The sequence below is a fragment of the Urocampus carinirostris genome, chromosome 10 (assembly GCF_059441175.1).
Source record: "Urocampus carinirostris isolate Australia breed hairy pipefish chromosome 10, RoL_Ucar_1.0, whole genome shotgun sequence".
Lineage (NCBI taxonomy): Eukaryota > Metazoa > Chordata > Actinopteri > Syngnathiformes > Syngnathidae > Urocampus > Urocampus carinirostris.
The window spans coordinates 10910501-11139693 of record NC_142358.1 but is presented as its reverse complement, the minus strand read 5'-3'; the positions used below and the strand labels follow the sequence as shown (position 1 = coordinate 11139693).

At 38.3% G+C, this 229193-nt stretch overlaps 5 protein-coding genes, 1 long non-coding RNA gene, 1 other non-coding gene and 2 pseudogenes across 17 annotated transcripts; 6 read left to right on the top strand and 3 right to left on the bottom strand.

Moving 5' to 3' along the window:
• The first annotated feature begins 1761 nt into the window (after window positions 1-1761).
• Window positions 1762-25925, top strand: hacl2 (2-hydroxyacyl-CoA lyase 2). The gene is made up of 15 exons (XM_088345451.1): window positions 1762-1812; window positions 2573-2678; window positions 4747-4948; window positions 6757-6884; window positions 9113-9363; window positions 13775-13874; window positions 13980-14077; window positions 15310-15446; window positions 17441-17575; window positions 18533-18647; window positions 20487-20656; window positions 20745-20815; window positions 20900-20971; window positions 22425-22530; window positions 22611-25925. Exons 2-15 carry the CDS (start codon window positions 2574-2576, stop codon window positions 22787-22789), a joined length of 1869 nt encoding a protein of 622 aa, XP_088201577.1. The 5' UTR covers window positions 1762-1812; window position 2573; the 3' UTR covers window positions 22790-25925.
• LOC148357696 (uncharacterized) lies at window positions 4669-8074 on the bottom strand. Its single transcript, XR_015851499.1, has 3 exons — window positions 7965-8074; window positions 6342-6409; window positions 4669-4962 (listed from the first exon to the last, which is right to left on the bottom strand). It is a non-coding gene; the product is annotated as an uncharacterized LOC148357696 (long non-coding RNA).
• A 6195-nt stretch (window positions 25926-32120) lies between the features above and the next one.
• On the top strand, window positions 32121-57286 carry siral1 (SIR2 antiphage like 1). 7 transcript variants are annotated; one of them, XR_015851470.1, is made up of 8 exons: window positions 32122-32584; window positions 35478-35567; window positions 38291-38543; window positions 44577-44804; window positions 47297-47425; window positions 50534-50831; window positions 52129-52211; window positions 57064-57286. XR_015851470.1 is itself a non-coding variant. In XM_088345021.1 (7 exons), the coding sequence occupies exons 2-7, from the start codon at window positions 35485-35487 to the stop codon at window positions 57171-57173; spliced, it is 1101 nt and encodes a 366-aa protein (XP_088201147.1). In that variant the 5' UTR covers window positions 32121-32584; window positions 35478-35484; the 3' UTR covers window positions 57174-57286. The 7 variants fall into 7 exon arrangements, 5 of the variants coding, with proteins under 5 accessions (XP_088201147.1, XP_088201148.1, XP_088201149.1 ...); XR_015851469.1 differs by having other exon boundaries at window positions 55554-57286; XM_088345021.1 differs by lacking the exon at window positions 52129-52211 and having other exon boundaries at window positions 32121-32584.
• On the bottom strand, window positions 56274-69453 carry srpra (SRP receptor subunit alpha). Of its 2 annotated transcripts, none has more exons than XM_088345019.1 (15): window positions 69319-69453; window positions 69068-69206; window positions 66894-66977; window positions 66651-66814; window positions 65190-65347; window positions 64956-65115; window positions 64017-64167; window positions 63809-63942; window positions 63624-63745; window positions 62368-62454; window positions 62108-62280; window positions 60517-60730; window positions 60291-60454; window positions 58283-58381; window positions 56274-58211 (listed from the first exon to the last, which is right to left on the bottom strand). In XM_088345019.1, the coding sequence occupies exons 2-15, from the start codon at window positions 69188-69190 to the stop codon at window positions 58083-58085; spliced, it is 1962 nt and encodes a 653-aa protein (XP_088201145.1). In that variant the 5' UTR covers window positions 69191-69206; window positions 69319-69453; the 3' UTR covers window positions 56274-58082. The 2 variants fall into 2 exon arrangements, with proteins under 2 accessions (XP_088201145.1, XP_088201144.1); XM_088345018.1 differs by having other exon boundaries at window positions 64956-65119; window positions 65191-65347.
• A 16231-nt stretch (window positions 69454-85684) lies between these two features.
• On the top strand, window positions 85685-123580 carry st3gal4 (ST3 beta-galactoside alpha-2,3-sialyltransferase 4). Of its 2 annotated transcripts, XM_088345149.1 has the most exons (11): window positions 85686-86019; window positions 95624-95702; window positions 103865-103946; window positions 104265-104354; window positions 105903-106000; window positions 106556-106619; window positions 106696-106791; window positions 113388-113577; window positions 113841-113978; window positions 121975-122127; window positions 123240-123580. In XM_088345149.1, the coding sequence occupies exons 2-11, from the start codon at window positions 95687-95689 to the stop codon at window positions 123327-123329; spliced, it is 1017 nt and encodes a 338-aa protein (XP_088201275.1). In that variant the 5' UTR covers window positions 85686-86019; window positions 95624-95686; the 3' UTR covers window positions 123330-123580. The 2 variants fall into 2 exon arrangements, with proteins under 2 accessions (XP_088201276.1, XP_088201275.1); XM_088345150.1 differs by lacking the exon at window positions 104265-104354 and having other exon boundaries at window positions 85685-86019.
• On the top strand, window positions 98031-98145 carry LOC148357692 (U2 spliceosomal RNA; annotated as a pseudogene).
• On the top strand, window positions 98331-98504 carry LOC148357691 (U2 spliceosomal RNA; annotated as a pseudogene).
• A 5012-nt stretch (window positions 123581-128592) lies between the features above and the next one.
• nf1a (neurofibromin 1a) lies at window positions 128593-214278 on the bottom strand. Of its 3 annotated transcripts, none has more exons than XM_088345303.1 (57): window positions 214041-214278; window positions 210357-210500; window positions 209865-209948; window positions 208643-208833; window positions 204437-204543; window positions 201764-201831; window positions 200968-201043; window positions 198660-198817; window positions 198413-198586; window positions 197610-197738; window positions 193870-193944; window positions 193647-193772; window positions 192594-192731; window positions 192388-192501; window positions 189488-189567; window positions 187967-188090; window positions 187041-187287; window positions 186816-186889; window positions 185398-185481; window positions 183708-184094; window positions 183092-183231; window positions 182853-182975; window positions 181726-181809; window positions 179528-179644; window positions 178787-178968; window positions 178497-178708; window positions 177235-177396; window positions 177026-177123; window positions 175397-175532; window positions 171356-171418; window positions 166606-166764; window positions 163575-163672; window positions 162962-163108; window positions 158515-158661; window positions 156277-156387; window positions 155571-156003; window positions 155146-155486; window positions 151912-152114; window positions 150788-150981; window positions 150545-150685; window positions 148531-148810; window positions 147135-147349; window positions 146582-146643; window positions 146360-146501; window positions 146178-146279; window positions 145437-145577; window positions 144599-144725; window positions 143512-143643; window positions 143303-143438; window positions 141973-142133; window positions 141744-141866; window positions 141542-141660; window positions 139073-139173; window positions 136696-136838; window positions 135332-135378; window positions 133886-134102; window positions 128593-131932 (listed from the first exon to the last, which is right to left on the bottom strand). In XM_088345303.1, the coding sequence occupies exons 1-57, from the start codon at window positions 214098-214100 to the stop codon at window positions 131790-131792; spliced, it is 8322 nt and encodes a 2773-aa protein (XP_088201429.1). In that variant the 5' UTR covers window positions 214101-214278; the 3' UTR covers window positions 128593-131789. The 3 variants fall into 3 exon arrangements, with proteins under 3 accessions (XP_088201429.1, XP_088201431.1, XP_088201432.1); XM_088345305.1 differs by having other exon boundaries at window positions 183708-184091; XM_088345306.1 differs by lacking the exon at window positions 171356-171418.
• An 11760-nt stretch (window positions 214279-226038) lies between these two features.
• On the top strand, window positions 226039-226172 carry LOC148357688 (U4 spliceosomal RNA). The gene has a single exon (XR_015851614.1). It is a non-coding gene; the product is annotated as a U4 spliceosomal RNA (small nuclear RNA).
• The last annotated feature ends 3021 nt before the right edge of the window (window positions 226173-229193 follow it).

The following is a 229193-nucleotide window of genomic DNA, read 5'->3' as shown; positions in this document are numbered from 1 at the left end:
TGTGTGGCAGCAGCGTTAGGAGCTACTATATTATGTGACTGTATATTTGAGAATATGCTATCAGCCAATTTATGTCCTATCTCCTGAATAATATTTGTCATGTGATCAGCTAAACCCTCAGAAATTTCACTCGTGGAATTTGGCGTAGATGTGGGTCTGACCTGAGGTGAAGGTAGGCTAGCATGTTGGTCAGCTGCATTATGGGTGCTCACACTGGAACTTGCCTCTACTCTATGTGTAGCACCACCTGGGGTAGAACTATTATCAGAGGGGATGGGGGTAAACATGCCCCTGCCCCTGCCAAAGTGAATAGGTGTGTCAAATTGTGGAGCTAACACATTGCTCTGATTAAACATGTTTCAAAGATTAACAGAAAAAAATGTAAATAAGTCAAAATCACAAAATAAATCAGCAGCCTTCGTATCACTGTGACACTGCACTGTAATGAGCTAAACAATATCGCTCATGTAACTAAAATTTTAGATACTGTGAGCTCATGTGGCAGGTAGGACAGTCCTCGGTTCGGCGAGTTTGATAGAAGTCACGGGTCACGGCACCAATGTAACCGCGTTGTACGTGTCCCACCAAAGATCCACATTCACGCTGGACTGGATGATGAGGTTTTTATTATTACAGTTCTGCAAATGGATGAGTCACAACATTAGCTTTTTCTGCTGGGTCTGATCTCTTTGATCTCTTTGTAGTACTCTGGTTAAACTAACAACAAAGCATATCAAAGAGCTTTCTTTTCACTTTACAGAAAATACATTTTAGAATATCACAATACATTTTTAAATCTTTACATTTTAGCAAGACACTTTTAACAAGAGATCGTATAGTGGATTTTTAACGTTTACAATGAATTCAACATGTTTTTCTTTGCTCTGAATTTTAACCAACATCATCCTTTTTTTTATGTACATGAGAAAATAGGAATAAAAACAATAATGAGTATAAAAATTGGTACAATTTACCTGCAAATGGATGAGTCACAACATTAGCTTTTTCTGCTGGGTCTGATCTCTTTGATCTCTACAAGGGGAATTAATATTTAGTAAAACAGAAACAACACGAGAATAAACCTAAACAGCTTGACAATATCAATCACATTACTATGCATGGTGAGAGATTTGTCAGCTGGGGTTATAATGTTTAAAATTAACTTATTTTGTGGAGCACCAAAAGATATGTCTTACCTTTGTAGTACTCTGGTTAAACTAACAACGAACCCCGCCTCCTGGTCACATGTTAGAAGCCAAAACCAAACCCCACCCCATACCAGCAGATGGCACTGTTGGACTCAGCATTGCAGGACATTTACCAAAAACTATACACATATTTTAGCAGGAATTTCAATAAAATAAAAGTTATTATTACACCCGTTACACTTGGAAAACAGATAAAAATGCTCGCTGCATATCCTGGAATACTTTGAGGGCAGCCAGCCTGCAAATGTTGTGCGTTGGCAAGACACCAGTCCCTCTGTTTGACTGCAGATAAACATTGCTGTTTTCTGTTGTCATCAAAAGGCATACAATTCCAAATCGGGCTTAGAAGAAAAAATCACAATGGCAAAAAGTTTTGATTATATTCTTCTCTTGTGGTTATTTGTTGTTGTTTCAACTCAATTGCCTTTTCAACTGCCGTGCACTCAAGTGATACATGCCGTCCGTCATTGCTCTCGTTCTACCAGCAAAGGCAACGTGACGTCACATAGAAAGGGTCCATAAAATACGGGAAATACGTATAATCTGCCCGGTATGTGTGCTCACACCATTTCCGGTTGGAGAGGAGTGCATTACTTGGCACCGGGTAAAAAGCAACCGTCGTGAGCGTAAAGGAACTTGTACCTGTCAGAATAAAAGGATAATAATAATAATAATAATAATAATAATAATAATAATTATTATTATTATTATTATTATTATTATTATTATTGATAATAATATATTATTATAATTATTATTATTATTATTTTAGTAGTAGTAATAGTATTACTATTATATTATGTTATAATATTATCTTTAAAAGCTCCTTTTGAACCATAGCTGATGTTTGCCAGTTCCAGAAACCGGAACTTGTGCTATTATCTTTCAAAATTAGACTACATTGTATATTATGAAACTTGAAAGTCAATAAAATATTTCCATGATTTTTACAATACTCATTAAATTAATATGAAACTTCGTTGTGTTGACAAAAACTAATTTATATGCATGATTCTGCCTTTTGTCCAGCTTTTTAATTTATTTTGAAATCTCACATCGAACTGTCCTGCTAATCTAGCTAGCGTGTTATGTAAATATGAATTAGTAAACCCTGTCGGCAAAGCCATTCTTGTAGAAACTGGTTCCACTGCAACGCGATGTCATATTTCCCCCTGAAGTCACAATTCTTTTGCCAACGGGAAAAGGATTTGCCTATATTACTTTGATTTTATTTATTTCCCCTTGTGTAGCACCGGTTCTTGAGCAACTAGCCTCACCTGTGCCGATCATTTGTTGATTTCAATATTATGTTTTAAAGTTTTACATTCATTACGGTGGTTGTAATTCCCCTCATTTCTTCCTAGCATGGAATCGTTTGGGTCCGTTCTTGGATATTCTGCGTGTTTAACTTTAGGAGGACTTGTGTTTGTTGCTTACAAACTTGGCTTGCTGTTCCAGTTGTTACACAAGGTGAGCATACATAACCTTGTCAACCCTTTTAAAAGTTTTATTTCCGAGTTAATTATATGTTACAAACGGAAGTCAAGTTTGTTTAATTTCATTTAAAGGTTGTGAAATCAATAATAATGTCCTGACGGGTAGGGACACGTGACCATGCACTTTATTGCTTCTACACAAAGGTCATCTCACCCTTTTATGAAGCATTGCACAAACTGAATTTCTCATATTCCCGTGAATCAGTCATGAGGATGTGGAGTAAAATGATCTTGTTTGACAGGAACTAATTTTAGGACCTCACTCGCTGTTCTAAATCAGTTCACACCCATTTTTCGCACTACAAGGCGCACCCACCCTAGAAATAGTCTTTTGTGTTTTTCCCATATATAAGCTGCGCTGAACTAAAGTAAAAGGCGCATGGAATTAAAACTTCATTTGAGCAATCGTATTTTTTCATGCAAAACCTTTGCACATTTTGTGCACATACAGTATACATCAGGGATGTCAAACTCAATTTGGTTATGTGGATGGATTTAGACTTTCTCTTCTCAGGCGGGCCGGATCCGTCAAATAATGTAAATTCCAAATCTTCAGCTTTGATTTTCAGTATTACGCTTTATCACTCAGCCTACTTTCCGAACCTACCATACATATTATAATCACGATCTTTTCGAAACATAACCTGTGAACATACCTGTCAAAACTACCGCTTTACTCGTTAAAAATGATTCTTGCCCCTTGAAAATGCTGTTGATTTTTACTTTTATTTACAAAAAAATATTGACTCGACTCGTATTTTAGTCTACAGCTGCTTTATTTTAAAGCGGGACTTTTTTTTTTGGGGGGGGGGGTAAATAAACCGCTCTAACACTCGCATTTGATTTCCAATTGGGTAAAAGTTAGCCACTTCCGATTTTAAACACGCAAATGTTGTTGTTTTTTTAAATATTTTGGAATCCTATTGTGTTTCGTACATAGACATAAAGTGTGTGATACAGTCTGCTTTTTAATATCAGAAGGAGGCCATGTTTGCATGTGTTCACAAACAATGGGGAAAAAATAATTTCATGTTTGGGTTAAAATGTGTTAATAGGTTTATTTTAACAGTTGAGTGAATGCAGTTTCACGCCTAAGCCAGCTCGCCACGCTTTACAAACTACATTGTGGCCATAGGAAGCATTTGTTTTTTGCTATTTAAAAAAATAAAATCATAACTTTTGATAGAATTGATTTAGACTGAGACTCGCTTTTTTTGACATACTCAGAGAGGTATTGTGAGCTGGATCAAATCATCCAACAGGCCGGATCCGGCCCTTGGGTCGTATGTTTTACATGCTGAGTACATACTATAGCAATGATTGAAAAAATGAAAAACTTCGCTGACCACTATTGCAAAAAATTGCAGGCAACAGTAATTGAATCCGGGTGTTGGTGAAGAGAATGCCAATACCTAACCACTGGACTACTAATGACACAGATGACGTATGAAAAGGCCTTTCAATTTCATCTCATCATCACGCTATTTTCACTCACGGTGCCAGAATTAAATGTTAGAGAATGGAGAAAACAGACAGTTGTCCTGAAACATAAATAAACGCAAAAAAGCACAACAAGGCAGAATAAATGTTGGCTTGTCTGATGATGAATCGAACTTTAAGTGTATTTAGATATTGTAGGACAAATTTCTACTTTCTCTATTTCTAACAATTGTTTCTGGCACCATGAGTCAAACAATTTTGATGATGATAATCAAATCTGCTGCCTTTTCAAATGACATCCTTCTGCTTTCCAGTGGTTAAATGTTGGTGTTCTCACCATCGTGACCTGAGTTTGATTTCCGTTGCTCAAAATGCTCTACGATAATGTTTATTGCACAAAACCAAATAGTATACCAAAAAACCTTGTATTTTAATGCACACACAGAAATACTGTATGCATTTCCAATCTTATCCCCTTATTTTGCGAAAAAGATTATAAGGCACACTATCAAATTTCTGGCCAATTCAGGGTTTGAAGGCTTTATTGTTCAGAAAATATGGGGATCATATTTTAAGATCTGTCTTTTTTTGATGGCCCATAGACTGAGACAAACAGCCCTCGTCATGGCGGCGAAAGCGTGGCGGAGGTCCTCCGCGCCCACGGGATCAAGTATGTCTTCACTTTGGCCGGTGGACACATCTCGCCCATTCTGGTGGCCTGTGAGAAAGTAGGAATCCGGATCGTGGACACCAGGCATGAGGCCACGGCTGTGTTTGCTGCTGACGCTGTGGCGCGCCTTTCAGGTTGTTTCACATAGCTGAAAGCATTTCAAATAATTTTTAGGGATACACGATCACTAAATTTCCTGTCAATACTCGTAACTGATTACGATAACTGATAGAGGATACTGTGTGTTTATATATGTCTTTTTTTAGGGAGCCTTACCGGTTATATATATATTTTTTCTATTATATTGATAGAAAAATAATAGCTCAATTGTGCCAAATTATTGAATATGGCTGAAAGAACAGAACTGCCCTCATTCAAAGAATTATTTATAATTATATATTTTCACAAGTTTTAATTTGCAATTTGCCTAAAACTAGTACGCTAATTGAAAATGAGCAATAATTAATTCCAACGCTTTGCATCAAAAGTGCACTCCGGTAAATAAAGTTCACTTGCAGATAATTTGTTTTTGAATATTCATTTTCTTAGATCACTTGAATAAAATCAGATTCACGTGGCAGATTTTTTTGCTGATTTTTACTTGAAATGATTTTTGAAAAAAATCCTCAAATGAGCAAAATGATATTTTTGCCATTTTTCTCATGTGAAGAATTATTTGAGACAGAGATCAATAAAAATTTAATTTAGGACTATTGTCTATCATATGCCATACCAGACATGTTTTTTTCTCAATTTAAGTGTTAATTTTGAGCAATAAGTTGCTTAAAATATGACTGAAAATGTGTAGTAATTACTGCCAATGGGGTAGAATATATACTGTATACATTTTTGAAGTGTGTTAAAAACAGAAAAATAAAACATTGATTATATTGTAATTGTCTTCAATTCTTTTCCAGCTTCAGTAAAAACTAGATGTTGTAGTGTAGCGCTGATATGTTCATAGTTCAACTGACACTCAAAATATGGAGAGAATACATCAATTGTAAAGATAACAGTAGACGACTGCACGAAAAGACAGTCAAGATGCAAAAATTCCAATGTTATGAAAGCCCTCCCCTGAGAACTTTATTTTTATTAATATCTCCTAGGTTACCAAAACTTGATCAGGGCTAAGGAGTGTGAAAATCAAAGAGCAGCAACATGACTGGCCAATAGTGACAATTATGTAAACAGTGCATAATATTCACAATAATGAACAACAAGGACAACAATAATCAAATATCGAACAATACTGTAATCTTAAGCAATTGACTTTGGGGGTGTCCAATAGTAAAAACAGAACCACATCCTTTATTGTTACCAGAATAAACACAAACCTGAACAAACATTAAAGGGACACTGTATATTGTTTAATGCATTATTGCAGTTAAAGAATTTGGTAAAAAAATATATATTACCCTGAATAAAAAGCAAAAATACATAAATTATCATATAACCGTGCATTTAAAAAAAAAAAGATTGGAATATTTAGAAATGTGTATTTGTTTTGCATAACATGAGGCTCACCTACAGGTAGCAGACATGATTGGATGCCATCTTGCTGTTATGGGTACTCCCAAAAACCCTGTGAAAGGCTGGGCAAAGAAATGAGGAAATAAAAATTATAGCTTGGTCATTTTAAGTTTTTGTAGTCTGTATTCTTCCTTGTGCTTTGTAATTCTCGTTTTCTGTTGCACTGTGCAATACAGCAACATCTAGTGTCCCTTTTGAAAGATTTACTTGGCAAGTGCCAATAAATTTTCAGTGCACTTCCTTATTACCTCCTAGATATGTAAATATATATTTGATAATTGTGTTTTTTCCATTAAACCATGTAGTATTACCTGATTTTGATACAAACCCTATCAAATTGAAGCCAAAGACCTGCATTTAAACCTCAGCTTTTATCTAGAAATGTCTTTTTCCTGACTTTATCTATTAGGTACCGTTGGTGTAGCTGTAGTGACTGCTGGTCCAGGTCTCACTAACACTGTGACAGCACTGAAGAATGCTCAGATGGCTGAGTCGCCCTTGTTGCTCATGGGAGGGGCTGCTGGTACACTCCTTCAGGTACAATCAAATACAGTGGTACCTTTACATACAAGCTTAATTCGTTCCGGGATCATGCTCGTAATTCGAGTAACGCGAGCTTAATTAGTTAACGTGCACATTTTCCAGATACAAAATCATTGAAAACTAAATGGTGAACCCTAAATGATTATAAAACATATCTTCCTAAAACACATTAAAATAGAAATCAAACAGAAAAAATACACTCTTGAAATGAATAAGATAATGTTAATGAAATAAAATGCGAGTTTCAATGAGTCACCATCTTGATGATGTGGCAGTTCAGGAGTAGGAGGCAGGGCGCACAACTTTTGATGATACATAAGCACTTGTTGTACACTTAAAGGTGGTGAAGTAGTCCTTAAAAAGTTTAAAATGAGCTATTTTCTCTATTAAGTATATGTTAACAATGCCCAACTAAGTTCAAAGAGCCTTTGTATTATTTTTTACACCGCCCCTATCTGCTTTTATCTTACTTTTATCATTGGTCTTCCGACCACGGAGCGTAAGGAGGAAAGGAGGCAGAGTTGTTTGGAGGGAATGGGTGATTTCACGTGCGTGCTGGCGGTTTTCTTTTATTCCAGAATGAAAATGGGGAAAGTCATGTCTACAGTGGGACCTCGCTACTTCGCGGTTCCACGTTCGCGGGTTCAGAGCTTCGCAGGTCTAAAAAAAATGAAAATAAATAATGTATTTTTTTTTTATTATTATTATTTTTTAAGCATTTTTGAAGGGGCGTCGCTAATTTGCGGCTTTCACTTTACGCGGGTGGTTTTGGTCCCCATTAACCGCTATAACCAAGGCAATACTGTATTTGTATAGCCCTTAATCACAAGAAGTCTCAAAGGGCTGCACAGTTCAAAGACTATTCCAGACCACAGAAAATGACTGTTTCAAATTCAGTCCAAATGCCAACTCAAACTCCAATGAAAAAAGAAGAGTTTTTTGAGTGCATACAAGATGCACACGCCACACAAGCAGCTTCACAAAGACTCAAGAGGATTTCAGCCTGAAGATGGCGTCAACAAGTCAAATATGTTGAAGTTACGGTCACCACCTGTAAAGTTAATGTTACTGTACCTTTAGATGAACGTGAACACACATTTCTTTTTGCCTGTGTCAGTTTTTATTCATTACTCTCGTTTGCTCTTTTACTGGACTGGCAACGCTATCACTCTCACCAAGTCATCTGAAAAGTTATCCAAGAAGATTTGTCTCCGCCTCCCGCTTCAAAATGTCACAAAAATGCAAAGGCAAGTGACATTAAAGAAAGCTGTCCCTTTACCAGTTGCCACTTCTTCTGGAAGGTTTTTATTTTGCAATGAAAGCAACAACTTCTTCCCACTTAGCCAGCATCTCTCTAATCTCTTCAGTAGACGCCATGTTTTGTCTCTTCGCTGTTTTTTTGAAGCACCTCCGAGTGTTACATTGACTGTTGTTCTTTTAATTCCTCTGTTGTCATTTTCTGTACGTGCTCCTGCATAAGTTCCTTGATATCCCATTTACTAACTCCCAACCCCATGGACTTTCCGAGGGAACAAAGTCTTCCAACACCACGTCAGACTCGTGTTTGGGATCCAACGCTTCAACTTAATCCGAACACCACGCTCATGTTTTTCTATTATTTCTTGCTTCGTTTCAATTGTCGTCATTTTCCTTTTTTCTTAGACACCTTACTGTTTTGTTTCCCTTTCTGTAATTTATGGCTAAGGTCACAAAAAGATTCATAGTTCACAGATCCCTTAACTGCTAGGGTCGTAAGGGCGCCACGGCCTTTGGTGTGTCTTGGGGAAGTACAGCCTGACGGTGAACATTTTTGGTTTGGATTTTTTTTTTCCCCCACATGAAACAGATAGTACATGATTAAAAAGATATGATCAAAACTTACTTGCTGTGGAATACAAGTACTCTAAAGGTATAACCAAGAGCACGGAATCAGGTGCCTGATGGCGGGAGGCGCATGCGCAAACTGGACCAACTGGCAGTGAGGGGTCACGGACATTGAGCTCTCTCGAGCAGTCTCTGGTGGTAGCTTCTGGTACTGCTTGTGAACTGGATTTGTCTTCCATAAAGCTAGGTATATTAAAAAAAATGTATATATCAAAGTTCTCGTGTGTAGGGGAGCTCGTTTAAAGAGGGACCACTGTACTCATTGACAAAATCAAATGTTGATGTCCCTGAAATTACTTAACCAATGTTTTTCTGATTGTTTGTTGTTGTGGCTCCAGGGCAGAGGAGCGCTACAAGACATTGACCAAATGTTATTGTTCAAGCCTCTGTGTAAGTTCTGTGCCTCCATCAGAACAATTCGGGAGATTGTGCCTGTTGTCAGAAAGGCGCTGGCTGCTGCCCAGTCCGGAACGCCAGGGCCCGTTTTCATAGAATTCCCTATCGACACGCTTTACCCTTTCCATCTGGTCTCTAGGGAGTTTGCTGTCAAAAACCCTCCCAAAGGCCTGATGGGAAAAATTGTCTCTTGGTAGGTTGTATTTTTCGATATTATGATAAAAATGCCCAATTACCCATCTAATTCCTATTTGTGGATCACATGAACAGTTGTAGATCGACCATTTAATTAGGCAAACACCAAAGAATGTTGAGGGACAGTGTGTATTATTTAGCACCTCCTAGTGGTGAAAAATGTAATTAAAAAACCAATATTGATTAAAATCAGCGGTCTCTAATTTAATTGACTTGAGGCCACCAGAACATTCCACTGTTTTCAAATATTGGGTCTCAAATTTCCTGACACTAAATAATAATGAACAAAACAAATCAAAATCAATCAATTCTCAAAAAATAGATCCATTATCAACTAGGGTTTCACTTAAAGGCACTGTATCTTATTCAGTGCCTCTAGTGCAGGGGTGGCGAACAAGTTTGACAAAAAGAGCCGAAATTTTTAACTGTTCGAGTCAAAGAGCCACACTACGCACTGACCTGCCATGACAGACAGACAAACACAAAATTAAAAACATTATTTCCCATAACACACTCCTCTGCTTACAATACCACAAGTATCAAGGAAAGTGTCCCCCCTCAATACACACAAAAAAAAACTAAACATAAAACAAGGCAATGAGTCACAGTATATACAGGACTGTCTCAGAAAATTAGAATATTGTGATAAAGTTTTTTATTTTCTGTAATGCAATTAAAAAAACAAAAATGTCATACATTCTGGATTCATTACACATCAACTGAACTATTTCAAGCCTTTTATTATTTGAATATTGCTGATTTTGGCTCACAGCTGAAAAAAACTCAAAAATCCTATCTCAAAATATTAGAATACTTCCTCAGACCAAGTAAAAAAATAATTTTATAACAGCAAAACTAAATCAAACATTTGAAAATGTCCATTGATGCACTCAGTACTTGGTTGGGAATCCTTTTGCACGGATTACTGCATCAATCCGGCGTGGCATGGAGGCAATCAGCCTGTGGCATTGCTGAGGTGTTATTGATGCCCAGGATGCTTCGATAGCGGCCTTCAGCTCATTTGCATTTGTAGGTCTGGTGTCTTTCATCTTCTTCTTAACTATACCCCACAAATTCTCGATGGGGTTCAGGTCAGGGGGAATTAGCAGGCCAATCAAGGACAGTGATGCCATGGTCAGTGCACCAGTTACTGGTGGTTTTGGCACTGTGGGCAGGTGCCAGATCATGCTGGAAAATGAAATCCTCATCTCCATAGAGCTTTTCAGCAGATGGAAGCATGTAGTGCTCTAAAATCTCTTGGTACACAGTTGCATTTACTCTGGACTTGATGAAACACAGTGGACCAACACCAGCAGCTGACATGGCTCCCCAAACCATTGCTGACTGTGGGAACTTCACACTGGATTTCAAGCAACTTGGATTTTGCTCCTCTCCAGCCTTTCTCCAGACTCTGGCGCCTTGACTTCCAAATAAAATGCAAAACTTGCTTTCGTCTGAAAAGAGGACTTTGGACCACTCTGCAACTGTTCAGTGCTTCTTCTCCATAGCCCAAGTCAGACGCTTCTTCCGTTGTCTTGAGTTCAGAAGTGGCTTGACCATGGGAATACGGCTATTGTAGCCCATTTCCCAGACACGTCTGTGAACTGTGGCTTTTGATACCTGGACTCCAGCTTCAGCCCACTGTCTTTGAAGCTCCCCCACATTCTGGAAGCGACTCTTCTTCACAATTTTGTTAAGGCTGCGGTCATCTCTCTTGGTTGTGCAGCGTTTCCGGCCACATTTTTCCCTTCCAACAGACTTTTTGTGGATATGCTTTGAAACTGCACTCTGTGAACAGCCTGCTCTTTGAGAAATTTCTTTTTGTGTCTTGGAGGGTATCAATGATGGTCCTCTGGACAGCAGTCAGATCAGCAGTCTTCCCCATACTTGTGATTTAGTTTACTGAACCAAGCTGAGTGTTTTTAAGGCTCAGGAAACCCTTGCAAGGTGTTTCGAGTTAATTAGATGATTCAGGTGATTAGTTGAATAGCCTACTTGTATACTTTTTCATGATATTCTAATATTTTAAAATAGGATTTTTGAGTTTTCTTAAGCTGTAAGCCAAATTCTGCAATATTCAAATAATAAAAGGCTTGAAATAGTTCAGTTGATGTGTAATGAATCCAGAATGTTATGACATTTTTGTTTTTTTAATTGCATTACAGAAAATGAAGAACTTTATCTCAATATTCTAATTTTCTGAGACAGTCCTGTAGAAAATATGATGAGGCAAAGAGCCGCATTCTTATTCTCTAGAGCCACGTTTTCGCCACCCCTGCTCTAGTGGTTAAAAAGGGTTAAATATTTAGCAAAAAATAGATAAAATATTATGAATGTGGATTTTTTTAAAATACTCAAGTAATTTCTATTTATTTGACGTAACATAAGTCTCACCTAGATGTAACTGTTATCAATTGTGTGCCATCTTGCTTCTACGGTTGTTCGAAAAAACCCAAAACGTTGGGAAAGGCTGTGCCCAGAAATGAAAAGAATTTTTTTTTTTTTGCGTCACCTTGAGTCTCCGTAGTTTTTATTGTTCCTTGTGCAGTTTAACACGCGTCTTTGCCTGCCTGACGTAATACAGCAACATTTAGTGGTCAAGTAATAGATTTTTTTTTTTGGGGGGTTTGAACAATTTTATTGACACTTTTAACAGCAATTAAACATACTGTCCTTATAACTTTAAATTTAAGGAAGGGGCCTCAGACTATTACCCTGAGGGGCGCAGTTGGCCTCGGGCTGCAAGTTTAAGACCCCTGATTTAAATAGTAACTCAAAATACATGAGCTATTTTATAAATGTGATGTAAAAAAAAATACTTGTAAGTCGATAAGTTTGCGCTTATTTTACATAACATGAGCCCCACCTAGAGGCTCTAAGCACAAGGTAAAACTAGAGAGGCTTATAGTGACCAAACTACACCATTTTCATCAAGAGGGCAAAATAGTATTTAAAAAAGAAAAATAAACTAAAATAGTATTTAAAATTTGTGTTTTTAGCACTCGTTTTTGGTTGCATGAGGGCTAATACAGATAGATATACCTGTAGTAGTGGTCAAATAATACTCACCGTCTGTTAAAAGCCATTAAAGTTTTGGCTTTAAAATACAATGATGGTAAGTTTTAATTAGCTTATAATCACATACACCGGGGCAAAATATAATGAAAGTTGGATTGGATTAATTGAAATTCATGTATTAATTTGCCACTCTTGCACAATATTTTACTGTCAATTAGTTTTTTTTTTTGGTTGTTTTTTTTTTTTTTAAACAAACGCCTTGTTTTATTGTGTCAAAAGTGAATTCCCCAGAATAAATTTGTTTATTTCAAGTAAGTTTTTTTATGTCACTATAAAAAAACCCATATACGTAATACTCTGTACACAAAATGAGATACGTTACCTTCTATGACACGTGGCAGATTATTTTTTTTAGGAATATTGTGTGTTATTACGCGTCTCCTGGTGGTTGGAAATAAAAACGGAATTCATAAAACACTAAAGAAAGTTTCAATAATAATAAGCACAAATATATGAGCTTTCAAATATCAATGCATTTTTTAAATACTGGTAGCTCAGGAAATGTGCATTTATTTGACATAACATGAGCCTCACTTAGAGTTAAAATGATTGTCTGCCATCTTGCTTCTAAGGGTTCCCCAAAAAAACAAAAGCTTTATGAAAGGCTGGGCAAAGAAAAAGCAGTTTGGGCACTCTAAGTCTCTGGTAGTAATAGTAGTAGAAGTTTGTATTCTTCCTTGTGCTTTGTAGCACTCATAATTTGTCGCAGTATACCATACAGCGACATCTAGTACTGCATATTAATAATAATAATAATAATTTCCTTTGTATTGTCATTCTTTGTAACAATGTACACAGAACGAAAAAAGAGCCATTTTGTAATATTTCACCACTGGAGGTTGCTGTATTGTGTAGTGGAACCAAAATGTGTGCTACAAAGCACAAGGAGAAACTACGGAGACTCAAAGTGACCAAACCACACCATTTTCTTTAAACGAGCAAAATAGTTTTTAAAATGTGTAAAATAAAAATCACCACAGCAACGATCAATTTTTACAAGGTAATACTTTACTTGCTTAAATGTTTAACTACAATTGTCCGCAAACATGACTTTAAGCAGTGTGAGCATATTTTTTTAGATGGAATTTGATTTCATTTTGTCTTACTTGACACCTTATACATTCCCGTTGAGTTTGTTTTTCAATGTATTTTATTTTTTGCAAGATTTACAATTCTTGACAACCAGTCCGTGGGGAAAACAGAATTTTGTTGTCCACATTAAATGCTTCCCCTCTGCCCCCTACAAATATTACTGCAATTATTCCAAAAAGTGTTAAATAGTACAGAACAGAATATACTGTATCGTATGAAACTTAATTTATTCTTGTCAGGTACCTTAACAACCACCTCATGAACATATTTGCTGGTGCCTGGGAAAAAAGAGATATTTCTCCTCTTCCTGTTGACATTCCACAAGCTACAGATGAGCAGGTGCATCAACACTCGACAGTTTTGTGTATTGCTTTTGTATTTTGTGATGCAATAATGAGCAAAAAAGTTTTCAGTGTTGTTTTATGTTTTTATTTGCTTTATCAGGTACAAAAATGTGTTGAACTTGTTAGCCGGGCCAAGAAACCTGTTATCCTTCTCGGAAGCCAAGCCACCCTGCCACCAACACCAGTTGATGATATCAGGTAAATGTACAGCGCCTATTGAAACCTTTTTGTCATATTGCCACATGTAGGCTTCCAACATAAAGCTAAATAAATGTAAAAAAAAAAATCAAGAATCACCAACATGTTAGACACATTGTGAAGTGGAATCTAATTCTTTCAACAATCAATATTATATTTACAACAAAAAAAACTGAAAAAGTAGTTACTGCAAAAGTATTGCCCTAGGCTTGCTTTTCTTGAGCAGGGACTAGGAAAAGTGTAATAGTTGATGGTAACACAGATGGAGGGCCATGCTGGCAAGAGAACTGAAAATAGGGCGCAGGTTCATCCTCCAACAGGACAACGACCTTAAACATAAAGCAAAATCTACAATGGAGTGAGGGGTCATCGACTTTGAGCACTTTTGTCAATTTTTTTAACATCTGCAAAGCGCAATGATTGATCTGTTTAGAATTGCTGCTGACCAAAATCGCCCATACCGCATAACTGAATGAAATGAGAATTTAACCAGAGTTGGCGCGGTGAGAGCGCTGAATTCTAACCACTAGATCACTGGTGATACAGAAAGAAACAAATGCAAAAAAGCACAATGAGGGAAATAACTGGTGTATTTGATAATGAATCGGACTATGTGTTAATATGGGTTTTTTTCTGTTAAAACTTGTTTGATAATGAGATAAAATGTAATGCCCTTTCATATGTCATCTGTACCACTGGTGGACTAGTAGTGAAGTATTGGTTCCTATACCGCAGCGACCCCAGTTCGATTCCCGTTGCATACAATTTAATTCAGGTTAGCAATGTTAATTTATTGATCAATTATTTCACAGTGATAAACCGTAAAACCTTGTCTAGTAACGCACACGTCTATATGCTGTATGCATCTCCAATCCTATTCGCCATATGTGGTATATAAGGCGCAGACATGGGACCAAGTCACACATGTGCAAGTCTCAAGTAAGTCTCAAGTCTTCACCTTCAAGTCCCAAGTAAGTCCCAAGTATTTTTTTCTTGGGCAAGTCAAGTCACAAGTCAAGTCCCGAGTCTTAGATTGCCAAGTCCAAGTCAAGTCACAAGTCATAAAAACAGCGACTCGAGTCGACTCGAGTCCAAGTCACTAAGTCTCAAGTCCCCATGTCTGATAAGGCGCCCCTGGTTATAAAGTACACTTTCAAATTTCTGGCCAATTTGGGGTTCTAAGTTGGGCTTTATAGTCCGGAAATACGGTAATCAGTTTAATGGCATTACAGGAGTGCATTGGAGGACCTGGGCATTCCCTGTTTCCTTGGGGGCATGTCCCGAGGCATGCTGGGTAAAGACAGCCCGATCCACATCAGACAAAACAGACGTGATGCTCTGAAAGAGGCCGACGTTGTGATCCTTGCAGGTAATTGTGGCAGAAATGTCATTTATTTTTGTCTTCGAATGAATAAGGAAATTGAGGAAAGTGGCAAGGGTTTCAAATTCTGGAATTCCGTTTTTTTTTTTTTTTTTTTATCATTTAGATAAGTGTGTCCAAATCACTGTTATTCATACCCTTTCTACTTAAAATCAATACATTTTCCCTGCCTATCCCAATTCTTTGTTTCATTGTGACTGATTTTTTTAACTTCACATTTGGCCAGCATATGAATCATTTACTGTGTGTTAGTTTTAGAAGCTATTGATTGAGAAAATCCTTAGTTCATGTCTCTTCTTAGCAAATGTTTTGCTCATTAAACTTGAAAAACGGTTGGTTCTTAAGTAAAAAAAAGTTTAGTTCAAGGATGAACTGAAGATTTCATTTGACTCTGGGTTATTTTTCACAAACAACCCCAAAAAGTGGGTTGTTTTGTTAGTCAAAATAGACACAGTCAACCAAGAATCTGGTGGTTTAATACAACCCAGCCATTTTTTTCAGGTTAAAATTTGTCTACACCAACCACAAATAAAGTTGGTTATTTCCTTTAGGCAATCTTAAAAAAAAATAATAAACCTCCCCTAAAATATGGGCCCCATGGGTCACTTTGCTTAAAAGGGGCATTGTGTATTATTTAGCACCTCTTAGTGGTAATAAAAAAACTATCCATTCGAAAAAATGAATAATAACCCAAAATAAAGGAACTGTCATATAAACATGCATTTTTTGTTAAATCCCATTGGTCAAGAAATTTGCTTTTATTTTCTCACGTTAAAGAGAGCTGACATGATTGTCCGCCATCTTGCTGCTACGGGTGCTCCTAAAAACCAAGAACCTTGTTAACGGTTGGCAAAAAAATGAGAAGAAAAATTGTTGTTCTTTGGTCTATAGTTTGTATTCTTTCTTGTGCATTGTAGCACTTACTTTGTTTGCACTACACAATACAGTGATAGCTCGTATTGAATAATATTTTTTCAAACTTTAAGAGTTTACAGCCTCCTGGGTCGTCTCTTCTGACAAAGTAAAAACTTTGAATTGGAAAAAACAACCCCAAAAAACTAAGTCATCAGGTCATTTGTTTATTGGCTCACAAAAACTGGGTAATTTGTTTCATAACAAAGTACAAAAAATGTATAAGCCACCTACGAAAAACCCGATCATTTAGTTTGGAACAAACTAAAACTTCAAAAAATGTTGCCATTTGTGTCACAGCCACCAATCAATCATTTGATCTATGCATTGGAATGTTGGACGAAATGTATCCAAGTGGTCTTTTTAAATATTGAATTTTCGTTATTTTTAGAATGTAAATATATGCAGCACGGCGGCGCAGTGGTTAGCGCGTGTGCGGCACAGTTCTGAGGTCGTGGGAACCTCCTGAGTGGGTTCAAATCCAGCTCCCGGCCTTACTGTGCGGAGTTTGTATGTTCTCCCCGTACTTGCGTGGGTTTCCTCCGGGCACTCCGGTTTCCTCCCACATTCCCAAAAAAAAAAAAACATGCATTTCAGGTGAATTGGCCGGTCCAAATTGTCCCTAGGTGTGACTGAGCGAGTGAGTTGTCTGTCCCCGTGTGCCCTGCGATTGGCTGGCAACCAGTCCAGGGTGTCCCCTGCCCACTGCCCGATGATTGCTGGGATGGGCTCCAGCATCCCCGCCACCCTACTGAGGATAAGCGGTGCAGCTGATGAGATGATGAGATGAGATGAGTTTTTCTATGTCTGAAATATTGCAATATCTATTCCACAAACGCATATAAGATGACTGTTTATATTTACGTGGACATTGTTCCCTGTTGTAGCACCTGTTGATAAGACAGCTTTATGCTAGCATTGTTATCTTGGAGCCTGTTAGCCTGCCATGTTAAGCAAGCTGCTGGCGGACTTTTCTGTTTATTCAATCATTAATCAATAGTACAAAAGATATAGAACTGAAATTTGGGAAAACACACAAACACAATTATTGATTGTTTTTTGTTTTGCAGGCACGGTGTGTGACTTCCGTTTGAGTTATGGTAAAGTTCTATGTAGGCGAAGCAAGATCATCGGTGTCAACAGAGACAGGAAGCAGCTGCTCAAAAATTCTGACATGTTTTGGAAACCCACAATTGCGATTCAAGGTGTATTGATTGATATTTTTTGTCGTTGTTTACATTTTGGTTGTTTGTTCTGCAACAAGATATAACGGATTTCGGTCAAATCAAATTTTGGACTCCGGTCAACCTTCTCATTGTTCATATTTAAAAACAACAGGTATTCAAATTCATATACTGTACATCCTTAATTATATGTTTAAATTTACCGGACTATAGGGTGCACTTAAAACCTCAACATTGGCCAGAAATATGATACGATGGCCCAGAATATGGTAGATAATTTTGGAAATGCTTACAGTATTTATAGTTGTACGTTTTAACTGTATACTACTGTATTTGAGCAATGATTGATCAATTGACAATCATCGCAAATCGCAATACAATGTATGCAACGAGATTCGAACCCGGGACGTGGCGGTGAGGGTGTCAACACTTTACCATTTGACCACCAGTGGTACAGATAACATACATAAAGGCATTAGACCTTATCTCATCATCACACTATTTTCCACAGTGGAGGGTTTCTAGCATGAACTGTGATCAATTATAGCACTACATGATTACCCTTACCTTAGTCTCTATTTAATGTATGTGCCTTATAGTCTGTTGCGACAAACGACTACTTTTTTGGGGTGAGCCTTAAAATATGGTGCGCTTTATCATGTATAATATCTCCAAAACCTAAGCTTTGCAAGTGTTCCTATATATTTTACTGAGTATTCAAGCACAGTGGCTACACTGCTTTTATTATTGTATTTTCCCCTTTGCACTCACTAGTTTTTGTCTCTAATACTACAGTCACAAAATGTTTGTGTTACTTTTATCTTTTATATCCTTGAAAATGATGAGCAATTTCCAAAATGACTGAAGGGTTCCACTATATATTGCTTAAACTGTTTTTTGGAGCTGGTGCATTTGGTTATTTATCATACACCCACATTTACTGTAAGTACTTCATCTCTAAAATATTCCCTTCTACAGGTGACGCTGGTTCATTTTTAGTAAGACTTTCCAAAGGCTTAAAGGGTCATAGATGTCCAGAAGAGTGGCCTCAAAGCCTTAAAACAGGAGATAGGACCAAAGAAAATGTAAATAGGTAAGAGGCCGTGCAAAATTGTCATTTAATGCTGTCGTTGAGCATGTTTTAATGTGAAAGTATCATATTGTGTCGGAACATGTGGAAAAAAAAGAATTTAAACTTTAAATCTCTAAATGCTTTTTATCGTGAGGATAGAAAGACACTAGTGTTTCTCTTGAAATTAACTTTAAAGATACAATTTTTGATAACAACAGAATAGCATTGGTACATTTAGTATTACTCCTTATCTAACTGTTAGATAAACTTTCCAGGTTTGATTGACATCATTTATAACCAAAAATCTCGACTGAGATGATATCTTGAAAGTAATGTTATATCTCAGTACGTCTTAACATTTTTTTTTAATTATGGTCCCCTTCTTAAATATGTACGAAAGAGATAGAAAATTAAAACAAAGTTAAGGGTACAGGGTGTATTATTTAGCACCTCCTAGTGGTAAAAATAAAAACTTGATTCATTTAAAAAACAAAAACAATATTGATTTAAATTATAGGCAAAAAGACATGAACTATCATTTAAGCGTGCATTTGTCAGAATTCTCATCCGTCGAGAAATGTCCTTTTTTTAAATAATAATAATGAGGCTGATTATCCGCCATCTTTCTGCTACGGGATGAAAATGTTGTTGTTTGGTACCTTTTTAAATCTCCGTAGTTTGTATTCTTCCTTGTGCTTTTTAGCACTCATTTTTCGGCTGCACTACACAATACAGCAATATCTAGTGTTTAAATAATACACACTGTGGGTTGAAGGATTGTAATTTGACACAAATTTTGTTAGGTTGTTGCAAACAAATGACAGAACATTCAAAATTTTAAACAATTAGCCATTTTTGGTCACTAAATGACCTTTTTTTGTGGGTAATTATTAAAAAAAACCTTTTAGGGGACAAGTTAACCAAATTTTGTGGTTTATGCAGAATCTGCCATCCAGCAATGTTTACAGAATTTGCTATAATTTCCGTATTTTCCGGACTATAAGAAGGACATCAAAACCCCAATTTGGCCAGAAATTTGAAAGTCTGCCTTTAAGATCGAAAATGCATTCTGTAATTATAGGTATGTGTTACCATACAAAGTTTTACTGTATAATACCGCATTTGAGCAATGTCTGTGCAACGATTGATCATATTGATAAACATAGCTGACTTAAATTGTGAAACGTTGAATGTAACGCAACTCCAAGTGCCGACAGTTTACCAATAGATCACCAGTGGTACAGATAACTAATGACAAGGCATTCGACCTTATCTCATTATCACAATCTTTTACTCACAGTGCCAGGAACACTGATTTGCATAGTGCATTCTGGTAGGTTAAACAGTTTCTCCACTCCTTTACCTTTGAACGTTAGAAATTTGAGAAAATAAAAAGTATTTCACGTATGTATACATATTGAACCGTGAGGTTATTGACACACAGGTGAAGAAGTGAAGAGACATTTTAATCAGAATGCACTATGCAAATCGGTGTTCCTGGCACAGTGAGTGTGATAATGGAATAAGCTCTAATACCCTCTAGTAATTCGTCCATACTACTGGTGGTGTAGTGGTAAAGTGTCGCCACCCATTGCATACAATGTTTTGTGATTTCGGCCAGCGACACTTATCGACCGATCAATCATTGCATCATTGCATTAATATGTACCGTCAGTACATATATTGCCAATGGTTATACACAAACAGTAGCTCTAACTGTAGTCTGATTTCATGTTCCTTTTAGTTCGGTGCACCTTATGTATTAAAGAAATGAATTTTTTTTTGGGGGGGGGGGGGGTGCCTTACAGTGTGGAAAATATGGTAATTATAATAGGTAATTATTGTCGTTTTCATTTGCAGAAATAAAGCAAACGAAAAAACAGAGCATCACCTGAACCCGTTAAAAGTTCTTCACACGTTGGACGAGCACATTTCTGAAAACAGTATCATTGTAGCAGATGGTGGTGATTTTGTAGGAAGCGCTGCTTACATCTTGAGGCCACGAGGACCACTACGCTGGCTTGATCCAGGTCCAGTCATTTACTTTAGCCCTGCACAACTGTTTTTGAACTGTCATTTATATTAAATTATTAATTTCATACTAATTTATCTTCATAGGGGCTTTTGGGACTCTGGGAGTTGGCGGTGGATTCGCGCTTGGTGCAAAGCTGTGCCGGCCAGAATCTGAGGTGTTGTGGTGATGCATGCTTTACTGAAAAGGATGCTTATGTGTGTGACGCTATTAATGAAGTATGACCTTTTGTGCATTTTAGGTGTGGATTATCTATGGCGACGGTTCCCTAGGATACAGTGTTGCAGAGTTTGACACGTTCACTCGACATAAGGTGCATTCACTGTCTATGATTATGTTGTATGAAATCTAGGATTCGTAAGGCATAAGGAACACATTGAAATCTCTCTGCCCATTCATCATTTTGGAATTATATCACAAAAAAACTAATTTCCTGGGTTAAAATCTTACAACATCTAAAATGCCACATGTAAAACCTATCCATAACAAAATGCTGTGCTTCACTTTGTGAAATGTGCAGTCACACATGGAACATACATAGGTTAATGTATGTCTACTTGATTAAAGGATAAAGGGGGCACTCAAAACTGCCAAACAACAACGGGTCAGTCCACTGGGTTGAAGATGTACACTAAGAAGGGAGAGGCCAGAAAAACAAACAAGCTGTTTTCCAATGAACTAGCAGAAGTGTACTCTCAGTGGCAGGGAAACAGTCAGACCTAGTCAAATCCGCCAAGAGCTGGGGTGGGAAAATACTGGGAAGACATATAGGAAAAAGAAGCGTCACACCACACCGATGCCCAATGGTTAGAGGACCTAAGAGCTGACCACAGCAACCACCTCCTAGGACAAGAACCATTAACCATCACTTTGGCAGATATCCAAGGAAGAGAGTCAAGATGAAGAACTGGACAGCACCAGACCCTGATATGATCCATGCATAATGAAGCTAACTGCACTCCATGGACACCCATCCCCAAACAGAGTGGCTAACCCACTCTGTAGCTAATCCGATGGGATCCTGAGGCGTTCCCAGGACATCCTAGAGACATAGTCTCTCCAACGTGTCTTGGGTTGTCTCCGGGCCTCCTGCTGGCAGGCCATGCCCAGAACACCTTGCGAGGGAAGGGCCCAAGTGTAAACATTATGTGTGTATGTACATGTATTTTATATATATATATATATATATATATATATATATATATATATTATGTACAGTACAGGAATCCATCGCTATAAGGCTATTTACTTTTTTGCGGTTTTGCTACTTCACGGATTCAAATAGTGCATTGTGTTATGTATTGTGATTGGCTAAACTGTCTCCACTTATTATTATTTGACAGTACAGTAGTTATTTGTAAAAAAAATTAAAAAAAGATTTTTTAAAAAATGTAAGCAGTACTTTTTTGCTCTTTGCTTTCAGTGTACTGCGTAAAAGAGTATTTAATTGTATGATAATTGTAAAAAAAAAATATTGTTTTTACTTTACGGATTTTGCCTTTCATGGATGGGGGGGGGGTCGGTTAGAGCATAATCCCTACAAAAACCAAGGCATCACTGCAGTATAATTTTCTTGGAATAATGACTTAATATTTACTTTTCGCACTTGTTTATTTTCTTTTTAAATTTATTTCAGACCTTATGTACCCCATGGAGTGCCCTCAGGCGTACGACCTTTTGATTTGGATAAAGCATGGAGTACAAAAAAAAAGTATGCTCTTGTTTGGACCATAAAGTCATCCCTCATCTTTCTCTTGTGCTTCCAGACACCAGTCATTGCAGTTGTTGGAAATGACGCGTGTTGGAGTCAAATTTCAAGAGAACAGGTTCCAATTCTGGGCAGCAATGTAGCATGTGGCCTGGCTTTTACAGGTAGTTGTTAAAGGATAATTACAGCTTCTGCTGCTCATGTTCTTTTGCATCGTACTGACTGTTCACCTACTTCTTTGCAGACTACCACACTGTTGCAGATGGGTTTGGTGGTAAGGGCTATCTTATAAGGCGTGAGGATGAAGAGCAGCTCGCCGACATCATCGAGAAAGCTCGGAATGAAAGTCAGATGGGCAAGGCAACGCTTCTCAATGTCCTTATTGGCAAAACTAACTTTCGAGAAGGTTCCATCTCTGTGTAATCGTGATACGATCAAAGTGTGCTTATCATGTGATTGTCAATTTATAAAGTATGAAAGAAAATGGATCAGATAGCCTTAATATCACAGATGAATATATTCTGCTTCTGGGGTTGCATTTTGAAAAAGCTTGACAGTCTAAATAAGAGGATGTATTACATGTCTACAGTGCCTTGCAAAAGTATTGGCACTCCAAGAACCTTTTGTCATATTACTGTATTTCAGGCTTCTAACTTATAGGTAACAAACTAAAAACATTTTATAAGAATCAAAAACATGTGAGAGACAATTGTGAAAACAAAACCCAATTTATTCAACATTTTATATTGTGCTGACAACTAAAAATTTGCAAAGCGAACGTTGCAAAAACATTGGCCCTCTTTAAGTTAATACTTTGTACAACCTCTTTTTGTTGCAATTACAGCCACAAATCTTTTGGGTATGTCTCTATAATTTTTGCACATTTTGAAACAGAATTATTTTGCCCATTCTTCCTTACAAAACCGCTCTAGTTTCTTAAGGTTTTATGATGATCATTTGTAGACTGCATTTTTTTAGATCTTTAGACAAATGCTCTATTGGATTGAGGTCTGAACTTTGGCTTGGCCATTCTAATTTTATGATAAATTAGTTGTAAATCATTCCATATTAGATGTTGATTTATGTTTAGTATTCTTGTCCTATTGGAAGGTAAACTTGCACCCCATTCTCAGATTTATTGCAGACTCCAACAGATTTTCTTCCAGAGTCGCTCTGTATTTGGCTCCATCCATCTTCCAACCAACAATAACAATCTTCCTAATCCCTGCTGAAGAAAAGCAACCCCAGCGCAGGATGCCACCACCACCACTATGTTTGACAGTGGGGATGGTGTTTTCAGGGTGATGTGCTGTGCTACTCTTACACAAATTATATTGCTTTGCATTGAGCCCAAAATGCCTCAATTTTGGTCTAATCTGACCAGAGAACCTTGTTCCACATGTTATTTGTGTCTCCCATGTGGCTTCTTGCAAACGCTAAATGGGCCTTTAAATGCTTCCAGACAGGATTTTCTTCTTGCAACCCCTTAAAGTGCAGATTTATACATGACTAATAGTTATCTTATACATAGTCATCTTATATACAGATTGTCCAAAACCCAGCTGATTATGCCTGCAGGTCATACAATGTGATTATGGTCCGTTGTTTGCTTCTATGATTAGTTTTTTCCTTGTTTGGGTCGAAAGTTTAGAGGGACAGCCAGGTTTTGGTAGGTTTGTAGTAGTTTTAAGTTCTCTCCATTTTGACATTACTCCTCGCACAGTGCTCCGGTAAATTGTGTGAAATCTGCTTTGAACTCTTCCACAACGTTATCCCGGACCTGCCTTGGTGTGTTATTTGGTCTTCATAATGCTTTTATAATTCTTCATAAGTTTGTCTGTTCAGGTACATTTAAATTGAGACTTAATTAAATAATGGTGCACTCTGTTTGTCATTGTTAGTCATTTAGGGCGACACTGGACCATTTATGAATCATCAGGGAACTTCTGGAGTCGATTAGTTGAGTTGTGAGAACCGGGGTCCAATATTTTTGCAGAAACTAATTTTCATTTTATTTTGTTATAAATAAAATGTAAAATGTTGAAATTATTTGGGTTGTACTTCACAGTTGTGTCTCAATTTTTGTTGATTTTTGGAAATGATTTAGTTTGAAGCCTGAAATATGGCAAAATGTTCTTGGTGGGCCAGTACTTTCACTAGGCACTTTATAATGTAGTATGAAAGAAAAGGGATCAGTTAGTCTTAATATTACAGATAAATATGATCTGCTTTTAGTGTTGCATATGCATAAAAGGGACACTTGTAGGTTTGATTAGAGGAATGCATTACAGTTATACCTCTTTGCCTTTGTTTAAATGTATAAAAATATTTTGCATTGTGATAATATTTAACCAGAATGCCTTTAATGCAGTAATAATATTAACACAGAGTTGTTAATAGCTTGAAAGCCTGTAATATTCTGTAGGCACTGAAGAATTTAAATTTAAAAGAATGTCAAGATTTTGACAATATGCCGTATGTATGATCAAATGTTTTTTCATAGTAGGGGTATTTCTATTTGTCTTGTAGCTGGAAAAACATACACAGTGTTTAAAAAATTTGATGTAACTTTCAGGCAAATTTCTAAGGATTTTTAAACACTTCCTCTGGGGTTTGGGTTGTTTTTTCTAGAACCACAGCAGGACAGATTCAATGCTTTTGCCTTCATGGGTTTTACAGTCCAAACCCTTTATATTACACTATACATGTAAATCTTTTATTACAAGGCAAGTGCATTTTGGCTATAGCTGTGCAATAAGCGTGTGAAGTCTAATAAACAGGGTGTAAGGACAAGCGGCATGCGATTCTTTTTCCCTAATGATGATAAAAAAAAGTATGCATACATTTTAACGGATTTTACTGGATCACTGTCGATCTATTTTATGCGTGTCAACTATTCAGGCGTGAGTCATGCACAAAACAAGCTAAGACTGGCTTCACGGATGTATCCATAGACATCTTGTTCAGCTGTTCTAGGGAAACCGAGGAAGGAGTCTCCAACCTTTTTGAAGCTGAGAGATTTTTGTGACTAAACAGTCCAAGGGTCTACCAGTTTGATATGCGTTTCTAAAATAAAAATTTGATATTCAGGCAGGAAAATCTTTCACCTTTAGGTGAAATTCACCGTTTTTCAGTCACAAAGAGTGACCCACATGAACTGTATGGATCCAAGGAGGTTTTTGTTTTTGTTTGTGTGGCTGGGTGGGGCGTGTTGGTATTGTGAAATTTCCCACAGTGAATTAAGCATTCGAGGTGGTGTGTTTTAATTAAAATCAGTGAAGTTTGCGCGGTCAGGAGTACTGTATTTATGTGTAATGCGCTTTTGATTTTATGTCATTATCATACAGTTTTTAATCACTGTACCAGATATAAACGTTCAAGAAGACCAAAAGTCGTCCTAAAAGATATAAATAAATGCAAAAAGCATGACAAGGGAAACAACCTTTTTGTGCATCTGATGATGAATTATACTTTGAAGGACATTAAATAAATAAATTGTAAATTTGAGCTTTGTATTGTGTACATAGTTGTCAATAAATGATTTGAATCATGGCTGTAACCTCTTTTGTCACTTTCAATGCTTAGTTTGAGTTGAGAAAAAGTCAAATTATATCTATTTGTATAGCCCTTTAATACAAAAAGTCTCAAAGGGCTGTACAGAGCACAACAGCTACAACAAAATAACTAGTAAAATATAACATCAGCGATATAAAGTATGTTTAAAGGAACGGAAATATGTTAAGCAAAATATGGAAGAATTAAATATGTAACTTGGTTGACATAAAATCCAAATGCGAAATATGATTATATAAATTATAATAATATTGTAATGTAAAGTTCACACTCTGGTAAAAACCTAAATTGAAGCGAGATAGCCAGCTAAAGTAGTAAAAAGAAAAAATAATAATAATAGGTACTGTCAAGACCAGAACAAAAGGAGGACCCAGATGCGTAACGTTACTCACAAGTTTATTGAAATATAGAGTAAAGTCAGCGCCAGCGTTCCGGTGCTCGCTGGACGCGGGAAGCAAGCCGCTCGCAGGATCAAAGCGTGTTCTGAATGCAGAAGTGGATCTTCCGGAGCCGGAGATCGTAGAGTAGTTAGACGAAAAAACAGGTCGTTACCCGGGACGGGAGATCAGAACGTGGTCTGGGTCAAAAAACTGGTCGATAGCCGGGACGGGAGATCAAAACGTGGTCGGGGTCAAAGAACGGGTCGTAGTAGGAGACAAACAGGAAAACAGGAACGGACAAGTGGAAAACGGGTGACAAAACGAGACTGATGGGAGTCAAAGTCAAAAATGCTTGCCTTGACAACAGGCGAGTAGGTAACCAGCAGCAGCTGGCGCAAAACGAGCATGCACAGGTGAGTGTAATGAGTAATCATGACAGATAGCATGCAAAAAATGTAAGAAGTTAGGTAGATGACTTGCTAAATAGCTAAAAATATACGAAGATAGCTAGCTACAAAGCTATAAAAGTACCCAGATAGCTGGCTTAAAAAACCTACAAGTTTTTTGGACCACTAGGAGGCACTAAATATTAAACACAGTCCCTTTATAATCTAACACTGCTCCAAATTTTACACTTTAGGCGCTCACCTCCATGATATTAAGGTTTATTGTGTCCAAGATTCTCTTTGGACAGATCACGGTGACCTAAAACATAATTAAATCTAAGCTTAAACACTCTACAGCAGGGATGTCAAACTAGATTGCACAAGGGGCCAAAATTCAAAACACACTTATGGTCGCGGGCCAACCAAGATAAACATTTATTGAACACACTTAAACTGAATGTTTTTGGAACATAAATATGAATAAAAACAGGCAAGAATATTAAATTTAAACCTTAAATCACTTATACAGTATTATTTTTCTAAATAAAAATATCTTGTTAAATTATGCAACTTAGAACTTAACTTAAACAACTTAACATTAAAAAAACATCCAAATTTCTTTGCTCCTATGTCAATGTATATATTAAAAAACACTTAAATATCCCAAAGACTTTTCTCTCCTTAATATATCTCCTGTCAAAAGTAGAAATATGAAAATGCTACAAAACCTGGAAGTATACATAAAACATGTATTTTTCAGAAATAACAATTCTAACCATTATGTTTCCTTTGCTCTTATGACTCAAAAGCTTAGTCTTCAGCACATTTATTTTTGACGATTTGATAAAAATTATGAAAAGAGAATAATGCCAGAGCCCGTGTCCCAAAATCAACAAACATACCACTTTAAACTTGTCTCTTTCTTGCAATTAATCAGGATCGGTTAAGCTCATTTTGACCCTCTTTTTTCATACATATTGGTTTCAAAACCAGATGCAAGCAGTTATTTTGTAAAAACGTCACAACATTCTGCAAACATGGAGCCTGACGTGCTTACCTTTGGCGCAGACGGCGTAGGGCGAGAGATGGGAGGGAGTGTTTGCACTTTTTACATACCTCCACCCATCCCTCCTACTCACCCAATCAAATAACTTTAAGTTCTCTTCCGGTGTTATGGCGTATTTACAATTTGTTCCGTGGATTCATCAAAAAGTATCTGAACACTGAACACAGATTATGGAGTGAGCTTTTATATAAAGGATTCTTTAGCGTTGTACAGCCAAAACGAATTTATTTTGTGTGACACCTTGACTGTAAATTGTAGTGAAAACGTGCCCTATATACTATGAAAAGTAAAAGTCCAAAAAGTATTGCTCAGTGATTCAGCTTTAGTTTCGCCTTGTGTGTATCTGAACTAGATAAATGGCTCAAGTTTTGATTGAGATGGAGAAAATTTGCATGCAATAAAATTTGTCTCTGAGCCGTAGGTACTCATAGAAAGAGCCATATATACGTCATTTATGAAGGAATAGGTACAGTGACTAAAACGTCAGAATAGTATGTCCAGGGATGAGACGCCGTTGTTTATATTGACGGGCTATTAATAACAATAATGTAAAATGGTCTTGCGGGTCGGATATGATAACACTGCGGGCCGGATGTGGCCCGCGGGCTGGGAGTTTGACACATGTGCCATAGAGTGACATCTAGTCAAGTCAGGTTATGTATATTTGTATTGCCCTTAATCACAAGAATTTTACAATAGCTATACAGACTGCAGACTATTATTACACCATCCTCTGATCTAAAACCTACACGGAAGCAAGGAATCTAAAATGAAATAATACACACTGTCCCTTTAAAGCTGGGATAATGTAAAACATTCGGAAAACACGCGGGAGAAATACTTCAGGGGACTTTGTTTGACAGTTTAAAAGCGTATAAAATATATTTATTCGAAAAATCTACGAAGGTGGGGTGTTTATCGGCTTATAAGACGCAATGTACAATATTTCAACGGAACCGATGTGGCAAGACCTCGTTTTTTACAAGCGACAATAAAACGAACACCTATTATCCCAGCTGCACGTGAAGGCGTCGTAACACAAGTGGGCCGAAATCGCCACAGGCGGCGACTTAAAGCAAGCAAGCCTCCTCTCTCACGCGAGTAGTGATAGGAATTCGGGCTCTTTTTAGAGAACCGGCTTTTTTAGCTCCGTTCATTGAAAAGAGTCGGCTCTTTCGGCTCCCAAACGGCTCTTCGGATTGTTTATGTTGAAATCCTGGGGCCAGGAACTGAAAATTTAGGAAGAGCTTTAATTGACAAAAAAAACTAAACAGCCCAGAACCGCAAAAAAAGCTTTATATAAATAAAAAAGGGGCAGCACGGCGGGGCAGTGGTTAGCGTGTGTGTGGCACAGTTCTGAGGTCATGAAATTGAACCTCCTGTGTGGAGTTTGCTTGTTCTCCCCGTGCTTTCGTGTGTTTCCTCCGGGCACTCCGGTTTCCTCCCACATTTCAAAAACATGCATGTCAGGTTAATTGGCCTGTCCAAATTATCCCTAGGTGTGAATGAGCAAGCGAATTGTCTGTCTCTGTGTGCGCTGCGACTGGCTGGCAACTAGTTCAGGGTGTCCCCTGCCCACTGCCCAAGTATGGCTGGGATGGGCTCCAGCACCCCCACGACCCTACTGAGGATAAGCGGTGCAGATAATGGATGGATGGATGGATAAATAAATAAATAAGTCTTTTTAAAATCAAAAAAAGAGATTCATACATAAAAAAGTATTTATTTAATGATTTTCTAAATATGATTACAGCCAAAGACGTATTTTTTTTTATTTGAGCTTGTCAAATCAAGTCAAGTCACATTTATTTGTATAGCCCTTAATCACAAAAATGTCTCTAAGGACTGCACAGGATTACAATTACAAAATTGCACAATTACCTGATCCTAAACCCGCATGCGTGTCCTCGAACACAAACTAGATTTATAAATATGTATTTCTCACCCACTACTTTTTGTTCCCAAACATTTTTAAAACAGTTCCAGGAAGTCAGGAAGCCATATTCGGCTCTGAAGCCTCAGGTTTCTTAGCGTCGCCTAAATCCATATTACCAACGGCGCAGCATTATGCACGGAATGCCTTTTAAAAAAGGTGAATAATATTGCTAAATCAAGAAGAAGAAGGAACAAAATATTTGTTCTTTAAAAAAAGATAGCAGTTAAAAAGCGAGAAGAAAAAGATAAAAGAAGAATCTAGGAAACAAATAAAGAAATAAGAAAAGTTTGGGGAGTCCCTTACATCAGCATTACGGCATATTACCAATAATAATATAAGATTACGTACTAAATGAATTGATAAATTTAAGAAAATGTTGTATTAAATTACAATAGCATATATATTATCGAAACTTTGAACATTTTTAAGCAAATTTAAAGTCAAGCAACTCCGAATCTTTGAAAAACACACAACAAAATGTAAATTAAAAATATTGATTTTTCAGTGCAACAACAAATACACTGATATCCAAGAATAAAATTTGCATTTAAAAAATCTAATAGTGATGAACATTATCCTTGAAAAAAAAGAGAGAACGTAAATTAAAATATTAACATATTTACGGAAAAAAGGTAAAACATAAATGTGTTTTAACATTTTATATTCTTAACCAATCTAAAGTCAACAACAAATTTAAACGAGCTACTATTTTTTTGTTTTTACGACAATTTTTATTTCATATTCTGCTCAATCAATTTGTGTCGACTTTTTGGACCACTTTTGGGCGTTTCTTGGTCGTTCTTTAGTTTGGGTTTTATCCCTTGTCAGTTTTGTGTGTTTCCTTGTCTTTGGTTGTTTTCTTGTCGTAATATTGTTCCCAGTTTTTTTCTTTTTTTGAACAATTTTTGTGTGTTTTTACGGTCGTTTTCGGTCAACTGGAAAACAAAATTAAAGATGGGGTGCATAGTTTGAGGTGTCCTATAATAGTTTCAAATTAAATATTTTCTCTATTAAGTATGTGTTAACAATGCCCGACTATGTTTAAAAAGCCTTTATTTTTTACACCATGCCTATCTGCTTTTATCTTACTTTTACCATTGGTATTCTGTCCAGGAAGCACATTACACTGGAGGGAAAAGAGGCGGGAAGGTGGTAAGTTAAGTGATATAATTTTTTTATTCCAGGATGAAAATGGTGAAAGTAAGAAAAGGACTGTTTTAAATATAGTCCAAATGCCAACCCAAACCCCCCAAAAGATTAAAAAGGATGAGTTTATTCAAGCTCATTTGAGAATTTGCACGCACAACAAAAGGAGCTGCAATGATGATTTCAGCCAGAATATGGCATCAGCAAGTAGAATGTTTTGAAGTTACGGACACCACCTTTAAAGTTTGACTGAAAGAAAACTGCACATTGATCAATCACAGGAAGGGAAACAAAAGCATCTCAAAGCAGATGTGGGTAGTAACGAGTTACATTTACTTGAGCAAGTTTTGGGACATTTTGTACTTCTAGGAGTATTTTTAAATCACTATACTTTTCACTTTTATTTGAGTAGATTAGGAAAGAAGAAACTGTACTCTTGCTCAGCTACATTAGGCTACATTGAACCTGTTACTTAAATCCTCTCCACGTATGTTCACGTCTGTCTCTGCTAAGGCCCATTTATTCTGTCAGAGACCTCCTTTCTTTTATTTCGATTTGACCAGTGACCCAAACAGAATTTTTTTTTATACTGTACTGTATGCACATTGTATAGAGCTGAAGCCTCACATACATTATATATGTATACATGCATTATATCAGTGTCTGAAACTCATGACAAAAAGTTCCCGGACACTCGGAAAAGTTGCCTTCCCAGCCGTAAAGTTGCCTGCCCCATTTTTCACAATTTGAAACACAACAAGGCGACTAATCGCAAAAAAAAAAAAAAAAACATCGTTACAAAGTATTAAGTCACAGTGGCTTAGGACTCAGATAATACAGGTGACATATTTAGGTTAATATTTTAGCTGTAATTTGCGGTTTTACAATTTTTTTTTTACCTGTTTTTCCTAAGAAAAATGCTTAAACTGGGCAAAATTGATCTGCCAGTGTATATATATATATATATATATATATATATATATATATATATATTCTAATCTGCAGAGGGTTTAGCCAAATAAACTGTCTGGGTAACACAGTCTTGTAATTAATCGTTGATTGGATTGATCTGATTGAATGTTTGTTTTTTAAAAAGAATATCGATAAATAAGACAAGTCAGTACTTGAGTAGTTTTTTTTTCACCAAGGTCTTTTTTTACCTTTACTCAAGTAATTATTTGGATTACCACTTTTACTTCTACTTGAGTGATATTAATAAACAGTAACAGCACTCTTGAGCCGGCCCCCGTCACTCACTTCCAAGAGCCGATTGATAGAGCCGCCTCGTTCACGAACTACTCATCACTACACGCGACACCAAAACTTCAACATTGGACGAACAAAGTGTGGAGGCTCCACGTCCTCCAAACTTGAACTCCACTCGTTTGTTTGCCGTCTGCTCGCGAATTCCCTTCAGAGTGCTTTTAGACTCCATTCAGACTCCGCGTTCAGCATGACTCGTTAATCCGGTCTCCCGTGCTTTCGAACGAAGCTCGGAAAGGCAGTTACGGCAACAGTTGGCTCGGGATTTCTAAGTCGAGCTAGCTATAGGGTTGACATTTTGGGAAGCCGGATTTCGCCCTTCGTGTTTGTCTACGAATACTTGACGACTTTGGCGATTTAGAGTCGAAACGGAAACGTTGCAAATTGTTACTCACGACTGTTATTCAGTGAATAGGGATTTCCCGTGACCTGAATTTCAACCAGACGTCGGACGCCTTCTGGATAAAGGTGAGTCATTTTGGTAATCAAGAGAAGATTGTCAACATAAATAAGTGCAAGGCTTTTCCAGGTTCTTTCTTGTTTCGACTTGTTAATTGTCACGTAAACCTTATAGCTCACTTTTCTCCCATTCACAGATAACGTTTCCCATTTATCTTTTTTTTACTATATTTTTAAGCAGACAAATATAGTATATGCCTGTTTGGCAGATGGAAAGCAAAAAAAAAAAAAAAAAATTATACTTTGTAAGATTGAATTATCATTATTCTATTTTTAGTCACTTTATAAACTAATATATATATATATATATATATATGTGTGTGTGTGTATATATGTCATATTTGTTTGTAGGGCAACACGGCGGTGCAATGGTTTGCGCGTGTGCGGCACAGTTCTGAGGTCATGAGATCGAACCTCCTGTGTGGAGTTTGCATGTTCTCCCCGTGCTTGCGTGGTTTTTTTCCGGGCACTCCGGTTTCCTCCCACTTTCCAAAAACATGCATGTCAGGTTAATTGGCAAATTGTCCCTGGGTGTGAATGAGCAAGTGAGTTGTTTGTCTGTGTGTTCTGCAACTCGCTGGCAACCAGTTCAGGGTGTCCCCTGCCTACTGCCCCAATACAGCTGGGATGGGCTTCAGCACCACCGCGACCCTACTGAGGAAAAGCGGTGCAGATAATGGATGGATGTTTGTTTGTGTAGCCCTTAATCATAAAATGTCTCAAAGGACACGCAGGCAAGGAAAAAATGATGTTTGCAAGGACATCAACAGTCAATACCCAGACATCACCAACGTGAAATATAGGTACCATATTTTCTGGGTTATATTTCACTTTTTTTCATAGTTTGGCCGGTTAATTGTTTGGGTGCGACTTATATTGTTTTGTCCCTTTTGAATTATGCATTTTTTTTGCTGGTGCAACTCATAATCCGATGCAATTCATAGTCTGGAAAATATGGTTTTATAGAATACAGTGTCAGATTTATTTAGATGTGCATTAAGAAAATCTTGTGAACATTCAATTCAATAATTGGGACTTTTTTCTTTTTTTTCAATACTCGACTGCTGTTGAATCTCTATTTATATTTTTTAGGTAAGTAGATCATTTTGACTTGGTCATCTTGTAAATAAAATCGCATGCTGAAAAAGTCCAAGTAACCCTGATCCAAACAATGCATATTAGTCAAAATAACAAATCAAAATGACAAACAACCCTGGCATTATATGCAATCTCCTTTGTGGTAGCAGACCGCAAACAAAATACAAATTTTATTACCGTTTTATATTATTTAAAAGTCATCATATTACAACAATTGTATTTTGAATATGTTTTTTTATTTATATTTTCATATTTTACTTCAAATATTTTCTGATATAGAAGATTACAAAAACCTTGATTTTATTTCTATTCATCTATTCTATTCTATTTATTATCATTTATTTAATATTGTAATATAACTTTTGTTAATATGTAAATGTATTTATATTTTCACATTTTAATGAAAAACATATACTGTGCCTGTATTGCAAATGGCAAAATAATCCTCATTTTATTTTAATTTTATATTATTGAAAAAAACAAACATTTTATTATCATTTGTTATTATATATTTCTAACTGTCCTTTTGTCTTGAGCCGCCATGTTGTGTCTAAAAACAAATAAGAAATCTCCTAAATTATTCTAAAAAAAAAATTAACTAAATGGTATGACTTTCCCGACATTGTTCTCAACAATACAAAAAATGAAATGTTGTTTTTATTCACATTCCCATGTAAGCTGCATAAAAAAGAGAAAAGATTTTCCTTGAAATGAGGACAAATCAAGGGTTAAATATGTAATTATATTTTCACGTTCTACTTTCTGGTTTACCAGATAGCCAAAGAAAAAATTATATTTATTTCATTTTATTTACATTTTATATTAGTCAATAATCATATCATATTTATGTTATATATTATTTATTTATGTTGGATTTTAAAATATCTAGTTTTATTTATATTTTCACATTTCTTTTCTAATACTTTCTCATATGGGAAATGGCAAATAAAATCTTTATTTTATTTATACTTCATATTGCCAGATAATTATTATGTTGTTACTTTTTATGTTTTTCATATAATTTTAAATATGTTTTTTATTCATAGTCTCGCATTGAATTAAAATATGTTCCTGTATTATTATTTTATGTTATTATATATTTTGAAATACATTGTTTTATGTATATTTTCACTTTCAATTTAAATACTCTCTAGTACAGTGGACGGCAAACAAAACTTGTATATACTTACTTTTTCCGGTATGGCAGATGGCAAACAAAATCCTCATGTCATTCATATTTAATATTGTTTGATAATTATTTTATTACTATTAGTCATTATATTATTACTTTTTGTTTTTTGTTCCATTATATTATTTGAAATATAATAATATAGTTTTTTTTTATATTTTCATTTCACTTTTAATTCAAAATATCTTATTCTCTAAAAAGAATAACTCCTGAAATGAGCAAAAATAATTTTCAGATTTATTTTCATATTTAAGGACTATTTTCTTTATTTGATTTGAAAATAAGGGGAACATTTTAAATATGAGAACAACAATCCTGACAACAAAACAAAATAAGCCAAATTATCCATAAACTTTTTTTTTTGTTGCAGTGTTTGTGATAAGGACAGTAATTGCTTTCGTTTTGCATTTGTACTTCTTTTTCCGTTTATAATGTCTGTATTTGAAAATCTCCTGTACACCAATTTGAGAACCAATAGACTATTTTTTGCAGTTGACAACCTTAATATACTGTTTCGAAGTTTGAGGTATTTGCTATTGACACAAGAGTGAGGTAATAGGAAAAGTTGTGAGTGTTAATTGTTTGGTATGGCACTGACTGTATTTATGGTTCCAGGTGTTGAATGGCCTCTGTTGTAACGGTGAAAACGGAGAAGCGAACTGCAGCTGATTCACAGGATGCAGATTCAAATGGAAAGAAGCCCAGGTAAGGACATCACATAGTGTATTGACCCTTTGCATACACGTGACCTAATCACGTCATGACGCCATGACAGACAACAGTACCCACCGTGAGTAAGGCTAGTAAACCGTAGACAACACAAAGAAGCTAAACTATTCAACACCTTTGGCAATGACGAGTCAAACAAATATTGTGCAGCTGTTGGATGAGGTGGGTCACCTTGTCAGAAAGCACAAGGAGTAGTATTTAGTGAAACTGCAGAAAGCAGGTGTAGCTTCTGACCCATACTGTCTTCCTCCTGACATATTTACACAGCTAACCAATTCGTCTAGTCTGCCTGACTTCAGTGCACACGATCTGTACCACTATATCGTGAAGGGACTATCCCCATTCACCTATAAGGTGCACCTAAAAACCCCAAGTTGGCCAGAAAACATCACAGGCGCCGCAAGCGGCAGCCCTTCCTGCAGCTCCGTGTTATTTCGCACTTTTTGTGATTCATTGTTTTAAGTGTGTGCTTCTATCTTCGGTGTTTTTCGTCCCGTTTGACAACTACACTTTGGATTACTTTCTACCCTATCGTTAAGGGGTTTTAACGCACAAAAATGCGTTTATTCGAGGAATCAACTCCTTGCCCTGAAGAATTCTTGTGCCGGCGTGATGAGGAGGCCCTATCGTGGATGCAGACCCGGAGCTAAGGTGAAGGCTAAGCGGCTAGCGGCGTTATAAGCCTTCGGTACCATCCGTAATCATGGTAAATGTGAACTCTCTACCAAATAAGACCGACGAACTGGCTCTGCTGGTGCTGGTGAAAATGGTGGTGACATCAAAGCGTACAAGGAGTGCAGTTTGCTGCGTTTTACGGAAACGTGGCTCACGTCTAGCATCCCGGACGCTAACGTGGAGCCTCCCGGAGCTACTTGGAGCTACCCGGAGCTATCCGGAGGTACCCGACTTCAGCACTGTTAGACAGAGACACAAAAGCCTGCGGGAAGCGGAGAGGAGGTGGACTCGCTATCTACGTGAACACGAGGTGGCGTAACCCTGGGCACAAAGATTTTCACTGCAGGGACGTCGAACTTTTGGACTAGCGTGTGACATCATTCACTCTGCTGTTGCTAAACTACAACACAGCACCCTGAGGCCATCCTGTTAATCTGTTAATAAACAACAAAATGATACTGCTGAAAGTGTGAATTTCCCTAAAGTATCTATCTAAGTTTAAAAGTGCCCCTTATATACTGGTAGATTGGAAATGCATAAATTATTTATTCATGTGGGTTACTACACAAGGTTTTATGGTATACTAAAGTATTTGTGCAATAATTGATCAGTAAAAAAACATTGCTGACCAAAATCCTGTATGCAATGTTGGTGAGCACCGAATCCTAACCACTAGACCACGAGTAATACAGATAACTTGCATAAGATAAGGCATTAGATTTATTCTCATTATCACACTTTTACTCACAGTACCAGAGGCTAATGTTACAGAATGGAGAAAACACCAAGTCTTCCTGAGTGATATACATAAATGCAAAGTCTGATTCAAGAGTTTTTTTCCCTCGTGCTTTTTTGTGTTCATTTATATCTTTCAGGACAACTTTGTGTTGTCTAACATTCTTCTCTGGCACTAAGAGTAAAAGTGGTGTGATAATGTGCTAAAATCATATGTCATCTGTATCACTGGTGGTCTATTGGTGAGGTTTCCACGCTCTCACCGCCGTGATCCTGGTTCGATTCATGGTGCATACAATGGTTTGTGATTTTTCAAGTGATCAATAATTGCACTCATTTATTCGGTAGCTCTCATTGTAGATTTATTTCAATGCGCCTATAGTCCAGTGCACTGTATATAGTATATGCAGGGTTTGTACGGATGCAATACATTTTTGAAAATGCTTGAATTTTAATGTTGTGTTTTCAAGGATTGATAAGTGCTTACATTTTTGGTGAATTGCTTGAAATGTTTGCCATATTTCTCAACAAGTCTGCTTAAAAATGATGTTGACACTGCTTTCGGGTTGCTTTACTTTGCCATTGCATTTCTTCTTCATTCGTTCGTGGTTTACTGCTGCTTGCATTATTTTTTACGGCATTGTCCTATAAGGCGTTACTGCCCCATTTGGGTCATGCCCAAACAGGACAGGAGCATGATACACCTAAACTGGGCTTTATGAAATGTGTATTAGTGCAAGTATTACATATCAATTATGGATATTTGATATGCAAAAATTAAGGTAGTATTTCCCAGTGGTAAATTTTAGTTTATTTTTGCAATTGAAAATGTAAGCTACATATTGCTGTCTTTTTTTTACCCAGCATCTATGTGAAAGATTCGTCTCAAAAACAAATGTGTTTCCGATTTACTCAAGATCTATAAATCTTATGTCTTTATAAACGTACACGCAAGATTAAAAACCGCATATGTATTTACAGATATATTGGTGGCTCTGCAAACTACATGATTCTCAACTGTATTTCTTCTTTTAATGGTGCAAGAGAAATTGGAGAATTGGCCTAGAAAGTCCTTAAAAGTGCTTGAAATTGGCCATGAAAAAGGTGTACAAACCCAGGATTTGAAAATATATATGACAAAAAAAGTTTTTAGGGGGTACACCTTATAATGCGGGAAATTGGGTAATTTTACAAAAGTTACTCACAACGCACAAAGTCAGACAGAATTAAATGTGTGACTCTAGAAATGTTTGCTTCATAAAAAGAATGAAAATGTATGTGTCTCAAAGGAAGTTGCTCCCCAGCCTGAAGACAAAGCATGCACCCGAGCTGGTCTTGGTGATCGGGACCGGGATCAGCTCTGCCGTGGCCCCACAAGTCCCCGCTCTCCGCTCCTGGAAAGGCCTCATCCAGGCATTGCTGGATGCCGCTAATGACTTTGACTTATTAGAAGAGGAGGAGAGCCGACGTTTCCAAAGGCACATGCAGGAGGATAAAAATTTGGTGCATGTGGCTCATGACCTCATTCAGAAACTTTCCCCGGTAAGGCATCAATTTTGTGCTTTCCCTTCGGCTTTCCACACTGCTCTGTCATAAATTGACCTATCATTTTTGGTTCATCTTATGTAAAAATCTCAATTCCTCATCATAGTATAATACAAAATTACAATCTTGGGGGATTTTGATCGTAAGGATTTTTCTATTCCTAATTAATTATGATATGAATCCACTTACCGTTCTGACAAAGCACACTTGAAGAGAAAGCAAAATTAAATATACATACAAATAATCTGTTTACGTTCTCCTGGCTTCCTCTACGAGGAATTTGTATGACCTTTCTTTTTGTATCTTTAAGGGAGACTGTGTATTATTTAGCACTAGTGTTATGAAAATAACCTTCATTAAAGAAAAAAATACTGCTTTAGATTATGAGGAAAATAAATAAACGATCATGTTAAAGTGCATTCGTTTAAATACTCGTCTGTCAGGAGATTTGTTTTTATTTTACGTAACATAAAGCTCACCTAAAGGGAGCTGAGATGATTAGCTGTCATCTTGCTGCTACGGGTACCCCTAAAAACCAAAACCCTGTCTTTTTTTTTCTCTTTTTCTTTTGTCTTTTACTTTTTTCTCTTACTTTCCTTTTTCATTGTTTGTTCTCTTTTTTTCTATTTTCATTCTCTTCTCTTTTTTGCTTTTCTGTTTTTCTTTTCTATTTCCATTATCTTCTACTGTATTTTGGTCTTTTCTTTGTCTGTCTTTATTTCTAAGTTTTTCTCTTTTAAGTTTTTTTAATTTTTTGCCTTTTTTCTTTGTTTTTCTGGGCAAAAGATTAGAGGGAAAATGATTGGTTTGGTCACTTTGAGAAACCGTAGTTTGCATTCTTTCCTGTGCAGTTTTGATTGCATGACAGAATACAACAACATTTAGTGGTCAAATTTTACTCGCTGTCCCTTTTAAGCATTTTTTAATCACGTTGAGGCCACGGCGCCGGAAGAAAAGATTCAATTTGAATCATTTACAAACAAACAAACAATTGAATCATGTACAAACAAACAAACAAAATATTCATGTTTCAATAAGTGGAGTGTTAATAAAATATTTCTGATACTGATATAACCAGATAAAACTAATTTTAAGTTACCTGTCCAAATGAATGTTGTGCCATCTCACCTTTCCCACTCTCTCTCCTGCAGTTGACTTGCTGCTGCTCGCTCCTGAAACTAATACTTACCTCTTTGTGTATTGCCTGCATATGGCGACACCCTCTTTCAGCTTGTCTGTCAGAACCTTGATCTCCTCCTAAAATGCTTAATTACTCGTATGCAATAGTATAACAGTTTCGAGCAGAATGTGGACTATTGTAGGCTGTAAGGGTGACAATTACATATTCATAATTTACAAGAATGCACATGAACCCCAGGATACAGTGACAGTACCTAAGAAGTTTTAATAGAGTCGCACAGTATTTTTTTTAGGCCTTTCGTGGGTAGATTTGGGGTTTGGATTTGTATTTACTTTTCAAAGTGTCTGTTTGGATATGTGGTCCAGTTAAGGGACCGAACCATTTCCACTTCAAGACACTTTCCGAGTCGGTTTTGAGTCGACATCGGTCACGTAAATGTCTCCTTTTAAGTCGTGAGTTGTGGTGCGCGTGACTCACCCCGCGTAGCGATGTATAGAGGCGGCCAGGGCGTTGCCCGAGCCGCCGGGCAGTATGCCCAGGGGCGTTCGGACCGCCTCCTCCCAGTCCGATCTCTCCAGGAGACCGTTGATCACCTCAAAGAGAAGGCGTTCTCGATTGTTCTCAGCTCAGGGATGCTGCTGGAAATGTGAATTTCCCTTCGGGGATGAACAAAGTATCTATCTATCTATCTATCTATCTATCTATCTATTACATTTTAGGGCTGCATCTTACAGCATGTTTGGTATAAAATACCTTCAAATCAATTCTGCCATTTTGCAAATAAATTCCCCCATTTTGCTAATGAATTCCCGCAGTTTGGGTACTGCTTGAATGGATGCTATCATTTTTTTAGAATCAATGGTAAAATCACAAGAAAGGTTGATGATATATAATCAAGGTCAATCAAAGTTTTCTAAATCGTAGCACAGCAAGTCCACTATTACAATTTGTTACAGTTTGCAAACTTCTTTTATAAACTTCCCACTTTAAAGAAGATCAGTGAGAACTACAAACATAAATGCTTCCCCGGTATTCTTTTCTATTTCATTGGCTAAGAGAAAAGCGGCTTTTTGTAAAGGATACATTTCAAGCAGAACTTTTATTTTGGCACTTTTTTTTGTATTTGTGATAGCTCCAATATCTAAACAATGTTTTCCATAAACAGAAGTGCACTTTGCTTGCAAAGTGTTTTTTTTATTGCAAGAACACTCAACTTATGCATAAACAACGCATAACCTTTGCAAGAACTTCCCAGCGCCCAACGTTTTCAGTAAAGTGATCAAACAATTTCATCACCATGGCAATTGCGTTCCTGCAGACATGCACAAAATTTAATCCCTCTCGGCTCTGATGATGACAAAGGAACTTCATCTTTTTAAGAAAGTAAAGGTCTGTTGAATCATCTGTCTTATCCATGTATTTACTTTTCCCACCACACTGCTTCACTACACCCACACACTCTAAATTGCTGGACACAGGAAGCAAAACTTGGAAGTGGGGGCTTCCTTGATGTGTGGACAAAGATATGATAAAAGCCACTTCTGAAATCTAATGATGATTTTTCATACTGAGATTATTCACAGAGGCTTGATAGTTTACTGATGATCTGCGCCAAAGCCTTTAGAACATATATATATATATATATATATATATATATATATATATATATATATATTTTTTTTTTTTTTAATTTCAAATAAAACAAACAAAAAAGCATTTTTATATTTTAGCACTCAAGCACAATGCTTCTGAAAACGTATTTAAATGTTATGGCACTGAATGACTTAGAAAGAAAATCAGAGGAAAAAATAACATTGATATTACAAAACACTTGAAAACGCAAGATATTTTAAATAAAATAAAACTGACTTAATTTTTCTAGATTTTAAACTTACACAATTCTCCCAACTAAATTAAATAACAAAAATAGATAGTACTTCTTTTCCATTCTCTATCAAAACAGTCTGCTTTGGCAGATGGGGACCTGATAATGTTTGCCTTCTGTGTTACTCATGTCCCGTCGCACTTTTGACACCGCTAAAACTCACTTTGTATAACCCACTTAGCATTCTGTTCCTAAGGGAGCAAACACAACTTTATGGCTTTATCGGGCATGTTTTTCTTTATCACTCTTGGTTGGTGTAGACCTGTTATTTTATTTTTATTTTATTGTATTTTTATTTCAGAAAGTGATAGAAATTTGTTAACTTTGCCATTTGGTTCATGCAAAGGCCTAGCACTTGGCAAATTATTTCACATCCTCCCGTTAAGCTCCTGTAGCCAATACGCTCCATCAGTCATTTCTTTATGTTGAGGTATGACATTTAAGGATTTTGTTTTGTCAGCGTATAAAATAAAATTAAACCTATAAATTATGCTAAGGAGTTATATTTTCTTACATCTGTGGGTGTGTCCTGCAAAGTTGTTTTGTATGTTTAGGTCATGCACGTGCACAAACAAAGTGTTTTCAAAAGATTTGTTTCGTGGATATTGCGCAAAATATGCAGTGTTTACGATAATCTCCCAACCACTACTACATTTCCCGGAATGTTGATTCCTAATAGCCCAAAAATATCCACCAACGCAGACATTTTTTGGTGTCAAATTGGTAATCAAAAAGCGAAAGAAGCCACGTTTTGTTAATTTTTTGTTGGATTATTATCGTGTATTAAGTTTTAATAATTTTGAAACTCTTTTGCATTTAAGCAACTATGTTTGCCTTGTCAAAAAACTGAAATTTTCCAACTGTATAGAAAGGTATACAAATTATTCCTAGGCAAAACTGTACACTAAATAAAAACCTCAGTCCTAGGTGATACTGCATTTACATTGCTGAAATCCTTCAATAAGGTGAGGACACCCTGATGCTCTTGGCTGTCATAAACACTAGATGGGGATACTGTAGAAAGGAGTCAAGCTGTTTAGCTTATTAGTTTGGTAATCCAGCGTCTCTCTCTGCTCCTTGATCATTACAGCGAAGCGCAAAGGTTTTACTATTTTTAGCTTCAATGCACAACAATGCCTTGTTGCCAGAAAAGTCTCATGTGTAAAAGCCTGCAAGTGTATTTACTGTACATTTACTGTGTTTGACTTGGGCCATGTGACGCCTTTAGGTCGAGGTGTAATCAAGGTATTTTTACATATTGCAGATTTCTAAATGGTTCTAAACTGTACAGGTGCTCATGTTTGCATAAGCACTATATTCCCAAATGCAAACGTCCGTCCATCTATTTTGTTTTCATCTCACTTGTCTTCATTTAGTCATGAGTGACCTGGAATTTATCCTAGCCTACTTTGAGGAAACAAGCTGACGTAGTCACCAATTAATCACAGGACAGATAAAGATACATTGGATACATTTAACGGCTATAAATGAACCCTACATGCAGTTACGGGTAAAGTGAGAAGACGCTTGAATATTCAGGGAAAACATCACTAGCACTGAAAAAACATAGAAGGTTGCACAAGCTTGGGTTGAGTTTGGACCTAATTACCTCTCAAGTCTAACGGTAGACATGCTCATTCTTACTCAGCACTTGAAACATTAAACCAGACCCATACAATCCCCGAAAATGTGGCAGCTAGCTTGTTGGGGCTAAACTACTAGTAGCAGAAGCTTAAAACAAACGTTCCTATTATTATTTAGTGTTACTTAATCAAAGTTATTAAAGAGGTCAAAAGTGAAACTACAGAGATGTACTGATTTTAAAACAGCTCAAATATTTTTTTAATTTCAGTGCCTGTTCTTGCTTCGACCACAAGGAAGTGAGACACTTTTGTGACGTCCTCATGTCTTGAAGTTGTCTACTGAATTATTCTGCAGATTTATCTTCGAGCGTGGTGTTCTGTTTCTGAATTCCGGTTAACGTTTGACGGCTTCACACTTTCATGTCCCAGCACCTCTCTGCAAAAAACACACTGAGGTTTTTGTCCTCGTTTGTCTTCAGGATAATAAAATCCATACCTCATACATTCTTTGCTGTATCTGATTTTTGTCTGGTTCAACAGGTGTAAACAAACTGTACCGGCCTTTTTATGGGATGTGAAATGGTGATAAATATCACCATCTACTGTTAAGGAGTGTGATGGAGCCTCAGTAATTGTTTTTCTTTCTTTTCTAAGGATAGCACATTAATTTACAAACCACTGACAAAACATGACTGGCAGTGAATGTGTTAACTGGTTTATTTAACAGTTGAGTGACTACTGTTTTAAACCTGAACCAAGTTATACAAACTCACGCAGGAGCTATAAAAAAATAATAATTATTAATTAATTAATTAATTGTTGTACTGCTTTGAAAAAATAAATAAATAAATACAAATCAAAGGAGCTCAGCGTACTAAAGCTAAAGCTGGGAGTATTTTTCCCTGCGTTCCACTCGTCCATTTCGTGCGTAACGGAAAGGGCTGCGTGCGCGGCTCGCGTTAGCGGCCGGCCAGCACCAGTGCGGCCGATTTGTCGCCAGTAGGGTCTGATGGGGACGCGATCCGGCCTTCCTTGGAACCTAAACTAAATAGCTGGGTATATAACATCAGGGTTTCGAGTCAGCACCATATTCCTAGATGGACACATCAAGTTGCAAAATGCGAATTTTTATTTCCTGGTACTGACTCGTCCAGTCTGCAGGCTAGACACCTGCTCTTTTACACTTTCAATACCCTCTAGCAGCGAAAAAGAGCATTTGTTTCGCATTTGTTTAAAAAATAATAATAATAATAATAATAATCATAACTTTTGATAGAAATTACCTAGAGACTTGCTTCTTTTTTGACTTGCCTGGCTTAGACCCACTAGAAACTGCTTCTACTTGAGTATTGTGACGCACCAGTTGAAAAGCACAAGTTTAGACAACATTATTGCATAGTAATGTTCCCTGTTGTTTTCAGAGAACAGGTAATGTGCGGTCCACATTCTTCAAGGACTGCTTGTACGAGGTGTTTGATGATTTGGAGTGCAAGATGGAGCATGCTGGGAAATATCTACTACGTTCCGTGCTGCAGTTAATGGAGAGCGGCGCACTGGTCCTTACAACTAATTTCGACAATCTCTTGGAGATCTACGCGGCCCACCAAGGCACAAAGCTCGAGTCGTTGGATCTGACCGATGAGAAAAAGGTGAATGTTCCTGTTTGCTTTATGCTGGGGTATTGATTGAAACGTCGATCATAGTTGAAGCCAGTCAGCAATATGGAAGGGGAGCAAAAATGGGTTCAAAGATTTTTATTGTGTCTGACCAACATAGTTTAAGATATTTTTTTCAATTAGGCAGAGAACCTGTAGTGTTTTTGCCCACTATTGTGCAAAAATGTTGAAAAATATTCCACTTGCCGGGAATATTTAGTTTCAAAGTTGACCCATCTACTTTCAAAATGGTTAATCCCATTAGCACAACATGTGAGGCCAGCTCTGAAACGGACAGCGATTTTAGTGAACAGCAATTCCATACTGCTCATTTCTGCTTGTAGGTAGGCAATTGTGGCTTTTTATTTGTGTTGTTTGCTGTGTGTGTCGCAATTGTCATAATTTTGTCTGCCTTGCTTCCCGTTTGCGTTGGAGCTGCGGGTGCTTTTCCGTTTTGTTTGCTTCCGGTTACCGCTTGTTGGGTGCCTACCGTGTGTTGTTTCACCAGCTAGCCAGTCATTAGCGCCATTTTTGCCGTGTCCCTTGGTTTATTCTTGACTGGCTTCACGTTTATCCCCTGTAGCCGTTGCTGCCTTTCATTGATCAGTCTGGGTTAGGTCCCCCTGTTGGCGGCTCACTGTGTTTTTTTTAGTTAGCACCTTTTGTACCATTTACCTCATTCACCTGCAAAACAACGCCAATGCATTCTTCACAAAAGCTACCAAAACATTCGAAACCTCTTTGAATACCTTAAATTATGGACTATATTGCGCACCTGATTATAAGCCTCACACGGCATTTTTAAAGGCAAAAACATTTTGAACATACATAAGCCGCACATGACCATAAGCCGCATGTGCCCACATTGAAACATCAGATATTTACAAAGAAAGATGCTACACAGAAAGTAATAATATATGGGAAAAATATGTTTTTGCAAAAAAACATGTACTATTTTCTTGCATTTTTCATGTTAAAGAATTTGGGAATACCTTAAAGAAAACAAAGCTTAAAAATAGTAGAGCTATTTAATTACACAACAAATTCACCATGGTTCTTTTTTTTTCTTTAGTCACCGCAACAGCTGTTCAGTAAAACTTCTTCTCAGGTCAATATTAGCAAAGGAGATAATGGTTGCACCTTAAGCAGCCTTCTGTTTACAACAGGAAGGGGGTATTTCCATATGGTTTCACATCTCGAGTTAAGTCTGAACCTAAAGTGGAAGTATACTTTTGCCTTGTACAGTGGTACCTCTTTATATAAGAACCTCTAAACACGAGAATTTCGGTATCCGATCAGTCCCAGAGGTTTCCACTCACCACTTGTGACTTCTTACCACCAGCATCGGGTCGTCCAGTTTGCGCATGCAAACTGTTACAGGCCCCCCATTTGTTGTAAAAAAAAAAAAAAATGTGTGTGTACATTAATTAAAAGTTCCGGTAACTCTAATTTTAAGTTTACAGTAAGTGCTTACATATCATCAGCAGTCTCTCAATATCATACCTGTCAACCTCTGCCAATTGCTCCCATTATTAAGCGATGATAAACGAATTACGAATGACAGATGCGATCTGGAATATAGCTGAAATGGGCAAGACGAGATTGGTCTTTTTTAGTCCGTATAAAAAATGATATATTTCGTACCCAACCTGAAATGATCTGAAAGGGCAATATAGGGAAAACATAAGTGGACAGGTATGCGATTTCCATCACTCTTCTTTGCAACTGCCCCCTCCCTCCTCCGCAACACATGCACGCGTTCGTTATGGCGCCCATAAACTACCATTTTACGTCATTAAGTATAATATTACTTATCACATTATTGCATTTTTTTATGTTTAATTACTATTTGAATGTGATTTTAGTGATCAGGAAGATGTGTTTTATGGCTATTAAGTGTTCACTTGTATGCTTTTGGGAGTTTTATTTTATTTAATATCGGAAACATTTGCACATTACACGAGCAATTTGGGCTGTGAACACGATCCTGGACCGAATTAAGCTTACAAGAAGAGGTACTACTGTATTGCTTACCTAGTGTTCTCTTTTATTGATGTTGACTATGTTTGTGTACTGTAACTCAATGCCAAATCTATTCCACCCTGGTCACCCTGGAAGGGGGATTACCACTTTTGAGGCCCCTTCTCAAGGTTTCTTTTTTCCTCGCGCTGAGGTTTTGAGTTTTTCCTTGCCCGCATATTGGTTTAAGATCAGGCAATGGTGTCATTGTAATTGTAACTGTGTGGTCCTTTGAGACAATTTTGTGATTAAGGGCTATATAAATAAATGTGACTTGACTTGTAATTAATCTGCACATTTAAAATCAATCGGAGGAAAATTTCCACATGGAAACATACCATGGTGCCTCACAGTAGTGGTATTTATGTCATGTCTCCATCAGAGTTGTAAAAGTCCTCTAACCAGCCCGAACAGGATGGAGTGCAGTGGACTGTTGTAATGTGTGTGTATTTTTTTTGTGTGTGTAGGTGTTGGAGTGGGCTCAGGAGAAACGAAGGTTAAGCGTTCTACACATTCATGGCGTTTACACCAACCCGTGTGGCATTGTGCTGCATCCTGCTGGTTACCAGAACGTACTGAGAAACACCGAAGTTATGGTGAGTGATGGTTAGACTGTAACATCTATTTATTTGGGGTGAAGTATGAAGCTTTTATTTAATCCAATGTTGCCATATTTGTACGTTTCAATTTCTACCTTGTTCAAGACATTGCAATGTAATAGGTGGTGACATCCTCAATAAGAGTGTGCTTCAAATACATATTGTTTGATGGATTGCGCACTGCAACTCGCATTTAGTACACATTTTGGAATAGAATAGGTTTTATTGTGGCAAATTATTATACACACAAGGAAAATGGGGACAATTAAAAATACATATCTTATTGAACATACTCAGGATTTGTACAGAAATGAGATAAACCCAATTTCCACAGTGCTTGGTCAGTAGAGACATAAATTCATAAATAAATGTATTTCCATTTTTTAGGAGGAGGAAAATAAATGATAAATTAAAATCAAGTAAACTTTTTTTTATCCTTAGAGGCATATTAGCAGCAGTAGAACAGTAAATAAAACTAATATTATGTCAATTTTGTGAAGTACCTTCAGTGGTCGCCCGCAAATTCTGTAACCAAAGTACTTAATGATAATCAACATTTTGAAATCAAATGGTTTTGACTACAGGCGTTTGTTCTACAGAGTGCATACATTGAATTTCAAATACAGTGCGGTGCAAAAGTATTTGCCCTCTACCTGATTTCTGTGTTTTTTTTGCATATTTATCAGGTTTCAGATCATGAAACTAATTTCAATATCACAGAGAGGCAACCCAGGGAAATACAAAATTAAGTTAAGAAATGTTGATTTCATTTTTTTAAGACACAAAAAATCAAAACCTATCCAGGCCTATGTTAAAAAGTAGTTTCCCAGTGAATCTATGAGCCAGTTGGGCCACCTTTGCCAGCAATAACCAAAATAAAGCAATTAGAATAATTGGTATTGAGTCTTTCATAACGCTGTGGAGGAATTTTGGCCCACTCTTCTTTGCAAAATAGTTGCAAATCTGCCATGTTGGTGGGTCTTAGCATGAATTGCAGATTTAAGGTCACACCACAGCATCTCAATTGGATCTAAATCCAGCCTCTTGACTTGCCTTTGGACACTCCTGAACCTTTATTTTGTTTTTTGAGCCATTCAGAGGTGTGTTTCCGATAGTTTTCCTGCTGCATGATCCAAAAACGCTTGAGTTTGAGGGCACTAACAGATGGCCGGACGTTCTCTTTCTGGATATTCTGTTAAATACCAGAGTTCATTATTCTGTCAACGACAGCAAGTTGTCCTGGTCCTGAGGCAGCGAAGCAGCCCCAGACCATCACCCTAAACAACCCCATGGTTTTACTTTTGGCGTCATGGTTTTTTTGTCAAATGTTGTGCCATTTTTACGCCAGATGTAACGGCCTGCACACCCTCTAAAAAGTTCAACTGTTAACTCATCTGACAACAACATGTTTCTCAAAATGTCTTTAGGATAATGTGTGCTTTTGGGACAGCAGTGGTTTTCGCTTGGGATATCTCCCATGAATGCCATTTTTGGCCAGCGTCTTTCTTACAATGGAGTCCTGCACACTGACCTTAACTGAGGCTAGCAGGGCCTGCAATTTCATGGAGGTTTTTTTCGTTTATTTTGTTACCTCCTGGATGAGCTGTCGTCGCACTCTTTGAGTAATATTAGTTGGTTGACCACTCCTGGGAAGGTTTGCCACTGTTCGCAGTTTTCTCTATTTGTGGGTAATGGGTCTGACAGTATTTTACTGGAGCCGACAGCCTTTCTCCTGGAATTTCTTTGTGCCATGGCATGTCAATTATGTTCTTCAGATTTTGCAGCCTACACTTCGCCTAACAGATTCAATTTAAGTGATTTCTTGATTACACACAGGTAGTGGAGATCTATTTTTGGGTGTGGCTTGTGGAATAGAAATCTGCTTTCCCCAAACAGTGGTTAGTCACAGTTATTTTATGATTTAACAAAGGGGGCCAATTGCACATAGGACCAGATAGGCCTAGATTTTTTTCGTGCCTTAATGGTATCAACATTTCAACACTGCATCTTCTATTTATTAGTGTTGTCTCCGTGTGGTATTGAAATTTGTTTGATGATCTGAAACTTTTGAGTGGTAAATATGCAAAAAGCAGAGAAAGCAGGAATCGTGCAAATACTTTTTCATGGCACTCTATATTCATGAAGAGATGCCTCCCTGTTAGAAAAACGTTTATCTTTTTCTATTTTTGATTTATTTGTAATGACGATGTAAACTAATTACTGCAGTCCTAAAAGGAACAATACAAACTAAGGAGACCTAAAGTGACCAAACCACACATTTTTCCCCAGCTTTTCACAAGGTTCTTATGTTTTTGGGGGGTACCAGTAGCAGCAAGATGGCAGACAAACATGTCAGCTCCCTCTCAACCGACGAGTAACAGTCCTGTACTTTATAAACCTTTTTTTTTTTTACAAATGAGACAGTACATAATATATTATTATGTAAGAATATATATTTTGCACAAAGTGATAGAGTTGGCTTCAGGACACTGTTTTTACTTTACGTGATACTTTCTTGCATCATGTAGACTTTATAGAAAACTGCATTTATATTTCTGTCAACAACCAAAAAAAAGACATATTTGACCACCTCCCTCCCCCAAATATGTCAGAAACCGCAAAAAATTCAAAAAGCCTTATAAGAAAGGAAACATACTGTATCTATATTCATCAGAAAGCGTTAAAGTGTCCTGTTTTTTTCCATAGAAACCATTTACTTTTATATTGGGAAACATTTTTGAAGAAGCGCCAGGGAGCGCCAAAGAACCGGGTACGGCTCTAGAGCATTTTGTTGACATGATGTCTTAAAGAGAATCTTAAAGTTGAAAAAGATTTGCACTTACATAATGTAGGTTCGTCAAGTTGTTTGACGTAGTGTACAACCGAGACCGCAACGTCATTGACGAGCAGGAACACAAGCAGAAAAGGGGTGGGGAAACGGTTAAGCCAATCATAATGTAGAACACAATGCACGATGAGAATCCGAGAAGTAGCGAAACCGCGATACAGCAAGGGATTACTGTAGTATAAGCTATGAACTGTATGTCTGTTCCACGTAAGAATCCAATGTAGTTACCAAGCTCTCATTCCCACTGGATTCCACAGCGTGAGATTCAGAAGCTGTACGAGACCAAATCGTTTGTTTTCCTGGGCTGTGGGCGCACCGTGGATGACACCACCTTCCAGGCGCTCTTCTTGGAGGCCGTCAAACACAAGTCGGACCTGGAGCACTTCATGCTGGTTCGGCGCGAGGACGTGGGCGAGTTCAAGAAGCTGCGCGACAACATGTTGGACAAGGGCATCAAAGTCATTTCCTACGGCGACGAGTACTCGGATTTACCCGAGTACTTGGAGCGGCTGGCCAACGAGATCTGCTTTCGGGATGTTTCAACAAACGACTGGGGTAAGGTGCAGTGTTCTTATGTAGTTTGACGGATAGGAATCATCTAAATTTTCATTAGGTCGTATAAAGGGGAAAGACATGAGGTGCACTGCATTTTAAGGCACATCCAAAATAGTCTTTTGTCATATTTTTTTAATACATAAGACGAGCAGACTAGGCGCATGGTATTGAGACTGCAGTAAGAGCTCCCATGTGTCTAAGAACATATTAATGTCTTACTGCAATATAATATGTGCCACTGACCATAATCAGAAAACATTGTTTGCTATGGGAATCAAACCTGTGTAGTGGCAGTGCTTACATTTTACCATTAGACCACTATTTTCCCTGCAGGACCTACTGCTTGATTACTGTAAATTCTGGACTACAAGCTGCTACCTATTTTCTACATTTTGAACACAGTGGCTTTAAATACGGTATGGTTTCTTTTGTAGCAGTACCAAGGAAAACCGCTGGATGCGTTTTTCCACAATCCATGCACTTTAAATACAGACCACCATGGATGTCATACGAAACTGCATTAGCAGGCATGAAAATCGTGATAGTGACAGGTTAGACAGTCTTTCCACTTTTTCAGCTGTGCGTTAATAACCTCTTGATTTGATATGTATGCGTAAGTAAAATAGATTGTGTATTATTTTGTTGAGAGACTTTCTCCATTCTCTAACATTTTTTTATGTAAAAGGGGTGAGACTGTTTAAGCTATCAGATAGATAGATGGATAGATAGATACTTTATTTATCCCCGAAGGGAAATTCACAATGCAAATCAATGTTAATAGTGCGATATGATGAAGTCCAATGCCATGTTGCATGTCATTTGCTCAACTGGTGGACTTATTACTGGTGGATTTATAGTAGATTGTCTGCACTCTCACCGTCGCTATTCAGGTTTGATACTCATAGCATACATACAATAATTTGCTATTTAGGTTAGCAACGTTTATCAAGTTGATCAATAATTGCTCAAAGTATTACCATAAAACAGGGTACGGTAACCCATACCTATAATTTTTGGATGCATTTCCAATCTTCTGCAGTATATAGGGCGCACAAGGTTATGAGTAGCACTATTAATTGGCTACCCAAATTCGGGTTTTACGTTCCAGAAAATACACTACATTATTTGTATTTGCTATCATTCGATCAGCCAAATAGAGGTCCTGCCAAGGGTTTTGACTACGCAGACTAAATTCCACTTTATATTGGAATATGGATACATTCCAGAATACGTGGAGTGTTTTATTGATGCATGTTGCTGATTGACAACTGCCTCTTTGGCCCTATTTTCCCTGCAGGACCTACTGCTTGATTACCGTAAATTCTGGACTACAAGCTGCTACCTATTTTCTACATTTTGAACACAGTGGCTTTAAATACGGTATGGTTTCTTTTGTAGCAGTACCAAGGAAAACCGCTGGATGCGTTTTTCCACAATCCATGCACTTTAAATACAAAACACTGCAATGAAGTCTAGAAACATTATGACTTGAAGTAAAATTTTTGGGCCATCCGCCATAAACCACAGCAGCAATACGTCTTTAATAAAAAGTTAAAGAGAAGCCACGCCTGACCAACTTAATAATTGACATTTTAGACCCGACCCGGGGCCGAAAAACTGGTCTGACTTGGGCTTAAGATCTTACCTCTACTTATGAAAAAAAGTTTCGTATGTTTTTGCCCAAAATATTCAAAAAGTATATAACAGGAGCAAAACTACTTTTCAATATTTACATTGTACTTATGATATTACAACTTTTTCAGCCACAAATCAACTACTCGATTTATACACCGGAGTTCAGCAGCAATGGAAGTTATCGATCAAAAATGCTGCACTTCTCCTTCTGAATCGTCAGTGTCATTATCATGTTTCTTTTAATCCTTGAGGAAAAAGAACAAGCAAATGCAGTTTGGTCCATTACCGTGGCAATCACCAATGACAACAACTTCGCAATCTGACACGATTCTCCAAAGTATGGTAGCCCTGGCGCTCTTGTCCGAAAATACAGGGCTCACATCATACGCAGCGCATTCCTCATTTGCGTATTCTTTCAGCGCAGAAGTAAATATGTCCTCGTCTTTGTAATCGCCATCTTGAACAGTCGCATGAAACGATACACATAAACGACTCTGAGCACAATATAAAACGACGCAGCTGAAAACAGCGTCCGATGTGAGCTAGGCTTAAAATGAAATGTAGGAAACAAATTAGACAAATGACTTCATTTTCATGGCTGTTTAAGGCTGCAGGTGTAGCTTTTGAACTGTGTCAACAAAATTGAGTTTTGGTCTTGAATTTAAGCATGCGGGTTTTAATCAGGTGCGCTTTGTAGTCCGGAATTCATGGTAAGCTTGCATTCCAACAATTTATCTCTATTTTATTTGTCCATGAAGCATATAAATCTTATGCGATGGGAAAAAAGGTATACCACCCCATCAATAACTCAGATAACTGGTCCTTGGATTGCCATCCTCTTTATATAGTGTAGTGTTTCTGACTTGCACATGGCTCTATAAGTCTGTGGAATTTTGTATTTGTATTTTGGAAACCAGCCAGAGATTGCTACTTTCAAAATGTGCCTGTTATGTGTATTTTCACTCGGCATACAGTGGAATCCCCAAAGTCAGACCAAAATATTAAAAACATGCTAATGGTTGACTATGACACCAATCTTCTCAGAGGAAGAGGGTATGAAATGTAAATATTTTAATGCACAATAAACCTGAAATATTGTGCATAACTGCAAGTGACAGTCAAATTACTCAGTCTAGCGATTCCTGTCAGACACCGCAACACTGTTTGCAGTCCAATGCTGTCAAAGTGGAGTGTTTGGATTGTAAGTACTCATTGGTCAGAAATAATAATGCAGTGTTTCCCATAGAATTTAGTGAGACCCTGGTGGGTGGACAGTCTAGTGCTCCCTCGTAAGAAAATTTTGTACCATCTGGTGCATTTTAAGAGCAGGCTCAAGAAGCTAATTCTATGATAAATGGGTGCCGTTGTAAACTAATCATTAATACACTAGTTATAAAAGACAGACACAGCAAACACGTGCAAAAAAAATCTGATCATCTAATTGAGGTAAATATAACTAGTGTTGTTCGGATGCCGATGCTATACTATTTTAATGTATCAGCGTGTAAACAGGTCGAATTACCAATACGAGTTTCAAATTCAATTAAGCGTAATACTCATTTAAGTGATTTTTTGTGTGTGTGCTTTTACAATGTTAAAAATGTCAGCAGTGCAACGAGATGCCAGTCGGGATTTTAGCCCGGAACGCTCTGAGCTAAACCTTTTATTCTCGTCGTCGAAAGTTGAAAAAGGTTCAACTTGGGGAATACTCAGCGTTTGCCAATGTCACATTTTACCCGGCCTTCTAATTACAGTACAAGCGGGGCGGGACAAACCTAGCAACAACCAAATGTCATATTTGCATCAAATACACACCGTGGTGTTTGCGATCATTTATGTAATGAGAAGTTATTTGGATTGACTTTTCATTCAAATGTGTAAAAAATCATATTATTTTAATAATCAGGCATGAAAAGGAGTCAAGGATTAAGGTTGTGAACAAAATACTGTATTTGTTTATAAAACGCGCGTTTAATGTTTTCAATTAAAAATCGATATGAAATTTTGACTTTTTCTCAGCTCAAACTAAAATGAGAGTAACAAACGCCGTTGAATACATGTGGCCATGATTCAAAATAATTTCTTTCATGTCCTTCAAAGTCCGAATAGATACATAATAGATGTTTCCCTTTGATTATTTTTTGCGTTTAAATTTTTGGGGCAACAATGTTCTCCTCTCCTTAACATTCGACTTTGGTACTGTGAATACAAATATTGTGATAAGTGGATAAAATCTAATGTGCGGTACACGCAAAAAAAAAAACAGTATGCCTGTTGGCGCAAACCACATGAATTTTAATTCAACCATCTCAAACGCCCATTTCACCCTGGGAAATCTCACAATACCCCCTTCCCACTTCAAAACATTCTCTTTTGATTTACACAATTCACCCTTTTTTTGACTTAAAAGGTGAATATCTCCTAAAGGTGAGATATTTTCTTGCCTGAATAATACAAGTTTGAGACTCTGGCCAGACCAATTAAACCCTGGTGGCCTGCCAGAATTTTTCTAAATATGGGAAACACTGGGGGGCAGCACGGTGACGCAATGGTTAGCGCGTGCGGCACAGTTCTAAGGTCATGAGATCAAACCTACTGTGTGGAGTTTGCATGTTCTCCCGTGCTTGTGTAGGTTTCCTCCCACATTCCAAAAACATGCATGTTAGGTTAATTGGCCGGTCCAAATTGTCCCTAGGTGTGTACGAGCGAGCCAATTGTCTGTCCCTGTGTGCCCTGCGACTGGCTCGCAACCAGGTCATGGTGTCCCCTGCCCACTGCCTGAAGATAGCTGGGATGGGCTCCAGCATCCCCGCGACCCTACTGAAGATAAGCGGTGCAGATAATGGATGGATGGGAAACACTGGTTAATAAATATTGTACTGGTGAGATTTTCTGCACTTTATGAGTCGTTTACCTAGAAATATTTTTAGACTATGGTGGTTCCACTATCCTTATGAAATGTCATTGATGAATTGAAGTGCCAATTTTTATTGTACAACTTGTCTATCTGTATTTCCAGGGTATTAAAATGGGGGGTGGGGGCTACAGAACGGCTTTAACATTCAGAAATGCCTCCTTCAAGGTTAGGACTGAATGCTTCTTCTTGCTGACGTCAAGCTGTGGCCAAATACCAGATATCTACTGCGGCAAACAAGAGACTGTTCCCTTCCCGTGTGTCTCTATAGTGAAGCAGTCTATTTGCACCTTCAGGATGAAAAGAACTGATGATTTACTTCTTTCAGCTGTCTTCTGATGAATTGGATAAATTCACTGAAATTCCCTATGTCCTGTTTGTGAAAGTGACTTGAACTATATTTTTATTTCCAACAAGGGATCCGTTTACTCCTAGTAGCCAATTGTGGCCTTTTGTCATTCACATGGTTATTTAAAAGGGAAGCCCGGTTGAAGTTTGACACTCCAGGAAATGTTTGTATGACAACGAACTGTGACATGTCTGACTCGGGTGACACGTGAGTCATTGCAATGTCTTGTATGTGAAGGGAATTTTTGCGTGACACCTGTTTGTTATGTGCCAAGACAAACACTTTGAAGGGGTCCAAATATTCAAAGTTGACATGTGCTACAGCCCGTGCACAAGGTCAATTTTCATTTGCGCTGTACTGGCTAGAACGTGTCGTAGACTGTTCCAATTATGGTCTCCGCCATTCTCCGAGTAGTAGCAGCTTGCCACTCTGCTGTGTACACATGTTCTTCATCAATCTTTTGTTTTTAAAAGTGCTCGAGTATGTGAAAACAAGGTCGTATTTATAAGTACTGTTTTCAAAATAAAGTTTTTGGTATTCCACCTGCTTTGCATGTGCTTTTTATTGTGATAAAGAAAAAGGGGGAGAACAACAGGAGTTCCAATATGCATGCCGTGTACAGCAGCTTTATTTAGAAATGTTTACATTCTCATAAATTACTTCCAATAACCTTAGATTCCCAAGTATTGCATCATTGCAAGTGAAAAGGGGCTTATGTTTAGCAGAGTTCCCCCTTTTAAAAGATAATGGGAAAAACATAAATAACCGCTCTGAGTACTCATTTACAAAATGATCTCTGGGTCTTCTTCGTGAATTAAATCCATTAATCAAGCTGGTAAGAAACCGCGCAGTGCTCCTGAAAAGGTGAACGGCGGTTGTATAAAAGTGGGGAAGCAAGGACATCGTACAGACTATTTTTGAGGGGTTTCTCTTTTAAGGACATTGTGTTATTTTTTTCACCTCCTAATGGTAAAAGGTCATTCATTAAAATAAAACTTGATTTGAAAGAATAAAAATGTAATTGATGATCCAGTGTCCGTAGTTACTGTTCTTGTGTCAAGCTCTTGTTTTCGGCTGCACTTGAGTACAGCGACACCTAGTGGTCAAAAATAGTATTATTAGTCCACTAGATGTTGCTATATGGTGGCGTGCTAAAAAGTACAAGGATTAATACAAACTATAGAGGGGTTTTTTTTTGTCCATCCTTTAAGTTTTTTTGGGGTACCTGAAATTGGGTCAGGTCAGGCCTAAAATGATAATCATTACGTTAGAGTTTGGCTTCTCTAGCTATTTTTTAGATTATCCACCTGTCATTGTTTTTTGTTTTCTTTTAGGAGGATCCGCACAATGGATTTCATCCTCCTCACGCAAGGCACTCAGCGTCAGCACACTCGGAGAACCTCTTCTCCTTACGAATCGTCACAAATACGAAAATTCTGGTTAATTTGTCGGGTTTGGGCTGGACTTTTTTTTTTTCTCTCTTACCTTTACAATTTTGTCAACTCCCTTTAGTCAAGGCTCATGTTACATAAAATAAATGCAAGTATTATTGAAAAAGTGTTGCTGTAGTGCTGTGGTTAGCACATTCGCCTAAGGTCTGTAGTTTGAGACCAAGTGGAAACATTTGTTGGCTTGAATAGGGATGGGCGCCATCAGTCTGTACTTGCCCAAGACCCTAGTGGTTAAGAGATTTAACCAACCATTATTTTAAAAAATGCATGTTAATATGGTGGTACGTTTATAGTATTTTTGCTTATTTTAATCAATATTTTTTTCTCAATAAATCAAGTTTGTTACCACTGGGAGGCGCTAAATAAAACAATGTCCTTTTAAATTTAGATGTGGGTCACATTGGTTATTTAAAAACAATGGACAAATGGACATTTAACCCCAATTCATTCCCATTTTTTCCTCTTGAGCAGGATTAGTCCCATGTGTCCTTGATGTGAGAGGTTACCATGACAACAGGAGACAAATAGGCACTATGGTCACTAAGCATTGCACAGGCAGCTGTTGTCAACCTGACCTTATTTAGTTTTGGGGGGGTAACGACTGTTACAACGCTAGATCCTGTTTATCTAGTCCTAAGTGTGTAAACAAAGGTCCATTAGACAGGGGCAATTCAGAACTCAATGCAAAATATGAGGTACTTTTCAATTTGGCCCGAATGTGATAATGGGAGGCTTCTCTGGTTGTGTAGTTTTTAAACGCGCCATCATCCTCGCAGGCCACGCCGAAGCCGGGACCATATTCTCACGGGTTGACGGGACATGAGATGGCGGCACAGGAGGACGGTAAGCGTGACGAAATGACAGGATTGGCTTCAGAGGACAAAGATTAGAGTTTGGCCTTTCTAAGCCTTCATCAGAGCGCTAACCACAGCACGGGCATTGAGATTGCGCAGGTCGTTGTATGTCTGCCCGGTGCCCACAAACACTATTGGCTGGCCAGTGATGTAAGTCATCGAGATTGCCGCACCAACCTGTGGAAGAGAACGTGTTAGTGGATCAAACCCAATGAGATCGAAGTGTAGCCCAGCACGTGTGAACGCACCTTGTCATCAATGGTGTCAAATTTAGTGAGCACAATGCCATCGATGAGCCGAGGTTTATCAGACATTGAGTGGTCAGCCAGAGCTTGGTTAAACTTAACCTAGCGAACAAAGAAAGAGGTTCACATTACTGCTGTCCAAAATGTTAACGTACAGTGCTATCTCTAAGAGCACATCTGAACACTCCAATATCGGTAAGAGGTTTTTTTTTTACAAAAATCTTGCTCACTATACGTAGTCAAATCATTTCACAAGCAATCCCAGGGGCTACCACTAGAGCAAGGGTCTCCTACGTGGTGCCTGCAGACCTGGTATAAGATGGCTTCCCCGTGCTGGGTCAGTGAATTTCCAGTGGTTAAATGAGTCTATTGAAGCCTATGCCCGATAATAAACCTGGTAATAACAACATGATAAATTGTTATACAAATGCATATCAAAATGGGTGCCGTTTGTGCTAAAAAGTAACAAATGGTGGCTCTTGGATTGAAAAAGGATGCAGATCACTGCTCACCACTTGCTAGTGCTGTAAAAAAATGTGTGTGCACATTTAAAGTTAGTGTGTTGGCTCCCTTAATGGCTACGGTCGTACAGCCTTGTGGTGCCCACCCCTCTCCAGGCAGACATGTTTACACCCAGTCTCAAACCGGGGACCTTTCGCGTTTTTGGCGAATGTGCTAACCACTGCACGACAGAAACACAAAGTTCCAGTACAGCTACTCTTTTTTAAGTTTACAGTAAGAACTTACATATCAACAATCAATCTCATACCTCCGTCCAATTGCTCCCCTTAATAGTTACAAATCCTTCTTACTAAAGCCCCAATGTGTAATAATTGACCACTAGATGGCACCGAGTTGTCTGATACACGCCAGGGCCAGTGATACACGGCACAGCAGGGAGGCAGAATACCAGACAAACATGAGGCCGACTCAAGTAGGGGAAAGAGATTAAACCACTCCATTTTTTTAACCTAATGTTTTTTGCCGAGCCTTTTACAACATTTCTGGATTTTGAGGGGACCCGTAGCAGAAAGATGGTGGACAATCATGTCAGCTCCCGCTCAATGAGTCTCATGTTACGCAAAATAAAAACAATTTTCTCGACCTACAAGATTTTTATTTTTAAAAACTACTTCATATGAATAGTTTATGTTTTTGCTTATAATTCAAATCAAAATTGTGTTTTTTTTTTACATCAAGTTTTCTTTTGAATCCCTAGGAGGCTGCGATTTTTACATCAATCTGGTTAACATTTAGGATAAATTCATAATGTATGAATAAATGCTTAACCAAATGGTTAGGAAAATGTATTTAAGAACAAAAAGGGCATGAATCGAGTAAAGTGATGCAACGATTTATCAAGGTGATAAACGTGTAATCGTGGACAACCATAATCCTTCATGTTCAGCGGTATGTACCTGTGAATAGCTCCATATGTGAACAACACTGCACCCTGCTGGACATTTAAGAACTATCAAAATCAGGCCCTGGTATAGTGCAATATATCTAAAGACAAAAATCACCAAAACATCGAAATACATTCTCCAAACAAAATCAAATTTCAAACGCATTTTAAGTGACATTAAATTATTTGATAAAATGGAAAAATAATACCTAAGCCTGTGTCCCGTATCAACAAAAATACCACTTCAAATTCATCTCCCTCCCAGTAACAATTGTTGAGGCTAATTTTGACCTTTTCCGCAAATATTGGTTTCAAAACAAGGTGCAAGCTTCTTTGTAAAGATGTCATTCTGCGCAGTGACTTTGTGTGACAGAGAGAGGAAGTGTGCTTTGTGTCCAGAGATCTGGCCACTCCTACTGTTCAATCAAATTGTTCTGCGTTTGTCTGGCGTTTTTGGGTGCTTAGAGTTTGTTCTGTGGGTTTTTAATCATAAAGTGTCTTAAAAGTGAACACACATTTAATGAGCTTTCATAGAAAGAATTTCTTGGGAACGTACAGCCAAAACGGGATCTGGCACTTTTAAGCACTTAAGTGAGACTGACTTACCAATTGATCGACGGCCTCGTTTCCCACTAGCGCCTCTCCGACAAACAGCACAAGGTCAGGCATGTTGACAGCAATGAGTTTGGCCAGGGCGGTCATGAGAGGCGCGTTGTCCTGCATGCGCCCCGCCGTGTCCACCAGCACAACGTCAAAAGCCTGGTTGCGAGCTAAACGTGTGCCCGATTTTACATTCTTTGTCCACTTCCAAACTCGACATCACAAAGCTTACCATAAACAATGGCCTCCATTGCAATCCCAGCAGCATCTTTACCATAGCCCTTCTCATAGAGCTGGACCATGGTACGTCCCCCGTGCTTCTCCGGTGGGTGCAGGGAGTTGAGTCGGCGCTGGTGAGTGCGCAGCTGTTCCACCGCCCCAGCGCGGAACGTGTCGCAGGCTGCGATCAGCACCGTGAACCCGTTCTCGATGAGCCAGAACGAGATCTGCGCCGGAAAAGGGGACATCGATGAGCAACGTTCCCTCTGAGCTTCTACGGGGCTGAGCAATCAGAAATTATCTGAGCATCGCTTGGAACAACAGTGAGCGACATCAATTTTTCGTGTCCAAAACCTGAGATTAAATCAAGGTACATTTTGCTAAATTTTCAGCAACATTTTAATGAATGGGCTTATGTACTACTGGAAAGGTTGCACAGCCCACAATCGTCAGCTGTTTTACAACAACTTTTACATGATATTTCCATTTTTGGAAATATTGATATTTTGTGGCTTTTTTATTGGTTCACAATACAGAACTGATTGGGAAGTGATCCCAGGTGCCAAGAAGAGATCCGCAGGTTCGAGAGCGTTCTCCATTCGGGCCCTGGCTCTGTGGAATGCTCTTTCCCCTAAGATTTGATCTGCAACCTCAGTGGAAATGTTTAAATCTAAGCTTAAAACACACTTCTATAGCATATGAATGACCTACATTTTATGACGACAATATCTGTGTATTATTTGTTATTGCAACATCCATTGCAGCCTGGTCATCCTGGAAGGGGGATTACCTCATGTGCAGTCCCTTCTCAATGTTTCTTCATTTTCCTCATGTTGAGGTTTTTGAGTTTTTCCTTGCCCTCATGTATGTTTTAGATCAGGGGATGGTGTAATAATAGTCTGTGGTTTGCAATAATCTGTGGTCTGTGCAGCACTTTGAGACTCTTTGTGATTAAGGGCTATACAAATAAACATGACTTGACTACACTAGAAATGTTGTTAATCACTTTTTTAGTGGAAGTGCACTGTTGACAAAAATATTGAATTTATATATTTGCAAATGATTTGAATGTAACAAAAGTTTTTTCAGCAACCCAAGAAAGAGAATATTTTTCATGGATATGTGAAGAGTCAGACTTCTGTGACATTTGAATAAAGTTTTCAAACCAAAGTCAATCAGAAAGAAACATGTGTAACACTCGGCTCAAATGCAAAAACTTACTGAAAGTTACTTCGAGGTGCATCATCCGATTCAACAGTCGTGATTATTTTCTCTAATGCCCAGGCAGCCTCTAGTCCCCCTCCCTCTGTCTCTCTCTTGGTGCATAAGCTCCAGCACATATGCGCTCTTTCTTTCCTTTCTCAAGCTTGTAGTGACATCGACCTCAAAATGCTGGGTTTAAACACAACGCGGAAGGGACTTGCATTGCTTATACCTGCATGCACTGTAAATCTGAGCAGATTTGCTAGTGAATCAATTTCAAGCCCTGAGTTATATGCGCTGAGAAGATCTGAGCAATGCGCACTTGCACCCGCGCGCAGCTTAGAGGTAACAGTACACATGAGTCATGTGATCGTGACAAGGAATTGATTCATGAAAATAACCTTGGCCAGGTTGGTGGACTTTCCGACCCCATTGACGCCACAGAAGGTAATGACAAAAGGTCTCCTCTGATTCTGCGCCTCCATGACGTCCCTCAGAATGTCCACCCTGCGCTTGGGCTGCAGAATCTGCACCAGCGAGTCTTGCAGGGCCTGCTTTACTGTTGAGGCAACAGCTACACACACACACACACAAAATTTACGTTTGATGGAAAAAAAAAACAGCATTTGTGTGTGTGATGTCCATATGAAAGTTTGCTTACTGGTGAAAGTGCCCATGACTTTGCCTTCCAGTTTTTTGGCTACAGAGTCACAAAGCTGTGAGGCGATTTCGGCTGCTACATTCTTTGCTGTAATGACAGACAATGCCGATCAATCTTTTTAGAGAACTGTCTTTCGCTTTGGCTCACTAAAAAGCCGATTCTTTCGGCTCCAAAATGGCTCTTAAAATTTGGATATACAGTTTTAAGGTGACTTAGAAGGTTATTGGTTAGTTTAAACGCTGGTCTTGGAGACATTCTACATTATAATTAAGAAGCCCAAATTTGGCTCTTTTGCTGGTTTCACTCATTTCTTCTTTCTTTCTTTTTGTCCTCCGTACCGTTCCTGTGCTAAGTGTGTGTTTGTACATGCTGCTCCTTGAAAGCCCAAAGGTGCAAGAATTCAATTAACAAAACGAGCATTCACAGACATACAGGGTCATAGGCGATACCACGCATATTGACCAATTACATGTGCCTTCAAGAGGCAGAGGGAGAGAGAAAAGGAGAGGGGGCAAGAGAGCGAGAGATAAAAGAGAGAGGGAAAGGGAGAGAGAGTAGTGGAAAAGAAAGAGGGGGACAAGGGAGAGAAAAAGAGAGGGTTAAGTGAGGGAGGGGGGGAATGAATGAAGGAGAGAGCTGGGAGGTGAGGGGGGAGTGTGAAATGTGAGAAAGCGAGTGAGAGAGTTTGTTTCTAAAAGAGCTGGCTCCTGATTGGTGGGGCGCCGGATCTTGTCGTTAACTTGAAAGAGCCGGCTCACAGTGCCGTTTCGTTTGCGAATGACACATCGCTACTATCAATCGGTGATCAACAAGTAAGATAGTACAGGAAGATACGGGGCATGTCGCAAATTTGATAAATTTGTCTAATCGTGAATTTTTTTACATTCGCGATTATGGCTTTTTTCCCCTTTTTGTGATCATCATGGCGGGTCAATTTTTAGTTTGAGAACAACGCATCACTTCAGTGCAACGTTTGGGTTTACAACGAGCGACAGAAGAAGCGGACTATTGTTCTAATAAAAACAACAGGATTTTAAGTTAATGATTATTTCTTAACTTGATTTATTACCTATTAAGTTGCTTTTCTTTATTAAGGTGTACAGTATATGTACTATTAAGCTCGTATTATCATAGTATATTATAATGCAAAGGGGGAAAAAACGGACAATATATTTATCGATCATGATTATTTGTGTGACGGTTAATCGTCTCCTGAAATTCCTAATTGTGACAGCCCTACCTAAAATGTCTCTTACCGATGAGGTGGTCCCTCAACTTCTCTAAAACTGGCTCCATGTCCTCCAGGTTCAGACTCTTGGAGCCCACCAGGCCCTTTAGCATGCCAAACATGCCGCCAAAGCCACCTTTTTTCTTGGCACTGACAAGATTCAAAAACATTTTTCAGATGCCTTGCACTCACGCCGAGTGCTAAAAGACAAACCTTGTCTTGGTCGTTGTTTTAACAACCACTTTTTCTTCCTCCTCTTCTTCTTCTTCCTCCTCCTCCTCCTCCCCGTCACTGGATTCGCATTCCACGGACGGTAAATCTCCTTCCATGGAGTCGAGCTGCATCTCCTGAAACACGTAGCTATTATTACGTGTTCTTAGAGAAAAAAAAAAAAAGAAACAGCGTTTGCATTGGTACATACTCGATCAACAGGTGTTTCCTGATTTTGGTCACAACCATTAGTGGAATTCTCCCCGTTCCTGTCGCTATAGTCCAGGTCCTTGGTGCTGTTGCCAGCCATGTCCCAAACACGCCTCTGTTTCTCCTTGGGCTTCTGAGGCTTAGGAGACTTACTAGGAATAAAACAAAAGTCGACAAGATCAATTACAATCACACTGCAATATTTAAACCAGGGGTCTCAAATTCATTTTAACTTCTGGGCCACGTGGTCGGAAAAAAAAGCTGTAACGGGGGGAGCTGACTAGTAAATGAATGGCAAAAAAGTGTGCCTCTGCCATAGGGCTGATACTTTGGAGGCTCACAAATTACGATTAGGATTCAAAGGTGTAAGATTTGAATATAAATAGGTTAGGTTTTCTCAATATTTGTTTACCTTCATTAAGATTTATTTTATTTTAGTGCTTACCAACTGGGGTGATGCACTCACATGTTTGACATGCCTGATCTGGTGTTCAGGATTGCAGGTGACCCCTCCCACCCATCTCACAGCCTCATCAACCTGCTGCCATCAGGGAAAAAGACTGCAGTCTTTTAGAGCCATAACCAGCAGGCTAAACGACAGTTCCTTCCATTAGGCTGTTAGGGGTCTGAACTCTCCCCCTGTCTTATGCCATATAAATTAATGCAAAATTGCTCTATTTAGTTTCCTGTTATATCTGCTTCCAATTAAAAAAATGTGAAGTATATTTTTATTTTTTTTAAAAAGGCAAAAAGAATACCTTGTTAATATTAGTCATTTGATTTGTGCCTTATCTTTTGCATGTTTGCACACGGAGAAGAGGAAGCAATTGAATCTGTTCTGGATGTTGTGCATATAGCGTATGTGACAATGAAGTTGAAGTTTATTAGTTGCTTTGAGAAATCAGGAAATGCAATTAAAGGCGATAAACATATTTCTCACCTGACTTTCTCAGGAGCTCCCACTGCACGCTTGCGAAAAAACTCCTCTCTCTTCTTCTGCATTATTTCTTCAGCAGAGAGGCCGTGGTTGCCGTTTTCGACCACCTTGGAGGCTGCTGTGCTTTTTCCTTGATCTGCTTTGGCAACATCGACTACAGGAGCTTCAAAATATTAAGCAGTCAGACTTAGTAAAAGGTCGCTGATATTAAAAAATGCTCCTAAAACAACAACTGACCTTTTTTGGCATTCTTGCTCTTCTTGCTACCCTGTTCCTTTTCTTTGTCACCACCTTTTGTTTCGATCATTGACTTCACAGTTTTTTGGGATTTTTCTGACTCCTTGAAGGAGCGCATAGTGACAGGGCTCCGAGCTTTGCTGCTCTGTTCTGCCTCCCTGGTGGAAAGTGTTAGAAGTCCACATCATCACTTACATGTTTTATCTCTGGGGGGTAACTTGTTCCAGAAAATGTGGGGGAGTCAGAAAGTGTTCCTTTGACGTTAATGCCGCAATAGTTAGTCATTTGGAATACACTCGTGAACAATCATAGCTCATTTGTTTAGAGGTTGATCAAGTGAGCCGTAGATAAGTCACAGTAACGTCTAGAGCAGTGTTTTTCAACATTTTTTGAGCCAGGGCATGTTTTTTACATTGCGGCACACTACTAACCAAAAATGTTATAAAATGACACTGAACAGTATGTTTAATTACAATATAATTTATCATACCCCCATTTTTTACAGCACAGACACTTGACAGTGACATAATATTTGCAGAAAATGATTCATAAATGTTTTATAAAATTTGAAATTTAAGAAGTGACATTGGATAATTTCTCACGGCACACCTGACGATTTCTCACGGCACACTAGTGTGTTGCGGCACAGTGGTTGAAAATCACTCGTCTAGAGCATTGTTTCTCAAATCTATTTGAGCCAAGGCACCATTTTTTTCATTAAAAAATCTCAAGACACACAGTGGATTAAAACTGCTTGAAATGTTACCACTGGTGCCAGTTTCGTATTTTTATTTAAATTTAAATGATCAGGGTTATTTTAATCATTAGTGGTCACAGAGTCTCAGGGGAGGTACTACGGCTTATTCATTTTTGGTCAATAATTTGGATTTACCTACATTTGTTAACCTGTGTTTTTATCTTTTTCTTGAAAAAAATACATTGAGCAAAAACTATCTCTGAGTGGGGCATTTTTGAGTAGTTTTAACTCGTTTTCTGTTGTCTTTCTCTCTTTTACTAAAAGTAATTAAATTCAGCAAAATTATGTTGAATTTTTTTACGTGAATCGATTTATTTGAATATTTTTGGCAGTACAATATTTAAAAGCCTTTTGAAACAAAATACGTTATTAAATATTTACTACCTAATTAGCAGATAAATCTTGCACAAAAAAATATAGTAATCTTCTGGCACCTACTGATGTTAATGCTACGGTTACTCAGCTGATCACAGGAACAAAGCAAAACATACTGAACAAGAACATGTTTTTGAACAAAGATAAAAATTGGGTAATATCTTGAGGCACACTACGCAAGGTCTCACGGCACACTTCTGTGACCCGCCACTCTGGTTAAAAAACACTGGTCTAGAGCTTTTGTGAAACCTAAAAACTCAAATGTGAAACCGTTTTAAAATTAAAAATGTTGAAAACTAAACAGATTTGGTTTGGGTGTGGGAATCTACCGTAGAAGCATTGTGAAGTCATCCCCAAACTCAAAGTTATGTTGCAGAAGCTTCATCGCTCCCTTTTGCTCCAATTCATTCTTATAGCGGTCCCTGAAATGCAGCTGGACATCATCTATAAACTTGTCCACATAAGTTAGCGTCAGAATTTTTTGAAAACCCACCTGAACACACAAAAAAGAGACCACTTAAAAATCATATAGATCACATGCTCAATTTGTAGTGATGGATTTAATGGCTTACCACAAAAATCAACTCAAACTCATTGTCCAGTTTATATTTAAGATTCAGTGCTTCATGAGTGAAGGAGTTGTTCCCACTCCGCTCCTGTAAAGAGGAAAGTAGCCATGTGTCAACAGTTTGAATTCACATGGCACACCCCTGGAAAAAAGGTGGCTGTATCACTCTTATTTTGGAAGATACCCTGAAATTTACTTCCTGTGCAAAAGTTTAAGTCATGCAGTCCTTGATGTCACCACCCGTTGATGTAATAGTTGTCCCACAGGACTATATCCAATTTTCCTGGTAACCTATGCAGCCAACATGATAATTGTGGGTGACTTTTACATCCACAAAAATCTCCCATTTAAGTCCCTTACTGTCGTGTTTCAGTTGCTTATTGAAAAAGTTGGTTTTAATTGATAAGCCAACTAATAAGGATGGGAAGACTCTCTACTTGGTTCTGACCCGTGGTGTGGCAGCATCAAATATGATGGTGTTTCTTTGTACTAAAGCTATCCTGGATGTTGCACAGTGTAAGTGTCCAGAGCCATCTTACGGTAACAGGACCTGATGCGTGCCATCATCTATAACACACGTGTCATGACCTCATGGTCTGAGGGCCAAATGTGGCCTCCACATAATTTTATGTGAGAGCTTAAAATGTCTGAGCATTTCAAAATAAACAAGTCAAAGAAGTGCTTTGAGCAAAAACTAAATTTCTTACAATGACTGACGACTACGTCTTAGTGGCGCTGTGCAATCACGCCTCCATATCCATATGGATGAATTGAATTAAGAACTAAATGATCCTATAAATGTCCTAAAAGATTTTGATATACAGCACTACCTCTACATTCGATATTAATTTGTTCCCGGATCAAGCTCTATCAAGAATTGCTCGTATTTCAAGCCTATTTTTCCGGTATGAAAAACCGTAAAACAATTTCATTCCTTCTCTGCAATAGCTTAAAAAAAAAAAAATACACATTCTCCTGATCATTAAAAACACAGTCAAATTTTAACATAAAAATACAGTAGTAAGAATAACGTCATAATAAAAATGACTTTAAAGCCCCGGTCTGTAGTTGTGACACCTAGAAATTCTTGCAACATATATCTCAAATTTTTCATAGCTTGTATGCAGAGGTATCACTATATTAAAATAAAAAATGTGACTCCATAGAAACACTAGCATTGTTGGCATATTTTGTTTGTTTGTTTGTACATGATTCAATTGTTTGTTTGTTTGTAAATGATTCAAATTGAATCTTTTCTTCCGGCGCCGTCACGAATGGCAGCCACTCCAGCAGCTCCCGTGTTATTTTCGATTGTTCTCGATTGTTCTCAGCTCAGGGATGCTGCTGGAAATGTGAATTTCCCTTCGGGGATGAACAAAGTATCTATCTATCTATCTATCTATCATCGAATTAGGCAGGAACAGAGTTGCTTTGTCCTGCTTCATAAATCCGTGTGCATTATTCAAAAACTTGCTTATTGTAATCATTACGCCGGACATAATCTTCAAATAAAAATAAAAACAAAATCAGTACTAATTTTTATTCATTCATTTTGCACAATAAGTCTTTCTTCTTCTCAGGGGTGGCATGACAGTAAATAATGGAGAAGCACTGCATTACGCTGATGTGGCCCTTAGTGAAAATCACTTTGACACCTTGGATATAGAACCTGCAGCATCGGCCGAGAAATTGAGACATGAAGCTTGTTGTTGCTGTCACCTTTTTTGCATGATTTCAGTTACTTATATTTAATGTTGTGTATTGTCTGCTGATGCTCTTGCAACATCCATTAAAGACTGGTAATCCCAAAAGTGGGATTGCCTCAAATGCAGCCCCTTCGAGGTTTCTTCATTTTTCTCATCCCTAGAGTTTTGAGTTTTCCAGTGCCCTCCTGTAGATTTTAAATCAAGGGATAGTGCAATTGTGGTCTCTGCAGCCCTGTGGGACTTGTTGTCATTAAGGTCCGTACAAATAAATGTGATTTGACGAACAGAGCATCTTCTGTCGACAACTTTTTTTTTAAAGTCACTACATTATACCGATCTGAGTTTCAGGTTTAATCGTGTCAAGACCGTACAAGTGCATTACGCCTACGTGCCCCTGTTAGCATTAGCCATTCCCACTGTTGACAAACTGAGCATCATCTTCATCATAGGAGAACGGTTCGCCGAGGCTCACCTGTAAGATCACGGAGCGGATGAGGGCGTTGACGGGCCCGGTGAAGGACTCGGTGACGCCGGTTCCCTGAAAGCACCACAACACTATGCCCCCTTTGCTGAAGATGGTGAAGAAGTCTAGCATCTTGCCAACGCTTAACCTGGATTAGCAAACGGAAAACGGGTTTATAAAAGTGTAAACCGATGAGATACGAAACACAAATAGAACAGGAAACCATGATAATAATGGTTGTCGGTTGTTTGGTAACTCACCCAAAATATTTAAATAGAAAGTAAATCCCCCGCGAGTTGATTACACCACTTGTGCAAAACAGTTTTTAGACACGTCAGATGCAGAATCAGGAAGTGACGCAGATTTCATTCCCCTGCGCATGCGCATTATTGTAGGATAAGACGTACACGCTGCATTTGGCTTTTTATTGACCTCGGAATTTTATATCATGTTGACGTCACTCGACAGAAAAGACCAACTTTGATTTAAAAACACAACGTACTTATCTCTTAAATTATTTTTTCTCTTATTATAAATATTGTGTTTACGTAACACAGCATATTTTGTCATAATCACATTAATAAGAACAACATTTTAGCGGAATCAGTCGTATTTATGGAGCATTTTGTAGTGAAAACCATAATAAACGTTTGGAAAGTTTCCAAATTCCCACTGTCTTCCAATGCAGTATATCGGCAATATGGTCCTTCACAGGGTGCACCACAAATATGGTAAATGGTAAATGGTCTGCATTTGTATAGCGCTTTTCAAGTCAATGAAGACCTCCCAAAGCGCTTTACATTGTGCTTCACACTTACCCATTCACACTCACACACCAATAGCGGCCATGCAGCCATGCAAATGGTAAATGGTCTGCATTTATATAGCACTTTTCAAGTCAATGAAGACCTCCCAAAGCGCTTTACAATGTGCTTCACACTTACCCATTCACACACACACTCACACACCAATAGCAGCCATTCAGCCATGTGAGGCGCCAGCCTGCTTATTGGGGGCATTACGGATTCAGTGTCTTGCCCAAGGACACTTTGACATATAACACGGAGGAGCCGGGCAAGGCGCCGACCTGCTTATTGGGGGCATTAGGGATTCAGTGTCCAATAACTGTAACAAAATTCAGAAAAACTGGTTTAGATCTGGTTGTATGTGGGTTATTTTGGGGCTAGGGGTTACAATTTTTTTCATGTACATAGAATAAGATTTACCACATTTTGGAATTTTGCAATGTTCAATAAAAAACATTTAAAAAAAACAGGTCTGTCGCAGTAATGCTAAGCTACCACAAGAGAGCAGCGTTGCTCATAATTCTTTCCGGTGACTCGGTACCAGGGTTGGGTAGGGTTACTTTAACTTGATTACTTTCAATTACTTTTGGATTACTCCAATACCAAATATGCTAATAAAAGACAAAATAAACTAAATATGAATAAAATCATGACTCGCAACACGTGGTAAGCTTTCTCTTTGGCTTTGATCTCTTTGATCTCCGGCAAAACTAACATAAAATGCGAATGAAAATAAATCCAAACAGCTTGCCAACATCATTTTTGCCGTTCCATGAGTTCGGTTACTCCCCAAGCCTGCACAAAATTTAGTAATTTTATTCATATTTACTTTCTTTTGTCTTTTATTAGCATATTTGGTATTGGAGTTATCCAAAAGTAATTGACAGTAATCAAGTTAAAGTAACTCTACCCAACCCTGCTCGGTACTGTACAAAAATTACTGTATTGCAAATTAAATATTTTTAGAGCTAGTCAATTGCCAATGTATTTAATGTAAATGTAACCACATCAGACCAAGTAGTTATCTAAATAACACCTGAGAATTAACTATTGGGAAATATGTCTCAATTATGGAAATAGTAGGAAAAGCAAAAGGGGGTAAAGCAGAAAATTTGATACGTAAATGAAAAAATAAAAATGAGTTGACATGCTTTTCCCTGAATAAAACCAGAATTCATTTAAAAATATTATTCTGGATCACAATGTGTGTAAAACTGCAATAACGGGCTAATTTGTAAACAAACTGTCTTGGCCTGCAGTCAAAAACTGGGAAAATTTGAAATTCTGCAAACCTTGATGCTCTGTGTAACTTTTGGATGCAATTCAAGCTATTTTCCACCGAATACGGTAGTGTTACTGCATTGTTTAAAGGGAAATTCACTTATATATTTTTCAAAGGTACCCTGTGACTGGCTGCCAACCAGTTCAGGGTGTCCCCTGCCCACTGCCCGAAGATAGCTGGGATGTGCTCCGCCACCCCCGCGACCCTAATGAGGATAAGCGGTGCAGACAATGGATGGATAGATGGATAGTTTTTAAAGGACATTTTTTTATTCAGCGCCTTAGAGTGGTGCAAAAACAGTATTGATTGGAATAAGAAGGGAAAATACATGAACTATCATACAAACGGGCTTTTTTAAAGCTCGTAGGTTGAGAATTTTTTTTCTCATCTCATCTAATCAGCTGCACCGCTTATCCTCAGTAGGGTCGCGGGGATGCTGGAGCCCATCCCAGCAATCATCGGGCAGTGGGCAGGGGACACTTAAATAACTCAGGTCAAATGGCCCGGCAATGCTGGTCCAATAGAGCAGTGATTTTCAACCACTGTGCCACGGCACACTAGTGTGACGTGAGAAATTATCCAATGTCACTTGTTAAAAATTGTATAAAACATCTATGAATACTTTTCTGCAAATATTATGTCAATGTCAAGTGTCTGTGCTGTAAAAACTGGGGCTATAATAATAATATTAATAATAATAATAATTTCCTTTGTATTGTCATTCTTTGTAACAATGTACACAGAACGAAATGTCGATACACCTGACCCGTTGTAGCGAGTCGATGCAGCCGCAGCCAGAGGGCGCCGCCATTATACCAATTAGGTATGTCTCGGTCGAGGCGCGAACCAGCGACCTCCCAGTCTCAAAGCGGGCACACTACTATGAATTATATTGTAATTACACATACTGTTCAGTGTCATTTTATAACATTTTTGGTTAGTGGTGTGCCGCAAAATTCTTCCAATGTAAAAAAAAAACGTGTCCTAGCTCAAAAAAGGTTAAAAACAATGCACTAGAGCAGGGGTGTCAAACATGCGGCCCGGGGGCCAGATCAGGCCCGCTAAGGGATTGAATCCGGCCCGCGAGACAACGCTCAGTGAAGCACAAGAGAAAAACGAGCTGTAGGTTGAAAAATGTCCACTTGATGTTGCCAAAGCCAGGTGCCTCGAACAAAGACGGTGCACTTGTATTTCTCTCTCTCTCTCTCTTTTTTTCCCTTCCCTTTTTCTCTCTCTCGCTGTCTCTCTCTTTCACTTTCTGTGTCTCTGTCTCTTTCTTTGTCTCTTTCTCTCTCTCTTTGTCTTTTTACCTTATTTTGCTCTCTCTTCCATTCTTCCTTCTCTCTCTCTCTTGTCTCTCTTTCTCTCTCTCTTGCTTTCCCGTTCTCTCCTTCTCCCATTCTCTCTTTCTCTCCTTCTTTTTTCTCTCCTCTCTTTCTATTTCTCTTTGGATATTTTTCTTTCTCTCTCTTTCTTTCCCCCTCTCTCATTATTTGTCTTTATCTCTTGTTTCTCACGTTTCACGTTCTCTCTCTCTCTTTTTTCTTTTTTTCTCTCTCTCTTTCTCTCTTTCTTTGTCCCACCCTCTTTTTCTCTCTTTCGCTTTGTCTTATTTCTTTCTCTCTTTCTTTCTCTCTAATCTACTAGTCCGGCCCCCGAGGGAATGTTTGTTCTATCCTGTGGCCCCCGAGGTAAATTGAGTTTGACACCCCTGCACTAGAGGATTAGATTAGGCTGCTCTGATTGGTCGGTGGTCGGGGGCTGCAGTGCCCAACTTGACCGCTGGATGGCGTTAGAGACCTCACAAAAGTAGACTGCATGAATATAGATATTATAACATTGTTTAGATTTCGATGAGAAAGCAGAATGGCCCGTGTTACCGGGCATTCTCCGAGGGCAAGGTTGTTGGGGTTGTTATTGAACTGAGCCGTAAATAACGCTTCCTGAAAAAGAGGTGGAATTCCAATCAATAATCACTCGTCTGCAAAGGACCCAGGGAATTAGATCAAGAGGCAAACAACACCTCCTGCCTTGCACTCATACTCCTTCACGGCCCTCAGCTATGAAAAAAAGCGCTCGAGCGAATGGCTACAAGGAAAAGAGAAGGAGAAAAAAACCCGCGCCACCTCACCAGCTCTCACCACCAATGAACCAGCCCTATACACTAACTGGCTGGGTCCAATGGCCATTTGTAACACGCACGTTTCAGAAAACAACAGCCCCCAAGTAAAATGCGCGACAATGTCAGGCCACGTGTTATGATTCGAATAGTAGAAGTAGCCAAATGTGCCAAGAAACCAAAGAACAGACTCAGGCCAGGACGTTACAGGACAGGATTTATTGAAATAATAAGACCAAGTGTAAGTGTGGATGGGGAAACCAAAGTCCGAATGAAGTCTTCCGGGATCTGACGAAGGGGGTGGTGAACGTGAAGCGAGTGTGGGGCTGGAGACACTGGTCTTCGGCAAAGAGGAAGTCCAGGAGCAAGAAGAGAGGAAAGGGCTCACCATGACATTTAGGCAAAATTAGAAGATTAAATTAAAAAAAAATGTCAGGCAAACGTGAATCTGCTTCGACTTAAAACAAATGATCAACATTCAAGCACTGGTCGCTTGTCTCCAGCAATTGTTGAAGGCTGCAATTTTGATTGGAGGCAGCTACAGCAAGGTTGATTGTGATCTTGCCCCCTCTGCTGGCTAATGTGGAAGTCCGTGTCTTGGTGGGGGCACGGCATAACCTCTCATTTATCAATTTTGTTGGTATTCATTGGGTTGCTTTGACACAAAACCTAGCCCAAGACACTCGCGGAGGCTAAAGAATACCTTTTTCAATTTTACATACCTTACACACACGCACACTCATACAAACACACACGCGTGCACGCAAATTAGGATTTATAAATAGTTTTAGATTATTTGAGGCTGGCGGCATGGCGAATGGTTGGTTAGTGCATCCGCGGCACATTTCTGAGGTCATTGGTTCGAATCCACCGAGTAGCCTTCCTGTGCGGAATCGCATAATCTCCCTGTGCCTGCGTGGGCCTCTGGGCACTCCAGTTCCTTCCCACATTCCAAAAACATGTGTGGCAGGTTAATTGTGACTCCATAATGTCCCTAGGTGTGAGTGAGCGTGTGGTTTTCTGTCTCTGTGAACCCTGCATCTAGCTGGTAACCAGTTGAGGGTGTTCCCTGCGCAATGATAGTTCCGACTGAGGATAACCAGTGCAGATCATGGATGGATAGATAAGGCTTACCTAGAGGGAGCTGACATGCTTGTCAACCCTGTTGCTGCCATGGGTAGTGAAGGATTTTTTATCTTATTTAATTGACTATAAGGGATTTTACAATTTAGAGTTATTGAATGCAATGAAGATTTTTCACAGAGGAGGCTGAAGTTCGAGGACAGGTCACGCCGTTCCAAGTGTGGAGTGTTTTGGCTGGGGAATTTTGATAGCGGGCGCTGACGAGGGAATTACGCCTTGTGTTGATAAACACTTGGCATTGTTTTGAGCTGATATGAGTTTCCTTTAGACATGGCGACGCCTTTCGGCGAGGAGGTGGTGAAGCTGGCACCTGACCCGCCCCATGCGGGGGGGCCTTCGTGACGCACCGGTCAGACGAGGTGGGGGCCACGTGGGGAGTTCCTGGCCCGCCCATGGGGGGTGGCCGACGCCCCGACGTGTGAAAAGACGGAAGACGGAAGGAGAGACGAGAAGAGAGAGGGAGGCTCGACGAAGACTAATTAGACTAATTCGACAATATTTCGGCTAAATTTGATGGAATTCACTTAGTTAAATACTTTAAGAAAATAAAACTGCCCTCGGTGTGGAAATGCCTGTCTCTTGTCAATATTTTTCCCTAAATTAAGAAAAGAGCATGCATTGTTAGGAGAATGAAGTTTGTGTTTGGTTAATGGAGTCAGATAACTTATTCGAACAATTTGGTAAACACTACATTTGTAATATAGTTTTTTCCCTAACAGTAGGCTGGGGAAAAAAAAATGAAAAGAAAAATGATGTGCTTAGGTCACTTTGCCCCTCTCGGGTTTGTATTCTTCCTTGTGTTATTTAGCACTTGTTTTGGGCTGCACTACACAATACAGCCACATCAAGTTGTCAAATAATAAACACTGTCCCTTTAATGTGTCACTGATGTTATCAATACAATGTGCTGCATGTTTAAAAGTGAAAAAAAAAGAGCCAGATATTGCAACTTTATATCTTGTCTTAGATCAAGAAATGTGAGTAAGTGACTTATTATTTGGTTCTCTTTTTTGACCCTGCTTGCATTTTGAAGCTCTTTTGAAATGGTTTTCCGGAGTATAGCATAACACCTTTCAGAATAGAAATCATTTGTTTTAACTCCTGACATGCAGCTTTTTGATCCCACCAATTTATTTTTAGGTGAGTTATAACATTTTAAGAAACAACAGCCAATCATATAGACTTAAACTTACGGTCTCATAATATCTCATAATAATATCTGAATGTAGTTAGACTAATTTCTTTCTTTGTCCAATCCTCACAAAAACACTCATATAAAATAAGAATGTTTATTTTGACCTTTTTTCATGCATGTGTAATCAAGACATTATGTGTCATGTCATGTCATGTTTATTTGTGAAAGCCCTTTATCACAAGGTCTCTCAAAGGGCTGCATAGATTATTGCAAACTACAGACTATTATTACACCATCCCCTGATCTAAAACCATGAGTCCATTTCACGTCAAAACAAGCAGGAGAGATAATTGATTTTAGAGTCACAGTTACTTTTCCACTGATAATGTTTGCTTTGGTCATGCCTCAGACATCTGCAGTCTGTTGCAAAAGCAGACTTTGAATCCCAAACAGAGCTTTTTTTCGTCATACTTTAGCCTTGTCATCGTTTTGACAGATTTTCTTCTCAGTCTTTCCTGGCAGGGAGCTTAAATGGAGATGCATTGCCGATCACCGACGAAACGATCATATTTCCGATACGCAACACCTTCGATGTATCTTTCATGAAATTGATTTAATAAACCACCTCAAATCAATAGAGAAAATGCATTTCTCTTGGCAGGAATTGGTTGGCCCAATCAAACATTTTGGCAGTCCTGTGTATTTGAAATTGTGACCACGCAATTCAGCAGAACTTGTATTATTCAGTGCATATGGAGCATAACACTGGCGTTCCTACACTCTTGTTAGCATTTGTTTTTTTAGAAGAATATCATTTGTTTGCAAAACTAAGTTCTTTTATACTTACGTGCATCATTTACCTCATTCCTGTGGTTGCCAGTAAATGACACATTCAGGACACAGAACAAAATTGAAAGCTTTGTTTTACTGCCAGGGTACATAGGCAGACATTAGTGTCACTGTGTTTTATATCACTAACAGTAAAAAAAATGAGTCAGGTAACCGGAGACGATCGGTAAGCCTGAGACAGACGAGCAGGAAACAGGAACAGGGTGGGACAGACAGGAGCCAGAGTCAAAAAGTGCTTGCCATGAGTGTGCGGAGGTTCGCTGACGGATGGACCATGAATGAATGAGAATGTTGTGTTTAAATAGGAGAAGAACTAATTAGGAAATGAGTGGCAGCTGGGGCTAAACGAGTGAGCGCAGGTGAGAGCAATTGGCGGGTTACAAAGGAACGAGGTCACAGTTACTTTTCTGGGTAATGAGTACTGTAACGCGTTATTCACTTTAAAATCTACTGTTTTTACTCAATGTTGCGTTATTGCCTTACTCAGCTATTCATGAAACGGACATTTTTGAATACACATGCCATCACACACATAGTCACTACCAAACCCTCAGTCTGCCATCAACAATCTCCCAAGAGTGGGCATATTTATATCTACTTACAAAGTCAAACGAACTACAGTTGTTGCAGCGTCATCTCAAGAACAGAGCACGAGACATTGATTTTCTCCTTATAAAGATATTCTTCCTACCGTAAATACTGATATCAGAGGGTGAGCTTATATGCGCGTATTGGGTTGTCACAAGTAGCAAATGGTAGGCAGTGCGATGAAGGGTGTGTGTCATATACAAGAAGAGCATACGAACGGGAAATTAATGGGGCTAACATAGCACAGAACATACGGTGAGGGTGTTCTGAATTTTTGTCTTTTTATCTGTTAAGTTCTTTTTGCAATTTGCCATGCCTGAAGAAAGAAAGAAAACATCTTGGACTGTACCCTCTTTGATTGGTTTCAAGTGCAGAGATAAAATGGAATGTCTCGCTGAAGTGTTGGTTTGAAATCTCTCAAGATTGCCCAAGCCCTGAAATGTGAAGGGCTCACTGCTTCCACGGATATGCGTTTGCATTTTTCTTATATTTTTCTTATTATGCGATTCCTTTAAAGCAGTTTTAGTGGGTCAGCTTCTATGCGAGTATATACTGTAATTTGTTACTACATAGTTACCTTCAGAGTATCGTGCTACGTTTTTGTCAGTGATCTGGTGCAGTAAGTTTTTAAATAAAGTAACCATTACCGTAACCAATTACTGATTTTCAGTAATGTGCTCAACACTGGCCAGTAGGCTACTGTTAAATTTGAAGACAGTCATTCAATGTGATTCTGTTATGCGGCATTCTACGAAAGATGAGGAAAAATCCGCGCATCTCAAGCTGCTGCAATCTGCAGGCAGACATGTGCTCGGACCACCAACAGTCAGATAAAAGCTCTCAGCTGTTTTTCGCTACGGTGGGCCAGCCCGCGCAAGGCCAAACTGACCGCCAAACTGATGTTTGCTGTGCGACTGCAAAGCATCAGTTGCGCTAATTAAAGGAGATCCAAACATCTTGTCATGGTTCTTATCATTAATCACAGATACAGACCAAACAGTGAACAGAACGTTTGCAATTAAAAGTCAGCAGAGTGAAGTCAGCCGGATTGTTGTGCGTCATTTATTTCCTGTTTCGGAAAGAGGAAATGATAACAGATCTCAACATTTGCACGCTCTTAATGAGAGTGTGGTGTCTACTACTTTTCAAGAACAGTATTGGGACTAACGCGTTACAAAGTACCTCAATTGTGGTTACAACATGGTGCGTTACACAGCTGCTTTTTATAAGCAGATCAAGGATCCCACCTGTTCTGTGACGGTTCCTCCTTCCTCCCCCAACTTATGGCTACATTTAACACTTTTTATATCCATCCGTCCATCCAATATCTGCCCTGCTTATCCTCAGTAGGGTCGCGGAGGTGCTGCAGCCCATCTCAGCTATCTCCGGGCAGCGGGCAGGGGACACCCTGAACTGGTTGCCAGCCAGTCGCAGGGCTTCGTTTGATGCTGTCCCAATCAGATGCAGATGTTTTAATTCATGCGTTTATTACTTCTCGGCTTGATTACTGAAATGTATTGCTTTCTGGTCTCCCGATGTCTAGCATTAAAAGTTTGCAGCTGGTTCAGAATGCGGCAGCTAGACTTTTGACTAAGACCAAAAAGTTTGAGCATATTACTCCTGTATTGGCCAACTTGCACTGGCTCCCAGTCCACTTAAGATGTGACTTTAAGGTTCTCTTACTAACATATAAATGTTTGCATGGGCTTGCACCCTCTTATCTCTCTGATTTGATTTCCCCCTATGTTCCTGCACGGAGTCTGCGCTCGGAAAATGTCGGTCTACTTGTGACTCCGAGAGCCAAGAAGTCTGCAGGCTCGAGAGCGTTCTCCATCCGGGCCCCGGTGTTATGGAACGCCCTGCCTCCAGAGATAAGATCTACAACCTCAACGGAAGCTTTTAAATCGACACACTTCTATTCCAAAGCTTATGATTGATGCCCACCTCATATACCGTATTGTCCTGTCTTTTTCCGACTGCCTGCCTGGCTGATACGAAGGAGAAGGACGATTTGAGATGAGTCAGCGGACCAGCGTCTGACCTGAAGCATGTCAACCCCTGCATTTACAAGCTGGCAGAGATGGGAAGCTGCGTCGTGGCCGTCATAGACTTTCTGGACTAGTTTACAGGCTGGGGGCGTCGTTGGTGTCATGCTTTTTCCGGACATCTTCAACAACTTACCTAATGTTTACTATTCTGTGTACAGTAATGCTAATGGTAATTCACCCTGGTCAATCCTGGAAGGGGAATTACCACGTGTGAGGTCCTTTCTCAAGGTTTCTCTTTTTTCCTCACACTGAGGTTTTTGAGTTGTTCCTTGCCCGCATGCGGGTTTAGGATCAGGTAGTTGTGCAATTTTGTAATGGTAATCCTGTGCAGTCCTTAGAGACATTTTTGTGATTAAGGGCTATATAAATAAATGTGACTTGACTTGACTTGACACACTGAGACAGACAACTCACTCGCTCATTAATTCAACACTAGCAAATGGAAGGCAGCATGTGGGGGAGTGGGAGTGGCTTATACAGGAATAACAAATTTAATGGGGCAAACTGAGCACAGAATCTATGGTAAAGGTATGCTGAATTTTGCTCTTCTAATCTGTATTTTTTATTTTATTTTTGCAATACACTATGTGTCACGACTGGCGCGGTTGCCATGGCACCCAGTTGGTCAAAGCCAGGTGGCGCCGGATTCTGGCGCGGTTGCTTCGGCGCCCAGTTGGCCCCGCCCATGAACACCGGCTGAGACGCATTTGACTGAGTGCTACGTGGAGTACTTCCTTTGAACTGTGCTTTGCCGGAGCGTTTGTTATACTTGTTATACTTCTGTGAAACGTCTGTGAGACTTATGTGAGACTTCTGTTAAATCCTGTTAAATGCCTAGTTCTGTGAATCTGCCCAGACTTGATCCTGTTTTGTTTTTGGTCTGATCCATTTGTTTTTGGACATTCTTTTCTTTTGAGTAGATTTCTTATCCACTCCTGCGACCATTGATTCCCGGATCGATTGTGCGCCCTCCTCCTCTTCCCCCAATAAATTGTGAGTACGTCTACCCGAATGGGTCCTTATTTCCTGTTTCCCGCTCCGCTCCGTGACAGAACGCTCCAGCCAGACGTGGACCCAGCATGTGCTCACACTGGCGCGGATTGGGGAGAGCTGGATGCTCCCTGCGCTCTCCAGCATTTGGATCGGACGGAGGGCGCCGTCTGGCGATCGCCCAGTGAGGTCACTGCTCTTCAACTGCAGGTTGAGCAAACTCAACGGAGCATACGACGCCAGATTGAGCAATTAGCTCAGCGGACTGAGTTCATGTCGCGTCAGCTGAATAAGCTCCTGTCGGCAACGGTCCTGCCTCCCGGGGTCTCTTCTCCAGGCGCGTCATCACCTGTCCTGCCCATCCGACCCACGGCCCCGCTCGCCGTGGCAATTGCTGTGCCTTGAATGGGGTTTCTGGAAATATTTGGCGTCGAGCTGTCCGAGGTCCCCGTCGACCTCAAAGCCGCGCCTGTCGGCATCAACGCCGCGCCTGTCGGCCAACTTTCCATACCCGTCTGTCAGTCGGACTCCCCTGCTCCCCAGTCAGACTCCCCAGCTCGCCTGTTTGACTGCCCGGCTCGTCACTCCGATTCGTCTGCCCGCCACTCCAGTTCGCCTGCCCGCCACTCCGATTCGTCTGCCCGCCACTCTGATTCATCTACTCGCCACTCCGATTCATCCGCCTGCCACTCCGACTTTTTGACTCGCCCGCCTGACTCGGTCGACTCTCCTGCAACGCCCGATCTGCCTGAGTCCAATTCGTCTGCTCGCCACTCCAATTCGTCCGCCTGCCACTCTGACTCTTCGACTCGCCCGTTCGACTCTCCTGCAACGCCCGATCTGTCTGAGGTTCCTGTCTGCTTATCTGATTTGCCTGTCCTCCTGTCAGACTCGTCCGTCTGTTCGCCTGTTTGTAGACCTGTCTACCTGCCTGATTCACCCGTCTGCCTGTCTGATTCTTCTGCTCGCCACTCCAATTTGTCTGCCTGCAACTCCGATTCGTCTGCTTACCAGCCCGGTTCGTCCGCCCGCCGCTCCAATTCGTCCGCCTACCGGCCCTGCATCTCCCCATTCCTGCGTTTCAGAGGCTGGAGTGGGGCCGCTCTCTTCGGGAGCATCGGCCCATTCTGGGGGCGATGTATTTGGTTTTTGTTGGGACTTCAGGAGCCATGGCGCACAATTGGTCCCAGCCGGGTGGCGCCGGATTATGGCGCGGTTGCTTCGGCGCCCAGTTGGCTGAGACGCATTTGACTGAGTGCTTCTTGGAGTACTTAAACGCGTTCCTTTGAACTGTGCTTTGCTGGAGCGTTTGTTATACTTGTTTTACTTCTGTGAAACGTCTGTAAGACTTCTGTTAAATCCTGTTAAATGCCTAATTCTGTGAATCTACCCGTATTTGATCTTGTTTTGTTTTTGGTCTGATCCATTTGTTTTTGGACATTCTTTTCTTTTGAGTGGTTTTCTTATCCACTCCTGCGACCATCGATTCCTGGATCGATTGTGCGCCCTCCTCTTCCCCCAATAAATTGTGAGTATGTCTACGCGAATGGGTCCTTATTTCCTGTTTCCCGCTCCGCTCCGTGACACCATGCCTGGAGAAAAAATTAACTATCTTGGACATAACCCAGAAATGAAGAAGGTATAAAACCCAAAGACTGAATGATTGCAGAGTGTCTCGAGTGCATAGTGTTTGTTTGCAATCCCTCAACATTGCACAAATCCATAAATATGAAGCTGCTTCCACTGGTTGGTGACAATGTTTTCTATTTATTTTATTTTGTTAAATATTTTTTTCATGGGGTCAGTTGAAGGTCTGTTACACTTTGTCTTTACACTTCATACTTAATGCTTGTACTCTGTGCCTAATGCACTGCGTGATGATTAAATGTGAAGAAAACTCTCTGAGAACATTACTACGCCCTAGTGTAGTTCAGGCGAAATTGTACTTGATTCTGGGAAAGTTATAAAAAAATCCTCAAAGTCAAACGCGCCTGCGTCCCCCTTGACTCAGCCCCGTGCCGCCCCAGGGGGGCCCGCCCGACTATTTGAGAACCACTGTGCTACAGGTAAGCAAAAACTGCAAAAGGCTGCACAAAAAATGAGAAGTAAAATGGTGCGTTTTGATCACTTAGAGTCTCCATAGTTCAGGGGTTGCCAATGCAGTGCCCGCGGGCACCAGGTAGCCCCCCTACGGACAACTGGGTAGCTCACCAGTGCTGGGTAATTATGATTTTCTATTGAAATTACATTTAAATGGTTGAAGGAGTCTATTTAATCTTATTTCCAGTAATTAACCTGGTAATAATATAGTAAAATCACAAGTTGTTATTTTAGAAATGTATATCAAACTGGTAGCTATTTGCACTAATTAGTAACAAAAAGAGTTTCTCATCTTCAAAAAGGTTGGGGACCTCTGCTGTAAGTTTCATTCTTCCTTGTACCTTTTAGCACTTGTTTTGGTTGTGCCACACGATACAGACGGGGTTGCCTGTCATAATTTGCCAATTGCTCTCACCTGCGCTCACTCGTTCAGCCCCAGCTGTCACTCGTTACCGAATTAGTTCTCCTATTTGAGCACGTCATTCTCGTTCACTCCTTGTCAGTCTGTCAGCGAACTTCCGCACACGCAAGGCAAGCACTTTTTGATTCTGGCTCCCGTCTGCCCAGACCTCTTCCAGTATTGATCTCCTGTTCCTGGCTTCCCGATCGTCTCCGGTTACCTGACTTGTTCTGATCTCCGACCACACTGCGTTCTCCCATCGCGGCTACCTGACTTGCTCCGATCTCCTAACACGCTTCGTTCTCCCGTCTTGGCTACCCGACTTGTTCCGATCTCCGACCACACTAGGTCTCCCTTCCTGGCTGCCTAACTTGCTTCCGATATCTGACCATGCTTCGTCTGCTAGGGCTTCCTGCTCCTCCTGCCCTGCGAGCTCCGAATCACTGTTGTTTTTTGTCCTGTCGCCTGACTTCCTTGATTCCCCAATAAAGCATTGTGTGAAACGTTACGCATTTGGGACCACTGCTTGTACCGGTCGCGACATTGCCAAAATACCGTCTGCAGGCCGAGTCAGGTCTGCCAACGGATTTCATCTGGCCTAAAAGAAGATGCTGAGAGAAGCATAAGAAAAAAATAAGCTGCTTCCTGTCAAACAATGACCTGCAGTTTTAAATTTGTCCATTGAATGTAGCCAAAGCTACGTGCCAAATCACCCACTGTAGGTGTAGATGCTGATTTACCATCTATTAAACAGAACATTTGTGGAAACTCAAATCCTGATGTTGTTTTATGTAAGATAAAAGTCTCTGTTTAAGGCAATGTGATTTCACTCTCCTGGATTTATTAAACTGTGTCCCTATGTGTATCCCCATAATATCTATATTTTTCATTTCACTCACGGTTAACATAAAAAAACTATATTATTAAGATATCAAATTTAATGCAATAAGACACTTCTGAAGTAGCCCTATTGAATTAAATTTTTCAATGCAAATGATCAAATTTAGTGTTGGAAAACAGAGATATTACTTTGCGATTAAATATTTTGTTGTTTCAAAACCAATTGGATGAAATGGGTCCTTCATAAACAAATGAAAACATGATTTGTGGTAAATGCAAAAGAAAAAAATGGATTCGCTTATATTATCTATTTTCCTGATATATTGCCGAGGTCTCAGATTTAAGACTATATACAAAAAATAAAATACATCAATCAGGTTGTTATTTCCCTTCGGCCCCTGTGCAATTTTTGTCCAACTAATTCAGCTCGAAACTCAAAATGTTGCCAATCCATGCCGTAAAGCGACTCCTAGTTGTCAAATGATACATGCTGTCCCTTTAAAGCAGGGTTGTCCAAACTTTTCAGAAATCGGGCCACAGATTTGGGAAGCTGAAAATGAGGGTTGATTTTACAGCCTGGCATTCTTTGAACCCGCTTTAATAAATTCACATGCGGTGAAAGGTTTGCAGTGGTTAGTGATCAGCGTCGCGACCCCGTAGCTCACATTTGTCGCATTTCATTTGACTCGCCTTTAAAACAGCTTCTAGTTGCTTCACCTTTTCACAGCGTTCGTTTCAGTTAGCTTTTTCTAGACATTGTGTTTTGTCTGGCAGTGCCTCTTAATATTATAATCTTTGAAAGCAGCCACAATCTCTAGGCAATTTAGGCAGACGTAGTTTTTTCGGATTTCGGTGAAAAAATACTCCAATTTTCACTTGTTCTGGAAGTGGTGGCCCTCACAGTTAATTGTCCTTTTTTTATTTACAGTAGCCATGTCAGAAATGGGTTGAGCTAAAATTCTCACAGAAAGCCAAGGGCAGGATGGCTAAAGGGCTACTTCCATCATCTGGTGAAATGGTGATTTATTTGATTTTCTATTTTATATTGCGGTCAACATGACTGGCAGGCCACATACCATTAAACAGAGGCCCCGGGGCAGTTAAGTTAAATCATGGGCCGTAACTGGTCGCCCAGGCCAAAATTTGGCCATGCCCGCTTTAATGAATCAAGGTTTTTTTACATCCTTAGTTGGTTGGATCCCTTAACCACTAGGGTCAAAGGGGCAACATTTTCTGCGATGTGTCTTGGGCAAGTACAGCCTTGTAATAATAATAATAATGGCGCCTATCCCACTGCCGACATTTGTTTCCACCCGGTCTCGAACCGGGGACCTTTCACGTGATAAGCGAATGTGCTAACCACTGCGGTACAGAAACATTTTTATCCTAAAGGGGTGCTTAATATTACACTTTATCCTAAAAGGGTACTTAATATTACACACTGCCTCTTTAATGTGGAAGGGTTTCACTGATCAAATGTATCAATTAGATTAAGTCGAGTCAAGTCAACTCATGTTTGTTTGTACAGCCCTTAATTACTCAAATGGCTGTACAGGCAATACACAGATATTATGAACATAAAATATAGGTAATGACAGTTTTTGAAAATTCCTCGAGCTCACAATCCCCCTAAACATCATCTCATAAGTTGAAACGTTACTACCTTCAAAAAACTCTCAAGTATAATAGTGTTGCCCAACATCTACAAAAAAAAATCTACAAAAATTAATATTGATGTTTAGTACTCGCTTTATTAATATTTTGATTTTTTTTTAGTATGTGGCTATTTTGAAGCTTATATGTGATGTAGGCATACATGTGAGTATATACACGGTACTTACTTTTTTGTCTTTTGAAAAAAAGAGTGAATATATTCTGCTATCTTTGTTTTAAACGTCACAATCCTTTCCTTGGATAAATCTGAAATGTGGATATTTTTTATTGCTCTGGGTTGCAGGTTGTCATTACAGTTGAATGGTGGGTCCCCAAGAACAACTTGTGTAAAGAGTTAAATAACATGCGTGCATTCAATACATACTAAGAGACTTGGTGGGTGGCGGCCAATCAGTTGGCAGTACTTCATTAGGGCACTTTTTGGGGAGAGGTACAGTACACTTCTTCATTTTCCTCATGTTGAGGTTTTTGAGTTTTTCCTTGCCCTCATGTTGGTTTTCAGATCAATGGATGGTGTAATAATAGTCAGAAATAATAGTCTGTGCAATAACCTGTGCAGCCCTTTGAGACTCTATGTGATTAAGGGCTATACAAATAAAAATGACTTGACTTGACTTGACTTGAAGCGGCCATCGGCGGCCATTCGGGGTCCGTCTGCCTCCAGTGCCTGTGCTCGCCTCACTACGCATGCGCGGCATCGCAACTGAGACGGCGCCGCACTAGAGGAGTGGAAGACGGTAAAGGAGACTCATTTGAAGCGGGAGCCGCTATGCACCCGCGGCGGACACCTCAGCAACGAGGCACGCGGATACTAACGCTCGGTCCGCTTTTTGCTTCCACGTCGCAAAGTGATGCTCACAGCACTTGGCCGCAGCCCGTGGAGCCGCCTCTTTGCAACTGAGGGGACGTTAGAGGCGGCGGCTTGATATTCGTCTTTTCCTTCGTCCATTTTTGGGATTAAAACTCAAACTTCTTTTGAGTCCGTTGGTGAGTAGAATTTATCGAATGGTACCCCCTAGGGTACCAAAGGGTTAACCATACCTCATTGGTTTCCTGTCATTTAATTTTGGGAGGTTATCTGGCTTTTCTTGGATCAAATAATCGATTTTTCTGTTTGCAAATTATTCAAAATGTTTCACTTGTCAGTCACAGTGGGTGGCATATGAATGAATGACTAGCCTTTTGTTGTCTTGGGATCCGTTACGGCGTTACTCCAATCAATGCGTGATCAAATCACCTGTTCATACCTGCTCATTTCGGGCCACGTGATTTAATGAAATATAAAGGAATTCGAAATCATAAAATCAACTATATAATGAGGAGTGGCTTCTTTGTTGATATTGCGCAATCGCAGAGTTCATTTGCATTCAGGACAGTGCACTCCTGCAGGGTTTCACAACAGTTAGAAAAGTGTGCCAGCCTTCACAATGTTATCAACGGTGTTGGGCGCGGTACTGAAAACAAGCAATTGGTTACAGTTACTAGTGCCTTCGTTTAACCCAGGGGTCAGGAACCCTTTTGACCCAAAGAGCCTTAAAAGCAAAGTGTTTGTTTTAAAAAGAAATTGAGAGAGCCACATCATATATTTTCAGACGAAATTGAAAAAACTGCCAAACACACTCTCTAGAGTCTAGAGAGTGTGTTTGGCAGTTTTTTAGAGTCTAGACAAAAGCTAATTCTTCAGCACATTTTATTTCACTGTGTGTCATTTGATGATTTAATCAAATGTATGAAATGATAATAATGCCAAATCCTGTGTCCCAAATCGATGTAAATATGCCATATACAATTCGTCTTCCACCTTCAGTTGAGAGTGTTGAGGCAATTTTTTTCCATGACATTTGTCCTTAATAACGGTTTCAAAACAATGTGCATGCAAAGTTCTTTTGTAAAAATGTCACAAATTGCTGCAAACGATAAGCATATCGTCATATTCACTTCCGGTGTAGACTTCACTGAGTGAGAGAGAGAGAAGGAAGTGCCTTGCGCTGTGTGCAGGGATCCGCCCACCTGTACTGCTCGCCCAATCAAAGTCGTTTGCCAGCGTTTTTATTTATCAGTTTAAATGGTTTCTTATCGAACTTCTGCATTAAGTTGCTTCGGCTTTATATAGACCCAAATCGGGATGAAATCACTTGACTTTGGAACACCACAGAGAGATGTGCAATAGTTACATTTTATTTCGGAGCCATATGTACTCATGAAAAGAGCCATATATGTTCCCTACCCCTGGTTTAACCCTTTTGTGGGGTTAGGGTCTCCAGGTTGTCAGTGACCCGTTTCAAGTTTAACTGATGTGCCTCGGGCCATAAAATCAATCAAATTTTAATTTGAATAGATGGTTATAGATTCATATAAATGGTCTGCGTTTATTTAGCGCTTTTCAATTTACTGAAGACCTCTTAGAGTGCTTTACGATATGCTTCACACTTACCCATTCACACATACACTCACACACTGATGGCAGCGACCCATCAAGGTCTTTTGAACCTCTAAAAGTTAAAATAAAGCACTCATCCTCGACATTCAAACGGTCAGAAACAGTGCTACAAACATCCATCTATCCATTATATGCACTGCTTATCCTCAGCGTTCTTCAGGCAGTGGGGAATATGGGAGGAAACCGGGGTGCCTAGAGGAAAGCCACTCAGGCACGGGTAGAACATGCAAGCTCCACATGGGGAGGTTGCAGTAGCTGGACTTGAACCCTGAACTTCTGCACCGTGTAAATCATTAGTGTATTAACAGCCGACTAACTTGTAAAATAGGGAGATTGTGTGTTGGAATTAGAATGTGTGAACCACTCTGCTTGAATCAATTTACTGATGAAATTTATTAGGTCGTTGTTGATATTGAGCGATTCTCTTATCTTTTTGGAGGTCAGGACTGAGTTAAAACCCGGGTCAAAATTGACCCGCTAAAGGTTCGTGCTGCCATTTCCACACAACACGAGTACTTTATAACAATCCTTTCCGTGTACCAAGGTGCGTTACAGTAATAAAAGAGAAACAATAAGTAAAAACTATTTTAAAAAAATTAAAACAATAAGACAATACAAACAGTATCAAAAAAATAATATAAAAGTTCTTTCGTACTACTGGAAGCTTATTCTAGATCCAGAACCTTCAACAGTAATTTTCTGTTTTTGTTTTCTGCGAGAAAAAATGATTGCTCAAAAGAGAAACTAAAGCCAGGGCACGACGTTCCTCACCTTATCTAAGACTGATGTTATGTCTTTCCAGCTAACTACTGATATCACAAACTCAATCAAGTTTTGGTAGTCAATAATTTTAATTGCTATGCTAATCTTTCTTGGTGCTGATTCAGTATCGGCGCTCAGGGTGGGCATATCGATATTATCAATACTGAGCGAGTACTTGGATTGTATCAATACTTTTGTCTTAAAATCAATACTTACTGACTTACCATTTTAACTATCTCTATAGTAATGTTGTTAGCATGTTGTAAGACAATACATACATTAGTAAGACAATACATACATTATAACTTTCAAATGTGATCCTATTGTGGTTACATTGTATTTACACTACTGAATTTATTTTCAAAATATTGTGTACTGTATTGAAAGTAGCCGTATTTTCTTTACTATAAGGCTTTTGAATCTCTGCAAATTTGGGGTTTTTGGGTGCGCTCTTAGGAAAACACAGTATATTAGTTGTCTTGTTGACATTGTTATACAGTATTTGTATTTTGTTACTTTGCTGCCATTTTGGTTTGATTCTCTCGAATTTTCTTCGGAAACATTTGTTGTCGTTGACGAAATTTAATACTGTTCAAGTCTTTATAATTGTATTTCTTACACTATTTTCACTTTGATTTCATTTTCAAAATATTATGCGATTGAAGGTATTATATGGGTCATGTTGACTTTGTTATTTTTGTATTGTACTCTCTTGACTTTTGTTTTTTAAATAGTTGTAATAAAAATATTTTTATGCTGTTAAAATTTGAAGTTATATAATGAAGAAAACGGCCAATATTAAGGCTGATTGTATCGTAATTATAGTCAATTTGAATTTCAAACAACAACAAAAAACTTTATCTCGAGGGTAGTATTTTAGTCTACAGACGCTTTGAAACGGGACTAGGTGTTACCTCTCCTTCGTAAAGGTTTCCTATTTCTGGTTTAAAAGAAGCCCCTGATTTTGTTTATTTATATTTTGGTGTCTGATTGTGTTTTGGGTGTAAAAATAGTTTGTCATAAAATCTACCACTTTTTAACGTCATAATATTGATTAAAGGGGAAATTCAAGACGATACTGAATATCGGATCGCGACATCCTAACCTTAAAGCCCCAGTGTGCAATATTTGACCACTAGATGGCAATGTTGTCTGGTGCAACGAGGGCCAGTGCCACAGACTGCAGAGAAGCAGCTGGGTGCCGGACAAACATGGCAGCGACCGAAGTATGGATTCCTCATTGTAAAATAAATACAAATTCTTCTCAGAACTATGATTTTTTCCACAGAACAAACTGTAAATATGCCAAAATACCGTAAGAGAACTTAAAGTTATTTGATTGGGTGAGTGGGAGGGATGGGTGGAGCTATGCAAAAAGTGCAAGCACTCCCTCGCATCTCTCACCCAAGCCATCTGCGCCAAAAGTAAGCACATCAGGCTCCCTGTTGGGGGAATGTTGTGACGTTTTTACAAAATAACTGCTTGCATCTGGTTTTGAAACCAATATGTATGAAAAAAAAGGGTCAAAATTAGTTTAACCGATCTTGAGTAATTGCAAGAAAGAGACAAGTTTAAAGTGGTATGATTGTTGATTTTGGGACACGGGCTCTGGCATTATTCTCTTTTCATAATTTTTATCAAATCGTCAAAAATAAATGTGCTGAAGACTAAGCTTTTGTCTGGGGTGCGGGTTTAGCAATTTAGTAAATTTGTCACATAATATATGGGGTGGCTCTTTCCCAAAATGAAATTAATATATTTTGCTTTTATGGCTCTTTGCGTCAAAAAGGTTCCCGACCCCTGCCTTAGCGGATCCGGTCTAAATGCTAGATCCTTGATTAACAAAATTGGTCCTAATTTTGAGACGGAGGTAAAACATGTTTTTTATTCAATATTTTTATTAGTTGCTTCAAAAAATAACTAATCATCAATGTCATCCACTCAGTTCTGTTTATAGAATTACCAACTTTTACATTTCATTCAGATAAAAGCTAAATTTTTCTTCCAATCATGTCTTGTTTTATTGTGTTATTTAGATTTCCAAAATAAAATATGAACACTCTCAATTTGTTTTGTTTTTTGACTTGAAATTGTTGTAAAAGTGACAAATTCCATCTTTTAATTGTTTTTTTCAACGTGGCTTGTTTTTTTAATGTCATTATTTAAATCATGTTTTTTAATTTTATTTTGTCACTTTATTTTTGCACTACTTAGTTAGAATGACTTTATTTTGCAACTCTGTTTTGTTGCAACTCCAGACAGAATTGAGTTTTCCCAGCATTGACTGCTGTGTTTTTTAGTCACCTTTTTAGCAGGGGTTGAAAGAATATACACCACCTCTTACCACACAAGTGTTTGTAGTTCTCTCCATTTATTCTAAACTAATAAGGACATAAACAATTTAACAATGGAATTAAGTATGAACTAAAAATCAAACCAGAAATCGAGCAGGAAAAAAAGGTAGGTAGGTTTTCCTTTAAAATGACTAAATGCAATGCTAAGAGTGTATCAAATAAATCGTTTTGTTTAACAACTGTAAGACCATTCGGGCTTTTCTGCCACAAAATGAGATGGTATGAAGTTGTTCCGATCCTGTAACAATACAAAATACAATGTGGACATAAACAGCTCTAAATTCTCGTCAGATGTGAAGTTATGCTCCAAGAAAGCATTAATATATTATTCTAAATGGTATCTTTTGGCAGATTTATTTAGCTAATCGACCAAGGCTTTTGAAAGGGTAAAACATGGAACAATTTCAAAATAACTTTTTATGTTTATTAATGTGTAATCACTGTGTTAGATGACTTGTATCCCTTCCTATTGGCCGCTGTAACACTCAATGAAGAAAAGAGATCTGTTTGTTGTAAAATAGCCTGCAGGGACTCGATTAGTACACATGGTTATGACTCCCATGCTAAAATGCATTTTGGAAGCAAAGGGCTTTTTTGGGAGGGGGCAGTGTCCTTATGTATGGTTAAACTGCTACACATTTCATTCCTATTCAGCCCTTCTGACAGGATTAAAAAAGGATTATGTGTTTGTCTTTGTGTTCAAGGTCATTCTGAATTGTAATTTCCTCCCCCTCAGGGAGGAAAATCAAGCAAAGGATGAAATGTGTTTGTCATTTGTATGTCATTCATAGCTGCAGAGCTTATCCTTTAGGCATGCTCAGGCATAAGTATGCAAATGTTTCACCCCCTTTCACATAGTTATTGATTTCTTCATAGCCTACTGTCATCCGCAATTTAATAGAATTGTAAATGCATCAGTTTTTCAAGGAAATATGTTTATTGCTTGAAATACAGAATATAACATTTCATTAACTAAATAATAATAATAATAATAATAATTTCCTTGTATTGTCATTCTGTGTAACAATGTACACAGAACGAAATGTCGATTGCACCTGACCCGTTGTAGCGAGCCGATGCAGCCGCAGCCAACAGAGGGCGTCTTAGGAATGACTCGGCCGGGGCGCGAACCACCGACCTCCCAGTCTCAAAGCGGGCGCCTTACCATCTAGGCTACTGAGACTGTAATATACAAAAATATAAACTCAAAAGCCCCATAAAACTTTGTTCCTTATCTCTGTATCTGCCCATACCAAGCCTGTTTGCGTTATATACATGGAAGTTTGAGTAGCCCGTTTTTCATCCACTTGTCTGAAAGAATTCCCATTTGTTCAATGTTAAAGGCGGACGTAAGGGTGTCACCATGGCATCACATGATTAATGTTAAGCACTGTGGGTGAGTCCTCTGAACATGTTTCAAACCTTGCCTTACTTAAGTGTTGACTGTACATAAACCTTCATCGATAGCCACATAATAGACCATGAATCTTAAAAAAATGTTTTTGAAAATGACTAGTGTCAATAAATTTGTTCAAACCATAACTCCACTACACACATTAAGACCACTCACGATATCCAATAACTTATTGAGGGCTGCAACTAACGATTTTTTAAATCATTTATGAATCAATCGATAGTCAAAAAAAGAAATCGCTGAATTGGATTTTTATTTTGGACCGATGGAAGAATGGTGAACAACAGATAACAACAATATTCTGTAATATTCTGTAATTCTGTGAATTTCCCTTCGGGATGAATAAAGTATCTATCTATCTATCTATCTATCTATCTATCTATCTATCTATCTATCTATCTATCTATCTATCTATCTATCTATCTATCTATCTATCTATCTATCTATCTATCTATCTATCTATCTATCTATCTATCTATCTATCTATCTATCTATCTATCTATCTATCTATCTATCTATCTATCTATCTATCTATCTATCTATCTATCTATCTATCTATCTATCTATCTATCTATCTATCTATCTATCTATCTATCTATCTATCTATCTATCTATCTATCTATCTATCTATCTATCTATCTATCTATCTATCTATCTATCTATCTATCTATCTATCTATCTATCTATCTATCTATCTATCTATCTATCTATCTATCTATCTATCTATCTATCTATCTATCTATCTATCTATCTATCTATCTATCTATCTATCTATCTATCTATCTATCTATCTATCTATCTATCTATCTATCTATCTATCTATCTATCTATCTATCTATCTATCTATCTATCTATCTATCTATCTATCTATCTATCTATCTATCTATCTATCTATCTATCTATCTATCTATCTATCTATCTATCTATCTATCTATCTATCTATCTATCTTCCAAGTGTTTATCAAATAGCCTAATAATAGATAAAAATACATACAGATTTTTTATATACACATACAGATATGTAAGATACTTTTCTTTAAAGTACAAAATAAAGAGAGGCAACATTTGAGGAGAATGAATGAGTTGCATTTTGGTGTCTGAAAACTGCTAAATAAATAAATTCGGATTTGGATCAAGATGACCTAGTGTATCAAAATATGGTCTTGAAGAGCCCTCTGCTGAACCAAAGTGACGGATCAAAAGGAAATTCATTGCATTCTTAGTTAGAATAGAATAGAATAGAAAATGCCTTTATTGTCATTGTTACAACATGGATATGCTGTGACAATGAAATTGGACGACTCCAGTTCCACATTTACAGTGAGGATAAGGAAACAAAGAGATAAAGGAACAAAGAACTAACTGACTTTGTTGTAAGTAGGCTTTGTTTTCCTCCGGCGGGGGGTGTGGTGGGGGGGCTTTATGGTTGCTGCTGAGGAGGGTGAGGGTCAACCGGAATATTTGCATTGAATTAGGAGACAAGTGATTCATAAATCATGCAACACGACAAATAAATAATGATTTTTTTTTTTAACCTGTCTTTTGATTATGGATTTTAATAAATTTTCTCAATTTGTTGTTGCAACCCGACTTACTACTGTGAAGGAAAATTAGGTGGTTCGTGTCAAATATTTAATTGGTCGGTTGGTTGGATCCCTTAACCATAAGGGTTGTAGGGGCACCATTTCCTGTAGTGTGTCTTTGGCAAGTACAGGCTGGTGGCGCCCATCCCTCTCCAGGCCAACAAATTAGAATTTTCTGAGTAATTGTAACTAATGTTGTGTATAAAAAGGGGCACAAAATTGTAAGCAAAAAGTATAAATCAAATGTTTTATTGAAAAATCTCATTTTTGGGGGGCAAAACTGTCCAGCCCTAATTTTGCATTTGCATGTGTTGTACTGCTCATCTTCATCTTGTATCCCGAAAACTTGTGTTTTTCTATCGTGCAAAATTTTTACTCAAGTAAGGCATTTGTATGCTTTTGTATTTGATTAGGCTGGAAAATACGGTACTATCAGTCCCACCTAACACACATGTTTTAATAATTAGGTTACACGATTTCATATGTAATAGTGTTAACAATTGTTTTTATAGAGTTTAATTTTCTCTCCTAGAGCTTTTGTTACAGTACCGGTATATTATTTCAAGGTGCATGTTCTTATTGGTATTTCTTTAAATTATGCAACGCCAGTGATTCTCAACATTTTTTTTTTCTTATTTGCAAGAGAACCTTACTATTTCAAAGGATAATTGGTGGAATTTATTTCATAGAATAAAAAAAACATCAAAGAGTCAGACTTAAAAACAGTGTTAACATATTCAAATTAAAAAAAACATTTATAAATACAGTACATTAAAAATCTCACAATTTTAAATATTTTTTAGTGGTTAATTTAAAAATGTTTTTTTTCTTTTTAAATGACATTTCGTAATCATTGACGGATGATGGCCAGGTGGCTTATGCAGCGTGGGGTTCAAACCTTCTGGTATTGAAAGATTTTCTGGGTTTTTGACCATGAAATTCAAAAGTCTACTAAATATGACTTTGATTTTGTGAATTTGAATTTTTCTTAAAGGGGAAGTGCGTTGTTTGGGATGTCTTTAAAAAGTTGTATGGTAAATGTTTTCTTCATTAGGTATGAGCTAATTGTGCCCGTCTGAGTTAAAAGAACCCTTATGCTTTTATTTCCACTGCACCTATTGAATTTACATTTTGTCAGAGCTGTTCTCGGTGGAACACATTAAGGTCGAGGAATGGAGGCGGGAGAAACTGTTGAGGGATGTCATGCTTGTCCCTGCTGTTATTTCCTTTTTATTTGTCAGTGTTGAAATAAAATGGTAAAAGAAAAGCTCTCTACATGCATTTTTAAAAATGTGTTTCAAAATCTGGTGTGACTTTTGAAAGGGTCTTTCAGGTACCCCCAGTGGGTATTTATACACCGGCTTTATTCAAAGAAAAAACTAATATACAGTATATCATGGTACCCCTAACAGCTACCTTGCTAAATGCTCAAGGTAGTTGAAAAAATTAGAGGAAAGACTTTTCCTGCTATATTTTAAGTACAACTAATACAGTTGTGCTGTATATGTATAACCTAGAAATCCACATTTTATTTCCAGGGATATTTTAAAATCCAAAATACCCACAAAAGACGGCAAAGTAAAGCTTTGAAGTGAGCGTCTGATATGAAATACTGCATCTCGAGTAAATTTGCAGTTTTCTCTGAACATCAGTAACTTTAAACAAGCCTACGCACAACTTCAACTTTGGAATTCAGCCGGAATCTCTTCATGGGAAGTTTCTGAATCATCTTTAATCATTCCAGTGTGTGTTTCTACCATCATTGAAGGGACAGTACTGAGAAAATTTGAGATGGGAAGGGCGAATGTGAGGCCACTGTGTCCTTGTTGCCTCACATCACCCCAAGTCATGTCGAAGTCCCAAAGCCGATCAGTGTTGCTGCTCCACGATGACATAGATTGCATTAGTCTCAGGATCTGAGTTTTTGTTTCCATCTCAGTTTCAAATGGTTGTTTTCTCTTGGACTACTTGCTTCCTGTTGCTTTAATCCAGTTGACTTTGCAACTGCCTGACTGTATTTTTTTCCTGTTTGTACTAGAGCAAGAGCACTGGAAGCTTGGGCTGATCTGATCAGTTAACTCCCGGTGGACAATCACTGGAAATGACCGAGAGAAAAGGTAAAATAAACATTTGCTAAAGCTAGTACTATTTCTATTTATTAGCTCATTATTAAATAGTCAGCAGCGGCAAAACCTTCATAATTGTGTTGTTGGATTTTAAATAAAACAAAATAAACTTATTTTTACATTTTGGCACTTGGATTATGCTTCTGAAATTTTATTTATGCTGTGGCACTAAATAATTTAAAAATGTATATTTTTTTTAATTTGTAATGGACCTGATACAGTCTGCTCTTTGTCACTTTATTTTCAAAATTATTTTCTCGTTTGTTTGATGAGGTAGTTAACAGGCTCTTTTGCACCACAATCATGCCAGCTTGCTTTTAATGGACTTTGCTTTGTGCACTTAAACTGGGAGGACCTTCTTCCAAACTCTTCCCAATGCCACTTTGTTGCACGTCTGAGATTTAAAAGTGCTTTGGTGCCGTCTATAGAATGCAGTGCTTTAAATCTTGAATTTCTCAATTGAATCTGAACTTGATTTTTCTGTCACCCATGTTGTTTTACTGTCTTCACAAGGGAAACGTTCAACTAACTCATGAGCGAAATACATTAACATTTCAATCTCCTTTAAGTTTTCTGGGTTTTTTGGCTTGACAAATTGGTTTAAATTATGTACAAAGAATCATTTTCATTGTTTAGATGGAGAGTTTGAGGTTGTTGGCTGCTTTCTGTCTGCTCTTTCTTTGGTGGTTCTTCATTTCTAGGCTTTGCATTCAATCAACAGATTCTTTTAGAAGCATTTATGTTTTACCCCCCAAATTTGGTTGTGCTTGACTCAGAGTATTATAGCCGCAATGTCATACTGGAGATGGCTACTCATGTTTGCATCACGTCAGTTTTTTTTATTGTACTTGTATATTTTGGAGTGCCTATTGGGTGCGTAGGAGGAATTGAAAGCATGCCAAGTGGTTCATTATGAGGAAGGAAGCATTACATTTATTACATTCGGATACTGTTATCTCTGAAACGGCTAAAAGGTCGTTAGATCTTAAGTTTTATATTGATCAATATCATTTCATGAAAGCCATTAGTTGAACACGCAGATTTAATCAATGAAAAATAGAGATCCAATAAACTCAATTGTTTTAAAACTCAGCTAAGATAATAACCATATTTTTTAGAATGCTAACCCAAAGAATGCAGTTTCCAAAATATTTGTGCTATGTTACAAAGATATGTCCACTTTCAGAAAAAAATGATTCAGCATTAGGTTAGTAAACGAGATAAGGGAGTCAGGTTTATGTGCTTTTAATCGTAATTGGCAACTAATTGTAACTTTGTAGTAAAATTACTTGCCGTCCAGTATATGTCTGAAGACAGTTCGATTGTTTGATACTTAACCTGTAGTAATATTTCCATTTAGCTTTGTAATGTTTTATTTAGTTTTAAAACTGTTACAGTGCCTTTTTTAATTCATAATTTAATGTTGAATCAGCCAAACAAAAGGAAAGTGTTTTGACCATATTGTGCAGTGTTTGGGTACCAATTGGAAAACTTTAAAAAATTAAGCATTGGTATACTCAACAAGTCTGCGTGAATCTTCAAATTTGTTTTGATGAGTGACATTATTTACCTTGATTTTGTCCTTTTTTTAAAAAGTGAAACATAAAATTGAAAGTTACAACAATAATGTCAAACTATCCCCAAACGTTTTTGTGCTTTACTTCATTTTCAGAAAATTGTATTTCTCTCTTTTTGAACCTCTTCTTTAGATATAAGATGTATAAAGTAATTAAAAGAAAAATCGCCTGTTGTTTTAAGGAAAGTATCCCTCAGTTTTTGCATTCTGGACCAACACATAATGGTTTTTCGCTTGAAAGATGAAGAAATTACTAAAGAAAAAAGAAAAATTAAATTCTAGCATGCGTCTGCACTGAAAACGACTCATGTCTAATTGTTTAAACCAGGGGTCTCAAATGTTTTAAAACTTTAAACTTGTTACTAATTGATATGCATTTCTAAAACATGTTATTACTATGTTATTACTATATTACTGGTATTAGAGTATACCATTTTGGGTCAATTCAACATTTAAATAGAATATTTCAATTTAATTAGAAACACATAGTTGTCGCCTTTCATTGAGTTTCCTTTATTCTTAAAGCAAACCTTTAAATCAGGCGTGTCAAACATAAGGTTGCATCGACAGTCACCCCTTTCATGTCCCTTGATACATAGCCACAGACAGCTCGACGTTGTCAAAATGTATTCTTTAAAAAAAAGGTCTTGGGAGTAGGTTATTTCTTTGGTTTTGTCTGTGGATTGCTGAACCAGCCAGTGCTTGTAGCACATATTTGGACTGTGGACTTTAACCAGCTCAGTAAAGCTTGACATTTTAGCTTTGATTTTTGCATTCCGGAGATGGAATAAGAGCTTGCTCTGTCCACTCCACGCATCGGCCCGGTATTGCAGTACCTCCGGGAACGGTGCATTCGCAATGATCGCAACAAGGCTTTAGGGCTAGGACCTTAGCTTGGCCTTTTGGCTGAGAGTAAGTGTCCAGGCTCCTAGGCTTTGTAGCGTATTATGAACTGACCGATAACGGATAATGAATAATGAATAACGAAGATAGATAAATAACCCTTAAAAACCCCCCCACATAACCACGGATTTAATTCTGGATTTGTTTCCTGTCTATGAAGTTAGGAATGTCAGCAAGTGTGACAAGCCGATTCTGAGAATCTAGATGAATCGACTTTATTGATTTTTGCAATCCGGAGATGGAATAAGAGCTTGCTCTGTCCACTCCACACATCGGCCCGGTATTGCAGTACCTCCGGGATCGGTGCATTCACAATGATCGCAGCAAGGCTTTATGGCTAGGACCTAAGCTTGGCCTTTTGGCTGAGAGTAAGAGTCCCGGCTCCTAGGCTTTGTAGCGTATTATGGACTGACCGATAACGGATAATGGATAATGAATAAAGAAGATGGAACAATAACCCTTAAACCCTCACAAGACCGTTTGTTTTTCCATTTTCTTAAATTCGTTTTCTCTGGGATTATCGGATTACCTAAAATGTTTGATAAACTGATCTACGCTCACAATAGACCACACCCTCCTACTGATGCTGTCCTCACGCCTGTCTCCCGACGCTACAGCTTCAAAAGTGCAGGCCGGTGCACACTCCAGATTTGCTTACGGACAATGATGTTCGTTTCCAGGATATGATCAGCCCCTACAGATGTACAATAAAGGTTAAAATCAAAGTGTTGGCTTTTAATCCAAATATTATTTATTGGTCTTTGTGTGATGAGTCATGATTCATGCTTGAGAATTGTATGGCGTGTCTGAAGAAATTGGCCCCATTTGGCGTCTAGAGAATTTACATTTTATTAAAGCTCCAGTATTTTAGGAGGAACACAAGTATTAGGCTCAAATGACAGCCTCGCAGCTCCTTGACTAGGGGCCCCAAGAGGGTGAGCGAGCCATCATCTCTCTTGCCCCCCACATTATGTGCGAATCATGAATTTTGGATAACATATACTATATATACTATATACTGTATATGTAATTGGTATATTCCAACTATTTTCCCAGATAATGTATTTTATCTGTCTCATCTTTGACTTCCTGAGCTCTGACGTCATCTGAAGCACACCAGCATCCTAGCAAGACAGTCACCTTACTGGTCTACATGCTAACTAATCGAAAAGGTTTTGAGGCAAGCTCTAGTAGTTTTTGTGAGAATGCCTCGGCTTTGTGTCGCAGATACGTGCAGCAATGGTACAACAAATGGCGAGCAGCCAAAATAGGGCAAACTGGCAAAAATAACACACACAAAACCAACAGGGGCCGAACCAGCCAGGACACGGCAGGCTAGCCGGCTGCCATAAAGGACAAACTGCGACCAGTCGGCGGGAAAAAACGGAAGGTTGAGTGACTGAAAAAATGGTGACCGGGATAACCGCGAGCCACAGCAGCAACAAACACAAACCCAGCCGGGAGAAAAATCACGAGCACGGCAGGAAGCCTGCTAGCCGACTGCTTACGGGGCTAACCCAGACCAAACAAAACTGGAAGCCTTTAGGTGCCTGCACGCTCACGGAGCACTATCATGACCATTATTATACTAACTGCAAGACAAGCGGCAAAAACGCGGGAGGAAAAGTTACTATCAAATACCTAAAATGAGGCAAAGTCCAAAAAGACATGCACGCTGTACACAACGTCAGGTGAACTTACCCTTTGATGATCAACTTGGACTAACCAATCAGAAGTTCCAATTACTCAAAGCTGAAATGTGCGCTATGCATTCTCTGATTACTACAATCGCTGTCTGTTTTACAACGGGACGCTTCATTAGATTAAGTTCTTGTTGTCTTTTTGGTTATGTCATAGCAGTCTACTTTGGAAATTAATTCCTCTGTCCATGGCGCATGGAATGTTTTGGAAAAAATATAAATGATTGTGGGGACGAGCACTGCACTTTCCGTGCCAAATTGTATACAAAAAGGGTCTTTTTGAATCCCTTCAAACTGTGATTTTGACACAAAAAAATGAGATCAATAAAGAAAATTCTTGTGGTAGACTTCTGGCGTCCTCTGTTTGTTAATATGATAACCGCAAGACCAGTGGCCCCCTTGCCCACATGTTTACTCTAACACAAAATAAATTAACATTAAAGCAATACTCAATAAAATTATGTAGGTTGCATGTTGTCTATTTTCTTATCCAATGTTCATTTAATTGCTGGGTTTTGTTAAAATTTGACTGGTGTATCCTCTTTTAATGTTATCATTTATCAAACCTAGAACTAGTTCAGTAGCTCCCCCCCTTCTGCTCAAAAGCACGTCATTGGATTATTATAGGTTAAAATTGGCTCAGTTAACCACTAAACATCATGCCGATCGGAAATCACAATTTCCTAGAAAATCGCGATGACCCAAGATATATTCTGAGAATCAGACTATGGACTACTCAGGTGGTCTTATGGTTTATGTAGGTAACATGTTGGAGACACCTTGTTTGAACCATCCCAAAATATATTTAAAAAATGAAACATTTCTTCTTTTTTGATGTTCATTTCAAAAGCTGAAATGGAATAAACAAAATGTGCATTGACTAATTCTGAGTGTAGAGCAGGAAGGCAATGTACCGTCTAGAGCTCTTATAAGCATGGTTTAAATTTAGTCTCAAGTGCGCCTGATGGTTCTTGTATTTGGACTTGATTCATTTCCTTGGCCAGCGTCACAAAGCAGATTGTTTGTCCTTTGTTGAACCTTTCTGTGTTCTCTCCCAATCCACATAGGGCAAGCTGAGGTGAGCCTGCAGGGTAAATGGTTATTCGAGTGTCCGCCAATGGCCATCTTCTACAATCTCTTTTCCTGCTAGGTTTTGCTACGACGCCCATTTCCCCCAACTGTCATCTAAGTTGACAAATTGCAATGCCTTTGATTCATTAGCATGAGGGTGATTGATTTTTACCTTCTTGGTGAAGAATATACTGAAAAGAGAGGCGCTAATTTGGATTTTCCTCATAGCATGCTTAAAGTACGTCACATAATGAGATGTACCAGGAGGAGATGCAGAGTGATGATGTCTTTAAAGGAAGCCTCAAGTAAGCGCCCTTCCTCTGTATGTGCGTGTGTTTATATGTCTGTGTGTATGCCTTAAACACAATTTTCCTTGGTATTGAGTTGCAGCCAATAACACATGTATTTTCACAATTATTTTACAGCTCAGAGGGTTAGTGTAATCAGGGTTCGTACAGGTGCTTGAAATCCCTGAAAAAGCTTGAACTTTAATTTTGTTTTTTCAAGGTCTGAAAAGTGCTTGAATTTTGTGTGAAGTGCTTGTGAATACTTGAAATTATTGTCATGTTTATCAACAAGTCTGCTTAATAACCATGCTGACACAAGAACTTTCCGTAACTGAAAATGTAAGCTACATATCACTGTCATTTTTACCTAACACTTATATGGAGAGAGATTTGTCTCTAATATATTTACACATATATTGTTCAGATCCACAAATATTTTTGCGATTTACTTAAAATCCAAAAACCATATGTCTTGATAAATACACACGCAAGATTAAAAATTTTTGTGGCTCCGCAAAACACATAATTTACGGATTTCTTCTTTTAATGTTACTGGAGAAATTGGAAAATTGGCTTTGAAAGTCCTTAAAAGTGCTTCAATTTGGCCATGAATAAGGTGTACCAACACTTTGTAATATGTACCACCATTTAGAGATGTAAAGATACCAGGATTGAATAATATGGTTTGTCGCATCAACTTTCTTTTTCTTTCATTTCATAGATAACGCCATTTTAGTGCATAGCTACAACATATTTTTCTCACATCTTCCTTTGGCATGGATGACAATTTGGCAAATAGAGGTTGTCTCAATGGTGCTTGTTGCAAGTATTTATTACAGATTCCTGTTGTGATGCAGCCTCACCACCGATGGTGTTGCAACACTTTTATAAGCCATTTTTTCTGAAAGCTTTTCCTGCTAACCGCTCATGTTTGCTACTTGATCCTAGGCAAGACTCCAATCGATTGCTGGTGGTCACCTTTGTTGTTACTATGGTTAAATCTTTGTTGTTAGTCTTTCAGTGTCCCTTGTTCCCCAAAGCCTACATGTGATCATCAATGACATTCTTTCTTCTGCTACTTGCTACCTTCTGCTTTGCTCTTTCAAACTTTCATTTTTTATTTTTATTTTTAATTATTTTTTAAATTGATTAGTTTTTTTTGTTTTTTTTTACAAATTTCTGTACACTACTTGAAAGGATCTTAATACAGTCTATGCTCCAACCTACCTAATACCTTTGTTGGATAAATCTGGCTTATTCTGTCCTTTGTTTTCCCTGAACAAGTTCCACTCTGATATTCTATTTATTAGTCGACAAACAGAAAATAAATTAAATACAAGGATGATTGATCTCTAATACTCTCTTTACTATGCCTGTATTCAAATGCAACCTGTGTTCTCTGATAGAAGCACACCTTGTGGTAAAGTATTACTCACTGTCCTTCTAAACCAGTGGTTCCCAACTGGTCTGTCTTGAGGAAACAACATTACACCCCAATGACAAGCTGCGACCCAAATCAAGGAAAATCCACTTCTCAAATTTATAGAATGAAAGGATTGGGCAGCTTAAAGCAGAGATAGTTTAATATATTCACTTTCTTTTCCAAAAACAGAATAACTTGAGGTACTCTTTATACTCACATGTAAGCCTACATCATATTTAAGTGACACCCTAAAAAAGCTTGAAATTGTTCAAACCATTTACTGTACCTTCAAGGAATGCTTTAATGGCAAACCCTCTTACAGTAGTTTTGTGTTTTGCAATCATTTTCTTTGACTCATCATTGAATCACTGGCGTTTGTGTTCACGCGCACGACTGCCCCATTCCTGTAAAATAAAGCTTGTGTGAAAACGTTACGCTTCTGGGTCCACAGTCTGTTCGGGTTCTGACACTAACTTTCTTGACCAATTATAAAAGGCAAAAAAGGAAATAAAATAAACAAAACCACAATAAAATAACAAGTGGTCCCTCTCTAAAACAATTGGGACGGCGCTTTTGGGTCCCGACCCACCAGTTGAGAAACACTGTTCTAAGCCATGTGTTCTCTTTATAAATACGTCTGAGTGTCATTTTATCTATATCTGACCAATCTAAAGTGGTTGATACTGCCATGCTAATGTTGGAACAAATTTGCCATTGCCCTTTTTAGCATCCCTCTTGAAATGTTTAACCTGGAGTGCCATGTCTAATCACCTTGTAAACAATTTACATTACGTTATTATCAATGACAACAAAGACTATTCTTGAAAAAAAAAACGAAGTAATGATTTTGGTGTTCCATGGTTTGGTAATGGTAATATATGTGTCACATATGCTTATTTTTTTATTTAAGTTTTTTGCACAGTTGTCTTCTTACAGACAATTCCCCTTGAGGATATCGTTTTGGGGGAGGTCCTCTTTGTGCAAAGGAGGTTTAGAAAGTCATGTCTGGCTGATTTTGGTGTGGAAGATCTTAAACTAAATATCCTATCAAAGACATTAAGAATGTCAAAAAATGGTTTACATTAATTTGGGGTTTTATTAAAATAAAAAAAAACAAAAAGTCCTACTTTATGCACTTCAGTCAAATATTACATTGCAAAAATGTAACTGTTTGTTTCCCATCTTGACTCCAGCATGGTGCCTTAGGCTTCTACCAGTTCTCTTCTTGTTCATCTCCTTTTTCACGTACTACTGTTCTTATGACGTACTTCAGAGGTAAAGACACACACACTCACACATTTTCCTGTTGTTGTTTTATAATTATTGTTCTGATATTAAGGCCACTTCATTATCCGTAATGCCTGAAAAAGTTTTGCAGTAAGCCTTGCTGGACTGCTAAGTGCTTAGTTCTCCAGAGTAAAGTAGTCCAAGCCACGAACTGATCCAAGCTGCTGGTCAATTATGCCCTCATATTGGCCTACTTTTGCTCTTCTTGAGCCTTCTGGTCCCAATCTAAATCCAAAAGGGAGGGAAAAGTCGTTTTCAGTTTCATGCCATTGGCGGTGAATGTCTGCACGTCTGTTTTTTTCACAGCTTTGCCGGCACCAGCAAGTCTGTCAACAGTAGCAAGTCTCTGTGTGGTGGCTCGCTGACGCAGAACAAATGGGAAAGCCTCAACTTTAAGTGCGTCACACAGCACGTCTGTTTTACTTTTATGGGGAGGGTATCTATGACTAATTACTTAGGCGAAACAACCGTTTTATTAGACCATAAGGGTGCTTGGCTTCCTCGTGTTTGTTATGTAAAGTAGTTCCATCCTCCATATTTGGTTGAAATTTGATCATATGTAGAGCTCAATCGCAGCAAGGCTTTAGGGCTAGGACCTTAGCTTGGCCTATTGGCTGAGAGTAAGTGTCCCGGCTCCTAGGCTTTGGAGCGTATTATGAACTGACCGAATACGGATAATGGATAATGAATAACGAAGATAGAACAATAACCCTTAAAAACCCCAAAACCCCAATTCTGTTGTGCTGGGGTGAACAATGATTTTGGATATTATTCACAATCTACCACATGACTTCACGCATTTTCAAAACTCCTGAATTTTGAGTTTACGCAGCTGTGCAACTATGTACACTTAGACGAGAGCTGATACAAGAGGTATAATCTTTAGAAATATAAAACAAACCATGATCAAAAGTACACTGACAGTAACATACCTATAGAAACCTCATGTTTATGTTTTTCTTAAACTGGCTCATTTGAAGAAACGATGAATTCCTAATTATGCTGTTTTGAAGATTAAATTAAATATTGAGTCTTTTGAGTAACACGTATGTACAGCTCTAGAGATTATTCGACCAAATATAGACGGACTAATGATGTTATTTGGGGTGAGTTGCAGTTTTCCTTTTAGATGTCATTATAATAAACAGCTCCTAATGTCAAGTCTCTTCCGTGCATTTATTTAAAATCCCTTTCCAAATATTGTTTCCATCTGTGCTCTGTTACAAAACCTTTTAAGCTCAAAGTTAATGTGTTCCCCTCGGCTCTAATTTATCTACTTTAGGCTTTGACCTTTAAAAAAAAGACCACTAATCACTATGAGAAAAAAATATTGTGTACATGAAGTTGGCTTGTTTTAATTCAACTGTTTCAGTAATTGCAGTGACATTTTGCCTAATTTAATCCCCCCTGAGGTCTATATCCGTGTCCTATGGAGAGCTACCTAGGGTATGCAACTACCGGTAGTTAAACATATGGAAGCTATTTTTATCATGAATATAGGTCTAAACAGTTGGAGCACAATTCCATAAAAACATTTCACACAAAATAGAACATTCTGCAAAGTTTTTTTATTGCCATTTTTGTTAATAACAATACAGATGATCTTGAATCATTCCCCTGAATCTCCAAATGTTGTTTTCGTTCCCTTTTACTTCTCAGAAGAGTGCCAAGCGAAGGTTTTAATAAGGGACGCAGCAATTCAAATGCCAAGTCTGCTTATAACGAGTGTGTTTCACCTTTTTAATAGATACCAGAAACACACTAGCAAGTTGATGTTTTACCCTGGCCAAGCACAATTGGCTTGCTAAATGGCTGGCAATCTGTTTACTGAGGGTGCTGTTTGTATCGTTTCCTTTGTCATCGCTGAAGAGCCACATCTTGCTTTATCTGTAATACAATTCATGTGTGTTCGGTTTGTTTATAATCATGAGGTTTCTTTCACAGCATTAGCAGGAAGACCAAGCTCTTTCTAAAATTGGATAATTTATTCTGGCGAGAACATAATTCAACGTTGGCACTACCTTATGGCATCAAGGGCAGTGGTATGTAAAACTCCTGCTTTTTCTTCAGTTTTATTTTTGAAACATGGTTCATTATAAACAAAAGTGCTCCTTTTTTGTGTCACTGAAAACATTCCATAAAGAATGTTTGGGGTGACAATTTTTGTTTTCATAGTCTTCAAAGGGCAATGAAAATAAAAAAGTGAAAGGCAATGAAAGGGTGCACTACATCGATTGACATCCCAGGGTTCTTAATAAGCTGCACACTTGCATCAAGTCAATCATTTGGATTTATTTTTTGAATGACATGGCAAATTCAGTGCTCTTGTAGGACCAAAGATGGCCCACGTGCCTTATTTTCTCTGATCTATATCTGTGCCAATACCATTTTCTTATAAGGAATCAGTACTCACCATGGTACTTGATATGAGTATCTGCTGCTTTTTAGTAGCCATTTAACAATTAGCAACTTGAAATCTGCAATGGGAAGACAATTTTTGTAGTAAAGGTATGTCGTATCAGTATTGTGGCGCTGGCATTATTGGTTTTCTTACAATGTCATTATTTGAACGGCTTCCTTTCTCTCTGCCTTTGTAGAACAGCTGTTGGCCAAAGTTCTTGCGGTATCATCCAGTTATCATATTCCCCCCGAAATAGACAAGTAGGTGTGATGCAATCAAGTGCCCTTGTTTTGGTTTTGTCATTTTCATCAAGCGTGCTTCTTTTCTATCTTGCAGCCTTGAATGCAGAACCTGTGTTGTCATTGGCAACGGCTTTGCCATCAAAAACACATCCCTAGGCAGCATCATTAACAATTATGACGTTGTCATCCGGTAAGAATAAGAATATTGTCTTTTGCTGTAGTAAGGGCACAAAAATCTCTCACCTTTGGTGTGATTCACCGATTAAAAGTAAAAATAATAAATGAATAAATAAAGGGTGACCTACATGTACTGTGTAGATCTGATGATAAAATTTGTGTGTGTGTGGGGGGGGGGGTAGGGGGGGGGGGGCTGTTCGGTTCGGCATTGTGCAATTTTGCAGAGAATGAATCAGGCATTTGAGATGGTGCATTTAAATTAAAATCAGGATAAGTGTGTAAGGGAGGGAATACATTGTTTATGTATGACAAACATCTTTTTTGTTTTAACCTTAAAAATAACTCAGTTTGGGTGTGTGTTATACACAGTTTTAACGGTATTATGTTACCATATTTGCATCAGTCGGAAACTATTGCTGAACACAACTGCAAAACATTGGAAGCAACGGGAACTAAACTTGAGTCGGGTGGTGCGCGTGAAAAAACCAAACAAGACCACCAGTGACATGGACGACATACGAAAAGGCATCGCATTTGGTCTCATTAGGACACTATTTTTATTCATGTTCCAAGTGACGAATGTTAGAGAGCTGAGAAAACGGCAACTACTCGTACTGATACAAATGCAAAAAAGCACATTGAGGTAAACAACTTTTTGGTGTATCTGATAAATCTGACTTTGAATGACATTAAATAAATACATTGTAAGTTTTTTGTTGGTGTTAATGTATTAGATGTAAGATTGGGCCTAAAAAAATCAAGCAGGACCGACCCAGCCCGAGCCCAACAAATTAACTTGATTCGACGGGCCGAGCTTGAAAAAAACTCGATTTGCATGTTTTATTTTTGAGGATGAGGGAGACGACGGACACTTTTCCATTCCGCAGAGCTTCATGGTGCGGCAGATTATATCTTCCAGAAGCGTCGACAGCTGAGTCGGTCCACCATTACGTGGCTGACCTTCGGGGCTGAGCCACCCTCTGTATGTTTGTAGAGTTGGAAAGACGAGCTGAGCACCTTACGGACCTTAAACTGAGGGACAAGCTGTTTTTATCAATGTACAACACAGGACTAATTGAAAAAACCCCAAAGAAAATAGGCCAGAGAGAAGCCCAGCCAGAGCTCTGGTTAATGATTGTCATTTGAAGCCCTATTTGTCCGAATGTTAGGCCGTGACTTTCTGGCCTGGGCCCAAGATCTTACCTTTAGTATGCATGTATTCAATATGTTTGTCATTCAACAATGTTTAGTTTAAGCTGAGAAAAAAATCAAACAAAATTGTAAAGCTTTTCTTTTTTTTTTAAATCAGAAAATTAGAGGTGCGCATTCTTGACACACACGTGACCTAACCACGTGATGAGACAATAACGCACGACTGTAATCTGTAGTAAACAGTAGACAAACACAAAAAGCTATACTATTCAACACCATTGGCAATGACGAGTCAAAGAATATCGTGAGTGGTATTTAGAGAAAAAGCGGATAGCATTAGCAGGGCTAGCAACCGACCCATAACGTCTTCCTCCTGACATATTCACACATTAACCAAATTGTGTAGTCTGCCTAATTTCAGTCCACACGATCTGTTCCACTCTATTGTAAATGTATCCCCAAACGCAGATCTAAAAGCTTATAAAAGTCTGGATGCTTACCCGTTTTTATCGATGTTGTGCAGAAAAATGCACTCCCGGCTTGAAGTTTCCCCCCTACCCACACGCTACTAAAATGACTTTGTATCTAAGTTTTGGGGGAATGTAATGGAACATTAAAGCACGGGGCATTTGCACCTTGTATACTAAAATTCCCTTTGAGCATGTTGAAAATCTTTACTTTGGTGAAATGACGCTTTATCTTCTGAACATTTGTCTTCCGTTTTATCCTTTGTTAATTTGACGATTCGTTTCAGCGCAATAGGCTTTATGGTAGAGCACATAAGTTTTTAATACATCTGGTTTCTGGAAGATTACAGTTTTAAATCGGTGCTTAATTAAAAAGCAGCTTGTTTACACGGTAAGAAATTACAACGGTAGTCAATTCAAGTCATGTTTATTTGCATAGCCCTTAATCACAAAGTCTCAAAGGGCTGCACAGATCAAAGATTATTGCAAACTATTATTATAGACAAGCATGACACCATCCCCTCATCTAAAACCTACATAAGGGCAAGTAATACACATATTATCAACATAAAATATAGATTATTCATATGCTATAGAGTAGAAGCGTGTTTTAAGCTTAGATTTAAACATTTCCACTGAGGTTGCAGATCGAATCTCAGGGGGAATAGCATTCCACAGCATCGGGGCCGGTAAGACACTAATGTTAACTAGTTAGCACTAGCTAACTTGTAGCTACATTGAGTGTCTTTGACGTGACTCATACCTAACTAACATAAAATACATAAAGTCAAGTAATGTTTATTTGTATAGCCTCCACACCCTTCTCACCTTTTTAACCCCTGACCCATTTTCATGGCTTGTAGTTGCATATGTTGTGCATATCCAAAAACGGATATGCTTCTCCCAGATAAAGTATTTTGTAACAAATATTTTGTTTTCTCTTAGTGACTTTATATGTTCATAGATTATTATAAGTAATTATTAAGAATAAACACATTTCTCTTATTAATTTGTGTTTTTCAATCGTCAGGCCCTAATTTATCATTATAGTCCCTGCATATTTTAGGGCTATGAAGGATTTAAAACTAGAATTGAGTATGTTTAATCATTGATTTGAAAAATCAATATTCAAGGACACTTGAATATTGTCTTTAGGTCATGTTTGCTATTAGAAGATTTTTTTAGAAATGTCGTGTTTCTCTAACAGAACGGAAACTTTTAGTCATGTCAGCCGTGAAAGCGCAAATCTAACTTTTACAGCTTGGAGTGGACACATGCACACAGTGAGTTGTTATAAGCCTCTTTCAAACAGCCAAGCTGTTGGCCTGGTTACAATGCATTTTTCTTCCTAACATTAACGTGTCCTGGTCCCTTTCTATGCTCTCCCTCTCTGAAACGAATGAGACCCGGGACACAAGTTATTGATGGTCTGAACTCAATGCATGCCTCTGAGCAGGCGTCATCGGATTTGGTTCATAGAAACACAGCTTGAACTTTTATAAATCCTTGTGAGTATTGTGTTCAACCAAACATAGTTAGAGAACTTTGTAATAGTATTGGAATTTTTATCACACTGAAACAACAAGTGAAAACTTGATTAGAAAATTAAAGTTCAGACAAGGACATTTAAACTTCAAACCAAGCATGATGCACCCAGAATCAACTCTGATGTTGAGATCTGGTGAACTACAGTATTTTCAGCACACTCAATTTATAAGGCGCAACCTCTCAAAATGGTATTTTGTCATATATTTTTCATATACAAGCAGCAATGGACTCTGGGGTGCATGGAATTAAAACCACAGTAAAAGCTACCGAATTTATTTAAGCATTTTATGTCATGATTACCGATTGAGAGCACCTGCGACTGTTTAATTGGCACCAACAGCCTGGACAGCCGATTGGCTGATGCTCCCTTTTTAAACCCCCGGCTTCCAAGAGGAAGCCGTCAGATCGTTATGCGAACTGTTGCCACTAGCTCAGTGAGCCTTTTCGTCCTACTCTGTTCCTGCCCTGCTTTTCTCTGCCAACCTGTTTCCGGACCTGACTTCGCCCCGTTCTGCCTGCCTGTTAACTGACCTGTTTTGCCCCGTTACCTGCCTGCCTCCTGTTACCGACCTCGTTTCTGAACTTGACACCACCTTAGCTCTCCAGTCCCGGCCAACGATTTGTAATTTCCCGCCTGTCTCCGATCCTCCTCGCTAGACACGGAAGTGCCATTTCCGCATCGCCCACTCCCCATATCAGTCAGCCATCGGATCGTGGAAGCAAGCCCTGCTCTCCCTCTTTATTAATAAAAACTGAGAAAACAAGCGCTATTGGGTCATGTGTCCGTTTCTGGTCTGTGACATTTTAGACTCTTGGGTCATATATTAGTTCATGATTTAATCAATTAACAATTGTCGCTTACCAAAATCACATAACGTTGCATTCAATGCGAACGGGTTGCTGCACTCAGAGAGCTGAACTCTAACCACTAGACCACCAGTGATAGAGATGACATACAAAAAGGCATTGGAATATTCATTATCGCACTACTTTTAGTCACGGTGCTAGAAATGAATAATGGAGAATTGAGAAAACGGAAGGTTATAAATAAACGCAACAAAGCACAACGAGGGAAACAACTCTTTGGTGTGTCTGATGAAGAATCGGACTTTGCATTTATTTCTATCTTTCAGAATGGTTTTCTGTTTTCTCCATTCTCTATCTTTTGTTTTTTGCACCATTGATAAAAATAGTGTGATAATGAGATAAAATCCAATGCCTTTTCCTACGTTTGTAGCACTGGTGGTCTAAGTGGTTAGGTTTCAGTGTTCTCACCGCTGCGACCCGGGTTCAATTGCCGTCGCATACAATGTTTAGAGATTTTGCTCGGCGTGGTTTTCCGACCAATCATTGCACAAATGGAGAATACCTTAAAATCTTCTGTAATAACACACAGGAATAAATATGTATGCATTTCAAATTGCATCCACGTATAAGGAGCACCGGGTTATAAGGCGCAATTTCAAATTTTGGGGCCAATTCGGGGTTTTAGGGTTGCGCCTTTTATAGTTTGGAAAATACGATAATTTATCCTTCTTTTTAAACTTCAATGCCTTAAGAATTAAGAAACATCATACTTTTACGACCTACTGTAATTTTGATCTGTTTCCCACGTCAACAGATCAAAATTACAATGACCTTTAGTTTGACTTTTGGAAAAATGTGACTTTAATAGTGCAATCGGAACAATAATCATGTTATAAGAGCTTTGTAGGCAGAAGGAAAAGGTCAATAGACATGAGCAATCCATTCTGTTTCCGTCATCTAGTTGTTGGGGAGATTTCTGAAATGCTGCGTTTACCTTGAGGTCCCATTCATTGCATTTATTATGTCATTTGTAATTTAAAACCAAAATTGGCCATTTTTATCTTTTGTTTCTTGTGGAGTTTTATGTGTAAAATACCAATTTGGAAGAGTGTACTTACAGTAAATCACTGTCTGTATTGGGCGTGTCCAAACCTTTCACTCCCAAAGCCACATATACATAAAAATGAAATTATACATGGGCCGTTAAGAATATTTGGCATATTTTATCAAAGGCACAGAAAGAGAAAAAAAAATGTTTTTTTTTTAATTTATTTATTTATTTTGTTTTTAATGCCTTAATATTTGGTTAAAAAAACTGTTATTGATATTGTATTGTCTGTATTCTGATTTATTTTATTGGTTTGGAAAAGACCAACTAGAGGGCGGCAGTAGCTCAGGAGGTAGAGCGCTCGTCTTGGGATCAAGGGATCCCAGTTTGAATCCCGGCTCGTCTGTGTTACATGTCGAAGTGTCCTTGGGTAAGACACTGAACCCCTAATACCCCCAATAAGCAGGTTAGCGCCTTACATGGCTGCAAGGCCGCTATTGGGAAATGTGGAGCACATTGTAAAGCGCTTTGGGAAGTCATTGACTTGAAAAGCGCTATATAAAATGCAGATCATTTCATTTCATTTATTTACCTGGGGGAAAAAATTATCACACTGGGTGCTGATAAAGCTGCTTGAATGATTTTTTAAAAACTTGGATTATTTTTGACAAACTATATTAAATATTTTTTATTTAATAAAATAGACAAAAATAAAGTAAAAAAGGAATTTGACAATGTTTTTTTTTCTCTAGTGTAGAAATTAATTATCTTTACCCACCAACAATTCATAAAGCGAAATTCATCATGGCGTATTATACAAAATTATATATCAGTTATATAATATCTATTACTATGGTATTTAGTACCGTAGTAATGGATCTTTTTTAAATATACAGTGATCCCTCGTTTTTGAGGGTTACGTTCCAAAAAGAACCAACAATAGGTGAATTCCGTGAACTGCTTGACTTTTTATTTGGGTAAAAAAAATATGCGATACATTACATTGAAACTAATTATCAAAACATTTTCCAGGCCAATGCACTTTTTTAAATAGCTACTGACTCTTGGACTGTTAAAGCAATCACAATGAGGAACACAACGCAAACCAATAAGCAGCAAGACTGTGAAAAGTAAACAGTGAAGGATAACTTTGTCTCACAGGCCGCTTGATAATAAAATGCAGGCCGCTAATGATTCCTGGGTCATAGTTTGGACACCACTGATACAAATCTGCTGTAGTTTTACACTTGCAGCTATTTAGCAATATGTTTTTCTTCCTTGGACAGCGTTTGTATTAATCTCAGGTCATTCAAATTGATGCCTTTATTTTCTTTTGGTGCACAATAAACTGATTACAGGAAAAAAATCTGGGCTTGTGTTACTTGAACATGTGTGTAAATTCAGCGGTCACTTGCTATTTGAGTAAAGACAGTAAATTTGAAAGGAATGAAAAGAATCTGCTGCTGAATGAGCAAATAATTTAAACCACAAGATTTCTCTCAGTGAGGGGAACTGTGAGTGTGTCAATCTCAACGAATAATTTACAGGAATTTTATAAAAATGACCTGCCAATCCGTCCTCTTTCAGGTTGAACGATGCTCCGGTGAGGGGCTACGAGGATGACGTCGGTAACAAGACCACTATGAGGTTCATCTACCCAGAGTCAGCTTCTAATAATCCAGGCTTGAAGAATGAGCCTGGAACCCTTATAGTCCTAGTGCCTTTTAAACAGCATGATCTACGATGGATGAAAGAGATCCTCTACAATGAGAAGAGGGTACCAGTTTTTTTGCAAAAACATCACTTTTCCAAGAACTTGCCAGTCATCCATGTCAGGAACGAGATATAGAAATAGTTTTTTTCCAAAGTGGGCCTTTCTGCTTCTGCTAGTCTTAACAGTTGCTGGGCCATTACCTTCTAATTATGCACATGGCGTTGCCACAACTCATGAGGGAGTTGGTGGCTGGCTTGTATCTCATGTTTGTGTAAAGCATGTCCGCTACTGGAAATGACTTATCTGTTTTTTATGCACCCACCCAGGTCATGAAAGGCTTTTGGAAGCGCCCTCCGCAGATATGGTTGGTTGATTTTGGTCAAATCCGAGTGTTAGACCCGCACTTCTTGCACCAGACAGCAGAGGTGCTGCTCCGAATTCCCATGAAGACTAAAAATAAACAGGTGAGGCCTCAGTTTTCACTTTTGAGTCATCAATCTGTCAACAAAGAGAAACGATGGTTGCTATTGAGGGTATTACAGAACATTTTTTTTAAATTGACACAGGATAATACCGAAAGATAAAAGAAAACCGCCCAAAATTATTCCGGCATTGACAATCCTTGATGTAATCCGTCTGTCTTGCCCAATAATTCTCTTTTACAAGAAACTGATCAAATTATTTCCAATATGGCTTTTAGCCTCTGACCTTTCAACTGACACCACACTCTACCAATTGCAAGCCTTTCTCCATAGTCCATAGCCTGCAATAGCCTATGAGGGCCTGTATTGAAGAAATTGACACGCATAGCTCTGGCTCCAAATATCTAGCCGGTAGTGACAGATTCAAATGATAATTGACACATTGGTTTGCCAATGAAATTTCCAAACTAAATACTGTATATGCATATGTATGATGTATATTTGAATCACAGCTGAAAAATGTGCAAAATGCCAATTAATAATTCACGTTGTTTAAAAAGTTGGCTTAAGTCAAATACAATGTTGAAGAAGTTTTAGAGTTCTACTTTTAGAGCGGGGGGCTTAGGGCATCTTTTTGACCCAAAGAGCCTGGCGTTAGCGTCGGTTTTGCCATGTTCCTTGGTTTGTTTATTACCGGCCGGCTTTGCGTTCGTTGTCGTTGTCACTTTTCGTTGTCGGTTTCAAGTTAGCCTGGCTCTCACTGCATGTTTTGGAGTCAGCTAACCTCACATTTTTTCCGGCAAGACTGCGGCCGCCTTTCGATGATCAATCCCGGTTCTCCCTCTGTTTTTTGGGCTGCCTGTCCTTTGTTGTCCCATTACTACATCTATCAGTGACACAACATCTTGGTATTTTTCACCATGTTTGTTTCTTTCCCGCCTCCCACTCGAATGTCAAGGTTGGCCGGAGCATTTATCAAGAGTACTTGGGAGAAAGTTAAGTTCAAGTGTAGCTCGGTCATTTCGAGAGATCCAATTACAGCAGAAATATTTCCACGGTTTTGGCACTTGAATGCATGTCAAACCTTCTACAGCTTTTCTTACCAGCCTGGTGGCACTTTGTGGCCTACCATCCTTTTTTAAGCATTTTTCAAGATATTGACAACATCTCTAAAAAGCTATTTTTGAACTCTTCTGTAATGTAATATAACACTGGCTAAAGCAGGGATCACCAACCTTTTTGAAGCTGAGAGCTACTTTGTTTCTGATTAGCGCAATGGACGACCATTTGTTTATGCATTTTTTTAAAATAACAATTTTATTACTATGTTGTTTTTAAGTCGTTAGCAGGTTGTATTTATTAGAAATTAAGTCAACCATTTCTTGAAAATTATGTCAGCAATTAAAATGACTTGCAAATCGCAATGGCCTATCACTGGTGATCTATTTTCCGAACCTGTCCGTCAGCGATTCAGGTCTTCGCATGGAGCTACCTAGTTCCTGCGGGTACCATCTTGTAGACCCCTGGTCTAGAAAGGAACATTACTATTCATAACACTGTGGTGGGTAAAATGATTTAATTTTTGCACTGCAGGAAATAGGAAAACTAGTATTTAAACTCTGCTAAATTTTATAAAAGATTGCTCGTTTAATAAATTGTTTACATTAAAAATATGTTGATGTAATTGTAAAAAAAAAAGGAAAGGTAGTATAATGACAAAATAGTAAGAAGTGACATTATCTGCCAATAGGGCATTTTTTTCTTCTGGAAGGCCACTGGTTCTTGGCCTCTACAAACCAAAATATCTTGAGCAATATTTCTCACAGTTGTTCCTTTTGCATTTAAAACAAGAATATTCTGACTTTGCTCTCTTTGAAAGGAATATTAAAAATTATTTTTTTGTATATTTTGACACACCTGACCCAAACTATTTGTTGTGTTAGGAATAATATTTTTTCAATGACTGGGTCATCCAACTCAGCGTTTTTCAACCAGTGTGCCGGGGCACACTAGTGTGTCGTGAGACCTTGTCTAGTGTGTCGCTGGAATTTGTCCAATTTTATCTTTCCAATGAATCAGGCCATTATTCAGTATTTTTGCTTTCTTCAGACCAGGAACTGTAATAGTCATCCATTTCAGAGCTGAGCTGAAAAAGCTAGTTCTCTAAAAGTGGTCGGAATTCCCATCTTTTAAGTAAACACATGTCTAGTATCTGCTCAAAATAATCTCAAATTATTTAACATACAATAAAGAAAAATATTACTTTCCCTGGTAACTTGTTGATTTTACCATAGAGTAATTCAGTTACTAACTCTTTTTGGAAGAAGTAGTGAGTAACTAATAACTAATTACTTTTTTTAAAGAGCCCAACAAATGTAATTTGACAGTTATGAAAAGTAAAAATATCCCTTTGCAAAATCTGATCGCTGGTCTTGAGGCAGGGTGTTTTTTTGAGCCATTGTTCTGCTTTCACTCATAAATCTGGACCTTTTCTTTGTTTCCTGAGCCTGGACTTTGAAGCACCTTTTAAATGATCTCTTGAGTCTCAGGGAGGCCAAGTATTCTTTCGGTTCTGACTTGTTAGCCTCACCATTGTCCTTTCTGCCTGCAAATGAGAAGATAGCATGCAATATTTCAACTGCAGTATTGACAGAACCTCTGGAATGTCTGCTCTAACAAAACTTGGCTGTTAGCTGTTAAACGTTGAGGGGGCGGCAGGTTTTTTTTTGTCCTTGGGAAGTAAGTTCTATATCACTGATTCTCAAATAGAAACAATAATTTTCAGCTATTTCCGTAGTCCAGGGTTGTCAAACCAATTTTAGCTCATGGGGGGTCACATAGTAGAAAAAAATCTTCTCGTGGCATAAAAAGTACGCCTTAACTAGAGGGCTGGGTCTTTTCGGAGGCTCACAATTAAATAATGATTCAGAGATGTAAGATTTGACAATAGAAAATGTATTCATGTTTTTTTCCTTCACTAATCTCTTAGAGTGTCTGTCAACTGTGCATACATCCATCCATCCATCATCTGCACCGCTTATCCTCAGTAGGGTTGTGGGGGATGCTGGAGCCCATCCCAGCTGTCTTCGGGCAGTGAGCAGGGGACAACCTGAACTGGTTGCCAGCCAGTCGCAGGGCACACAGACAACTCTCTCACTCATTCACACCTAGGGACAATTTGGACCGGCCAATTGACCTGACATTAATGTTTTTGGAATGTGGGAGGAAACCGGAGTGCCCGGAGGAAACCCACGCAAGCACGGGGAGAACATGCAAACTCCACACAGGAGGTTCGATCTCATGACCTTAGAACTGTACCACTGTGTCACCGTGCTGCTCAAATATGCATTTGTTTAAAAAAAAAAAGAAAAGCTAAACAACAATTGAATTCATTTCCAAGAGTTTATTCAACTCTGGGGAAACTCCTGCAGACTGGAAAGTGACAAAAATAACACATAATGTCTCATCTCATCTCATCTCATTAGCCGTACCGCTTATCCTCATTAGGGTCGCGGGGCACATAATGTAAATGATTAATTTAATGATTTCAATGTGTCTGATTTTATTTTTTCATGAAAAGGTTTTCTTGAATATGGGGACTTCACTGTTGGATTTCATATCTATTACAGAAAGCAGCTAAGGCTTCTTTACACTTCTGCAAAGGCACCTAGGTGCTATTTTTGTATTGCCTTAGACATTGTTATGGGTTTCATTAGGGTTATCTGGTTGATTAATGGTGGTCAGAAAATATATCTACTGTGGGTGTTTTGTGATTTGCCCTTGGACTTGACTACACCCATTGGACATACTTAAAGCTGCCAAGTCCTTGCTTGGCGGGATAAATTTCATTTTTTTGTTTGTGCTACTCTCAGCATTGTCTCACGGGCCATTACAAATAATGTAGGAGGCTTCATTTCGTCCTCCAGCCATGAGTTTGAGATATGCCCCATAGTCGATAGAGAGCAAATTCTGAGTCAAATGCCCATCCCTGTTCCCAGCTGTATAAACAAGCCAGAGCCATGAATAAAACCACAAGAGTTTGATTAAAACTGATGTAATAATCTAGTGTTAAACTTATTTCCAGACCCATGTTATTAAACCTCATCCATCAGTCTTGACTACTGTTTGCAGCTATTTCTCTTTCCTGGCAAACCATCCGTGTATATCTATCTCCACCACAGCACCTTCTTCATCTTGTGCTTCGGGTTCTCGTACAAGCCACAGGATGCTCGCAGCGTGTGTGTTCACACCCTTCTTCCAGCTGGCTGTGGTAACACGGCACAGGCCTCGGTCCAAACTTTACACAACTCTGGCACTGGCCATACGAGGCTCGTGTCACAATCATTCATTTGCATGCGCCCAAATTTTAGGATTGACCGTTGAATGATAGTCCTTGATAATAGATAATGTATTCTTTTAAAAATAAATTAACTTTAATTTGTCTACAATGGTTTTTTTTTCATTAGAAGGCGCACCCACAATTTGTCTTTTGTCATATTTTTATCTTTGCATGACGTATACTGGATTATGCAGTGTATTAAATTGAGACTGCAGTAAGAGTTACTGTGTGTATTAGTGTATTACCCGTTGGATGATGTAATCAGGCCCGACATAAATTTCTTAATGCGTATAAAAAAGAAGCGAGTCTCTAGGTTATTTCTATCAAAAGTTAGCATTTTTCTAAATTAAATGCAAACCAAATGCTCTCTCCCGCCATTGGAGGACAGTGTTGAGTTTCTATAGTGTGGCGAGTTGGTTCAGGTGTTGCTTCTTTCACTGATCGGCCTGCCTAAGGACAAAAAGTTTGGATCTGGCCCAGAGCCAAACCGAGTTTGACATTCCTGACTGATGGTTTATATTATTTTAATGACCAAAATCGCAAACTTTTGTTTACAATGGGACTTGAACATGAGTAGTGGCAGTGAAAGCGCAGTCGTCTTAAAACTAGACGACCATTGGTAAAGATGTTATATGTAAAAACATTAGAGCTTTTCTCATGATCACACTAATTTTACTCACGGTGCCTGAATTGCATTGTGCATTCTGATAGGTGAAACATCTCTCCACTTTACATTTGCGGTTTTATATGCATACGTTCTTAAAAGAGCTTGGATAGTATTTTGTTGAAAAAAAATTCTGTTTTCTACATTCTCTACCATGTATTCTCGAAGAATTGGAGAGACTGTTCAACACATCATAATGCACGATGCAAATCCATGTTTCTGGCACCATAAGTAAAAATTGAGCGATAATCGAGAGAAGCTCTCTAATGCCTTATTGTGTGTCATCTGTGTCACTAGCATTAAAGTGTTGACGCTCTCATTGCCATACTTGGGTTCATTAGGTGAGCGATATTTATCGATGAGCAATTAGTGTGCGAAGAATTATTCAAACACCATAAAACCTTGTATTGTAATGCATACCTACATTTTTTGTATGTATTTCCAATCATTTGCACTGTGTTCTTTAATATGAACGGCACACCGTGTTGTAAGGCGCACCATCACATTTTTGTCCAAATTAGGGATTTTAGGTGCGCCTTACAGTATAGTCTGGAAAATATAGCATTTGAACTAAAACCGATCTAAATACACATGTTTTTACATGCTAAAATGTGTACTCTTTCCTTTACTCAGAGAAGAAAAATGTGTCTTTAGCCATTCCCTCAACATTTTGTTTGTCTGACTTTGTGCCAACTGAATGAATATGACCAGAGCTACAATGCTGTTAGGTTCACTTTATAATAGAGATATATGAACATGTGAGCAACCACAGATGTAAAAAAGCTATCCAATCTGCAATTAGGAAAAGCAGTTCAGACTTTAAAGGGATAGTGTCTATAATTTTGTGCCGCCTAGTGTTTAAAAAAGACCTGAAGCTTTAGAAAAACAAGATTAGAATTACAAGTAAAAATGCATGAACTATCAAATATGTAAATGTGCTTTTTACTTAAAAATACTTGTACGTTCAGAATCAGCATTTATTTTAAATCGCATGAGGCTCACATAATAGAAGCTGTCATACTTGTCCGCCATATTGCAAATAACTCTAAACAAAGAGAAGTAAAATAGTGCGTTTTGGTCACTGAGTCTCCGTAGTTTGTATTCTTCCTTGTGCTTTTTTGTACTCGTTTTCAGGTGCACACCACAATACAGAGACCATAAGTGGTCAAATAATAGACACTTGCCCCTTAGAAAACGTAGAGTAAGTTCAGAAATAGCTAGAGGATGGTGATTTTATTATCTTTCTCAAATGTAAATCATTTAATTTAATATATATATTTTTTTTTTAAGCACAGAATGACTTGAAGGTTGTTGTGCACTGGCAAACGCAATAAAAAAATCAACCAATTGGGGAGGGAAGGCGTGGCTGAGAAGGTGTCAATCATTAGTCATGTACTTGCTGACTCACTTTGCAGGCACACCCCAGGTTGGCCTTTATTGCTTTGTGGAGGTTCCACCTCTGGAAAAATAATCAAAGCTAACACCTTACTCTGAGAGCGCAGTCCTGATTTAACGTATTGCAGACTTTACAACTAAAATGCACACAAAATGGAGCTTGGCACACTGAAGTAATTTTTGAATTCTGTTTAATGGGCTCCTGCGGTGCAGTGACCGGTATTTCTGGGACAAGACTTTTAGTGTGGCTTTCAACTAGTATCTGTACGTGTCTCTTGGCAAATGTAGTATGAGTGATTGTTGTGAAAGATAAATTGCACTAAACCAGTGATTCCCAATGATTTTATCTCACGCCCCTGTAGGAAGAAGAAATCCCAAATCGATTTTTATTTATTCTATTGCCGGGGACAAAACAAAGATTGCTCAATATTGCTGATAACACCACACCTCAGTCAAAGCCAAATCTACGCCTTACGGCAATGGGTGTTATCAGCATGATTGGGTTGTAATATAAGTGACAGCTTAATATATTTGGCTTTGTGCTGTCCGCTGCCAATATTTTTAACATAGCAAGCACACCGGTCTTTGCCTTTCTCCCTCAAGTCTGGGCAAGTACGACGGGAGGAGAGTTTTGTTTGTCTCTCTACCCCATATCTTTTCGCCTGTCTCTGCGTTGGTGTTAAATATTTTTTCATAGTTGTCACAAGATATCCCATGTTGTAACAATGACAATAAAGGTATATTCTATTCTATTCTATTGAGGCCTGGTACACCTAGTGTCTACACGTCATAGTCACTGCTTGTACTTGAATTTTGTTAATCCAGTGTTTACTCAGAGTACACAGACTTAAACTTGAAATGTATTGTTGTTACGATGGATTTTGATGATCTGATTGAATGGTTGTTTTCAAAAAAACGTGTTGCTACAGTTACTCAGTAGTTGAGTAGTTTTTTACTTTTACTCAAGTAGTTATATGGATGACTATTTTTAACTTCTATTTAAAGTGACAGTTATTTTACTTGAGCAACACTTCTTTTTGTCTCCTCACCTCTGGTTATAATCCCAATCTGAGATTACACTACAGGAAATGTTTGGATGGAAAAATGTTGTTATATTGATGTTAATGAAGCCGTGTAACTTTAAAAGTGTATTTATGATCATTAGCATGGAATTCTTAAACATACCTGACTGACATTATGTACTTTATTTTACTTGCTTAAAATTGTAAATGATTTTTTTTTCCAGCTCCGAATGCCAATACTGTACCTAGCAATATAAATTGACCTCTATTTCCATCTAGCGGCCACAAAGCTGTTGTGCATCATTGGATTTATGAGTTGCTGTTTTGAATTCGACATTACCGAGGTCAAATCAAAGTCATCTAAAATAATTTTTGGTATCACAAGGCATTACGTTTTAAACTTCAATTTGTCAGTACCTTGTCAATAGGTTTGCCGATATCTCGACATTTTCAGTTTAGTTTTCTCTCTTAAATCTTACTCGCATGTTTATCCCGGAGTCCCGTGTCTAATCTCGTTATATATGATGTTGTTATAAATGACAATAAGAACATTCTAATTAGTTTACAGATTGAGCCAATGTATGAAATAATTTCCTTCCCGATGTGATTGTCCCACAGAAGCCGGTTCATCCCACGACGGGAATCCTTGCCGTCTTCGTTGCCCTCAACTACTGCGACGTGGTCCACGTTGCCGGTTTTGGCTATCCAAACTCCAAGGACACCAAGCACCCAGTTCATTACTACGGCCATGATCTCATGAAATCAATGAAGGTAAGTGTTGTTGCCCAAGGAGTCGACCATATTTTCCGGACAATAAAGTGCACCCAAACACTGAGTTGCAGAAGTGCTGTTCAAATAAATTGATTGATTAATTAAAAACGCATTAGGTTTGATTTCATTTTCACTCTATTTTTAGTCACAATACCACCAGATGTGTTAGAGAAATAAGAAAACAGAGTGATGAAAAATTGGTATAAAATGTTTACTCAGGAGGTAGAGCGCTCGTCTTGGGATCAAGAGGTCGCAGCTTCGATTTCCGGCTCTTCCGTGTTATATGTCGAAGTGCCCTTGGGGAAGAATGAATCCCTAATGCCCCCGATAGAAGGTAGTTGCCATGCATGGCTGACGCTGCTATCGGTTAGTTAGTGTATAAGAGGGAAAAGTGTTAAGCACATCGTAAAGCGCTTCTTCATTGACTTGAAAAGCGCTGTATAAATGCAGACCATTTACATTTTCTGATCCCAAACTAAGCATTGCAAGTGAAGAACCTTTTGAATACATGCAGCCATATGTTTTTATTTCTTTCAGGACGGCCAAATTACTTCCCACGATGCTTTCTCATCATTCAGTTCAGAATGATCGAATCACTTTCCACTATGCCTTTCTCTTAGTTCAGTTCAGAATCTTGTGCACTTCATGAAGACGTTGAGTCAGCAATACAATATGGTATTTCACTAGTCACCGTTCTTTTCCGTACCACGAACCGGTTTAATGTCTGACAATAATCTTGCCACCTGGCCCAATAATGAAATCGACATTTTGGTACCATGACTAAAAATAGTGTGATGCTTTTTCATTCGTTGCTTTCATTCCAAAGTGTCTGGTAGATAAGATCTGGCGCACTCCTCCGGCGTGATCTGGGTTCTATTCCCGTTGCATCCAACGTTAAGTCAATGTGATCAGTAATATATTCTGACTGAGGTACTTCTTTTTTCAGTGCAAGCCTCGCAATTACTGCAGTTTTTATTAAATTCCCTTGTATATGAAAAAAAAATCACAAAAGAGGATTAAGGGGGTTGTGCCTTATCTACCATATTTCTCACACTGGATTATATCCCCTTGGTTGTTTAATCCTTCACGGTCTTTTTGTGTCCCTATCGTAGAACTCTTACCACGACCTCGGTCGGGAAGCTGATGCCTTAAAAAGACTGGAGAAATTAGGCGCCATTCTTTACCTGCACCCCCACTTATGATTGTTTCAAAGGTACAAAATGAATCTATGCATTTTCTGCTGGTCTTCGCTGCATTATTTTCGTGTGATGTCCGCGTACGAGTTTGTTTTCCATCTAGTAGTATTTCTGTTGAATATAATAAGCAGAAAATCACTTGTGAAATGGAAATATGAACGTTAAAGTGGCTTTGTTTATTTATTGTTAATTTGTGCAATGCGGATACCACTGGATTTTTGTTGTTGCACATAACGAAATAAAGTTGTCATAAAGAACTGGCGTTTCATTTTTTTCCTTGTTTGGCCTCTAGATGGCCTTCGTTGGTAGAAATCACTACATAATCTCATATAGAATCCACTTTACATGAATGAGTACAATAACAAATATTCTCAGAATCTAAACTATACAGCAAGTATAAAATGTGTGAAATAATTTTGATGGGTCTCTGCTTTCCTTAATGTAAACAGATTACAGATTTCAGTAGGCTATAGAGTGCTTCGAGGTCCTAAGATTTACCCACAATGCATTGCTGGCGGCCGTTTTGGAAGTCCACAAAGCTTTTTACTTCATTGTTATTGTTCAGCGAACCAGTTAGATTCTACATTGTAATGCCGAATACGTGCGTTATTGTTGGCTGTTGTAGCCGAGGGGAAAAGGGTGGGAAGGGCTTCTTTAGACTTCCGAAGTGTGTTTACGATCAGGGAATTGAAGCTCAGGAGAAAAGTGAACGGCGAAGACGAATGTGGCTGGCAGCTATCAACCGGTCGAATTTGCCAAAGCTTGACTGTGTTCGTGTTTGTTCTGACCACTTTCTGACAGGTAAATTGAATTATTTATGATGTAGAAATAAATTTTTAAAAGGTTATGGGACATGTGTACTTCATGACAACAGCTCGACGACCCCAAACTACTTTTATAACATATATGTGAGGTATTTTGCCGAAAACGACATTTAAAACCCGAACAAAACTCTGTTTCTCATTCGTACACTATTTTGGTGGAGAAATTCAACGCGGTTTCAGGGAAAGAGAGTCTCCTTTCCTCAGTCAACTCGCGTCAATAGAGGATTTAAAGCCCCCGAAAGCTAAGCTAACTTAGCCACCGGTGCGCCGTTCGGAGAAGCGTTGCCTTTCTCGGGTTGTTCAACATAGAACAAAAGGGAAGCAACATGAGAACAACATTCCCCTAAACCTGCAACACAGTTGCAATGGGCACACAGAATTGATGATGACTTGTCAACAATGATCCATGGTTGTAAACTTGGCTGAGACAAACTCTGAGAATGTAGAACTTTCCCTTTCACAATCTTGTTTTCATCACCTTCGCTTGTGTGCACAGACACATCCCGAACCCAACCAGACACAAATCTGTCGTAGGCTTCCATACTTTTGTAATTTTGAGAATCCTTCAGTTCACAAAAGGGACTTGGGTGGAAAATAAGATAGTTAACAAGTTCGATGTAAGTCACACACGGCAACAAATCGGGATCAGACTTCCAGTCCTTGTTTTTAATTTTGTAGGGATCCAATTTTCCAATAAAATGCAACTTCGCAGCGTACCGCTCGCGTGCTTGCTTGTCTAAACTCTCCACGTAGTTTTCCATAGTGTTGATGGACAAAATCCGTACACAAACGAAGCTAGTTGAGTAAATAAATAGACAAACTGAGTAAATATTTGCTCCTCTCGCTATCACCGCTTGTAATCGACAGACTTCCAAGATGGCGGCACGAAGCCGTGTTACTATTTTTAGCACAAAGCGCGGAGCCCTCTATAGCACTGTTTCCCGACCTTTTGGAACTATTTTCATTGAAAAATTTCAAGACACACCGTCCATCGAAAGTGTTTAAAACGTAATTCATGGGAGCAGATTCATCTTTTTTTAAAGATAAAATGACCATGTTGACTGAAATAACAGTATTGTTGTTATCATTTGTGGTGGCTCAAGAGATGATAAGGGTAATTCGTTTTGGCTTTGTAGGCGCAGAATGGGACGTGCGTCATAAAGACGTAAGCGGGCATTGAGTGTCCCGATGGTTGGTGCGAGAGTGGGATTTGAGGAAGTGTTAGTTTAGAGGGGTTTATTAGTTGTTGCTTTTAAACGATTTTATTGAACATTCCAAATCCAAACACAATTGGCATAGAACCTTTTATTTTGTTTTGTTTAATTTATTCACTAAGAATACAAAGTAAACAGACCATATGGTGCTTTAGAAATACATATAAAAATGAAATAAAAAATTAAGACATGTTTAAATCAATACAAGGGGTGGGGGTTAACTACATTATAAATCCCTTGGACTCTTGGGAGTTTTCATCAAACTCAAAGATTCGATTAAAAACATTCACTGAAAAATTATGTAAAACAGGTTTACACTTTTGATATGTATGTATATAATTATACATATGTTTGGATGAAATATTTTGCTGTACATAAGATACTATTTGTTGCATTCTCGTCAATTTTGTCCTGTAAAATGAGTCCAAATGTGATCTGGTCAAGTTGGTAGGAAAAGTGGAGATAACGGGAGTAAGCCAGAGCTGAACATTTTGCCTCTTATATGGACATAAAAGGAACATACTGGTTTCGATATAAATTTAGCAAAATGAGCAGATCCCTTCAATTTTAAAACGTGCTTTAAAAAAAATCTTATTCATAATTCTAAAGTGTGTTTCTTTGACTTTGGGGGCTGTAGGTAATTTGAAATATTTTGTTCTCAATCTATTTGTCACAGTGTCATCACATGCACGGTTTAATCCATTTAATTTTTTCGTTTTGTTTTCCAGAAAATGTCAATTTTGTGATAGTTGAGTTCGGTGTTGTGTTGGTCAATGAACGGGTGTTTATGGTTGTCGCTCTTAAAGAAGCCGTAGGTTCTTTTGTGGGTATTTTTCATCAAACCTCCCTTTGAAACCACACGCTACAGTATATTTTACCTGTAATTCTTAATTTTATTATTTTAGATAGATACTTTATTCATCCCTGTAGGGAAATTCACACCTCCAGCAGTCCACCCCGTTGTTTATTAATAGATTAACATGATGCCCAAGGGGTGCTTGTAGCGGAGCAGATGACGTCATCTGCCAGTCCAAAAGTTCGACATCCCTGCGGCAGATGGTAATCTTTTCTTTGTGTCCAGGGATTCACCACCTCGTGTTAGCAAGTCCGCCTCCTCTCCAATTCCCCCAGGCTTTCATGTCTCTGTATAGCGGCGCTGAAGCCGGAAAGCTCCGGGTAGCTCCACGTTAATGTCCGGAATGCTAAACGTGAGCCACGTTTCCGCAAAACACAGCAACTGCGCTCCCTGTGCGCTTCGATGTTTTCCACCAGCACTCGTTGATCTTATTTGGTAGTGAGTTCGCATTTACCATGATTACGGATGGTACCGAAGACTTATAACGCCGCTAGCCGCTTAGCTAGCTCCGGCTCTTCTTCCACGATAGGCCCCTTCATCACACCGGAACGAGAATTCTTCAAGGCAAGGAGTTGATTCTTTGAATAAACGCATTTTTCAACCTGTTTTCAAGTTTTATTTTGTATATCTGTATATATAGTTTTGCTTTTCTAGAAAACATACATGCGCTAAACGTGGACAAAACTATCTGTTGGTGGAATATTTTTTCTAGGTTCTAACAGTTTTTTTTTTTTTAATAATCATTTAAATCAACAAAATGATGAGCAAGATTATAACTTCAATTAATATAATGAATTATTTTTGCAGCTTCCTCAAACAAAAAAAAAACAAGTTATCAAATATGCTGTACTACTTCACGAGCAGATAATTAGTATTTCAAATTAAAAGGAAAAATGTAATCTGATGACACATACTGATATTTTTGAATGAAAAAGCAACTATTCATACAAAGATAAGATTGGGCAATTTCTTGCAGCACACTGTGCAACGAAGTTGGAGGGCTTCTTAAGGAAGAAGCGGTTTCTTATTCTTTATGTGCTTTCAATTTTATTGACTGTATTAACATTTTTTTTAAATAATTGTGCAATTGAAAGCATTTTTCATGTCATGGCCTTAAACAATTGTAATACCTTTTTTGGACTGTAGTTTTTTCATCAAAATCAAATCTTTGTGGAGCCTAAAATATATGTATGGGCTGTTTATCATAGATTTTCTATCATAAAATTATGATAAATTAACTCAAGGGGGAGGGATTCCACAATTCAATGATCATTACATTTCCAAGCAAACAGTATTTGCATCGATTGATGCTACCCTGTATTTAATTAGGTCGGATCAATACTGAAATCCCCAGTATCGCCCACCCATTGTGGCTATGTAAAGCCAGCTGTAGATAGGATATGAGTGCGTTCCTCAAACAGATCCCTTGGATCTTTCTCAGAATGACTGATTGGTAAATCGAAAATAAAGTGTTGCTCATCGTTTTCTATGGCTGCTGCCCAACAGCTCATTATCAAGCTTATGAAGATGTTATTTAAGGTACTACCAAGTTTTAAACACGCAAAATGTAAAGAAAAAAATAGTTTTTTTTTTCAATTATATCTGTATATATTCATTCGGCGCGTTCCAATTATTTTCTGATATAATGCATCTTGAAGACATCCTGTGTCATCTTTGACTTCCTGAGAAGTGAAAAGGTTTTGACCATAGTTCTTCCTTTTCAGAACACAACCCTGCGGAAAAAAACCGAGGGATTAGTTAGTGCACTTTTTTTTTCTTTTTTTTTTTTTTAAACTTGGTCTTAACCAGGGCCGATTCAGAGCTTTTAGAGATTTTTTCATTTGACCTTATGTGATTTAATATTCAACATTGTTCAGGAGTGTCACTTCCCATTTGCGAACAACACATCACAATTCGTGGTTAGCAGAAACGCGACGGCAGGCCGAGTTTATAGTCATTTACTTCTAACCACTGTACAACAAAACCTGTCTGCAAAACACCCGAGCCTCCACTGACTTCGCCTCTATGCTGCAAGTGACGCTAGCAGAGCCAAAGGGTAGCTGAGAAGGGGTAATAACAGTACGAGGAATCCAATGGACTGAACCATTTCAAGGCAATTTAGTATTTCCAATTCTGCGTTGTTCACATTGCTTTGTTTTCCTTTTTTTTTTATGTAGTATTTTTTCATCATCTTTAAGCCTATGCTTTCCTTTTTAAAGGAAAGACAGTTTTAAAAATGCTATAATTTTGGGAGGTGCTTGAGTTGAATTTGGGGGTGCCTGAGCCCACAGTTTTGATGTTCCACACTTCAATAGTGCTTGAAGCCGCCCAATTACAGCAGAATCAAATGTGTGTGAACCAATCAATACACGACATTTAAAAGCTCAAGCTATGGAGAGCAAAACATTTTATTACGAACACTAGAATAGCTAAATTTGTATATTAAACAGAACCCAACTGCTTTACAAAAAACAAGGATACAATATCACATGTATATACAGTGTAGTAAATATACCGTCTAAAATTGTACACAAAGTATTTACAGCTGTCACACATACATACTGCATTAAAACCTCAAGTTTGACTAGTACACTACTGACAAGTTTGCATAACATCAAATAAAACATGCCACATTTTTGGGGTTTCTTTACAAAATCATGACAGTTTTGAAATTAGTGCAGGTCAACCACCGGGTTCAGAGGTTACAGAGGCGCTCCTTACCATTCTCATCCATACTTGGCAACAAGTGGAGACAACCCGATTTCATTTGGCCAAACTAAAACTGTTTTTAAAACCCTTCTTGAAGTTTGCAAATTTAGGGGAAATTTGGACACGATTTTTGGGGAGCACTGCAAAATATGTTCTGGTGAGATAGAGTGAAGTAACAAGACAGTGTGAACGCTCATTTTTGACATATAGTGCCTAGCGAAAGTATTGCCCCCAAAAGCTTTTTGTCTTATTGCTACGTTTTAGACCTTAAAGTTAAAAACATAAAACTATTTTGAAAGCATCAACAACAGGTGAGACACAATCTTGAAGTGGAATTGAACATTTTATATTACATTTACCTCGAAAAAACTGAAAAGTTATTGTTGCAAAAATATTGGCCCCCTGCTCTCACAGCTCAGCTAACTGACTCCAGAAGTTCTCTGATGACTTCTGAATGCCATTGTCAACCTAAATGACTAACATTTACAAAAAGAGCTCACTTGTGGGTGATTAAGTCTCAGTTTAAATGTACCTGTTCTGTAATGGGCTTAGAGATCTAAGAAAGGAGACACTGGACAACAGACAGCATAATGAAATCAAAAGAACACACCAAGCAGGTCTGGGATAAAGTTGTGAAAAAGTTCGAAAGGAGGAACGGGCTACAAGACTTCGCAACATTTGCAAATCTCCCGGAGCACTGTGCGAGCAATAACGGAGAGAGCATAAAACCACTGCAAAACTACCAAACCTGACTGTTTCTCTAAACCTTAAGCCAAGCAAGGAGAAAACTAATCAGAGAAGCAACCAAGAGGTTAATGATTGATCACTTTGGGTGACGTGCAGGCATACACAGTTGAGGTGGGACAGTCTGTGCATAAGACAACTAAGAGTGGCCAGAAGAAAGCCCTTTCTTAAAGGCTAACATACAAAAGCCTGTTTGGCATTTGCAAGAAGCCACATGGGAGACAAAAATAACATGTGGAACAAAGTGTCATGGTCAGATGGGACCAAAATGGAACTTTTTGGGTTGAATGCAAAGCATTACATTTGGCTTAAGAGTAACACTGCACTTCACCCTGAAAACACCACACCCACTGTCAAACATGGTGTAGGCAGCATCATGCTCCGGGGATGCTTTTCTTCAAAAGGGACTAGGAAGATCTTTAGAGTTGATTGGAAGATGGAAAAGGCCAAATACAGGGCACTTCTGGCAGAAAATCTGGGTCTGCAAGAGACCTTAGAATGGGGCGTAGGTTCATCTTCCAACAGGAAAACAACCCTAAACATAAAGCAAAATCTACAATGGAATGGTTTAAAAATAACAACATGTTAGAATGACCAAGCCAAAGTCCAGACCTCAATCATATAAAGCTTATGTGGAAGCATCTGAAAAAGTATGTGCACCAACAATCAGCATCAAACGGAACTTGAGGTGTTTTCTAAGGAAGAATTTGCAAAAATATCTGTTTTTAAGATGTTCAAAACTTGTCATACCCAAAAAGACGTGTGGCTCTGGTCATAGCAAAATGATAAATTTGTACTAAGTATTAACTCAAAGGTGGCCCTTATTTTTGCAAAACCTTATTTTCAATTTGTTAGCACAATATAAAAGTTTAATAAATTTACTTTCTTTTAACGATTCTGTCTTTTGATTCTTAGGAAATATTTTGAGTTTCTTATCTATAAGTTTGAAGCCTGAAATATGGCAATATGTCAAAAGGTTTTTATGAAGTAAATACTTTGCAAGGCACTGTAATTTAAATATATGCATCATTTTAAATTATTAGTTAGAATCACTTATAAAATCAGATGCATTTTACAGTTATGTCTAGAATGGCATTTCGGTATTTCAAGCTTACATGGTAAAATTATTCTCTAAAAGATAGGCATAAAAAATATGGGGGAACGAGCGAATTAATCAGCTACAAAGAAATGTGCTCAGTGATGAGAAGCTGAGTGTAACCATATTCTTATCTATCGAGACTCGCTTACAAAAAAGAAAAATAAACTAAAACGATGAGTCTAAAATCGATTTGCTGTTTCGTGCATTTCTTGTTTCAAGCATACTGTAAATTTGTTGGAAAGGCCAATTGTAACCTCAGACAAAAGTGAAGTTGATGATTATTGCCCAACAAACTTTCCTCATGACCATGTAAACAAAATAAAAGTGTACAAAGCTGGTTAGGCAAGATAAACACCCAGCTAATAGCTATTAACAAAGTTATGTTCCCGGTGAACACATTAGTGTAGCACTATCTATCTGTACAGGATTAAATACTTTCAGGCAATCGGGTATACGGATGATTGTATAGCTGACGATCACTGGAGACCAGTTGTGACGGCAACGCTGCACCTCTGTAATTAGTAGTTGGTCTTTTTGCCCCCGCTGAGGTTCGACATTTACAAGTTGTACACACTGAAAATCCCGACAAAGGCACACCATGGAGAAAACGTCAACATCTTCCTTTACATCAGGACACATTGTACTTAGTCCGTCTCTGCAAAACATGTACATGACTTTGGCCTCCGAGCGGGCTCGGCGTCTAGGTCCGTTATTACAGTACGTGTTTGGTCCGTGTCACTATGTCGCAAAAACGCCAAAGGATGCCTTTTTTGTGTCCCGAGTGGCCTTTTTTTCTCTTACGGTCCAACTGGACTTATTATAGCGTCGTTTTGTACGGTACCTTGGAGAGCGACCGCGAGTAGAGTTTCTCTTTCTCCCCGGGCTGCTCAGAAATCATCTCAAGTAGCACAGCAACTTTGATGGGAGGATTTCAAACAGTAAAAAGTTCAACGTAGGCTCGGCAAATAGGTGGTTTGGGTCGAGAGCGGGAAAGGGATTGGCCTACAGCCGAATTCGTCATCACACGATCTTTTTGATGCTGGTTCTCTTGAAGCTACCCGAACTGCGTTGTTTCTGGACCTGGCTGGCCGAGCCGTGGCGAGTGCGCCCCCCGCTGGACATAGCTGAGCTTGGGGACAGCTGGACATTCTCTTTATCCACACCTGCAGACAGACACCAAGAGGGATTTATTACACTTACTGCAGGTATCTTCGACCAGTGGTCGGCAAACACTGGGCCACGTTTGCCGAACAACCCATAGGCCATGGGTTGTTTGGCACAGGGCCACACAGGAAAAAAATTCCTTATTTTTTGCTTTAACCGTATTTTGTGAATACATGTTTTTTTGTTTTTTAAAAAAAGAAAAACCTAAAGTTTAGGTGTTTGCGAGCACATTTAGGTTAAGGTTTTATGGTAGTGTCTTAATTCGTCGACAATTGCCGCTGACCTCATTTGCTCAGCATTGGATGCACCGGGAATTGAACTCAGGGGTTCTAAACTAAATTTTCCAGAATCAATTCTATTGCATGCATTTTGAAAGCTTATCAAGAGGGTTTGACTCCTGAGGTGTTTATTTTTCATTTTTTGTGTGATGCCTTATAGTGTTTAGCTACTCAAGCACTTTAAAATAATTCTACAACTAAGTATACTTCTTACCTTTGTTGGATCTTTTGGCATTAACCCAAAAATCATTTAAATTTAAACAAAAAATAATTTCACTTCAAGTTAGAATAGTCCTTAAAGGGACAGTGTGAATAATTTACCGCTTTCTCATCTCTGAACAGCAGGAGGAAGCGTTACACTGACAACAAAAGTGAACAAAAACTTCTTCAGCTACAAGTAACTGGTTTCATGTAGTGGGGCAAACTCTAACCCAAAAAAGGCAGCATGGAGAGGCATGGAGCTGCCAAGCTGTAACTGCCCAAGACATACTACCGGAAGTGGTGCCCCAATGACACAGCTGTAGCATAAATATATGAATCCTGTAGTGTAATTGTGGTAGTCTGAGCTACTCACTAAACTTATCAAATTGGCTGATGGCCAATGAGAAAAGGCTACGGCAGGCACTGTTTTTACAGCAGATACCTAATGTGAAGATGCAAGTAGTTTTATTCCGAGCATATTGTGCTGTGGCCTCGAGTGTTGCATTTCACAATCGATAACATAGTTATATGAAAGAGTTGAAATAATTCTGTGAAAACCTGTCGACTGATATGAGTAGAAAACCAATGCACAATGAAAATAATTGTTTAAGACAGGGGTAACTATTACCCTCTCTTTTCAGAGGCCAGTGTCAGTTTGTACAAAATAATTGTGAAGATTGCAAGAGTGCAAAATGTAAACATGTATTGTTTTCCAGATCCACAACCAAATAGCCCTTCAGTCAGAAAATAAATAATAACAATATAGATAAAATCGATAATAACCAAATAAGGCTCTCTTGATTCTTCACAGAACTTAAATAATAACACTATGAAATAACCAAATAACACAATGAGTTATTCACAATAAGAAAATCGATGCAGCATAAATTTTCTTTTGTACCGTGCAGTCTTAACAGGTCCAAGATAAGCTTCGTTGTCAGACCACTGGACTTGGCAGTGGTATGGATCAAAAGATTTTTATTTCAATAATGACTAAAAATCATGTTTAAAATGACAAATTCTATTCTTTTATTGTCACAGTGACAATAAAAGAATTCGACACATGGAAGACATTTCTTGGTAAAACGTAAATGACAGTCCACCTGGAGTTTCTCAAAATGCTCATTAAGGACTCTCGGACCGCGAGGAAAATATATGCATCACCTAGCCAATACCATCCGAACTGTGAAACATAGTAGTGGAGACGTTTGTCTCTGGTACTGTGACTAAAAAAAGTGCCTTTTCATATATCTATATCACTGGTACTGCAGAAGTAAGACTTCGGCACTATCACCGCCATGACCTGTATTTAAATCACGTTGCAACTCAAAACACGCACACATACTTCGAGTTATTTTTTTAGGTAAAAAAAATAAAATAATTAAAAAATTTGATGCTACATGTTCATGTTATTCATGCACACCAAAGCATTTTTTTAAAAGGAGCATTATTAGAAATGTGCACATGTGTAACCTGGTGAGTGTTGAGAGGTGGCCAGTGAGGTCATGGAGTTGGACAAGTTGAGGTTGGCAGTGATGCTGAGTTGGCTCTGGCTTGTGGGCGGATACGGTGAAGTGGGCGTGCGGAGCTGCTCTTCCCCTCGCTCTTCCTCAGCTGCTGGCAGGTAACTGTCGATCAACGCCTCCAGGAATTTGACTATTAGCTCGGCATAGTCTGGGATTTGAGTTTGCTAGAGGGTGGAGATGTATGTGCAGGAGAAACTTTGTTAAACGCCGTTTGAAGGTAATCCCAATTTTTCAAACATGCAAAACTGTGAGGAAATAGTTACATGTTTTTTTTTAGCACAAAATCTATTCATATATCATCGCTATATTTTACTGTCCAATTACAAAACGTAAAATTCTGACTATGAGGCACCTGATTATAAGTCACACCCAGTACATTTTTAGAGGAATACCTCTTAACGGCCTTGCCAGTGGGCCGCCGGAATTTTGATAAACAAATTCGTGTCTGTACGATGCCACTAGTCACTGAAATAAGTCATGCCAAATATCATTGGAAAGCTTATACGCTCCATTTCAAAACATCGTTCATCAGAGAAACATCACAATCGGTCTGAAACAAGATACCCAAAAACATAACATAGTTTAGCCGCATGATTACAGAAGCTGCAAGGTTGAAAGTTAGGGGAAAAAAGTCGCAGTTTATAGTCCGAAATTTACAGTACATTTGTCTTGGTCTTGTGGTTAAATTTAATAATGACTTTTGGTTTTCAATTTTTCAATTATCAAGTTAAGTCCTCAGCTTCCCAATAGACCTACACCCAACCATTATCCTTTTCCAAGACCCACCACCACTGCGCAAATCTAAACAATCACAAATTATAACTTCCTTTTCCAACCAACTTGCGAGAAGCATTATCCTCCTCAACCCTTTGATGCATAAGTGGGATGGGTTGTTATTCTTCAAAACCTTTCCAAATAAAACAAGTTGTCATACTCTAGGTATTCCTCACAAAACATGTTTATGACATGATGTCATTAGTATTCCATGTAGTTTTAGTCAAATAAGTCACCAATGTTTTAAAATAAGTAGTTATTGTGGAAAATGCCTGCGCTTCATGAGTCAAGGGGATGCAATAACTGTACAACAAAGGGCGAGCAGCCAAAAAACTAACTAGCAAAAAAAAATAACACATGGTACAGCAATATCGACGCTAAAGCCAGTCGATCAAAAAACACATGGTCAGCAGCCCGACTAGAAAAATGGCTTCATTATATCATGTTTAAAATTGTAATATATATTTTGTATGGTTTGCCTAAATTATCTTAAACAAAGTGTGCTTTGGCCTAAAAATAAATAGAGAAACACTTCTCTATATGTCATGTAATGTAGGGCCAACAAGAGAACCCAACTGTAGTTCGTTAAGTTAGCATACACTAGTAGAATCCCTCTCACCTTTGAGAAAGGACCAGCAAATCTCCAAAGACCATTAAAACCAAAACCTGTGAAAAGAAAAGACAAGTTCAGCAAGAACAGTGAGGGAATTTATAGAGGTTAGAATCAACATCCATTGACACTTGTCATAAGAATGGGAATCTTTGGGTACCATAAAACTCAATTATAATTACAATTCAGGGGGTACGATTACAAAACGTTTTTAGTAACTGCATTTGTAACAAAGCAAGGCAAGATTTGAATTAATTACCAAAACAGTTCATATAACCCAACAGTCTTAATTGCTATTACAATACAAGAAGCTTGAAAAGTATCTTGTAAGTGTATTTCTTATATAGACGTTTCGGGTTTGTGAATTTCAGCTTTCGCCCAGCTAATCGAACGGGACAAATCTCAACTTTAGGAGATGTGATTGAACAAAATGGAATGGCCTTTATTTTTTCCAAGAAGACTGCACACAACGCCTTACAAGCTACTGTTAGTCCAACAGTTGTAAGACACTGATACACCAGCTCATTGTGACTCTTGCATTGCAATGCAACAGAAGATGACTGATGTGACGACCTGCTTATTTTTAGCGATGAGGCGACTTTTCTATGTAAATGGCAAAGTGAACAAGCATATGAGGTATGAGAACCCACATGAACTTCCTGAGCACCAACGAGAACCTCAAAGGTGACCGTGTTTTGCGCTATGTTGAAGAAGGCTGTCTACAGACCATTCTTCTTTGAAAGAGCAACAGTCAATTGTGAGACATACCTCGACATGCTGGAAAACTAAATGAATAAATTGAGTGAGATCGAGTCTAGTGAATTCACTTTCCAATAGGATGAGGCGCCATCACACTGGATCCTCAGGGTTGGACAGTTTCTGAACACATCACTGCCAGATAGATAGATTGGACGGTCAGGGCTAAATGATCTCGTCCTGGCCACCCAGATCTTCAGATCTCACATCAATGCAATTTCTTTTTGTAGGGATTTGTGAAGGGATAGGTCTATAAACCCACTATTTCACGAGTCGAGGATGAGCTGAAGGCATGAATAACACAAGCTGTTGTAACCATTGACAATTGAATGCTGCGATGCATTTGGCAAGAATTTGACTATTGGCTTGATGTGCGTCGTGTGACCAATGGCGCTCAAATAAAACATTTTTGAACATTATATGAAAAAAATTCAGATTACAAGCTTTTAGAGTTTACCAGATGTGTTTCTCAGATAATCAATGTCAAAATATGCCCAATACTTTTGGAACAGCCTGTATTTTAAGAATCAAAAAGAATAATCAATTCAGATTTGTTCACTTCAGAATCAGGATTTATCAAAAAAATCAGATCTTTCCCCCATCCCTTCTGTACTTACTTTGTAAATATGAGGGCTGGTACTGTGGCGGTGATTCTTCATGATACACAACACTTTGGACAATGCCATGCACAGGATTCAGAAGGTTTGTGTCCTGGCACATGGACAACACAGTGTTGATCTTGGAGTCCAGCAAGTTGTGGCTAAGGACAAGAGAAAAAAAACACACGTATCAGATTATAATCTAACGAAGGCGTCTGCTACCTAAACATTATTGCAACACACCTGGGTTGTCACTAGAATGACAAATTGAAACCCCAGAAAATACTTCGTACCATCTAATGTTTTGAAAAGGCTGGGATGAAGAAAAAAAACATTCACACTAAAAGCAACAGCAGATGAATAATTAAGGTACAAAAAAAATAACTGAATCAAAAAACAAAAGTATGTTAAAAAAACCTTAGGCGCCTTTAAATATGACAAACTTACTTGAGAAGTAAAATAAGCAATAAATAACGTATGAAAAAGGCATACTAAAAGCATAATGGAAAAATATGGGAGATTTTTGTGCATTTTGGCAGCGTTTTGCCATCCATACTTGGTATACTGACAAGAAAGATTAAAACAATAATATAAATATTTTAGAATAAAATGTTTTTATAATAAAAAAAATGTTAGTTTGAATAGTTTTATCTTACCTCTGGGTATTTTTTTCCACAGAGCATATTTTATTTAAAGCGGTGGTCGGCAACCACAGGGCCGGGGATCGGTATCGGGCCATGGGTCATTTGGTACCGGATCGCAGATAGAAACATGTCTTAGTTTTCGCTTATAATGAAATAATTTGGGTATACATGCATTTTTTCAGCCAAAAATAAAACCAAAGCCTTAAATTAAATAAAAGTTGGGTGTGCTTTACACCAAGGTTTTACTGTAGTACATCACTCCAATTAAGCACCCATCAGTCAGTCGTCTAATTTCAATGACCTCAATGGCTCAGCATCACATGCAGCAGGAATTAAACCCAAATCCCGGAAAAAGCAGTAGGTTTTATTGCATCATCACATTATTTTAACTTTATTATTTTTTCCTTTACTGCTCCAATCTGCTTTCACTTTTAGCAAAGCTTTTCAGGCACCAGTGAAAAAGATAAAGGGTTATGAAGAGGTCTGTTTTAAGTCCAGTCCAAACGCCAACCCCCAAAAAGCTATGGAAAAAAAAAAGAGATTTATCTGAGCGCTTTCAAGAAATGCACGATGTACTTGCATGCGCAACATAAGGAGCTCAACAGGCTGCAATGATGACACAAGTCAGAAGATGGCATCAGCGAGTAGAGAAGTTCCAAATTCCGTACAGCACCTTTAAACATGTACATCTAAACACGGTCCCTTTTCAAGGTTTGCTGAGGTTTTGAGTTTTTCCTTGCCCTCATGTAGGTTTTAGATTAGGGGATGGTGCAATAATAGTCTGTAGTCGGCAATAGTTTGTAGTATGAGCGACCCTTTGAGACTTCTTGTGATTAAGGGCTATTCAAATAAACACAACCTGACTTGACTCACTGTGCCAAGTTGAACAATGTTGTTTTGGCTAGACGTCTTCCCATAATGCTTTATAAAAACGTAATATTGAGCCAAAACAATGTTTTTTTGTTCAACCAATCACGTGCGCCTTCAAGATGAAAAAAAGGCAAGAAAACGTGGTACCATGAGTAAAAAAAAAAGTGTGATGATTAGCCAGATTCGAATGCCTTTTTTCATGTCAAGTAGGGGTCGATTGATAATTGAGTGGATTAAGGCTCTTTATTATTGTTTATATCATTATTGTCAATGTTATTATTACGGTTATTAGTGGGCTGGGCCGCGAGAATTCTGTCAGACATTAAACCGGTACTTGGTTAAGAAAAGTTTGCCGACCACTGATTTAAAAGGATGTACCCCCAAAGTATATCACAATTTGGCATTTAGATTTAGGACATTGACCTTCTCGTTTCACACTGGAGAACACACACGTCATAATATTCCAAGGAAGAAATGGTACTAGGGTTCTCCAGGTAAAAGTTCTTAGCTATGATTTTAAAATCAAGCCTGTTGTAATTAGGTGTGAACTGTCATTTTTTGTGTGTGTTAAGTTTTATTTTTAACTCCAAATGGAGCGTATCAAACAGCGGAAATGACACACATAACACACTGCTTACCCGTAGCATCTGTCAGAATACACCCACTTCAACGATGGTTAGTTAATTTTCAATGCCAGATTGAGCATCAGCATGAGGATGTTTATATTTAGATTGTTTTCCATTATTACAGAGCACAAGGAGAAAGTTCTCCTGGCTGCACCGCTAGTTCATGTTTTCTTTGATTGTCACAAAGTATCAAAGCCTAAGAATAAAACTAGCCATATACGTCAATTAGAAGAAGCGTGTAGGTTGGCTACTTACACAACTGGAAAAACCTTTGGGAAGACAACGCTAGCTTCAGCCAAGTATTCATAAAGAATTCGCTGATCAAAGTCATCAGTGGTGTATTTAACCTGGGTTGCCTAGTAAACGGACATGATGGCACCAGTTAGGCAAGTCACAACAACCGCATGCAGTGCATCCAGATAGTATTCAAAGCGCTTCACTTTTTTGCACATTTTGTTGACATTATCCCTAGATTCATTCATTTAAATGTATTCTAAAAAATATTCTACACACAACACCCAATGAAGAGATTTTTGCAAATGAAACCTAATAAAATAAGAATCACAAGCAAATAAGTATTCACAGCCTTTGCCAGGGAGCTCAAAATTAAGCTAAGGTGGATCCCATCTCCTGATCATATTTTACACGTTTCTACAGCTCAATTGGAGTCCACCTATGGTAAATTCAGTTGATAGTTAATGATTTTGAAAGGCACACACCTGTAAGGTCCCACAGTGTACAGTGCAAGTCAGCACTTAAACCAAGAATGATATCAAAAGACTCGTCTATAGAGCACAAATTTGGGGTAAAGTACCAAAAAAATCCGCTGCTGTGAAGGTGACAATGGCCTCCATCATTAAAAATGAGCGATCAGGGGAGGCGAAGACCTGAATCTCACTCTGTCAGAGCTCCAAAGTTCCTCAGTGGAAGAAGTAGGCCGGTATGGCAGAGTAGACACATAGAAGACATTTCTTGGTAAAACGTAAATGGCAGTCAACCTGGAGTTTCTCAAAATGCTCATGAAGGACTCTCGGACCGCGAGGAAAATATATGCATCCTAACCAATACCATCCGAACTGTGAAACATAGTAGGGGCAGCATCATGCTGTAGGGATGTATTTCGGCAGAAAGAACAGGGAAACTAGTCAGGATACAAGGAAAGATGAATGCACCAATGAACAAAGATATCCAGGATGAAAACCTGCTCCAAAATGCTCTTGACCTCAGACTGGGACTGCAGCTCTTCTATTAGTCGGACAAACACCCTAAGCACACGGTCAAGATATCGAATGAATGGCCACAGGACAACTCCATTAATGTCAAAGACTAAGTGAACATCTGAAAATGACTATGCACCAACGATTCTCATTCAAGATGATGGTGTTTGAGAAGTGCTGCGAAGAAAAATCGGAAAATAGACAAACATAGGTGTGCCAAGTTAGCTCAGGAGGTAGAGCGCGCTTGTCTTGTCTTGGGAGATCGCAGGTTCGATTCCCAGCTCCTCCGCGTTCTATGTCGAAGTGTCCTTGGGCAAGACACTGAATCCCTAATGCCCTCAATAAGCAGGTCAGTGCCTTGCATGGCTGCATGGCCGCTATTGGTGTGTGAGTGTGTGTTTGAATGGGTAAGTGTGAAGAACATTGTGAAGCACTTTGGGAGGTCTTCATTGACTTGAAAAGCGCTATATAAATGCAGACCATTTACCATTTACCAAGCTTGAGGCTGTAATGGCTGCTAAAGGTGCACCAATAAACTATTGAGCAAAGAATACAAGTACTTGTTTTATGTTTTTTTTTTTTTAAATTACATTTTCAAAAATCTCCCCAAAACTTTCAACACGACAATTATTGGTTGCTGTTGCTTCTGATCCAGAAGAAAAATGTCATTTGAGGATCATTTTGATTAATAGGATGCATAAATTTAACCATGCTCAAGGTTTTTCTCCCCCGGGAAAACCACTCATGGTAGCTGTGTTTGCTAACGACCCTTTATCAACCAGATAACATTTGAGAAAACATTCATCCCAATGATTTGTTTTAACTTAATCACGAACGTGCTGATTAAGGCAATACAATTGCACTCACATACAATGCATGGATGTCTCCCTTAACCGCAACATTTACCACTTAACTACTTAACCTTTGATCCCAAGTGAGTGCAAAAATTATCTTTAGCGCCTGGATTAAAAAAAATACAGTTTAAGAAAACACCTGCGTGTCTTTGCAGAAGTCTAAAAAAGCCCAGGCTCATTTCTATAATAGATATGAAATCAAACAGCAAAGTCTCCAAATATAGGTAGATATCCTTTATAAAAAAAACAAACCAAAAAAATTACCTTTTTTATAATTTGCACTTAAATTACTGTACTGTTTATGTGCATTTTTTTGCCAATTCCCAGTTTGCATGAGTCCCCCCTGGAAAATAAACGGTAGTGGAAATTTATTCCATAGTAATTTTGAATTTTTACAAATGCACAGTTGATAAAAGCAAAAAGAGATTACATTTTAGTGAAGGAAAGATATTGTCGATAAAAAAGCTCTGAATAATAATAGTTTGATAATGAAATCTTACATTCCTAGGAAAGTTTTTTTTCCTACCATGTGGCCCCTGAGCTAAAATTAATTTGACAACCATGCTTTGACCTAACAAAATGTGGAAAAGTGAAGCGCTGTGAACACTTTCTGGAAGCACTGTTAACTAGAATGACATGGCTTGCTTCCTCACCAGCACAGTGAGAAGGAGAGCCTGAATCTTAGGGTCAGTTAGCACCTCTTCGTCCAAAAGAACATTGGACTCTGAGACGGACACTTTACGAAGGTGGGAGTTTCCAATTCTTTGTGTCTCTGTGTTTAGTGATGGACATGATCAATGTCAGCAAAACATAATGTCCAAAAATGTGCAGGAGGCAGTCCCGGCGCAAACATACCCATCTCATAATCATTTTCGGCAACCCGCCTCATTTTAGGTGGTGTGGTCGTGCCCGACTCCATCTCGGCTCTCTTTGGTGCTTTGGAGTCGGATATGAGATGATCGAAGCTCTTCCTAGTGCCTACAAACCATGCAACCAAACCAAAACAGATTTAACACATGAGGTTTTCATAAACACAAATTTCTAATTAATGTGATTTTAAAAATTATTGCGGTTTTAGTTGTACCCAAAAGTTTCTTGGTAGTGGCTTGTGAAGGCTGACCCATATCCAGACTCATTGATTTGCGTGTACGAGGGCTGATCTGACCCACTGTTGGGTAATGATGAGCGGAAAGGTAGCGCTCGGAAACCTGAGGGGATGTCCATGGTTGGCTTTCTCTTAGTGTTCTAGGGGAAGAGGAAAAAGGTAAGATTATAGGTAGTCTGTGTAAGACCTAATTGATTATGTTTAGAATATACGTTTGTGCGTCTCGTCTTAATTTTACTCACAACATGATGCCTGTGAAACGTATTGATACTTTACAGAAGATGGCGCAGACTTTTTGTAAAGACATTACAGTACGGTTTACAACCCAGTGTTTAAACACATTTTTCAAGGCCAATCTCAAGATCTTCTAAAGGACTTTCAAAGCCAATTTTCTAATTTATCCAGTACTACAACAACAAAAAATTGGCGTGATTCATGTATTTTGTAAAGCTACAAATATATATGCAATTTACATGTGCGATTTTTAATCTTGAGCTGCATTTATCAACACATATGACTTTTGGATCTAGAGTAAATCTCGAAAAAAAAAAAGAAAATTAGAAAAATCCCTCCCATACAGGTGTTGGGTAAAATATGACAGAAATATGTGGCTTACATTTTCAGTTCCAGAAGGTTTTCCCCAAAACAATTTAACACGAGGTAACTCTAGCTTTTGTTTTTGCACAGCCGGTAATAAATGTCCATAATTGATACGTAAATCCAAATAAACATATTTCATCTTGACCTGCCTCGGTGTAGCTAGCACCTGTCCTCTTGGGCGGGACCCATAGGGGGTGATGACGCTTCATAGGACAATGCCACAGTTAATCAAGAGGGAAGAAGAAATGCAATTGTAAAGCGAAGCCTTCAGAGTGCAGTGTCATTGTAATTTTTAAACAGACGTGTTGCAAACCATGGCAACAACTTTACGCATTTACAAGCACTTCACCCAAAATTCAAAGACTTTTCAATCCTTAAAACACAAGATTTAAATTCATTTTCAAGAATTTAAAGCATCTGTACAAACCCTGGGGCAAGCACAAAAGTAATGGCTTGACTTGAAATTCAAACCCACCTTTGTCAGCCAATCACATGTTGTTCTAAACAACAGTTGGTTTCTTCTTATTCAACCCAAAATAAGAAATAAAAAAAACTAAACATCTGGGTGCTGCAAACCCAGTCAGGTCCAGAAGAAAAGTGTCATGTGAGAATCATCATGATTTGTATATTAGGATGCATGCTTAATTGTGCTCAAGGTTCGTTTTAATGTTGAATTTAAACATTCTGTTGACTCAGTCCATCAACTCACCTGCAGCTAGGATCGCTGATAAGACTAGAGTAGGTGTCCATTGGTACAGGGTCCATTGACACGTCGGATATCAATAGTGACTTCCTGTGTTTGAGGCTGCAACGACTTCGGACTTCCTCAGAAACAGTAAGCAGTGCTACAAAGAATGATTACATTGTGATGTTTACCGATTAAAGGTAAATCTAAAAATAACCCTTATTATTGCATACCAGCCAAATAAGCCACACTCTGAGTGTTAACTTCAAACTTGTCGCATTTTAGGTGTTTGCTGATGAGGGCCAGGAGGGTGTGCAAGATTCTCACTGTTCTTGCTACTGTAGTGGCTGAAGGGTGTCTGTAACCTGGAGAGGATAATCAAAGCAAACAGATGGCAAAAGAGGATCGTTATAAAAACATTTTATTGTAAGTGATTGAACCGCGCCTATTCTAACATGTGCTAAAACACACATTTGTAGTATTCAGTGACAATCTATGGTACATGCTGAAATCAGATTTTCAAAATACAGCATCCAAAGACATTTTAGTGCGTCTAAGGATTGGCTCTTAGCTTCAAAACGGGCAACAGCGTGAAAGTTTTAGTACTAAAATCACTGTGCTAAACTGGGTTTGAATATTTTAACATTTTCGGTGCCTAGCAAAAGTCCAGACTTCAATCGTATAGAACATTTATGGACAGATCTGAAAAATGCTGTGTACAAAGTTTTACCATCAAACTTTAAGGAACTTGAGCTGTTTTGAAAGAAGAATGGGCAAGTATTTTTATTTCAAGATATTTTAAGAAATACCCAAAAATACTTGTGGCTGTGATTGCAGCAAAAGGAGGCAGTACAGAATGTCAACTTAAAGGGGGCCTTTATTTTTGCAACACCTACGTTTCCATTTTGTATTTGTAAGCACAATATAAAATGAATGAATGAATTTTTTTCACGATTGTGTCTCATATATTGATTCTGAGAAAATATTTTCAGTTTTTGATCAATACGTTTGAAACCTGAAATATGGTAATATCTCAACAAGTTCTTGGAGCCCAATACTTTTGCAAAGCACACTACTGGTATATTTTTTCAACAGACTTTTTAAAACTAATTTTAAAATTGAGCTTTGGTAGGTGAAAAAATATTAGGCTTTACAATCCATTGTTAATTTTGTTGATCACTTATAATTTTAATATGAATCAATCAATCACAATTGCATTTTCTATAATCAGCTCAACTAAACACGAATTTGCCACTGAGACTTGCTGCTCAAATTCCTCTAAAGTCCCATGGATGAAAATATCTCCTAAATGAAATGCACCTTTCAGTAGGTGGCCCACAAGTGCAAAGTTGAAGTTGGCAGTGAAGTTGAGGCCTACAAAGTGGTCCATCTGCTTGCAGTGCCATTCTAAAGGCCGTCTGATCTCCATGAACACCTCTTCTGGACTCTGAAGGATACATAAAAAGTCATCCATGAATTTAGAGACCACTGGTCATGAAATCAAGACCAAAGCATTCAGCATCACCAAGTGACAGCGTGTTTTTTATTTAAAAACAAAAACTCGATATCATGTGCGGCCCTTTTTCAAGGTTTGTTTAGCTTCCAGGTGCTGAGGTTTTTGAGATTTTCCTGGCCCTAATGTTGGTTTTAGATCATGAGACGTGTTGAAAGTAAACATGACTGGATTTGACATTCTGCGGCCATGTTTTCGGTCTAAAACCGGACAATACTCTTAACAACTACAGGTTTTAAGGCTCTGCTAAGGCGGGCGCATTTGACCACAGGAACTCCGTTTTTTACTTTCCCAGAAAAAAGTGCAATTGCACCTCCACAACATTAGAAAGCAGTAGCACCATTCAGCCTCCATGCAGCATAGAACAAAGTTATTTATTATGTAGTGTGGACAAGAACATGAGCATACCCTCAAGGGACCCCATGAAAAAATATTTATCACTGATGAGGAGACAGAGAAAATAATTGAGAAGCACTGCCGTTGGATAATTTGGCTTTTTTATCGAATATAACTACTAAAGAATGTAAGCAACTAAAATTGTGCCATCAAAATGTATCACACAATATGTAAAGATAACAACTGAAGTCATATTTTGACGGCTTCCCGCTACACCCACTCCCTCTGAAAAATGCTGTAGATTTTTACCTTGTCATTGAAGACGCGCATTGTGTCGAGAGTGTGAAGATTTTGCTCCATTAAAGCAGTTCCAGCAGAGTACAGGTTTACTTCATCCAACTGAAGCACAGCGACTGCCACCCAAAACAGAGCTTTATGCATAGGAGACTCCTGTTGGTCACACAGACAAAGAGAATGGGTGATCAGAGGGAGGACGGGTGGCTATTTACAACAAGACTTCAAAGGAAAATTGAATGGTAAAGATTATGTCAGAATAGAACACTAAGAAATCAAGAGTGTAATTGTTAATCATTTTCTAATAGAACGACTGTGTATAAACGCTATGAAATGTAGACTAATACCTCGTTTTTCCGGGGGTAAGGTTCCAAAAACGTCCCACTATAGTCAAAACCCGCAAAACAGAAACCTTTATTCATTTATTACTCAATAACAAACCCAATTTACAGGCTGAAGTATTTTCAGTTCAGCCCACACACTCTGTAGTGCATTGGTTAGCACATAGCCTGACATGCGAAAAGTCCCAGGTTCGAGGCCGGATGGAAACATATGTTGGCCTGGCTAAGGATGGGCGCCACCAGGCTGTACTTGCCCAAAACACACCACAGGAAATGGTGCCACTACAACCCTAGTGATTAAGGGAATCCAACCAACAAGAAAAGATTCAGTGAGGTAATGTTAATATTTACTTTTTAGTTGTTAAATTAACACTGGTTATTTGGCTTTGTATAAGTAGTATAAGTCATATCATACCTTGCTAAGTAGGGGCTGCAGCTTGGTCAGCGCAATGACAGTGGCCTCTATCAATACCTGGCTGTTGTAATTGTCTGGTCCCTTAAGACAGCTCTCAAGTCCCTAAAGATGGTAAAAATAAGGAATGACCAACAGGTCTATAAAATGGTGTCCATGACACAGTGTTGAGTGTTAGTACTTACTCTGTCTATACTAAGAAGAGGACTGGCCTTGCTAAGGATTCTGATTATCTGCTTGATTTGACCGTGGCTGACCCGTTTACTTATGCAACCAAATACCACAAGTGCTCTGGGCTGAAGAGATGGGTTGTACTGGAATGCAAACCTAAGCACAGGCAAAATTTGCATTTAACGTAAACTGAACAATCAGTCACCAAACTACAAAAATAATGAAGAATTCCATACTTCTGGGCAAGCTCTGTCCACTGGTCCAACCACTTGCAAGCTGGGATGTCCCTCATGCATGCCTATGATAAAATTTACAAAATGCAATAAACATCAATGTTAGAATTTCCTTATGAATAGGACAGCAGAATTCAATTGTTCACAGGGGTTGCGTTCCAAAAAGGTCTTGCGATAGTCAGTATCCTCCAAGTAGAAACCTTTATTTATTTGTCAAATACTCTTATCGGGGATGAAAATGGTTCAGTGGTTAAAAACGTAAAAATAAATAAAAATTTCCCGTACACTGTAGAACCCAACAAAATATTATGTTCTGTCGACCCGCACTGTGCTTCAGTGATCTGCAGGAGGCACCACACACATACACCTCGGGGATATTGCAGGGAACTAAGACAAACGATTAAGCCTGGATATGATTATTTTGAAAGCGCGTTAAAACAGGGGTCGAGAACATCTTTGACACATAGAAGCATAAATATTTTTATTTGTATTTGTTTTATGTGGGGGAGCAAACCCCTCCCGAAGTGATAACTGTGATGGAGGAAAAATAACTGACCTCCATGATTTCCAGTAAGGCCTCTGTAACAGTTTCTAAGGAAGAAAGGGCAAAAGTCTCCCTTTCGTATGAGCCGGGTGAGAAAGAGCGATCTCTGTAGCTGGAGCGAAAAGCAATGACAGCTGCTGACTTGACTTTGCTGATCCCAAAGAGGAGGTAAAACTTGGGCAAGGAGAACTCTGTCAGGCTCAGTCGCAGGACTTGTTTTGTCTCTTCTAAAGACATTGGAAAGAGAGATTTTCAGAAAAAAATCTTTAAAATTGTATCATGTGTACAGAATTCCTCTCAATTTTCATGGTTGAACGATACCATAACCACGAGTATTTAGTGACATATTATATTTTATGTACTTTAGCGTAACATAAGGAATCTCATATGTGCATCAATGCGCAGGTTCCATCTTCTAGAATATTTTTTTGATACAAAGCACGTGGGACTTGTAGTCCAAAAACAAATGATGCATGCAAACTCCAGATTATACTCTAAAAAGCCCAGTGTTGGGAGTAACACCTTACAAAGGAATGCGTTCGTGGACCTCAATTACTTTTCTCGTTAACGAGTACTGTAACGCATTATTGATACAATTTTGTACCTTAAATGTCGTTAAAACATGGTGTGTTACTCCACTACTTTTTTAAAGCGGACTGTTTATCACAATGTCCACTGGAATTTAGCAAATTCTCTTTAGGTCGTTAACCAAAGTGGGTAAGGCTGGGATGTTTACATTTTCCGAAAAAATACCACTGAATACAATTACGGTTGCGCTGTCTCAAGCACGTAATATGAGAAAGCGTAATTTCTCCCTACTTATATTCTTCCTGCCAAATGTACTCGCATCAAAGCCATATTTAAAACTATAAGTTAACATTTAGAAATATACTTATGAGTCACCAGTAACTAATGGTAGGCAGCTCGTCAGGAGGGAGCGCGGCTTATAGAGGAACAACATGTAAATGGGACAAACTTGAGCACAGAATTTACAATGAAAGAGTGCTGAAAGTTGGCCTTTTATATATATATATATATATATATATATATATATATATACACACATTTATTTGTCATTATTATTATTATTTAATTTTATTAAAATTGTTTGCATTACACTATGCCTGAAAAAAAAGAAAACGCTTTGGACATAAACCACAGATCGAGGAAGAAACATTTGAGTGGTTTGATGACAAAAAGACAAAATTGATATTAAGTGTCTCAAGTGTGAGTTTGAAAGCTCTCAAGATTGTGCAAGCCAAGAAATATGATGGCTACACCGCTTACACACCTTGGTGCGCATGTTTTTTTTCATTATGACTATTTGGAGAAGTTTAAGGGGGTCAGCTTCAATGTAAGTATATACTGTACTTGGTAAAAATAATTACTAATATTAGTAAGTCCTCACCACTAAAGTTAAGCTGCGAACAAGTGCAAAGTGAATGGATGATGTTGATGACAAGCCCGTGGGTTGAGGCTCGGAGGGACAGGGGCCCAGTTGCTACGAGCAAAGTCACGACATGGAACAGGTACGGTAGGTGAGCGGCGACATCCAAAGAGTTGTTGAAAGAAAGCATTAGCATGTAGCGTGCTAAAATGGCAATGTCATCCCACATCAGGTGCTGCTCTAATGTCGGTGTTGGTGACAAGCAGGTCTTGTCAATGATCTTGCACATTCGACCAATCACCTGTCACAGGAACAAAAGGCGACATGGTCATTATCCCCCTTCAACAAACTACCCAAATAATTTCCCACTTTGAAAAGCTCTCAAAGAAGGGACATAAGGGTTTTGCTGCTGGACCTTGGGTATGAGTGCAGCTGTAGGTTGTATGGCTTCACTAGAAATATATTCAAGTTGTTATATGATCGTTTTAAAAGTGGTGTGACAAAACATGTATTGGGGTACAAGTTTTCTTTGCATATATTTAGCCCTCTGGTCACAACAGCAGCACTTCAAATGGATAACTTGATGAGCAACAGTTAATCATTAATATAAAAAATGCAAAAGTTAAATCAAAAGTAGAATTTAAAAACATTAAAATACATTTAGCTTAAAGTATTTAACAGTAAAGAATGTCAACTCCAAATAATTAGCTTTTTTTAGTATAATAAATTATTATTCAGCCTACATTAAAAACCTACTCAACATATTATAATCACAGATAACAAGGGATTTTTTTCTACAGTCAACACATTTATTAATAAAAAATAGGGAAAACAGATGTTAATGTTCGGCATTGAATGTGTTACCTGTTTTATCTTAACAGTTAAGTGAATGCAGTTTTACACCTGAACCAACTCACCACACTATACAGACTCAACACTGCCCTCTAGCGGCAAGAAAGAGCACTTGGTTTGCATTTATTTGAATAAAAAAAAAAAACATTACTTCCTCTTCAGGTGAACACGAACTCTGATTTTCTTATGATTCTCAGCGCTGCTCTTCCGATAGAACGAGTGTCGCGATCTGTCTGAAAAGTGTGTTTTTTAAGAAATATTGATTTATGTCTTCAAAAAAGCGATTGTTGTCTATATAAGTTTATTAAGACATATTCCCGCAAACGTTGCCAAAACTTGAGCCGACCCAATGTAGCCAAATGCTATATTATTTACGACCACGACTAGTTCTACAAAAGTAGGGTTATTGTAAAGCATGTTTTTTGTACCTAGTTGATCACTGGTCGCTGTAACCAGAGAACCATTGTGAATGAAACCCTGATTTTAATGGATTTCCCTGTGTAAACAAATGGTTGAATTGAATTTAAAATCTGACCATCTATTTGAAAAGTAAGACAAGCTTCAAACATGTAAAAACTGTAAAAGGTTTCAGAGCGCTATTCAAGTTTCATTTGAATTTATAACAAATATTCTTAGTCTTTTTTGCATTCACAAAAATGTCTCACGACAATTTTTAAGCTTTTGCAGCAGATGAATATGGGCTTCAAATATCGGTTATTGGCCTCCTCTTAATAATAGTCATAACTGCTCCGAAAAACTCGGATCGGGCAATCCTTAACTAACATGTCATCCAAGCTAACTTTAACAACTCAGATAATTTACTATGGGTTTAGCTGTTGTTACAAGTGTAGTAAAATTGTATATTAACAAGATAACCAACATTTGATTTAGGTAATTAATATTAATGTTGGTTACTCAAAATGTTGCAAATACTGTCAAAATTCTTAATAACTATGAAGTCAATTCGCCTTTGACTTTTTGTTGACAACCAGATTCTACAAAAAATGAAGGCAAATTGATGCCTTAGTTAACCTGTTTATCAGTTATAATACCAGTAAATATGTACTGCCATTGTGGAGCATTTAGATCTAGGGCCAAACCAAATGCAGTCTCATGTACTTTTACAGTTTTTTGAAATGCAGAGAAACAAACAAAGTAATACCACAACAGCAAATTGTCTTACCTTACTAGAAACCAATTTGACATTTCCTGATGCCAAAGCCACAGCAGTATCAGCCATGACCTCAGCCTTGATGGAGCCCAGGCCTCCTGTTGCACTTGTCTTGATAAAGCTGTCCAACACCACGTCCAACAAATCTGTTATCTAAATAAAACACAAGTGCTTAAGAGGTCAAGTGTCCAAAATGCAAAACCAATCACTTCCACCTATCAATCCATCCATCAGTCATTGTTACACCTTCCTCACCTGGCCCAAGCTGCCCCAGATCTTAGCTTGAATAGACGGATACATTTGCTTTTCATTGATGGTCATTGTGATGAGTTTGTCCAAAATGGCAGTTACACGCTGTCGCTTGGCATCATCATTGTGCTTACAAAAGCGAACAAGATTTAGCAGCCAGGGGGTCATGTACTCCAGACAAAGATGTTTCAGCTCAATACCTGCAAGAAATCGTTTCAAAACTATTTTAATTTTTGGTCTATGGTGATTTTAAATCATGGGACTGCTTAACCAGCCTGATAAAACTACCTTCGATAAAAAAGTATGTTTTGCAATACCATACTGCAAGATACGCATCACCATGATATCAAATGCCTGTACTCATTGGGGTATATATTATTAATTATAATGTTTTATATACAGGGATCAGAATTTTCCGCGGATCCGCGGATTTCCGCTGTTTTTGAACCCCAAAGGCATTCCGACTTTTTCACTTTTTCTCTTGCGTAGCAAACAAATTCAAAATCAGACTGTCTCACTCGTTCCTTTATTGCTCTGGCGCACCCTGGCGGCCGTTAGAAAAATTGGCCGCATTGTTGCTCAAGCTGCAGGGACTGAACTGCATTTGAACTTATCCTGCAGTATTTACAAAAAAATCAGTTATGTGGGCAAATTATTTTAATCTTCTAAAAATGTTACTTAAATGATAAATATAAGCATGGTTTTGGACAAGTAAATTGCCTAAAACCCAGGAGCTTGGGGGGGGGGGGGGGTGCTGGTGGTGTGGGGGGCTCCGCCCTGCTTTATTCCTGGACCCTGGCTATTTCAGCTGAAAATGGAAATCTCCATTCTGATCCCTGTATATAAATGAAAGCAGTCCTTGCATCCAGAGGCCGTTGCACATAGAACATTCCATTGACTTCTGATGGCCTTAAAAGGGAATGGAACAGAATTGTGTTTATTGTCATTGATATCAATCTGTTTACAGATTATAAGCACAAAAAAAAGGGTGCATCCTAGATAGAGGGCTTTGTTTTAGATCGTTCCAGATTAAACCGTTCTAAACTCCAAACGGCGCTTGCTATAATAATAGGTATACCCCAGATATGAATAAAGCACACCGTTGTTTTGCTCAACGTGCAGTGACTTACTCGATTTACTGAAGCCCGAAATGCACTCCTCCAAGAACTCAAGTGTCAGGTGGGGTTCATTGGCAGCTAGGGTTTTACTGATGGACACTATGAAAAGAGTGTTGTTGGCTGGGATGCAAAGGCCTGACGTCTCCAACAACTGGCCTTCTATCTTCAGGTTGAAAGTGCAGGTCAATGCACACAATAAATTGTAGGCTGCAGATCTGAGCAAGAAGAGAAACAAAAGTTGTGATTTGATTAAAAATGTTAAGTTATCGTGAACCACAAACCACAGTGTCCACAAAGTCTGAGTACATAAAAGATTTTACTCTTTTATTTTTAGTACAAATCGATGCATTTAAAAGGATACAATCAAAAATGTATAAATTAATAACACTATATTTTAATAAATATTTGTCTAAGGAATTACCGGTATGTGTATTTACACTGGGTATGCTATGTACCCAGTCTCTAGAGACACCTTCCGGAAAAACACATACTTCTCAAGATAAAGTTCTTTTATCCACTTGTAGTTGTGAAGTTCTCGCTGACAAATATTTTTAACTTTGTTTCTAAATTTTCAATGAAAACTGTGGACTTTCTTTTAAATGTAATTACACAAGTCCCCCCCAAAATAATACATACATAAAGCACAGAACCAAAAACATAAAAGACCCTACAAAAAAAACAAGAGGGCATTGTTTTGTCACATAAGCTATTTTAGATATGCTTAACATGTTTATTGGTGGCTGGATAAAAACAAGTTCCCCCCGCGTAGACAGGCTCTTATTTTTCACGACATAAATATAGCCTGACTTTTCTGTTGAAATCAAAGTTAAACAAGACTATAAAAACAATAACATATTTTATATCTTTGTGTCTGCAGAGTTACATTAACCCACAATTTTCCATTGACGGATTTGTTTTTTGGGGTTTTTTTTTTAAGAGTTGACAGGAAAATGTTAAGGCCACCCGTCATTTTAAAGGATAAAAAAATTAGACCCTGGCCCACAGCAGTCGTACGCCCTTTAAGTGTGGGGCAATTCGAGAGAGAATAGCGGAAAGGCAAGGAACAATGATGGATGGATAATTAAAAATCATCGAGAGAAGCGTGACGCGGACATTTTAGGGCCTTCCTGGGGCGAAATTCGGGTCAGGCTCAAGATCTTACCCCCTGCCACTGGAACTGTATACATGATGCTCATTAAGATAGCCAAAAAGCATATACAGTAATCCCTCGGTTATCGCGGTTAATGGGGACCAAAACCACCCGCGAAAAGTGAAAATCCGCAAAGTAGCGACGCCCCTTAAAAAATACTTTAAAAAAAATAAAAATAAATAAAATTTAATTATTATTTTATTTTTTATTTTTTTAGACCCGCGAACATGGAACCGCGAAGTAGCGAGGTCCCACTGTACCACCCCCTGTGATTCTGAAAGAAACTGAGCATTCTCGTTCAGTTTGCCCATGAAGATTTATTCAAATTGGAATAGATACTCAGCTCCATAAAACCTGGCTATTGACCATTTTTGTGAAATTTCAACATTAATTGCTAATATATTGCAAAAGTACCGGCAGAAGGGTGTATTGACTGTTGCAGAGTAACTGTAAACAGTGTTTATTCACCTTTTTTCATAGGTAAATTCAATCACTTTTAAAGACTTTCAAAGGAAATTTTCCATATTCTCCAGTACCATTAAAAAAAGCAATTGGTGAGAATCATGTATTTTGCAGAGACACAGATATAACTGATTTAATTATGCAATTCTTAATCTCGCGCGTGCATTTTAAAAGACCTATGAATTTAAGATCTTGAAATTGTGAATATATTCGTGGATCTGAACAATACATGTGGACATTTTTTTTAACAAATCTCTCCCCATATATATATATATATATATATATATATATATATATATATATATATAAATATACATGTTGGGCAAAAATGTAATATGTACTGTATTATCCGCACTATAAGGCGCACCTAAAAGCCTTTATTTTTTTCAAAAGCTGACCATGCGCCTTAAAATACAGTGCGCCTTATTAATGGATCAATAGTAAGTCGCAAAGTCTTCCAACTAACTTGCAGCCGCCGACTGGATTTTCCCCCGAACGCCAAGTAGTCCGCGGTGTATGCTGGGATTTATTTACCGGCGTTTCATTGGCTAACCAATGTATCAATCATCAGTTGAATCGATCACTATTGGCTAAAGTTATTCGGAGGTCAAGGGGCGGATCCTTTTTATCATTTACAGGCTGGCATAGGCTTAAGCGGCAAAACAAAGCCTGCAATTGGCCGAAAAAGATGAATGTGAATAGCACGTGGTTGACGGCATAGAGAAAGCATTTTTTACTATTCTGTATTTGTAAATATTTTATTCTCCTGGATTTACTACACTCACGGATATAAGAGGACCATGACTGCACATTATTATTGAACACAACGACTTCGGTGAGCTACTCCGGTTATATATTTTCCCTGTATCTTGTTTCAGACTGAACTCGATGTTTCTGTGATAAGCGGTGCAGATAATGGATGGAATGGAGTGTCTATTTTTAAATTAAACTCAATTCCAAGTGTTTATTGTCATATGCACAGTAAAGTTGCGAGCGAAAAAGAAAATAGAAACTAAGGAATGGTTGGCATTTCTTGAATCCCAAGACTTTAACCTTCCGAATGATGGAACGATGCATTTGAGTGACATCGTACGGACACCGCATCCGCACGTGTTCTCGACACGTATTTGCGTCTTTGCAAGCTTTCGGAATGTTAAGCGGGTAATAAGTTTGACTGAACTATCTGACTGTTTTGTTGACGTTCCCATTGTAGCGCCTTATAATCCGGTGTGTCTTATGTATGTCAAATATAGGACCAAAAACTATTTTTTCGGGGTGCGCCCTATAACCTGGTGCGCCTTGTAGTGCGGAAAATACGGTAGCTTACATTTTTTGCAAAAGTTCCTCCCAGTGTTATTTACCACTGGGAAAAGCTACCTTATTTTTTTGCATGGCCCATCATAAATGTCCATTATTGATAAGTAATCCTTGCACTAATACACATTTCACAGTGCCCTGTTTAGGTGTAGCATGCATTTGTCCTCTTGGGTGCGATCTGTAAGGGGTGATGAACCGTCATAGGATGTCATACAAACTACATTCAGCTGCCATTAAAGACAAAGGCGCAATAAATGCAATGGCAACACAAAGCCACCAGAGAGCATTGTAAAACATAATTAGTATTTACAACTGACCTTAAACTGGGGTCAGAGCTTCCAAGGTTGAGTAGAGCAATATTTAAAAGCGTGCCAGGAACATCTTTGGGTCGAATCTTGGTGTGCTGAGGGATGGAGTCGGGCTGCGACAGCTCCCATCGTGTTCGAATGTGGATAATAGACTGAACAATTGCATCACATTCTTGATGCATGAAAGTAAGTGGCGTGCCCTGGTTGGCCATGGTGAGAGTGAACTGGCTCTCATCTACCAGACAAATCTCCTCTATTTCTGAGGCGTAGTAAACATCGTTGAGGAAAACTGGCTGTCCAAGAACACGTGTCCGCTCAGCTGAGGTCACTTGTACTGCTGTTGAGCCAACCTAAGTATGAAAAAAACAATATATGTTGCATCAAATTGTCCGCTTGCGTTAGTGAATTAGTTACAGAATTTGAATGTGCCTTACTTTTATTGAGACCTTTGTATCTTTGTGAGCCAGTTTGAGGGCATTGTGAAAAACTTTAAGATCTTCTTCCAGAGTTAGCGTGGCAGCAGGTAGCTTTTGTTGATCAGGTTCAATATGTTCAGCAAGCTTAGCAGGAGAGTCAATGAACTGGAGCCTTTTACTACCCTTTAAACCAGTGAGGAGCCGCTCATGGTATTTAGTGTACTCTCTGACCCAAGTATTGCAGTTGTATACATACACAGCGGCTACATTTTCATAGGCAAAACCAGGAAAAACCACAAACCACTTGGACAAAAAATCTGTCTTGAAGCGGTTGCTTGGGCCCACATGTGTCAAGTCCACAACAATCTCATATGGTTTGGCGTAATAAGGTTTAAGGGTGAGTAGAACATGGTAGATAAGTAGGTCTCCGTTTATCTGTCCAGTTTTGAACCTAAAAGAATGGTTAAAAACACATTGTCATGTTGATTTTTCTTGTTGGTAGAAAAAGTCTCTTCACATCAGTTTTAATACACTATTTTAAAAAAGTACTTTTGTAATTACAAACAATATATTTCAGTCTTTCTGATTACAATTTTGAGTCGCAAAAGTGAAATTTTAAAATAGCAACGATATATAAAGGCTTGGATGTTATGTCATTGAATTCTGGTAGGACATCAGCAACTGCAACAATTGTGCTCGAGAATGCAAAGTGAATGAAGCTTACCTGCGAGCCACATAGTAGAAGACTGGATTACTGTTTTTGGAAGTCCCGGCTTGATAAAAGATGTTGAGGGTCTTCAATGCTTTAAATTCTTCTTTTTCGTGTACTTGGTGTCTGCAAACAAAATTAAACTTGGGACGAGGCAACATTATTGTTCAAATTAAAACGTCTGTATGTCTTGCCAAAATGTGAGATCTTCCAGATTAACTACCACAGTCTAGTTTTCCTCGAATTGAAAATAAATAAATAAATAAATATCATCTGATCCCCAAAAAATATTTTAAGTTGTCAAAACTATAATCGCAAAATTGTATTATGTTTCATTTAAAACTGCAAACAATTATTAAAAAAAAAAATCATGCAGAGTTAAACTGCCAGCAATAGAATGTTGATGTTATCAGTTACCAGTGTCAAAACTAACAAAAAACAAGCATAGTTACCAGCCAACGGAAATACAGCATATTGTGCACAGTGTATTAATATAATTTATATTGGTTCAAAAGCATCAATAGTAGACTAGAATGACAATCTAGGGAGATGTATAATGGACAAGGTGTGAGACACAATATATATATATATATATATATATATATATATATATTTATATATATATATCTCATCTCATCAGCTGCACCGCTTATCCTCAGTAGGGTCGCGGGGATGCTGGAGCCCATCCCAGCAATCATCGGGCAGTGGGCAGGGGACACCCTGGACTGGTTGCCAGCCAATCGCAGGGCACACAGGGACAGACAACTCACTCGCTCATTCACACCTAGGGACAATTTGGACCAGCCAATTCACCTTCATATATATATATTATAAAAATATATAAAATATAATGAAATATATATTTAAAATTGTGAAACAGCTAAGTTGATTACATGTAGTAACCCAAATTAACTCCAACATAGATAATCAATTTTCATTAACAAGCCAATAGAGACAAGTTTTAGAAAAGTTGGCCAGGTAACAACCTTCCCTCTAAACTTCCAGGGGGCTGAGTGATCACACAAAGTCTATGAGCAACATCAATCCTGCCCGTGGCAACTAAATCATTATCAAACCTGTCCAAAACCCAAGATCAAATCTAGTTACATTTTGTTGAGATTCTGGCAATGCTAAATTATTTTTTTCACATTTTAATATATTGGCTAATATACTATTGAAAAGGTTGCACTTTTAAAACGTTTACATGAGGGTTCCATTTTAAAAATGTATCTTTTGTTACATAATATTGAAATTTTGTTGATTTATTTAGTTGATTGCACAATACAAAACTGTATTTAACCACACTTTTTAATGGTAGTAGAGTGTAAGCAAAAAAGATTGACTTGATATATTTAAAATGTTTTAATATTTTTCAGCAACCGACAACCCAAGAAAAAGTGAATATTTCTAATGTAATTGTGAACAGTCAGAATCCTGTGACGTTTAACAACACGTCAGAAAAAAAAAGTCAAGCTGTTTTATAATCAAGTTTAAGCAGAGTACACACTCTACAAAGGCAGAAACTTCCTGAACGTTACTTATAAGGTGCATCCACCAGTTAGTTCAACAGCAATTTCCTCCATTCACCCCCGCGGCCTTCTCTTATCACCCTCCCCTTCTCTCCTGGTGTCTTCTCTCCAGCTCACATGCACTCTTACTTTAGTTTACGCAATTTCGCGCTGACATTCAAATTAACGTGTTTAAAACACACATTAGTGAGAACACGTGTAATGTTTTTCTGCATACATTGTAATTTTGGACAATAATGCTAGTAAACCAATTTTGCAGTTTTGAGTCCTGATTTTCATGCGCTGGACATATTTTCTGGTGCATTGAGAAAATATATGCAGTGCACAACTGCACACGTAGCTTCGAGGGAAAATTGCCGTGGTGAACATTGCGCTACATTTACGTGTTCCTCTGTATTCTAATGAGCCACACTAAAACTTGCTGTCAAAGAATGCAGTGAGAGTTGGGTGTGGTCTGCTCGTAAGGCAGTTCAAGGCTCCCATACCCCCAGCTCCGTGCCTATATAAATGTAAAAGAAAAAACGCTCTAGCGCATCATTCTCTGTGATTTGTTGCGACTGTTTTCCTGACAGTAAAGGCAAAATAAGTGAGGGAAAAAAAAGCTCGTAAAAATATGTGGACAAATTAATAAATATTTTGCTTTGTAGGAAAAAGCAACATCATTTTTCTAGACATCTTGACCCAAGCACACATGTGACCAACAATATCAGGAGAGAGATTTTACCTGGTCATGAATTCTTCAAATTTTGAACTGGTGAGGTTGAGACTAGACCAGTGAGTGTCAGCCACAGGTTTGTGTTCAGGTGGCCCTAGATACGCAAGCAGGGTTGCCATTTTGTCAAAAGGACGCCTTCCAACAGCCTTGTGGTCTCTAGTAATTTCAGTTTTGGGGGGAGACAAATATACATAAATTGGTCAATACAAATAGTGCTACCTATCATAAAAACAATTTAAGGGCAATAATTATCACAAGCACGCACAAGCAGACACACACAGTGTAATTAGGTGGGACAAAAATCCAACGGTCTTGTCATTCTTAAAATTTAAGAAATAATTTCAAGTACAATGTAGGGCGGCACGGTTAACCCAAATTGAATCGATATTACGATGTAACGTATTGCAATAGGGTAAATGCAAGACACTTCAAGGACTTATAGTTTGTTTGTTATTTGAGTGATGGAGTGTTTGGCCAACAAAAATTGTCACAGCGTCAGTCAATCATAGGCAAGTATTAATGGCACTAACGAATAAAGGTGAGGCAAAGTTTGCAAACTTTGTTTGCACGACAGTGAGTTTGGTGTAAGCCGTCAAACAGCCCTTGCACAAATGGCAACCAAAACAAATGTGACAGCTCATACCTTGAGTGGCCCGTTTTATTGAAAATATATTCATAAATGCTCTGTGGATGGTTATAGCGCCGGGAATCGACTGAAGCAGAGTTGGAAGGGAAAGCTAACCCCTAGGCCAACAACTCTTAAACCACCACTGCCAAATGTGGCCTGTGACACACACCAAATCCATTACCTATTCTATTTGTATTCTAATCATTGCGGAAACCTTGCAGAAGTTGCGATTAACCGATGCTCGCATGCACCTAACCAGCCGCTCTCTAAATCGCTTTCTTGCACTGAAAGGATAGGCCCTCTAATTTTGTTGTACTTTTGTATGATAACAAAATAGACAATTTATCCAACTGCAATTCTGTTTTTATTTATAGATCTATAGTTGTTATTTTGTCACAGTCATCTTCTACCAGTCTGTAATAACGTCACAGAGGTAAGTTTGCATGTCACTTTAGCTAAGAACATAGTGCAGGGGATTTGGATGTTTTTGAATGGACGCCATCTGTATCCCATCTGTTAGTCTGCTGAAGGGCAAATTTCCACATTTTTCACACCAGAACCAGACCACTTTCATATGTGGTCCTAAATCTTTGCGTATACGATCTTTTGGAATGTGACTGCTGTCTGAAAGGTCAAGGCACATTCATGCAACCTACACATCATCATCATTTACGGCAGGTGTCACTATTCTTCCTCCAACAAGGCAGGAGAAAGCGGATAAGTAAAAAACAACGGTGGACAAAAACACACATTGACAGAAAATGAAAACTTGTTTATTTCAGGGATGTGATTTGACCAAAGTGAAATTATCTGAAAATTAGGCGGGGGTCTGGGGGCCGCGGGCACCCAGCTAGGTCCAGGGCAGTGCCCTGGTGGGGGAACAAGTGGGGCGAAGCCCCCCGGAGCTCATGGGTTTTACGTTTTTTTAAGTACTTTCAATGCACTCAGATGACAAAGAAATAGACAAAACAACAGCATCAATTTTCAATGTATTTTGAACTATCCCATATAAAATTACAGTTTAAGTCAACTCAAAATCAGTCACATTAAAAAACATTGGACTGCCTTTGCTTTTAAAAACTATCACTGAGAATATCATCATATCTAACTCATGTGATTACTAAGTTAACACATAAATCATGTTGAAGAGTTCAAATTTCATGAAGAAATAATTGTATCATGACCAAATGAAAAGTAACTCATATTAGAACATACCACAAATGTCTTTGTTATAGCAGAAGATGTTATCTATAAATGAAAGTACAATAAGTATAGGCCCTACAGTAAAGTGTTGGTGTAATGTACACATGAAAATCTATTATTGTAATTGTTAAATATTTATGGCCATTTTTATTACGTTATAATATTTTCAAAAAAAAGGGGAAAACTGTCAAATAAATTTGAAAAGTTTACCACCTACCTCAAAATTCACGACTATCAGCATCTGGTACAGGTTTTTGGGGTGGATCACGTCTCTCTATTACCGCTTCCGTTTGTGGTGTCAATAAGGGATGGAGGCCTTAAAGTTTTGGAGTTTTCGTTTGGGCACTAAAACTACCAGCGATGGAATAATTTGTTGTTCTTGACTGGAGTTCTTTCACGTGTTTTTTGCTCTTTGCGTGACTTTCAAGAGCTTTGAAACCTCTCCCACCATAGACAATGGTATCATGGCATCAAATGCAAAGCGCTTTCCCGGCACGATCGATCTTCCGAATAAAGTCACTGAACAAATTCGTCACAGTCTTCTTTCCAACATTTGTAGATAATTCCTTCTCCAACCAGTCCGATCGAAACTTGTTTTTTACGATCTTATCAATTTCTTTACCTCGCGGAGCATCTTTGCGTTCGATCTCGGACATCTTTCTTTAAACACTCGGCAAAAACTTGTGAGAAATGAACAATGGCATACTCCTACGCCTTTATAACAAGCGCGTTTATTGGTCAACACGGAGACTTCAACCAATCGCAAGTACGTTTCATTTCAGTTACGGAAACACTAAAATGGAATGCTGTAGAGACGAAATCGGTTTTTTTACCAATTAAAAAATCGGAAATCTTAAAATTTTATTTTTGGAGATAAAAAAAGCGGAATTCCGCGAATTAGCGGAAAAATCACATCCCTGTTATTTGTAACTCATGGAACAGCCAACATAGCATTGCAGATCCACAACACGTCGCTCCAGTTCATTCTTAAAGCAGGGATCAGAATGGAGATTTTCATTTTCAGCTGAAATAGCCAGGGTCCAGGGGCCGCAGGCCCCGGCCAGGTCCAGGGCAGAGCCTGGTGGCTGGCTCAGGGGGGGCAAAGCCCCCCTGAAGCCAACAGCATTTATCTTATTTGCTATGTGAAAATTGCACTAGAATGAATTAAATCCAACAAAACTTAAACATCTTAAAACTGAAAAAAATACATGGTTTCTAACAATTGGGGGATTACAATGTTACAACCATCACCATTGTTGTTGTGTTTTGATGATGAAGTTGGACCTTGTATTTAGCTACTAATCAACAATATATATGAAAATATATACATTAATAACCATTCATCATTAATTTGAAAATAGAATGCACAAACTGAACATGCTTAAAGAAAATACATGTCAGTCTGTGACAGTCTTCTCCAGCCATGACCACTTAAATTTATTCTTGATTCCTTTATCAATCTCGGAGACAAAAGCCTCGTCTTCTTTTCTTAGTATTTTCATATTTACTTTTTCAAACACTCATTTCACCGTTTGAAAAGACCGGAAGGAGCGCCATGTTTGAGAAAGCCAATGCTCTGAACAAAAGCTCCGCTGATTGGTTATCAGCGAACCTATCGACCAATGGTAGGAGTCGATCTATTTGTTGTGTGTCATAGATCTAATGCGCTGCGCTTCTTTTTGCCGATTTTTCTCGCGATCTCTAACTGCTAACTTGGGGTGATGAAACAGTCACGTATCATACCTCACCCCCCCAAAATATTTTCTCATCGAATTTAGACGATTTACAGGAATGACCTTTGGGGTTCAAAAACAGCGGAAATCCGCGGATCCGCGGAAAATTCTGATCCCTGTTAAAGTGATAGTATCCTCTAGTGGTGGTTAACAATATTTACATAAAATCCCCACAGCACAGACAGTATACTTCCTTAAACATGAGTGCATTGCGCGTGACGTCACGTGTCCTATTGTGCGCATGCGTGACAGTTGGGGCACGTTCACATGGGAAAATCAGGTCGCATACAATTCGCATTTAGTTGGTAATGGTAAATGGTCTGCATTTATATTAAGCTTTTCAAGTCACTGAAGACCTCCCAAAGCACATAAAAATGTGCTTCACACTAACCCATTCAAGAACACGTGAGACACAAAGTGCTACTAATAAAAATGTTTTTGGTGCCATTGTCCATGTGTGTCTAGAACAAGAATACTACGACAGAAATACTACAAAAAAAAAAAAACACTATCAAAATTTAACTTACAGCAATGTCTGGATATTTTTCGACATCCCCCAAAAATTTACGATACTCATTTACTTAAGTCGAATGGACGCAAGTAGGGGAGCGTGTGTATTCAGTGTTTTTATTTGTAGATCCATAGTAGTTATTTTGTTGCATTCATTTACTTTCAGACAATAAGGAAGTCATCTAGAGATAAGTTTGACCCTTTAAGACTTTTATGAAGGGGCAATGCTACTGTCCAGATTTTCACATTTCATGGGGGGATTCTGGTTCCCATTAACCACAATAACCAAAGGATTACTGTTCATTGCTTCTTCCCACCATGATTACAGAATAGATTCAGAAGTCGGTTTGGTTATGTTTTTTTATTTAGCATAAACACTGACCTGTTACTGGAGAGGTATTGGCCAATTCTTTCCTGGTTGTTCCATAATAGTCGGTGAAGGGCAAGAACATTGCCATCACTGATGAAGGAGAGACTGTGGTTCACAGAGTCACTGGGTGGAGAATCAGATGCTATGTCCAAGAAAAAACTGACAACAAATGGAATGAAGATACAAATTCAGACAAATAGTAAATACATCTAAATATCTAGAGACATTACATTACAATCTGGTTCAATCAGAATCAGTAAAAACTACAAAGAAAAATAATAATAACACTTAAACAGATCACATAGTCCAAATTCCAAAATGAGGCAGACAAGATTCATATCAAAAGTAGACAAACAGGGTTTTAAAAAAGATCTCAAAATTAAATGAAACCTGATTGTGACCTAGAGGGTGGTGATGTTATTTTTTTAATATCAAAAAGACAATAAAATACAATAATACTTGCAATAAATTACTGACTTATAATCTAGGAGGCAAATTAAATTGATGTTGTGATCAGTAAGGAAATCCTACCAAAATATATACAAATATATACCGGGCTATAGGGGAGAAGCAATGCTGTTAAAGTTACAGTCAGCATTTAACATTTGTAAGTGTCAATCGTTACCTCCGGGCTGAATCAAAGTTGTTCTTCACAAAATCATTGAAGGGCCTCATATGTTCTTCCTTTGTAAACAAAACATGGTTGGCAATGCTCTGCAAAATCTAAACGAAAAGATCAGATTAACAATTATACAAGCATAAATGATGTGGAATTCCAACAATTTTAGGACTAATATGCTTCATATTGCAAGGTTGTTTGATGTAATCAATTTAAATTAGTTTTTTGTTCTTTTCTGTGTTTAGAACAGGAACAAGGTTGAAATGGGGCACCAGGGTAAATAGCTTGAAACTCAACGTTTATGTGAACAGTTGGCATTGATTTTTCCAATCCCCTGTAAAATCTAGATATTTCCCAATTTAATTCATACTGGAGGCCCCCGTGGTGGGAATATCTTGAAGGGACATTCGACGAAATGGAAAAAGGCTGGCTGATGTCCATAAATCCTAAATATTGCTTAAACATTTTAATCATGCGTCCCATCATAATGTCCAATACTGTAGGAGCCCTTTTTGTCCTAACCCACACAGCACTTTTACACTGGCATTTCCAACATTAATCAAGAAGTAAAAGACCACTTGATAGAGCCTGTCATAGATGAACAAGAATATGTATAAGAACTATGGTTAGTTATTTCAATTGAAATCGCATGGGAATGTTGGTAAGCTAAAGACAGGTGGATTAGTGTGGATCACTGCAAGAAACTTGTTACGCTTCACATCTAACGGATGTTATGTTGTTGCTGCTGTTATGTTGCTACGATGTTCTTAAATGGTCGAGTGCAGTTTTTTTTTTAATCGTTTGCGTGCCACGGCACAGTAATACTTAATAAATCCGACAGAGCGCTAAGCCAGTTTACCATAGTTACGGTACTATGTATCAAATGCTGAGAGAATAGGGCGGCCGAAACGACAGCGAGCGACTTTTTAGCCGCTATTTGTTTGCTCCGGATTATGCAAACTTATCTCAAAAGAAAAAGGGCTTCAATTATATTATGCAAAGTTATATCCATGACATAAAGGTGTCCAAAGACGCTAATACTATTGTGAAGTTGGATGCAAAATGTTGGTGAGCTATTAGGAAGTCCGAATCCCCGTACCCACTACACATAGAAATAGATTCCCATTTGTGAGGGATAATGGTATTTAGACGATATACAAATGAGTGACCAACCACCCCAAATTCAAGAGACAAATTCTGCCATCTCCACCCAATCAGAGTAACCGATGTGGAACATGTGGAAACTACATCACGAGCCTCACAAAACGAACACACCGGATCACTAACTGTACATCCTATCTACCCCATAAATGACAAGTCTTACTTTAATTACAAAATGTCTCCTTTGCTTGTATGTTTTTGTCATATGCTAACGAGGTATGTCAACAAGGGCGCAATAATACACTCAAAGAAAGTGCAAGTAAAGCGGCCGCAGTAACTTATAAAGATCTCTAACTGACAAATAACCGACCCAACAGCAGTGTAATAAAAATAAAACACTGTATAAAAAAATAAAAAAATAAAAAAAAATTGTTTTGGTTCTCATTGATCTTGTGCACGATGAGTTGATGGTGAAACTGCTAGCATGCCATGCATTGTGTGTGGACTGAGCTGTTTTCTGGCTTGTGTTCCGATTGGCTGAAAACAAGTGCTGTCTGATCTATTAATTGTCGTACTGTGCAGTCGCAAATTATCCAAGATGCAACTGGTGGTTTAGGCAGGATTTTACTTAAATGAAAAAAAAAAAACGTGACTCGGCTCAAAAAAAACAAACAAAAAAAAAATACTGGTATAGCGGTTAGGTTTCGTGGTTTTCACCCATGTGGCCTCCTTTCAACTCCCAGAACAGGAACTCCTTTTTTACGGCTTATACTAAAGACACTTTGAACATTTCTTTTAATTCTAAAACTTATATATTTTTAAATTTTATATTCATACATTTTTTTACCTTGTTACTTGTGTTTGTGTCTTATTTATTGCATGTTTGGAAGCGAGGAAAAGGAAGTAATTTCATCTGTGCTGTATGTTGTGCATATAGCATATTTGACAATAAAGTTGAAAGTTAATAATAAGTTATCGCTGCGAATGAACATTGTATAAAATACTCAAATCATAAACCCGAAGGGGTTGAATAATCTTGTCAAAAAAGTAATCCCAGAAAGGCTAATCATGGGTACCTTAGAAAGGTGGAATTTTGATTGTATTTGATATGTAATTATTTAATGTGAGAATAAAGAAAATCAAAGTGCCAAAGTGGGCAGCACAGCGGCGCAGTGGTTAGCGCGTCTGCAGCACAGTTCTAAGGTCTTGGGAACCTCCTGTGTGGGTTCAAATCCATCTACCGGACTTCCTGTGCGGAGTTTGTATGTTCTCCCCATGCTTGCGTGGGTTTCCTTCAGGCACTCCGGTTTTCTCCCACATTCCAAATTGTCCCTAGGTGTTGTCTGTCCCTGTGTGTGCCCTGCAATTGGCTGTTCAGGGTGTCCCTTGCCCACTGCCCGATGATTGCTGGGATGGGCTCCTGCACCCCCGCGACCCTACTGAGGATAAGCGGTGCAGCTAATTAGATGTGATGAGATGAGAAAGTGCCAAACTTGCAAAAAGACTCATGTACTGTGTGTGTTGAACAATTTTGAACACAAATGTATATACTGTATTAAACTCGCCTCACACACACCAGTAAAATGCAAACAAAAATAGGCATCATCACTTTTAAGGATTAACATCAATACGATTAAATTTATAAATCCTAAAATGCACTGAAACGAACGCACATCAGTTACTGTCACTGCAAATTACTTTTACATTTTAGAAAATGAAAAGCAGTGTTGCGAAATAGTCAAGTCAAGTCATCTTTGTTTGTATAGCCCTAAATCAAAGGGCTTCACAGATTATTGCACTATATTACACAGACTATTTTTCAGCCGACGAGAAGAGTAGGTTATTCATATGCTATCGAGTAGAAGTGAGTTTTAAGTTTAGATTCAAACAAACGAAATAAATTAGTATTTTATTAGAAACCCCTTTGTGTACTTACTTTGGACATGAGTTTGAGACCCCGTTCTATCCTTGGAAGAGGCTTTTTCTCCAAAATACCAGCCTCATACGGTGATACAATGGCAGGATTAACAAATCGCAGAAACATGGCGCTGCCCACAGCGCCAATACTATTATGGGGGAATCTCTGACTCACCACCTGTGTGAAGAAGAAAAAAAGAGGGGATATTGAAAAGGGAAAAACAAATAATATGTCAAACAAAAATAGAGGTTTGGGGATAGGGCCAAGAAAAAAGAAAGAGAAGGACAAAAATATGACTTTTGATGAAGGGCACAATAAAGCATTGGTTTAAAAACAGTCATCAGACAAACATCATAGCATATCACTCCATAAAAATGACCGAGTAAGGTGAGCAATGGCAACATAAATGCTGGTTTCAGGAAAAGTTAATGAAGATAATTCTAATTTGTTGGTTAAAAATAACCATAGCTTATTTCTGTATAGATACATATTAAGTCAGGATTACAACCTTAAAAAAAACAAGGATAAACTGAACCACAATGAGCAGGCATTTCAAACTCAGTTTGGCTCGGGGGCCGGATCCAGGCTTTATGATTTTAGGTGGGCCAGATCAATAACGAATACATCAACTCCAACTATTTATTTTTGTTTTTCAGTACTATGCTTTATCATTTGATGCCTCCCCTGCATATTGTCACGGATGATAACACATTTATAAACAAAGAATGAGAAAAATTTGATAAAATCCGAAACATACCTGTAATCTCGAAAGGCAATTTAAAATAAAAATGAAATAGAGAAAACGGTCTACTAACGTTACACGTAAGTGCACCTTAGACACGCGCGTCTGTAGGGACGCAACATATTAAGACTTGTTCACATAACTCTAGCATAAATAGCATGCTTACCAAACTACCAACTCTTCACCAATTCACTGAATCCAATAAAAAATGTATTCTCTGTGTCACTTTGACTGGTAAAGTATTTCTCTAAAACAATGAGCTGCTTCACTTACTCTTTCCGTTTTGAAAAATGTCCACCACATCAGGGTATGGTTAAAATGATCAACACAGGCCTAGAACGCCCTGTTGCAGTTTAGTCAGAAAATACCATGTTATGTACTGTACCATTAATAGAAATTTAAAAATCTATGAAATAATATTGTGTTAATAATTTCACATGTTAGTCGCACCCCGGCCAAGCTATTAAAAAAAAAAAACTGTGACTTATAGTCCGGAAAATACAGTTAACAAACTCAAGATGAGCTGGGAATAAAAACAAACTGTTCCTAATTATTAGGCTGCTTTGAAATAAATACGAAAAAACATACAAAAGAGCTCTAGCAGTGAATAGGCAATAACATCAGATAAAACTACTAGGCTGAACTTACTGAAGCTGACGAAATACACAATATTGTCTCCCAACATGAAACTAGACAGGATGTCAGCTCTTTTACACCTTTATTAGTGGCGGGGAGGAGCATTTGGTTTGTATTTATTAAAAAGAATCATAAGTTTTGATAGGAATGAGCTAAACTTCCTTTTTTTTTTTTAACATACTCAGAAATTTACAGAGGGTTGGATCAAATCATGCAACGGGCCGGATCCAGCCATAAGGCTTTATGTTTGACAAGCCTGACATACAAAATAAAATGTAGTGAGGAATCAGCCTATATTCAAACATGGAATGACAAATGTAATGGTAATAAGAAGTGATGCCAAAAACTGGGTGAGCCAAAAATTGTCACTTACAACTTTGGCTTGTTTGGAAGCAAGCCAGGTGGGATGTAAATTGAGGATAATATTTGAAATCATTTTGCATGATCATGGTCCCGCCCCAACCCAGGTTTGTGCCATAAAAGCATGAATGACTAATAACTGTTCAGAATATGAGGCCAATCAGGTTAACCTGCTTGTACAGAAACCCCTGAGACTGGCACATATGTATTTTCACCAATAAGTGGCATTACCTGTAGGATCAAATATAAATTAGTGGATAATTTCACATTTGGATGCCCCTCAGATAGGGAAAGTATGCAGCACAGAAGATCATCTGTGTCAAAGTTATAGAGCTTTAACCATAAAACTCGATTATCGGACTTTGGCTCAATAATGTGTATTTGTATTACAATTTATTGACTTATTTTGGAATTTCCTTGCTGCTAAACATATTGCACATTTTTTCATCGCAATATTGATCCATTACACTTGTAACTTGGGCCAGTCTTTAAGCACTGCCTTGCAATTATTTTTTCCCCATTTATCCTGACATTCTTTTCATCTTATCTCTCTCCTTTAAATGGACATTTTGTAATATTTAGTGCCTCCTAGTGGTACAAAAAAAACTAATTCAGTAAAAAAATAGATTTAAAACAAACAAAATACATGAACTATCATACCAATATTATTTTTTATTTAAAAAAAAAAGAAAATCATAGGTCAAGAAATGTGCATTTTTCTTAAAATAGTGGAATCACTACCTAAGGACGCCACATTGTCTGGTGTCTTGCGTCATATGCTGGAGCACCACATCTAATCTTGCTGTAGGCCCAGACATAGTCTACAGTACACTAAATCTGGAAGGTTAATTTGGAATATAACTGAGGGCACGAAGTACATAGTACAAAGTAGTGGGTGATTACAGTATTGTCATTGATTAAACAATGTAGTGTACTTTGTTTTCAACGACATTAGACATGGTACTTCTGGATAACATGTAAATAAAGACAAAGAAAAATTTAATAAAAAAAAAATAGGACAGGAAGGCAATATTTATAAGACAGTGCTGGTAGACTAGCCAAAGTCTTAATTGCATCAGACAATAGAGCAATGAAATTAGCAACATTGTGCAAAAACAAGCATGAATATATAAAATATGAATACCAGTACATTTTTCTTATCAGTGCCTTGGGTTTTGGTCCGCCAAGATTTTTTTGACATACTGTCATATTGCAGGCTTCAAACTTATTAAAAAAAAAAACCATAGTAGTTTCTTTGAATCAACAGCATGTGAGACACAATCGTGAAAATAAACTATATGTATTGAAAATTTTATATTGTGCTAAAAATAAAAAAGTAATAGTAGTCAGTGCCAAAATATTGGCCCATGAGTTATTTTGGACCACATCCTTTTGCTGCGATAACAGCCACAAATCTTTTTGAGTATGTCTCTTTAGGTTTTGCACATCTTGAAATAGAAAAAAATGCCCATTCTTCCTTACAAAACAGCTCAAGTTCCTTGAGATTTGATGTTGATCATTTGTGCACAGCATTTTTCAGATCTTTCCACAAATGCTCTTAAGGATTGAGGTTTGGACTTTGGCTTGATCATTCTAACTTTATATTTAGGGTTCGTAAACCCTTATCATAGCCAAATTCAAGCACTTTCAAGGCTATTTCATCAATTTTTGGTACCTTCAAAGAAAGAAATCCAGCGTTGATCAAAACGTTTTTTTCTTCTATGATGACTGAAATAAATTCGCTATCTTGTTGTTTTTAGATACTTTGTGCTATTCAGAGCCGTTTCTATCTATGATCTGCGATATTTTTCTGTCAATGGGCTGATATAACCTGATATGAATTATTCCATTGTGCTTCACGCACAGCTTGGATATGTCACACTTGTTTGCAAACCTGAAAGAGCCGGCCGACTCTTCTCAGACAGTTGGGCCAAAAAAGCCGGATTTCTAAATAGAGCTGTCCTCTTGGGTGCGACAAGTAGGAGCGATGATGCTTCACATGACCATGCCATAATGACAAGCCACTAGAGAAGGCATGTCAGCATCATTTTCTTTTTTTCATTTTCATTTATTGCGCAGTCGTCTATAGTCAGATATGGCAACAATGCTAATACCTGTAGCTGTTATTCATTTAATACTACTAATGATACTTAATCCCTGCACTGCTCTGCCAACGCATGTTGAAACCTTTTAGATATGGAGGCAGTATCAGAACATACTTGGGTGCATCATTTTGCAAATTTGAGCTGATATATTTACAAAAAGATACATTCAAATACAAAAACCAAGACGGGCTATTGTAATAGTAAGAACAAGAGTATTATATTAAAACTGCTGTCCGGAAATTACATTTTCTTTACTCTCTGCTGCCATCTCTTGGCTTAAAGTCATGATCACAATTCGTGATCAAGTACGTGTAATTTTAGGACACACTCAAATACGTTTTTTTTTTCATCTTTTTGGGGTTTGAGTTGGTGTTCGGACTGTATTTGTAACAGGCCTTTACTTACTTTAGTCATTTTCATGCTACACTAAGAAAAACCTGATGACGAGCATGAAATTTCTCTCCATCCCCCTTTCCCCTTCCCTGCTTCCTAATGTGTTGTGTGTCTAGACCACCTCTGACACAAGTAAGATAAAAGCACACGGGCACGGTGAAAATAAATTAGAAAGGCTTTTTAAACTCAACTGGGCATTGTTAACACATACTTAATATTTTACTTTAATTTTTTTAGGGACACCTAAATGTCCCACCCCACCTTCAAATATGATCAGCAAAATATTTGTTTTTAAATGATCACCAATTTAGGTAATACTATGTAATGATGTGATACATCCAAATTTTGAACAAGTTGAAATACAAATTAAGAATAAAACTTTGCCGGAGGGATACGTAGTTAAAATTAAGTTTAAACAAATGAAGACAACAAACAAAGAGAAACAAAAGCCCAAATAAAGTTGATTTTTACTTTAAGGGGAAAGTATCTGGAGGAAAAAATAGCTAAGGGAAAAATGAGTCTCCGAACTTACTGCTTTTTTGTTTTCCTTTTTTTCTTTTACAGTTGCCTTATTCAGTAGAGAGTGGCAAGTTGCCTACAGAACAGAGACGAGTACAATCATGGTCACAGCACCAGCTACACAAACACACACAACCTTAGCAAATAAGGAACACATATTTAAGCTTTGGATTGTAAAATTTAGTGTCCAAATGTTTGTAAAAAGAAACAAGGAAAATATGCTTTAAAGAGCTTTTTGTTAATTTGCAAGGAAGCATGCCATGCATACACTGTCCTAAAAATCAGTGAGACTTAATTCCTGTGCCCTATGAGCTACAAAAGGAAATGCAAAATGAAGAATGGGAAAACAAAAGTAAAAATGGAAAGTTGGCTACAAATTGGGTCTTTACTTAAAGGTACATGGTTTAATATTTGTCCAATAGATGGCAGTGTATTGTCTTTGGCGGAAGAAATCCAGTGCCATTTGAGCACAGCATAAAGGCAAGATGCCAGACAAACATGGCGGCTACTACTAGGTATCGATTCTCCTATGTAAAAGAAATACAAATTTTTCCACCTATAAAAATTTATAAAAAATAACATTGGTATGATAGTTCATGTTTGCCCATAATTCAAGTCATTTTTTTTTCTATTGAGTGAAGGTTTTTTGTACCACTAGGAAGGACTAAATATTACACACTGTCACTTTAAAGGTGAATTGCAGAAGTTATTTATACTTCGCTTGAAATTACCGCAACTGACTGAATGGGCAACTTTAACCTGTGCTGTACACATTTGGCTATTGAAGCAAATATTGATTGGAAAGGAGATTAACACTGAAATTTTAAAGTCCACAATGCACCTTCAAGCACAAACTTTAATACCTGTACAAAAGAGCAAACATGAAAAGCAACAGGAAGATTGGCAGCAGCAGCAGTGTTAAGCTGCTTGAATTTGAGTCAAGTGTGTGTTAACAATGCTCTTGAAAAAAAAACACTCAATGATCTGATCACATTCTAAATCAGCTTGAAAAGTTTGCAACTTGAAGTGTGGGGATGAATAGTAAACCAGAATAACCTAAAATAAAATCTCATTTTATTTTGGTTTCTTTTGTGGACATTTTTTTAGTTTTTATATTTAGCAATAGAAACGTCTTTCCACTCAGGTGTGAGACAGCAGTCTGAAATCAAGACTTAATCAAAGCCTTAAATTTTTTCAATGTTTAGGATTTTATAGACCGCATATCTCAGACAAAACCTAATGACAAATTTACTTGATTATGATTGTTTAAGTGCCATCAACACCTATATTCTAAAGAAAGAATACATGTCAAGAAGTAAAACCTCCTTGATTTTATTCATCTCTGGGATAAGCCGTTTTGCTACATGCAGTTCACTATAAATACAATCAAAAATGTCTAGGTTTCAGATGACTACCATAATTGTATTTCCCTGCTCTCTGGACTCCTCAAATCAGTGTCCCAAATGTTTTATTGTACAGTTAATGTTTTTATTCAGCACTTTAAGTTGCATTTCAATGTCTGAAAACCCTTATACATTTATGATTTGATTAGATTCAATAACATGTCTTTATCTAAAGCTTGATTCAATGTGTTGTCCTTTTTACTTGAAAGTTTTTCACAGGATTGTCAAGGTGGATGAAATGCGTAACTTTTGCTGCTTAATCTAGACGCAAAACATACGACAATAATCAGAGTGTTGTGTTTAGACTAGTGGGCAGACATAAAGCATGTTGAAGAAAATGAAAATCGGTTACTTATGCTTTAAGCAGTATTTTTAACCAGCTCTCAATGAAATTTTGTTGGTCAATACCAGGGGTTCTCGAACTTGGGCCTAGCCACTCACTATCGTCTGCACAGTTTAACTCGAGTGTGTGTGTGTTTTGTTGGGGAAAACAGGAGTAGTAGTGTATCATGTCCTTCAGGCTTGGGGATTAACGAAATATATGTGGCCTTTCGATATTAGAATACAATACAAACGCAATGAAATTGTAATCCATTAATATAGAAAAAAAACATCATAATTACAATTATATTTAGTAAAAATAAGGATCATTTAGCAGTTATTTTGTATTTTTTTAAGTATATTTACATACCAATTAATGCGCAACTAGCTGACCTTGGTTTCTCCAATTCTTTTGTCAAGGTTACATTGTTCATTTATCTTTAACAGAATTTCAAAATTGTATCTATGTTGTGTTTATTTTGTCTTTTATAAGGATAGTTGGTGTTGTAGTAATCCAAAAGCAATTACAACTAATTCAAGTTGGGATATGGGATACCTGAAATATTGATAGAAGAAATATTATTGACCAAAGGGAGTACCTGGTTAAAAATTTGGAGCAGTGGGTGTGCACTGGGGAGGAAATATTTGTGAAGGAGAGGACCACATTTCGAATAAGAATACGGGAGATCCAAATCCTGGACAAGACTATAGGGAAAATACATACACCACTTACGAACAATGAAGACTGGACTTTGAAGATTAACTTGAACATGGAAGGTATTCCCCAACACTGCAATGTTGTTCTTCTTTTGTTGTTGTTGATTTAAATTTTTGAAGTTATCCTGCAGACTTTGTTTATAATAGAGTGAGTGGCTGTTTCTTTTGGGAAAGGCTTTTAATTAAGGTGTCTTTTTTTTTTAGTGTACCATGTAAACATGACATCCGAAAAAGGATGTGCATTACTTATACGAAATTGAAAAGTGACTTTGGGTCATTAGAAAAATTAATGGCCCGACCCAAAAAGTTTGAGAACCCTTTTCGTCTAAGTAATTTCTCACATTTGTTGTAACGTAAAATTCGGACTATAAGATGTGACTCTTTTCCCCCAAGCTTTCAAACCCTGCAGCTTATGCAATGATACGGCTACTTTATGCATCTTTTTAACGGCCGTCAGGGGGCGCCCAGCTGTAAAGGTGAGACACTGAGATAGGTGTCGAGGAAGACCCAAGTTTAATGTAACTTCACGTTTTGTGCATGAATAATACGAGCATGAATAGACCCTCATCATGTAAAAGTTGTCAATCTAAAAGGTAGGACTAACTACCATATTGGGAAAAATTGTACAAGTCTGTTTATTTGCAAAACGAACGGATTACAAGAGGCAACATCCAACGAAGCAGGAATGTTTAAGGCCGATTCCTATTTATCTGTTGGCATTATCGAGTGTTATGGAGTATATATTTTACATAGTTGGATTTTATGGATTGTCCTTGTTAAGAAGCCATTTTTATGGCCAAGGGATGTAACGGTGAGTTACTCCGGCTTTACAGTTTTGGGGTATCTTGTTTCAAACTAATTGAAATGTTTCTTGGATGAGTATATTTTTGAAATGGTCCTCATATTTGAATAACAATAGTTTAAACTTCACGATAGGTGGCACGATGATTTTCAGTGACTGGTGACATCGTACAGACACGTATTTGTCAATCAAAAGTCCAGCGGCCCACCAGAGGGCCGTCGAAACATTAAGGGATTAAGGTACCGTATATTATTAAAACTCTGTGTACAGTCTTTCTTATGTTTTAATCTGGGCACATGCGGCTTGAAGTCAGGTACGGCTTATATATGTACAAAATGGTTATCCTTTTAACAATTTTCTGGGTGTGGTTTATAATTAGGTGTACTTTATAGTCCAAATTTTAGAGTAGATGTGAAATAATCTTTGCTGAATCAGATGAGTGTATTGACAACCGTCAGTCTTTTTACTTTTTAATCTAACGGACATTTACATTCTTATAGCACACTATTGTTGTGGCAAGATATGAGAAAATAAGAATTCTGGGGAGGTGATGTTTCCATTTCTTGTCTTCCAGGACATATTTTGAATGTAAAAGCAGTTGTGATTAAAAACTGGATATTTTTCCCCGACAATTACCAAATTGACGGCCCAAGAGTCCAAAAGGCTGGGAATAAATATGTGAGAAATAAAAAGCAGTAAGTGCAGCGGCATGGAAATTGGAGTAAAATGAGAGGCAAGAGCTTGAAATGCACTTGAAAGATTAAGGTTAAAAGCAATGGATCATAGTGGTGTTTAAGCTTGGGCTGTCTACCTGATAGAGACAGTGGCAGACGCTGCGAAGCTGAGGGGGAAACTCGCTGGATGAACCGGTGATGGCATGGAAGAAGCATTCAGTGATCTGCAACAGGTTTCTTTGATTATCTTCCAAGCTCTCACCTTGTTCCAGTCTGATGAGTAAGCAGGAGAAAAAAAAACATCAAAATTATCTCTTCCAAAGACACATTTACCGAAAAATGAAAACATGTATCACAAAATATTACAAAATATTTTTGCAAGTGACTATCAAATTTTGAAATAATACAGTGTCATGAAATTGTTGTTCATAATATTCACAATAAAATTACAAAATGTTACTACATTTTATTCTGAGAAGCCATACTAGTTTTAAACTCTCCCTATCCTACCAACTCACCCACCTCCATCCTACAAAAAGAGATGAGAACTGTTTACATTTTAAGTTTCAACTAGTTTGCAAACAGTTTTGCCACACATTTGCTGAATGACAAATACGTTTTCCACTTGTTCAGGGTTTGTACACACTTTTCATGGCAAAATTCAAGCACTTTTTAATGACTTTCAAAGCCAATTTTCTAATTTCCCCAGTACAATTAAAAGAAAAGATCAGGTGTGAATTGTGTAATTTGCAGGGCCTCAAATATATCTGTGATTTACACAAGCCAAAATAAGTAGCAAAGAAAAGTAGAAGAGATCACAAGCTTAAATCCTGGAGATAGTCTCTATGACTGTAGTCAGACATGCAAATCGTGCTAGAAAAAGCTTTTTTCCTCAAGAGGGATGGATGCCACTAGGACGTACTTGCCCAAGACACACTACAGGCAATGTTGCTCCTACGATCCTAGTGGTTAAGGAATCCAACCCACCAACATCTTAAAATGCAATCACAAAAAGTGAGCACTAATGGTAGTCAAGGTTGATGCAAAAGTTTAAGCATCAGCAAACTAGTGCTACATACAGTTTGAACATCTGTCTAACCGCTCAACTGTCGCCATTGCTCTCCACTCAACCCTCACCCACCTTGAGTCCAACGAACCCCATGTCAAAATGCTTTAACTCAGCATTCAATAATATAATCCCCTACAAGTTCATCCAGAAACTGGATTGGCTAGGACTCAACACCTCCCTGTATAATTGGCTGCTCGATTTCTTCATAGGGAGACTACAGAGAGAGAAAGAGCAATCGAGAAAGGGAGTAAAACCATGCACAAGAGCGAGAGAGAAAAGGCATGCCGAGAAAAGTTTGTAGCAGATGGTTGGGATATAAGAAAACTCGTTTCCAAGATGTCACATACTACATGTGTGCATTCTCTTTCATGTCAAGAATTGGAATGGCCTTTATTGTCACTGATATCAATGTTGTGAAACATTGTATGCAATGAGACTGGAAATGGCACCCCAGGGTAAATGATGTAATATATAGACTTTAAAAACAGATAAAAGACTATCAGGATGAATAGGCCAAAAATTTATAATTAAAACATAGAGCTTAGAAAAACTGGTTGGAAGTCAGAATGATAATAATGCATCACTATGTGGATAAATTCAATAAATAAAAATCTTAATACAGTACTGAGTATTTCTGTATATTATTGTTCCTCATGTGAAGGATACCATAAGTGAAGGTCCAAAATGGAAATCTTACCGAGAGGGATCCACCTCAAAACTGATGTGTTCAGGCGTTGAGATGACGCCTTTTAATAAAGGTTCAAGTAACTTCTGCAGGTATGCTGCTCCATAAACCTAATAAACAGAGTGAATAAAAAAATATTTTGGATTACATTATTTAAGTTAGAAAAAAACTGTAAAATAGTATATAAGAACAAGGACTGTCAAAATAAAATTGAAATGTACCTTAAAACAAAACGTCATTATTTTGCTCGCAAGGCTGTTTCCCCGAAAAAGGGTCTGCATGGAGTCAGCAAGCTCAACTTCTTTGGAGAACATATTCCATAGCAACTGGTAGAGGAGGTGACGGGAGTCAAACAGTGTCACCAGGACCCGAGCAAGTTCATCCTTGGAATGGAGATTTGTCATTACCATTTGAAAACCATATACCAAATAGATAATAACTATGGTTTAATGAATCAAATTTTGCTTTCCACAAAAACAAGCATCCAAACAAATGTTAAATGGTTTGCAAAAACTAAAAGTAATAGTAGGTGATGGCAGGATATAAATTGCTTGAACCAATTGGACCATAAGAAGCGCTCTTTTGAACTATATCATAACGAAGCCTAGGGACTTTATTTAATTTACTCATTCAGATTTGTTACTCTTTTGTGTCAACACAAGTAGGTGTCGAGAAAATGCAGAGAGATTTCATATTTAAAATGTTTGGTATCAGAAGGAGGAAAACTAAGTCACTTACCATATTTTCCAAACTAATGTGCACCTAAAGACACCAAGTAGGCCAGAAGTCGTACTTATATACATTTACCGTAGCATATGGAGGATATTATTGGAAATGCATACAATCTCAATAAATGTGCGTTACAAAACAAGGTTTTGTGGTATATTACAGTATTTGCAGAAATAATTGACCAACTGACTATTCATTGCTGACCCAAATCGCACTACATTTTATGGAACAGGATTCAGAGTCGTTGCAGTAAGGGCACCAACACTTTACCTTTAGACAATCAGTGGAACAAATGACATAGGAAAAATAATAGTGTGATGATAAGACAAGCTCTATTTTTTTTATTTGCGGTGCTGAAAACACTGATTTGCATAGTGCATTTCGTTGTGCATTCTGATAGGTTAAACAGTCTATCCACCTTTTCACCTGTGCGTAAATTAGGTTGCAAAGACAAACAGAAAGAAGTAAGTATTTCAACAAAATAGAATATTGCTGGAACCTAAAATAGTTATTTTTTTTGTAAGGATGCATACCAAACTGCAACGCCCTGTGAATCTTGTGCATGAAAGATATGACAAACTAATTTGAGGGGAAGCCCATTATAATAAAGCACGCCTTATAGTGAGAAAAATACTGTAATTTGTCAAGACTAGTACAACTACTGACTTCACTTAAATTTACTGCTTGATCGACGTTGATTATTTGAACAGGCTCCGATTTACATAACTTCTACCATGCATGAACAGATTCTTACCCACTGGGATCCAGGAACAACGTTAGCTAGCGCCATGGCTATTGGCAATTCTCCCTGGTCTCCCATCATTGTGACCAGCTCAACCAGCCTTTCAAAGCGGTCAGCAAGCACAGTCTCGGCCAGTGTATCAAACTCAGTTCCCTGCTGCAAGATCTTGGTCAACACTTCCATGAATGTAGCTCGTGTTTGCAAATCTTTATGGTAACCCAGACCTGAGCATTTTTGAAAATTAATGCACTACCACATTTTATCAAGGAAATTTCTCAAAAGTGGGACAAACAAAGACTTACCAATGGAATGCATAAGGCCACTGTCAACGTTAGCATTGAGGAGATTTGACATGGCCAGTACAGTACAATGGCGGAGTGAGGCCAGGCGGCGTGACATGCCTCTTTTGCACCCACCAACTGTTTGACCCTCGTCCTCTACCTCACTGCAGTCATTAAGCAGATTCATGAAAAGGGTGAAGTACCTGCACAAAGAAAAAAAAAACAATTTCTGAAAATTCTTCGTTGTATGAAGAATGAGGTAAACATTGTCCACCTAACACTTTATTGTATTATTAACAAAGATAGCTATTCCTTTTAAGCTTCTGTCACCTTAAAAAGTTGGGAACTGATTTTTAAAAGAAAGAACAGGCAAAATGTAGGTAAAATTTGGTAAATATTAGGGATTTTGCCGTATTTTCACAACTATAAGTCACACATAGAACTATTACATTTTTTTCAAAATGTGTGACGATCGCTACCATGCAGTGCGCCCCGTGTGTTCGTGTGAAGGCGAAGTAGAGTACACCATGAGGAAAAGGTTTGAGGGTTGATTGTTTATATAAAAAAAATAATAATAATATGTGCAAGTAAGAACGAGTATATGAGTGTTTTGCAGATCATTGTGGAATATGGTTTATTCCCCGCTTCACAACCAAAGCCTCAAGTGCCTTTTATGTGTGTGCTAAATACAACAATGCTGAACTGAGACTGCCCCTTTAAGTAAAGTTTGCCTTATGGTCATCATAATTTAAGTGTTCTAACTTGAGAAAAAGCTGTGATTTGGCCTCCATCAGTTCCACTCCATCTCCTTCCTCCGGTTGCAGGGGAAGACCAGCAAGCAGAGACACAACTGCCTCCATACTGGCCTGGTCAAGATCCCTGTGTTGCGTACAAAATAGCATTACACAATCAAATATGCTGACCACACTAAAACAGTAGAATAGTGTTCCCTCGCCATATGGCAGTGTGACTTTTCTGTCCTTGGTGTGTCATAGATTTTTTTTCTATTGATTAGTTCTGCGGAATCAAATGTATATTTTGGAATTTTAGCAACTATGAGCCCAGTACATGTAAACCAATAGAAGGACCTGCCTTCAGTTCTTGGAGGCTAAATGGAACAATCCGAATGTATCGTTTCCATGACAAGTGACAGATAAATAACCTCTTATAAAGTACATGCTGTTTGCGAGCAATCTGATCAGAGGAGCAAGCATAAGGGACATTTAACTTTTGACATTATTTAAAGGAAATTTTCATTTATATCCATTACCAAAATCAACTTAGTACGACGATTTTTGCTCTTGCTCCCGAGTGGGTTACATTTTTACTTCCAGTCAGTTTACAAAATGTGCTTTATGTGGCTAGCCAGAAGCACTACTTATGGATGGAACAACTGTTGCATTCACGATATAAGAAATGTAGCAGTTTAGTTACTATCAATGAAAATGTACCCGAGATATCAACCAATATACATGATTCTTTTTAGCGAGTAAGCCGGAGTTTGCATGCATCATTCATTTCTATGCTACAGCGAAAATAAAAAGATCTTAGATAAAACTGCGCATTTGCATAGGTAAACAAATTCCTATACAGTGCCGTGAAAAAGTATTTGCCACCTTCCTGATTTCTGTGTTTTTGGCACATCTTTTACTCAAAGGTTTCAGATCATCAAACAAATTTTAATATCATACAGAGACAACCCAAGTAAATACAAAAATGTTCTTTGATTCAATTTATTAAGGCACAAAAAAATAAAAACATATCAGGCTCTATGGGAACAAGTAATCGCCCCATGAAACTAAAAGTTCTTAGCAGCCAGTTATTAAACGTTTACCATAATTGGTAACAAGTATTTCACGACACTGCGAAGGAATTTTGGCCCATTCTTCTTTGCAAATTTGTTTTAAACCTGCCATATTGGAGGGTTTTCTAGCATGAACTGCTCGTTTAAGGTCATTCCACAAAATCTCAATTGGATTAAAATCTGGATTTTGTTTTGGCCACTACAGAACCTTCAATTTGGTTATTGGAAGCCATTCAGAGGTGAACTTACTGGTGTGTTTTGGGTTGCTGTCCTCCTGCATGATCCAAGAGCGCTTAAGTTTGAGGGCACGATCTGATGGCCGGACATACTCCTTCAGGATTTTCTGGTAATACACCAGAATTCATTATTCTGTCAACCACAGCAAGTTGTCCTGGTCCTGAGCCAGCAGAGCAGCCCCAGACCATTACACTAGCACCACCATGCTTTTGCTGTTGGCGTCATGTCCCTTTTGTCATATGTACCATTTTTACGCCAAATGTAACGACTGCACACCTTCCAAAAAGCTTAATTTTCTCTAAAGGTTTTGCGGATAATCAAGACATTTTTGTAAAATGTGAGAAGATTCTTTGTGTTCTTTTGTGACAGCTGTGGTTGTCAAGTCAATAACAGTAATGGCACAAAAAAGTTTCTGGATTGGCAAAGTAAAATTCCAGATTTAAATCCAATTGAAATGCTGCGGTGTGACCACAAACGAGCAGTTAATGCTATGAAAACCTCCAATATGGAAAATTTGAAACCATTTTTCAAAGGATCTTCCATAGCATTGTGAAAGACCCATTATGAAACTATTGTAAACGTTTGATTTCTGTTATCGTTGTCAGAGGTGACCCAACTCACTATTAGATTCAGGGGCGCCTATTACTTTTTCACATTGATTTTTTGTGCCTTAATAAATGGAATCAACATTTCAAAACTGCATTTTGTATTTCCTTGGGTTGTCTCTGTGATATAAAAATTCATTTGATGATCTGAAACCTTTATGAGTGATGAATATGCAAAAAATGCAGAAATCAGAAAGGGGGCAAATAATTTTTCACAACGCTGTGTGTGTGTGTGTGTGTGTGTGTGTGTGTGTATATATACATACATACACCACGAAGATCGAGGGAATACTATGATCTTAACCAACCTTTACCTTGTCAAACACTTTATGTCATCATCAGCTGCTTGATTGGAAGTGCCCATCACCCAGTCAGTCAGGTATTCCACCATCTTATTCCTTAAAACAATTTAAAGGCACGGATTACAATTAACTATGATCAAAACAAAGCAATGACCAAAAAAACTAAAGTAACCAAAATTGGCAATTGAAAACAACGGTCTTTCGTGAGGACGGTATCACCCAATTACTGTAAATGGTGCTTGCAAAACATGTTGCATAGGGGTTCTATGAAGATATTGTAGTAATATTTATATATGTCACTGCCCATTTTTAATCATGATTATATAGTCTTTAAATTTATTTTTGTAATTTCATATGAGCACTTTACTTTTTTGAGTGGAATACTCAATAAAAGACAGGAAATATTGATTTCAGTTCATGAGAAGTGGTTTAAATAAGTAGAATCTTGAGAAGATCACATTAAGTCAAGTCCAGCTTCCATCCCTGTTAACAAAATACTATTGATTTCCTCATCAAGGAATAAGCGGCTTGAATAAGATTCCCCCTAAGAATATAAGGCGGTCTTCAGTAGATAATGGTCCATTCAACTGTATTTTTAATTTGTAATAGAATTTCGAAAATCTAATGGAGTTCCCTACTTTTATAAAAATAATGGTAAAACACATGTCTTTGCATAAGTGAATTGCTACAACCATCGTCTTCTAGCTCATTTGTGCCCAGAATATGTTCAGTAGATAAAACATTCGAAGGAACTGCTCATCTGTTATCAACCTTTATTATATTCCTAAAATATCAACAAGATTTTCAAGATTCGCTGAAGAATCATGTAACACATTTTAAATTGATTGTATGTACGAACGACTTGTATGTACAAATTGTATGTACGAATTGTAAAGTATGAAGAGGTTTCAAGAGCAGCCTAATCTTTCTGCAACTCAAAATGTTGAATTTGTTAAAAAATGTATGCCAATCGTTTGATCTATACATTTTTTTCAGCATTTCAGGTCACTGGGATTATTTTGCTTTACAAAATACAAACATTTATTAAAATAAATAAAATAACTTCTTCAAATATGTTCAAATATGTTACTTTTAGACTTGCGATGAAACATTGTGTATAGCTGCAAAAGACATTAAACCTGAATTTCATCTCCTGGCAAAAAGAAAGGTCATCTCTTCTCTCCATCATCACCTCAACCAGTTGGCACAGCTTGGTTTTGATCTGGATAGCATGTACCATGTTGCCAAGAATGCGAACATACCTACAAGACACATGGCCAATAGATAACAAATCTGAAAATAATGTATCTTGGATGTTTATAAGAGATTTGCATAGTTGCCAAGACATCACCACATGCTCAAAGCAGTAATATCTGACCTGACGAGATTAAGCATCATGGTCTCAATGCTAGCCATTCCGAGATGTTCACTACTGCCCTCTGTGTGGTTATCCAATAGGTTCTTCATGATTGCAATAATCTGCTCCACAAATTGGGTGTTGGTGTCATTGATGGGAACCTGTGAAAGTACACAAATCGTGAAGTTTTAACACAAAAGTATAATTTACTAGTATTTTAGTCAACTTAATCTCTTATTACACAGAAGACATTTGCCTAAACGGCATAATTTTCCGGCACCGTCACACCCAAATCACCTGTCCTACTCCTGAGTCCTCACATATAAAATATTACATTTCGGGTTTGCTTTGGTCTCGGTCCTAAAAATCAAGAGTCTTGGTGGGGCTCGGGATGGGCTGAGCTTTAATACCCGCGGGCCCGAGTCAGGTCGGGCTCGATTTTTTTTTTCGGTCCGATCTTACCCCGCTCCTCGACACAATTTACTCACTTTCCAAATGAGGGAAATCCGTCCCCACGACAGAGAACTTTATTCCCCCCCTCTCGGTTAATAGTCAGATACAGTCAATGGGCATCTAAGATAAACAAAAACTCGATACTACTTAAATAGATATAACACGTTAAGCAAACTCCACTTACCGGACCCTGGTTGTCGAAGAATTTACCAATGCTGTTCCTCAACTTATTGAAGAGCATGGGGTAAAGCGCTGGGCTAAGCTCCAAACCCAACAAGTCTTTAACATTGGTACGGACGTGAAGGCCAACTCTGTCATGGCCACACACCAGCAGGGCCAAAAGCCGGTCGATAAAGCGGCTGACAGGTGTCTCACTGGAGGCTGATGAGGAGCAAGAAGTTGAGGCCATGGCGATGGAGAGCTCACACGGGCCCATAGAGATCATAGAATGCTTGCGCTCAGTCATGGACCCCATAGGTGGGCTGTAAGTCGCAGGGCCAGGCGTGCTGCGTTGCTGGAGGCACACGCCGCCCAGGGCACAGAGGAAGCCTGTCATGTTGATCCATTCCTGCTGTTGGAAGAAAACAAATTCAGATAACGCCCCTTGGGTCCCCAACAACTTCAGTGAACATGGTCATTTTACATCACGATTAATGTGCCATAGTGGACACCTTAATGGCCAAATTCAAGCACTTTCAAAGCATATTTTCCAGGTTCTACAGTGTCATTAAAATAAAAATCTCCACAAATGTTTTGCAGAGCCACGAACATATCTGCGATTTACATCTATATTTTTAATCTTGTGTGTGCATTTATCAAGACACATTTTTAGATCTTAAGTAAATTGCTTATGGAAATTTTTATGAGACACATCTCTCCCCAAACAGGTGTTGGGTAAAATGACAGTAATATGTGGCTTACTTTTTCAGTTACAGGGACTTATTATAATTACCCACTGGGAAACACTACTTTTTTTTTGCATGGCCCATTATAAATGTCCAAAAGTGATACGTAATCCTTGCACTGATACACATTTCATAGTGCCCTATTTCAGTGTAGCATGCATCTGTCTTCTTTGGTGTGACCCGTAGGGAACAATGACACTTAATAGGACAACACCATACAGACCAATGCCAAGTGTCGTTAATCACGATGGAAGGAGAAATGCAATGGCTCAGTGAAGCCACCAATATCGCCGTCAATTTTAAGATGTGTTAAAACTTGTTTAGAAACATAGCAACAATCACAAGCATTTACAAGCGACCAAAAAGTGAATTTTCTGTTTTAGCTGAAACACAAATAAAACAAGAAAAATGGCATAGAAAAAAAAGATTGTAAGTACACCACATTTCACTTTTCAATGTTACAAATGTATCTACGCTTCTAAGATTCCTGAATGACCGCTTCAAACACTGAATATTTCCTGTGTGCATGCGCTTCTTGATAAATGCTTAACAAAATAGTCACCTGTGACCCGTTTGACCATAGAAGGTGTATACATATTGGTGTCACAGCAGGTTCACTTCTTACGGAAGGTTTTAGCATGATCACAAGGCTACTGATGCTCTGGCTGTCATTCAGGACTCATAGAACCATAGTTAGAGACTGTGCTTCAGGCATTGAATAACTAATACCAGCTGTGTCAGACGCAAGGCTGGCTGATCAAAACATGCAGTGGGAGCCAATGAGTGCCAACTGGGAAAAAACATAATAGGCAATTCTTAGGCAGCCTCAATGCAAAAAGGATGCAAGCTAGTGCTTGAAGCACTGCCCCAGACGGTCAAAATAGAACTGTGTTTCTTTCAAGTAAACACAAAGTATAAACATGTAAGATAAACAGAAATGAGAAAGTGATCCATTTAAATACTACCTACCTGGCCATCATCTGCTTTGTTCTTGGGAAAATTAAGGATTTGTTTCGTTGCCTGGTCCCATTTAGCATACGTATCCTCCCAAGCCTTAAGATGAAAAAATAAATACAAATCCCACAATTATTAGGACTTTGAAGACAACTAACGTTCCATTTGGCATTTGAAGACAAAAGTGTAACTTCATGCATGAGCACATTTTTCAAAAAATACTCTTGGTTTTAGTGTTCTATTTCAATTTCAAACCATTTTCATAATAAAAAACTAAGCACGGTTTTGGTTTAAACAGCTGGCATTTTGCGAGAGTCATTGTATGTTTTGGTCATAAGCTCCCAGATTTGCTCCCCAAGAATCAGATAGTTGGCCATCTTGCTCACTAGATATATATTTGAGAAAAACAAAATAACCAAATATTGAAATGGAGTTTATGTTCTTAATGTGCTGTTTGGTTTGGGGAACTATCTTTTCTATCTCAGAATGATAATGTGGGTTATAAAGTGAATCCAATGTGAATAGCTCTTTTCTAAACACTGCATTTTATGTAGGTGCATGTGGATAAAGAAAGATATTTAAAACATCCAACCCAAGCCATGAGCCCTTAGGAAGAAGGCTTGTCTAGGGCAGCATCCTGACCAACAAGTACCGTGACTCAGAAGGAGCTAATATGAGAGGTGGCCAGCAGCTGCCACAAATGAAGACGCAGAAGCAAGAACAAGATCAAGTCTAGCACAGTAAGTGGAAAGACAAATTACTTTAGGTCAGTTAGTTTGAAAGTGAATGAGTACAACAGAATAGCTAGCAACTTGGGTCAACATGGAGGCAGAAATCATACACGGAGGGCCAACCATTAAATAACTGGTGAAAGACTTCCACCTTAGTCCAAAGAGGTGTCGGGTAGCACCAGGGAGGCATTCGATATCAACTGTAACTTATGATATTTAACAGTGATTTTTGAAGTTTTAACATTTTATATTTTTCTCTCTTATCATCTGAGAAACAAGTTTTAAATCAGTTAAAATCCACATGCACGCGTGATCAGCAAATAAAAATCCTCTGCGTCCTCAATGTCCCTGAAAGGCAGACACAAACCACGCCAGCTATCAAACATGTCCCTCGACAATATTTGCCTATTTTTTTTGAAAATCGTTTTTATCATATTTTTCTTTTTAGGTCTCTTATTACATGTTTTTCCTGGAGAGTTACTTCTAATCTCGTTGCAAACAATGTTCACAACATTGTTTACAATGACTATTCTAATTCAAATGTTATGTAATGAAACCAAAACTCAAATCAGGATTTCATAAAACAAGTTTTCACACAAATTAAAGAATATGGACACATATCTACTTAGTGTTGCTATTTTATTCAAATTGGAAGGTAGAACACTTCCAGACAGTTACAAACTAATTGAACAGTCACTTCACCTCAATGTTTCCTGGCGTGGGATGCTCAATCCTCCTGAGCAAGGCCATTACTCTTTTTTGCAGTGTGGCACGACCTAAGATATAAAAAAAAAAACATTTTTCTTAAATAAAAAAATAAATGTTACCATTTGAATGCAAGCTAACAAGACTATGAAGCTTTTGGGGTTAAATTCCACATTATCACAATTTTGTCCCCCACAATTAGTAATGGTGGTTTGACCTGACCTGTTCCCATCACGTTGCTTATGGAGGCAAGTTCACTGAAAGTGGCATAGTTGGGCAAAATGGTCTGGACAGAAACCTCATCAGCAGCACTTCTTATATCAGCCTCTTCACAGAGGTGGCGAAAACATGACATGGCAACCAACACAGCCTCTGTGTCTGGACTCCAAAGGAACATATATAGACACACTTCGAGCTTGGTCTGAGCTTGTCTGCAGATTGGAATACCTCCACCCATGGTGGCACACTCCTGGTGGAAGCGAAAATATTCACATTACTATAACTGAGAAAACTTGATATATATCCATCATTGGATACTGTGACAGAGCCAACTAAGATTGCGCATGACGTAATACTATTGCTTTTGCCGGTTTGTGTCGAGTATAAATTATGATGGTATAGTTGTGAATAAAAACATCAAGGTTTGGGGAAGGGGTGTGCTTTGCCTCGTTGGGTCGTGGTTGACTGGTCCTAACCATTTTGATAAGGTCTTGCATCCTAGGCCCTTCTCCCATAATCATTAAGATAATTGATGCTGGCGTCTTTGGTTATCACTCCGCCTCACTCTTATTTCTGCAGCACATGTGCAATTTGACGAGTGGGTTAGCAGTAATAGGCAATCCCTTAAACCAAGTCGATGCCACAACTATAAAATAGGCCTTCCAAAAATCGGTGAGCTGCGGTTGGCCCTACTGCAGTAGTAGTGCAATTACATTTAGTAGGGGCAAAAAACGTAAAAACATTCCCCGAAATATATGTGCAGTTTTTGTGATTGTAACACCTTGTTTTTCAATAGCTTAAACTATCGAAATTGTCACATGATTTTTTTTTTAAGGTTAGTGTTGTAAGCCACACCACTGTGCATGTTTCCTATTTACAAAAAGGTGGATACCAGTGGAGTTCTTTGGTGCTGCAGAAGAAAAGTGTACCTTGTTCTTGAGTAGAAATTTATTCCTGCAAATGAGAATCTCTCGCAACCACTTGAGAACTTCTGTTCCGTTGACCATCTGCTGGCCTATCAGTTTGCGGCAGATTAGGAAAAGCACCTGTGAACTAATGAAAAAGGATACCTGGCATTAATGTAATCATCATGTTATCCCAAATTCTTTAACAATATAAACGAGAATAAATAGTACATGTCTTTTGCATAAAATCTATAATATATATATATATATATATATATATATATATAGATATGGACTCTGTAAAATTCGGACTATAAACCAAAACTTTTCCCCCAAGCTTTTAACCTTAAGGCTTATGAATGATGGGGCTGATTTATGCATCGCCCGAGCAGTAAAGATAAGAGTGAGACCGGTGGAATATATGTGACAAGGAAGACGCAGGTTCAATGTAACTTCGCGCTTTGTCCATGAATAAAACTAGCATTAACCAGCCCTCATCATAGGAAAGCTGTCCATCAAAATGGGAGCGCCTACTACCATATTGGGAATCATTTTATGAGACTGTTTATTAGTAAACGGAGAGAATGTGGCAAAACGAACGTATTACAAGAAGCAACGTCCAACGAAGAAGAAATGTTTATGGCGTATTTTATACTCATCTGTCGGCATAATCAAGTGTTTTGGAATAAATATTTTACACCGTTGGATTCTATGGATTGTCCTTGATTTAGGGAAAACCTTTTAGCGGACGTTGAAATTGAAGAAATTGAAGACGCAATAGTGAGTTATGCTGGCTCTATAGTTTTCGGGGTATCTTGTTTCAAGCCGACTCAGATGTTTCGTGGAAGAGTACATTTTCGAATGGTCAGCATATCTTGAATTCTAAGAGATTAAGCTTTCTAAAGATATGTGGCATGACGCATTTCAGTGACTGTTGACATCGTACAGACACACATTTGTTCATCAAAAGTTTGACGGCCCAACGGAGGGCTGTCAAAACGTTCTGGGGTTATTAAAACTCTTTCTGTGTACCGTCTTTCTTTGTAAATATCTCATGTTTCAATGTGGGCACATGCAGCTTATGTATGTACAAAATCTATTTTCCTTAAAAATTTACTGGGTGGAGCTTATAATCAGGTGTGCTCTATAGTCCGAATTTTAAAGATTTTTACACACACGTGTCTCTACAGACATCCACACACAGATGTCACTAATATATATATATATATATATATATATATATATACACAGTATACACACACGTGTCTACACACACACACACACACACACACACACTATACTGTTAATTGACGAGTTCTTATCAGTCTATGTGAGTCCCAAAAAAAGAAGGAATTTTGCATGTGGTCATGAAATAATAATCAGTATGTAAACTACATTGATGTCATAAAAATAAAGGTTCTAATTTATGTAAGATATTTTTGGAAGCAAATAAGTGTTACATTAGTCTATTTACTAAATTTAAAAAAAAATCAAAGCCCCCCCCCCAAAAAAATAGGCTGAAGTGTAAACGTAGGTTTAGAATACCTGATATCCCAGAAAGTTTCAATTGACGCATCAGGATTCCACTGCTCAATGGAATCTGGCTGGTGCAGTACCAAAAGAGCCTAGACAGGCAAAAGGGCATCCAGCAATTAGACAGGACGCATAATAAAACATTTGAGAATGACTGAGAGCAAACCATTTTTTATATTATGAATGCAATATAATTATTAATTCCACGTGTTTAGTTTTAGAAACAATTAAAATAGAAGTGTCATTAAAACAGTTTTTAGGACAATCCGGGCATAGCTTCAAGTTTTCGACAAGGACGTACAATATAAGGAAAACAATGTGGTTTGTATTTGTTATACATTTTACAGATTAAGAACACAAAATTGAGAGTTTTGAGTAATTTATGAATATTTACTGTTTAAATTGAGTTGTGGCAGCACAGATTTTTCACTGCTCAATTTTACTGTGGATGACCAAGTCAGATGAAAATACCGCATTTTCACGACCATGGGCGCACAGTCACAGATTTTCTTCAAATTGTGCTGCAGGCCCTATCGTGCAGTGCGTCCTCTGTGTGAAGTAAAGCAGCGGGCGTAGTTTAGGACACGTTGAGGCTGCCATTCACAACGCAGAGCATTATGCACAATTTTGATTTTGCGGTGACACCCGATAATTTAGTGAGATTATTCACATTTTCCAAAAAATCCAAATTGTATGCGATATTGTGACTTTTAAGCGTCTTATCAGTGTTCATTTTACCTCTGAAAAGTGATGGGACCAGGGGACTCGCATGCTCAAAAATCTATGGGTCCCAACAGAGATCTATGGGTCCCCAAAATTTAGTGTTATTGAGGTTAAAAATCGTAAATCAGCGACAAATATATAATATAAATCTATATATTAATTCAGTTTTAATCATCAAATTATTATTGGTAATATACAAATTAAAGGAATAACCACAAACCAGTCTTTTTTTTATTTTCTCCTTTTATACTTCCTTTTTTTCAACATTACAATTCGTAATATCAATCATCAAAGCAAGTGAGCCGTTTGAGAGCCGGCTCTTTTTAATGAGTTGAGCCCAAAAAGCCGGTTCTCTAAAAAAAAGACGGACTTCCTTTCACTACACAACGAGATCTTGTTGGCCGAGATCGGCGTGCAGACGAAAACTCGAACCGCGAGACCAAAACAACATCGGCCGATCTGCCTGACGAAAAGTTTGGAGTGCGGTAAATCTTTGTTAAAAAATGATAATGACAATTTTGTGGCAAAAAGGTTGCGTCCCGGGGACGCACGTTGATTTGAGACTATGCGTCCCCAGCAAAAATGATGCGTCTAGGACACAGGGACGCGGGCAAACGAGAACACTGCTTATTTTTCATATCCCGCTTGCGCGGAAGAGGACGTGTGCATCGTTAGCAGAGACACTCATATGCTAACACCACTGCGTATCTACCAATTTGAAAGTTATTTTGCTACCGGAGGCTTAACAGAGTAGTCCCCCAAAATATTGATTTAACCCAAAACATCACTATCCATCCATTGAATCCTTCATTCACCATGATGTGTTGATTTCTATGCTACAGAGAAGTACATGGGAACTGAAGAGCTGCGAGAGAATAGAAGATTAATGAATCAAAGGTTCGCAAGTGGAGGAAGCTGTAAAAACCATGTGTTTTACTTTGTAGTCAATACTTAAATAAACCACAACCAAACTAGGTTTTGCTACCGCTGTATTTTTGAATCCGCACACTTGTATGCTTGTCTGTGTTGTAAGGTGGTGTTTGTCCTCAAAAATGACCCTTATCCCCCTTGCATGAAATGTCCCCCATCACGCAAATGTTACTAAAAGGTCTTTGTGTTTACTTTTTCGGGGAATGTAATAGAACTGTAAAGCACAGAGCATTTTCACCTTGTATGTGCGAGGTGAGACATTTCATGCAGGTGGGGTTGTCATTTTTCAGCACAAGAGCGGCCAGAGTAGAGTACCCGCTCCCTAACATGCAATGCGCCCTGCGAAGTGTTAAAAACAAAAAAATGGAACTAGCTGCAAAGACTGCGCCTTTTAACACGTTGTGCCATATCATAGTGAAAATACGATAATCTTAACAGCAACTCTTGTTCCAAAGGAAACCTAGAAGAAAACTAGATTGACAAATGAAGCTTTTAATTTTTGAAGCAGTAAAACCAAACTTTACCATCGCTAACAGACATGCTAGTATCTGACCAAATCTTCAAATAGCAAGCCTCAGTATCAATACTAAGAATAGCAGGCATTACGAGAGCTGCCACATATTAAAAAATTGTATTTCCGAAAGGATAAAAACAATTTTATGATTTGGACAATTATATTGTAGTAGCATTAAGGGGCACCATTTTTAGGTTGAATATGTTATGTTTAATATGTGTAGGAATCAATGTATTTGTAAATATCAACCTTTTAAATACAAAAATGAACATAGAAAATTCATAGAAAATGTGTATTTACTAATTTGTGTTACATTGGCGTAATAGACTACGGAATATTCTTATATTCGGATGCTTGCAGTTACTCATTGGACATATGCAAAAGATCGGCCCAGTATAGCATATATTAATTGCAGCCAAATTTAACCTGCCATACGTCTAATATTTAAAGTGTGAATGACAACTAGGGACAGAAAAATCAGGGATAACACGGGAAAAAGATCAGAACTATCAAGGACTTATTTGAATACATATTTAAGGGACTACTACACAAGAAAACAATGCCATCCTCCCTATACATTTTGACCTTGGTAGTAAAATACCTAGGGGAGTTATAAAACTATAATACAATTTTAACAAAACATACATTTATTGAAAGAGAAAGGAAAGGTTGTGGCAATTATCCTGGTCATGAAAGCAGTAGTTGTGCTGGACAAATAAAGAGTAAAAAAAGTTCTGCCTCAAACCTCCATGGCTTCTTGTGAGAGTTGGGTGGTGTTGGTGAGAGGCACAAGTTGCACAAGACCAATGATGAGCTCAGCTGTACTGCTTTGCATCTCTGGAGCTTGCTTCACAGGATTCTACAGAACAACAACGTGAGGGGGGGAAAATAAACTCATCAAGGAAGGATCATGTACCTTCCTGAATAAAAGTAACACAGATTATAACTCACATGTAACATTAACTTGGGGTCAGCATGGATTAGTTTAACCAGAGCAAGCAGGAGGCACTTGTAACTTCTTGTATCCAGTTCTGTGGTTTTCTCTTTGAACTTAAGGCTTGTTGTCACCTTCCCCTTGAATGTCAAACTCTGTGAAGGACACGAGTAAGAAAGTTTCTACATTAAACAACGCAGTAATGGGAGTCAAAAACATTGATGACAATCTCAAAGACAACAAAAATATAGTTTACACTGCTCTGGCAAAGAACCTGCTAGCGTTCCTACCTCAAAAAGTACTCTAAGTACAGAGATACCTCGCTACTTTGGCCTTTGGTTATCACTGGTTCACTGCTTCACAAATTTTGAATTTAATTCTCTTAACTGTCATTAGAGCTAAGATCTTGGGCACAGAGCCGGAACCCGGCCCGACATAAAATTCAAGTACTGGAGTTGGCCAAAATCACCCTCCTCCCAATTCCTCACAGATAAAACATGAAATTTGGGTTTGCTTTGTCCCTCAGATCAAGTTAATTTGTCGCGCTCGAGCTGGGCCGGGCTTTAATGCCCACTGGCTAGGTCAAGTCAGGATGGATTTTTAGGCTTGATCTTAACTCTCATTGTCATTGAAATTAACGTATCATCACTGTCTTCTGAAGCAGACAGCACATAGCAAATGCTTTCACAGGGGCAGGTTGGGGAGGGCTTTGAGTATTGTGAGGGCGTGTCCGTTTGTGTGCGCGACAGTAAGCTAGTGTACGCTGTCAGTCAAATAACTGGGGTGGGCTGGCGCAAAAGTCAATCAGTCCATCCAAAACAAACAGCGAAGCACGTCTCAAACTAGCAGTTTAAGCGGCCCATTACATTTAAAAGTGTTTTGTTTTTTTTATTAAATCAAAAAGAGTAAAGTCACAAGAGTGCAAAGAATACTTTGCAGATTTGAAGTTTCGTGGGTGGGTTTTTCCCTCTATCAACCGAGATAAAAAAAGGGAACCAAACTGGAGAAACTAAACCTAATGTCACACTTAATTGTTCAGTTTGCTGAATATACAGTATTCCTACACTTACTGGTGTCGTACGTAGAGGAGCATGGGTGCCTTGGATCACCCGGTTTAGGGTTTCTGAGAACATAAAGCGAAGCTCTCCAGAGTAGCAGTACACAGCATCAATCTTAGGCCACCAGTCCAGATGAGACTGCATGTTTGCACACACAAAATAAAGTGAAGAAAAAAAATCCCACCCAAGGATGGCAATAAACAAAATATTTGTCTGAAAGCCTTCGGCAACTTACATTGGTGATTATTCTGTGCAACGAGTTGACCAAGACAAAATGAAAGGTAGAGGGAGAAGATGAAGCCAAACAGACCTTAAAAAAAAAAAAAAAATTAAAAAGAAAATTAATTATGACGTTTAATAATACACTTGTACACAGAAAATGTTTAGTAATCATGTATTTTTACTTCATGACTCCTCCAAATCATTTGAATACCTTTCAAATCACTGAGGTAAAATCACACTCACAGCAGTAAACACCCATTTAGTTAATGTGTTAATGTAGGACTGGGGTTTAATTTGTGTAATGAACTATGTAGGCGTTTTTCCACGCACTAAACATCTTTGATCCAAGCATAGTGACCATTCTTGAATGTAAATTACAGGATGAAAAGTTGGTCCTTCTTATTTCAGGAAAACAAAAAAATGTACAAAAATCGTTTGCTCAGTCATAAATTACATGGTCTAAAAAACTGTGGCTTTTAATCTGGTCTAGTTTATCTGACTACTGTGCAACTTGTTCAAGATTCTTTAGTCAACCTATGCTAGTCACGTGACTGTCCAAGAAAATAGTTACAATATGTAAGTATTTAGCAAATTAGCCATTTATGCATTCTACCTCTTTCTTCAAACTGGATTTCATATTCTTATAAAAATTGTGACAAGTACATTGACAAAAAAATTACAAGTACATTTTACCGAAGTAGGGAAATATACAAATATAATATAAAAGCATATCTTATAGTGCATGGAACAACAAGATGTACTGCAAGCTAGAATTGGCATTATAATTGAAATTGTGTTAAAAAGCGTAATGCTGCTGAACACGAGTGGATTACTGTAGATCAGAGGTCGTATGACATGTTTTTACCTGAAATTTAAACATTTAGTTGCGCGACATATTGTATAGGAGCTTTAAGGTAGCACCCCTACTCCTCTACTCCGTGTGTGAGTGTGTGTCAGCGCGGCGCCGAGGAGAGGAGGAGAGATTCGTATTTTAACCCAGCCACAGAAACACCGGCGCACGATAAATGAACAAGTCCTCCAGCAAAAAAAAATCACGTTCTTTCTAGCTAGCGTGGACAAATGACTGGGGGCTTCGTGCAAAAAATGACCGTGCTGTTTGCACATTCTGCCCCGAGAGCCTTGTACATCGCACATCAAGTGTTAGAGATCATTACGAGACAAAACATGAAAGTAAATTCAAGGATGAGTCTGAAAAAGCGGAGACATTAAAACGCACTGGGTCCAGGTACGTCAAACAAAAACAGACCCTGAAAATCTTTGTCACTGCTAAAACACAAGCTATCACATTGATCACTGCCTAGCAAAGCAGGGAAAAACATTCACTGATGGCGAATATTTTAAAGAAGCGTGTTACTGTTCAGCTGTTATTTATGTTGCACTTGTTTTCAATTAGCCTAATTGTCAAAATATGTTCAACCCATTTTGTAAAAATGACAGTAAAGGTATATTCTATTCTAGCCTTATGCATTGCTGCTGTTATATCGAGTTTTGATATTTTCTGCAATAAGATTGCATTGATGAATGGTATGGTAGCTGCCCATATCACTTGTTTTTTGATTGTAATTCATTGTTGATGAAGAATAGTTGATGCTGGTTTATTTTAATGGTAAAAAGTAGACGTCATGGATGATTGCAGGTCTTTCCACATGTTGCTCACATTCATTTTTTAGTTCATTGATAAACAAGAATAATGAAAGATAAATTGGTCAATTATATGATTACAATGTATATCCATGTTGTATACAGTATTTGGAAAATTACACCTCTGTTGGATATCAAAAAATTGTTGTGCCAGTCATTAATCTTGGTGCGGCATACTGGTTTACAAGAAGATTTGAAAGTGGCACGCCACACTGAAAATGTTGCTGACCCCTGCTGTAGATTAAGTTAATTGTATCTGCATTTGACTTAAAGTTAAGCTGAAAGATTACGGTTTAATTGATTGAGTTAATGAAGTGGAAAATAAAATAGAATTTCAGAATGTTCAAAATGGGTCATTTTCAGCCACACCTTGTTGAAAGCTGGTAATTTACGGTTTCAAACAAGATCTGTCCGTTTGCAAACAACCATTTTTGGTTAAAAACTGGTCACTTCCGGTAACTTCCTGTAAATAAACAGATCACTACCAGTCTGTAGCGGGCACCTCCGGTTAAAAAAATAGGTCCTTCTAGTTAAAAATATATCGCTTGTGGAGAACCTGTCTTTTTTGGTTTGAAAGGACGGGTTACCAATGGTAAAATCTATTTACATTAATTGTGTTAAAATAGGTCCTGTAAAAAAGGAAAAACAGTGAGAGGTATATAAAACTTAAACTAAAACAAGAATGAACTTCCGCAAAGTTCATTCACATAGCAGGATTCAAACCCAGTCCCTATTTGCTTGCATTTGAAAGTTTCGGAAAAGTTACACTGAAAGCCAATGATTAATTACTAGTGTTACCGGTTGAAAATAGACCAGCTCCGGTCAATTCCTATTGATAACAGGTAAGTTCTGGTTTTAAACAGTAATGTCCGTTTTTTAGACCAATTTCTGTTAAAAGCTGTCCACTTCCTGTTGAAAATAGGTACTTTCTGGTTGTATACTACATATTTTGGTCTGATAACAGGCACTTCCAGTTCAAAACTGATCACTTCCTCTTAAAATAATGCATTTTAAAATTTGCAACACACACTTCAAATAGTAAAATGAATTGCGTTAATATAAAGTGGTGAGTGAAATAGAAGCGTGTAAAAAAGGAAAAGACAGTAAGCGGTAAAACATTAACAAGTCTAAGCCAAGGCAATACTGACCATTTTCATGGGTTCAGTCCAGTATATATAGGACAACATTTTTACAACAGTCTACACTCTAGGTGTCACACCAACAGACCTTGTTTTGGCTGTAAATCGCTAAATAATCCTGTATATGAAAGCTCACTAAGCATTTCATGTTCATTGAATAGACATTTTCTTTTAGTGAAAAGCCACACAGCATGCTCGCCTCTCTCTTGCCCAGCACCCTCTACAAGCAAGGCAAATACAAAAGTATACATTTTTTTGCAGTATTTTGTGACATATTTATTTGATTATTCTGCTCACAACTTGTTTCTTAAATATTATTTGCGGAAAAAATGACAGTGAAGATGAGCCTCAAAAATATTTGATGACATGATGACAAAATAAATTAGACATTTTAATTGGTATATTTGTTAATGTGGGACACAGGCTCTGGCATTTTTATTTTTATTGCATAAATGTTAATTAAATCAAACGTCACACAGTCAAGTAAAAGGCACTAAAGAATTAGCTTTTGTCTGGAGAGCTGGTTTGGCGGTTTTGTTGAATTTTGTCTTGAAATATACAGTGCGTCTCTTGCAAAAAAATGCTTTCATGGCTCTTTGGGTCAAAGAGGTTCACAATGCCTGCTCTAAACTATTCTGGCTTGTTCAAAATCAGGTGAGGAAATTTAGCTTGACTTGGAGGAGTCAAGCAATGCTAGCCATTGCAAAATAACCAACAGAAAAAAAACTAGTGTTTCTTAAGTGCACAGATGCTTTGAGCATTCCCTCAATTAACCAAGTACCCTTTGTCTCCAAGTTTTTAAGAGATAAATCTAGCAGCTATAAGGAGAAAAATACTGTTATTATGCATGAATAACAGGAACTGGAACTTGAGTGTAGCAGTCATTACTTTCACCTGAAATATGTGGCCCACTAAGGTCAATTAATTTGCAATATTGTTAATATCAACCCACCTTAAAATGCTGGTTGTTGTGAGGGTTGATGCGGAAACAGGACACAAAACAGTCCATCATTAGTTCAACATCAGCATTCTGGCTGCCGGCCCCCCTCCAGAAGGGTTTTGATGGATTGAACAGCAAACTCTGTGAACAACGACAGGAAAAACAGGTCCCCAGGTCTTTTATTATTTGGGCAGTTTGGCCTTCCTTGCCCTGGTCCGAGGGCATTACACCCCTAACTCCCTCCAGGGTTCGTACACCCTTTTCATGGCTAAATTAAATTTCTCAAGTACCATTGAAAGACAAAATCCAGTGTGAAACATGTACTTTGCAGAGCCACACATAATATCTGCGATTTGCATATGTTTTTTTTTTAATCTTGTGTGTGAAATTTTACTATGTATAATGATTTTTAGATCTTATGTAAATCACAAATATATTTAAGACAAATGCCCCCTTATATAGGTGTTGGGTAAAATGACAGTAATATGTAGCTTACATTTTCAGTTGCAGGAAGTTCTTCCAATTAGAATTTACTACAGGGAAAGGCTACCCTAATTCTTGGGATCACAAGCACTTGTACAAACCTTGCCTTTCTCTTTCCTACTATTCTTAAAGGTTTAACTGTGCAATTAGGAATTTGTTGAGAAAATGTAAAATGGTATCAATAACAAAAAAAATCATTTAAATATGTCTACTCCTTTTAGTTTGAAACAAAAATACTGTTGAATGTAAGTTGTATCAAATTTTACACTGAATTTGTTTTCACATCTGATGCAAAAACACAATATAAAAAAGACTTGAGTAAACATTCAAACCTTCAGATCCATGACAATGGACTGGACCAGGAGAAAAATAGTTGAGTGATCTTCCCAATTAATGTAAGTTGAGGCTTTACACAGTTTTACACAAGCAATCGCAGCACTCTCCATCAGCTGCTTGCTACCGCCTTGGCCGGCCAAAGCTTTCCGCAAACTGTCCAAAAACAGTTTCTACAGACACAACAGAGAAGACATGAGAACTTGTCATTAGTGGCTCGTGTTTTTTTTTCACTCCCATGCTTACCTTGTTGGCCTTGCTATCTTCCACAGTATCTTTGGAAATTGTGTGCGTAATCTCTGGGCAGAGAATTAAAAGAATGATCTGAAGTGGCCACACTGCAGCTTTCCTTTTAGCACTCTCTGCAAAGTTATCCACTAGGTCAAACAGCTTCTCAGCAGCTTCTGTAAAGAACAATACACACATCTAATGACCACACTATAAAGAAGTGTCATTTCACCATGTACGTAAAAGAGGACATGCTATACATTAGCGTTCTCTAACGTGGTGCCCCAGGTAGCCCCATAAGAACACCCAAGTAGCCCGCAGACAGGTTCTGAAAATAGCTATGGGGACAAGAAAGCGGCCATGTCACTCGAGACAGGGTAACACAACACACTCTTCTGTCCAACAGCAGGGCCAGACAGCTTTCACAGGTTTACCCCTGCCGCATCATACAGGTGCCCTGCCCATCCCTTAGAACATGTCCCAACATCCCACTATCATTTCACAACACTTCTCCACTCATTCCTATCATCAACAAGAGCTCTAGCTTCCACTACATTTAGACCTCTTTCATGCAGTGCAATCGTAACACAATCTATCCACGTCAATCGCTGCCTTCCTCTTGGTCTCCTTCCATTAACTTCTGCTCTGTAGATCCTTTTCAACATTCGCTCCTCATCCATCCTCTCCATGTGGCCAAACCAACAGAGTACTCTCATATCTACACGGTGCTCAGTCCCACGACTACTCCAGTTCCGTCTCTCACAATTTAATTTCTACATTTATCAAATCTTGTCACTCCTAATATACTCCTCTAACACTTCATCTCAAAAACATTTAATTTACTTTTCAAATCTGCATTCAGGCTCCAAGTCTCTGTACCATACAACACAGTCGGCACAATCACACTATCATAGTCCTCTCTTAACACCCACACTCATACTCTTGTTACTCGTCACTCTTCTCAGAGCACCCAAAACCTTGCTTGCTTGATTCACTTAAACTCAGCAAAATAATTTTCTATACATGCAAAAAGAAACGAAAATTATTTGTTATAAACTCAAATAATACTAATACATTTTAATTTCAACACGGCCAACAGAAAAATCTTTCATTTAAACCGAAAACTAACATTTAACTAAAATTTGGCCTTGCAGCAATCCATATAAAGCTAATAATATTTAAATAGCTTCCAAAAAACATTTTACAGAAAATACATTATGTTTGCAACACAACATGAATATTTTTTCACTAAAACAAAACTCTGACAGTACAGGAAATAAAATTGGCTCTAGCGGTAACTTGTATAAAAGGTACATAAAAACTTCATAAAAGCTCCATGATTTTTTTTATTTTTTTTACAATAAATAAAAGAAAATGTCAATACAACCAAACATAACTTAGATAAAGCTAAAACAAAAGATGCATTGAAATTTCAATGGAGCCGGCGAATTAAAAGTGTAGGCATAACTGTTTTAGAGCCAGATTGACAAATATTATAGTAAGAGCTAGTTATTTCCACTTTAGCATGCTTTTTATGCTTTCTCTCAAACAAAAACGCTTGGTTGAAGAACTGATTTAATAGATCTATCAGTTTCCACCCAAACGTGCCTCTCTAAAATAAATTAACTAATTTTTTTAAAATAAAAAGCCTTATATAAGCCTTATAACGAATGCTGTATGTATCTTTATCAGCAATATTGTCCTACCATGATGATGACTACCAGTAAGTTGAATGCAAAGCCTCCTGGTGAGAATGATGCACCATGTGACTACTCGGTTGTATGACAATCTGAAGTTTAATTTCATTAAAATATTAATAAATTACATTGCTTTTATAATATTAAAAATTCAATAGAGAAATCCAATTTTTTATGTCATTTTTATTTAAAAGATTACGCCCCCCTGATCTAGACGGATCTTTTCCAACACAGGGCACAGCGGAGGAAGTGGAAAACAAGCGGAGGAGAGTTGCGGCGGAGTTTTGCTTGCAGATAAGTTCATTGTGTTAAAGAAATAATGTACTATTGACACTGGTTGCACCTATCGGCATGTGACTGTCAGGTCATGTTAGGTCAGGGCCTTGATGTGCATTCGCAGCAAGGCTTTAAGGCTAGGACCTTAGCTTGGCCTTTTGGCTGAGAGTAAGAGTCCCGACTCATTGGCTTTGTAGCGTATTATGAACTGACCGATAACGGATAATGGATAATTAATAAAGAAAATAGAACAATAACCCCTTCAAAGTGTGTATTTCATGTTTACCCTTCTACAGAAACCATATTAAAACAAAAGAGAAAGCTTTCGATAAATCTATATTTATCATTCTTACCTGCCATATCTGCTTGAGGTCGTTGGTAGAGCATGGTGAATTCATCTGGATAGTTTTCAACCCAGTTCCAAAATGCCTGTTAAGTCAAGGGAGAATACTGTAATATTTTACAGTACGGTAAAACTACACAAAATACATATATATATTACTAATTGACGACAGCTAATCTCAGGTTAACTCCTCTATTTCAACCAGCATCAACCATTTCACTCCAATCGTTTTGATATTTATTGGTAACCGTTATATACGTAGGCATCAAAAGTTTGTGTTCCTTTTAGGATTCCATTGTTTTTTATTTGTCTGAGCAACGAGCAATCATACTAACTTTTCCGAGTGTTGGCTTCAACACAATTAGTGACATCCAAGGATATATAATTGCATATATAAGGCAAAACATTTACAATTTTGTCGGCATATAAGGTTCACCGGATTATAAGGCGCCAATTTGACGGTTTTAGTTGCGCCTTATAGTCCGGAAAATACGGTATATACAATACCATCTAATAGTTTACATTTTTATGTAGTTGGTGCTTAACGATTGTGTTTGGTGCCAATAAAAAGTTTGGTCCTGAGAAAGGTTGCAGCGGACTTCTTTACAAGAGCTTACTAAGCATAGGCTTGTTATCTGAATGGCAAGTTGACAAGATGGCAGATTTGGACATTTTCCGGTGAAAAATGCAACATCATAAATAAGTGCAGAATGTTGGACCACTTTGAAAATGTCAAGGCCAGATGACAATTTTAACTCGGGGGAATTTCTACTACTTTAACAAAACCTGAAAGAAAAAAAACTTACCTTTTCCAAACTGTTGATGGCTGCTAGTTGGGCAGGCTTTTTAAGGGTTTTAAACTTTAAAACTGTTTCTAAAAGAAAATACAAACAGTATAATGAACAAACTTGACACAATCGTATAAGTCTCGTCCCTCATCTAAATCTAAGCTTCTTGTGTCCTTTTACAAAGCCATGGTTGAAAGCATTCTGAGTTATCAACACGTCCCAAAAATTGTTGGGTGCTTCTGCTCAGTGACCAGCTTGCGATACCGCAGGAGAGCAGTCAACATTATAAAATACTCTTTTCACTGACCACAACCTCTTTGACTGATGCCCTCTGGTAGGCGCTACAGGTCTATTAAAACAAGGACAAGTAGGCTCAGACAGTTTTTCCCCAGGTCATTATAAACTTAAACAAGCTCGCACAACTGGGAAAATATCTATCTTCTGACCTATTTGGGATTTTTTTGCGTGGCTGCCAATTGTTATTGGACTACTTTTCATTGCACTGCTGTTACGATGCACTGTCCTTTCATTTCACTATTATTATAACTTAGGACAGTCTCTGAGTACTACTTTGTAAATATTTTTGCCATGTTATTCTGACAGTATTTATCTTATTTTTCCTCTTCAAAATATTTATTATATGTTTACCCTGGAGTGCCATGTCTAATATTGTTGCATACAATGTTTCAGAACGTTGATATGGTAAATGAACTGCATTTGTACACACACACAGATAGCCGAGTCAGCCATGCAAGGCGCCTACCTGCTTATCGGCGGCATTATATTAATGACAATAAATATAATTCAATTCAATTAACGTTCGTCAGAATCTGGCTCGTGACGGACACAGAGGTTTTCCTTGCTAAAACAGCCAAACTTACATTAAAAAAGTATCAGTATTCGCGACGGCTTGTAATCATATTACAGTGCCGTGAATAAGTCTTTTCCCCTTTCTGATTTCTGTTTTTTTGCACATTTATCACTCACAAAAGGTTTCAGATCATCACACCCATTTTAATATTACACAGAGACAACCCAAAGAAATACAAAATGCAGTTTGAAATGTTCCACTAACTAAGGCATAACAAATATCTGGCCATCATTGAAAAGGTAATTGCCCCATGAACCTAATAGCGAGTTGGGCCAAATTTGGCAGCAATAACAGAAGTAGAACGATATAATGATAAATTGAAATGAGTCTTTCACAATGCTGTGAAATAATTTTTGCCCACACTTTTTTGCAAAATGGGAGGGTTTTTTAGTATGAACTGCCCGTTTAAGGTCACACCACAATATCGCAGTTGGATTTAAATCCGGATTTAGACTTGGCCAATCCAGAACATTTATTTTGCGTGTTGTGAGCCATTAAGAAGTGGACTTCCTGGTGTGTTTTGGATCGTTGTCCTGCTGCATTATACAAAGGCACTCGGTTTGAGGGCACAATCTGATGAACATCTGGTAAACAACAGAATTAATTATTCCGTAAACCACAGTAAATTGTCCTGGTTCTGAGGCAGCCCCTGACCATCACACTGCCACAACCATGCTTAACTGTGTATATCATGTTCTTTTGTCGAATGCTGTGCCATTTTTATGCTTGATGTAAGGGGCTGCCCACCTTCCAAAAAGTTCGATTTCTTAGTAGTCCACAGAATGTTTCTCCAAAAGTCTTGAGGATAATCAAGATGCTTTTTGGCAAATGTAAGACGAATCTTTGTGTTCTTTTGTGATAGCAGTGTTTTTAGCCTGGGAACTCTATGGATTTTTGGCCTGTGTCTTTCTTATTGTGAAGTTATGAATACTGACTTTAACTGAAGCCAGAGAGGCCTATAGTTCCTTGGATATTTTTTGAGGTTCACTTGTACCTCCTGGATGAGCAGTCGTCGCACTCTTGGAGTAATCTCAGAGTAATCTATTTGACCACTCTTTAAAAGGTTTATCACTGTTGCCATTTTTCTCAATTTGTGGATAATAACTGTGACAGTGGTTTGCTGGAGCCCCACAGCCTTGGAAATGTATTTGTGACCTTTTCCTGACCGATAGAATTTCTATAACTTTTTTTCCAATTTATTCTGGCATTTCTTTGCATCTTGATATGTCGATTGCATTCTTGAAATGCCCCCAATGAGCAGGTAGGCGCCTTGCATGGCTGACTCACTATTGGTGTGTGAGTGTTTGTGTGGATGGGTAAGTGTGAATCACATTGTAAAGCGCTTTGGAAGGTCTTCATTGACTTGAATGCCATTTAATGCAGACCATTTACCATTTGAGATCTTGTAGCCTACTTCAATTTGTCTTACAGATTTAATGAAAGTGATTTCTTGATTCAACGCAGGTGATGGCAATCAATTTTAGGTGTGGCCAGTGGATTTAAACTGAGCTTTCCCAGAAATGGGGTCGGTCAGTTACTTTGTAAATTAACAAGTAATGGCAATTGCCTGTTCACATACGCCTAGATTTTTTTGAGCCTTAACAAGTGGAATCAGGATTTCAAAACGGTATTTTGTATTTTTTTCGGTTGTCTCTGTGTGATATAAAAATTGTTTGAAGATCTAAAATCTTTGAGTGATAAATATGCAACAACAAAAAAAGGAATTTAGGAAGGGGGCAAATACCTCTTCATAGCACTGTATGTTTGAGCGGGTAGAGAACTAAATAAATAAAAAATAAAATGCAGATTCAGTTAATAACCTTGAAGCAGCCTCTTCAGCTTGGAGCAGTCCACGTTGATATACTGCATCAGCTCTATGTCATGAACATCAACATTGTCCTCCAAGCACACGGTAAGTTCTTGCAGCCTGAGGAAAGATAAAATACAATTAAAATCAACTTCGATATGTAAAACTGTCTTTTTGGACTTTGGAATACAATTTTTTCTCAAGATTTTGCTGTAATCCCTTGCTGTATCATTATTTACTCATTGCGGTTTCGCTACTTAGCGAATTTTCATTGTACATTGTTTTGTGAATCCTCATTGGCTAGATAGTTGTTCCGTTTTTTTTTCTTCTCATGTGCCTGCGCGTCAAAGACATTGTAGTATTAGTTGTACAAATACAAAAAACAGCTTGACAAACCTACATTATTTGCGCGCATTTTTTTTTCATCTTTAATTTTTCTAAAAGCCATCATGTCAACAATAAGCTCTAGACCCACAAAAGCACCTGCGCCCGGCCCAAAGAGTCAGAGGAGGAAATTTACATCACCAACAAAGTCGAACCCGTTAAAACCACTCTGGAGCCAGATGCGGGTCTTTGGCGCTTCCTAGGCTTTTTTAAAAAGGTTTGATGATGGGAAAATATATGGTTTCTGTGGGAAAATATAAAACATATAAATAGACACAGAATGTTTTCTTTCGTATATATATATATATATATATATATATATATATATATATGGCTTTAAATTTTTTTGCACCTCTAGACATATTCTTTGGGTTTTTTTGGGGTCCTATACAGCTGTTTTGGGTTCTCAACTGTAAGTTAAATGCATTTTTCCATAACATCCACATGATGGTGACCAATTCAAGTCAAGCCAAGTTTATTTGTATAGCCCTTAATCAAAAGAAGTCTCAAAGGGCTGTACAGAAAATACACAGGCAAACGCAATTCATGTGTGACGAATTTGCCTTAGCTCAGGAGGCAGAGCGCTCGTCTTGGGATCAAGAGATCGCAAGTTCGAATCCTGGCTCCTCCGTGTTACATGTCGAAGTGTCCTTGGGCAAGACACTGAATCCCTAATGCCCCCAATAAGCTGCATGGCCGCTATTGGTGTGTGAGTGTTCGTGTGAATGGTTAAGTGTGAAGCACATTGTAAAGCGTTTTGGGAGGTCTTCATTGACTTGAAAAGCGTTGTATAAATGCAGACCATTTACCATTTATCATTCTTTGCAGGTCTTTATTATCACGGGACGTTTTTGGAACACAACCCCTGTGAAGCATTTAACCACTTAACATTCCAGCCAATAGTTGTTACTAGGCTCAGAAATCTACCCGTAGGCATCCACAAACAATTCTGAAGGCGGAGTGCTATATTAGTAGTCTTCCAGAAACTGTCGGTTTAGCCAATCAGAATCTGATTGGGCATTTGAATGCCAGCTAGCTGGCTTTAAAAAAAAAAAAAATCACAATTTTCACAAACTAGAACTTGGCTAGGGGGCAGTAATCCACCAAAGCGATCGCGCCAACAGCCGTTAAACTTATAGAGGACAAGCTGCACAAGAAAATACAGTACATTGTGTTGATCTAATAGCGAGAGTTTGGACAACTCCGAAGCGAGCAAGCCTTTGGCAAGCGGAAAAAGGTTTTGTCTGCCACTTTCAGCCTAGAGGTAAGATTTTAAGCCCAAGTTGAGCCATTTCTAGCTGATTTTTTTTAAATTATCCACCCACCATTGTTCATTGTCTCAGTTTATGCAGTCTTCTTTAACTTAGTTTTTGTCAAAAGACAAGCTTTACTGATTGTCCGCCCCTTTGCGTTGCTCCCATTGCCCCTCTCGCGCATACCGTGTTGCAGGCTACTCGGGCGGACGGTGCCCAGCGGCGGCAGTCCGCACAAATGAAATAAAATACATTTTACTTCCAAGTTTCAGCTAATAGAGCAGGTTCATTCAAAAACACATCTCTGATTCATACTGTAGTGAAGGCCAATATGTTAAATTCACAGCACACCAATGGAATTTGATGCTCTAATAAATTAAGCGTAGACATGTTGTCATAAAAAAGGTACATTTGTGCCGATAAGAGTAGTATAAGTCATGTTTATTTGTATAGCCCTTAATCACAAAAAAGGTGTCAAAAACGCAGCAACAGAAATAATGGCTACTCAGAGAGAAACAACAGTGAATGATTTTTGTCTTTGTTAATTGTCCGGACTTGGTTGTTATGTTAAACAGAGTGATGGAGATACCAAACCCTTGTGAACCACAAAGAAAATCTGAAGCGGTTGTCTTAAAGAGGTTCAGAGGTTCAAAGTACACATTGTAAACATCAGATTACAGGCAGAAAGTCTGTTATAGCGCTTGAGCGACTGAACGCCAACATGACTCTCGTTGAATAAAATGCTTGTAGAACCATTGAAAGAGTGTCTAATCTAATTGTATTCAAAAATAATTAAAAATAAAATAATCTATGCAGCATTTAGTTTCAGTCGATACCTCATTTTACCTATGACTTTTTCAGCTTAGGACAGGGGTGGTGAACACGTGGCTCTAGAGCCGCATGCGGCTCCTGGCCAATAAGAATGCGGCTCTTTGCCTCATCATTTTTTCTATATACTGTGGCTCGTTGCTTTGTTTCATGTTTTGTTTTTTTCGTGTGTATTGAGGGTGGACACTTTCATTGAAATCAACACAAGAATAATACTTGTTGTATTAAAAGGAGAGGAGTGTGTTATGGAAAATAATGTATTTAATTGTGTGTGTCTGTCATGGCAGGTCAGTGCATGGTATGGCTCTTTGACTCTCACAGTTAAAAATTATGGCTCTTTGTGTAAAACTTATTCCCCACCCCTGGCTTAGGAGAAGGTAGTCTCAAATGGGACCTAAGTTGCCGGCATATGCAAAAAAAAAAAAAAATTGACATCTGTGAAATATGTGGGTATATAGTCACCCTTGGTTTTCCAAAGGGTCCCAATGGAGGGGTGAAAGCTCAGATGAGTAACGCTGAATCTTCACGGTTCCTTCAACTTTAACATTACTCTGTGATGCGACAGCAGCATCCAAGTTCAAACAAAACATTTGTGTTATAATCCCCCGGTATTTTTTCTGATTTATGTAACCAAACAACTCCATAGTCCAGAAGGGGCTACAGGAGTCAGTTGAGGGTCCAGTGGCCTCCTCAATAGTAGAATGTGAAATACAATAAATAAAGTAGACTGGCTGTGCACCGTGAGGACATTACCCGCATTGGGGCGCAAAACCATTTTTGGGTTGCATTTCCCTTTTTGGCTCAGTCATTGGTACATGATAATGGAAAACCCAAAGAGTAAGACTGAGTCCAGTTGGAGACTTAAATCCAATTGTCTACTTTTACATTATTTTAAAAATATTAACCTACAGTGCAAAGAATCCAAAGAGAAAACAAAAGAAAACTGGAGACTGGAAGTTGAAAAGTAACTGTTCAGTCATCCTCTTGGTCTTTTTGGAGTCAATAAAACCAAAAGTGCTGAGTCGGGTATTTTTCATATTTATGGTAACCTATCTGACTGCCTGTGAAAGATGGTAGTCATATCTAAACTCCTTCCCCCTTTGGTGGACAGACACACAAATAGCCAAAGAAACAAACACATTTAAAGAAGACCTTAAACATAAACCAAAATCTTAAATGGAATGGTTTAAAATTAACAACATAAAGGTGTTAGAATGGCCAAGTCAAAGTCCTGATCTTAGTCCAATAGAGCATTTTTGAAGAGATCTGAAAAATGCTGTTTAGAAATGATCCCTATCAAACAAACCTTAAGGAACTTGAGATGTTTTGTAAAGAAGAATGAGCAAATATTTCTGTTTCGAGATGTGCAAAACTTTTAGCGGCATACCAAAAAAGACTTGTGGCTGTGATCGCAGAAAAAGGACCTTGTAGAAAGTATTAAATCAAAGGGAGCAATTAATTTTGCAACGCCTACTTTTGAATTTCTTTATCTGTTAACACAACATAAAATGTTAAATACATCAGTTTTCTTTTCACGATTGTTTTTAAAAATGTATCTATAATTTTAAAGCCTAAAATATGACAATATTTCAAAAGGTTTGGGGGGGCTATACGTATGCAAGACACTGTTTACACCTCTCTAAATTAATTCCCAGAATTCAAGAAAAGAGAGCAGCCCTTTGAGATCCTTTGTGATTAAGGGCTATACAAATAAACATGACTTGACTTGACTTAAAAATAATACAGTGTGGTACCTGGTGGAAATTCGGCTGAAAACAGCATTGAAATTGCTGCAGCTTAAAGAGAAAAGAACAGCTGAGGCTGAAGCTCGAAGTTCAGCTGCATGCTGATGGCCTTCACGGTACGTGTGGATGAAATGGCAGATCTCTGGCAGTAGTTGTTTGACTAGCATGGTCTCATCTAGGCGTAGGGAGTCTTTGGATTGCTGGAGAAGACATGAAAATGGAAATCATAACTTTAAACACAAAAAGTAAATAGACATAACCTAACCATATTTTTAGGACTGTAACAAGCACCGAAAAACCTCAACTTGGTAAAAGCACCAAATTCTAGCCACAAGGCCGCTAGGACACAGATAGTTGTTCATAACTGCATAACATTAAATACAACAGGAACCAAATGCAGATTGCGACGAGGTAAGCGCCGGATCCCACCCACTAGACCAGTGTTCCTCAACTGACACTCTTATGCTGCAAACAGTCTTAACAGGTCCAAGTTCCGCTTAATTGTCAGAGCACTGTACCATCAGTGGTATAGTTGCAGGCTGAAAGGCAGTAGATCTTATCTACTTATCTCACACTATTATTCACGGTGCCAGAGACGAATGTTAATTTCGTGGAGGGTTTCACATGTTACGATGACAATAAATTATATTCTATTCTTCTATTCTAAGCATTGTAAGTGACAAATTTATAGTCTTTACACAACGTAATTAAAATCCTTTTCTAGTACTGTGAATAAAGATAGTGTGATAATGAGATACAACCCAATGCCTTTTCATGTCATCAATATCATTGGTAGTCCAGCGGCCCACCGGTCGTAGTTTAGGGCCAACTGTACTATACTAACAACAACCAGGGGATGGCGTATTCCTACGTTTGTACTTTCTTGGCCGATGGCCATACAGGGGACATCTCAGTTTATATACAGATTGTGTGCCCAAGTAACTGGTTTTGACTGGATAATTTGTGCTAGAACGCTTATAAAATGAGAAGGCACAAACCCAAAAACAGTTAAAGCAACATAGCAACTAAGCCTAAATCATTAATCCAAAAACTGAGAGGCCTAATCTAATGCTAAAGCACTATATACCTGAAAATGTGACACATCATTATTAGTACTAGAAGTGGTAGATGAAAGGTAAATGGGTGAGTGGATGGGAGGAAGGACTGAGTGGTGGATTAGAGGATTTGGATGGGTGGAACATGGAAATACAAGATGAGAACAAAAACTCACCCCAGCCAGGCACTTCTCCAATGTATCCAGGATAATAAGCTGCGAGAGGTAGAGGTTTTTCTCTGATGCTTCTCCAAATATCCGCTATGTCAAGAGCAAGCAGCCTTAATTAGTATTGGGCCTATGACTCAAGAATCTGTTTATGTGTTAAATCAGCATGCCATTATTGATAGGAGTTTATTCCACAGACAAATTGACATAACTAAACTAAAAAGCTGGTATTTTGCAAAGCAACATTGTAACAGGATTTCTCTAGGCCATAGTCTGTCCATTTTCTTCAAAATATATTTTAGATACTTATGTATAACTATAATGCCTAACCAGAAACCAATCTCTTGCCTTTTGGGATAATGACTAGACTGACAAGGGCAAAAATTAAAAAAGCCAATGCTAAAATGATAAATGTAAATTTATATACATTACGTCTATGTGTTAAATACCAAATACAGTACTAGATTTACACTTAAAAATAGGTAAAAGAAAAAAACTTACCATGTTGTTAACATTTTTTAGAATAGTCGTGAGGCCACTTATAACAAGTGAAAACTTGTATTTTGAGATGTTGATCAGGCACTCTTTATTGTGCTCTGTGCTGATTTTTGTGTGAGTGTTCTGGTGTCCAACTTTAATAGGAAGCTGAAACAACAGTGATAAGATGGAATTAAAGCACATTCAAGGTCTAAGTAAGCTTGCCTAATTTAGTGTTTATGAAATATTTGATATTAATGGGCCTTAATAGTTACCGTTTTAAAACCGATTTGATGAAAAGTATTGGATTGAGACTCTGTATCAGCAGATAATTAAAATCAAAGAATATTTTTTCCCTCTTGGACCAGCCCCTCTGCAAAATGCTAGAACCCAATAATGCAGTCCCGGGCATCAAAAGTTTGCCAACACGTTATTGACAGTTGTAGCACAAGTTTGACTCCAGTCTGGAGCATTCATATTTTACCAAACAAATAATTAAAGCTAGAGAGCCTATGACACACGAATTGAGGCAAAGCACACATGTGAAAATACAAGGTCAAACTGTTACCCCCAAAAGTTGCTTCTTATGTTTTGCTCACTAAACAATCAACGTCGCATAAATATTCTTCACGGACGAGTACTGATTCCAGAATTAGTCTTCTTAAAAGTATCTGTACTTGCGATGGTAGCTGATACAGCTGCCTTTATAGTCGCCATTTAAAGATCATCCATCCATTATCTGCACCGCTTATCCTCAGTTGGGTGCTTCTTACATCAGCTATCTTCGGACAGTGGCAGGGGACACCCTGAACCGGTTGATTTCAAGATCAGGAGCCGGTGAATTTTAAAAAATGCAACACTAGATAAATAATCTAGTAAAAGGCGATGTCTGCCATTTGAAAGAGTTCTACTTTCTGATGCCATCTTCTAGCTGAAATCATGCTTGTGGGGCGCGTGCACGTACGTGGGTCTCTTAGACGCGCTTGAGTAAACTCTTCTTTTTTCATCTTTTTGGGGTTCGAGTTGGCATTTGGACTGCATTTGAAACAGTCATTTTCTTAATTTACCAATTATCATCCTAGGATACATTAAAACAATGAGCCCAAGCGTAAAATCATTCAAAATAAATTGATATATCCAATTAAATACTAGGGTGGGTGGATCGATCCAAATCAATATTATTGATACTAAGCAAGTACTTGGATCGGTTTGGGATCAAAACTTAGCTCCTCGACCAATCTTCAAGCGATGCTTCTCTATGTATCTGTATGTACTGTAGGCAGCTCTTTTCTCGCTCAACAACCGCCCTCAACCACTCTCTAAAGTTTATGCCTGAGTGAATGACTGACAAGCACACTTTTAACACCTCTTCCTACCTGGCAGGCAAGCCCACCTGAAGCTAAATATGACATTGCCAAACAGGAAGCGCATGGCGAAGTAGACATTATTTGAACTACAGAAATGGACTATGCCCGTATCATTTGTGTGGCAAAGTGGTCTGCTACTGTGGCAACCGCAAATTTACCAAACTGCATGAAAAAGGCACACTCTGCAAAGTGCAACAAGCTGCAACCAAAAATGTAAACATGTAACTGTTTCTGGACAAAAAGCTGTTAATTGGCAACAGAGCAACTGAGAAACAAAGGACACTTTATTTGCCTAGAGACTTTATTTTCAGAATATTGTGTAGTGGAAGGTATTTTATTTCTCTAGTTAACATTGTTATACAGCATTCGTGTTTTCGTTACATTGCTGCTTTTATAGTTTGACCCTCTTGACTTTTGTTCTGAAACAGTTGTAATACAAATATTTCAATTTATTTTTATATTATTGAAGTTTGCAAAGAGGTTATTTAATAATAAATAATTCAATGATCATGACATTTCAAAGCAAAAAGTATTGTATCGGTTTGGTATCGATTGATACTACCATGTATTTAGTTGGATGATTCATACCAAAATTTAATGGATCGTCCACCCTTACTACTTAAGGTTTTCTATACTTATGTGCAAAAACCTAAGTTCACTCCATCAATTGATTTACTAAATAGTTATGGTAGCAATGACCAGTAAATCATTGTAACTCCAAAGCCACATTAGCCTCACAGCAATAATCCTTCTAAGCCTAACAAAAATCCGTAATAAGTAGCAGCTAACTCCAAACACAAAAATACTGCAGAAGTCTGAGAGATTTAAGTTTCAACAACAGACAATAACAATTTTTTTTTCATCTTGTTATAAACCTTTTTGTGGGTCAAGTTAACTACCGCTTATTATCAGTCATCCACTTTGTCTTCATTGCCTATTTACTGTTTTTGATCCACAAAGTATTACTTTCAGCTTTAATAAAATCCATTTAAAAGGTATTCACGTAAACAGAGAAACATACATTAATACATTGGATGAGGACTGTCTGAGAAATAAGGATGTACTGTAAAACCACGAGTATTGTACAAGAAGAAAAACACAAATTAAGTTTAAAGATATCAGAGTGAAGTCTGTTGCGCTTTTCTGTAGGTTAGTGTAGGGTGTAATGTGGAATGATCTAGATAATGACCTTATAAATGTTCTTATTTCCATCAGTTAAAAAAAAATACTTTAAGGATTTTGCATCAATATACTGAAAAAAGATGTGTATATATATCAAGGGTGAATTTGCATATTTTATATGTAATATTGTCTAGTCAAGTTTTCAAATCCCAGCATGTGTATTCGTATGTGGCTTATAGGCTCTGGAATGGCTGAACCAATTTTAATGAGAATTTACACAGTAGTACTTTAGGCCGCTGGAAGTGTCCTTAGCTAGGTTTCGTGTCAAGGCACCCCCAATAAATGCCAACGAAATCAATAAACCTCTGCTTTCGTGTACAAGCAGCTCTTGAGCTGCATGTGGTCATACTGCTCTTTGACACTCCCTAGTGGCCCCATGGCACTTTTTTGACAAACCACGGCCCCAACAACCTTCCTCAAGTAGAATGCCCGGCAATGCCAAGGCAGGCAACGCTGGACAATTATGCTTGTGTAATACAGTTCAAAAGCAATACTATTATACGTTTGAAATGTCATATATTTGATTTTTCTTTTCTTTTGGAAGGTAGTGTCGTTTTCTCATTTTGATTTTGAATTTGTCTTTTTTGCAAGGACAGAAATGGAACTTGAATAGGAACTTAAAAGCTTCAGCCTACTCTCTTTGGGCATACATTAAGGTACTATATTATTATGTAGTACAGCTGTTTGTATAAGATGGTTATAGTATATTTTGTCAATTCATGATTGTTGCTGTTTTTTCCTGTGTGTGCTGTGCCTAAATAAAAAAGCCACAAACAAAAATGTGAAGAAGGGTCAGTGCTGTCACATCTTATTTGTTTACAACGAAGGCCCGCTAACAGTTGCTGGAAAGCTAAATAACATATATTTAGTTCTGCTTCAGAGCTAGGTAGAGTTGCATTTAACCAATGTTAGGTATATATGTTTTGGGGGGGAATAACGAAGGCTATGAGAACAAAAAAAAAATACAAAACGTGATGATAGATGGTGGGACTGACGCTAGCTACAAATGCCACACGGTTTTGCAGGGGTTTAAGTTAGACAGGAGCACACATCCCTGCTAAACACTTCGTCCTCTCGTCATTTCCACAATTATGGATCGGATAAGCAGTTAACAAGTTTTCTCATTTTATCTCACCCAACGAATCATAGAAATTCTTACCTGCTCATCAAATCTAGTAATCACGGCCTGGACCCATTCCACTGGTTTGTGAGCCGCCATGGCCGGGCGGAGAGACACCGCGGGGGTTGTGTTGCTAATACCAAGGTTTGGGATGGCTCCGTCAAGATAAAAAATGCACGTCAAGACGCCCTGAATTGGCAGGGACGAGCCAAAGGGGCGAGTGTTTTTCGATTTCTGTAGAATTCACCATGCCACCGCCATTAAAAAACCACCGGAAGTCTTCTTCAGAGAATTTGATAGGTGTTGGAGAACGGGACCTAGCTGACATCAATAAAAACTACCACATCCATGCGCTGTCTTCAAAATAATAGATAAATCCTGGACTCTACGAAGGAATCCATAGTTTTTTGTTGTTGTTTTTTTTTTGTTGCTATTAGAAGAATGTGGATTTCCCAAATGCATCTAATGTATTGTTTATCATAAATTACTATACTGTGGTGAGAGCAATTGACTCCTAAACAAATGTCACAGATCGCCGATCACTCCTGTATGGTTGCTGATGTTGTACATCTTTTACTTTTTGGGGGATTTAGAAAAGGATAACAAAGCTGTTCTGTAGGATTCCTTGTAACTAAATAACGTCACACAAAAAAAGGTAAATTTGCAAACGTTTACTAAGATTTTTTTCCCATTTCGTTCGAAAAAGACTCCCAAAAGTTGTAAAACTACGTTCTTAATTATTTAATTTTTAGACCAATAGATTATTTTCCATTCCACGTCATCACTGGATCAGCACAGGATGCGTGCGCATTGTTGACCCAAAGCAGCAGGAGTAGGAGTACGAGTTTGAATTCTGCGAAGAAGATTTGTATTTCAATTTTTTTTTATTTCAGAATCGCAATTTATAAAAAACAACATGCCTAGCTGTTGTGTGTACGGGTGCACAACTTGCAATTTTTAAGAAACACATTTTTATTTATTTTTTTCAGATCCCACAAAAAACACAAAACAGGCCTTTTCAAGAGCCTGTGGGAGCCATCGGTAGCTGCAACAAGGTTAAACATGGTATTCCAGGGTGAACACGCATGAAATAATTTAAAGAGCAAATAAGATAAAAGACTTTCAGGACGAATGCTCACATTTGTGAGTATCTGATAAGTTATCTTGGCTATCGGGTTTGGATTTAGATGAATGCTAAATCCTTTAGTAAGTGTAAGTAGGACAAGTTTCGGGGATTAAAGTGTTTGATATCGATTCTTATTGTAAACTAAAGTGGCTACCACAAGTGCTAGAAAGTAGATATTTTATCCATCCATCCATTAACTGCATCGCTTAGCCTCAGTGGGGTCACAGGGGTGCTGGAGCCCATCCCAGCTATCTTCAGGCAGTGGCCATGGGACACCCTGAATTGGTTGCCAGTCTGTCGCATGGCACACAGAGACATACAACTAACTCCCTCATTCACACCTAAGGACAATTTGGACAGACCAATTAACCTGACATGCATGTTTTTTTGTAATGTGGGAGGAAACCTACGGACGCACGGGGAGGACATGCAAACTTCGCGCAGGAAAGCTGGTAACTGTATTTCAACCCACCGTGTCTGTAAATGCTGACTATCATTTATCAAACAGAGAACATTTGTGAAAACATCCATCCAGATGTTATGTTATTTAAAATAGAAGTCTTTGTTTATGGCAATACAATTGCACTCACCTGGTTTTCCTAGACTTTGTGCCCCCATGAAAACTATATTTTTAGCGCACTTATGGCAAACATTGAAATGGATAGCATCATTTTATTATATATGTTTTTCAAATCAATTTTATTTATCAAAATATTCAAATTTATGCAATAAAACACTTCTGAAATAGCCCTATTGCTTTGAGTTTTTCAACGCAAATGATCAAATTTAGTGCTTAATAGAGGGAGATGTTACTTTTCTATTACTGTTTAAGTTTTTTTGTAATTAAATATTTACATTTGTATATTTTGAGTGCTGCCAAACCAATTGGATGAAATTGTTCCTTTATAAATAAATGGATATTGAAAGACATTGTGTGCAGGTAAATACAAATGAGAAAAAATTGATTGGCTTTTGTAATCTATTTTTCTCTTGTATTTCCGAGGTATCGGATTCAAGACTTTCTATCAGTGTATATAAAAATCAATCAGCTATCTTTTTATCCTCTGACCCTTGTGCAAAGTTTTTCAAACCAATGCAGCACACTACTTAAAGTCTACCTACCTTTGCCGTACACACCATACGACCCTTGATCCTATAAAAGCCTAAAAGCATATATGTATAACCAATTTGTTAGTGGCGGAATGAGAAAAGTAAAATCAATTTAGAGCAACAGCCATCAGTTAGTTCAGCCTCTCAACAGTTTAATCATATAGATCAGTGTTTCTCAACTGGTGGGGTGCGAACTGTTTTCAGTTTGTCGTGGGCTTTTGCCTCAGCAAAATAATGCTGTAAAAGAAAAATAACTGGCACTGCCAATAGATTATTTTCCATTCCACGTCATCACTGGATCAGCACAGGATGCGTGCGCATTGTTGAATTGTTGACCCAAAGCAGCAGGAGTAGGAGTACAAGTTTGAATTCTGCTTTAACCATAGATGATGATAATGCCCTGCAAACGTGAGTTGACACAAGCCATTTCACACCCCAGAAAAAAGTCAAGTTTGTTTGGACATGTTGAGCATGGTGAGACACAGATACAGCGAAGAATATACGAGCTAGTTTTAAAATGTACAGGTCCTTATAAAAAAATTGCGTATTGTGATGAATTTAATTATTTTCCAAAGTGTAATGATAAAAATAAAACCTTCATTTATTTTGGATTCATTGCACACCAAAATCCGCAATCAAGGGTAAAACTGCCGACGTGACTGCTGTCCAGAAGGCCTCTATTGACACCCTCAAGCAAGAGAGTAAGACACAAAAAGAAATCTCTGAGCGAATAGGCTAGTCCCAGAGTTATGTATCAAGACACCCTGGAAGTCTATGGGACGAAAAAAGTGTGGCAGAAAACGCTGCACAACCATAAGAGGTGACCAGATACAGAGGAAAATTGTGGGACACGGCCAATTCCAGACCTTGGTGGATCTGAAGAAGCAGTAGACTGAGTCTGGAGTAGACGCATCCAGAGCCGAAGTGCACAGGCGTGTGCAGGAAATGGGCTAGGGGTGCAGCAAACCCCAGCTCACGCCACGTTTGAACCAGAAACAGCGGCAGAAACAGCTGACCTGGGCGCCAGAGGCAAAACTGGACTGTTGTTCAGATGAAAGCGAATTTGGCATGTCTTTCGGACATCAAGGTGCCAGAGTCTGGAGCAACATTGGGAAGAAGGATATGCCAAAATGCCTGAAGCCCAGTGTCAAGTAACCACAGTCAGTAATGGTCTAGGGAGCCATGTCAGCTGCTGGTGTTGGTGCACTGGGTAATATCAAGGGCTGGGTTAATGCACCTTGCTATCAGGAGATTTGGGAGCACTTCATTCCTCCATCTGCTGAAATGCTTTATGGATATGAAGATTTTATTTTTCAGCACAACCTGGCACTTGCTCACAGTGCCAAAACCACTGGTAAATGATTTACTGACCATGGTCTTACTGTGCTCAATTGGCCTGGCAATGCTCCTGACCTAAACCCCACAGAGAATCTGTGGGATAATGTGAAGAGGAAGTTGAGAGACACTAAACCCAACACTGGGAATCGAAGCATCCTGGGCCTCCATAACACCTCAGCAGTTCTACAGGCCTCTATGCCACGTCGCACTGAATCATTTCAGCAAAAGGATTCCCTTTTTGCATAACTGAATATAATTATTTGAAGGTTGATCTTATTTTAATTAAAAACACTTTTTTTATTGGTCAGATGAAATATGCTAATATTTTGAGATAGGGATTATTTTTCCCTACTATGTTTGGCAAATCATTAATATTAAAACAATAAAAGGCTTAAACTACTTTAGTTGTGTGTAAGGAATCTAAAATATATGAAAATCTAATGTTTATCAGTACAGAAAATAATTACCTTTATCACAATATACTATTTTTTTCAGAATGTCCTGCATCTTGTGATGCATTTGAACACATCATCAATAATATTTCCTGGGGTCAAAGAGTTTCAGGTCGCACAACATTATACACGGGGTGATCAACCCTGCTATCGTGTTCAGGTGGCATTTGCCTGTCCCCATGGTTTTCCTCCCCAGTTCCAGAGCCATCTCGAGAGGCTTTTTCAGCTGCTTTGGTGCTCTGGATACCTCTGCTCCTTGCTGTTCTCGTAAGGCGCAGAGCACCTAAAGCTTTGTGGAGTGTGTGTCCCAAAAATCCTCTGCTGTCAACTTTGATGGGCAGACATCTTGCCTTCCAACCCTGCTGCCAACAGTCAATGGTACCTAGTCATCTTCCTTTCGTGGGCTTTCCCAAGCCCTCCCTTGACATCGTCAACTCCATCAACACGATGTTCATGGTACTCTCGTAGTGGTGCTGACAATGTGCTGGGTGAACTGCAACTGCTTTTAAAGGTTAACAGAGAGCGGTCAGTCCGGGGCCATTGCCAAGATAACCACCAGTGCCTTCTTGCACCTTGTTCTTGCCTGGAATCCATCTTTGACAAAATCAGTTGCCCAATTTTTGTTTTGTGCTTTGAGCTGCAAATGCCTTTGCTGATGGCTTCTGCACTCGGCTTCAGCACCTGGTTGTGTCGCCAGATGTATTTCCCATGTCCGAGCGCTTTTGGGCAGGAGCTCAGAATGTGTTTCAAAATTTGCGTTTCCCTATTGATTTATTATATTGAAGACAATGTTGTCCATGTTGAGTCCGTTAAAAATGGCCGAAGCTAATAAAGTGAAGCTTTTTGAATTGCATTCAAAATGCAGCTAATAGAGCATTAAAGGGAATATTATTTGTTTGTTTTGGTTTTACTGGTCTTTTGTTTTTTAAAAAGGTATATAGATTTTACTATCTCTGGTTTAAACTGCAAAATATTTTCATCCAATAGATTTGAAAAGTGGATTTTCTTTTTCTTCATTTGGGTCACAGCTTGTAATTAGGGTTGAATGGTGTGTTCTAAAGTCAAACCAGTTGAGAACCACTGACTCAACTAATTATGCTTGGATGAATATGAAATCAAAATAATAATACAATACAATACAGTATAAAATCAACAATAGTGTTTTTTTATCAATCACTGAGGGCAACCTTTTGCTCACAGTTCCAGATCCCTTAATCGCCAGAGTCGTCAGGGCACCACATCCTGTAGTGTGTATCGGGCAAGTACAGCCTGGCGGCGCCCATCCCTCTACCGGAAGCAGAAGCCTTCTGATCTCAAATACAGCAACTTCATCATCTTGTTGCTGTTCTTTTTCCTCATCTTGCTTTTAAGAGATGAGCTGGACCTCGGCATTGATGGGCAGTTGCATGTGACATTACGATTACTAAATCTTGAGAATAAAAATGATGCGATTTGCTCTCTTTGACTCTCTATAGTTTGTATTCTTTCTTGTCATTTAAGCACTCGCTTTTGGTTGCACTACAAAATACAGCGACATCTGGTGTCCCTTTAAGCGGCCCGATAAAACCCCCTAGTTGAAAAAAAAACAATGCAAAAGTTGTGTATACAATTCTTTTTATGACTAAAATGATTATACATTTCTCCATATGAAAAAGGAAGGTATAAATAATTTAATTGGAAGAAGCCAGATAACATTCATTTGGCAGATGGACAGATTTGTGGAGCATCTTCGGTGTAGATGAAACAAAAAACAGAAACCAATTCACAGTTTCTTACATTCAATGTGATAGAAGCAAAATCTAAAACGAATGATCTCCATCCAATAATAGTTCTTCCCTTTAACAGCGCTTCTAATTCATTCATTAAATACCAAAGTTGAAGTATTTCTGTCCTTCAGTGGTTACATTGCGAGACCAGGCGTTTGACTACAAGATTTTGTCCATATCATCTCTTCTCATTGATCAACTCCGGTTAAACTGTGCAAAAATGATCTCATATGCAAAAGACCTCAACATTTTTGAGACTGTAGAAACCTCTAAGTATCTACTGCGTAGTAAAAAATGTAAAATATGCCCTTGATCACTAGAAAGCCTCATAGAGTCTGTTTGTTTTTTCCAAATAATCAATCACAATACAGCAGGATGAAAAAAAACAGCAAACTTTTTTTAACTTAAGCAATGCAAAGTTAAAATATTTTCCTCAAGCAAAGTCTACTCCATAACATCAGGTCTGGTGGACACATAGACAAAAACGATAATGAGCAGAACAACAAGAGCCAGCGTCGGCAGCACAATAGTGCTGATCTGCTGCCGTGCTTCCTGCATGGCCTGCTTCCGCTCTTTCTTGTCCTTAGAGTTTTCTTTTTTGGGTTTGCCTTTCAGCTGCCTCATGATGCCCTCCGGACCAGTGCCTCGACGTTTTAAGTTTGCTCACAGGAACCTGTCAGAGAAATATTTAGAGTGAGTATAATGTGCAGACTTTCTGCAGATACTAGCTGATCATCACTTTTTAAAATTGACAATGGCAAGCATTGATTTTCCTTGTTAAAGAGTTATTTCCAGGGTTTGTACACCTTTTTTCATGTCCACCCTCAAGCACTCTTTAAGGACTTTCAAAGCAGATTTTCCGATTCGTCTAGTAGTTAAAAGAAGAATTCTGGTGTACATTATGTATTTTGCAGAGCCACAATGTATTTGATTTATGTATGCGATTTTTAATCTTACGTGTGCATTTATCACGATCTTGATTAAAATCACAAATATATTTGTCTTTGAAACAAATATTGCCCCATATAGGTGTTGGGTAGACAGACAGTAATATATAGCTTACATTTCAGTTTTTTACTTTACAATTTACCACTGGGAAATGCTACCTTAATACTTCCATAATTGATACTTAATCCTTGCATTAATAAACGTTTTATTTTGCCTTGTTTAGGCGTAGCATCCACCTGTCCTCTTGTGCATGACCCTTCATAGGAAACGCCAAACAAACTTATTCCAGCTCCCGTTAACCACGGGGAAAGAAGAAATGCAATGGCAAATCGAAGCCACTAGAGAGCCCCGTTGGCATCATTTTTAAGGAGCCTTGTTGACAAGCATGCTGACAATTTAAACTATTTACAAGTACAGTGGCTTGCGAAACTATTTGGCCCCCTTGAACTTTGTGTCCTTTTGCCACATTCCGGACTTCAAACATCAAGATATAAAACTATAGTTTCTTGTGAAGCATCAAGAATAAGTGGGACACAATCATGAAGTGGAACACACTTTATTGGATATTTTAAACTTTTTTAACAAATTAAAAACAACGATAAAGTGGGTTTGCAAAATTGTTCAGCCCCTTTTACTTTCAGTGAAGCCAACTCTGTCCAGAAGTTCAGTGAGGACCTATGAGTGATTAAATGTTGATCTAAATGACTAATGATGATAAAATTAATCCACCTGTGTGTAACCAAGTCTCTGTATGAATGTACCTCCACTGTGAGAGGTCTGTTTAAAGTGCAGAGAGCATCATGAAGAACAAGGAACACACCAGGCAGGTCAGAAGTGTAAAGCTGGATTTGGATACAAAAAGATTTCCCAAAATTTAAACATCCCAAGGAGCACTGTGCAAGCAATAATATTGAAATGGAAGGAGTATTAGACTACTGCAAATCTACCAAAATCAAGCCGTCCCCCTAAACCTTCAGCTCATACAAGGAGAAAACTGATCAGAGAGGCAGCCAAGAGGCCCATGATCACTCTGGATGAACCGCAGAGGTCTACAGCTGAGGGGGGAGAATCTGTCCATAGGACAACAATCAGTCGTATACTGCACAAATCTGGCCTTCATGGAAAAGTGGCAAGAAGGAAGCGATTTCTTAAAGATAGCCATAAAAAGTGTTGTTTAAAGTTTGCCACAGGCCACCTGGGAGACACACCAAACATGTGGAAGAAGGTGCTCTGGTCAGATGAGACCGAAATCGAATTTTTTGGCAACAATGCAAGACGTTATGTTTGGCGTAAAAACAGCACAGCTCATCACCCTCAACACAACATCCCCACAGGCAAACATGGTGGTGGCAGCATCATGGTTTGGTCCTGCTTTTCTTCAGCAGGGAAAGGGAAGATGGTTAAAATTGATGGGAAGATGGATGGAGCCAAATATAGGACCATTCTGGAAGAAAAGCTGATGAAGTCCGCAAAAGACCTGAGACTGGGACAGAGATTTGTCTTCCAACAAGACAATGATCCAAAACATAAAGCAAAAGCTACAATGGAATGGTTCAGCAAAAAAACATATCAAGGTGTTGGAATGGCTAAGTCAAAGTCTAGACCTCTATCCAATTGAGAATCTATGGAAAGAACTGAAAACTCCTGTTCAGAAACGCTTTCCATCCAACCTTACTGAGCTTGAGCTGTTTTGCAAAGAGGAATGGGCAAAAATGTCAGTTTCTCGATGTGCAAAACTGATCGAGACATATGCAAATTTCGGCAGGGGTGCATTTCTCGGCATAACACCGGCAATGTCCTCCAGGCCGGGCAGAGGGCAGCCAATGAGTTTCTGGGCTGTTCTAATTACTCTGTGTTTGTTTTTTCTGTCCATATTAACATGTTTTGGTAAGTGATCGCGACTTGCAGTTGTGATCGCAGCCAAAGGTGGCGCTACAAATTATTTAACTCAATGGGGCTGAATAATTTTGCACACCCACTTTTTGGCTTTTTATTTGTGAAAAAAAGTTAAAAATAGCCAATAAAGCGTGTTCCACTTCATGAGTGTGTCCCACTTATTGTTGATTCTTCACAATAAATTACAGTTTTATATCTTTATGTTTGGAGTGCAAAATGTGGCAAAATGTCATTTTCAAGGGGGGCAAATAGTATTGCAAGCCACTGTACTTCACACACAATTCAAGCATTTTTCAATCTTTGAAAAAAAAAAAAAACACACTGAAATTCGATCATTTTCAAGGATTTCAAGCACCCACAATACCTGCTTAGATTTGTAACTACTACTTAAAACATGTTTTTATATCCTACTTATTCCAGTCACAAACATTATGGTTGCATTGTAAAAATATATATTATCAACTAAATACAACAAAATCTTCTGGGACCTTATTGAGATATTTTCTAAATTCCACTCATTGGCATTGCTGTGGAAACGCCTTCAAGTCAAGTTACATTTATTTGTATAGCCCTTAGTCACAAGATGGCTCAAAAGACTGCACAGGTTACAATTATTACGCCATCCCCTGATCTTAAATCAATGTGCAGGCAAAGAAAAACTCAAAACCTCAGCACGAGGACAATAAGAAACCTTGAGAAGGGGCCACACAAGTGGTAATCCCCCTTCCAGAATTACCAGGGTGCAATAGATTTAGAATTGGGTAACAGTACACAAAACAAAGTGAACATCAATTAAAAAAAAAGCTGCACTTGCCAAACTTATACCCATCTGGGGGGACAAGAACATAGCAGTGAAATCAAAGATCAGACACGTACAAGCGCTGTTTTTTTCCATCTTCCTCTACGCGTACGAGACATGGACTCTCACAGCAAAACCAGAAAAGAAGTTCCAGGCCATGGAGATGCTACAGGATAACTTCTAGGCATCAACTACTTAGCCGTTCAGCCACACCGTTCTCCAGGAAAAGGCTAATTCTTCAGTGCATTTTATTTCACTGTGTGACTTTTGATGGTTTCAAAATAGTAAAAATGCCAGAGCCCGTGTCCCTTATCAATATAAATTTACCACTTAAAATTCAACTCCCTCCCGCAGTTTAAGTGTTGAGGCTCATTTTGTCTGTCATTTTTGTCCTAAATAATCGTTTCAAAACAAGGTGCAAGCAAGGTTATTTTAAAAAAATGTCACAAAATATTGCAAACGAGGATACCAACGTATTTACCTACAGTGCAAAGCACAAGGAGTGCGCACCCCTGTCCTGTGTATAGCTCCGCCCAATCTTACCGCTCAAATTGCTCTAAGTGCTTTGATGGAGCTTCTGGGTAAAACGTTTGATATGGGTTAGAGTATGTTCTGAGAGTTTTCATCATAAAGTGTCTCAACAGTGAACCGAAATTGTTCAATGAGCTTCCATATAAAGGACTATTTCGTGATTTACAGCCAACACGGGGTCTGATGGTGTTACAATCTGACCGTAAACTGTACAATTCTGTTGTGTGTGTGTGTATATATATATATATATATATATATATATATATATATATACTGGACCAACCCTAGTTAATAAGTATTGTCTTAGCATTGCACATGGTTTGGTTTGTTAAAAAAATTGCAAACCATAGTGGAAAATTAGTAGTTGGCCAATACCAAAAACGCTGATCTTCAGATGCAAGTATTCTTTTTCCTCCAAACTAGTGAACCTGTGTTTTACCAACCGATAGCCTTTGTCACTGTCGTCGCACTAGGTCCCCCCCGTGTGGTTCTGGGATTTTTGCTCACTATTTCCTATTCCCGTTATTCTTGTCTATCATGTCATTCGACAGGTCTTTGGTCTTGGTTTGACCTCGTTAGAAACCTGACGAACCGAATTCTTGCTTGTTTATAGGTGACCAAATATTTTTCCACTCTGATTTGGAAATAAATTATTTAAAAATCAAACATTGTTATTTTCTGGTGTTTTTATTACATTGTGTCTCTCATTGTTGAGGTTTACCCATGTTGACAATTACATGCCTCTCTAATATTTTCAAGTAGGAGAACTTGCACAATTGGTGGTTGACTAAATACTTATTTTACCCACTGTATGTGTTGCTGCTGTAGCTGCAATACAATGTTTTATAGCCATAAAATAGTTATTGAGGGTTGGATTGATTTAGATGTAGAACTACTGAAGGCCTAGGTGTGAAATGCATGGCCTGTCACTGGAACACCACAATGTTATTTAAATATTGGAATTAGAATTGTTTTATATACATTTATAACAAATAAGAAACACCATTTACAACAAGAATAGACATGGTACTCCAGGATAAACAGGTAACAATGACTGATTGCAAGGATATCCATTCATTATCTGCACTGCTTAGCTATAGGGCCGCGGGGGTGCTGGAGCCCATCCCCGCCATCTTCAGTGGGCAGTGGGCAGGGGACACCCTGAACTGGTTGCCAGCCCTGCGACTGGCTGGCAACCAGTTCATTCACACCTAGGGACAATTTGGATCGGCCAATTAACCTGACATGCATGTTTTTGGAACGAGGGAGGAAACCGGAGTGCCCGGAGGAAACCCACGTAAGCACGGGGAGAACATGCAAACTCCGCACTGGAATGTTGGTAGCTGGATTTGAACCCATGACCTCACAACTGTGCCGCACACGCGCTAACCACTGCTCCACCGTGCTGCCGGTGATTGCAAGAATAAAGACGCCAAAATATTTACTATGTAGTGCCTAAGTCGTAATAATAGTGGAACTGGATATAGTTCAATAACATTTAGCAGCAACAAAATTCCAAAATAGGTCGATAAATAATAATAATAATAATAATAATAATAATTTCCTTGTATTGTCATTCTGTGTAACAATGTACACAGAACGAAATGTCGATTGCACCTGACCCGTTGTAGCGAGCCGATGCAGCCGCAGCCAACAGAGGGCGCCGCCGACCACTTTTTAAGTCTTAGGAATGACTCGGCCGGGGCGCGAACCACCGACCTCCCAGTCTCAAAGCGGGCGCCTTACCATCTAGGCTACTGAATAAATAAGACATAAAAACATTTTCTTCCATTGGATACACATTTTTCAATCCAATCGGCAAGATGTACATTTTTCACAATCTTGCGCGCTTGATTAGGGTGGTGATGGCCCCGAGGTGGAAATAGTCTCTTAACCGTTAGCCCTTCTTTAAAGAAACCTGTTGCGCTTACCAGTGGGAAACAGGTCAAAGAGGTGGTGGCCGGCTTGAGGGGAATCCTTTGATAATGTTGCCGGTGTTATGTCGAGAAATGCACCCCTGCCGAAATTTGCATCCCGAGACGTTGGATCGTTTGTACTAGAAATAAATGACACCGTTGCTGTGACAATGTATCGTAGCCTATGAGGTTTATCCGAGGCGCGATTATTGCTAGTTGAATACTTTACTCAAAAATGTTAGGCAAAGGATGATCTGTTTATTCAAATAAAATACAAAATACAACTATTGACGTGTTACGTCTCGTTTGACGATGAGAAGAAATCAAACACGTCCGTCTCCCGTTTATCTGTGGATGATTTGACAGTTCATTTCAGCATAATAAGCTTTATGGTAGAGTGCATAACAGTTTCAATACGAGCGATTTGAGTAGAAAAAGGCAAAATAAACACATTACATGCTCAAAAGTAATTTATATACGTGTGCATTACCGTTCGATTGTATTCACAACAAATACAACACGGGATGGTTTAAGTAGTACTACATTCCCAACAAATGCAAGGCGAAGTTTTTTTTGTTATATGTTCGCCATTACATTCCCCAAAAGTGATATAAAAGTGAGATAAAACGAGGAAAAAGTGGTTATAGTAGCGGGATGGAAATTTCGGCAGGGGTGCATTTCTCGGCATAACACCGGCAATGTCCTCCAGACCGGGCAGAGGGCAGCCAATGAGTTTCTGGGCTGTTCTAATTACTCTCTGTTTGTTTTTTCTGTCCACATTAACATGTTTTGGTAAATGACTAAACATTCTGGATTGTCATCTCAATCATAGAGTAACCATGAAACTTGTCTCATGTTTAGTTTAGAAAAAGACACTTGGTTTCAGTGCATAGAACCGTGTATGCTCAATTAGCATTTCGTAAAACGTTAGACTACATCCTCTCTTAACAGTTTACTTTTTACCTTATTGTATAATGTTTCACGTTTTTTTAATTCAGGAAAGTATCATTCAGTTAGGTTAAATTTGGTTTTGAACACGTTATACCGAACGGAAAACTTAAGTAATTTGACGTGTTTTCTACGATACTGACAAAGACAAACTTAAGAAGAGTTAGTATGAACTAAGTTCTTACAAGAACCGTTGTCGTTCCACGTATTAAAATCCACTCTGGTCAGCTTCACCTTGGTCCAAGGACCAAAACGACAGTTTTACAGTATCCAAAAGTAGTATGGTAAGCCCAAACAGAATGGAAAGTTGAGTAAATTGCTTGACGTGGCATTCAGTCACGCCTCACAAGAGGAATCTAATACATGTTAAGCGAAGAATGTCAGAGCACTTCCTTTCAACCCTTCACAATAATAGAGCTGAAAGCAAATAATTGATTGGAGGGCGAGTTAGCGAGCTTGACAATCCCTTCATGCGACTCTACATTTCAATGTTCAGTACACGATTGTGATTCCTACAAATTCCTCGTTGTATTGTGATTCTTGTTAAAAATGCTCACCGACATACTTGAATGGGGAATATATAGATATTATAACACACACACACACACACACACACACACACACACACACACACACACACACACACACACACACACACACACACACACACACTAACACTAACACACACATGTATATACAACCATTCATTCCTCCAAGCATTATCTGCACTGCTTATCCTCAGTTGGGTTGCGGGAGTGCTGGAGCCCATCCCAGCCATCTTCGGACAGTGGGCAGGGGACACCCTGAACTGGTCGCCAGCCAGTCGCAGGGCACACAAGGACAGACAATTCGCACGCTCATTCACACCTAGGGACAATTTGGACCGACCAATTAACTTGACACGCATGTTTTTGGAATGTGGGAGGAAAGCGGAGTGCCCGGAGGAAACCCACACAAGCACGGGGAGAACGTGCAAACTTCACACAGGAGGTTTGATCTCATGACCTCAGAACTGTGCCGCCCACGCGCTAACCACTGTTCCATCGTGCTGCCCTATGTGTATATATATATATATATATATATATATATATATATATATATATATATATATATATATATATATATATAAATCTACACTGTAAGCCTTTTTAATATGATTTTGTGATGATGATAACAATGTAAATGTATAATTGACAAATACTTAAAAATAACTCTTAACGCTTAACATCTCAGTCATAATGAACCTCACTTGTGCTTTTAACTCTTTGTTTCAAGGACGTTAACAAGATAGCATTTTTACAAACACAAACAAAAGTTTTACAGAGGTATGTAAACAAGATTGAAGACAAGGTAAAAGAAGCTTGATATTTTTCAGGGTGAGGTTGGAATGTGATACCAGGTGTGGGTGCTGGGCCTCTGGCAGACTTTATGCTGAGCGTGAACTGGCCTCCCAAGAAGATACAATACTGATGTCCAGCTTGACCTGTAAATAGAGTATGCTCCTTGGGCAAGACACTGAATCCCTAATGAGGAGGTAAGCGCCTTGCATGGCTGACTCCCTATTGGTGTGTGTGTGTGTGAATGGGTAAATGTGAAGCACATTGTAAAGCACTTTGGGAGGTCTTCATTGACTTGAAAAGCGCTATATAAATGCAGACCATTTACCATTTACCATTTATTAGAGCAACATTAGTGTGAGTTACCCCGAGATGAGTTTTGGTGTGAGTAACGCCGAGAGGCCATCTTGGTTTGCACCGAAGAGACAACACTGGAGAATGCCCTTGATCAGGCTGATGTCATATGAGCTGCAAAAAGCGATGGAAGCGAGGCTGGGCGGGCACTCAACTGGTCTGGTCAGGCTCCTGTGGGTTTTAGGTCAACTGATCCGGTGATGACGTAGGCTGGGAAGGAGTCCAGGGAATGCCCATGCCTTCATGGAGCCCTCAGCATAATTAGATTTGGCGACCACCCATTACTTGATAATTTGCATTCCCACTGTAACTCATTCCATGTTCCACTCTGTAATTAAGTATACACCTAAAATAATAGATGTGAGATGTTTCTGTTGTAGTTAAAATTGTTATCCACAGTGAATAAGGCCACGGAAGCAGACAACAGATTTGCAAATTTGCAGCATTTTTTTTACATTAATATTTAGCAGAGTGAGCAACTTCCCATACTGGCCACACAGGTATCAATACATAAAACATAGCATGTTTTATCTATGGTTTACAATCTGAAATTGTATAAAATTCAACTAAAAGAGCAGACTGGGGTTGATTTACACTATATATATATATAAAGTGCTAAAGTACCAAATAGGATACTAGAGTAATCTGCGCCATCTAAAAATAAGAAAATA

Excerpts from the sequence above, each read along its gene's own strand:
- hacl2 (XM_088345451.1), top strand. The coding sequence starts at position 2,574 with ATGGAATCGTTTGGGTCCGTTCTTGGATATTCTGCGTGTTTAACTTTA. Across the intron at positions 4,949-6,756 it reads CGCTGTGGCGCGCCTTTCAG|GTACCGTTGGTGTAGCTGTA; the intron begins GTTGTTTCACAT and ends TTTATCTATTAG. Across the intron at positions 14,078-15,309 it reads ACACCAGTTGATGATATCAG|GAGTGCATTGGAGGACCTGG; the intron begins GTAAATGTACAG and ends ATGGCATTACAG.
- st3gal4 (XM_088345149.1), top strand. Across the intron at positions 106,620-106,695 it reads ATTCCCCCCGAAATAGACAA|CCTTGAATGCAGAACCTGTG; the intron begins GTAGGTGTGATG and ends TCTATCTTGCAG. Across the intron at positions 122,128-123,239 it reads ATCTCATGAAATCAATGAAG|AACTCTTACCACGACCTCGG; the intron begins GTAAGTGTTGTT and ends TCCCTATCGTAG.
- srpra (XM_088345018.1), bottom strand. The coding sequence starts at position 69,190 with ATGCTAGACTTCTTCACCATCTTCAGCAAAGGGGGCATAGTGTTGTGG. Across the intron at positions 62,281-62,367 it reads AGTCATGGGCACTTTCACCA|CTGTTGCCTCAACAGTAAAG; the intron begins GTAAGCAAACTT and ends GTGTGTGTGTAG. Across the intron at positions 58,212-58,282 it reads TTGACACCATTGATGACAAG|GTTGGTGCGGCAATCTCGAT; the intron begins GTGCGTTCACAC and ends TCTCTTCCACAG.
- siral1 (XM_088345021.1), top strand. The coding sequence starts at position 35,485 with ATGGCCTCTGTTGTAACGGTGAAAACGGAGAAGCGAACTGCAGCTGAT. Across the intron at positions 38,544-44,576 it reads TCATTCAGAAACTTTCCCCG|AGAACAGGTAATGTGCGGTC; the intron begins GTAAGGCATCAA and ends TGTTGTTTTCAG. Across the intron at positions 44,805-47,296 it reads ATCTGACCGATGAGAAAAAG|GTGTTGGAGTGGGCTCAGGA; the intron begins GTGAATGTTCCT and ends TTGTGTGTGTAG.
- nf1a (XM_088345303.1), bottom strand. The coding sequence starts at position 214,100 with ATGGCGGCTCACAAACCAGTGGAATGGGTCCAGGCCGTGATTACTAGA. Across the intron at positions 209,949-210,356 it reads TAAAAAATGTTAACAACATG|CGGATATTTGGAGAAGCATC; the intron begins GTAAGTTTTTTT and ends CTCTTGACATAG. Across the intron at positions 163,109-163,574 it reads AACTTTGATTCAGCCCGGAG|TTTTTTCTTGGACATAGCAT; the intron begins GTAACGATTGAC and ends ATTTGTTGTCAG.